At 40.4% G+C, this 288,358-nt stretch overlaps 12 protein-coding genes and 1 non-coding gene across 21 annotated transcripts; 3 read left to right on the forward strand and 10 right to left on the reverse strand.

Annotated features, from left to right (window-relative positions):
- Positions 1–11,585: 11,585 nt before the first annotated feature.
- cacng1b (calcium channel, voltage-dependent, gamma subunit 1b) lies at positions 11,586–20,397 on the reverse strand. The gene is made up of 4 exons (XM_029509298.1): positions 20,157–20,397; positions 13,647–13,721; positions 12,104–12,241; positions 11,586–11,818 (listed from the first exon to the last, which is right to left on the reverse strand). Exons 1-4 carry the CDS (start codon positions 20,395–20,397, stop codon positions 11,586–11,588), a joined length of 687 nt encoding a protein of 228 aa, XP_029365158.1.
- A 5,723-nt stretch (positions 20,398–26,120) lies between these two features.
- On the reverse strand, positions 26,121–37,502 carry LOC115047703 (voltage-dependent calcium channel gamma-4 subunit-like). Its single transcript, XM_029508808.1, has 4 exons — positions 37,280–37,502; positions 28,168–28,251; positions 26,968–27,108; positions 26,121–26,644 (listed from the first exon to the last, which is right to left on the reverse strand). Exons 1-4 carry the CDS (start codon positions 37,500–37,502, stop codon positions 26,121–26,123), a joined length of 972 nt encoding a protein of 323 aa, XP_029364668.1.
- Positions 37,503–39,587: 2,085 nt separating this feature from the next.
- On the forward strand, positions 39,588–42,381 carry zbedx (zinc finger BED-type containing X). The gene is made up of 2 exons (XM_029509002.1): positions 39,588–39,918; positions 40,253–42,381. The coding sequence occupies exons 1-2, from the start codon at positions 39,727–39,729 to the stop codon at positions 41,963–41,965; spliced, it is 1,905 nt and encodes a 634-aa protein (XP_029364862.1). The 5' UTR covers positions 39,588–39,726; the 3' UTR covers positions 41,966–42,381.
- A 1,526-nt stretch (positions 42,382–43,907) lies between these two features.
- aimp2 (aminoacyl tRNA synthetase complex interacting multifunctional protein 2) lies at positions 43,908–47,682 on the reverse strand. 4 transcript variants are annotated; one of them, XM_029508806.1, is made up of 4 exons: positions 47,436–47,682; positions 45,722–45,931; positions 45,212–45,446; positions 43,908–44,738 (listed from the first exon to the last, which is right to left on the reverse strand). In XM_029508806.1, exons 1-4 carry the CDS (start codon positions 47,553–47,555, stop codon positions 44,350–44,352), a joined length of 954 nt encoding a protein of 317 aa, XP_029364666.1. In that variant the 5' UTR covers positions 47,556–47,682; the 3' UTR covers positions 43,908–44,349. The 4 variants fall into 4 exon arrangements, with proteins under 4 accessions (XP_029364666.1, XP_029364665.1, XP_029364664.1 ...); XM_029508805.1 differs by having other exon boundaries at positions 47,427–47,682; XM_029508804.1 differs by having other exon boundaries at positions 45,722–45,940; positions 47,427–47,682.
- Positions 47,683–53,647: 5,965 nt separating this feature from the next.
- Positions 53,648–56,634, reverse strand: pvalb8 (parvalbumin 8). The gene is made up of 5 exons (XM_029507524.1): positions 56,474–56,634; positions 55,952–56,019; positions 55,252–55,384; positions 54,563–54,672; positions 53,648–53,778 (listed from the first exon to the last, which is right to left on the reverse strand). Exons 2-5 carry the CDS (start codon positions 56,010–56,012, stop codon positions 53,753–53,755), a joined length of 330 nt encoding a protein of 109 aa, XP_029363384.1. The 5' UTR covers positions 56,013–56,019; positions 56,474–56,634; the 3' UTR covers positions 53,648–53,752.
- Positions 56,635–57,580: 946 nt separating this feature from the next.
- trnaq-cug (transfer RNA glutamine (anticodon CUG)) lies at positions 57,581–57,652 on the reverse strand. Its single transcript has one exon. It is a non-coding gene; the product is annotated as a tRNA-Gln (tRNA).
- A 1,117-nt stretch (positions 57,653–58,769) lies between these two features.
- On the reverse strand, positions 58,770–60,432 carry LOC115046949 (parvalbumin beta). Its single transcript, XM_029507523.1, has 5 exons — positions 60,340–60,432; positions 59,805–59,871; positions 59,563–59,695; positions 59,175–59,284; positions 58,770–59,067 (listed from the first exon to the last, which is right to left on the reverse strand). The coding sequence occupies exons 2-5, from the start codon at positions 59,863–59,865 to the stop codon at positions 59,042–59,044; spliced, it is 330 nt and encodes a 109-aa protein (XP_029363383.1). The 5' UTR covers positions 59,866–59,871; positions 60,340–60,432; the 3' UTR covers positions 58,770–59,041.
- Positions 60,433–62,184: 1,752 nt separating this feature from the next.
- LOC115046951 (parvalbumin beta-like) lies at positions 62,185–68,478 on the reverse strand. The gene is made up of 4 exons (XM_029507525.1): positions 68,418–68,478; positions 63,141–63,273; positions 62,629–62,738; positions 62,185–62,370 (listed from the first exon to the last, which is right to left on the reverse strand). Exons 1-4 carry the CDS (start codon positions 68,476–68,478, stop codon positions 62,345–62,347), a joined length of 330 nt encoding a protein of 109 aa, XP_029363385.1. The 3' UTR covers positions 62,185–62,344.
- A 1,620-nt stretch (positions 68,479–70,098) lies between these two features.
- Positions 70,099–93,163, forward strand: lmtk2 (lemur tyrosine kinase 2). 2 transcript variants are annotated; one of them, XM_029507519.1, is made up of 14 exons: positions 70,099–70,608; positions 77,108–77,241; positions 77,455–77,608; positions 77,716–77,792; positions 78,047–78,165; positions 78,483–78,570; positions 83,489–83,619; positions 86,124–86,208; positions 87,590–87,711; positions 88,346–88,495; positions 88,640–91,691; positions 91,784–91,916; positions 92,003–92,258; positions 92,629–93,163. In XM_029507519.1, exons 1-14 carry the CDS (start codon positions 70,506–70,508, stop codon positions 92,651–92,653), a joined length of 4,629 nt encoding a protein of 1,542 aa, XP_029363379.1. In that variant the 5' UTR covers positions 70,099–70,505; the 3' UTR covers positions 92,654–93,163. The 2 variants fall into 2 exon arrangements, with proteins under 2 accessions (XP_029363379.1, XP_029363378.1); XM_029507518.1 differs by having other exon boundaries at positions 92,003–92,254; positions 92,625–93,163.
- A 1,606-nt stretch (positions 93,164–94,769) lies between these two features.
- On the reverse strand, positions 94,770–106,290 carry tecpr1b (tectonin beta-propeller repeat containing 1b). Of its 2 annotated transcripts, none has more exons than XM_029507522.1 (26): positions 105,054–106,290; positions 104,755–104,878; positions 103,824–104,056; positions 103,561–103,743; positions 103,337–103,459; positions 103,119–103,241; positions 102,659–102,833; positions 102,349–102,449; positions 102,156–102,257; positions 101,015–101,142; positions 100,286–100,893; positions 100,014–100,126; positions 99,752–99,907; positions 99,505–99,654; positions 99,218–99,375; positions 98,868–98,995; positions 98,459–98,549; positions 98,255–98,351; positions 98,085–98,164; positions 97,931–97,987; positions 97,672–97,846; positions 97,348–97,483; positions 97,097–97,189; positions 96,910–97,016; positions 96,710–96,829; positions 94,770–96,262 (listed from the first exon to the last, which is right to left on the reverse strand). In XM_029507522.1, exons 3-26 carry the CDS (start codon positions 104,046–104,048, stop codon positions 96,119–96,121), a joined length of 3,573 nt encoding a protein of 1,190 aa, XP_029363382.1. In that variant the 5' UTR covers positions 104,049–104,056; positions 104,755–104,878; positions 105,054–106,290; the 3' UTR covers positions 94,770–96,118. The 2 variants fall into 2 exon arrangements, with proteins under 2 accessions (XP_029363382.1, XP_029363381.1); XM_029507521.1 differs by having other exon boundaries at positions 98,459–98,552.
- A 536-nt stretch (positions 106,291–106,826) lies between these two features.
- Positions 106,827–112,222, forward strand: bri3 (brain protein I3). The gene is made up of 3 exons (XM_029507816.1): positions 106,827–107,402; positions 108,843–108,951; positions 110,835–112,222. Exons 1-3 carry the CDS (start codon positions 107,258–107,260, stop codon positions 110,965–110,967), a joined length of 387 nt encoding a protein of 128 aa, XP_029363676.1. The 5' UTR covers positions 106,827–107,257; the 3' UTR covers positions 110,968–112,222.
- A 120-nt stretch (positions 112,223–112,342) lies between these two features.
- Positions 112,343–134,296, reverse strand: baiap2l1b (BAR/IMD domain containing adaptor protein 2 like 1b). The gene is made up of 14 exons (XM_029507815.1): positions 134,042–134,296; positions 132,752–132,827; positions 132,347–132,433; positions 127,949–128,010; positions 126,491–126,562; positions 125,904–126,038; positions 121,681–121,833; positions 121,253–121,408; positions 120,659–120,770; positions 120,191–120,407; positions 117,975–118,037; positions 116,838–117,042; positions 113,383–113,429; positions 112,343–113,293 (listed from the first exon to the last, which is right to left on the reverse strand). Exons 1-14 carry the CDS (start codon positions 134,090–134,092, stop codon positions 113,221–113,223), a joined length of 1,509 nt encoding a protein of 502 aa, XP_029363675.1. The 5' UTR covers positions 134,093–134,296; the 3' UTR covers positions 112,343–113,220.
- A 13,825-nt stretch (positions 134,297–148,121) lies between these two features.
- nptx2a (neuronal pentraxin 2a) lies at positions 148,122–156,811 on the reverse strand. Of its 4 annotated transcripts, none has more exons than XM_029508576.1 (5): positions 156,151–156,811; positions 154,181–154,421; positions 151,854–152,098; positions 148,970–149,149; positions 148,122–148,349 (listed from the first exon to the last, which is right to left on the reverse strand). In XM_029508576.1, exons 1-5 carry the CDS (start codon positions 156,598–156,600, stop codon positions 148,122–148,124), a joined length of 1,344 nt encoding a protein of 447 aa, XP_029364436.1. In that variant the 5' UTR covers positions 156,601–156,811. The 4 variants fall into 4 exon arrangements, with proteins under 4 accessions (XP_029364436.1, XP_029364435.1, XP_029364434.1 ...); XM_029508575.1 differs by having other exon boundaries at positions 154,181–154,424; XM_029508574.1 differs by having other exon boundaries at positions 154,181–154,427.
- Between the last annotated feature and the right edge of the window lie 131,547 nt (positions 156,812–288,358).

Genomic DNA, 288,358 nt, shown 5'->3' on the forward strand with positions numbered 1-288,358 from the left:
TCTCTCACCCATATCAATCATGCAGATGCAACCTTTTGGAGCAGTGATTGATGCTTCGATGTCAAGACTGTTTCCATGGATACCATTTCACAGCGTTTCCTATCACTGGTCTAAAACCCAAACACTAGGGAGTGGTGGGGGTTTCAGGAGCAGCATTAGCGTGAAGGGAAATGTATCATTCCCACAAACAAGCTACCATAATGCATCCTTTTATTTTGGTAAATTTGGACCTCCCATTTCCAAATCTAGTGGGCCAGAGAGCCATCTAGGTGACATGCACATTTCATTTAGAGCAGAAGATTGTCTCTTGCATAATGTATAACAAAATTTCAACTTATTGTCCGTGGAGTGATATCACTGAGAGAGATGTGGCAGCTTTTTCATTTCCAGGCTCAGCTTGCATTTTTCCTCCAAGATCAAATGACAAGTGCTCAATATCACAGCTATTGGGGTGTGATGTTTGACGGGAGAGGGGTGCTATAAAATGTGTACATATGTGCATATGTTTTTCTCCTGTGCATGTGTGTGTCTTCTTGCGTGTATGTGCACATACTAGATGTGGCTGTGAAGTCTGAGGAGCAGAATTTTTACCGGCGTGATGTTTTTGCTTCGTCACATTTTTAAGGGCTGCTGATCCCCCTGCTCACAGCTAAGCTGCCGCCTCCATGTCACTATGGAGACACTGCTGTTGCTATACATCAGCCAATCACTGCGGAATAGGAGATGTTAAAAAGTTGTCAGTTAAAATTTCCTCTGTGTTTTCTGTGTAAATCTACCTCCGGATGTGTCCTTTTTCTTTGTGTATTTATTTTAGTTGTTCATTTGTTAAATATTCCACATATTTTACCCAAGCTGTCCATTTCAACTGGCAGTGCGAGTTTTCAGTCCATCCAACAAAGATTTTAATACGTGACGATATAGAGTGCTGGTGATGCCTTTGAAATGGACGAATGAACGATGACAAGACAACAGAAAGGAATGAGAAAGTAAAACCGAAGAACTGAGTGGGGGCGAAGGGGATGAGCGGACAGGAGGCCGGGTTAGAGAGAGAAAGAGATAGCAAAGGTGAATTAATGATCCTTTAGATGGAGGCTAATGAGATCATATAAGGTGCTCAAAGGTGCTGTCTAGACTGTGATAAAAAGGTACACACACACACACACACCCTTCGCCCTCCTCCTCCTTTTCACCTGTGGAGTGGGAACAAAGACTCACCATGAATTGATGAGTTCTTTCCTCCGGTATTACTGTTGTCAACAGCTTCCCCGTAACTGTTCAGTCTCATGCACGAACAACTACTGCTTCTTGTTAACACAACTCAGCTACATCCACACTGCCGCACTTGAGTTTATGCCTGGTGTCTATAATACTTGTGTTGTCCTCTACCCTGCTTCATGGTCTATTACCCTCTAAATGGGAACATTATTTTAAATTCATCAGGTTTTACTGAAGAACGCTTGACAATAGCCATTGAGACTATGAAGTTGTTAAAAAAACATTTATTGAGGTAATAAATCAAATGATAAGTAGGGCAATTTTCTTATGGATTTCTATTCCATCTGCAATTGTGTAGTTTCCCCCTGATGGCCACTAAATAGTCTGTTTTTCAGGTTTGGTGATATAGATGTTTTTATTATGCTTTCTTACGCTCCTCCTTTATCTCCCCGTTTCGATCTTTGCTCTTACAGTGATTGTGTTTGGCTAATTTACGCAGGTAATCAAATATTAGGGTAGCAGTTTTCAAATAAGGAAATATAAATATGTTGCGTGCCATTGATCCTTCCTTTGCTTCCCAATTTGCCTCTGAAATGACATTTGCCTATATGGAGCAAAGTTTATAGATGGTGAGGAGCAGCACTGCAATCTCTCTTTGTAAATGGTTTGTTTTCTTTGATAGGCAGACTCACTCACCTGCATCAGCCCTAAATGCTGCAGATTAATAATGCAGGCTCTCCTGCTCCCTCAGGGCACACCACTCGACGGAAATCCCACAAAACTCCAATGAAATATACTATACGCACACAGACATACAGGGATCATACATTTGAGGACACATTCTTATCATTTTGTGACAGCTGCCTAGACAGAAGGGTCACCAATGTGACAGTCACTGTCTGGGACGTTTCTTAATGGACGTGCTTGTCATTTGTGTAATGTCATCCAGTAGAGCTATTAGACGGAGCAGTTTTTCTTTTACGTGTCCATACATCACTCTACCACTGGCAAGACATTCCCACCAATAATGAAGCATAGAGAAGAACATCCCATTTGTTACAGAATGCCCGCTCTGCCCCATCTCAGAGCGCTCTGTTCTTCAGAAACACAGCAGATATGTGTGTTCATGTCACCATTACAGTGTCAGTTTGGCTTTTTCAGTGCGCTCACTGAACAATGTGAGCAGTGTGTGAGGTTAGTGTGATGTGCAACAGGTATGTATCGGCAGGATGCTCATCATCTGGAAACTGTGACCCGTGTGGGTTTAAGACATATTGGCGTGATAGCAGATAAGCCAGCTAAGGGTAGACATTTACTGTTTCTGAAAAATGTGTCAAAGATTTTAGCAGTAGTCCACAAAACCGAACCAAATCGGTTTTAATGTGTAATGTACAGTTTAAATTAGTTCCAAAGTATAAATAGTTCATCCTGTGTATGCACTTATAAAGCGTTACATTTAAATAGATACATTTGAGAAGTATAGTAAAAAATATGAGTAATATAGTAAAAACTAGAGTAAAAAAACAAACAAACTTGACATTAAATAAATATTCCAATACAAAAATATAAAAATCACAAATGAAAGTCCTGCATTCAAAGATATTAAATGTCCAGAGGAATTCTCAGTAAAACATTCTTAATGCGTAAAGGTTGTAGTACTTGCATTTGTGATTGGAAAATTATCATATATACATACTGCATCACTGTAAAAGTATCATTTAAAGGTTTTAGCTAGTTGAGGTGCAACAATTTTATACGCACAAATCTTTGTGTTTTTTTTTTTTTTTTTTAGACTTCTAAAGAATCAGTGATTATATCTGTCATTTTAATAGCAAAGGGAATTTATTAGCAAGCGCATATACTTTAAAAACTTATTTAAGTAGAGTACATGAATAAATATCTCTGATGTTCAACCTGATAATGTGTATTATTCAGCTAGGTGCATGTTCTATAAATATCATAAGTCATATATCATAATAGAAAGGCCATTTCATTACACACACAGTACTGATAGCTGTGATGCACAAACTGATGCAAATTAAAAGAGTAAAAATAGAACCAGTGCCAAAACAGGATTGATCACAGGTGGGTGGACAGGCTTGCAGGATAAAACAACATAATGGAGTAGTGAGAGAGCATTGATTCCATTCAGTTTTTATTAGGCATCATGCAGCTAACAACTTTTGTCAACCCTGAAACACTTACGCCTTTTATGAAGGAAATGCTCTTTGGCCACGGTATCCATACCTCGGTGATGATCCCAGGTGCGGCTGAGGGATGGCTGATAGATGTGGAAGGGGCATGTCAAGCTGAATCACTGCAGAACAATCAGCGGCGCTAACTCTCAGCTCTGATCAGCTTAGGCGCAGTTATACTCTGACCAGAGTATACCTGCGTATTACATTTGGAAGTGAACAACCGTCTTACCTCTCTTTCTCTCTCCTTCTATTTATGGCCTCAATTGCCAAAAAATTGTCAGTGTTCAGAAGATTCAGCAGGCATTTTATTCTTCTGCACACAAAGACGTTAGTATTTATCAATTCATTTAGACATCCTTTAAAGGGAAAGCAGAAGTCACTCAGCTACTGAGAAAAGCCATTGTGCCCTTTTCTCCCAGAAACAAAACAGCATTTCTCTCTTCTCTTTGACTCTGTCTTTCACTCCTGCAGTCTCCATGGTGACTATGAAGCTCATTCCAAGGAGTAAGTATATGCTGTATAATGAGAAAAATTAAAACTAAGATTGAGAAAACTTTGGCTGTTCTTATGTGCTCTCCTCCCACGTCGCCAATGGGTGAGGCACAGACCTGCATGATGGGGATGAGAGCTTTTATAGAGCAAGTGAGAAAAATGGTTTTACCAGAGTCATTCAAGCGAATGCAGAATGTTTATGATTTTTTTTTTTTTTATTTCCCATATTATTTTTCTTGACTATCGAAACAAAATGAGCTCAGACCGAAATATTCTCTGAAATGCTCTTACTGTGCATTGTATGACCCCTCAGATATACATTACTGTGCACAATGTGCAGCACTGGCCTTTATTTTAAAGTCAAAGTTTAAATTCAAATTCAAATTTTGGAGCACAGTGAGCTTTAGCACATGCAAATTTTCAACTCTCACTTGGTTTGTCATGGGAATGTAACACATTTATGTGCATTATGCCCTGAATACCTCATCTGCACACTGTATACGCCTTTTTCTCCCTCCCAGCATCATCTGCCATAAGACAAGTTAGATAACAGGTGTGACGCAAGTGTTGAAATTCAAACACATAACATGACAGTGTGGGACGGGACAATTTTGGATTATGTCTGATGATCGAGTCCTGTAATATAACAGCCGTTTGCTCAGGCACAGTAAGTACTATCAGAAGGTTTAGAAGAAAACTAATATCAAGCTGCTGTTACTGTCATCAATCAGCTGCTGCTTGTAAAAACGGAAGGAAGGGAGGAAGGAGGGAAATGAGAATGAGGTGGAGTGCAGAAGTAAATGACAACAGGTGCAGTAAAAGGAGATGTAATCCTTGACAAGACCAACAGAGAGGTTTGTGTTTGCTAAAGGCTCCAAACACACACAACCTAAAATATGTTGTTGTCTGCATGATTACCTGCTGCTGGTGTTGTCAGCATGAGTACTTTTCATTTTTTCCTCTTCCTGTCTCTTCTCTTACATAACAGAAGAAGCATAATGGTAATAATCCAAAGCACTGCCTCCATACTCATTATTCTTAACAATGATTTCCTGTGTGTGTTTGTGTTTGTGTTATTGCCTGACCTTGTCTTCCACCTCTTTTCCCTATCGATTGTGAAAACAGACTTGGATTAATAATTCACAAAAACAGTGGGTGTTTTGACTACTCTTGTTGCCCATGGCAGCAAAATCCTAGTATGTATTTGCATGTTTGTCCATTAGTATGAACCTGCAAGTGGACTTGTGTGTGTGTGTGTACACACACACATACACATATATACAGTTGCATGTATATACACTTCCATTTCTGTCTGCTCAGTAGTATCAGTGAAAATATATATCATAATATGAATCAGCGTGTGTGTTCAAAATCTGGACACATTTCACTGTCAGTGATTCAGTGTCATTAACGGTTTCAGGAGAGATACTTTACTTTTCAGTAATCAAGAAGTTTGATACCTTGACCAGGACCAGCGTCCAGCCAACAGCAGACAGTGAAGCAGCATCCAGACTAATTCATTTCATTTACAACTCATTACTTCAGATGTTTTATCACCCAGCTACAACACTACTCTGCCGAAATGGTGAATGATTACTTCCTGATTATCAGCCTTGACCGCCAGTCTTGAAAGGATCACAAAAAAGTGTAAGTGTTGCTGTTCTAGCAGCTGCTGTCAGATTTTAAAGCTCAATGCTTGCACAGAGATATTTTCCTGGTACAGTGTGAAAACTGCCAACATGCGAACAAATGTTGTTATAAGCCAAAACAGGGAGCAAATCAGTTTTCTGAAGAATTTAATATAATATTAATTAGTTGTAGAGATGTGGATTACATTGGAGGCTGCCAGGCAGGCTGTTTGTACTCAGTCTTTAACTCCAGCTAAGATAACTCCAGTTACATTTCACGAAATGTCAGACTATTTCCTTTTAACACCCAACAAAAACTCATTAACATACTGAGCCTGGTTAAGAAAACACTGATTTGATTATTATCTTAAAGGATAAAATGTCGCAATCTGTTCCACTGTCTGACATTACTGAAATCACTCCTGAAAAAATAATGATCTCTGCAGGTACTTAATGAGACTTGAATCGTGTGAGCAGCTGTGTTGACATTTCAATACCGTGAGGGATCATAGAGAGGGTTTAGTATGCTTTTAGGAAGTCTGATCATCACACAGCATCACTGACAGCAACGTGTCTAAACCACAAGGACCGGACATTAGTTCATAATTATACAGATAATATAAAATAAAGTGCAACAGTGAGAATGCCTGTAGATGTTAATTATAGTACAGTATATTTGATACACAAAGCATTACGATTTCTGACATTTATTTGACTATTTGAACTATTGAACTATTAGTAAACTCAGCTTTCCCTATTTTCACTTAACATCACAGTTCCAGAATCATTCAGCGTCAGAGCTGCATGAAAACAATTAGTCAATCAAGAGTCCAACAGAAAACGATTCAACAACAAAACTGATCATCTGTGTTCTTTTCATTTCTCAAGCAAAAATGTGAATTTCTTCCATTCTGCCACCAGGCCAGAGTTCAGCTGCCATCGTATACTATAGAGACATGAGACACTGGTAGCATGTTGCACTCTTGCACCAGGTTGGATTGCCTTATTACAGGTCTATCTCCTCTCAACAGTCACTACCGATCCAAGTCATTAGACAGCTGAGTGGCTGCTCGAGAGAGCACTGGAGCAGAAAGATAGCAAGAGAGGGAGAAAGGGAGGGAACAGGGGAGAAGGGGAGAAAAAGCTGATATAAAGAAGGTGGAGATGAACCAATGGCTCAATGTCACTGCGAGCAAAGGAAAACGTCAAAGAAGGAAAAGGAAGCAGACAAAAAAGACGAGTAAATTAAAGTTGACATAGAAGTGGGGAAAGGAAAGAAAACAGTGATTAATGAAAGAAAGACAAAGGAAATTGTGGACTACTGAGAGGCAAGAAAGAGTCACGCTGAAGAAAACAGAGACAGAAGTCTAAAGAGAAAATGATGACTGTACAAAATTTGGTTGAAGAGGAGCCCTAAATGAGAGAGAGAGAAGTGTGGATGGGAAGTAAAGACAAAAAAGGAAGTGTGACATACTGACGAGGAAGGGTAGAAAATGGAAACACGTTTGAGAGGAAGAAAGGCAGGTTTGACTGAAGGAAAGAGAAATATGGTCACACTTCAGGTACGTGGACAAAGTGAGACAGTTGAAGTGGTGCTTCATGCTAAACTGAGTGTCGTGTCCCTGCAGTGAGGAGTGTAGCGATGAGCTATCAGTGAAAGCAGATTTCTCCTTTTCTTCTCAAATTGAATTAACTGTGGCCCTTTTGGTCACAAAGGTAGGAAACGACAGTATGAATCATTTCAGCAAACAATAAAAGTTGTATTAATATCAGAAAATTCATTCATCTTTTACAATAAGAGAGAGTAAAATTAAGGTATTGTGTGTCCTCCACTACTATAGTCACAGAGGAGACTCCAAATCTGAGCTTGGTGTTTTTCATTCATGTGCCTCCAATTTAAAAACAAGTCCCATGTTTGAAAAATGGCAGGCCAACTGAAAGCAGCCATTACAATATGTTCTATATGATGTGATTTGGAGGGGGAAATTTGACTAAATGTTAAGGCTTTGCAAACATCACTGGACAGAAAAGTCCAGTTACAGCTTGGATGTCTACAAAATTGCGATTCTGTATTGTTGATTTTACTTATTTGTCCATGATATTGTAATTAATGAAAATCAACAAAGCTTTAAAGCTCCACTGTGCACTGAGAGGTGTAAAGCATGCACAGCGTGGTGTGTTTATTTGTGTCTCTCAGCAGCTTTCTTCCGTCCTGCTCCGCATCATGCCCATCAATTCAATTTTACTTAATGTTCTGCTTCTTTCTTGCTTCCACTCGGTCCATCAGACTTGTAAAAAAAATCTAACTCTCTGATTTCCCCCATTTTTACCAGCTCGTACTCTCCCTGAGAGACGCAGCTGAAGGGTGCTGTGTTGCTGTTTGTAGAGAATATTAACAGCTTTGAGAGCACTCAGTCAGAGGTCAGGAGAGGGACCGACAGCTTTACACTGAGAGCCAGGACTCAAAGAAAGAGAGAGTCTCCCAAACATCCAAACATCAGTTCCCACCAACAACAAGGTGGCATTTCTGAGACTAAGCCGACTGCTGTGGCCTCATGCATCGAAGTGTTTACAATAAGATTTTCATTCCCTTCCTCTATCTTTACCAGAAATATTCAGAGGCATCTATGAAAGGTTCTGCAGAGAAGGAATGGAGGAAAGAACAAAGTGACATTACATAACCTACAACTGCAATCATATTGTAGTTATTGAAAATGTGATTATAAAATTTCACCTCCTTAATGAAGTGAAAAAATATTGCTTCACCCTACAGATCATATTTTAAACATCATCTGAAATAATCTGATGCAATAATCTGATCTACCATCATGTATATATATTTTTATCTTTAAGTGGTATGTATGGTACAAAATTTTAAATAATATTATTTCTATAATGAAGACGGACAAAAATCTGCTTACTTGTTGAACTCCAAGAAATTAATGTAAAATTTAAAAAGACAGTATTCTCAATTTATAATGAATTATTGGAATCCATTAGGTTTGGCCTAACGCTTTGGTTTGCTCCACAAACCAATTACACCACATTTCCTTGACCTTTTTCACAAGCAAATCAATTACAAGTCTATCAGCAGACGGGGTCATCTTGGCTGCTCTAGTTTATTTGTTTGCTTTTGCCTCTTAAGTCTCAATTAATTACAGAGCCAGCTTCAGCTGTGCATGGTGTTTGTGTCAAGTCTAAGTTGACAACATTAGAAGTGATTAGCAAATGTCCAGCAATAATCAGAGGAATTCACTGCCAATGTCTATTATCCTTCCAGCCAATAACTTCAGCCCTGGACCAATCAGAAATGAACACAGGGAATAAATTAGGTGTGATCCTCTTGCTCAATTTCTTAGTGTGTGTATTTTAAATAGATGTAATATTTAACATTGTTTATTACTGAAACAGATAACGGTTAGTAATATGTATAAAAACCGAATCATTAGGGAGTTCCAGAAATGAAAACCGATGCAGGTGGCAGATAATACACATGGCTGTGTTTTAGTGTGCGCTGTTCTCATCACTCTGGGTTAAAGGTCTCATGAATGATTTAGGGAACTTTGTGCATCTATTACATCCACTCCTGAAAAGCCACGACCTCCAGGTCTCTGGAGCATTGCCAATAGATTTGTCTCTCAATTCAACCACATTTTGTGGTTGAGAGGTTCCTGGACCACAGTGACTTGGTGAATGGTTGAGCAATGACACAAGGAGAGCTGAGCGCTTGATTAAGAAAAGACTTGAAATACCATTTTTATTTCCTGAATAAAAGCATCCATTGATTCTCTCTATCTGTAGGCACACATACAAAAACACAACACGCAGGAAAGATTGACGCCTAACTCTATTTGTTTTTATGTTGTGTCTAAGTCAGGGCTGATAATTATGAATAGTTACATATCAGAAGAGGACTGATGACAAACCTGTGTAGAAAAACCAATGCCAAAAAAGCAGTCAAAAATGTACATTTATAACATTTATACCAGCAATATTAGTAGTCAACTTTATTTTAGTTCTTTTTAAAAAGGACAATCAAGGACATACATTCAATAATATTTTTCCAAATCTAAACTAGCATGCAAATCAAATACACAGCGATACTAAAGTCTTGGCATTCTGTGTATGAAACTTGTGCAGGTTTATTGTATGTATTGCATTAAACTACTCACAATTTTAATTTGGATTCACTGAGTTGGTTCCTGACCAGTTGAACACAATGATATTGCTAGTATGATCAAGGCAACAACAACAAAAACAAAAACCAACTCAAAAGGAAAATAGCTGTTTTGATTGCAGTTAGAAAAATGGGAACGTTCCCCTCAGTAGGACAGTCAGTCAGAGCTAAATGTCATTATTTCTTTCTGTCTTCCTCTGTGAAACAGTGTCATTTAAAGAAATTACATTTCAGTGTACCTGCACCAGCTGAATAACTTGGGGACAGAGTGACTCACTGAAGAAAAAAAAAAAAAAAAAAACATGATAGATCAGCAATATACGAGACGTGAGTAAGATCACAGGATATAAAAATAACTGCTGTAAGGTAAAATCCGATTTCTATGTATTTATTGATTGTACTAGATTTGAAAAGGTCAATGACAATAATTAAAAAGCCACTATAAACAAAGCAGCTCTACTGAACAGAAGAAAAGCTTCAGGGGACTATTTTACAGTTATAGGCAGTAATAAAAGAAAAAAAGTCCTCTGGGTCATTCTTATTCTACATATTTTATCTTTAAGCTTATGTGGGCCCAAACAAAAAGTGATATCATTTAATTGACTGCAACATTGAGAGCAAAAAATAAAACAGCCACCAACATTTCCATTTTTTTAATGAAATTAAATGAACTATATTAATGATATATTTTATGAAGGTGTGTTATTAACTCAGAGTTATAGAGTCCAAAATGATGACCTAACATTTAGAAATTTAGGATGAAGATCCATTTCATTAACCTCAACACCAAGCAGTCTAGAAACTCTGTCCCAATGTCATATAAAGACATCTTCTGACTAACTCGCTTCCTCTTCATTGATGAGGGAGCGAGAAGACCTACTGCGTGTCAGCTTTGGCTCGGCAATCACATTTTAGCAAACAGTAAGTTAATTTCTAAATAACTTTTTATGCCCACTTAAAGCTCAGTACCTTCGCTAAAATTTGAAAACAAGCAATGTGGACAATATCACAGATTAGAGCTCCTGGATATAAGTCACTGAAGATCACCAAATATTGACCTGAAATTGATGACTGATGTCAAGAAAGGGGAGTCAGGGAAGTGGTGTCTCTGTAGACAATGACACAGATTGATTGTGGAAAGTCCTTTGAGAAAATAAAGACACTGTTGTTGTCCATTGCGCCAATACACTTCAGTTTAAAAAATGTGCTGCGGTGAAATGGCTCATCGTTTCTACCTGGTTTTAACATGCAATATTAAAAAAGTCATCTTACTTCCATTAAACATGTAGAATGAGTGCATTTGGACACTAAATGTTCCCAGGTCATGTCTGACCAACACACAAAGGACCATCCAGGTCTGGTGCATCTTTTCCAAAGGCTCAGATCAATCCATTCATCTCCTCCAGTCATCCAGTGGCTGCAGTTAATTTTAGTTAAAACAAATGGCTTCCTATCACAGTGGACATTTAGGTGCCTTGTTTTTGTTTTGTTTTGGGTTGAGTTGTGGTTACTGGGTTTGTTTGGTCACGTTGTAAAGCGGTTATAAGCAAAGCCTGCTCGGTGTCTTGGTGTCTTCATGTGTTGATGGAAAGTTCCAACATCTTGAACTAATGATGATGCTTCTGATGATGACATACACAACAGACATGCAAATTGGGAAAGTCTTGAAAAAAATTTCAATTTTCATTTATTTATCGTAGTTATCTATCACGTGCGACTGTTGATAACTAGTATCAACTGAAACCAGTGGACATCTGGACATTCAGCGCTTTGATGAACAGCTTGCAGAAATGATAGATATGTGGGATAGGATAGGTAGTTAAAGGGCTGATTGTGTTTACTTTTTAAATACGTTGTGTGTTGAATCGTTGACGACTAATCTAAGGTGTCAGGTTCAGCATCCATGCATGTCTCCCAGGGATTACGAGGCATCTGGGGCATGGAGATGAAGAGCAGGGCGACTCCACTGAAGATAAGCAGAGTGAAGGAGGCGCAGGCGCAGGTAAAGGACCAGGAGTAGTAGTATTCAATCCAAATGGTCTCATCACTGTCGATCATACGTTTGACAGATTGGCGCATTACCTCGACAGAAATGATGATGCAGAGGCCTGTGTCAAAACAGAAAGAGCCGATTGTAACGGCCTTTAGGAAGCACATTCTTCAACTGCATTCATACTAATTGTGTTGTTTAATCAAAAGTTGTTAGCGTTCCACCTTTAAGCAACATGATTGTCAGCTTTATTTTAACTTTTGGTTTGGTCAGTAGCATCAAAAACTCTATCTCAACTTGATACCTACAAATAAATGATCAGTGAAAAAAAGAAAAGCTGTGCATCATAACGGCCCTGTATCCAAGAGATGATCTGTGAGTCAAATTATTTTCTATTTCTGACCTGCAAAGGCAAAGAACATCCCAGCAGGCCGGAGTAGGTAGTCCCGGCCCTTTCCAAAAGAGAAGGTGACACAGAGAGTACCCAGGATCATGAAGAACAGGCTGAATATGGCGATAGCTGCAGCTGAGATATTGTACTCTGAGGAAAGACGAGAATAAGAAAAAACAAGCAACAGACATGGCAAGATGACAGGACCAATAAATAAAAAAAAAAAAATGTGTGAAAATGCAACAGCGTCTGAGAAACAGAAGCGAAGAGAGAGGAATAAGAGACACAGCAAGGTGGGAGCGACTGAAAATTAAAGGAGTGGGTAGGAACCGAAGGGGAAGTTGCAATCTGGTTTTCATAATAATTGTTTCGATGTTGTACTCAGGCAAGTTATGACATAGATAATTAGCTTTTAAATGTGCCTCACTTGAACAACAAATGTAATTTATCCAAACTGGCAATATTGCCATTTGCATGACAGATTCAGAGCTGCAGGCTTCTAACACGATGATTAAAGCATCCCTTCCTCTTCCTGTCTGTTCGTCTGATAAAGATAATCTGGTCTGTCCTTTTCTGTAATGCTCCAACTGCGATCGAAATCATCCTTGGAACAGCTTCTTCCATTTCGGCACTACAGCTGTGGAATAACACTGGTGTGTAAAATAACCTTCAGGTCAGCCTCCCCAGTGTAGGCCGGGCTTTCTCTGTGTCTCCATGAGGTCTGTTGCTTTGTGCACGCATGCATATGTATGAAAATGTGAGTGTGTGAATGTGTGCATATTTTTGATGAATGTTGCTTGTTTTTCCTCTCTGCTGTTCCATCAATATATTTGCATTCTCAATCATTTCTCTTTGCCTGTTCAAATCGACATTGTATGGGTCACATCTGCATTTCTCTTTAAACCTCTATCCCCCTTTAGCATTGTTTACATGTATATGTAAGTATATTTACAGTAAATCGGTATGAAGTGCCATCTTGTTGGCCACCCTGTATATTTGGAGTTTTCAAAGGGGTGTCCTGACTATTAAGACAAAGTTATGCTCTATAAATTCAGCTTAGAGAATGCTCTATAATTGCTTTCCTCTGTGGGTGTCGAGCTGTGTATTCCCTGCATGTTCTGCCGTGTCTGTCTGAAGCTGAACTAATCATCTCACCATCACAGGAACAGAGCTGCTGTTTCCTGTAAATACATTCACTTAGAATGTAACAATCTTCCTAAAGCAGGGAGGAGAGATGTTTTCTGGTCTGATATGATGCTCTGCACTGTGACAGAAAAACCGCAACAGCTCAGGCTCAGCTCAGTTCAGTGTGACTGCGTGTCTTCATGCGTGTATACCCTGACATGTTGTGCGCTGCATAGTGTGGCTAAATGATTGGTTTGAACTTATAAACATTCATATAGGAAATGATGATTTCCTGCACGCCTCATTTCTCTTTAATTTGCTAAAAATCCTGTTGGTTATATTTTTCCTTTTGCAGACAAACAGTTGGGTCTGGGAAAAAAAAGAAGGAGGATGTGTGACATGTAGTCTGGGTGCCAGTGAAAACACCCACCTTTCTGGGTTTTGACTTCAAAAACTTCAGCCTCTTCCCCCGATGTAAAGTGTTTGAAGTAGGAACAGTTTTTTGCTGGTAAGGTAAGAGAGGAGGATGAGAAACCAGATAGTTCAGGTTGTATCTGTAATACAATGACATTTCATGGTGGATTTCATTAGAAAGCTGACAGATAAAGAACAGCGTTGCCTAAGATTTCTGGATTAATGGGTTGGAAATCATTCAATCATTGTACTTCAAAAGTGGGTTCTTCAAAAGCCTCATTTGTAAAATCATCTCTGACAAAACGTATTTAACCTCGCAATTTCTTTTAATTGTGTAAAGAAATATATTCCTTGTTGGTGGAATCATGTTTAAAAAAATAAAAAAAGACAGCTGCAGGTCCACTGACTGACGTAGTCGGTCTATTATCTCACACCCCAGAGGAGGTCATGGCTCAGCAACCTTTGACCATGTGGATACATACAAACCCAAAACTTTGAACACATGTCACTTGCTTGGAAGCCATTTTTTACACATCGTGTATTATCCAGGCATCCCTCTAAATTGATAAGAAACTAGCATGCACAACTGTTACAGTTCATCTCAGGCTGTTTGATCAGACGTACATCAGCACCCACCCTCCAAGCCCCAACAGCACTGACCTCCCATCATCCTAAAATACTATATCTAAAACTGAAATCCCTCCCTGTCCTTCATCCTGGCTGTATTCATGGCTGAGAAATGAATTCAAACAAATGTCACGTCCCACACAGGACGGATACATTTCTATGCCATGCCGGCCAAAACTCTCGTCCTTGGCCTGCAATGTTCAACACAGCTCCATATAGAAAAAAACAAAAAAACAAAAACATTGCTGGGCGAAATCATTTCCTACCCATCCATCTATCTTTTTGTCTCTAAGGGGTGGCTGGGCTGAGAGGGAGGGGTGGAGAGGACATAAAGGCCAACTGAGTGTCACCTCTTTCTTCCACCCGCCATCATTTCTTTCTGAGATTAAACCCATAAAGCAGACAGGTGCTCTCTCTGTTCACACAGAGAGGGGAAATGTTTGTGTGGGTGCGTGCATGCGAGTGTGCGTCTGTGCGTGCGTGCATATGTGTGCACCAGGCAACAGACGAGCTGTTTGTTACCCAGGATGAGAAAGAATCACTAAAGAGGTAACCTAGCAACAGGCTGCTGCAGGTCTTAGCTGGTAATATCTATCTGCCCATGTGAAGGCATATCAAGGGGAGTGTGTGTGTCTGCACATGTGTGTGTGTGTCTGTGTGTAATAGCATGATAACTTGAGTGTGTGACAAATATATTTTTGCATTAGCTTTCTTTCATTGGGCGTCTTCACCTCTGAGGCTCAACTAACATGACGCAGTTTTCAGAGAGTACTCAGACTAGTTTAACTTCTTTTTCTTTCTTTTTTTAAATCTTGCCTACTAAAACAATCTCAATCTCAACCCTTGCGTGAGTTTGTACGGGCACCATCGGTGCACAGCTACTGTCAGATGTCTCCAGAGATGTCTGATTGGATTCAAACGAAGGCTTCTCCTCACTTGTCTTGGGGTCGTTGTCCCACTGGACGGTGAGCCTTGTCCTCAGCCTCAGGTTTCACTAAGGACGTCTCTGTGCTTCACACAGCTTAACTTTCCCTCAGTCCTGACCAATCCCTGTCCTTGCCACTGAAAAACACTCCCAGTTTGTTAAGGAGACAAGTGCATTAAAGGTTTTGAGCAAAAAGCTGCAACATAACAAAGCGTGGAAATGGTCTGAGAACACAGTTATCAATACCCAAAAGATATACTCTTTATGGAGACTCCACTCAGCCCTCAAGCGAGATATACAGTCTTTTGGTTTATATGAAATCGTTCGTATAAATTCGAAATCGCTCTTTATCTGTGAATCATGAATTAAGAATTGAACACAGTGAAAAGACAATCAGGTATAAACCAGTGTATCTGAACTCTGTATACATTAATTGTAATTTCTTGAAACAACAAAATCAGGAATGATAAAAAGAAAATAAATAAAAAAGCCAGGCCATTACATCAAACCCTCAAACCCCCAGAATTAGTTTCAAAACAGTCAGATTTTAATCCCCTTTCACGAAGCACATTAAATGTCACGATGGTCAAAATTAAAGCTCTCAGTCCTTTAGATTTCATTTCTGTCAAATTTCTCAAGAGTGTTGGTTCCACCATTTTAACAATAAATGGCTCTCTCCCGCCTTAAAGTGATATCTTGGGTTATTGTATGTGGGGATGTGTGAAGTACTTGAGAGAAGTCAGTTGATATTGACATTAGCTACATTGGTGAAGACAAATCTTTTTTTTTTGTAGTCCAGTCTGGAAAAATGTAACACTCCAAAACCATGGAGGCAGGGTACAAATATATTATGTCCCTCAGTATTTCATACTGCTGGTAGAACAGACAGAAGAAAGTAAGAGGAGTTCTGTAAATGTGATTTTCTACCTTTTTTAACCGTCTCATCACGCTGAAGTTAAAGATACTTTCATGGCTGTGTAATATTTGAGCCACAGGCGCAGATAATATGGATCCTTTGCAAATTGCTCTGATAAAGTGGTATCATGATGGTTAAAAACTGTGCTCAAGAAAATTGTTCAAAGGAGATCGTGTGTGTATTTTAATTATGGATGGAGAACATCTGGGTGCATATCATTGACCTTGCAGTCTGGCTAATGGGGAGATTTCGTTCCAGGAGGAGAGTGATTAGAACGAGGTATCGCGTGTCATTTTAGTTTGACCTCTTTCCATTACACTCTGCCACCTCCTCCTCACTTTAATATGCACCTTCTCCTTCCCACTTCCTCTCCTCTCTGCTCGCTACGTTTAATATCTGTCACTTCAACCTTTGATTTCAGTCTTCTTTCAGTCATTTCTGCTGCTCCTTTGTCCACGCTCCTTTTACTCTCTGTGGTTTTGAGGACAGAAGAACACGCATGAAAAAGTAACTTTCAACTGAATCATTTTGCTATTTCTGTGCTGTCACTTTCACTGAATATGAGTTTTTTAGGTGATGAAAGGGGGGTTGTTCTTTTTCTAGCCAGGTAGAATGACCGACTAATTCTGGGTCAATGTGAATAGGATGGGTGGTGGTATTTGAATGCCTACTCCACCAGGAACGCTTTTATCTGGGACACAACAGCACAGGAGTCCTCACAGCCCTCACAATCCTGTGTCTTCATGCATTTGTGTCTAACCTTTTCTGTGAAATTCAAGCCACTTGAGTTAGACTGTCATCACCATCGCCACAAACTGCACCATAGCAATATAATATGTGACTGACGACATTTCTGAGCAGGTACTTCCTTTTTGTACATTTGAACGTCAAGTACTGGGGAATCATTTGGTCAGATTTTGAAGCCTTAACTTGTTCGCTGAATGCCAAATCAGCACCACACCTCCCCAGTTTTGCCTCTGCACTTGAAGCAGGAACCTGGCAGGCTAGAGAGGAAAATGACGGACCATTTAAAAAATTAAAAGGTGGTTCAAGGTGACAGCTGCTCTTTTGAGAGCATGAATTGGGGCCACCAGCAGAACATTCCCTCTTCAAAAGAACTGCTTTTCACCTTCTTTACACACACACACACACACACACACACACTGTCTATGTAAGACTGAACACACACATGCACACTAAAGCAACATTTATGCTCTTTATTTCCCATGTGAGTAACACAATCCATAAAGTGCTTGTTTGGTTTTTACAGCACTCAAGCTGTCATGCGTCATTTGTGGGAAGCTAATTTTAAAAGTCATTTGGGTTCACTGCTTTGCTACCATTGTTGTGCAACCCCTCCACAAAAGCGGTGTAATTGTGCCGATATGAAACAGTGTTTGTGTGCGCACGACTTCTCGTTGGGAAAATGCAAATGCATGTTATTAAGTCCAATCACCGCTGCTTGCTTGGTATACTCCTCATCAAGGATGTGAACTGTTGTTTTGCACTCTCAATATATTCTGGGCTTTTTTACACCGCCGTGCATTACATTTTCATTCAACACTCAGCCTTCAACACACATTAGGATGAGAAGCAGGTAAAGTAATGCTGGTTTTACTTCTCCATTATAGCGCCAAATTCAGTGGCCATTTACTTATGTAAACCCTGTTCACCTCTAATCTATCTATTGAACTATTTCGTTTTTAGCTAAACCGAAATGAACTGAGTATATGGTCAGACCATCACAGGCTGAATATTGGAAAAAGATGGCCTCCTGTTTCCAATCCTGTTACATTGTAGTTGCCTGATGATGGCTGGCTTTTTAAGTGTAAACACTGGCTCCTTTACAAAAGCAGATGGGGACTTCACAGGTGATCAAATTTCACCCAAAACATGTGGTCTAGCCAAGCCATCAGTGCTGAGCCAAGCTGCCACTCCACACAGCTTTCCATCAAGGACGAAGCCAATCGCTGAGAACAGAGAATGTCTCTTTGCCACACTATACAAAAGTTGCAAATTGACCAGTGGCCAATTCACCAACTGACCACAGAAAGCGAAAAAAAAATCAAACAAACAAACAAAAAATGTCTTTTCTTGACCGCTGGAGGACAAAAAGGCAATTTTCATTTTCTCCACATCCATCAAGCAATCAGTAAAACTCACTTTCAGAAAGCAGAATAGAAACTGACCAACCGTCATTTTACCAAATCCCATCTCCAGATCAAATGGTGTGAAGGTTAGAAGCGTTGCAAACTACTCTGGTCAAGGACGCACAACTACACTCATAGATAGATGCCAGAGACACAAATGGGGCTTGTATAACCAAAACTATCAGGCCGGCGTGGGAGCAAACAGCCACATGCCAAATCCCCAGACCTATTAGAGAATGACTCATTTTCCCTCATTATCCAAATGTAGAAACATCAACAGGTTGTGTGAATGCCACAAGGGTCTCTGACAAAACTGCTGATATTTCTTGCCACCGTGACACAGGCAGCAGCAGAATGAAGTGTAGTTTGTCAGTTGAAACCTCGGAGGTCAGTCAGTCGAAAACGCTGATATCGGACATTGCTATGTTACTGCCGTCAGATTGTCATGGTTCTAACTAGAGCTTTCATCAATTGTGATTCTGTGAAACAATGTGTTTCTTCTCCACTCAATCTCAAACTTCTGGTGTAAACAGAATTTCAGAGCAGGAACGGTTGATATTCCAGTGCTTGTCACATTTGTATGACAGGCAGTTGTCAGACTTCATCTGCTCTTCGTTCTCAGGTTCTTCAACATGTCGCACATAAAATGTGGCACAATTACACTCAAAGCTGCCCTTCTCTGTCAAAGCATGCCCCTTTACCCCATCAACAGAGGCTTCCCTGCCATCACCCACCCACAAAGATGTCTTTATTGCCCCAGTCCCCTCCATCCCTCCTGAATCCCCCAGCTGTACTCTAACTCCTGAGCTGGAGTGGGAAGCCACACTTCATTTCGACCTGTACTGATCCTGAGCTGCTGTGGGCAAAGGCTGAGTCAATGACAGAGTCGGACGGAAATCTTCCTGTTGGGCTTGAAGGCACGCGTTCACAGCCAGAGTCCAGCCCGACGCTGTTTACCCCAGGCCTGGCTCGCTTCAAGGGGCGCTTGAAATTAAAGCTAAAAGACTATTCTGGAAGACGTTTTAAATGAATTGACAGAATGCTTTGGCTTATCTTTTTATTTCTTCTGTGAAGAACTTGGAAAACTGTCTGCTGTCTGAAAGGTTATATTTTTTATGTTTTCACCCCTTTTTTTTTTTTAAGTTTAGTTCTTGTATAGCTTATAATTAAAGAGCATGTTGCAACTAAATTGGGCTTTTAGACATTGTGCAACTTTTATCAGTGCCACCAGAAAATACTCTTTGAATTCAGAGACTTCTATGAAAAAGATTTTATCAGTCTGATGCCTGAGTTGATCAAAGCCAACCTTGGACACCGTCAGTCAGACAAGCAAGAGCTACATAAAGTTAAATAACAGCATAGCGATAAATTACATCACACTTCTTATTCTGTTCTGAAAGTACCACAAAAATGAAAGAAGCAGCTCTGCTTTTTTCTCATCTTACATTGTTTTTGTTGCATTAAATCTGCAGTATAGCCGCAATCCCATTCCACACTTGAGCTGTTTGAGTGTGCTTAGTTGTCAGTCTGTTCAGAGACTTCCTCTGTGGGAGATAATGACGGTTCAGCGAGATGCACATGTGGACAGACTTACATACGGATGGATGGGGTGAAACAAAAGATGACACCAGCACTGGAGATGTCCAAGTTTTTGGTGCACAACCAAAAAAAAAAAAAATGCAGAGATGAAACCTGCATATGTCAAACCTAAATATCAATTGCAACAAATAATACGAAAGGACAGATTGCCATACTCTAATTCTAAGTCACTGATAAATTAATGTTTCTCAACATATTACTCTCCTCTTTCCACTGACTGACTTTACTTGCACTCAGTCAGTGACTGCACAACACAAAAACGATGACAAAGAGAAATCTTTAGCTCATACACTTTACTGAGCTCCATACCTCCAGGTAAACTGATGGGGCCACAGTTTTTGCCCTGGGGGTCCTTCTCCACAATGAAGATGCTCTTCTTGCACAGCCTCCAGAGGCCGAAGTGAGCCGCCTCACAGGTGGCATTGAGCTTCTCTACCCGTGGGCTGAGGACGGCCCAATGGTCAGTCACTATCGCCGCCAGCATCGCCGACATGCCCACCACAATTACCACAGAGGTGATCTTGACCTTAGTCGCCTGCTCCACAAACATGTTGTTGTAGGTCGTGTGTCTTTATATGTATGTATATATATATATATATATATATGTGTGTGTGTGTGTGTGTGTGTGTGCACAAGTGTGTGTTTGCGCGCGTGCCTGTGTTTGCACGTCTATATGTGTGTGTGTGTGCGTGTATAGGTAGATGCTGTGTGGTCAAAAGCCCATGTGAGACAGTCAAGGCTGCCTTTGTCTTGTTGTTCTTCAGGTCTTTGAGGCCAGATGTTGATTCCAGAGGTTCCCCTGCCGTGAAAACAGCTTCGATACACTTCTGACGTCCTCTCCTCTCTCCTGTTCTCCAGTCCACAGCTCTTTCTTCTTCTTTCCCTGCTTTGTGCCTGGTGGTTGGTAAAAAGGGGCCAGATAGCAGTGCCCTAGTTTCTACCTCTCTTCTCTCTTCCTCTCCCTCCCTAGTCGTCTTTGGTGAGCTTGGGCTGCTCAGCACCAAAAGCTCCGCTTACACCTATCACCCCTCTTTCATGTAGTATGCCATCAGTCAGATGTGAAAAAGACTTGGTCAAACAATTTCATTTAAAATCAATACAGTGTATTATATTGTGAGCGATCCACTAATGTTTCCCAAACTAGAACAAAAATAATGGAAAGACAACTTTCTACTAGAGATTTTTATCAATCCATCTTTTGTCTAGAGCGTTCCCTGACACAGCTCTCTCGTATGATTATTCAGTCTGATCTGTTTCCAGCTCAGTTGTCTCAGGCGCTGTGTGCCATCAGGCTCCAGGGGGTAGATTTCCTTTATTAGTTGTCATCTGAATGAGCTGATCTACATATTCAGCCAATCAGCAGTTAAGATTTGAGACAAGGGTCCATCCTGATACCAGCAGCTGATCTAGATTTAAAAAGACAGAGAAGGGATTTGGGACGTCTAAAATTTATGATTTAGCCCATTTCCACATTTTAAGAGATGATTGTTTAATAAATGGGATTTTCAAGTGTTCCTGGCTATCCAAGATATTACTGTAACATTTAGAGCCACCGAAATCCTACAAGTGGCTGCCATATAAGACTTTGAATTCTATCTCTAAATAGATATTCAGACAATAATCTGATCCTTTTCTACGATGCTTGTGGTGGCTCTCCTAAAACGTAATCTATCACACAGTTTGAGGAGGGCAGAACAGTCAAAACCTGATGCGTCTCGGTGGCATAATCAGCCTTTTCCCTTTGAAATGCTTCAGTAAATGGACATGCTTTTTATACACCGCTTTGCCCCACTTCTCACAGGACTCTGGCCCATTTTCAGCCTTGACAACATTAAAACATCTGTGGCTTTTTAACATGGTTAACATATTTAAAGCAAAAGATGCCAGGAAAGTGTTTGCAGAATGCAAAAGATGGTGCTGGGACTCGTGTTTAGTGTGAGTGTAGAGCAGCGAAAACAATGCGAAAGAACTAAATTGCTCTTTCAAACATCGTCAGTGCCTAACTTACCCAGGAAATTGATCATCGAAGATAAATCAGCTCACTCAACAGCTTAAGCTGCACAAACTTCACAGTGGGGGTTGGAAGATGATGAGAGGCAGTTGTGTTCACTATCAGTTTACACCTGGATGCATTTGCAGCAAAAGTGCCTTTTTTTCTCCATCAGCGGACAAGTCCCCTGCTGAAGCTGGGAGAGTAACCGCTTGTCTCTAAGTGTGTAATATTACTTTTGGTGCAGCCTGTCGTACTGGGTGACCTCTGACCTGCTTCATTGGCTCAAAGCCCCCCCCCCCGGGGACTGTGGAGAGTCCAAACACCTCAGCTGCAAAATCTCCAAGCAACTGCCAGCAGTGTGGACACCGGCCGTGACAGGCCATGTACGATGCAAGTGAAAGGGTTCACCCTGTCTCAACAGAACCGGGAGGAGAAACACATTAAAATACCTGGCAAGAAGACATGAGTGCCACTCGCTGGATTGTTACCAACATTGCCAGAAATATCAGTGGAAAGCTATCAATACCGTAGCCATGATTGCAAAGACAGGAACATCCAAAATCCCTTTTGCTGAAATCAGGATTGACAGGAATGTGTGAACTCAGCAGTGATTAACTTCAACTACAGCTGGCAGATGCCCTGTTAGAATTTTTATTCCAGGATGAAAAACAACCTTAATTGGTGCCTAATTTTACCCATAGCAGAATAGATTGCATAGCCTTCAGAGAGACCCGCTGCTATTCATCTGCTAATGACAGGCAACATCACTCAAGCTAAATTAGATTATCCATGCCCTGGGGCCATTTCTATGAGGTCACGTTAATATTCTTCTCTGAAACAACATGATCAGCTGCCACACATGTTTGCCTCGGTGGCACCTTCCTCAACCCCATTTGACCTGCTCTATAGCAGAATCTCGGACCATCCATCAACATACAGCAGAGGTTAGGTTCTGTGGGGCAGTGAAATGTGATTTAATGAGGACAAATTAAAGAAAAAGGAATTCGGGAGGAAATTACAAGGAGCTGAGATAGCTCTTGTATTGCACCATCAGATATTACTTTCAAAAGATCATTTCCCCAGCTAAATAAACAGCCTTGATTGATCTTCTATCACTCAATGAACTCACAGCAGCATAATTACACGCATTGGGAAGAGTAATGTACTTTTAATTATTTAATTATTGATTTTATATGGTTATATAACTATCTGTTGGTTTCATTTGAATGAGTTTGGGCTGTATCCAGTTATGATGCAGTGATTTTGAACCATGAAAACAAAAACTGCTTTAATATGACTACATACACATCCGACGCATTTGGAAAATAGAGCTAATAGTTAAAGAGATCACTCCAGGAAGTGTAAAAGCTTTTAGTCACCAAAAAGCTTTAGTAAATAAAGCACTTACGACATTAACCTCTAGCCTTATTTCTCTAATATCAGCCCTCCTTTGTTTTGCTTGGTAATATGATTCACACACAATGAGAGAAGAAAGGTTCAGTATGCCCGCTGATTGAATCAGCTGGGAGACTGCTGAGATATTCAGTTTGTCAGGTGGCATCTTTTAGTGTGAGTGATGGCTTTTTAGCACTTTGATCCAACAGCGCTGCCATTAGTGCAATGCCGACTTGTGATTTATTCCTTTGCAAAATAAAGTGGAGGCTTGGAGAATGAAGTAACTCATAGCTGATTCAGAGATGACGGTGAGTCTGCATTATGGTGCTGCGATGAAGAGGCATTCAGGACTCAGAGAAGGTCGGTCACAGACGCTTAAAGAAAGCAAAAGCAATCACAGCTCTTCAATGGAAAACAAGCCCCACTGAGATGACAGCTTATAGCTGTAATGAATCCATTACATTTCCTTTGCATCTGTGTGGCTATTGCATTACTTACTTTTAGCCACACTAATTGCTAGCTGTCATATTCTTGAAGGGCTGTTCACCTGTCTTTCACCTCATTTTCAGACTAAAATAAACTGTTCAATGGATTATTATCACATTTTGTAAAGACATCCCTCAGAATTAGTCCTTACCTTTGCTATCCTTTGAGCCTTGCCCTTCATCTTTAAGTTGTATTTTTAATAAAATACCCGTAATTGCCATCTCCCCATTGTGCTTTCTGCTGATTTGCTAAAGTTCACACTCTCTCACTCTATCTCATATAAAAAAAATTTAAATAGTGTTGAAAAGTCAGCTAATTTGTACTTGACATATATTGTAGGATAAGGACTTAGTTTTTGAACCCAAGGGCCTCATTTTGTTTCCCTGTAAGTTTTTATTATGCAACTCATCAATTAGCACCTTCACTTCTGAACATCGCAAGTGTTTAATTAGTCCCCCCCCCCCCCAAAAAAGACAATGTGCTTATTTCACAACAATAGTAAGACATTAATAAATATAAGCACATTTAGCAGATGCATGTCACAGCTGCCACATATACATGAAATAGAAAACATATTTCTTCTCCTATGTATTTATTATACTTTATGTTCACCTGAATATAAAGCTAACGTCTGATTGCATCACAACATCACCATTTAGACAGTATCCAGTAAAATAAAGCTTTGACTCTGTTCATGTCGTTGCACATTCTTTTTTTCTTTTTTTATTGTACTTTTATATACAACTTTACAGCTTTACATTACAAACAAACACATTTAGATTTTTATTTATTTAATTTTTTTTTTTTTTTTGCCCCACTGTATTATAAAAATGTAAGAACTTCACTTAGAATGAATCCTATTGATGGCTTTCTCTTACACAAACCCAGTCTGGTATATGAAGGGGTATCTCTAATAGAATATCAAACACACTAAATACAATCAAATACTATTGTGTGGTTGAGTAAGCTCGCTTGCCAAACTAGAACCAACCAAATAGCCCTAAAATCAGAAAAACAAACAAACAGAAAAAGAAAACACAGCAACTGGTTCTTTCAACAAGCTCAAGCAAACACTCAGAGCATTTTTGTGATTCAATAATGCCGTTTTTTTTCTGCAAATAATTTTTTAATACCAGGCCTGTCTTTATCACTGATCCATTTTCTAACACTGGCACAAAGCAGGGAGAGGACCTCAAAAATGTTCATCCCGCCAACAACAACACAACATTTCCTGAGAGAACTCAAAGAAAGAGCAGGGATGGCTGTGCAGTTAGTTATTAGAGCCTAATCCTTCAGGGACCCGGCCGCAGACAGCTCCCTCTGCCTCTGTCTGGGGCCTCTGTTTGACTGGGGACGGGAGAGGCAGCCACATGGACTCGCAGGAGTTGCGACAGACAGACATGAGCTCTCTGCCTGATCCTTATCCATGTAACACTTGACGCCACGTACCCAGTGAGAGCAAGTGGAAGTCCTGACCTGCGGTGTTTTTACTGTTCCAGGCACCCCCTTTTGTTGTCAGCTGCTCTTCTCTTGTGAAAGACACACACACAATGTCACATCCACTGGTGTGGCTGTGGGGGGACTGTGGACAAATGTCAGAGAAGAATAGGCAGCACTGGAGACTTTCATATTATTTGGAGGATGGTCGAAAAAAAAGTGTTTTGCACGAGAAACATTTTACAAAAACACAGATTTCAGTGGAAAATTGTGCAATCAAAATATTTGTAATTTGTGTTTGTTTTAAAGGCCAAATATCATTCTAAAGGACAGTGCTGAGAGACATGCTGCTGTCTCTTTCAAAACGATGAACATAAGGCAAGACCAAACTGGTTATGAGGACACAATTCAAACTTTGGCGACAGTTCAACAACATTAATGTCACACACAAATGGAACATCCTCAAGTTGAAGAGTACATTTCATTTAGCACCTTGTTAAATAATTCACAGGTAGAATACTGTTGTTTGGCATGTCCGTATGCTTCACTCTCATGTTTTCCAACAATGTGTTGTGACCATTACACAAATAAAGGTTGTGATCCACACACTGTTCATTTAAACATTTTGACACAGTTGAAAGATAACACTACTTTTGCACTGGCTACAGCACAGACAATAATAACTCTATTCTGCTTTGATGGTCTCTAAATGCAGGTAAATAATCAGCTTCCCTTAAATGGCTCATCCTCCATCCAGCTGACTGTCTTCTTGTCTCCCTCTGTTCTTTTCACAGAACGATAGTCTCTCTGAAAGCTGTGCCTCTAAGATGACAGGCTATCGAAAGCACTCAGACTCATGCATGTTGGCCCACTGATTTTTTTTTTTTTTTTTTCATTTTTTTCTCTCCAGAATTTCTGATTCATCCTCCACAAGGTGAAGCCAGCGACCAGAAATAAACCCCTCACACTGGTGTGGTCCTGCGATTCACCCCGTCCTTTATATCATTGGGGAAACAGTTATGGACCTGGAGGAACTCAGCGGCTTCATGTTCGGGGCTGTACGTGTTCTCCGTCACACTGTCCCTCGCCAGGGCATACATCGACAACTCATCCAGGGGACCGCTGGAAGATGGCGCCCCTTTCAGACCCACCACCGGCGAGTTCTCTCGGGACGCCTCTGTTGAATGAGAGCTGGCGTGTGATGTCCGTCGGCGGTAACGGAAGCTCGGTATCCTTGAGTACGGCGAAGAGGACGAGAGGGAACGGATAAACTCACGCCGCGCCTTCCAGCGGATCTCCTTGTTTCTCTCAATGTAGATGTTGATGGCGAGCACAGCCACAGTTTCGGCCACAATGAAGGAGAGGGCCCCAAAGTAGAAGGACCAGCCGTAGGAGTAAGTGTATTTCTTATCATCATCACGTTTATCATTGGGGTCCCCTGCATTGCTGGAGATGTAGACAATGATGCCAATTATGTTGCTCAGACCTGATAAAAACAGACAAGAAATGAGTACACAGAATAGGGAAGAATCAATGATGAGTGACTTTATCAGGAAGTGATGAACCAACAGTATCACTACTGATTACAGGGCTTGTCACTCCCTTAATGGCATGTGTCCTCTTCACTTGTGTGTGTGAGGTGTGTGATGACTGAAGATCCTGACCGCCTTCGGTGGGTTTTGACTGCCATCTTTACAGTCTCACCGCCAAGAAGTACACAGGCTGGATCAAACTGCCGTTCGTTACTAGCAAACTGTTGCCCTCACTTGATGATCAGAGGCACACAGCATGAGAGATCCTCCAACTCACCTGCAGCTACGAACAGGATGCCTGCGCTTAGGAAGACATTGTTTGTCTTGCTGTAGATTCGACCCACCCCGACACACAAACCGCCCAGCATCAACAGAATGGTACTGAGGATGGGGAACACACTGGAGGCACGAACTATACCTAGACACACAAAGAGCTCATTAACTTTAGTGAGCTAATTCGTTTCAGTGGCTTCAGTACAGTGCTTGAACCAATAGCTAAGCAATTTGGACAATATGGCAAAACAGCAATACGAATGAATAAATCAATCATCAATCAATACATTCAATCGCAAGGCATTTTGTTGAATTCAGAATGCAACAATAGACAAAATCATATCTGAAAAATAGGGTGTGGAATTCATTTGTAGGCCATTTTACCTACACAGCTTTTGAAAGACTTGTTTAAATAATTTGAATTTTCATTACCCTGCTGAACCCTCATCCATCCAGCTTAGCCTCTTCTCCACCTCTTCTACATCCATTATTGAGAACTCCATTATCATTTATACTTTGGGGCCTTGTTGTGACAAAGCTTTGCTAATCAGCAGTGGGATGTAACAAGAGCTCTCACTATCACCTCCCCAGACATGAATCACTGTGCCATTTTTACAAGTTTCCAAGGATGGACGAGCTTCAGCTATCTTTTGGGAAGCCCTCCTTTTATTTAGGTGAATGGACTGAGTTTGGACCAAAGTGTGATTGTTCTTTTCTGTACATTTGGCAGATCCCGAGTTGGCTGGTCATTAAACAATGATTGAGAATATCTTAATTTAATCTATTAACTCTTTTTTTTTTTTCAACCACTTTTCAGAGAAGAATACTTTGATTTGTTTGAGGAGCAGATTGATTTTGACTGGCTTTACCAAGGATATCGCCTTCCTTTGCTGCTGCTCATTTCAATTAGTTGTGACAAATACTTCTTTAAGTAACAATGTGAAAAATCTGAACAGATTAATTAATTTATCAAATAAGAGCATGTGCATTAATACTTCTGATTTATTTGTTAGCATATTTGGCTGGCTCTATACATGCCTTTGTTCTGCATTTTACCGGCCTCTGTTAGGAGACTGCTCTCAGAGCATCTTCCAGAACTACACAAAAAGATGTTGGAGATCGGTGGATTTCCTGCTTGGTGTTAAAAAGAATAAGCCGGTTTTCACAATGCCCAAGGGAAGGAGCAAAAGCAAGGAGCACTTACGCAGCAGGTATTCAGAGCTGTCTGTGTCGTAGTCATTGTCGTCAGGAAAATGGTTGATTCTGTAACAGCTGCCTTGATTGATACCTGCAGGACAAAGAGGCAGAAACTCTGCATTAAATATGAGCTACATTCCACTGTTTCATACTATATATGTGCACTGGGGGGATGAAAACTATTCAACCAAGGAGCAGGAAACATAGTCATTAATTGCCTTATGAACAAAGCTGTAGTTTAACTGGATGGATTTATTCAGTGCTTGGGGTCACATTCTCGCTGTGATTTTTAACTCACTGCACTTGGTTTCAGTGAGCTGAAGGAGTCAGAGCCACATTTGCTCCGTACCCTACCCTGACCTGTTTTTGTTAAACTGTGTCCACTGAAATGAGATGGTCCTGTGCTCGTGTCTGAGATAAAAGAGGATGGAGTAGGAAGTCACCTTGAAAGCGAACTCATGTCTTGGCTTTGCTGCCTCATTGTAAAGAACACGCAACAGGGGGAAGTGGGACATAACAGGGAGACACAGTTTTCATGATTAAGTCCCAAATTTTGTCTTTCATTAAGTTTTATTCAGTCAACTTTTGCCAATAAATAACACAGTCAGGCAAGTGTCATTTATGCTGTCTTAAAGTCACATTTTAATTCTGTCGTGCCCTGTAGATTGATGTTATAGATCATTTAAAGCTTTCATTCTTTTCTAAAAAGAATGCTGATTTCAGTATTAAAGTCTTCTCTTCAGGTTTGCATTAGATAGATTAAACTGGATCCTTCATATAGCTCACAGAAGTGGCATTTTGACAAGGATTAACTCATTGTGACCTCTATGATTTTCACATTTAACCCCTCCTGATGAGACTATGATCACTGTTGTTGATAGCTGCGTGGGTCAAACTAAAGATCACTGCTCCATGCCCACGTGTTTGCTGAAGGAAATCAACATGAGGGGAGGTTTTGGTCTTGAGGATCAGTGCATACGCTTCCAAGGCTTGTGTGATTAAATTGCATTGCCTTCAGGGATTCGATGGGCTGTGGTGCATGTCCAAATCAGGCTCAGGCAGACGAGTGAGTGCTGGAAGGAACAAGAAGCCTATTTGAACGACAAAAGACTGTGTGATGGAAACTTTTAATGCCGAGGTGAGCTAGAGATGGAGAATGGAGTGGAAAGTGAGAGAGGCACTGAGAGGTTAAAGCTGAGAGAGGCCTATAGCAATAATTGAGCAGGGGTATAAACAACACCTTGTCTAGAGAGGGAGGTGGGGGTGGGTTTAATGGATGTGCTCAGCTCGGCAGTGGTAATGCTGGGAGCTCTTTGGCTACTCATTCACCATTTGGACTGCAAACACTTTAGTCATTCAGACAGCGAAGGTGGGCTGGACTGTGGCCTAATTTTCATATTTTTACATAAGCGTATCAGTGTTTCACTCAACATTATGTGGTCATACGCAAATCTTTGCCACCATCTGAATCCCACAGAACAGAAACTTCCTAAAAGCAGCACATCCGCATCTTGAAAGCATCATCTCCCAAATGACTGAGGTGTATTTTATTTTATTTTATTTTTTGGCTTGTATTGAAGGACTAACTCTGTAATGTGATCTGTAATATCCACTTGATCAGATGACTCTGTGGTAGATGTGAGCATTTATCAGCTCCAGTGCTGATTACAATTGATTTAAACACACCCAGATGAACCTGCTCATTTCTTTTTCTTTTTATACTTTAACAGTCAGACTACACAGACGTATCACATATCCAGGATGTTGTTGTCAAAACCAAAACACATTCTACATTCTGCTGGGGATGGCTGGCGCTGAAGTCATGATGTAAGTTTTAAAAACAAACAGCCTACTAATCGAAATGTCTCACCAGGAAGCTCTGACACTTCACAACAACCCAGGAACGATTTGCGCTGCAGATAACAGCTCACTCTACTGCTTCTGTGTGCGTGCGCTATAAGTGCATGGGATGATGCCGCTCCATCGAGTTGTGTGTGTCCTCAGTTCAAACAGAAAAGCAAATTCAACTTGTAGCAGAAAACAGGTCAATTGGCATTTATTAGTGATTTTGCCCTTTGGAAAGAGGTAATAGGAGTCTCAAAAGCAGGACGAACAGACTGTCAGGACACTAAACACCCACAACTCAAAACAATCCAGTAAAGTGTGATATAATTAAGTGTCAAATCTACCTCATTTAAGTGCAATTATAACATGCTGCTTTTATATATGTAGTTACTATTACCTGTGAGCACTAGTGGCTCTTTGCTTTATTTGTTTGTCAAATATTTGCGTTCTTATCGCTTTTAATGCACCTTCAGTGTCCCCAAAACTTCATTGTCCGGATAATGAAATTATCCGTACAATGGCAATGACAATAGGCTATCCTATCTTATCTTATGTTCATTTTGGTTGAAAAGGGTTTCATAAAACATGAAACACTCAACCACAAAAAATAAACAGCAATGGCAGTAGGGACATTAAAAACCAGAATTTAACAGCACAATAGCTGAAAGCTCAAAGATAACAAGGTCAGCAACACTTAAATGTTGCCGTAATTCATTATCCATGTTGCACAGGCAGTCGTGACTAATGAGACCAAATCAGGAGGGTGAGGTGGGTGTCTGCATAATGGTTTCCAAATGTCTCCATTTTAAGGGCTTGAAAACTCTGTATTAATTTGGACACCAGGAATAAACGTCGCAAGAGTTCTTTCAGCATAAAAACATATCAATGTGGATGTAACCGGAACTAATAACAAATGCACATTGTCTTAGAGCAGAGAGCAGATAATACTTTCTTTAAACTTTTGCCCTGGTATTTTTTTCTATAGAATAACATTTCAGAGACGAGTTATCATCATCAAACAGTAACCAGACATCAGGTGGACGGGTTTAGCCAATGGCCATTTGGCTAAGCTTTGCCTCCATCTCTGTGACAAGACTTCTAATTATCCTGCATACAAATATAATACAGAGTCCTTCTTTTATACCTAAAAGGCAGCAGAGATTAGGTCTGACCTATCCCCACATAAATGTCAACTTTCCCATTTACATACAATGCCAACAACAGACAGACACCTATCAACTCTATTTCCCAGGTGCCCCTGGCTGAGCAGCTCGACCATGATTGTCTGCTTTAAAGGACACACGTTTCTATTAACTAGGTCTGCTGCTTAATAAAGGACATCAAATTAATTAGCATCAAATCAATCTGTGGAAATGGAGCACAAGTTTCTGTGTCTAGTCACTGATGGAAAAAAGGGGCTATGAGCTATTTTAAGCAGTGATGTGAAATTGTGTGCCTTGTCAAAAAAAAAAAAAAACACTTGTGGCTCATGTGGTTAGATCAAAAACAGTGAAGGTACCAAAAAAACACAGACACCTTTTGCTTTTCTGCTAATTGTTTTGCATGTATGCTTCTAGGTGATTTCACATCTACATTTCTGAATGTGTGCATGTGCGCGTTTGTCTTGGTTTGTGTGTGTGTGTCCAAAGATGTGTGCCTTCTCTACAAAAGGGAAATTTCAAACTTCCTTTACTCTATTTAAAAAAAAAACTGAACAAATGACACACCTTTCACTGTAAAGTTACTATAAATTGTGATTTGTACATAATATTCTCTTTTCTCTGGTATAGTCTACACCCAGCTACTCCACCCTCTCTGCTCCATCTGTAATGTCTCCTGTGTGTGTGTGTGTGTTTGTGTGATGAATGGTGGAAGAAATAGAGGGCAATATTGTCTATGACTGTGAATCTGATTATAAGACAAGGCCTCAAGGCTCGTGATTTATGAGTGACAGTTATCAGCTGAATGTTTATGTTTAGTGTGTGTGTGTGCTCGTGTGCAGGCTGTCAAATGAACTCCTCGTGAAATAAAATAAAGTCAGAACACTCACAAGGAAGGAAAGGAAGGCAGAGGAAAGTGAGATTAAACATGGACAGAAGGAAAATGGAAATGAAACAGCAAAAGCATGGAGCTCAGGGGAATGATGGGAATGGGAGAAAAAAAAAGTTAGGCCACTTTGAAGACGGGCTCAAGGAAGCCAAGGAGAGAGATGAAGAAATCAGCAAAGGAGAATCAGAAAAGGCAGACAGAGCATTAAAGGGCAAAATGTGGATCATGCAGAAAAAGGTTGGAGAATAGTTGCTAAAGCTTATTTTGAAATGGGGGATGTTACACTGATTGTGTTGTGGCAAATTGTAAATTAATCAAACACAGTAAACACAATAACTAATGGGTTCCCTGGGCATCACTGGAGTAGCAAAGCCCCATGCTGAGCATCTCCTCCTCTTCTCCATGGCAACCACTGTTAGTCTTTAATAAGCTCATTTACATAAACAATCTCCGAGGATCCTTTTGACATCTTCATTGTATTTTGATACCCACCAAATGAGAGACGACAACTTGTCGGGCAAACGCTGCTCTCTTTCACAGATCAGACACCACTTAAGACGGATTCACATGTGAGCACAAAGGTGTGTGTAAAAACACACATGCACATGGTCATGCGAGCAGCTGTGAGAGCAGAGATGCCAGTAGCAACAGGATGATGCACATCGTCATTATTTTGAATTAGCTCAGCCAATATGGAGACAGCCTCCGTAGAATACACCAATAACTTGGTCTTATCAGGACCAAGATTTGCTTTCCCACAATGAGCTCCTTGCAGCACATGCCCCCACTACCACATTTCCACACATCCATAGCTAGATTGATGAATAAAGCAATCAAAAGTGACTTAAGTATTGCATTTCGCTAGAGCTGTATAGTTTTCCGTGGGTGATTAAATCTTCAATAACAGAACTCCAACCAGTGGGAGAAGCAACACGACGTTCTGCTTTGTTTCTGTTGTTATCGTCATTGCTTTTAAGTGTGACCGCCGATGAGGGAGAACGCTCTGTGGTTTACAGCAGGTGGGATGATTAGGTTTTATAAAGCTGTAGAGAGAAAGAGCACTATTACAGGGGCTTGATCAAACACAGACATGCACACACAACTCACACAGACTTAGCAGCACATACATTTATTACTTTGGAAGCAAGCAATGTCAGGGTAGAATATTAAAAAAAATAAAAAAAAAAACTTTTTTTTTTCCAGTCCAAGTGAGGATGAAAGAAAAGCAATTTGTCGAAGACATCAGTGATTCAGTGTTGATATGAGTGACAGTTGCTTAATAAAATTGTCACCAGGCTGCAAATTCTTGAAATGCTGCTCTGTTTGGGGTAGACTGTGCATGTGTACCCATCTTGTTGGAAGAGACTGCACATGTAATATGTTATGAAGGTGAAAAAAAAATGCATATATAATGGATCTCAACAAGCTGAAAGTTTAAAATGGAACAGCTTCAGCACTGTACAGGTGCGCTGCTACATCTTGTCTTTCAGTGATGTAAGCCTCACTTAAGAGTATCCAAAATAGAGTTTTTATGAATTAATTGTGGTTAAGACCTCTTTCCTTTCCTTCCTTTTCCATTTTAACAGGTGGTAAACCAGATGTTTGTACTCACTAAAGCAGAATCAGTTGGACTCTGGACTGTGAATTGATTAATAGAATAGCTAGTTGCTGCACATCCATAGATCGTTAATGAGCACATAACTCCTCATTTGTTTAATTGCCACAAACATGAAAATGAAACAGTACTTTTACACAGGGCTGTGTGCCGATGCTGCTTTACCACAGAGCAGAATCCATGTTTTACCCTAACATCACCAACTGTCCCAAGCAAAATGGTGATGTTCACCTTAATAAGCTTTCATTTTCAAATGTTTTAATTTGAAATCGCTCTTTGCGGCAAAAATAATTTTATCACACCGGAAAGCGCATATCACATGACTATTCATGTATTCCTGCATTTGCATATTTTCTACAATGGAGTTGGTTGCTTAGTTACAGAAAACTCTTGGAAAATTAGGGAGAATAAGAAGGAGGTGTAGAGCACCGGGTAGAAAATACAAAGCTGTTATAGCAGCAGAAAGGATTCAGAATAATTTTTCGAATCTGAAAAAGGCTCATACAATAGGAGCATGACAAACAAGGGAAGGATATGCTGTGATTGATGAGCCCCAATCAAATCCCAGACGTGGGCGCCTGCTTCATTGTTTCAAGTCTCAGTTTCCAAGTGTCCAAGCACAACCTTAAAACTTCCACACTAAAGCTGGGCCAGCAGCTTTTCCAAATGTTTTCTTTTTATGAGTTCAAAAAACACCAGAGCAATGTGGACAGTAAGCACCATGAGCAATGCAAGTGAAATTCATCTAACTCTCGCTTAGAGAAAGCCAGTGGGTGTATTGAAAAACAATCTAGCTTATCTATTGCTTTGCAACTTTCATTTAGAAGAGAAGTTAAATCCAAAAATTGGAAGGGTGTTTGAGGGAGTGAGAGGGCTCATTCAAAAAAAAAAAAGCAGAGCAGCAGAAGATTTGGACGGGAGGTGGGTGATGAAGCAATCATGAGGATGGAGGAGTTTAACCTATAAAGGCAGGGAGGATGAAGTGAGTGAAGTGGAAGTTGGGGGCCTGCTGGTTAATTAGTGCCCCCCCTGATTCTCAGTTGTTGAACCGGCCCTCCACCGACCTCACATAAACTAATGCCCCGTCACAAACATACACATCCTCCCTCCTCCAGGAAAAACTGCTCTGCTTCGTCACTCAGGCCAACCCACTTCCAGCTGGGATGTTTACTGTAAACTTGTACCTGCTAATTGGATTATTCATTGGGTTATTCTTCGTGCTCAGAGTTGGTTTTATTTACTTGAGACACAAAATAAAGCAGCAGCCTCTGATCCACCGCCGATTCTGATGCAAATTAGGCACTCTCAGTGCACTCGAGGATGCCACCCTGGCCTCGTGATATTCATGTGGGAAAACAAACATAGAAGGAATAAAATCAAAAACAGCTGTTGAGAAATGAAAAGGATTCTATAAATGGTGGACGTGTTGACCTCAGTGTAAAGTCCCCCCCATTCAATTTAATCCTGGCTGTGCCTTAGATGTCATGGATGTCTGCTGAAGAAGAGGCAACGCCTGTTCAGCAGGGTGAATCCAAACGCTGACACATCCATTATATGGCTATGAGAAATGAAAAGAGCCAGCGAGTTCACAACGGTTGCCATGTGTCTACAACAATATGTTGTCACCGAGAGAAAGGCATGTTGTTGCTTCAATCTGTTCGGCCAAACATGGTGATGTTTTTTTTCCAGATAGCTGTGATACACACAGAGCTGTGTCCATCAATAACCCAGCACTTTGGTCATTATGAACAGGCGTGTGTGTGTGTGTGTGTGTGTGTGTGTGTGTGTGTGTGTGTGTGTGTGAGTGGGGTGGGCTTCATCCTTTCTTGTCTTCTTCCCTATACTTATGAGTCTCCATGACAACAGAGCCACTGTCCAGCCACTTGTAGTTTTAAACCAAAGCCCAGAATTGAAACTATTAACACTGGAGGGAGCGATACGATAACCTTAAGCCTTTGTTTGTTTGTTTGTTTGAAGTCTGACCGCTCACCAGTCACACGCCTCATCAGCATCGACTCAGCCTCTGCTGTCATTAATCCACCTCCATCATTTACATTTCATCATTACCTTTCATTATTTGTCAAAGGAAATCATGCTTGACATAATAGTTGGCTGGCATTTGTGATGTATTGTAATTTCTTGGCTCTCACAGGATATGATGCAGACTGTGAGTCTGTCTGTCCACATCACAGACAAGTGCCCAGCCAAGCATGATCCTCAATAAATTGCAAGTGTCGTAACACACCAGGATGTTCCTCACTGCACCTTCAGCACAGGAGGAGTCCAGTCACTGATCCGTTCCGACAGCTGACTATTTGTGGGTCCAGATGGGATTACTGCCAGTTTTATAAGTGTGAATGAAAACAAACTCACCGATTTGCAGAAAAAAAACTGCAGCAGACTGAGTACTGAAAAACGTAGCATAGACCCTTGACCAGTACAGTGATGTTAATGAAGCCTCTTTGAATATTGAATATTGAAAAAGCACCAATGGTGGCAGAAGTTCCCAGAGTAAAGTAGGAATGTGTATATAATTTTATTTTTTTAAATACTCTACTATTTATTAATATATATTAATATACATACATATATATCAAATATTGGAAAATTAAGGAAAAATTTGTGATCAACTTCGATGTATTTCGTGAGTGTGTGTGTGTGTGTGTGTGTGTGTGTGTGTGTGTGTGTGTGGGCCGAAAATGTTTATTTGACATATTTTCTAAAAGTTTTTCTGCGTCATGACAGGCATCTGTGCCATGAAGAAAGCAAAACCGTGGAGCCACATCGACTCAGGCAGTGATGTCTGAGGCGAGGAGTCAAAGGGGCTGCCGGAAGGAAGATTGGTCAATGAATGAGCGTCTGTCTGCCTCTGAAATAAGACGTCACCGCCAACGCAACTCTTTTCCAAACATCAAGTGCGTTAAAAGGTGCAAAAACGCTTTCCAAAAAAAGGAGGCATGGGTGGAATGGGAGATGTTTACCTTATTTATATATATAATATATAATCAGTTTTGGACATGACGTGAACTCAAAGTCATCTATTTTTGAATCATCGGGCATGTTTCCATAGCAATTTCAGGGATGTTGCCAAGCAACAGCATCGGATACAATGAAGACATGAATGAAAGTGGACTAACAGCGCGCACATTTCCCGGCAGAGACCGGCTTAAAAGTGAATGGGCGCGGACACGCCGGTTTGGCATCACAGCGTCCTGCAGCCGCGTTTTATCGTCGCTCCCGATGTTAAAGGAAGCGATGTAACTGTTGGCAGACCGTTTGAGTCCGTTAAAAGATGAGGGCATATACGACTTCTCAAACTGACCTGTAACCTTCGAAACTTGTTCCACCTTTATAACCTTTTTTTTATTATTATTTCAGCGGTGTTTGTTTGCTTGTTTTTATCCTCTTCTCTCGTTGCACCTCGTCTCCTGTCAGATTCGTTGGCTGTGCGTAAAAGGAGTTCTGTGCGCCCAAATTATTGTGGACACTGAGACACGAACGACTCCTCGCCTGTAACCAAAACTGTTTGTTGTACAAAAGCACCTGGGAGCATTAAATCGCCACGCAGAGTCCTTCAACCTTCGTGCCTTTAAAGTGAGCCTGAACTCACCTTCAATACAGCAGATTCTCCACAGCCCGGAGTGGGTGAGATCGCCCTTCTTGCTTTTGGGCTGGGACTGGGTCTCGTCTGTGGTCGCATTGGTGCCGTTGCAGATGTACGCCCGGGAATAGAGCCAGTAGTCCGTGCCGATGGCAATGGTCATCAGGCTGAAGGCGGCGAAAGCCCCCGCGGTGGTCAGCAGCGTTTGAACCCTGCGGTCACACCAAGCCATGGCGCTTCATACCAGTCCTGGCCGTCCCCGGTCCAACATGCACGCTCCGCGGCGCGTCAGGGCGCGGATCCTTTGGTCATAGTAGCACTTGTATGGGTGCGTTCACCCGCTCTGCACCTCTGTCAAAGACAGAGTGCTGCCCGGAGATAGATGGATGGTGTCTGAAACGCTCACCTGATGCTCAAAGCCAACTGGTTGCTGCTGTGAAGATGAAACTCCAACAGCTCCACATCCATGTGGAGCGGGCAGGACAACACGACAGCAGCATGATGTGCCAGTTCAGACTTTAGACCTCATCACCACTTCGTTTGTCTGTTTAACAACTTTTTTTCTTTGTCTCAAAGGACTTTTCTCTGCTCCTGCACGGACTGCATCTCCGTTAAAAGCCATTGCCAAAGAAGGCTACGTCAATGGCTCTTAAGAGAGACCCCACCCTCGCCAAAACTAACCAATGGAAGGGATGTGCTGTTGGATAAAGAAAGGGATCACTCAGACACAATACAATTTGAAACTAGTGAGCTTGTTGCTAATTGCTGGGGTCTTTGGGGATATATTGATTAAACAATCAGCTGACACATTTGGACACTCTGCACTGACCTCAGAATCCATGAACCTTCAGCTGTCAGGGGGCGAAGGGGAGAAATAATGACAGTCATAATTCTAGGATAGGTGTACACTGACAAACTAATGTGGCAATTAAGTGACATGCTAAGAAAAAGAAACCATGCTGACAAATTGGTCAATTAAACATACAGCTTCATTCATGCCACCATGAACACCAGATGCACCCCTGAGTCAGATGGAAATTTTTAAAAAGAGCATCTTCTTATTCCTCTTGTTCTTTTTTTCTTGGAAAGATTCCACTGGTAGTTTTCCTCAGGCTTGATTAAAAACACTCTGGATATTAAGCAGACTGACTGAATGCATTCTGCAGTTCAGGTTGAAAAAAGAGTTGACTTCTTTTTGCCTTAACCACCTGAAGTCAATTGGAGTCGTCGTCAATCACAGTGACACTGAAATTACAAAACAAAACCTTTATAGTACCAAACCTACCACAGAAATAAATAATGAATGCCCTAATGTCATCCAAACACAGTGTCACGCATTTTGTGGGCTCTATTCAATATCAGACAATACAGGAGAGGTATGAGGTTATTTGGTTTCATGTCATTTGTCAGTGGAAATTTTCTTCAAATTGCCATAGGGAAGCTTTTCATTCTTCAAACTAAATTCCCATACACAACTGGATAATAATAAAATAAACATGACTGTGACAAGTGCGCCTACTTAAAAATGTACATTAAGGCTCCCCTTTTGGACTTGCACCAATAGTCACACCATTCCAGCTGTCTTCATGCCAATCATTCCTTAAATTCACCCAAAAAAATGTTCTCAGCATTTTCCCACGTTTCCAATTAAAATGGCTTTAGATTACAGGATATCATTCAAGTTAGATTCTTTACATTAAGACTGAAAACCAACCCAACCAATAATTTTTTTTTGTGAGAACATGTAATTACACGTCTTTTTATTCCATTTATTCCTTCCCCTATAATATATATATATCGAAACTGTGGTGTTAAAATGTCTGTTTATTTTAGAGGAAATCACATTTTTTTACCAGAGGAAAACTGGTAATTTATGGTGAGCATGTCACCTACACCTGTTATTGTTGCTTCATTTCACTCCTTGAATTGATTTTTTTCTGTGACAGCAGAGGATGATCGAGATTATGGTTTGATCTTTTATATCTTTTGACTTTTAAATTGCACGTTTTGATGCAAGCGCAAAAGGCAACAGCGTTGGGACCTTTTTTTCTCCTTTTTTTTTTACTTCCTCTTCCCAATGGTGGCGCCAACTCGCAGAAACACATAGGAAAAGGAAATTCAGATAAAAGTAAAAACGTCTGTCAATGAAACACAAGCACAAGGTATCGACAGTGACGTAGAAACGTGGACGCCCACTTGTGTATAGCGCATGCGCACAATCCCTGGGACGACTAGCATGTATGGGTCTGTGAAATGCGCATGCGCACAAAGTCAACATGGCGACAGCGTCCGAACCTTGCCTGTTTTCAGAGCAACATCCGAACAAAGGCCTGCCCCTTTTCATGAGGATTTCTCTACCGCCATCGTTACTTTACGTGTAATCACGATTACTAAATCGGATTACGATACTTTTATCGTATTTCAGTAGGTCGGTAAGAGCAGAGGCAGCGTCCAGGATGGATGTGGATCACCACGAAACCAGCGGCGAGACCAAGTCGGCCATGCACACTTGGCGTTATCGCCACCATTTCACGTACAAGGCAGATCAAGGAAAAAATATCATCGTCCAGTGTAATCTGTGTCTGCCGAGGGTTAATCTGCTTTCCACGTCGAAAACGTCAACATCAAACCTAAAGAAGCATTTAGACGTGAGTTGCACAAAGTACTGTTAATGTAACGATCTGCCACATCCGCCAGGTTAATGTTTAAAAGAGTCAATGAATGAATAGCAGCCCCTCGTGATTAATAACGTTACACCGTATCTGCATGCCGAGTACCAACTCATGGCGCTGGAGGGCCGTCGTGTTCAACTTTATGTTCACAAACACACCTTTTGGTATTTGGATTATTCTTACCGTCGCAGTTAAAGTTGGTAAACTGAGACAAACTCTGCACATGGAAGCAGTGCGTGCGCGCGCACACCCAAACACGCACACCCTTCGCCAACAACTAACATGAAACCTCTGGCGTTTTCTGTTTCAGAGAACACATTTGGGCTGTGAAGCCAGTCCTGATGCCAAAAGGGGAAGAAAGAAAGAAGAACGCAATGGGGAGGAAAGCAGGCACTGCCAGCTCAAAAAACTTAAAGCAGAAATCATCTCCAAATGCATGACCCAGGCCAAGATCGATGATCTCATCTTCAACTTTATTGTGGAAGACTGCCAGTCGTTTTATGTGCTGGAGCAGCCCGGCTTTAGGAAGCTGATTGCAGGCTTGACTGAGGGGCTGAAGTCCATGGACAGGGTGACCTTGTTTACAAAGGTGGATCAGAGTTTCTCCAGGATGCGGGAAGAGCTGATGGCAAAACTCAGCAACGTCGAGAACGTCTGCACAACGGCTGACATCTGGACGGCCAACAACAGGAGCTTCTTCGGGATGACCTGTCACTGGATCGACAACGATTCTCTGGAGAGAAAATCTGCCGCTCTGGGGTTTGTGCGGCTGCAGGGCAGGATCACCTATGACACCATCGCAGCACGAATACACGACATCCATGTGGCCTACAGTATTGAGAGCAAAGTTCAGACCACAGTCACTGACAATGGCAGCCCCTTTATTAGCGTGTTCAAAGAGTTTGCAGTGGACACCCAGGAAACTGACGATGACATTGGGTTTTATGAGAATGTGAGCACGGTCCTGGAGGGCGAGCCCGAGCAGGACATGCTTCTGTTTCTGCCCACCGTACAGCGTTGTGCATCACACACTCTGGAGCAGATTGTGACTGAGGACTTTTGGCAGGCAGTGTCACAGGGGCCCATGTGCCAGTTACATTACAGCACAATGGCCAAGGTGTATGCCATATGGAGCAAATGCCACCATCTCCAGGTCGGCATGGATGCAGCCGAGGAGATAGGAAAGATGGCGCTGGTTGTTCCCTCCGTTATACGCTGGAATGTGGAGTACTGTGCTGTGCAGAAAATCGTCTCTCTCACTGAGCGGGAGCTGACGGAGCTTTGTGCCCGTCTGGAGGTCCCGCGTGTGCAGCCGGAGGAGATGGCCTTCTTGAAAGAATACGTGACTGTGTTCCACCCGCTTGCTTTTGCGCTTGAACTTTTCCAAGCCGAGCAGAAATGTTACTTGGGCCTGGTCATCCCGACGGTTCTTAGTCTGAAAAACAAGTTAAATGAGCAGAAAGACGGGGCAAATTATTTTGCTGATGTCATCAACGCCATTGTAATGGCTATTGATGTGCGGTTCCAGGAGCTGTTTGCCAGCACAGAAGCAAAGATTGCAACAGCAACCACTCCACAGTTTCGTCTGTGGTGGATGGCTGCCTCGGAGAGGGAGGAGATGTGCTCTCTGCTGGCCACAGAGGCGTCGCAGATGGATCCCTGTAACGTAGCTGAGGCAAACACCAGCCGCAATTTGTCCACTATTGAATCTGAAGATGATTTCTTCAGCTATGGGCCTGTGAAAACGGCCACTCAGATCCAGCAAAGGGGGGTGATGGAAGAGATCCGTAAGTATGTTGAAGGAACAGGGAAGAGCCTCGAATGCTTGCAGGACTTCCCTCGAGTGAAGCAGCTTTTCCTAAAATACAACACCACCCTGCCCTCCACAGCCCCCGTCCAGCGTCTCTTCAGTCAGAAGGGCAACCTGGTCACATCACAGAGAAACTTTCTGACCGACGATTACTTCGAGCGTATTCAGCTTTTGAGATACAACAGCAACGTGTGCTCTTTGAACACTGAGTGAATATATTGCCAATGACTCTCTCTCTTTCTCTGCCTTTTAAATGATGCAGAATAACCACATTGTGCTTAAATCATGAAAGAAATGAAGCCCTGAATTAATCACATTTCAGAAAACTTAGCCTGGATGTGTTTTTTAATATCCCTCCCATATCTGTTTTGATAGGCATAGCTTTTATCTCCCACTCCAGAATGGCCTGATGAAAATATCTGACAATCATGAACAGTCACATTGGAGGACTGAGTATACTGAAAAAAAACATCTTTTTATCCGTGCTATTGTTGTGATTTGAAGTAGCCACAGGGTTAAACTGAAGTGAAGTGTCTTTCAGTTGAGCTAGTTTGTTTTTCTACAGCTTATCAATGAGAATGCATCTGTCGGTATGTTTTATATCATATATAAAGAGACAAAGAAAGAGGCTCTTTTTGTTGGTGTCTCTGTTTTTTGTTTTTTTGTATAGAATCTGACGTGGGAGCCTGGAGTTATTAGATTAGTGAAGTAATGACACCGGCTATCCAACCGCACCAACATCTACTGATTACTGGTTCAAACAAGCCTGTGCATGTAGACGGTGCACACCAGTGCCCACAAATGCCACAACTCCAGCGACTCCCAAGTGTATTCCTTGTCATGTGTCCAGATGTCAGTTAAGAGCTTTCATCTTGTCAGACAGTTGTCTGGAGACCAACAGGAAACTGCCAGAGCATGCAGACACCACACATAGACTGAACCAGAGCTGTCGAAAACATGACACGAGAAGTTGAAAAACCGACCCTCAGAGTACAAGAAGTCATGGCATTCGTTTTTTCCTCTTTTCATATACATGTATACATATGTAAGAGAAGGGAATATGTCATTAGACATATATAAACGTCCCCAGCTGTGAGGTGCTGTGAAAAAGAATCTCTTTTGCAGTATGGGGATTCTATTCAGCAACACATCAGCTGATAAGGAGCAAACACATCTTGAACAAGTGATTGCAGAGAAAGGACACACTAAAGGTGTGCAGCTGAAGGATCGCTGTAGCAGATAGAACTGTCATGCTGATAAAACTCCAAACTAGAATGGCACTCAGTAGAGCTGATACTGCCAAGGCCAAATGTTTTCTTCCGCCAAATTCAGATTGCTATCTGGACCTGCACTAAAGTCAGGTCCACCCTAACCCTAACCCTCTCAACAGCATTAATATGTCTCAGTGCTTCACAACAACTTTCAGGAAATATCTTCTGAAAACCAACTCCTGTGTAAGCACCTTAAACTGAATCTGCCTCAAATTCAAATACCCCATAACCCATCCCTTCACAAGGTTTGATGCATGGATGACCTTTTAGAGCTAGTGTCTGAAGTCTAAAAGCACTGGATGTCAGGCAATATTCACACTCCCGTTTACAACTCTATATCTAAGACAGTATGTTGCCACTAGATTTTTGAGGCCTTATCAATATATCCATATTAGCGTTAGATTACTGCCTGTTTCATTACATTAAGTTTTATTGCCTGATGTGTAAGTCTGATATCAGAGTATGATAGTATTAAAGTTTTGCTTGAAATTTGTAAACAACTATAAGACATTTCAGTTTAAGCTTTAACCTATTCTAACATAACAGGTTCTTTATTATTTTTCCTCTGTGAGTAATCTTATGTTTGCAGTTGTCATCCTGTGATCAGAGACACATGAGCCCCAGATGGAGTAGAGAGTTTGCAAAGATGTCAAGAGCTTCCTGTCTAATGTTTCACCTTCTTGATGCATGATCTGAAAACCTGCAGATCAGGATTAGCAGGTAAATGAAATGCACCAATAATGTTGTTTGGAAATCATGTTCCATTTAAAAATGACTATCCTGCCACCTGTTGGACAATCATACAATTCAGTGAATACTTAAGCAACCAAAAATAACCTAAAAATGGTCAAACAGTCCAATAAAACAAACCGAAAGTTCAGTTCAAAATTTGATCCAAAGTGGAAATTTTAATGGCTTCAGAAAAACAACTGGTACGAAGTATTACTCATGAAAACTCCCAGTAATACCCGCCACCATGTGGTACCACACTTAATTTAGAAGAGGATCATGTTAGGCACAGAGTGGGTGGAAGGTGTACAGTGTGTTAAAACAAATAATTCTGTCACGATAGTTTAATCCACCACCAAGCCCTTGTCTTTCCAGTCCTCTCATGCTTCCTCCCTTGCAAAAAATAACTTAGAATCTCTTGTTATACAAAAGCAGCATGGTAGAGACAAATGCTCAAATGAGTCTTTGTCAGTTCAGTTATAATACAGTAAGGAGGGAAGCATTAGAAAGCCTTCCAGACATGGCTGGGTTATTTTAATTTCCTAATGCATTTCTCTCACTTCACCCTTCTGGTGTCAGCTCCCAGAACAACCTCAGTTACTGTAGAAGTAGCTTGGCGGGACCAAAGTAGCCCAGGTTTTCGCAGGACTTCAGCCAGCGCTGGACATTAGCCGGAGCGGAGGACACGGAGCCACTTTGCAGCACGCAGCAGTAGCAGGTGATGTCAGCGAGGGATACATCCGGCCCAGCCAACCAGGGGTTTCGGCCCAAAGCGGAGTTTAGGGCCCGCAGGACGGCAGCCCGCTCCTTGGCACTGCCATCTAACAGCTGGAAGAAAGCTGTGTCCACCCAGCTGTCCACCAGAGTGGCCAAGGCAGGGTCGCTGGGGTAGGGAGCAAGCAGCTTGAAGAGGAAGCGTGCCACGTTGGCTTCACCCTTGATGGGACACATGTTCTGGATGCTAAACTTCATTTCCACTTTAGGGACTGTAGATAGACAGAGGAGAAACATGTTGCTGAATGCAAAGCTTGTAAAGATAGTATTCCAAAAGCAAAAGCATTTTCGTAATTTGTAGAGGATATTCTTCAATTAATTTTGCCACTTTAAAATCCTGCAAAGCATTTTTTTTTATATTATTCAAAGCCTAACATCTTATCAGGCCATGTAAACCACTTCTCAAATGGCTTCATGTTGGATTGCAGTAATTTTTTTTATGTCAGAATGAGAAGTAGTGTAAGCTCACATTCATGGAGCCACCAAGCAAGATGACAACCCGCTTCACAAAAAATTACTTCCAAATAATGCATTTCCACTTCTGCACTGATTTACTACAACATTCAAGAGTGATAAAGTGTTGTGCAATACAATATAACTTCTTAACCTGCCACCCACTTCCTCCTACAGTTCTTTTCCTCTCTCCATCCATTAACCAACAGCAGCTCTCTCACTGTGTCCTTACCATCTTTCCATATGAGAGTGAAACCCAGCTGGAACATTTGGCGAGCATAGCTGTCTGCATGGCGTGGACCAAGACATGAAAGGAGCTGTGGTGGTACACCGGCAACTGAGGAGTGGACATGGACAGTAGAGAGCACCCGATAGCGCTGAGACAGCAGGCTGTGGAGCACCAGCAGGGTCAGAGGTGGATGAGCTGGGTTGGCATTTACGACAATGTCACGGAGAGCGCCATGATCCTGACATAAAAGAGATAGAGGTAAATAAGTGCACCACACAAAATAAAGACTGTTAACATTAATTGTTTTTAATTAGACCACACCTCTTCAACAAAATACGCTACCATTCCACACCCTCATATTTGACTCAAGTCAAATTCAATCATTGCGTCATTTAGAACTTGGAACAGCAGGCAGGTAAAAATGATCAAAGGCTGCTATGACAAGAGAAACACAGTAAAAGTGTATGAATTGGAAATTTGGGCATCACTGGAGTGCAAATTCCACTTTCTCACCTTTCCCAGTTGTGTATCAAGGTCTGTGGTGCCCTTGAAGGTTGTAGAGCTAGAGCTTTGGGAAGAGAGGCTGCTGCTGACTGTCAGGTCCAGATCAGCATCTGGGGTGGTTACTGTCTTGGCCAGGCCCTCCACGGCAGCTTTCAGCTCATACAGTTTTCTCATGATCTCATTTTGCCGGGCCTCCAGAGCTTTGACTGCTGGGTCCACCTCGCCATTCTGTGAAAATAGAGTAGCTGGTTAGCTAAAGCAAGAGCGTGAGTCCCAGTTTGACCAATGTGGCCACAGCCCTTTGGCAGATTTCAAACACAACACAGACAACAGTAAAAACCTAGAGAATATATTAGAATGGTAGGGAGAAACTCCACATGCACCAATGATGGCCCAATCTCTCACATTGAGATTTGAAGACTAGGCCTTTAACAGATAGGATTTTATTTGTGTGCCACAACATCTATTCCTAATGAAGTCAGTGAACTCCATTGTTTAAGGAGGTATCAAGTCCACATACGTAAGTAAATCTTGTAAAATATCGCAGTCAAAATACTCCACTATGGGTAAAACAATAGTATTTTATTTTTTGAACATATGTTTAAAAACAACAAGCACATAAAGCAGGTTTTAGTTTTTGTCATTTTACTTGTTCTTACAAGCCTTTCAAATACTGTACGTCTTAATGTTCATTCTGCTTAAGTAATGTGGGACAAAATCCACTTTTAGCTCCTAGTTAAAATATTCTCAAGTATATGCTTATCTATTAACAATGATGATCTGAGAATATGAGAGTTCATGAGTTTTTAACTAAGTGGATATATTTCTAGAATTTGCAAAATTTGCTCTTTGTGGAACTTTCCCTTGATTCCAGCTTAGCACTAGCACTTTCAGGAGTTTACAAAAAGCAGCTTTTACACAGAAATGACTAACTTATTTATCCTCTGTGCAGCTAAAGCCTTCTATTTACTCATTAAAGTTAGCCACACTTGGTCCAACATCAGATGCACTGAACGTGCAATGAGCCCAATATCAACTACAGAACTGACTACAGAATGCAAAACCAGATTCAGTGTCCAATATGAATACCTCAATACTGCACTGATACATAAAATCTATCCTTCTACTATTAGATCCAGTCAAAGTCAATGTCTTACTGTGTAAGCAATGTATTATACTACTATTACAACCGATTTTTATAATGTTGCTAAATTAAATATGTGCATCAAATTATGTCTAATTACCTCATATTTTTTACATTATAATATCATATAATGTGACATAATATGTCAGCTCATTTAGGTCCAGTGGACAGTGAAGTATAGCTGACCTCAATAACGTATGAATGAATGGAGCAAGAGTCTCCCAGTGATATGATCGTTTTATATGTCAGTATCCAGAATAGCAGGAAATGTTGGTGGACAGGCTGCTCCGACAGTGTTGTCGCTTTAATGTGTGTAGTGTTATCTGAATGGATGCACAGACGTCGTTGCATCAGCTGGAAGTGACAGCGCTGTCGCGGAGAGCTAACTTAGCAGGCTAGCGTGGCTAAGGACAATTCATGCTAGCAGCGAGAAGCGAAGAGGAAAACGTCCTGCAGGCAACAGCGAGAGCAAAACACAAGCCAGTCATTTTTTGGGGGGAGTGGAGGAGGTAGGAGGAGGAAATAAGGTGCAGTTTGTCGAGATGAGATCAGAGTTCAGTTCAGAGTTACCTGGAGCGCGTGTTCGGGGTTGCAGCCGGTCCCTTGCTGCGCGTGGATATTTGCTAACTTGTACATGCAGGTTGGTAAATCAATCTTTATGTCACCCCCACAGATGGGCTTTACCTGGTACATGGACATGCTGGAGGACAGTCTGAACAGAGACAAACAGATAAAAACAATAATGATAATAATAAAAAAAAAAAAATTCCTGGACACAGACGTCCTCTGAGACGATGATGTTGACAGGCAGCAGCAGCAGCTACCGGTCAGACAGGAAGAGACAGCCGTGACCTCACTTCCGGCTTTTCTAATTACCATTTAGACTTTAGATCGTTTGTTTGTTTGCTTGTTTTATGGTGATTACAAAGAAGATGAGGTCATCCATTTTCCCTCAGCTCCTATCAGCCTAAATACACTAGAGGACGCCACCGTATAATCCCTTTTTTTTTTGGGGGGGGGGGGTGCAGTAGGTTAGGAGTCAAGCTCTCCCTGCAGCGCAAATTCAACCAAAAACTAAGATGTATTGATTAAATGCTGATAATGTAAGCTATAAGGTTTAAAGTTTTTTTTTTCTTCTCAAAGAAGCTGGTGCAGGGACGTCTTTTATTTGTACTTTAAGTTAAAAACACAGATGGTTTGACAGTGATCAAGTACCCAATGACTTATTTACGAATTTAACATTTCAGCAACATTTTCCTTGTCGGCGACCAAATGTATTTTTGTCGAAATATGTTGTTGTGAGTTTTTCGGGTAAGGGCAGGATGCATTTAGCGGCATCAGTACAGGTGACATGGTGAGAAGTGAAGGATGCTGGCCATTTTCAACCCATAGAGAGCAGTGCTGCTACAGTTTTCAGAAAGCGCAAGACTCAGTGTGTATTTACATTTTAACGCAGTCATTTGTTTCAAAAACAAACCCTAACCCTAACCCAAAAAGACAACAATTTGCAGTGATTTTTGAACAAACAAAAAAATAAAAAATAGGGCCAAGTGTTTCTTGGATTTCATAGTGATGTAATTTACATAGGTTACAAAAGGTACTAAATCCAGCTAAAACATAGGGCACATTGCCTCATTAGGGTTAAAAAGTTTTAAACACTGCAATATAGTTTCAACGTAAGTTGAAAAAGTATCATCAATGTATGTTTGTCTTTTGTCTTTAATCTTATAGCAACCAGAAGAAAAGCATTTTGTACCATTACAAAGAACTGTCTACATTTAAATGGGCCAGATTAGAGAAAATCTTCCAATTATCATGAAAAATATCATTCAATCAGCACTTAAGATCGGGATTTTACAGGTGAGAGATGACAACTCTCTGCTCTTTTGTGGTCAAAAAGGTAAAAGCCAACCTGTTACTCTGATCAAAAGCAATTAGCTCAGTAAAGCCAGTGTAGTTCATTCAAGTGATTTATGACTCAATCAAACCTGGCAACATAATCCTTCACCAGGAAGCAATCGAGCAAGCCGTGACTCTGCCTGACACCAGCTTCTCTATTGGCATGTCCTATTACAATAACGTTCTCCTCTGTCACCTTTCTATCAGAGAAATCGGCTTAGTGTTATTTCACACTTGGGCTACATTTCTCCTCGTTAGCCATTGTGACAAGGGAAGCTTAATGGAAATGCATGATCAAACTTTATGTCTCAACAGTTTGTTATTGCTGAATAATTCACTGATCGCTGTGGTCTGGCAAGAGACAGGGAAGGAGGAGTAGGGTGGCAGCTCTGTGCTCAGCTAATATTCAGATCAAACTAAGACCTCAGATAAAAAGGAGACTATAGAAGCAGCAGAAACAGTTCCAAATAGTTCTTGAAAACATGTTAGGAACATTATGATCTGTCAGGTTTTAGGTTTCAGTAAGATGCCATCTTACTGGCTCATTGATATAAATAAATATATATGTAAACTGATAAATGGCAAAAACTAAAAACCTGGACCTTATCAATTTTATATGGAAATTAATTTGTGTTAATAGAAAAGTTTTGACATAAGACAATACTGATCATGTTTCTTTACATGAGATGATCCTGGTTGTAATGTTTGTTGATGAAAGAAAACTGTCCAGACCTGGAGCCACAAATTACATTTTAAGACGGTTGTAAGTAATGTCTGTGTTTCTCAGTGTAATCCAAGCTTATGTAAGTTGTTTTCTTTTTGAGTACCTCCACCTGGACACAAACATTCTTTAGTTGTCTTCTCCAACCAGACAGTTCACCTCCAGCATTCAGCTAGTCAACGCATGACACTTACCATCTTGTCTGATTGTGCCTTCTCATTTGGAAAAGTCTGCAAAGTACCTGTCTACCTTTCCATGACAGCCATTACTCAGTCTGAAGGTGAGTCAGCACATGTAACAGCTGTTCAGGGGTTTAAGTAGGGTGTGGCTTTTAGTTCAAATTGCAAACTTGCGTTACTCTAGTTAATAGACGCAGCTTAATGCTATATATAAAAGCATATCAGTTAGTGAGTGTGTAAACAACAGGATCTGTCCAGGGTGAAAATAGATTCAGGGAAATGGCCTTTCACGAATGCCTGGGTTGTATCATGGATGGCCATTGATATGTGCATGGCCTATCATTCATTAATGAAGGGAAGCGACACGCAGACATCATAAATAGAGGCTCAAGACTAATGCTTGTTGAGGAACAGTGGCAGTGCTGTCATCCCCTGCATTATGGATAGAGTTCCTGCACAGAGCTCACAAAGCCCATTCAGTCATCCTAACGCGCCAGTTAAATCTTTTACGACCTTCCTCCCGGTTTAGACTATCAGGTAGCAACATTTCTGATACCACCATGGTCCAAAAAACTGGGAATGAGTGAAAATAGGATCGGCGTTGGTCCCGGCAAACTCAGGATGCACTGTTGAAGCCCAGGTAGTTGAGCCTCCCATTCCTCCGTTAGCAGCTGAAGATGGGGTACACATTAAAGTTTCACAGAGACTTAATCAGTAAGGTGAGCCTGACACCCCTTTCTTGATATGAGTTTTTGGTGACAATGAAGCAAGGGCATCAATTATTGAAGTGCCAAGCAGACAAGCGGGTGAGGGCTATGTGGCCATCCCAAACGGCCTATCCAGATGTATTGCATGGTGGAGTAACAGCAATCACACAGCAAGTCTATATATTTATATATATATTTGTAGCCCATGTTTTCTTCTTGAGAATTCCTTTAATCCTCAGATTGCAGAACTTCACCAGTGCTGGCAATGCAGAGTAGATTAACTAGAAAAGTATTTCTTCAAAATGGCATGATTAGAATTAAACATGTTTGATTCAACATATACAGTACAAAACAATTTGACTTTGAAAAGATCAGAAACTGTGCTTAAAACCTTTGTTACATCTAAATCGTTATTTTAGCTCTTGAAACATGGCGGAGGTTTCATCCAAACACTGCAGTTATTTTTTTTGCATTGTCAGCCCCCCCCCCTCCACTGCTGGGCATCATTATCACCAAGGGAGATAAGAAACAGAGCCATAGTCCATCTCTGTCGCTTTCCCTCCCTCTGCCCTTGAGTCCAGGTAATCTGCTTGTCACATTATCTTGTACTGCTGTCCCACAGCAGCATATCCAGCAGTTAGTGTCAACCTGTTGGCTCACATTTCCTTCCTGTTTACCATTCTCCGCTTCTGACCCACAGGGGTCACAGCGCCATTGTGCGTCCCCTGGCTTGTGTTACCTACCGGCTTCCCCAACCTTGTTCTGCTTTCAGCAGTGTATCCCGCCACCCCGCTCCCATTCTTGTTCACTCCCTGCATGTCTGCAGAGATGAGGATCAGAAACTGATTAGAACAGAAATGGAAACATGATGATCTAATTAGTGCTGTGTGTCTGAGCACATCCAGAACTTGTCTTGATACCTGGAGCACTTGTCAGACATGAAGAATATCAGGGTTGGCCTGTAAAAAGAAAGCAGGCGAAAGGTCTAGTGCATAGCTTCCTCATGAGAAATTTCATCTCCGTCTTCATTTTCATCAATTCAAACTTGATCAGAGTAACAAATCTACAGGATTTTTCTATTTTATTTATTTTTTTTATGTACACCACGTGTTAATAGATGTAAAGCCATAATTAATCATTTTTTACTATAATGTCTATTCCTGCTTATACAAATGATTACCAAAATTTTGTTTTGAAAATTTCAGGTCTATTATTCTTTTTTGATTGGATCCATCTTGAGGTTTGAATACACCATAGCCATTCATATCCTAAAATGAATCACTTGTACACTCATGAGCTGCCCACACTCCTGTAACTGCTGGCAGACTTTTTTATTCAACACATTCTCACTGTTGGTGCACTACATTACCCATAGAGCACCAACAGGTGTGTTATAGGAGTAGCAGCTAAGGTAGAGGGAAATTTAGCAGGCCTCAAGCAGGGATGAAGAGTGGGCCACAGATGACTGGTGAGCTCTCTGCTCTCTAACGACAAAACACACCCACAGGCTTCTTTTCATTTTCACACTAACCCCTAACCCTCACCCTCAAAAATAAATAAATAGATAAATAAAAATTATCAGACCATTTTTAGTAATACAACAAACAAGACTATACTAAGACTATAATCTGCTTAGCCCCTCTTAAACCCTTTCACTCTGTCTTTGCTCATACTCATTAACAAAATAAAACACCTCGCGGGAACTAATGCTATTGAATATTTTATCTTAATGTGAATTTAATAATATGGCAAGATGTAAATAGACCTCTCATGTGCTGTACATGTCAAGATGAATGAAGATTACACCATCATCACAACACACCATCTGAATTGAGCAGCAATCCTGTGAATATACATTCTACATTGGACTCCACAACCTCATGCTAATTCCAGGGTAAGGCCTGTAGTTCGGAGTTGCAGGTGTGTGTGCGGTAATAGTCAGGTTCCCCCTATAATAAACAGATAATTGAAATGACACTGAGGTTGTAGCTGTGAAAAAAATTGTACTCTGTATTTTGGCGCCTCTAGTGGGTGGGTGAAAAGTGAGGTGGTTGTTAATGTTAATCCTGTGAATCCTCTAAGTGCAGGGAAATAAACAGTTGTGTGCTATTTAAATCTCCTTCAGGAGAAATTAGTAGTTTTCATACAGTCAAACTTCACTCCAAGAGTTTGGGTGAGTGAAATAAAAGTCTTTCCTCTTGAATAAGTCCTGAGTTAGCTCTCCTGAGCTATCAAGGAGAATTGGCAAAAGAATATATGTAAGGCTAGCATCCGCAGCTATAGCATTCTGCAGAGTGTGCATCACATACACACACACACACACACACACCAGCACAAACTCGAGTAGATGATAGATTTACGGATATGAATATGTTGCATATATTTACATGCATACATCTGGGGAATGCTGCATATTTGCATAGATGGACGTCTCTATCTGGTTGCATATTTGATTTTTGCAAATGCATTGGGTTTCTTATGTTTGTTTGTGCGCGAGTGCGTGTGCACGTTAATGTTGTTGCCCTCACCAGAACAGCACCAAGGTTCAGCTGGGTTTATTTACAAAGCTGAGGTCAGGTGTCACTTGATCCATGCTCAATGACACTCAAGTGGTCATCAAGGTCACCTCTTCTGCTTTCTCACTGTGTTTGCTCTATATGAGTCCATAAACTCACATACACAGACAGCCAGAAACACGCACACACACCTGTAATGTATACAGTGAGCACTCTGTGAAGAACCTGGTGCCTTCAGGACGTGTCTCACTTTTCATGTTCCTAACACTGACATTCAATCTCATTTACCGCTGCGAGAGTAGGTAAAGATTTAGGAACACCTCCGGACTAGGAAGGACTATAATGAAATTTCATGTTTATCTTTGTGCATAAAATATCTCCAATAGTGCGTGGATACTGAATATGCACGTTTTAAGTGGTTAGCTCCTCAATTAAAATTCCAGTGCTCCTTCATGTACAACCCTTGAATACCATACAATCTTTTGGGTTTTAGTCGTGTCGTGCTCCACTGTATCGTAGTAGAAGACATGCAGAAACACTCAAAATGGAAATAATCCCAAGAGTCATAAAACTTGGATTTTATTCTTTTATTTTCTCAGTATCTTGGTAAATTGTACATTTGGGCAATGTAACTTTTTATGATCCATCTGAAATATTTAGTAAAGAAAAACAAATTGATGATATTGTGGATTTCAATGTGGACCAGAGAGAGTCCTGTGGAAAAAAAAAAAGAAGGAGGGAAAAAAAACACTTTATTATTATTTTTTTTTAATCCAATCACATGGGAAATAATTTACTAAAACTATGAGAGCCCTTGAAGGAGTAGAACAGGGGGTAGGGGTCAGATCAAGTTGGAGAGATGGAGTCCAGCTGTTTAGGACAAGACCATGGCCTGGAACTCTGTGGAGAAAAGAAGCAGCATTAGTAAGATGTGACAGCTTATTATTTAGGGCAATCTGTCTGACAACTGGCTCAGTACCTACTCAGTAAATATGTATATTTCAGATGAAGTAACAGTAATGATATAAGGAGAACTTGCATTGCTGTGTTATCAAGTTATCATGTTGTTCACACCATTTTGCAATCCAGTCCAAGCCGACCCATTTTATTTACAATGCACAGTTAAAAAGAAACCAAAGTGCTTTACACAGACATACAAGTAAATGAAACCAACGTTAAGTAAAATATAAGAACACACCAAATAAAAGCAATTAAAGGAGTAAAAAACAAAAAGAACATAAAAGCTGAAAGTCAAAGAGTAAAAGTATGTTTTAAGAGGAGTTTAAAAACAGCTAGGCTGAGGGCTCGTTTCACATGAAGGAGCAGAGTTCAAAACAAATCTTAAATCATAATTGCTCCTTGGGCCTCACTGGCCATTGAATCAGCTCTGTATTTTTCCTCCGAAACAAATTCAGCAATTACTTACAAAGAGTAAGCAAAGTGTGAATGTACTTAAACTGAGTCATTAATGATTTCTGCTTTTTTCACTTTAGTGCTGTAACACACCACTGATGTTTTTTCTGCCCCACCTTGAACAACCAGGCTAGGAAAAAAACTGCAACACATTTATTAACATATTGAAAATGTTTTTTTGTTTTTTTAATTTGTAAACATTAAAATCACAGTGTTCTTCCCCCATACAGAGATACCGAATCTATTATACAAGAGGACAGAGTACACTCACCGTCTGCTCCAATCCGGCCATCGCTATCATCATCAGCAGCACACAGGAAGCCCTTGGTCTCTGTGTCTGTCAGAACGCGAGCTCCAGGAGAAAACCTCTGGAGGAAAAATCTGGTGGACACAGAGCAACAACCATCACAAACAAAAACTAGAGGTATGCTTTAGTAAGAACTGGAAAAACCAATAATGACAAAGGCAATAATCTGTATCTAACACTGAGAACTACTGCAAAGTTTTTAGACAATAATCCTCTAAATATGCACAATGTGTGTGTTAAACTTTTCTGTGGGTTGATAAAGTCATGTGTGTTATTGCTGTGTGTGGCTGGACACACAGTGAACACCTGAAATGACCAGAAAGTCTCTTGCAGTGGCTGCACTGAGAACGCTGACAGTGTCTCACAAATGATTGTGAGACTTGTATTTTGCATCTTTCATTTTCATCTTCTGTGGTCGAGCTTTGATCATATGTAAATGTTTATAAGACAGAAAAGCCCCACTGCAAACAACGATCTGGCTAGATCTCAAGAAAGCATTTACACTTGTATGAAAAAAGTAGCGGGAGTTTAATTTTCTTTCTTTTTTTTAAGGAAGCGACATTTAAGTCTAATATCCTCAGGCACTGGAAAAAACAGCAAAAACAGCCACCAAAAAAAAAAAAAAAAGGTTTTTGAACTGGCTGATCACTCACTTTAGCTCATCCTCTTCAATAAAGCCGCTGGCATCATTATCCAGGATGGAAAAAACCTTCTTCACTTCCTGGGGGCTCTTCTTGGTGAGGCCACACAGCTGGAAAAACTTCTTGGGGCAGAAGGAGTCTGGTGCTGGAGGAGAGATGAGCACCAGAATAAGGGACAGCATAAACCAGGCTGAGTGAGGGATGGATCTCTGTCCTTGGTTCAGTACTCTCACTTAAGACTTTAGGAAACTTAGATTTCCCTTAAAACTAGACTCAAAGCAAAATTGCGATACAATCAAATCCTCAAACAGTTTTTGTCAGTTTAACTTGAGGAGACAAGATTGCATATAACTGGCTAGGTGATATTAAGTGTAACATAATTCACTTTATCTTGTTGCCGAGTTGCCCGGATCTTAAAGGGATGCTTGGTCTTGGATAATCTATGTGGATTTAATTTTTATATTTTAGATTTCAGAGCATATTGTCTGACTTCCAGTGATTAGATAAATTGAAGCATCAAATCTGGAGTTTTTTAATGGCTAAAGAAGAAGTGCTGCTCATAAGATCACTTAACAAAGCTGTAATCATTGCACACCTTGTTATGCTGTGTTTAAACTCTACGATTTGAACTCTTCCAGGAGACTCTGGACTCCTTCAGAAATACTGTATGGAATTGGAAAATGGCAATAAAGAGATTGGTGGAAGACGATACCTTGGCAGTCCTTGATAGCACTGTCGATGGCATCAGCGGAGAGGATAGATGAGAGCGACATTTTATTCCTGTAGTGAAGAACAACCACGGTGAATTATTAACACATTTATTCAGGTGCAGCAGCAAAGCTTCAAACTGTCAGTGATGGGGAGCAGAAAGGTGTCCGGCTGGCATTCCGGACAGAGGAGGCGCAGTCACAGGCCAAAGAAGCACCGTCCTTACAGCTAGGTAAATTCTGTTTAGATCATAAAAAGTCATCACATTTTTCTCCATAAAATGCATGATACCCAGCAGTCACTTTCCACAGATTACACATTGCTTTATCTCTCGTTTCCTCTCTGACGCAGAAAAAGATTCATCCGCGTCAGCAAACTGCTGCCAAGCGCGCTGAAAATGCAAGAGTGAGACAGTCCGCATCTGCAAAGTCTTTCAGAAGTTATTTCTTTGAATTTGTCTTTAAGGAAGAAGAAAAGGCGCGATTTCCGTCAAAAGAGACCTCCCAGAGTCCGCACAGCAACTTACCGTGTGATGGCTTTCCCGCCCGGTCGGTGATCCCGCAGAAAGGTAAGGCTCTGTGGTGACTGCTGTCCGTCACGGCGGATTTATATAGGTCTGATTGCAGTGACAATGAGGATTGCTTGAGTTACCTGTCTGTGGATCAAATTCTAACTGCCCGCCCCTGATCCAATTTCTCTGCTAACTAATTAACCTTTACTATTTATAAAGTCAAGGGGCAGAGAGACCGGACCCTGGACATCTATAACGCCCTTGTAAATAGCAAATTAAGTAAAAAAAAAAAAAGGAAAAAAAAAAGGGGGGGGGAATTCTTCAGCACCCATCCACCTCCTCCCATCCCTCCCGTCATCCCAACACCCTTCCTCCTCCTCCTCTCACCTCTAGAATTATAGCCTGGTACAGTAAATGTAGGGAATCTGTAATGTAACTTCAACCCCCCCCACCCCCCCCACATACACACACACACACACACACACACCTACACCTTTTCAGGCAGCAAACGCGCAAACCTGAGCACATCCCACCGAAATGGGTGACCTTATTATTACATTTGAGGCGGCTTATGTGAATTTGAACATCGGTCGATCGTGAGCATTTGACATTTATTAAAGGACCGCGTGACTCCTGCCAGCATTATTATTATTATAGAGAGTATTAAGTGACTGAGACGCGCGGGTCAGATAATGTCCAAACAAATCTAATGTAACCCCAAACACACATCGCAGCAACTCGTCGGTGAATGTCAGGTGCTTTCTAACCTTCTCACTGTCTGACATTGACAGCGAGGGCACACTGGATAAATTGCTTTGTCGACTGTGCTGATTAAGGGACCCGAGGTCACCCTCTGCTGTCGGCGTCTCCGTGATGGCGATGATCTTGCAATAATGCGCAGCGTCCCGGGTCTTCATGTGGACCGAAGGTATGGGAGGAGGTTCGCCTCTGCTGGAGTCTGACCATTCGTCCCGCTTTGTCACTGCAAGGTGATTGGTTCATATTGTGTGTCCGCCGGGCATCTGGGGCCCCCAAAGGGTCTGAGAGGAAAAGAGTCAGGGGTCATTACGCGCTGCAGCAGCACACGTCTCATTAACTTAATGTCCCAGGCAACAAACAAGCAGGTCCCACCGAGACTTGAACTCGGATCGCTGGATTCAGAGTCCAGAGTGCTAACCATTACACCATGGAACCGCACCTGGACGGAGGGGTGTCTGAGAGGAACCCGACATGTGGTGACTTCTTTAGGAATACACTCCTGGCATTAGACAGGCCGCTTAGAACACAAACTTGTAACTTTTTTGAGAAGTTAAGTGAAACTGTAGAGCATGAACTTTACGCACAGTGATTGGCGTTTTGTTTAATCCGTTCGTCTTACATAACTGAGTAAAAGCTTGTAGGCCTTGTAGGGTTTGTCTTTGTCTACATTTCCTGAACCTCGTCCCGGTGCCAACATGTGAATGGGGCCGCTCAACAAGTGCTGTCTGGCCATCTTCTGGGAGGCTGTCCCCTCAGCAGGTAACAGAGAAACTCTATCATCTGCGAAAAAGAGCCGAGGACACCGGAATGAGAGCGTGATGTCATCCGCCATGTCGATACCTCGTCGACTATACAGTTACTGGGCGATCATTTATTCATTAACATCTGCTACTGTTCCGAACAGGCCCCACTCTTATATAATGACATTTCCAGTTGGCACATCAGCTGTTGCTGATAGATATTGATAAAAATGGGCAGTTTAAAAAAACCTTCAGTTAGTATTAAAATACTTCTCTTAATACTTAAAGCTTGTGATTTAAAAAAAAAAAACAAACAACAATCAAATGAAATCTACGTTAAAATAAACTGATTTCACATATTTTCAGTGGTTATGTGGGCTCCACCATACATCCAATTTTTAGCTGCTGCCTTCATTCTGCGTTCATTTTCTCCACCAATTCTTAACAACAAGAAGAAAAAGATTGTAGAGGCATATTTTCAAAATGGAAAATGTTTTCTGTTTTTATTTCGTCCTCCAGCATGAACAAATACATTCCCCCATTCCTGCTTTCAAGACGTCCAGACAGCGATGGTTTTTAAAGGCAGGTGATTCACAGTGAGTATCTACGGATGTATCTCCATCTAGTGGCTGCAGATGATAGAGCTGTATGACCATTAGACAGGAAGAGTTTCTCTATTTTCCGTTAAATGCTACTACCGGCTACACATGTATTCATATATATATATATTTAATATGTTAAGCACATTGTAGTTGAATTCGAGGGGAGAGAGAAAAACTGGCAAACAAAAAACTACGGGTGAAGAATAAAAATCCAATAAAACCGTACCAAAAGAATATTTATTCTTTTATTACCGTTCGTTCCTGGAAAGTGCATCATAGATTTTACAATAAGCAAAATTCATATTTAAGACATGAACACAACCGAGCGACATTCACAATCATCATTTTGGACAGTGTGTTGCATAGGAGGAAACGTCTCTTAAGCAAATGTATAAAAATTATTTATATTCAGATGAAAAGGGGGGAGGTCGACGTGGGCTTTGTTGTTCCATCAGAGCAGGTGTTGTTGGTCAGTTGCCTTCTTAATGCTTAACCATGGCAGCGAACTCTGCGGGAGAGACACAAGAAGACTCACATGTGATAAACGCTCAGAGGTCACACCGAAAAATAACCCCTGAAAAAAAAGAGAGAGAGAGAGCCGGGAGAAGGGAGTACCCTCAGCGCCGATCTTGCCGTCGCCGTCGGTGTCACCGGCCTTGAGGAAAGCCTTCGTCTCGCCGTCGGTCAGTGCGCGTGCACCTGCGCAGAAGTTCTGCAGGAACAGCCTGCGACACGTGGACGCGCTGGTTAGTTCAGGAACCGGAGCCCCCATTTCACACTTCATTTATATAACCTGGCTGCAGAACCTCCTGTATTCATTTCAAAACTGCCGGATATTTAAAACCTGACCAAAGAGCTGCATTCGTTTGGACAAAGAGGACAACATGTTAGTTTGACTTCTGTACTCCTACGTTGCACAGGTCAAGGACAGTACCAAAGCCTCGTCTGAGGTGTGGATGTGTTTGGGAGAAAGGGGTTGTGTTCTGATTGGTCAGTGTCTTACTTCAGCTCCTCCTCCTCAATGAAGCCGCTCTTGTCCTGGTCGATGATGGCGAAGGCCTTCTTGATGTCGTCGGCGGATTTGCCGGCCAGACCACAGGTCTTGAAGAACTTCTTGTGGTCGAAAGAGTCGGCGCCTGAAGTCAACGCAGGGTGACAAATAAATAAACAGACACATCATCCATATGTGAATGCACCAATCAGAAAAGCCACCCAGGATTTTGTAGTTGCCACTTGGGAACTCACCTTTGCACCCATCCAGGGCTGCAGTGACTTCAGCATCATTCAGTACACCTTTGAAGGCCATTTTGAGCTGCAGAAGCATAAAAACAAATGTCATAAAAAGCAATGCTTAAACTTTAAAGGAAAAGCAAGAAGGACGGGCAACACGATGGCAAAAAAATGTGATTCATATATCTTCCTAATTTAATCAAAACAGAAAGATTTCAAGATAATCAAAGCGCAAATTGTTCGGTCCATTTCTGTCGGAATGGCACGTTTGATGTTGCATTTCCAAATCATACTCCAGAGGCTGAGATTAAAACTTGTTTAGTTCGACTCTGTAGATGCTGGGAGGTCTGACCAGTAATCCATGTCCAGCAAAAGAAGACAAAAAGAAAAGGAAAAAGAAAGAAGATGTTGCATTGCAGTGCCAAGTCCTGATTTAAAGGTAAAGTTAAAAAAAAAAAAAAAAACATGAATGCTTTCTTTAAGATGCGAGATGCTGTGGCTTTGTCTGCATGGGTCCCCGGTTTCTTTTTCTCCTTTCATTCAAACTCACCTCTGGTGTCTTTGCTTTGTGGGGTACAGATGATACAGACAAGACTCGAGTCCACTGCAGTGATCTTCCCGCTGTTCCCGGTGACCTTTTATAGTTTCACTCCATCGAAATCGGAGGCATAAGATAACTGACACCGCCGTGAAGGGGGTGGTGGTGAAAATTTGCCCTGCAGTCAGAGAGCGATCTATTTTAAGTTTCACAAATTAAGACGCTTAAAAGGTGCGTTTGAACGAGTCTTCAGTATACCCTAATGCTAAGAATAAACCCCTGCGCTGCTGAGGAGGACGAATTACAAGTGCTGCTGGCAACAGTTATATACAAGGTAGATAGTGAGCATGCATGCATTAGAGCTGGCGTAAGTGGCACTAACTGGTTGTTTTCCCATCTAGCTTTGTTGATTTGGAAGACACTGGCTATTCTATTCAGAATTTATATTAAGTCTGGTTGGCTTCTTTGGGGGGAACGGTCGTTAAATTTGATCCGCAAATTTATGTCTTGAATGTTAATTCGAAGTGGGCACAAATAAATTATAGTTCACTGAGTGAGAAACATGCCTTTGCTGCCTTGTTAAGAGTTAGATAGCCTACCTGAGTTTTTGTAGGTGCCCATAATGCAATCATTATTAGCTATTTTGTCAAATTTAGGCTGGCTGAAAAATCCACTTTTAGTCATACTTAAAGCAAATGCACAGAAAGAGCACAAATTCTTTGAATTTCATTCCTACTTTGGCTGGCAAGTCACTTTCACTGCACACATTATAATACATCGATTTTAAATAGACATTAGTCCAATGGACTAAATAATATTTTTTTTATTTAAAAAAGCCCCACTTCATTTACTTATTGTACTTTTCTTTGTCCATCTCCACTTATTTAAACTGATTAAAGCACAAGGGAAATTCCATGCTGCCAGATCAGATCTAAATTCTTGTTACTGTACAGTTTCTAAGCTTGTGAATGCCCAGAGAACAGCTCTGGTCTGCAGGTGGCAGCCTTGTCCTGCCTCATCATGTCTGTCTTTTTTCACCCACCAGTCGGTCACCTGATAGGACTCCGTGTCTACATAGTGCTGTCTTGCAATTCTTTGAGCATTCATAACTTCCCTTCGAGCTGTAATCTGACTTTAGCGGGACTGATGAACTGTTCTTCTTCCTTTCTAGGTCAATTTCTGTGTATCGAATTGCCTCCAAGAAAATGTGGCACTTTGCAAATACTCCGGTGAAACTGTTTGTCCAGAGCCCCTCAGAGCACAAAAGATTTGCATCTTAGCAGCAGATCCAGCTTGCTAAAAGGTCTTGCTGATGCAACGGTGGCTGTTAATAGCCCTCCTGTTGCCACAGCAGATCATCTAATCGACTACTCAGCAGTTGGTGAGGAAAAGGGTCTTGGAAAGGAGCATCTAATTAAACTTTGTGTGACAGCTATCCATTGTAAACCTCCCTGGATCCAGGAAGTATGTGAGCAAAGCCCCAGGGCCATTCTGCGCTGTGTTTGCCAGCTCCTGGCCTGAGTCCAGCTGCACTCTTCTTTTCATTAACCAATTATCCTATCAAGGGCTGGCCAGGTCAGTTCAAGCCTCTCGCAACACCTCCTACATTCAAAAACCTTGGCGGTTCGAGACTGCCTGAGCACTACCTTTTCCTCGGCCTGCTGTTTTCACATAGCTACTGCTAAGTGAACATAATAAGATGTACAATGCAAGACAAGTTGACCAATTCACAGATGACTGACCTGAACAAGATGACTTTACACCAAAAGAGTATTTATTCCTGGTTATTCACTCTTCCTCAGAAGTGTAGATGGTGTTGTACAGTTTGCACAAGTCATTTTTCAGAACATATAACACATTAATAACATTAACAGTAAAAGATGTGTTTCATGTTGAGAAATAGTCCGCAGGCAACTCATAAATAAGGTATAAAAAATATTCTTTCAGCTGATGAATACTGAATCTTGCAAGGAGTTCGTAGTTCCATGAAAAGAAGTGGATCTTGGTCAATGGAAATTTATGCCTTTACAAGGGCAGCAAACTCTGCAAAAGTAGAATAAAACTGTTGTTAGTGGCGAGCAAAATGTATTCAGATTCTTATAATTGTGGCATGATTTAGTATGATTGCACCCACTCTCTGACCAAGAGTATAGGTCAAGGAATAGAGATATGTGAATGGATGCTCAGCATTAAATTTGAATGCAGATTAGTTTGGAGCCCATTATTAGTCATGTTTGCTGCGTTCTACTATAATTAAAGATATTTAGAAAAGTGTGCCCGGTTCCACAAAAGAAGACTTACCATCAACTCCAATCTTGCCATCACCATCGCTGTCACCAGCGGCGAGGAAAGTCTTGGTCTCAGCATCAGTCAGGGCTCTGGCACTAGCAGAGAAGTTCTGCAGGAACAGCCTGACAAGGGGGAAAACAGCAGAAGTTAAAATTATCTGTGTTTCAATTTGTATCAGGCTGCCTTAAAATATTCAGGTGGAACAGGTTTCCTTTAAAATTTGAACTGTTACAACAAAATGTAGCATTTCCAAGAGCCTGTCTGTAAAGATTCAGCTGTGCAGTCATGAAACCAACAGGCATAATCCTGTAGGCTACGGCCACTTGGTTTCTTTAGCACAGTCAGTTTGTTAGTTGACCTGCAGATTACTGCCAAGTCAAAAGAGCATGTACAACATTGTTTTTTGATTGTTTTAGGTCTAACTTAAATACAAGATTGTAATACTATTTCTAGTGCGCATTCTGGGCCACTAAGAACCAAGCATTGGTTGTCAGCTTTAAGTGTGAAGTGTAAAAATGTCTTACTTCAGCTCCTCCTCCTCAATGAAGCCACTGTTGTCCTGGTCAATGATGGCGAAGGCCTTCTTGACATCTTCTGCGGTCTTGCTGGCCAGGCCGCATGTCTTGAAGAAGGTCTTGTAGTTGAAGGAGTCAGCAGCTGAAACACACATTTTAGCACCATGAGCACATCGTAGGACTTCAGTGCTGATGTAATGTGATAATACTTTTACAATTCCAGTTAAAATTCTGAATCTACCAATGGTAAAAAGAGGAGGGAGGGTGAGGAGATGTGTCCAGTGTATGTCGTGATTCGTGTAATGTACTCTAGGTGAAGGAGACTCACCGGAGCAGCCGTCCAGGGCAGCTTTCACCTCAGCATCATTGAGGACACCAGCGAAGGCCATTTTTTATTCTGCAAGAGGAGAGAAAAGAGTTCAGGGTTAGTGTCAGCATCACAAATGCATCACTTACTATCTTTACTGATGGTATTGTCTATCTTTGACATCTGCACACTCAGTGGGGCTAGATTACTGAGCCCTCAGAGAAATTTTCAGAATTTCAATGTGCGTCTGCTAAAAGGCTGCTGTTTTATAGGTATAATATCTATGACAGCTTTAGGGCTGTGTGTGCAAACATTCATTTCCAGCAAACAAGGCTATTCCTACAATAGCTGCACAAGATTAAACCACTTCATTTCTTCTGCTGTCAAATCACTGCATTAAGCACAGTCAGGCCTGTTTGTTTTGTGTTTTAATGGGCTAAATAGCTAAAGAGCTAGTCTTTGCCCTCTGGAAGTCTGATCACAGCAGGTCAGACTCGGGTTATCCCCAAAGCATTATGCTGCTATAGCACTAAATAGGTGATGCTCCCACTGAGACAACAAATCACGGCAACATGAATCACTGCCACAAATTTAAAAAAAAAAAAAAAAAAAAGCTGGGGAGAAGGCATCGTTAGCTTTAGGTGCGATTTTTTTTTCATCCAGTTAAGAAAGATAAAGCAAAATAGCGCATTTATCATCCACAAAAGTTGATCCTTTTTGAAATCGCCACTCTTGGCCTCCTTTTCACATTGTCTCAGAATCGTCCTTTGGTCCAAGCAGTTGTTGGCTATGTGTTGGATCCGGTTTCCCTCTCTACGGTTTATAGTCCATGGGGATCTCCTGGTCTGAATCCCTGTCCTCCCAGTGCAATCTGCCAGAAGCCAGTGCGCACCCTCCACTCACCTTTGAGCTGCGTTGAGGCGAGTGAAAACCAAGGGAGGACTCGAGTGAATGCCCTGAGCCTCTCTCCGTCCCTCTTATATATCCATGAGCAACACCATTTACAGAGCTTTGGGTCTCAGTATCAGGTACCAAGATGCATGGGTTTCGAAAAAATGTGTCTACTAGTCTCGACCTATTTTTAGGTGAACAAATGAGGATGCTACCATGTGTGCGGAGGCCTATAGCTAGACATGTGGAAACCCGAGGAGACCCGCTGCCCGCTAACTTCACATGACATGTTGCACCCATCTAATTTATGGTCAGCACTCAAATGGCTGATTTCAGTATTTCAGATTTCTTCAGTCGAAAAAGCCTGGATGAATGGCGACGTGTCGACCGGAGTGCACCCCGGAGGGCGCATCCTCCGTTATGGTTCATAATGAAAAGTTTAAATCTTTCTCATCACTTAATCACTTGAAAGAAATGTCCTATTGGGACACACCAAAGAATATGTGGAAGGACTACTTACTCCAGTTACAACACTATTTCTTCTAATCTCATTGGAGTTATCGCTCTATTATATGATATTAGTGACACACGAACCTCTGCTTGTTTGTATTTATGCGCGAATTGTTTATTCTGTGTCATTAAAACGCATCACGACAAACATAGATGGCTTGCCTATGTTTTATCTTTGACCATCTTCCCTCGGGTGTCTGTGGTCGACCTGCTTAGGAAATATTCCTACATTTATTTAATTTACAGTTTGTTTATTATTGGTTCGTTATTGGCGATAGCCTTTCTATTCTTGAGTCTGAAGGATTGGCGTTTCACCACCGCCCCAAAAATGGTCTCAGCTGGTAGTTATGCGTGGCCCCTGCTTGTATGCTGCCCTGAAACATTAACTAACTATACCTTAAGTATAGGCTAGAGTAGTCCTAGGTTATGTTTCCATATGGTTCATCCGACCTCCACATGCAGTGCATTGAGGTTGACAAGTGAAAAAGAGAAGTGAACTCAGTGCTCCAGTGGAGACAAGACCAAGGGGCCTCACCGCCGGGTCCCTGCCCTTAGTAGGAAATGCACCCATCATGAACATGTGAACAAGTGTAGCAGTATGTTGACAACAAATTTTTACTGTGACACGTTTCTGTGTAGTCCTGAACATAGCTCATTTTTCCTGCATTAGTAACCAAGGATGAGAATGCCCTTAATCTTTAGCCCCGGATCATTGCAATCTCATCAAGTCCCCACGCACTCTCAGCTCAGTGTCACTGCTCTGTAACGTGGCCTATATGAAAAATATTGGTCGTGATTATGGTATGATATTTCTGCCTGGTCTGCAGGAATGCGAAATCCATCCAGCAGAAGGCAGTGCTAGTTCTGTTCAGGAAAAGGTGGGGAATTTTTTTTGGAAGAAGACATGTGTCCAGATATTTTAAGAATGGCTCACCTCAGTGAATACGCTTTTTAAATTATATTGAAGTGAATATTTCAACTTATTTTCCCCAGTGAGACTTCACTCAGAGGCTTTGAAAAACTTAGATCTTTGGATATGAGCTACGTTGCAGCAGAGTATCAGAGTGGGTGTTTGTCTATTGTCCTCCTGACAGCATTTCCACGGGCGTCACTTCAATAAATCCTGCTCAGGCATTAACAGTCCAATCATACTAATCTCATGTCCTACACGTTTTCTATTGAATGCTTCTTTTTGTTTACTCTTGATAAAGTTAGAGCAGTAATTGCCATATGCCACTTTAAAGGATTTTATCAAGAATCAGCTGTCTTTATTCTGCATAAAGAGTATTTGATGAAAAGCCTCTTGTCAGTCATCCCAATTTTTTTTACAACACATGGTGTTGAACCAAATTTTTTACTTAAGCTTACATGGCAATGAGACCCAGAATGGAGTTACATTTCCAAATTAGGAAGAAATTACACCCTTTATGCATTCTCCATCACAGGCAATTAAAAAAAAACAGACAATGACACTAAGTTTAATAAATGCGTTTATTAATCCGTTCCACGTACCTAATTGCTTTAACACACACACAACTTATTGTTTGAAATTATTTTATCATCAAGGGGAGCAGCAGGCAGATGTATAATATCTGAGGTTTCTGGTCTTTGCAGCAAACAATCCATTTTTCAAAAGTGGGGAAAGACGACTGTAGTCTTGTGTTTATTCTCTTTATTTCAGGAGATCACAGAACTCTAGGGGGTGAAAAGAAAAAAATATTCAAATTTTTTTCCAGGAAAGAAGTCAGTGTCATGCAATATTATTGTTAAGTAAGATGATTAAACAAAACACAAATTATTTATTTGCTTGTTAGAGGGCACACTTTTATAGTTTGTATGCATGTCCTTTTTTTATAGACTGCAATTTCAGCACTAAGTAGTGGACAGCTCCTCTGTACAGACGGCTCCTTTCTCATCTGCCAACAGTTCTGTTTTTGTTTTTTTTTTGTCTTTTTTTTTTTCTCAAATGTTTGACAAGAGCCCACCTTCAATCCCAATCTTCCCGTCACCGTCCCTATCTCCTGCAGCCATCAGACTCTTGGTCTCAGCCACAGTCAGCTCTCTTGCCCCAGGGGAAAAATTCTGAAGGAACAGTCTGATGGGGGAGGCAGACAAATATCAGCCATAAGTTTGGGCTTAAATCATCCAAAACTTTATGTTTGCTGATTACATTTTTCAACCTTGTTGGCCCTCTCCCGGTCCCCCACCGTTCATTCATGACAGAAATGTTGTTTCATTCACGCACTAACCTTTACCTGAGGGCTGCTGCAAGGGATTTAACACCTTGATGTATTTATGCATATACAGAAACACACCCACACACCCTGTACCATCCTGTATCCATGTTCAAGCCATTCAACCACACACTCTGCATCCTTACTTGAGTTCCTCCTCTTCAATGTATCCACTCTTGTCTTGGTCCAGGACTGTAAACACTTTTTTTCCATCCACCTCAGAAGAGCCAGTCAGTCCCACTTGTGCAAAGAATGACTTGAAGCTGAATGTGCCTGGAGCTACACGGGAAAAGAGAGCGAGAGACAGACAGATGTGAGGGTAGGAGGTCAATCACAGAATGACTAGAAAGCAAGAGTGGTGAGGGGCTGAATGGAGATGTCGCATTTACTCTTTCGCTCAGATGATTTTCAATTGTCAACTGATGACATTTTCCAATATACACCCTGTAGCACATCACTGTCTTACACTGTGAGAGACTTTGTCATTATGCCATTGAAACAGTCAAAGCACACGGAATATTGCCCATGGGTCTGATGCAATTCTAAAGGTTAAAGCCCTAAACGTATCAAGCCGTTCTGATCTAGAATGAAATGCCCTCAAGTAATGGGAACTTATTTGATGAAGTAGACTTGCAGAAACTGTATGAGCAATTTAAGTCTACACTTTGATTCAACTAATTAGTTTCCATTTATAATTCAAAGGTATATAATTATATAATTATAATATTATTTTTGAAATTGTCCCACACCTAAAACTAATTTCTGTCTCCCTACTTTCATTAGAATTTTTATTTGCACATTTTTATTTGATCAAATAAATACAATATCAATATAAATATTACCCCCTTTTATTTATACATAAAAAAATAAGATAGAATGTCATTTTACCTTAAACATTGGTAATATGTGGAGGGCGGTGTAAATAAAGGGCATATAAGCACTGACATTTGATTTTCATTGGAGCAGCTGAACTGTGTCTGCCTTGTCAAGCAGACATAATTTCAAAAGATAAATAATTAAGTGCTTTGGGATGTGAGGATTGTGTGATGTGGGCTTCTCTATGAGAATTCTCAACATAAACACTGTATCTGGGTGGTAACTGCCCTCCCACCACATGGCTGCCAGGTTACCTGCAGACTCCCTGTCCTCACTGTGAACAACAATCGTACAGCCATCCCCTGTGGGAGTGGGGGTTGTTTTAACACTGCCTTTCTCCCTTTGTCCTTGTTCTATTTAAGTGCCTCTAAATTCACTTGTGGTAAAGCATGGCTCTTAATGATAACGTGCTTGTAAAATATGCCTCTGCCTGCTTGTGCGTGCATGAGTATAAGCTGTCTGACTCACCTTGACAAGCCTGGACTGCAGCCTTGATGTCCTTGTCGCTCAGCATCCCTGCAAATGCCATGGTCCTCTTTGGCCGCCTGAGGCATACACACACAAACATACATGGAAGAAATGTGAAGTGACAGTGAATGAAACTCGCACAGGTGTTTTCTGCAGTCAGATAACAGTCCAAAAATCCCCTGAATAACAGTTCGACTGTATGGAAAGATTAAGCAGTATCTTTCCTCTGTGGATAGCCCATTTTGACAATAAAGCACAACCACAATAACACAGAATATAACTCTGTAAATTATTGTTTTGTCAGAGGGATAGATATTTCAACATATAATGTGTTTAAATAAATTATATGAGAATTGACTGACGGTCCAAGCTTCTTTTTTTTATTTTTATTTTTTAACTAAATGAAAGAATTTCCTTTACCCCAGAGAAAGTTACTGCAACTGAAGCACGGAAACACAAAGAGTCTTGCACATCCTATTTTTCTCCCCCTACATTTGAATATATATTTCCTTCTACCTCAAAGCAAAATAATTGAAAAGCTCTAAGGCAAAGACACACAAAGAAGTGCCAGCTATCATCACTCAAATATTGTTGTTGTTGTGCGCATGAATTTGCAAAAAGCTTGGTACTTACCGTGTTCCGAGTGAGGTTTGCACTATGTGAGTCTATGGTGTGCAGGTCTCTGCTGCCTCTGTTTTGTGCCTAAAAGCCACCAACACACTCTGGCAGCTCAGTAATCCAGAGAGCAAGAAGCAACCTGATGTATCTGTCCTCAAACCCAGGGAGATTTCCCTCACGCCACGGAACGCCTCCCTCCTCCTTCATCAGTTAATCAGAGCAGATAATTTTCTCACTCGCAAAAAACCTTCAAGTAAAATTCACCCAATATAATGATAACCTTTCAAGATCATGAATGTGTTTTATGCATTTGCAATAACGATCCCACCTCTACATTTTCCATCAGTGCTAATAATACTATTCCCATTATTCATATTATTAAAAGGAAAACGCATACATAAGTATTAAGGCTATGAGAAAATGTTTATGTTTATAATCTTTATATTTATAATATGGTATTTTTGATTTTACCAATAACTCCCCTTTGCCTAGTAATATTTTAGAAAGTTCAATGTAGAAGCAGTAAAGATGTATATTTAACTGTTAAAACTATGTTTTAAGTCTTATACTGTCTCAAAATTATACAGACAATTTTAGAAATTAAATAATTGATTTGGTTCAATAACAGCTCACAGGCATGCTATGTTCTTAAAGAAATCAGAACGACACCATGTAAGGAAAAACTTGCAGATAATTAATATACACGGCTGTCATTTGGATCAACAAATTCTAGTGTTCAAGATTTAGTTTCCTATATATTTTATCTGTTTTTGTTTGATATTCCCAAATCGCCTAAGCAAGTATCAATACTTTGGTTTGTGGTTGGTATTAAATCCAGTAATAAACACAAACAGGAACTCTTTCCTAATCAAGGTTGCAAAGTGAGTGGATGTTTGAAGCTTTCCTGCGCGTTGATACAAAGCGCTGGATTTACACGCCTAATAAAACAGGTCCACTTTGATTGGCTGTGCGCGCTCAGGGTAGAGATACTCTTCGTTGCTATTGGTTGACCTACCTGTCAGTCATTTTGAAGTCTACGCCCCATTCAGTGATGTGACGTCGATCAGGAACATGGCGCTTTGGGGGAGAGGTGTTCGGATATAGTCAGGGCCACAGGTTCATTTTCTTTTGCTATGTTCTTTTAAAAGACATTAGGTAGAAACCTCTAAGATGGCTGGTCGTGGGAGGTGATCGCTCCTCTCGTCTCCATGGACAACGGAACACTACATTTGGTCCGGTGTTTGCTGTCGTCAGCTGAAACTGTTAGCGTTGGCATGCTAGCTGAAGCTAGTTAGCTGGCTAACAGCGAATCGCCAAGCAAATAGAAAATATGCTTGTTTATGTAGCCTACACTGACGTTAAACGCACTATAAATAAATGGTTCAAAGACTTTATTTAGCATCAATTTAGCCATTTTTGTTCAGGACGACGACTCAAGTTAGCTAGCATTTCGTTAGCTAGGCTAAGAGAATGGGGAGCCGCCATGGATATGTTTTGTTGCTGGCCAGTGGGATTTTTCTGTCGGCGGTTTGGCTGTCTGAAGGTGCCCCTCTTCAGTATCCTCACAGATCAGGTGAGACAACCTCTGCAAGTTGATACACAGACAAGCGACTGCCTGCCCGGTTATAACCGCTGTCCGTCCAGCAGCTTAGCTAGCAAATGTTTCTGTCAGCTAATATGTTCCGAGTAGAGGAGCTGTTGCTAATCAACAGCTAAAAGCTAACAACAACAGCCTGGCGGTTTCCTGTCAACTAGTGAGTGCACGTTTGGGCACTTAAGGTAGCTGAATGTCGTTTATTTGGTCACAAACAGTTTTCAGAAGAGCAGTCCTGCAGTTTTGTTTTGTGTTGTTTGTTTGTTTGTGTGTTGTTTTTTTTTTTGGCGGGGGGGACACTTATTTGTGTAAATAATGTAGTAACACCAAATCCTAGTCACTGTTCACTTACTAGCAAACAGAGATTTAAACGTTCTTAAAGAGCAACTATCGACCCACTGTCGTCTGAGTGTGATTGATATTTAACAGCACAAGTCAGCCTTCAGGTAGGAGTGATGTGCTTGAGTTAATATTGTACAGCCCATTGTGACCACAGGTTCAGAATGGTTAACCTTTCAGTTGGATTGGTCCACCAGGACAATAGAAAGGATCTTGGGTCAACTAGCTTTGCTGTTGGTTCTTGTCATCACACTGGACTCACTTCACAGTTATTGTCTGGCTTGTGATCATTTGTTCACTTCACAACAAATAGACGTATATGTATAAATAGCCTACAGTTTTTTTTCCCCCCATAAATAAAACAAAACGAAACAACTCAAATCTTAAACTGGGTGGACGTGAATGAAAGTGATTACATTATGACAGTTTTCTTCAAGATACTGATGGTTTGTAATTGTCACTGGATGGGCAGAAAATTTATAAGTGACAATTCTGATGATCGTTTATCGAGTAAAATATTTCAATCATGTAGTGGTTACAGTCTATCCAATTTAAGTATTTGTTTGTTCCCTGTGATTTCATGCCACCATTACAGTTTTAATTAACTGAAAAAGGCAAGTATATGAATCCCTCTGAACATTATTTGATCATAAATTGCTGCTGTAATATGATGGTTAAATCTGCAGGTCAATGGGTTACCAGCAAGATACTCAGTCACTGTGGCTTTCCTCACTACAATCTGCTTCGTTGGGAGAAATGAAAAGATGAATATGTTGTTGTTCGAGTTGGTAATATGTAACTGTAAAATTCCAGTCTTATCAGGACTAGTAAATGATTGGCAAAAGTGCTGGTTACTTAACCATAATACAACTTACAGGAAAGTATTGTTGCAATCTAAGCATGACTTTTATGCTTTTGTCACTTTGCAATGTTTCCTTTGCACCGCTTCATGAGTGCCTTTTAACCAGGTCAAGAACATGTGGTACAGCCACACCTCATTAGTGTTTGGTATAGGTTATGGTTTATGGATGAGTTCACACTGTGTTGAGTCACTTGAAAAACCAGTTTTCAACTGGCATGTGCTCTGTTTACACCCATCAGGTATGGGCAAAGCTGAACAGATCAGCTTTACTGGAAATGCCAGTGTTTCAATTGCTGTAAATAGTGGTATGCCTCACCTGTTAGTCAGGGGGGACATTGACCTTAAGCTTCCACTACACTGCTTGGTTATCACTCTCTACGCCCTGAAAGCTGCAGATCATGCTGTTTTGTGTACAAACCAGCCTGTACCTTACATTGCTGTCAAAGGGCAAAGTCCCCAGGTGAAGCCAATGGCTCCAGTTTCTTTCCTTATCTTTATAGATGAGGTTTAGCATTGTTGGTATGTTACAAAATACAACGTCTGCATTCATTGTGGTTCACTAGTCTATGTAGCCCCCACCATTTCTTGTGTACGCTATTCTCATTTGTTTACAAAAATGACAGTTGTAGTCTTGTACAGTCCTATGAAAATGGATCCTTACAAAGGTAGTCAAAATTATTGGCTGTGTGTGTGTGGACATAATGTGATCGATGAAATGCAGTGCTTCCTATCTGAGCAGACAGACAAATCTCAAGCAAACCCAAATGAGTCAGCCAGACAGCACCATCCTCTATCCTGTATGTGACTGAGAGCTCTGACATCCACTGTTGTGCACACTGTTGGTTTAAAATTTGCAAAAATGGGTCAACTCCCCCTCTGCTTGAATGCTTACTGAAATACGCAGTCGAACCAAAATAAGACCTGGCAGCTCCCTGCCATATGGGTCCAAAAGACCAGTTGAGTCATTTGGTGAAGCCTGCCAAGTCATACCATGAACCCATGACTCAGATAAGTACTAAACAAGGAGAACTGATCCCATGTAGTGCTGCCGTGACCCAGCTCCTGTCTTTTCGATCTCACTGCTGCTGCAGCCTCTCTGGGAGTCCTGTTCTGTCAGGAACCATGGTGCTCTGCTGAAACAGACAGCTAAATGTTTTTCACCAGATCGGTGTGAAGTTAAGATTTATACTAAAGCAACTTTGTTTTTGACCATTTCCTTCTGCTAAGCCCACATAGTGTTTCTGTAAGTTATAATTGTAGATGTAGGAAGAAGAAACATTACATGGTGGTGACAGATTAAGTCTGGTTTATCATTAGCTTGCCCTTGGTTTCATGATGTTTCCTGGTGTTAACAAAGGTGTTTGTTGTGTAACGTGAACAGTGGTGCTTATGCTTCGCCGCTGCAAATTATGTTCAGTTGTTTACTCCATTTCTTGCTTGTTGATCAAGAGCTTTCTGTTTTTCTTGTGGTTGAAAGAAACACTTTCTTGTGCACAGTAGATTTAGCAAAGAAATGCTGGCCACGGCGGTGTTGGCCATTGTTCACCTGATGTGAACCTTTCTTCTTCCATCAGACTCTCTCTTCTCCTCTTATTTTCTAGATATGTCATTGTTGTAAGATAAGGATAACTGCAGTATAACTAATAAAGCAGTTTTCCTTATAAAGAGATTCTTTGTCATTATAGTTCCCATGTACTGCTACACTCGAGGGTTTTGATTGATGCTTTTTAAAAAGATTCACCCAGTTTAGGCTATTTTAGTTCTTCCCTGACTCTACTATATTACACAACCTTCGAAGGCGTTATGAAACTTAATAAGGCCCCTTTAACTCCCTTCTCATGTCATAAACATTTTTAGCTGTTAATTTAACAATTCAAAGTACACATGCCCATTTAGAGCTACACCTGCTAGACCTGTGTCCTGACTATGGACCCATTCAATTTTTAATGCTTTTTCTCATCAATATTTCACTGCAGACAGTTTCTCTATTGCAGTTTTAAGCATAGACAAGAAATGTGTGGAAGACATCTGTGTGAGAGAGAGAGAGAGAGCGTGCAGAGTGCATGGAAGAATTTTATTTTCATCATACAGAAAGAGGACGATTAAGCAATCCTTGCTTAATAATTGATGGCTTGGTGCATGGTGGCAGACATGGCATGAATCTCAGTCCTGTCTGACACTTTGGATATCTAATTGGATATCTAATAATCCTCACAGAGGTCTTCAGTTATTGCTCCACATTTCATTGTCTCTGTAATAGACTGTTTGGATAGTCGACTGCTCCATCTAACCAGACCTGACTGCTAGTGGCATCACTGCTCATCCTGTTGGCTGTTGGGCTGCTTTTCAACTAGTGATGTGTCATTTGTGAACCCTTCTTTCATTTTTAAGTAATCTTTTGTATGGCCAGGAGTAACAAGTCATCTCAGTAAGTGATTCGTTCTTTTTTCCCTGGTCTGCCCATGCGCTCAGATTCACTCATGACTCATAACTATTGGTCTTTGGTTCATTATTGGCCCTAAAGGGCGCTCAATAGTTTAACAAAAGCAAATTTGTGTATTATATGCCAAGTGAAGCAAACCATGTTGCTCTTCAGTGATTTCAGTCATTACTCAGATGACAGCTACAGCGCCACACTGGTTCCAATGAATGAAATGAATGAATTACTTGAAAAAAAGATTCGCTAATTTCACTGAACGAGATGAAAAGACCTGGGTTAGTAAAGAGTCACTATTTTCAACCTCTTCAAGCTCTTATCAGGTTTATTTCAAGGGGATTTTTTTATTCATGACCATTTTTGGAGCAGGCAGGACTTTGCAACAGGATAAATGACTGAGCTTTACACATCTGGTACAGGTGCTGGCTGATGTTGGACAGCATCATCAAGAAACACAAAAATTAAGAATAAAACAAAAAGCCAGAAATTAAAACCTTTTGGTCTCAGTATTTTAACATTGTTTGACATTGAAATTACTTTCAGCTTCTTTTATCATCCTGCGTGAATACAAAATTTAATTATTACATAGAGAAGCTTAGGGTAAGTTATTCCTACAGCCTACTGCTGCACTGAAACCAGCAGATCAGTTTATACTTGGATAATCCTCTAACAGCCTAAACAGAAATGTAGATTAGAGGTGATCCCTGTATTATGGGACAGGCTATATAGTATTCACCATAAAATGTGATAAAGGAGTTTGGAGATAACAGAACATTGGATTTTTAAAATAGTTGAACAGGACTGTATCCAAACAAACATATTCCATCATTGCTCTCTTTGAAATCTAGAGGCTTAGTGCAAACATGTCAAAGTAATTTATTCAAGTTCTCTAACTGTGTTGCAGTTGTACTCAAATCTCCATCTTGTGCTGATGTGAGAACACAAGACACCTACAAGTAGGTTTGCAGTCTGGATGTAGTCAGCACCTGCTTTCATGTGTCCCTGAAGCAGAAGGAGACTCAGTAGGTGCTGATTCTCCCTCTAGCTGGCAGGATGTACCTGACAAGCTACGACCAGTGGGAGACAGAATAAACACAGGAGGCAGAATAGGGAGGAGTGCCTCACACAAATTCTCGCTGTTCCTTCAGTACACACACTCAGGCTCACTCACATTTCAGGCCATGTTAGTCTCAACAACACAATGGACTGAAATGTTTACATTTATTACACTGGGAAAGAATGTAGGGATGAATGATTAACTGCAGCTCGGTGCAGCTGCTGGACTGGTAGCATCCCTTATTGTCTTTGTTTTGTTTATCCAAATTGTCAGACTTGGTTGTTTTGCCCACACAGTGATATAGAGTTCAGGTGATTATGTAAATGTAGGAATTTGATTTTTAGCGCTGCTGTGCACACCTTTTCATGCACTTTCATTTGAGTGGCCCATGTAGTGTCTAATAGGATGCACAGTCCAATGATGGATTTGTGTGATGTCGTTTTATTACAGTCTGCCCTTATGACTCTGTCCATCAAACCCATGTCTGTCCTGTCTTCATGAAGCCATGTCTCACTGAAGCAGATCAGGTTGCTCTTCAGAAAATCTTCCTCATGTCTCATATACGCTGTGATCTTGTCAGCTTTTTACACCATGAGGTGAGTAATAACTGGGAGCCACTTCAGAGGAAATACGACAAACCTTCACTAGCACTTGAAAAAATTCTCACCAAATCACCCAGCCCTAACACAGAGTAATTATAACAGGAATATACAGGTTAGTAAGTCTCCTAGTGAGCAAAAAAGTAATATTGATGAAAGACAATTTAAGCTGTGGGTAAGTGGTTTGACTTTAATTTCTTGTGACTGTTCAGTCACAGTGGTGATCAGAAATGATGTACTAACCAGGAGTCATACCTCTCAAATGAACAGTTAAAAATGAGCAGTGACATTCTGGAGATGAGGAAAAACAAGGAAGATGTGGGGTAAGGAAGCATATTAACAGGCACACACCTATAGCTAACAAATGGATGCCCTTCTTTCAGAGGTATCATGGCTGTCTGAAATCAAATCACATTACATCCAGTCAAAATATGCTTTTGCTAGGTAATGCACGCTTTAGTTTCCTATAGTTGATCTGTGTTTCATTCTTTTAATGTGCTGGAATAAATTGGACTTCGATATTATTGTGAAGCAGCTGCAACAAGAAATATTACTTGTGGCTTTCAGTAAAGTGGGAAGCTTTTTCTTTGTAATTGTTAGCTGGCACCAGTGGAGCAGCGTGCAACTAGCAGCTGAGAGCTGCAATGGGTGGGTGGCAAGGCTGCTGTCAGCCCTGACACTGGAACTGCTGGGCCAGCAGCATAGTCACCAGCAGAGCCCCACACCTTCTGTCACTGCTGCTGCACCTTCAGCTGCTAATCAGCAAGAGGAAGCCCCCACAGCTGTCTCTGAATGGCTGATGACAAGCAGAGGTTGGAGTTTTCTAGCCTGATTAGTCAAAATTATTGTTTTGGTATGTTTGCACAAATTGTTAAAAGGTTTTACCTTTTGACAGTCAGAATTGTTGTCTTTTTCTAATGTTGCAGCTCACTACTTCTTCCAGCTGCTGTGAACTAGAACAATAAGCTAGATTGCAACAGCACTACATGGGGTATTTTTGTTGTAAAGCTGAAATGTCCCTTTGTTGTGGGAAAATTTAGAAAAATCAAACGCTTGAAATCAAATCCTTCCGTCAAACACCACAATGCTGGGAACTCAACAATGCTGCCAAACACCTCTTCTAAATAGGTTTTGAAGCACGGCTATAAATATGATTGATTGAACATGGTTTCTGTCTGTTTCAGGTGGAAGAACAGGGGACTCTGAGTCCGTGTCTTTCTACTTGTCCCTTGTGGTGTCACTGACGGCGCTTGTGGCCTTGGTGGTGTTGCTCGTGAACTGTGTAAATTGCTGCAAGGAAAGGGAGATCAACTTCAAGGTGAGTCTTCAAAGACAGGTAGCCAAACACACAGCTCTGCCTGCTCCGATATTAGATGCACCTAATTAAAACATACCATGATTGAAGTCTATCATTTTTGGTTTTGCTCTTTTCCTATGCTTCATTCCCTATGCTGTAGCATACTGGCAAACCTTTTTTGACCTTCAAAATATTCCACCCCTTTTTTCTTACTATTATTTTCTTTTAACGTAGGAGTTTGAAGACCATTTTGATGATGAAATTGACTTCACCCCTCCGGCAGAGGACACGCCCTCTATGCAGTCCCCAGCTGAGGTATACACCCTCGCTGTGTCCCCTGTTGCCCTGCCTGGACCTCCACACCTCCAACCTCCTGCCTGCATCACAGGTCAGGCACAATGCACACTCTTGACAGATTTCCGTTGTTGTGTTAAACATCTATTGTAAAATATTCCAAAACTCCAGATGAAACTTGTTTTGTGATTGGTTACACAGAAGGATCCGCAAACCTCCAAGTTGCACGTCACAATCTGAGTTATATCCAGGAGATCGGCAATGGCTGGTTTGGCCAGGTAAAACATTTTTTCTTGATCAGATTTTTGCAGGTTCCCAAAAATGAAATCTGAAAAAGATGAGATAACTATGAGTTGAACAGGCTTATTAAATACAGCCTTTAAACCATAGCTCAAAGCTGGCTGCATGGATTGTGTCTTTTTCAGTGGCTATTTTTTCTCAAAATCAAATCACTTAGATCTGAAGGGGCAAATGTTGTCTGGGCTTTTTGTCTGGCTCTTGTACAGTTTAAATTGACTCCATGTGTTTCCAGGTCCTCTTGAGTGAAATTTACACAGATCCAGGTGGAGCCAGAGTGGTGGTGAAAGAGTTAAAAGCTAATGCAAGTGCCAAGGACCAGAATGACTTCCTGCAGCAGGGGGATGCATACAGGTATGTACATTTGTAGATGAGCCTATAGATATAATTTATTTTTAACATTCCCTTTTGTTTCCTGTGGACTGTTTTTATTTTAAAGCATTTTATCAGCTAAACAGCTTATTATTATTTATTATTGAATATTGAGGAGTGTATGTTATATTTACCTCAGTGTAGTGTGACATGAACACAGATGTAGTCGAAACAGCTTACATTACATTACTGTAAAAAAAGTAGCAGCACCCTCTACCTTTCTTCTTACACACTGCATCATCTACTCTGAAGTCTAACATGCTATTTTACGGCCTGTGTTACATTTAATTTGTCTTCAGAGTGCTGCAGCATCCAAACATCCTCCAATGCCTTGGGCAGTGTGTTGAAGCCATTCCTTTCCTGCTCGTCTTTGAGTACTGTGAAATGGTGAGTGCACACATATGTTAAATCCTGTTGTGCATGTAAAACAGTCAACCAGCTGTTAATGCTCAAAAAGTTGTTGAGTGTCTGTGAGAATCATAATAATGAAAATAGTCCATTGATAGCTCTAAATAATTGCATTATTTTCATATATTAATAAAATATAACTCTACTATGTCTAAAATCTGATACTACAGTCTGTAAAGTCTCTCTACAACTTAAAAAATCTATTGCAAAAACAAATGGCCAGACATATATGTAGAAATTATTACAAAATGAGGAGTAGATGTTCACGTTTTTTGCCTTGTTTAATACATTTCTACATGGACGCCATTAATTGCACGACACACCTCAAGATGGTACTCGATTTCTTGCCATGCTCTCTGTTGCATAGCCTCATCATTTACCATTACCTGTTTCATCAACAGGGTACCTGAAATACACAAATGCAATGTGATTTAAAAACTTTGATAACCACTGAGTGCATACAACAAATCTGATTAAGATATCTCATTAATTGCGTTTGTAATATTTCTTTTTAATTGTAAAGAGACTTTATGGAGACCTGCATTTTGAAATTATGTACAGATTTTCACAAGAGCGCTAGTGTGGAATGAGTAAGATGGTTTATTTACTTGTTGCTATTTTGGCACTTCCTCAATCAGAAGGGTTCCTTCATTGAGAAATCTGGGAATTGGCCTCTGTTATTTTGTTTGACAATTTCAGAGGGGAAGACCCCCTCAAGCACTGTACAACAACAATGCATAGCTGACCTGTCCTATCAACCATCGAGGCTGAAATCTTACTGTCCCAATCCCAAATTAGACCTTCCTTTCATCTTAATGTATTGACGTGACTCAGACTTTATCATGGCAGCTGATATATTACCAGTTTCTCCTTATCTATTCTCGGTGGGCAGGGCTGTAAGTGCAGGGAGCCCTTCCCACCCCACTCCCCTCCTTATGCCGAAGTTGCATAGCTAGTCTAAGCCAGAGACTTCTCACATTCCCACCTCGCCCAGTAAAGCAACAGGCTCCATTTACACTCCTCTGGTGTCAGCTCCCACCAGTTGCTGTGTTTGTGCATTTTTATGGATCGCACCTTGTGTATGTTGGAGACTGTTGAGTTCAGTCTAAAGTAAACGAAGCTGTTCCTATAGAGAAACCTATGGGGTGCTGAATGCAGGACACTAAAAATGTTATCTAAATATATACATCACCTCAGTGACTGCTTGATTTATCTTAATAGGATAAACTTTTACGATCAGAAATGCAAGACTCGTAGTTGTGTAATCTAAGCTTTTTGTGTCGTGGGCTCTAAATATAAATCTATTTCATTAAGTAACCAGGAAAATTTGAAACACTCTACATTTCAATGCAAGCCAGTCTGTAATACTAATACATTAACTAAATGTGATCACAGTCAAGCCACAGCCAAACGCATCACAGCACCGAGTCAACATTTAGTCAACTCAAGCAGTAGTTTGACAAAAATGAGTAACTGACATTATTAAAGTGAATACATACTTGGATGACCTTTGCATTACCATGAAAAAAAAAAAAGGGTTATTATAGTTTGTTATATTATAGTGGTCAGTATCTTAACATACTAAAGTTTACAAATTTAAGTTTGTTATAATTCCTACTTGCTGACTGACTGTGCGTGAGTTTTTCTTGTTTTTTTTTTTTTTTTGTGTGAATATTGATAAACGCACTTAATTATATTTATGTGTTTACATAAGAAAAACTTGAATTGCTTAGGGTTAATTATCTGTAGTAAGAAACCACAAAACACACGGCCACAGCCAAAAGCTCTTATTTTGGTCTGACAAGTTGTAGGAATAAGTACTACACCTAGTTTATATTCATCTGGACCTGTTGAATCAGATGGCCCAGCTATAAATGATCTTGTCCCTAGTGTGTGCATGTGTGTCTGGGTGCACGGGATGGGAACCGGTCCACTCTCCAACTTCTTGATGCCAGGATACAAGATGGTCTTTATGATGGTAACCATGGACCTGTTGGCACAGCATGAGCCATAAAGTTAAGACTTTACAGTTGTTTAGAGGGAATCATCACATTCATCTGGTGGCTCTAAAGATGCATTTTATGCAATCCATCAGTTGCACTTGTGCAAATGTGCAGAAATGCACATTTTTCTTTGTGCTCCTTGGATGTAGAGGCATATTTAATATTTTTCATTTTTAGGAAAATGAAATGCACCTCTGCTGGTAAGGTAACCCCAATATTTGGAGCAACTCTGGTTCCACCATGGCTTCCCATTTGGTCAATCTGGTAGTGTGACAAGCAGGATCCAGTTCGGCTCATCTTGCCAGACATTACATATATTTGTTGGGCTGGAGTATTGCCAACTGCCCAAGTCTGGCCAATGTCCTGGCATTGTGGTGTTTCCCAGTGAGCTCTTGTAACATCTCTTGACAGGAGATGGAAATGAGTCAAGGTGAATGACTTATCACAAGTGTGTGAGTTGTTACAGAAGATGACGTGATGAAGAGCAAGTCCTGTTTTGTTGTAGGTGATAATGTGTGAGGGTAGCACAACCGAGTAACGTCTATGCCTGCAATACCCTACTCGGTAAAGAGTTTGGATCCTTTTGTCCAATCCTTTCACATTACACGTTTTCTTTCTTTCAGGATGTTTCATTTGCACAGTCTGCACTTAGAACATCATAATAAAATGTAAATCATATAGAAACAAGTGGCATGTCAATCATCTTCTTGATGTTGAAACATGAAAATTGACACTGCAGCTGTCCCATAGATGAGGTGAATCCCAGAAAACCAAACGACTGTGACGTTCTCTCAGACAGCCCGGTGATTGATGTTGGTTTTTCTTTCCTGTATCACCCGTGCCGGGTAACCCTGACTCAAAACATTTTAGACATCAGAATACATGAAGCAACTGGTGCAGGGGCCACAGAATGTCACATACCGTAGTGTGAGTGACAGCTTCTAATGCATGGATCTCCTCGCTGGTGCTTGGCCAGCACGTTACTCAGACCCTTCTCTTGTTCAGGGTCTCAGATACGAGCCAGCTGACTTTTGGCTTTTGAAAGTCGTTGATCTTCATTTATTATGGTTGTTAAGGCAACAATCCCCACAGTGTGATGACAGCGCACTGCATGTTAATGCAATGGCATCAATGAAGTTATTCATTACTGGCCGGGCTTTTTCCATTAAGTACTGTGTGTTTTAATTCAACTTATGGTGGTTGGTGTAGCATTTAGGCTAATTAGTCTATTCACAGCCTGTTCCAGGGATGCTAATTGACTCCTAAGACAATTTGTTGGTTACACAATCAATCAGGATTTGACAATAAAGGTTTTGCTCAATAACCTTGCATCTTTTACATATTTAATTTGGAAGTAAATAATCAGATTACAACCTGTTACTAATTTCAACTAGCATCTTGAAGGACAGGCACATAAAATAACTTGAACTAATATTGTTTTTTTATTTATTTTTACATAACTTGGTCATGAGGTGGCTGAGCCTGAGAATCTGGCATATTCTTGCTGAACCACACGTCGGAGACACCTAATTGTTTTGGCCTTTCACCATTAATGTTGTTTCATTAACAGCACTGGCTCCCCCTGGAGCTTGGGGCTAATCACCTGCTGCAGAACCCTCACAAATAAAGACAGGCAGAGGGTATCACTATCACTTACCATACATTGAATATAGCACTTCTGTGAAAACTACTTCTCAGAGCTCACTGTGTGTGTGTGTGTGTGTGTGTCTGTCTGTCTCTGTCTGTACGAGGGTGTTTATGTATTTATGTAGGCTTGAATGTAGTTGAAGCAAACTGCTTACGATAAGAATAATTATCTAAGCTGCTTTTTGTGATTATAGCTCAGGGAAAAGTGCACCCTTTATAACACAGATACAAACTTTCATGCTCAGTAATTGCATGTGACCTAACATTTTATTTTTTTTTTAACAAAAGCACCTCGTATCGTATGTGACTCCAGTCTGTGTAGAGTATTTTTTTTCGTCGCCAATCCCTCAGGGCAGCTCCATTCTAGTGGCTAATCAGGGATCGTCCTTGCTTCGAGTATGTGGTGAACATGATCTCAAAAGAACACATAACCTAAATGCACAGCCACTTGGGAAGGTTTAAATAAGCTGCTCAATGAAACGCCCACTGTGTCTCAATTTGTAGCTTTGACTTTGGTTGCACTTTTTTGATATTCCACTAAAATATCTGTACAGAAGTACAGAATGTTGTATTAACATCTTGTCAACAATTGTACATACTAATGAATGATAACCACAGGTGTCTGCAGAAATTACCTCCCAACACCGGGTGGTCAACCTGCACACAGCTGAAACCCTTGGTGGTCTCTGCGAGCCGGGACTCAGTCTGTGATCTTACTGGAGATAAACCTCCTGTTTCAGATTGACTTCCTTATATCAGCTTCTCACAGCATTTGAATCAGTCCCACTGCTGAGCTGACTTGCGTTATTCTACCTTAAGAAACGGCATGTTTGCGTCACTATTCATATCCTTTGGTCATTGTATAGTGGTGGATGTAAGGCTTAAAGCTCCTCGCCCTGCTTTTCTTGGTCTCGTCTTCCATCCACTCATGAGCTCACAAACTCAGTTGGACACAGACCCACCTTATTTCACTGACCTGAGCTGGACTTTTTTTTTTTTTATTTATAAATCCCTGTGACACAGCGTAGAGGTCCATTAAGCAGCGTTACCCTTATTTGGTTGTCTGAGACATCAGCAGTGAGAAGTGCTGAGGAGACAGGAACAGGAGAGCCTACTGACCCCATGTGGCCATCTCTGCACAATGCAGATCTAAGAAATAAGATCTATAATATATCTAAAGTTGAATATTTATCTTTGATTGTGATAAGCTAATGGAGTTGTGCGTGTTTGTCTTTGTGTGTCTGCAGGGGGATCTGCGAGGCTATCTGTCTCAGCAGGATTGGATGTTCAAAAATGCTGAGTTGCTGCAGCTGCAGAGGATGGCCTGTGAAATTGCTGCCGGTGTCACTCACCTTCACAAACACAACTTCCTGCACAGGTAGCACTTCACAATTTGCGCAGCTAAAGCAAACACCCACATTTTAGAACTATTAAGCTAAGTATTGCCTTTGTTTTTTATCTTACCACTTTCTCTGTCAAAGAAAGTTATACACGTCACTGTCCCAGTTTGAATTATTGAATTTTTACATAGATACATACATACATACATACACCTTTACCTTTTCATTGATGCCTCTTGTTTTTTTGATGGAAAAAATGTTATTACACAGTTTTTATGACATGTGATAGATGATTGATAAATGACAACAGTCATAAACCTCAAGCGATGTGATTGTAAAGACTTAGGCCAACTGTTAGTTTTACTTCAGTGCTTACCTTCCAACCAATCCCAGGAGGACCAGTGTTCTCCAAAAAAGGTGTGTATAGCAGAGAGGCTCAGTTTCATTTTCTTTTTTACCCCAGAGAGTACTGGATGTCTAGCTACTAGCAGCCAGCAGGGTACAGGGGGTTTTGGATATGTGTGGCTTCGAGGTAACATACGATGCACAGCTCATCAGCTCTATTTTGCATGCTCAGAATAATCTCAGGAGGTTCCAATTACACAGCTCCCATGCATTACCACAGTGTCAGCTGTCCACTGCCAGAAGGATATGATGATTCTGCACTTTGCTTGAAAAAGGATAGCCTCATATTAGGCGTTGTGTTTTAATCCTTGTTACAACTCTAAGGAAGTACTGCAAGCTTCCCTCAATGTGGATGTCTTTTTTTTTTAATTCATTGGCAATCCTCAAAATATTTATTTGTCACTTTTAATCACATAAAACTCCAAAATAGTAACACAAATTGAGTGTAACCACATGCTGGCAGAACTGAATGAGAGGCTGCAGCACAGCAGAGACAAAGCCCTCAAGGCAAGTGTTGTGTGGGCCGATATCCAAAGCTGCAGCCCCAACTTTGCAATCCAAGGTGGGAATAGTGCTGCAGAAAAGCAAATACATGGCATAATATACACTCATTCAGAGGAAGGAAGATTCTTTAAGGTAGGGATAGGGCTGGGCAGCAAGTCAATATAAATATATATTGTGAGAGAAAATTTTTCATTAATGGAGATATGATTTTTAAACAAATTTATGATATTTAAAAATACATTATTTTTCAGCATCTGTCACTGACTAAAATGCCAAGTCACAAGTTCATTGCCTCAGTGCGTTATGACGTACACTACAGGCACACAGCCAGTGCTCAGCAGTAGTCGGCTTAGATGTGGTCATTTTTAGCCACTAAATGTTTATTTTTGACCCCAATATAAGTCTGATTGAATGAACGTCTTCAAGTTCTAATATAGCAGACACAATAGTTGATAGGAGAGGAAACAAATTCAGAGATCAGGAAGAGGTTTGGCTATCGAAAGATCTGATAAAATTCAGGTGTTGGTGTGCTGCAAAATGTGCCGGAGAGGAACCTACCAGCAGCGGGAATACATAAAGTCTGACTTTTTGTCTGGCTTCTTGTTTGTGTGATCATATTCCTCTGTCTCAACATAAAGATACGCCAGCAATGCGCTTGACCACACCTCATTACAAGACCAACAGAGCCATGGTCTCTGAGATGGGCACTGGATGGTAGAATGAGCAAAGATAGCAAAGCTACTTGCATCAAGCCTTGTACTAGGTCTAGGATACGACAGAATGTTTCAGATATACTGTCTAACTATACGATGTCAACTATACAAACTCAACTGATCAATTGAACTGTTTAATGTCTTAAAGTTACACCAAAATGCACGTGTCTTATGGTATGAGATCACTGCTGTGCTGCGTATTAACCTTGTAGGATTAGCATGTTCAGCCGTCTTCTCTCTTACTGTGTTGGTGTATTTTGGGCCCAGAGCCAAGGGCAGAGGAGAAGGAGACAGGAGAGTTTAAAATACATCTCCATTTATCTTACAGAGGTTTCAGTTGGTCTGACAGGAACTGGGACATGTGCATTCAAGAGCGTTGTTCTTAGCAGTGTTTGTTGTTAGGCGGGCAAAGGGGGCTTGGAACCAGTGCTGGAGGGCTAAAGAGAACCCACGGACTGTTTCTTCATTCAGTGTGATTAAATCACCATATGTCTGCTTAATGTGTAGGGACAGCCTCACAGCTTCATACTACTTTCTTGGGTGACCCAGAAAAGGTTTATGTAGGCATTCTCCCTCTAGAAACGATCCTGCTGCTGAAGCCAGTCAGGAATGGCCCCTGCGTGCCCTAGTGAAAGGTGAAGTGCAGAGCTGTCAGTCATTTATGGCACTTGCCAGTTTCCAATCTTCTCAATTTTTGCTCTGTAAACGTAGCCTTTGAAGTTAAGAGCAGATTTGTATTCACAACACACTGTGTTGTTAGTATTTCGCCAGCATGAGCATTAACAGAATATTTCCATGAAAGCACTGATCCTAAATTTACCCGCAAGCTCCATACTCACTGAACGATTTAGTAAATATGAGTCTGACAAGTGACTAATCCACTCCTACATGTTGTTTTTCATTTTTCGCCATGCTCATAGTGATTTGGCTCTGAGGAACTGCTACCTGACTGCAGATCTTACTGTCAAAGTGGGAGACTATGGAATTGGACCCTACAGATACAAAGTAAGATGTAACCCTGTTTAGTCTCAGATGCTTTCTCCATAGGGATTGATTTATTACTGTGTATGGCTCTGCATACTTGAGTGTCAACACCCGCACCTACTTACACAAAGACACATTAAACCAGTCTGTTGGCCAAGGCATATTTTAGCTGTGCTTTAAAATATATACATGCATATAGATATTTTAAGGCTGATTACAAATAACTTTATAAGTAACAACATTTTAGCTGCTGATGAATTTGATAGTTACTTGCAATTATCCTTTAGAATACTTTTTTTTTTTTTTTTTTTTTTTTTTTTTCTGTTATGTTTTTTGCTTTGTTTATTTGGTTGTTGTTTTTTTTTTTTGGCACATAGAACTGCTCATATTCAGATTTCCAACTTGTATTAAAAAAAAAAAAAAAATCCCCAACCCACCTTCTCCCTCTGGCCAATCAGAAAGTGCCGGCCCCCCTGACAGCGACCATTTAGAGTCTTTGTATGGCACAAGACACAAATGTCTACTACTTTTAATCCACTCTCCAGCTACTTGGAAGCCTAAAAACCATTCCATCCCTTTTTTTGACCAAAAATTGTTGTAAGTAGTGAGAATAATGAAATGAATATGGTGAGGGAGACACATACTTCTCATTAGTGATTTTGAAAGAAACAACACAAAGGGAAAATATGCCCCCATTTTTGAATTAAAAAGAAAATCCACTGTATTTTAAACTTTTTGATATCACTCATAACCCTGGTTTTTGTTCAAAGATGATATTTAAAATTTTATGCCCCAAAAGTGATCTTAAAAAAACTGAGCTGAAATTTCACAGTTAAAAACATGTTTGTTTTTGTGCACGTGTGTGTTCTTGCCATGTGTGGTTTAGACTCACAAAAGGAATACAGGGTGTGTAATGTAGAAAGCACTTTGGATCTAGCTAGTCTTTGAGCTTTTGTCATAGTTAAAATCTCTCTGTGAGCAGCCAGCTATGACCTGGCAGAAAGTAAGTACGTCATAGGCTGTGCAAGTGTCTTCCTTTGATCAATTGCACATCTAACACAAGTATTTGTATCATCTTCTCTTGTGTCTTGATATGCTGCATGTGTCTGCAGGCAGTTTTGTCTGCTGCATTCATTAAATACTGCTGATCCGACAGTTTGGCTGTCTGAATTTAATACCGACAAGATAAGGTCACCCAGTGAATCTATTTCTGTATAGAAAGGGTGAGGCAAAGTGAGTGCAGTGCCTCATTGAGAGCAAATACCCAAATAAATCTCTCCAGTTTCAGTACTTTAGTGAGGGGACATTTCTATATTTGTTTTCAGTGTCTCTTAGAAAAATTTACAGTATGTAGAAGTAAGTACTGTAACTGACTGAAGTTGTTTTTGCAATATTACCATAGGAGGATTACATTATCACAGAGGATGATGTGTTTGCTCCCCTTCGCTGGTTGGCTCCTGAGCTGGTGGGTGAGCGCCACGGGGGTGTGATTACTATGGAGCAGACCAAGCCCAGCAATGTGTGGTACGTTTATGACTGTAGCTCTTCACTGACAGTAGACAACATTAACTCATTCAGCTGTGGGTAAAACTGAATTATAGATAAATGTGCTTTGAAATAACACTCCTGAGAGACAGAGACAGAGAAATAAACATTTTGAGTTTAACATGATTGTTATATGTTAAAACAAAAAAAGCTTGGTCATAGTTTCTTGAAATATTCCTAATTGTAATGGTTGCTCAAATAGAGTCCTGCTGCATTAAGAGAATTTACATGTGAAATTTATTGGCTATGAGATTAAGTGTCACAGTAAGTTGCTTAGTTGTTTGGCTCAGTGCTGAGAAAACAAGCCCTTTGCTGTACCCACAACTTGTTAATCATGATCAGGCTAATGTCCAAAAGAGTGGAACAAGACACTGACACTGCAACACTCGGGCATCTCTCCACATTCTGCAGTTTTCTCAGCCTCAAATCTCATTGGCCAAATGCTACCGGTCATAAATTTCTCAAGTTAGCTCTAGTCACAAAAGCCAGATTTGCTTTGCAGTAGTTTTAAAAATGTTTCTCAGGGTAATTCGGTGACGTATTTAAGTTGGACGCCTGCTTCACCTGTTGCTCTGCAGTCAGTTTTTACAGCCATTTCATCACTTGTCTATAGGGCCTTGGGGGTGACATTGTGGGAGCTCTTTGAGAATGCTGGCCAGCCGTACCCACATCTGTCTGACCGTGAGGTTCTTAATCATGTCATCAAGGAACAACAAGTCAAGCTCTTTAAACCCCAGCTTGAGCTACCTTATTCTGACAGATGGTGAGTCTTTTGGATAGGTGTATTAGAACAAATCCTATGTAAAAAGTAATTTAGAGATGAGATACATCTAAGTAGCTTAAAATTTGGGGTGTAACAATTTTTAACCATTTAAAATAGAGATTTCTATTTTGCCTGTAAATGCAGGTATGAGGTCCTCCAGTTCTGCTGGTTGTCCCCAGATAAGCGGGCTACGGCAGAGGAAGTGCATCGCCTGCTTATCTACCTGCGTATGCAAGGCCAGAAGGACATAGAAGAAGATTTTGAGCAACGCTGGGATGCTCTCAAGCCTAACCCTTCTACACGGCAGACTACTGTTAGCCACTCCTCTTTCCCCATCCTTGAACAGTTTGCTGACGATGTGCTGCGACAAGAAATCGATGAAGTTCTTACAGTCACTGAAACTAGCAAAGGTCTGAGCTTTGAATATGTTTGGGAGGCAGCTAAACATGACCACTATGATGGCAACCACGGCCACTCAGGCATGGACACAACGTTGAACTACCACAGCATGTTCTTTCCCGTTTCCAGCGCAGACATCCAGGCCCATTTTCCTGATCCTGCTGCCAGAACAGCAGCTACAGAAAGCAGTAACACTCCATCAGGAATACCTGGGATTGTGCCAGTGTTTGATGCACAAAAGCCAGCTAATGGAAATGAATACTACATACAACTTGAAGAGCAAGGGGAGAGCACTGTTAGCGAAGGTGGGGATAGAGGACAGGACATGGACTTTAGTTCAGGCCAGCAAGACTTTGTCATTCTTCAAGATGTGCGTCTAGATGAGTCTAGTACAGACGCTGACTTTTTCCACCAGAGCATTGACTCCAAGGATTCCTATTTACCAGACAGTCACATCTGGTCTTCTCTTGAAAATGACAGCCCATACCACACCAACATTTTCACAGAGGGAGGTTCCAAGCAAGACGACTCCCCCTCCTGGAGACAGAGTTTTATGGAGCTTCCGGAGCGTAATGGGAACCCTTTCCATGAAGGAGCTCCTCTTGAACTTCAGGAGGCAGATGATGATAAACACTATGGGGATTCTTTTTTAGGGGATTGTTCAGAAGTCCCTCACCTGCCCAATCCTGTGAAAATAGAGGACGAGAACACAGACACGATGAGGTTTCTGAACACTGAAAAGCTAGCTGACAACTTTATGTTTCTCAAAGAACATAACCCAATGAAAGAAGGATCTGCTCTCCAAAATTCACAGCAGAATTTTCTTTCACCTGGCATAGCTCATGAACCAGAAGAAGCATTTAAAATGAGCTCTTGGGACAACCAGGACATTTTAGGCAGCTTAACCACAGCAGACACTTGTTCAAAATCTGCAGCAAGTAGCACATCCTCAAGACAGGAACCTTTAGACTCTCCAAGTATCAGCTTAGGGGACTTGAACCAGTCTCTGGTAGAAAAAGAAACACTGGTGCCTTCCATTACAGTGGTCACAGAAGATATCACAAGCAACCAACTGCCAGTTACAAACAGTTCTTCCACAGAAAACCTTGATCTGCTGCAATCCTCAGACAGAGGGATAGACTCTGGTTTTGATTCTACCTCAGAGAGGTTTGAGGTTCTCATCAGTCAAACTGATGGCCACACCCCTGAATTCTCTGAAAGTGCCACTACAGACTTATTGTGCACAGATGCCAAAATTCCCAGCCTTGAAGACTTTCTTGGAACCTCAGAGAATACTGCTGAGCTCGTAGTAACTGAAATGCCTGAAGATATCCAAGTACAAGTCTTGTCCTCAGACAATGGGCATGGTGAAGACCTGACAAGCAACGATCTGCTGAGTGAACTCATTGAGGATGCAGATATAGAACTGGAAACCACTCTCTCTGACCATGAAGAATCCTTTATAGATACCGATGGAAAGTCTCTTCAGAGATCTTCTCTGCTAGTCTCTGGACCGTCTTTGGACCAGATCAGCCAAGACAGCTTACTGGAAGACAGTATGTCCACCACTCTACCAACTGTAGATAATTCAGCCGAAACACCGGACTCTCTAGACTCCCTTGATATCCAAAGGCTTGGGGAACATGGAGAAGAACTAAACAGTCAAATAGCTCAACAAAAACTTCAGCCTCCATACAAAATATCAGACAGCGGGTATGAGACGGAGAACCTAGAGTCTCCTGAGTGGAATTTTCAGCCTAATGTCAAAGACGACTCCCCTGTCAAAAACAGCATGGCTGTTCCAATAGAAGAGGTGGAGGCAGAAAGGTGCCCATCCACAACAAACTTGATTCCACCAGAAATCATTATCTCTGAAGCTGCAGGCGTGCCTGACACTCATAGTGAAGATCCTGATGAGGACCAGCAGCCGGATCACGATGCTCCAGCTGAGGAATCGGTCATGGGCAGTAATTACCGAGACTCTGCTTACTTCTCAGACAATGAATCAGAACCAGAGAAAAAGTCTGAAGAAGCAGCAGGAGCTTCTGCTGAAGTCATGTGGCTGAGGAACTCGGCCGACGAGGACAACGGGTCTCCTGGAGGTCCAGTGCTGGAGGTGACAGAGGAGGGTGATAGAGGTACCTCATTTTTTCAGATGAAGCCTGTCCCTGCTGCAGCTGAGGTCGGAGAAACACCTGCTCCTGATGTTAGCCACATGCCATTAGAGGCAGATTCAGGTATCACAGAGGAGATCAACAGCCGTAATGAAGATGGGAACAAATTAGAATTATTCAAGGACTTAACATCTCCCCATCAGCTGGACCTGTCAGAAGATCCAGAAACATTGTCTCCACTCCCTCCTGCTGCCCCATTACAACCAACACCAGAGAATGCAGTTCACGCCAAACTGACCAGAACATATGCCAGTGATGGTCATAAAATCAAAGAGCCGGACATGGAGGGGCGTTACCTCGGGAGGCGGGAGGGCTTGAGTTCAAATGCGCAGGAGGATGGCGTGGATGCTGATGAGGAGGACGAGAACAGCGACGACTCGGAAGACGACATCCGTGCATATCAGCTACACAGCTCCAGCTCAGAAAGCGAGGATGATACTGTTCATACGGTGCCGCTTATTATTTCAGATGACAGCAGTGCAAAGAACCTTAAGAGCTTGTTGAAGCCAACCACCCTGAAAATCGAGGCATCGTCTTCCCCTTTTCCTGCGAGATGCAATACAGATAATTCCAGAAGAGCTGTGTCCTTCTTTGATGATGTCACTGTCTACCTGTTCGACCAGGTAAAATATTAGTGTAGAGTCAGTGTCTTGGATTTGAAACTATTGAGGCATGTTTGTGTGACCATTTAAATTAACGTGACTTTCTAATTTAGGAAACGCCCACCAAGGAACTTGGTGACCACTCTTCAGGCTGTGACAGTCAGGTACCAGAGCTCAGCAGCTCAGGGCCCACTTCCAGCTACCTGAACAGGTTTGCCAACTCTGAAAGCTCCACAGATGAAGAAGGTAAATTCAAAGCCCACCAAGTCTCTGCAGCAGCTGAAAAATTTTGTTTGTCTGTCCATGTTGTAACTCTCTTTCTGACTCTGTAGGTGGTGGATTTGAGTGGGATGATGACTTCTCCTCCCCTGCACCTGCATTCCTGCCTAAGACAGATAAAGACCCAGTGTCTAAGGCCATGTCTGCTGCAGCATCTCGTTTTTCCTCACCGCCTCCGGCAGGAGGGCACGTGCTGGAGCCCAGCTGGACAAGCTCTTCAAATTACTCCCGCTTCTCCATCTCACCTGCCAATATCGCAAGCTTCTCCCTGACACATCTTACCGACTCTGATATCGAACAAGGAGGCAAGTCAAACATGGGGTCAAACCAAACCTGCACAGACTTTAACTCCTTTGAATTAAGCACTCGATGAAATTAGTTGATCAATCTGCTGCTGAGAGTTTGATAAATGTGTAGCTGCAGTCAACAGCTGGTTAGCCTCCAACAAAACAACATTTCCATTGCAGTTGTCATATTTTCCAATGTTTACTAGGCCACCAAATGTATTCAGATATTTTTTTGTTTCAGCTCCACCTTCCTAGTTGGTGCCTTTTAATGACTATATTTGTCAAATTTGACATGTACCAGGTTCATTAAGTCTTAAAATATTATGAAATGCTCAAGTTTAAGCAATGTAAAATGTCTAAACTCTCATTCCTCTTTTCTTCACCACAGGAAGCAGTGAAGATGGTGAAAAAGACTAGTGTGATAAATGAAGGGACCATTTATCTTCACACAGTTGAGAAATGAACCTTTACTCGCACTTTTTTTGGGCATGGGCGGCCGAAAAAGGACAAATGACACGGCTTGTGGGGCAAACCGTGGATGCTTCTCTCAGGCAGAACTGTTCATGGAGTTGACCATGAAAAGCAAAGGCTGTAAAAGACTTGCAGCAAATAAGACAGACAAGGCCCAGTCCCAGTCTGAGCCACATCACCTCTCCAGCTACATCAGTGTGTGTGATTTCAGTTCAGTGCAACTCCACTTTGCGGGAAAAAAAGAAAAGAAACGAGTAAAGTAAAAAAAAAAAAAAAACAGTAAAATAAATGGGCCTAGCTTCTAAATGTTTGCTTTAAAGACTCATCAAGCACATTCCACGTGTTTGGCTGCTTCTTTTTCTTATGTGTCTCAGTGCACCCCTTCTCCAGGACTCTTGCATCACCAAAAAAAAAAAAAAAAAAAGACTTGCAAACAAGCTGGCAAATTCACCACTACAGCCAAATAGGAATAAGCTCTTCGATTTCAACTGACCTAAAACTGAAAATACAAGATTTTTTCTGTAACATATTTCATTTAGCTCCTTCATGTTGTGCAATTATTTCAGTGGTTGCCTTTTTTTTTTTTTTTTTCTTTCCTTTCTTTCTTTCTTTCTTTCTCTCAACTGGAGAGAGTGTGTGATATCCTTCTGTAGCAGCATTTAACAGAGAAGGAGGTGACATTTAGGAAGAGCCATCCATGCATGGGATGACTGGATAACTGACAAACGCTCATCCACAGAGGTGACCCAGTATGCTCCTTTATTTATCTTTGAGAGGAGCGTTTACACTAAGTAGTTTCATATTTTTGAGACATTTCCATAAGAATTGTGGGTATTACTAAGAAAGGATTGTCAGATTAATCCTAAAACGGGTGGGATTAAATGAAAGACAATTTTGAGAAAACGCTAAAACAAGTTATTTACGTTGTAACGCTTCATTGCTCTGAACTGTACAGTGAGTTGCTCGGATGGTTTTTCTCTTCTAATCGTCACTGGGTTTTATCACAGTGCCTGCTGATGCTGTGACAGCTGCACCTCATCTTCTATCACCACAAAATTTCAATTCACAGGTTCGGTGGGATTATGTAAAATAAAAGGGTGGGAGATTTTATTTTTAAATGTCAGAATGAAGAAATATTTAATGCTGTTTGTAAAGAAATGTGCAATGAATCAGTTGAGAGTTCATAGGATGTCCAGGTAAACATGGTGACATTTCTTCAGTAATGAGCAGGGACTTAAAGCTTCATTTGGAAAAAAACACTACTAGAACAAAAAAACACTGCTGCTTTATCACCTTCAAATGTCACGAAAGGAAATGTTTGCCTTTTGTTTGTTTTTTTTTTTTTTTTACCTTTGTGTCAAACTTAATTTATGTGTTCAGATGGCATTTTCTCTCTTTGTCCAGTTTTTTACCATTTTGTCTTTGTCATTTGCGGGGAATCCTGTGGCTGTACAAGATTGTGTGTGTGTGTGTGTGTGTGTGTGTGTGTGTGTGTGTGTGAGTGTGAGTGTGAGTGTTTCTCTAGAAGCATAATGCAAACGGTTGCAGATGAAGATACGCCTCCTCTTCCCAAGGTTTCCATGTACAGCTATAAAACCAGTTATTTCAAACTGTAGCGTTTTACAGTTATGTGGTTATTTCCTTCAACTGACTCAAACACCTTCAAGATTTTGTCATTCACCTGATGAACCGTTATACTTCACCTGTAGTAGATAATGTCCCAGCCCCACACAGAAGGCACTGTATCTTAGACAATGTTAACCTCTGTTAAAAACCAGCAGCCTGTGCTTCAGTTTAAACTTGAACATTTATTTAAGGAAATTTTGTTTTATTTGACTACAGTATACGTTTGCTTAATCTTGCACATTTGAGAAATGTAACTTAATGTTGAACTGTACTGATGTATATAAATGTTAATTTTTTTTTTTTTTTGTCTGTAAATTGGAAATTATGTAACTGAGTTCAAGGTATGAGGTTTCATTTGGTAACTTAAAGCTGAGTTGATGAGAGGAACATATCACATTCATTGGCTAAAAAACAGTTAAATTAAGACACAGAAGTGGATGTGAATTCATTCTGTCCTTTAAACTTGTAGATTTTAAAAATATTTTTACTTCATATTGATCATGCTTAGTGTAATTGAATGAAATGTTTATAATTACACTGTTTAATATGAAAATAAATGCAAATGAACTTCTAATGACAGTTTGTGCATGACATTCTCTGGACTGGCTGTGTGTATCGTCATGCGTGTTAAGTAGGCTGGTATTTTTACAAGGAATGAACCCTGGCTGATGATGCTGGAACTGTTTAGCAGCTGAATTGTCAAACTAAAGATTTTGCATCCAGTAACAAATAAAATGCAGTTGTGATACTGCATTTGATTATTAATTTCTCTCTCTCTCTCTCTCTCTCTCTCTCTCTCCAAACAGGACTTAAGAGGAAACACTCGCAGTCGCATGAAATAGAAAAAGTGAATGATTCCCTGCTGTTGGCCGACATGCTGCTGCTGCTGTCGTCCACATCTTATGTAAAGTAACATCAGAACATGCAGCAATGTTTTTACACTTTTATTTCACATTTCAATGCCCTTGGAAGATGAATGTCCAGTCGTGGCAGCATTCAGACCTGCTGTGCATTTTGAACAGTCACGGTCGTAGCAGTGTCGTGGATGGGGATGATACTGATAGGGAGAACTAGAGAGGGATTATCCGGTGGTGTAGAACTGAATGTTGGGTTTTCACACTGTACCAATATTTCAAAATGTGCCAGTCTTTTGGAAAATAAGCCCTCAGTATCAGGAAGGCTTGATGTATCAGTGTGGCAAGAGAACACAGCATTGCAAACACGTAACAGGCCAAAAGCGATGGAGAAACAAAATTCTGAAAATAAATAAATATCGCATGCAAATGAATGACAAGCAAATCAGACACAGACACAAACACAAACAAAGCAACAAGATTCTAAAAACCAAGACGATCTAATCCATAGTTGGGTTGTTCATTTGAAGACGAGGTTGGTACCCAAAGCCTTAGCCCTTTAAAGTTCCCCCCTCTTAGGTTATAACAGGGGATCAGGTGTAAGAAAGCTATTGCTAGATCCCAAAACAGCAGCTACACCCCAGTAGCCAAAGCCTAGAGCAAACACATGCACTCAGGATCCATCCTGCTGAAATGCTCGTGTTCCCTTTCCTGTTTAGTCATCACTGCATTACTGGCACAATTTCCGCCAGAGAGTAACATTCATCCATCGATCAAGAGTCAAATCCAGCCAAGATATAAATATAAACTCAGTGGTGATTGTGCATTCCCTTTGCATGAAGGGATCAGAGCCTGTGGGATTGGTCTGAGGAGACGCACGTAGGTCCAGGCACAAACAGGGCTGGTACGGGGAGGAAGTTCCAGGTGGGGGCTACACACCAACGGCGTTCCCGTTCACTTGTGTCAGAGGTCGTGGTGGAAGGGGGCTGCGTGGGGGTCCGGCAGGTAGCAGAGGATGGGGGGCTCTAGGAGCCTCTGCTGAGTTCCCCCTCACACTGATGTGCTCCCATCCACCCTGGAAGTCAGAAACAGATGGATAGCTTCAGTACGTGAAAATGAGTTCACATCTGCATGCACGACCCCCCTACCTATCTGCTAATGAAGCTACTTGACTTATTCACTAGAGGGCACTAATATCACCACAATGAAAAGGGAACTTCTTCAACCATGTTTCATTAATTTTGAAATGTTTTTTTTTTATGTCTAAAAAATGACTGAAAACTCAAAACATGTAAAACTGAGTGAAAGTAAACATTTGTCGCTCAGACAGGAAGTATTTAAGAGTTTAACTCTTGCTCTTTTCATTGAGATTATTAACATGAAGAAAAAGAAAAATGCAGTATAGCAGCTTTAATTCTTTAAACCTCATCATGCAAATAAGTACCATCAATTTACAATAAATTAAACACCAAATATGTGTTTTTGAATATAATACTAACTAGGGGACTGATTACAAACTTACCCCTATGCCATAGTCCCAGAACTGGCCCTTGGGTTGTAAGGGTCCGACCCCGAGTCTGTGGCAGACAGCTCCTGGAGGCTCAGCAGGGAAGCCGGGAACCCCGTCTGCTATGATCCACACCTGGAGAGAACAAGATCGCCGAGTCAAACGCCTGCCGCTCAAACTCACACCCCGCCTGAGATGGCTGTGGGAATACTGACCTGGTCCAGCGGTCCCACAGAGACCTTGGTGACAGTGTTGGAGATGAGCTCCCAGGCGGAGCCCTGAGGGTAGCTGGGGGTGAGGCCTTGTCTGTACCAGAGGTTGCCTGCAGGACATTCAAAGACGTTTGAAATCATTTCACTTTTTCTTCTCCAGGTTTAAGGGATCTCAAAACGCTGCACTCACTGTTGTCGTCCACGGCGAAGACAGAGGTCCGGCCCACAGATAGCTGCCGCAGTGTTTGCCTTGGAGGAGACGGGATGTGGTACCAGCATTCCCCTGCAGAGGCACAACAGCACTGAATGTTTGGCTTCATGTGGACCGTCTCTGGGTGTATCACTGGGCACTTAGACGATCCTACACCAAACCTTTATTATCCGATTCGGTGGTGTATTTGAATTTTGACATGCCGTCATGCTGACTGAGGATCAACTCACCTGCAGGGTTTTGTGGGGACACTGATCCTCTATAAAACACAGCTCCATCTTTGGCGATGGCCCACACCTGGTTGGCTCCGCCGATGGAGATGGACTTGAAGGGCTGATCTGTGCCCACGTGTAGCCAAGAGCTGCCCTGTGAGAACAGACACACTGGATTTAGAGAGTGGTGCTGTTTTCAACAACAGTGTTTGCACAGAAGAATAAAAGCTAACTGAAACACAGGAGCTACAGTGAAATGACAGCAAAGCGCTCACATTAGAGTCCTCTGCTTGAAAGTTAAAGTGATCTTAAAGTCAGAAATAGCCCGGACTCGTTCCTCACCGCTGGGTTTTGGGGGCTGACTCCCAGCCGACACAACACATCTCCCTTGTCACTGAGGGCCCAGACCGGGACCTGCTCCATCTTGCTCTGGGCCAGACATGGCATCAGAGAGATGTCACTCAGGGGGATGGGTGGGACCTGCAGCCATGGACCCCTCAAAGTGATCTTACACTTCCTGTAAATAAAATATGTCAGTGTTTTCATGCTGCAGAAAATTGTGAGTTACAGGCCATGGCAAAATGTAAGTGTGTGCGATCACCTCGTCCATCTTCTGCGTCTAACAAAGTCTTTCATGGTTTTGTGGCCATGAAATGTCCTGGGAGAGGAAGACAGACGTAACAGATGAGTGGCACACATCAGCACAATGCTGATGGGGGTTTATTTCTGTGAGACAATGTCCTGAAAAAACATACACAGGGAAGTCTGCTGCGTACTGCCAGGCTTCTTTGTCTGTCCCTCCTGGGACATTGTAGTCCACAGCCCACTCTGACACCTAAACATGGTGGATGGTGGGGAAACCAGAAATTGAATGTGGATACAGAAGGAATAGTGAGTAGGATTTTAACCTTAGGTAACCACGTACCCAAGACCACTGAGGGGAGGGCGGGTGTGTGTTGCCTTTGGTGCACTCTTTCAGCCCACTTTCATCACTCCACATGGGACGATCTGTTGGAAGTCCTCTAGACAAGTGAGCCAAAAATGTTTCAGTCAGGCAGTCAGGCAAGAAATGATGAAACTCAACTGCAAAGACTTGATTAAAGAGTGTCAAAGGAGGAAATGTTCCTACTTGTCTGTATATCCGGTCATCGGGTTCCATCTTTGATTCTCGTACACGTGTATACTCCTGACGTCGGTCTGCTGGTGCAGCTGAGCAGCATCTCCTGTAAAACACCCAAACATGGACAAAAATGTAGACATTTTTTTACTATGCTCAACCATTTGCAAACCAAAGTATAAAATGCTGGCAAGACTGAAATAAGACACAAAAACGTTTGCCCCAATTAAGTTTTTGCAGTTGTGTTAGAAAAAAATGTCACAGATAAATTTTATGTTGATTGGCCAAATGATTCATTGTCACAGCTGGAGAAAAAGACTGAGCCACTTTTAAAAAGAAGACATTTAAAAGGCCCATTAAAAAGGGAAGACTAGGGTTGTGGATGATACATATGGGTGGAGGTCTGCAGGGGCAAGTTTACCCGAGGCAGGCTCTTGCCCATGACGCCCGCTGTAGACCCAGGCGGTGCCATCCCACCCGATGCCCCACACCAGCCCCAGACTGTTAGACTCTACACAGCGCAGGTGTCCTGGAACCTGCCGCCAGAACCTGCAGCACCGTACAGCCGACGCACACAGCGTTAGCCATGTTGTTAGCACACACTTAGCACACAGAGGACAAAGTGCTGCTACACACAGTATGAAAGAGACACATTAGCAGCAAAATAATGCCAAAGGTCACCAGCCAGAGCAGTAAGTCAGCACATTAAGTAGCACATAGCAGAAAACAAAAAGAGAAGTTGATGGGAAACCAGGTGGGCATCAGTCTCACATGACGTCACAGGGCATCGTGTTTACAGGAGATTCCAGGGAGAAGGATGGTTCGTGGACCATGATGTCTCCCTTCGAGGTGGTGGACCACAGGGCCTGTCTGGACGGGGGACCTGTGATCCCGCGACACTCGCAGCAACAGTCAGACAACAGGCACAACTGGTGACAGAGAGGACACCAAGAAACAACAGGGGGCACGGTTAGATAAAAAATAATCATTGAAAAAGAAAAGAAGCTCGACGTTCCAAGAGACAATTTTAGCGTTTCTGCGAAATTCGTGTACTTTACCCAGTCGTTCATGTCCGTTTCAGTTTGTGCTGCCAGGACTAGAGGCCACCTCTGTTTGGTCCTTTGAGCAGTGTACACAGCGAAGGCATGGTGGCAGTCCCTGAGCACTGGAACCAGCGCTGTCACTTCATTTATAAACACCTGAAGATACTGAAATACAGACACAGTGACAGTGACTGATGTTATTAAATGAAACAAAGTGATCTCATGCTTTATGTACAGACCATAACTTAAGAGCAAAACCTACCCTTTTTTCATCATAATGCGTGTAATACACAAAGAAGATGCTGTCCTTCCTGCCATCACACTTGGTGGACTGTTCCAGAGCAACACCCACATCCACCCAACGCTGAGGTTTCCAGTCTCTCCACCAGCGCAACGCACCTTTACGCACCCACACAGACTGGAGAAGGAAGCATGCACAGAGTTATACAGAGATGTCACGAGGGAGGTAATGAGCTCATTTCAAGGCAGACAGGAGGAGTTTGAAGGTGCTAAAGCAGTCATACGTTGCTTCTCTCCAGCGGTTTCTTGTTGATCTCTTCCCTGTGTTCCTGCTGCTGCTGCTTGCTCCAGGCTGCTGACTGAACTGGAGTCAGTGACAGAGAGCTGGTGAGGGGACCTTATGGACAGACATACAAGTCAAACATTGAAACAAATATGCAACCACAGAGGTAGCCATCTATACACATATATCAGTTAAGACACACAAACAGATGCGTGGCCTACAACATCAAGATACACATACACGGACTGGCATACATGCTGGTTGTCAGTATACCTGTGGGACTAAGCCAGCTGATCTGAGAATTTGCATCCACATCACAGCCTCCACCAGAGATCCAGGTCCACACTGGACTGTCCTCTTCGCCAAAACCCTGAGAGGTCTCCAGAGCCCCAAGTGCGTAGGTGGCAGCAGCTTTATCTGTCGAGGAAGTCCCTGCAGCCTGTCCACTTCGAGCTGCCTCTGCCCCCTCCAGATCCACATTCATCCAGGGCACATTGTTTCCTGCAGCCTCAGGGGTCAGGAGTATCGGGGCTGGGGACAGCTCCTCGGCCTCCTCCTGCGGTATCTCTGTGATGGACGGCTGTGGTGTGGAGGTTCTGTCACGGTCTGAGACTAGGCTGTTGATGAAGCTGTCGCTTGCAGGGATGAAGGGTTTGGGAGTATCCTGCTGCGAGGCTAAGGGAGCGTCGTCTGCAACCAGGGGAGGTGTGACAGAGTCAGTACCTCCCAAAGGGACTACAGACGGGGCTGCTGCCTCCAGCACTGGGGTGTCAGTGCCGTTCTGCCAGTTGGGGGCACCCAACTCTGAGTCTGAGTCAGTGCAGCTCAGAAGTGAGCCTTTTGAGGCCTCAGTCAGCTGACCACTAAACTCACACTCATCTCTATTAAACAAGAAAAACATAGACAAGGCAAACATCATGAAATGGTCAGTGAACACCTTTGAAACCACATACAAAGTGAGTGTATCATCTGATACAAAAATCAGCGGTTATTTACGCAGACCTGGGGTGAACGACCTCTTTACTGTTGCCCCACTGGGCAGAAACAGGAATCCAGCCATTCCCACTTGGTTCAGACGTGGTCACACCTATTCTGAAATACAGGCCGTGGTCCTCACCAACCGCCCAAACCTGAGAAAAAAAGGACACAATGCAGACAAACAAAAGGGCTGTGGTAATAAGTCATATCCAGTAAAATAACTCAGTAAACACAAGAAAGTTCAGGAGGTCCGAAAATAAAAATCTAAGATGATGAATATGACAAGACACTTACTGACTGTAAAATGAAACAAAATAAAATTTTATTTCACCATTCAAAGGTGCATTAGAGGCACTAGAGGGACACAAGCAGCAGTTACTTTATATGGCCATATACTGCAACACTGGCGCCTGCCACCTCACACAAGCCATATCCATAATTGCAGCCCTGAAATATGAAATATGGGATATGATGACGACGGCTTGGCCAGCTTCTAATTAGGGGGTCTCCCATATGTCAGGCCAGTAGGAACATAGCCCGGGGATATATAAGGCTGGGCCTGAGGTGCTACTGCTGGGGCATTGGCTGGAGTGACAAGCTGTACTCGTGTTACCGGGCAGCCACGGGGCAGGACAAGAGGTAAAGGGGCTGGTGGAAGGGGCAAAAGGAGTGAGAGACAGAAGGGGAGGAGGTGTGAGAAATGGGTTTGCAGTGCTAGCAAAGTCCTCAGCAGTGAAATACACAGTGAAGCCTTTCTGCCCTGACCCCGGCTCTGATCTGGTCTGCCCTGAAACCAGATCCAAAGAGAAGGTAAAGTAAATCTGTCTGAGGGTACAGACGATGATTACAGTCAGACCAAAAGGTCTCAGAAAGATGTAAAAATGTACAATAATAAAATAAAACTTTTACTTACCTCTTCTCTGTATTTTTGTTAGTATGGTATCAAAAAAGTGTCTCCACACTAGTGGCTATGTCACTTATGAATTCCTTTTTCCTTCTAGAAAAATACAGCTGTGTAGTATTGGCTACATTACTTCTACATACTCATATTGTAGATTACTTAATGTTAACTGTTACATTTTGTTATAAAATCACAGTATTATAACTAACTTCGAACTGAATTCTGTCAAGGGGAGAGGAAACGCAGCAACAGAAATCTTTAAACCTGGTCATTGAGTCCAACGTCCGCCATCATCATCTCTCCACCGATGCTTATCCAACCGGAGCCACAGGGGTTGTGAGAATTCACACCACGTCTGAACCACACCTGGACCAACAGACACATACATATCACCACCACAATGAACCACAGCATTACAACTATGTACTGTCAGTCCATGGGGGAAGAATGGATTCACCTTGTAGTCTTTAGTGACCACCCAGACCACACTGACCCCCACGGACACATGAATTGCTTCGATCTCCTTTCCTGGTGATTCCACTTCTTCCCATGATGATCCTGATTGAAAGTACCAGGCAACAACAAGACCTCATTCACGCAAACTGTCATCATTAAAAGCTTGAACGCAAACTTTGATTTAAATGAAAAAAGGAGGAAAAACAGGATAAGTGGCTTTTAAAAAAGAGGGGGTGCACCATGATATAACAGAGAGGAAAACTCTGGAGGATTATTTAAGGGGATGAATGTGGACTGCGGTGAATGCTGACCAGTCGGACTGTCCAGACTGAGGCCGGTACGGACCAGCAGGTTCCCATCCCAGAGTAAAGCCCACAGCAGGTCTCCAGGACCAGCTGATAACTGAGCCACTTCCTTAGGCACCTCCACCTCCTCCCAGCTGGAGCCCTCTGGGACCCGAGGGTGGATGCCTTCCCTGAACCACACCTACAGGGGCACAGACCAGCCTGAGGTCAAAAAGCACTTGACATGCTCAAGAGGACCAGTTTGATCAGCTAAATCACATGATGTCATGCTGCCTCCTTGTGGGCAAAATTTGAAGTGAACCAAAGTCAACAGAATAAATGTCTACCTTTTATAAATCACAAAAGGCAGACTTTGTATAAAAAAACGGAGCTAGATCAGAAAATAAAACATATTTGCATGAAGTGCTAGTTAACATATCAATAAAGTTTCTAACAGCAAAAAGACAATGAAGCATGTGATCCTGACCTGTCCTTGCTGGGACACACCCCACAGGTAGGGATACCTTCCGGACTGGTCACTCATCTCCCAGCCTCCACAGCTGATGTCACTGAGCGGCAGCGGAGGTTTCTTTGGGTTGTCCAGGGGGATCTGAGGAAAAGGAGCAACTTGGCTCACTCGTGTTCATCTCCTGGGATGCTCACAGGATCATGCAGAGACGCACAAAAAGAAGAGCCTGTCCAAACCTTCGCCCAGGTGCCTTGTGCGGTGTATCTCCTGTAGCGGATCCAGCGCCGACGCCGAACACAGGAATTCCACTTCTTGTCTGGAGAGAAGTTCGCTGGGAAATCGACGGCGTACTCCCAGCCCTGAGGAGAGACGGAGCTTTCACATGTCACCCGTGAACGGGAGAGACAAAACTAGAAGTGCATGATTGGTGGTGGGGGGTTGTGTTTGCGTCGTCTCTCACCCCAGTCTGGCTGGGCTCTCCCCCGCAGCTTTGGTCCACATACCAGTCTCCTTCCCACTCCCAGCTGCGGGAGGGCAGCTGGAAGCTGTGGAGCGGCTGCGGAGTCATGCCGGTGACGTCACTCCACGGCCAGCGGTCGGTGGGCAAGAGTGTGTCCGTGAAGCCGTCCACGGGGTTCCACCTCTGAAAACGTAGCGTTGGGTACCGAGCAGTGTCTGGTATGGATGACACACATTTTCAGGCTGTTCATAAGTTGGACTCACCTGGTTCTCGTAGGTCTCTTCCCGGTAGCGGATGGGGGTTTCACTGGGCATCATGTTGAGATAGACGTGGTGGTCACAGCCGATGCCCCAGCAGCGCCCCTTCCCCGCGGTGACGCGCTTCAGCTCCAGCAGCGTGTCGTCTGCTCGCTCCCAGCGCAGGCCGACCGTGGAGAGGCTGTACACCCTGCCGTACACATCCACGGCCCACAGCAGCGTGATGGGCATGATGGCCCCTGAGCCGAGACGACAAGACATCCCTATTTTATGACGGTGTTTGCTCAGCCTTATTGATAGCCGTAAATAAAAGCTGCTATTTTAAGCTATCTGACCGAGGCAGCCATACAAAAAATATAGGAGTGAAGAGGTTAGTGGTACCAAGAGGATTATCCTGCTTCAGTCGTGATTGTTGATTTTAATGTACCGTATGAATTCAGCAAATAAAAATAAATACGGTCAAGTGTTAAGGAATTCCTCAGAAATGTAACCTGTGTAACACACAGAGTAAACACTCGTGGTTCAAAAGTCATTCCTAAGATTCATTTCAAGATTGTAGCTTTTCTTGAATCATGAAAGCAAACTGTTGACATTTTTCAAATGACAGTAGGCTAAATGTTATTTGCTGCCACAGAAACATGCTTTTTGTTTTAATTTGAAACATACCGGAAGTCCGACTGTGTGAACGCGCACTTTGTGGACTGATACTAATCCTCCACAGTATTGACCGTAAGTCCACAGACACAGGCCTTCAAATGCTCCACATATAAGACTGATCTTAGACCCAGGACCCGGACTGAAACTGTTCATGAGGACTTAGTCCACATCAGGGCCCAGAGTCCAGTCAGACTGCAGCAGAGGCTGCAGAGAGAGAGAGAGAGAGAGAGAAAGAGAGAGAGAGAGAGAGAGAGAGAGAGGATCAGGAACAGCAGCCTACCTGTATGTCGGTATCCGATCCGCGGTTGTCAAGGGAATATCAACACACGCTTCATGACATCAGGTGCGCCGGCGGACGGCTGCCATGTCCAGCAGGCTGGGACAGTCAGAGACTCAGCATCAGGCTGAAGTAACAACACACAGACACACACACAAGAGGCGGCAGGTTGTGTTATCGACGCACGGACTGTTATGACGCAAAGTCTGCAATAAGCTGTTTACATGTCCAGGCTGCAGGCTGCAGGTTGCAGGTTGCAGGCTGCAGGCTGCAGGCCCCCCCCAATCATCACCTTTACTCACCTACCAGCCTCCATCATGTGGACGCCTCTGCGGTGGGACGGTGAAGCCTGTCATGCTCACACGGACAGAGGTGTTTAATTCAAGTCTGGACCGGAGGAATGTCCTGTCCCACTCCGACTCCACAACAGGAAATGGACGAAGCCCAACCCTGATTGGCTGATACCCGACCGGAACTGTGGGATCTCTTTCTCCTATTGGCTGAACATCGGAGAGCCGGACATTTTTTTTCCTCCTCTGCTGACTGACGCGCAGATTTCAATAATTTATTCAGCGCCAGATCAATTATTGAAAGTCAAGGTCGGCGTTACCTGTTTGGATACAGTTTGGAATAGATCTAATATATCTAACCACAAACCAGCATGAAGAAAATAACGAAACATTCGCTCCTGCTGACTACCTGAATGTGGGAGTTTAAGCCAGTGTTGTATATTTACATCAGCCCAGGCAACACTAAAAACACAAACTGGACCACAAACTGATGGTTATTGCCAATTAAATAAATAAAAAAGATGACACGAATCTGAAGTAGTTATTCCTCCATCAAACTTCTTATAGAGGAGCAAAATCGTTGCGGCCAAATGACACTTTTTACTACCTAAACAGTTTTTGCTATCTTTGCTCATCTGTTGTAAAGTGTCTTTGTAGAAAACATGGGGCAGTTTCACATCATTTGACAGATATAAGGCTCTAATCAATCATTATGTCTCGTTTCATATTCTCATTTCATTGTTGTATTTCATTCTTATTTTTTTGCAAATGATCAATTAACTCTCTACAAACCGCCCAATTGATTAGTCATATACTTAAATACGAATAGAAATCTAATCTATTTGCTTAATAATTTTAATATTTGGGAACATGTCAGTTTTTTAAAACAGACATTTGCTATTTCCATAAAAGATTCCCTCTGTGTTCTTAATTTTAAAATCTAATTATAGCCTGGTAGTAACTAAAGTTAAGTTAAAATTGTTTTATTTTCTATGGATTCATTTTACATTTCACTCATTCCTTCTTGAAACCCGATGATGCCAATCCAACATATAACCATCAGGACAGCCGTCCTGTGGGGCTTTACTCAAACTCTGAACTAATAGCCAGGTGGACTTGAAGTGATTCAAGGATCTGGAGGTGATGGAGGAGCTGGAGGTGATCTAGGGGATGGAGGTGATGGAGGATCTGGAGGTGATGGAGGAGATGGAGGTGATGGAGGAGATGGAGGGAATGGAGGGGATGGAGGGGATGGAGGAGCTGGCAGTGATGGAGGAGATGGAGGTGATGGAGGATCTGGAGGTGATGGAGGAGATGGAGGTGATGGAGGAGATGGAGGGAATGGAGGGGATGGAGGTGATGGAGGAGCTGGCAGTGATGGAGGAGATGGAGGTGATGGAGGATCTGGAGGGGATGGAGGTGATGGAGGATCTGGAGGGGATGGAGGTGATGGAGGAGCTGGCAGTGATGGAGGAGATGGAGGAGCTGGAGGAGCTGGCAGTGATGGAGGAGATGGAGGAGATGGTAGTGATGGAGGAGATGGAGGTGATGGAGGATCTGGAGGTGATCTAGGGGATGGAGGTGATGGAGGAGATGGAGGGAATGGAGGAGCTGGCAGTGATGGAGGATCTGGAGGTGATGGAGGATCTGGAGGTGATGGAGTATTGTGGCTGCTATGCAGAGCTCTGCACGCAGCTGCTGCACACCAGCCGGAGTTTCGCTGCGCGGCTCCTTTAAGAAGGCCGTCTGTGCGCAGAGGCGCTACCGCAGCTCGTCACATGACTCTTCTCTTGTGACAATCAGAAAGGAAAAGCCTCTCCGACTTCCAGCTGAGAGAAGCTGCCGCGATGACAGATTGCACTTGTTTTGGTACCGAAGGGCCAACTCTGCGGAGGAAAATGGAGTTAAGTTAACCATCATCGGACCGACTCGGACCATTCCTGTCTTTAAAGTGAACTATTTTGGTCAAATCTTTGGAGACAAAGTTGGCGCATGGAGAGGGACGAAGTTTCATTATTGCGCAGCGTCTTTTCTTTGTTTTCTTTGTTTTTTATCCAACTGCGTGTCCGCCAGCGTTGTTCGTTTTGTGGGACAACGAGGGCAAAGTAACATCTGCTCAGTTTGGACGCTTTTTGTGGCCGCCGAGTGAAGTTGAGGGCAGAAAAAAAAACGAGACAACTTGAAGAGGGGGGGGGGCGCATTACGTCGTTGGCGAGATGGTGGACAGCAAACCTCTTCTTCAGGACAGACCTCCCGTCTATAACTCCGTCCCGGGGGCTTGTGAGTACGGCCAGCAGCAGCATGGATACGGAGCCATCCCTCCCTCGGCCCCGCCGCCCTACTCCTACTCCGACGGCCCAGGTAGGGACCGGATCCGGCCGTGTAGCACCCGTACACGGTCCGCACTTTCACCACAAAGTGAACAACTCAAGAGGGCTCACTGCCGCTCACTTCCGGTGTCGTGTAAACGGAATGTGCTGTCTGCTCTATGTATATATGTGTGTGCGCGCGTGCGTGTTTGAGGGGCACGTCAGTAAAAAGTTATTTTTAAAACTCAAACGATGACCCAAAAAAATTTGAGACTTTAAACTTGTAATGTTAGTGTCGTTTATACGCTCCAGCAGCGCGCATGCGCAGCACACCAGTGGCTATGTCACCAACCACTGCGTTGATATGATCCAAAAAAAAAAAAAGAAAATAAAAGAAAAAAAAAATTAAACCACGTTAACAAACCACAAATAATAGATTATCAGTTTTCTAAAGGAAGCGGCAGAATGAAATGATAATGTCGATACTTTGCGCTGTATGTGGAGGAGGTCGTCATCTGACTCTTATTGTGTAAGAGCTGCAATCACCGTGTCAAGGAAGTTATGTTAAACAAGCCTAATCTGCTGTGATTGTATGTGCTGTCCTGTTTTGGCATTAGTCAGTTTAATATCATTGTAATGACAGAATTTGGAATCCGATTTCATTTACTGAGCATTATTCAGACAAGACATGTAGCTCAAAGTTGTGTCCGAATACACACACACACACTCAACATTTAACAAAAACAATGAAATGAGCCATATTAAAAATGTTAGAGATTTAATCTTAGGATTGAGTTGCCCTCCAGTTTTTGTACTGTTATCATACCTGTAGTCAGGGAACAGGTCATTATCAGCCTAAAGACAGATACAGTGATGTGCCATCAGTATCATTAAAGACTACAAAAACACACTTTGGAATGAAAAATTTCCAAAAGCCATCTCTGCACTGTGGTTAACCCTGACACGTGGATTGAGTATTGATCCAAAATCTAACATTTCTCTTCAAAAAATGAGTCTCCTCCTCATAAGGAGGTCACCATATTAGGCAAAATTGTTTGGACTACTGTGTAAATAATTCAGAGAATTCAAGTGTGGCGTGATAAATTCACTGTTACGAATATCACTGCCAATGTGTACTAGTGATTAGAAACGTCAACATGGCCTCAGATCCAGATATGTCTAGTTGACAGTTGGATGTTACTGGATGTTAATCACATAATAAAAGATCAATTCCAGATTGATTTTTACTAGACCAGAGCTTTATTTAACTTGACTTTTAAAATGGCAGACTCGCATATCAAACTAAGTCCCATTTCCTTTTGCTCCGTCTCTGCTGTCACAGTCTACTTCAGTACAGACTGTTGACAAGTCTGTCATCAGTCATGAGTGTCACTGCTGATGTTGCATTTTCCATATTTCATGTTCATATAAACATATCCGAAGTAACAGTTCTGTCCACAATAGCATTTACGCCATCTCCTGTCAATCGCAGGATACCCTTCAGCCCAAATGGGTCCTGCTGTAGCCCAGCAGCCCTACGCTGGGACCTACGCCATCATCCAACCCTCTGTAGTGGTGGTGGGAGGCTGCCCTGCCTGCAGGTGAGGACACACACTAACACAAACACAAGATATGCATTATAGCAGGATATGGAAGGCTCTAACAATGGTATGGTTTTTAGTTGGCCCACATGTACAAACACTGGAAACCTGATTTCTATGTAAAGTAAGTTCATTGTAAAATTTACAACACTGCAAATAATTGCCACAAAATACTGGATGGTGTTTACAGTGGGACACAGAGAATGAGGCCAGAAAGCTGCTACTCACTCCATGAGGCCAGTCTCCTTATGCTTTCATTGTTCCTGCATGTGTGACCAGAAGCTGAGCAGCTGTGACTTTCAATTTTTGAATACAGTTTCACATTGGTTTCACCGTGCATGAGTCACCATCCTGTCAGTCAGATGATTTTAGCCTCAAACATGTGACGAGTTGGCCAGGGCATGGAGCCAAAGGTGGCTTCAGGTCATCTCAACATCTTTATATTTGACAATAAACAGGCCGTCACGCGTTTATTTCAAAGCACCGCAATAGGACTGTCATGGGTTATGAGGTTGATAAATACCCTGGTAATGCTGCTCAGATTGTTTTTAATGTGTTTGTTTGGTAAATTAAATCACAGGCTATGTGTGAAATGTATTGTACTACGATTGATAATTACAGAGATCCAAATTAAGGGGAACATTTCTAATAAGCTGAAAACTGCACTGAGAATTTGTATATTTTCTACACAAAATACTCCGCTTTAGAAATACAGCTTTTATTTATTTAAAACTTTAGAAAACCTGCAAATGACCACAAAGCAGCATTGTGACACTTAAATTATCAATGTGAGCACTACCCACAGTCCCATTGTTATTTTTTTACTTATCTGGTTGGTTGTTGTTGTTTGTATTTGTACTGCAGAGCACTTTGTGTCAACTTGATTTAATAATGAGCCATAGTCCTGCTGCTCCCTGATTCCTGAGGGTAGTAAGCATGTCTACATTATGTACAGAAACGGGAAGGTTTAAGGGTCGGTACAGTTTTGTTTTTTTAAGTATTTGCACTATGGTGATGCAGACTGGACTGATAAATGTTACATCAATATTTTCCCGAGTGCACAAATAATATGTGGTGCCAAGGGAGACTCAACACACATAGTCCAAATGCTCCGTAAAGAAACTTTGGAATAATATTAATGCTTCTATTAATGTGAAGCCTACTTACCGTTGTCACACAGTCTGTGAGAAGCTTTCCCACAGTTAGTGCTCTTCATAGTGAAGCTGCATTCCACTTCCCAAGCTTTTAGAGTTAGGCTTCAGTGGTTGACACGTTACTTTTGTTAATTCCTTCTCTGGGCCTCCACTAGATTTACTGGATACCCTGGTTGTTGCGGTGGAGTCATGAGACCAGTGTTAGCACTTTGTTTACCGTGACTCCAGATTAAAGCTGCTCTCAGACACAGCGCTTCAAAACAAGCTGCATAATGTTTTATTTTATCATTCATTTTTCACATAACACAAAAACCCTAGAATTTACTTTCTCTTTTTAAAGACTTTAAAGATTTTTTAAATCTTTTTGCCATGAGGAAATATGACATCTTTATCTTATCATAAAGCATAGTTGCTGGGATTTTTCCTGTTTCTTTCTTTCTCTGGCTTCTGTAGTTTATATTTAACTTTTAGAATGGAGGTCAGAGTGAAACAGCTGTGCCGTCTTTCAGTCTGTTAACAGTGAAATGTCAACAGTCAGTTTGGGAAACTGCAGATAAACATCTGATAAGTGTTTGTTTGGACCATGAGACCATTTTTCCCTTAAGTGGACTTGACTTGGTCATGTTTACACTTATTGACAGCACCTCAACCATTAAAATCCTGTTTCATCTAATCAATGCATGCTTTGTTGTTTGTGTGTGTGTCTGCCTGTGCCTGCATGCATTGCAGGGTTGGCGTCCTGGAGGATGACTTCACCTGCCTGGGGATCCTGTGTGCCATCTTTTTCTTCCCACTTGGTATCCTCTTCTGCTTCGCACTGCGTCAGAGAAGGTGTCCCAACTGTGGCGCGACCTTTGGCTAGAGGGACCAAACCACAGCTCATGCACACACTTTTACTCACACTTCTCACACACTCACACACACACACACACACACACACACACAAAATCCAGCATTTTTGCTTGTTTTTTTTCTTCCTCTTTTTTTTTTTTTTTTAATCCTCTTTCAATATTGCACATTGCTGTTGCCATTATGTTATGTACAACAAATGATCTAGATATTACAATGAATGAGTTTTAATGAGAGGCACGTGTTGGAGTTTTTTCACCTTCTGAGGAGTTATTTGAGCGTTTGTAAGCGTCCAGCTGTTGTCAGTGCCTTCACTACATGCAGAGTGAGCTTCAGAGATTCCATCATGATTTCTTCTTCTGTAGATTTAGCTCAGTGATCCAAGAATCTGAGCAGATTCCTTCATGTTTCATAAAGCCAGAAATGACCGAGACACATGTTTTGGCCTCAGTTTTGTTTTTTGTTTTTTTGTCTTTTAAATTTGCCAGCACACCGTATACATATTTTTGGGTTAATGTTGTGCTTAGGAAATTAGTAAGAGCAGCCATGTTGATTACTGATGTATTAGCTTTTACAGAACCTGTAAACTTCTCTAGATTTTCTTTTTTGTCTGAGTGTGACATGGAGTAATACAAACATGTAAAAAAAAAAAAGTGTAAAGATCCCTAAACTCCCTGAAACCATGGACTTGTCAGACTGCGGCATGTTGTCTGTTTTGTTGAAATTATTTTTTGGGGGCCATATTTGCACTGACCGTTTGTTTGGCGATTAATTTGCTGGGTTGCGCTTTTCCAGGGCCAATGCAGACCTCAGGTACATACAATCTGAAACACCCTTGACTATACAACCTCAATCACTGTTTGACTTTGGACTTCTGCCTACTTATGAGAAATACAGACTCGTCCTTTAATATACAGAGTTTTACTTAAAGGAAGCAGGCTCAGAGGGCAGCTGGGAGTAAGGAATATATATAACCTCTGGATTTTTATCTTAGTACTCGACTCTGTGACAAGTCATCCTGCCCTGTTCACCCCAGCCAGACAATCAATGAATCAAGAATGTCTCTGTCCTTGTGTCTGCAGTATCTCCATGTCTATGTCTTCCATCAAAGCAAGTTGTTATATAACTGTCCATAGCAGAAGAAATATAGCTTGGTAGGGTGTGCGTCGGGGGTTAAAAAAATGCTTTCAAAAACACACTACGCACGCTCTTATGATTGAGGTTCTTACTTTTTATAAGTTACTGTAATTAAAAATGAATGCTACTTACATTTGAGTATTTGCTTGATTTGCTTTTGATATTTTCATCTAAACAAAGGAATGGAACATACCAGTGATGCTGAGACTTTGTGTAAATCACTTGTGCATGAAAACAGACTAAACGGCAAATGAAGAAATAAAGTCTTTATTTTTCTTACAATAAATTCTATGAAGGGTGTAATGTGAGCTTTAGACCTACATTACGCACAAGTTGTGGTCTAAAATGCCAAGGTTGTATGAAGATGAGGTGATTGTCACAACTCGTGCACAATCTGAAGGATTCAACATTTTACAGTAGGTGTGTATGTGTCATTAAGGCCAAAGTCCTGTCTCTATGGTCATCTAGCCCTACAAAAAGTTAAGTTAGATGGCGAAGGACAATATTTATATAATCTGTACAAACATTTCTATACACAAAAGCGAAGAGTGAAGATCACTTGTGTGCCTGTTTGAACGCATCTCTTGAAAAGTTTGCCATTTCCTCTCCTTACTACAATAATCATTTTATCCCCAACAATGTGTTGCAACGTCGTCGTGAGGTCCTGAAGGTAAAATACAGAGGTCCTCTACAGATCCTTCTACAGTCCTATGGCAACAATTTCGACCGGTCGTTTCGACAATGCACAGGCAATATGAACAGCATAAAAACATTGCATTGTTTTCTTTGACCATTTAGATTAATCTATATCGCAAGTGCAGGTAAGAATGTGGCCATTTAAATATCTCCACACACAAAGAGGGACAAAAAGAGACATAGAAAATACATTTCTTCAAATATATGGGCGTCTTGTGTAAATAAAATGGTCTCTAAATACTTTGAACGAGGGGATCCAATATTCAAATGGCAATTTACTTTCTCGGTGCTGGCTAAACCTTGTCTGATTTCACCTGGACTTGGAGAAACTGCTGGACAGTTAAGGCAGAACAGGCCTGCGTGTTCAAGGGAGATGAATTGGAGGGCCGAGGGGGAGTTGTGGGAATAACAGACAGGAGGAAGTTTTGCTAGATCAGATGACTGGTGCAGAGCGGTCATTGGTGATAGTTGGACGTAGCCTGACGGTGGCAAATGGGTTCCCTCCCCTGCAGATTAAAAAAAAAAAAACAGCAGAGATGAGAGCATGCCTGGGTGAGTGATACACACATCATGTTCATGTTGACATGCTACTTACGCAAGGTAAGCAGGCGAAGGTCTTGCGATGCCATTTGACTGCGCCGTCTGTGAGAAAACATGATAGAGTACAGAGCATCAGCATGGCACATTTGTATGTCTAAATCACCTTTTGCATGTGTGACTTACATTATCAGTAGTTATAAACAACACAGGCTGCAGAGAGATTGGAGTGTGTGGTTAGGTTGGGGAAAGCATGGGAAAGACAACAGGTTGCATCATATCACGAGGCAGGGTGTGGAATCTGGGCCTGCTGGAATTTCAAGTCTGTTCCACAACTAACCGCATTAACTTTTCCTACGACGGGCCAGCCAGCGCCACTGAGCCTGATCAGACACGTGTTCCACCACTGAAGATGTTCCACAGCCATTTCTGCATATTAGCTTATCTTTGGCATTATTCATGCTATTTACATCCAGGTCCCTGGATCCTTAATTGAAATTAGCAAAAAGGAAAAACAGCATGTGACTGGCCACACTTCCAAACACCTTTAAAATTGGAGACAAGGAAGTTGGGATTAGACATACACAAACACAAGGCACAACGTGTGTTCCAGATCAATTGATGTTTGCAGTTTTTTTCTGCTTATAAAATACACCAGAAATGTGAACATGTGCTTAACTCTCTCCTTATTTTATGAATGAGGATACAGAGGCTGTAGAAAATGAGCAGCTGAGGAAGTGATCTTGGACACAGCTCTGGTATTGTCAACTGTGGCCTCTGTGTCAGAGTAGATGCCAGACTTTGGCTTCAATTCAAAATGATTCCGGGCCTTCCTCCTGCAGTACTGAAAACCTTCCACTAGAGGGCATGAGTGGCTAGACGTAGATGGTGTTGGTAGAAAATTGTTTCAACCTTGGCACGACCCCACTCATTGTGGCCACTGTCATTTCCCACAAGACCTTGAGATTCCCATCTATCCTCCTTTTGTTTGGGTTACAGATCACATGTCATATCTATATCCATATACACACATAAAACTCCTAAACCTCGAGTATCAACACATAGAAATGTCTTCGTCCTTTTTCACTGATATCCAACTCTGAGGTCATCGCTGTGTCTGCTCTCTCAACTTTCTCTGCAGATCTCAATCACTCACTCGCTCTCTGTCTGTCTGTCCCCATCCTCTAAATACATTCATTCTTGTGATTCATTATCTTTTCCTTCTCACAAAGCACCAAACCAGTGAGGGTGCATTTTTTTTTCCTCATGTAACAGTGCATTCCAGGGTAACCCCTCCTCCTCTTTCTCTCCTCTCACATTTCCTCTTCAAAACTAACATCCCAGATTGAAGAAAGACTTTGATAAGGGCTTGATACAGGATAAATGATACCTGTGTGGAAATAGCACTATGAAAGTAGGAAAGTTCCTATTTTGGTGCTAAGCAAATGTTGTATTATCTATTCATTCATATCTATCAATACAGAAAAACACTTCTAATGTAAACTGATGCATTACGCAAATGTTGATGCAGATAATTACTAACACACACGGGCTAGTGCGCACAACCTCAGCTGCCCACTCACACACTGATGTGAACATAAACCAGCACATTATAGTCTGTAGTGAACTTTTCCCACACAAGTGTATTCTGTGTGTGTGTGTGTGTGTGTGTGTGTGTGTGTGTGTGTGTGTGAGGGAGTGCGTGAACAGAGGACAACTACCCCACAACTAACCCTTATTTACATTTCCCTCAGAAGAGGAAACAGGGACAGACAGATGGAGAGAAAGTATGTTTTGGAGATTAAATATGGAGACAAACAAACAAGCAAGGAGTGCAACACACAGAGCAGGAGGTGTCCGGTTCACTATAATCTTAAAATAATGGTGGAGAGATGTATGTAGGTTGACAGAATGGAAGCATGCACGCACAATTACACACACACCACACACGCACACACGCTGTATGCCTGCATGTGGCTGCAGACCAAATGAGTGGTAAATAACATCAACTGCAGAGGCAAGAAAGAAAATGATCTGTCCCTGCAATCTGCTGAACCTCTATCTGGGTCAAACATCAACCTACCACAATATCCACAGAAGCTGTGTGAGTGTGTGTGTTGTTTTTTTATGTAACTAGTGGAGTTTAACTTTAATGTGTATCGGACAAGAGTAAGGAGTTTGCATGTGTGCTGCGTAGCTTTGATTAAATGGATGTCACCATTCAACTAGATAGCAACTATAGAACAGATCGCACACATGCGTGTATGTGGAGACGCACCATCAGTGTGATGCTGCGCATTAAGAGTGGAGATGAATGTGACGCTGATAAACTGCAACACATTTCCATAAACTCAGGGAGCATAGGGGAAAGCTTTCATGAAGGGAAACCACAGCTTTGGCTCATACTTTGCATAGTATGCAAACGGAGGGACATATGTGAAGTCAGCACTGTGTTGGAATGGGAAATGGTTGCAATATGTTATATAACCATACACGTGTGTTCGTGAGGACTGATATTAAAAACATTCTGCTTTCGAGACACACACAGCCTAATTCATTATATTTGGCTTGATATTTGCTTGTGTACCAAACCTGACACTGACAGCGTTACTGGCTCTCACAGGAGCAAAATCTCCAGGAGACCTTTTATCAGTACAAACAGGGATTACTGCAAAATGAAATGAAATTGACATGAAGTCGATGGGAAAATCCCAATTTTTTCATTTGATCATTCATTCATTCATTAAATCAGAAAATGTTTTCATGATCTCAGTTTCTAGTTTCAAGTCTTGTCCAGTACAATATGATTCGTTTTCTAAGATAATGGTCCCATTTAAAGGAGTATAGAGGAAAAAAAAGTTTTGAAGAAATTGTTTATGCATGGTAGTGGTCTTCACAGACCAATGGGTGGCCGTGGGTTAACACAGACACACGAACACACTGCTACGTGTGTCAGTACTTTCCAAGGTGCCATGGTTCCTGTTACAGTTTGGGTAACCTAAGCCTCACAACTAAGATAAGTGTCACTTCTGCGATTTTTACTGCATATAGCATGACCGTATTTAGAAAATAGGCCTAAAACAAACGGAAAATGAAAATATCCAGAGTGGGTTCATTACAGTCTCACATGAAGCAGCAAACATCGCTGAGTCACAATTTTTTATTTTGTACGTCAGCCGACACTGAGTGGATCAGAGAGTAGTCGTATTGCCGATACAGACATAAAATGTGACCCTACACACAATCAGAAGTCATCAGGTAGCAGGGGAAACCTGACAGTGGCGCTCCTGTGATTATTAAGCCAGAGTTGTGCCTGCACAGCAGAAAAGTTTAGCAGATAACGGCGGGTCAGATTGTTCTGGCCTGATTATATTTCGAAGAACAATCATTTTAAAAAGGCAGGGCTTGGCTGTACTGGGCTTCCTGGAACATTTTATACATGGCTTTAACTCTTGCCAAAATTCTGAAAATGTCAAATGGATGAGAATAAACCAAACCAGCCCACTGACTGACCGTGTGAGGATTGGACGAGGAGGAGTGCTGGTGGTGGTTGTTTGTGGTGACGGTGCTGGCAGGTGGGGTGTTGTCCTTGACAGAGTTGCGCTGCGGGGTGTCACAGTAGTCCGCCGGGGGGAGTACCATGGTTGCTTCGTCAGTCTCTGTGTCCTGATGGTGTAGATCGACCACGCTCCTGCTGCGGTACGGCGCAACAGACACACTGTAGAGGAGGAGGAACAAGAGGAGCGTTATGAGAGATGAAGGGGCAGAAGACACAAAAATAGAGCACGTATAAAAAGTAAAAGGAAGGATGAAGAAGCAGATAAGTGAAGAATATAGGGCAGTAAAATAATGGAAGAAATTTTAAAAACCAAACGAATTACAGGAGGGTAAGTTTAAGCACGCTTAATCTTAAAGACACAACATTAAGATTAATGTTGTGAGAAACAGCAAACATGGTCAGAGGAGTTTTCTCTTAAGGCCAAAGGGATAAGGATCTATATGTGTACTTTTGTGTCCCCCAGCACTAGTTATAGTTTAAACTTTGTGTTTCCGTGACTGGTAGCAGTTGGCTGGCAGCCTCTCTGTGGGAGGTGTAGCACATTTAAGATCTAATAAATGAATCCAACAGGGATTAGTCTCTTTGAAGAAAAGCCTGGAGTCAACTTTATGAGCCCTTCCTCATCAGCAGCAAAACCTATTCATCAGTATACAACATCCTGTTTCCTTAAATTCTGCTGGGGTTGTGTTCAAAGTCCAATCCTAGATTCACTTGAATTACCCTGATTTTTGATGCGTAGAAAATCTATATATGTATGAGGAAAAGATACTCAAGTTTTTCCTGGAAGTTGTGAATCTTAAAAGAAATGTCACTGGTTTGAAGAACACCTTTGGTGGTCACATTGTGTAAATTTAGGGGTTTCATGTGGCCAAATGAGGAGATCGCATCAGAATGTGACCTAAGCACAATAGGAATCAAAGGTTGAGGAATTGGAGAGTCCCCTTTAGGATTAGAGAGGTTATCACTAACAGGAGTAACAAGAGGAAAGGCTGCCATCAATGCAGCTGGCTGCAACATGAAACCTGCCAGGTTGTGTATGCATGTGTGTGTGTGTGTGTGTGTGTGTTGGGTTGGATGTGGAGTCTCCTTACCTGTTGTTATTCACGAGCGTGTCATTGAGTGCAAGGCAGTAAGACGAAGGGAACCAGCCCCTCCTGCAAGACAGAGACAAAGAGCAGGAAGTTACAGCCTGCGTATAAGCTGTCTGAAAGGCTCTTTAAATTATTCGTCAAACGCTCTGCTGCTCTGCAGTCTGTCCATTAGTCTCCTCCATCTTTTAATCAGAAGATACAGAGACAGACACAACAAGACATGTTGCCATTTCCCCACACTGTGTGCATTGTGTGGATGTGTCTATGGTAACTATGGTAACATCAGACTCGACTTGGTGGACGGTGAGGGAGGCCCCTGACTTGCCAACAGCTATCATTAAAATGAACCATTTCAGAATTCTTTAATTTCGTATTGTTTTTCCTTTCCCCACAAGTCTCCCCTGTAAATTAGAGGCTGATTACATTCCATCTTTTCTGAGGAGCAAGGGAAATCAATGGCTTGAATGAATCAAGGTCTTGGGAAAGGCCTTATCCCAGACCCACTGAGCTGACACACAATTACTGAGTGTTTGTTTGGAACTTAAATGAATCTCAACCAGACAGACTCATACTAAGTTTCTTGTGGCCTCAGTAAGAAACTATGGTGCCTGTTGTTCCTCCCCTCAAATAAATGCTAAAATTAACTAGATTTCATTAAAAGGATAAAAAAAATATAGCAAGAACACCATGATTAGGCCAGTCAACGGTTAAACTGTTTCAACAACTTTGTTTTGTCGTTTCGTTTTTTTGCACCTTGCTTTGATAAAATCGGTTATCTTCACCACCTCAAAATATATTTAAAGAATTTACATTGGGATGATTAGGTTTAGAGAAAAATTAGCAGCAGCTGGTGTAATCACAAGCTCCAGCCAAGGACTGTGTGCCATTATCCTGTTTGGGTTCAAGATTGTTCGTAATCAGTATGTAGTAAGTCAGCCGCTCCCTCCGTGTGGATAAATGTTAATATTTGCACATTTGGCCCGAAGAACAGGTGTTTCCTTCATGTGGCTCAGATAAAAAGACTGGAAAAATATACCTCATTCGATCCGAGTCATATTAAAAACAGCTTTTATTTACTTAGGGAAGGGCTTTCCACTAAGAACACATTTTTTATTTCCAGCACCAATGTTAGATACTTAACTTCCTTATATTCATTTATATGTTTTATATTAATAAAACCTTGCTCAAGGGCAGCTCTCTGATTACAAGTGACCATGTGTATTCGCTTTCTTTTCTGTTCTGTCTGTCTGCTGAGTTTGGACAGAGGAGTCAAGGCCGTAAAGTATGGAAACAAGTCTTTGTTTCATGTATAAACAGAGCGTTTTTCTGAGTTTGATTCAAACGCAGCTTTTTCTCTCCATAGTGTGTGAGTATCTGCGTCAGGCTAGCTGCTGGGAAACACCATCAAAGCTGACATAAGACAAAAAGGAGAAATCCAGATGCACCAAAGCCAGACCACCTGCGGGACATCAGGCCTATCCTGTTAGATATTACATTCTGATAAGCGTGGTGGTATTCACTTTCTACGCCTTCAGGCGGTTCAGCTCATGCTCCTTTGCAGCAGTGAGGCAGCCTGACCAAAGTTTTCCTTCGCGACAGTCTTACTTTTGAAAGCAACTCAAATGTGACAGTTTTCTTCCCTCGATCACTTTGTTTGATATATTGGCCAGGTAATTTCCCTTGATAGTGATTAAGATCAAAATTGATGAATGATTGAAATTCAAAAACATACTTCCAAGGGCTTCAGATGAAATCCCTGTTTAAAAAGTCAGATATCAGAGACCTGGGGAGAAGGGCTGGCGCCTGTCTGTGGGAAAGCAGGTGGTACTCTGAACCTCTCTCTCTGCCTCAGTCCAGCCTGCTACCTTTAAAGTCACCCCCAGGCCATACTTCACTTTGATTTCCTTATCAGTGAGTGTTCCAGCTCAGGCTGTGTGTGTGTGTTTGTACATGGTTGGCATTGCAGTCAGGCAGAGGGCCCATTTGGACGTTTAGGGCAGTCCTGCCCTGCTCATGTCCATCTACTGGTTGGTAGCAGAACAGAGGGAAATGACATGAATGTTTAAAACAACACACATTGAATGGATTTCTTCATATGTGTATGGGGCAATCTGACAGGTGTGATCATGTTCATAGCCACAAACATTTTTGAAAAACTTTCCTTAATTGTGTTTGTATGTATTCCAGACTAATGGAGCATGTGTGCTTTGACTCACTTTCCATTATTCTCCATTTCCCCATACATCCACCCATCTCTCTCATCTGGGATGAGCAGGATGATGACATCTCCCTCGTCAAAGCTGAGCAGTGTGCTGTTGTTTCCGGCAGTGTGGGGGAAGATCGTGCGTACACGTGGCCTCTTCACAATATTGTTGAGGCCAGTTGCGACAGACACAGACCTGGGGAGACAGCTCTCTTCACTGTTCCCATGATCTAGAGAGGAGGAAGGGAGAAAAATAAGGATTTAATTAATTAATTAATTGCAATAAGAAGCGGCAATAATTTCCATTAAAACTCTTATTTGATCGAAAAATAGGTTTTGGAACTAATCAAAAAGCATCCAAAGTGTTTTTAAACAAAAGACACCCATAAATGGACCCGCGTGAAGCGGGGCCGACTGTCACATTACAGATATTTCACTGTGCTAAAAAGGACGACCTTCCAGCACGTCACACTCATAATACCTGTGCTGCTCTTGGTGGCGGTGTATTCATTGGTAGTGCTGTCCTCTTGGGTGAACATGTTAGCCAAAGGGCTGGTCTGAGGTTTCAGAGGTGGAGCTGGGGGAGCCATATTCTGTCACAGATATATGAATTATAAGATTAACATGTTAGAAACTTGGCAGTAATGACCCGAGTAACGCATCAAAATAAGTCTGTCGTTAAAAAAAAAAAAGGAAGCATAAACCTATTTAGTATGTTTACGTACATTTTCACCAAGAATGGTGGAATCACAATAGTACAATTACAATAAATCTGGACAGGGGCCATATGAACAAATTCCACTGAATACCATTATTAAGCAAATTATTAAAACTAAATATTCTATTTCAGCATAATTATAAGTAAGTATAAGTATGTAGCAGGCATTTATTTCTCATGTATACCATTTTTTATACATTCTATTCATATCTACTCTGTAGGAGGAGTCATTTTTAGACTTCTGTCACAGAATGGCGTTGTGTTGTACTGTACTGTGTACAAAAAAAAAAGCACTATGAAACAGGATAATTCCTCATCTAATGTAAGTTTATTCCGCCCTTATCCCTCCCACCTTACCAGGCTGCGTTGTGATGGGGAGGGGGAGGGCATCGGTGTGATGGAGACTGGCCTCTGCAGGCCCTCAATCATTGCCAAGATGCTCTCGGGCATGTTGGTGGCATCGTTGCACTGGTCCTGCCAGCTGCTCAGCTTTTCCGTCAGCATGTCTCTAGCCTGCCCAGGAGGCATTAACACAAGAGAGCATATTAAAAGAAAGAAAATGAGTAAGCAAGAGAAACATTTTCATCACTATAGCGAAGTGATGCCATTTGGATTTTGACAGAAATTATTCTGTCTTTTTTCATTATTTAGGTTAGAAATGTTGAAAGTTGTTCTCTGAACAGTGTAAAGCAGGAAGACACTGTTCAATGCCAGGACAAGTAAAAATTATGATGCCATAGCTTGCAAGATGGTCAAGTGTTTGATTATTGACTCATGTGTTGTACCTTATCATGGAAGGAAGCGATCTGGTAGGTCAACATACAGTGTTTGTCCACCAGGAAGCAGAAGCGTCTCTTCTCCTCCAGCAGAGCCTCCTTGCAGCCATCTGCGACGAACAACTGCATGTCCATTTGACGGCTCGTCAATGTTTCCAGGCACTGACAACGTATACACATTTGTATAAGGTGATCATACCAAAACAATACTTCACACATACGCGCAGGTGTAGATAGTCTAAATTTATATTACAATTCTAACTAATTTATGGTCTTTCATTTGGAACAGCTTTCAAACTATCATGAATAGATCATGTCTTATCTCCTGTGCAGACGGTTACCCTTTTTCATACAACCTATGTACCAACCCAACAAAAACAAATATATGAATGGAGCAAGGTTCCTTTCTAAATATCCTAATCTCTGTCCCACAGAACAACTGGTATTCTTAGACTTGAGATTATCATGTTGATAGATTGGTTGCCATTGGTGCCTGGTGAAAGGACAGAGCATCAGGAGATGGACAGGGCAAAGAAGTCCCAGGAAGGATTTCCTATCAACCCTGACCACCTTGGATTATAAAAAGGTCAGAAGCCTTCTGAAGATCTCAGATCTTAATTAGTGTCCATGTTTATGGTTGTTTTGTGAACAAGGATGAACAAATTTGTTATTATGCTCAAAGAATATAGGAGGAAACTGAAAAAGCTGCAGCAATAACACAATGCATTACAATGATGTGCTAATTCAGGACTTACTTGGATCCAACAGTGCGTTTGTGAGCACTTGCTAATGTTCACAGCAAATATTAATTGTGTGGCTTTAAAGTCCGGCAAATTTTTCTGACTTTGTAAAATTAACTGATTGTGTGTAACCAACTGGACTGTAGTGAACTACTCTTGAGTGAAGGAGCTGCTCTTTTATCCATGATTTTTTGTAAAAGCTTAATTTGAAATCCAAATTGTCATCCTCTCGAACTGGTTGGATTTGGCACACCTGTAACGGCTGTTAATACAATGGCACACACCCTTTCTATTCAGCTCTTATGACCGTCCTCATCCAATAAAGCCTTAAATGGCTCAAAGTCATGTCAGAGTGAAAAAAAGGGGCCGTGTAAAACTGTGCCATGGAAACAGTATAGAATTAATAAATTCTACCAAAATATTTAATTGGAGCACAAAAATGTACAATTCCAACAATTCCAACTAGGCAGCCAAAGCATTTGTCCAACTCTTCTTTTGGGCCTAAACTAGAGTAAGTGGGCCCTGCAGCACACACAGTAAGAGCAATAATGTAGAATTATCTCTAAACAGTCAGAAAGGATGATATGAACATAAAGATGAAGGGATTTTCTAGCCTACCAGGATGTCCATAATTTTTAAATATAGGTTATCTGTTCTTCTGATGTTCCAGTCCATGTGAAACATGGGCCAATTCGTAATTATCTTCAACAATGAGAAGCCTATGAAAGGTAAACTGTGAACACCTGTGTTTGTATTTTGCAACAAATGCTAAATAACAGAATGATACCGTCCAAACATCGACATGCCAGGCGGTCACCCCATGAGCCTAGGCTCACCCGGATGGCTACACGTCAACGAAGAGGCAGGTGTAAATTTAATAAAATACAAAAACATGCACAACCTCGCAAAGGTTGTGTACATACAACAGGTTAAACTGAACCGTTCCTCTTCTTATTTCCCATTTGCGTGGCACTCCAAAGTAAATTTGGATTTTCCTAGAACATCCAATATCTCACCCTGCTACGAGAAAAGCAAAAAGCTTCAGTGCAACATTATCAACATTATCAACAAACAATGCATACCCATAAAGCACAAAATGTTACGCCAAAGTTGAAAATTAACTCCTTAATATGTAACCCTATGTTTTAAACATTACTGATTATCATTATCAACTGGATTCCCAAATCTGTATCAGTCATTAGTACTAATTTAGCAAATTGAGATTGCTTCTACTGGGTGATAATAGAAATTTCATTAACAGAATAATTTTAGCTTCGGTCCGATTACAGTTGTATTTCATGTCAGTAACAGAGACAGAGTGACCTTTATAGATCTGTGGAGGTGGGTGGCATAATTTCTACTGACAATTGGTTGAGGGGAAAAAGGGAGTGTGTGAAATGTTATTTACACCACACACGCCCTCTTAATCACTTCTTAATCTGGCAACACTGCAGCAAGCCCGTTGCCATGGATAACCCTTTTATCCAACAACTATAGGTAAGAGGGAGGGGGTGAAAACAATGACAATGGTTTGCTTTTACTTTTCTTTTTTCCATCTCACTAACATGTTCATACATACCTTTTTAAACTCTGTTATCTCAATTATGGGTTATTAATTGTAATAAATGGTTTTGACTGCTGACGGTTCCCATTTTCTTTTTTTTCATCATTTTGTCTCTACTTTTTCACAGATCATTCTCTGGCTTTGAGGTCTCTGTGGTGTCCAGCAAATCATCTGCTGCTGTAAAATCCTACTTCTAAACCCTGTCAGTCTGTTTGCTGGCATATCTCTGTCTGATGGGTATCTAAATCTTAAGACCTGGTCTTAAATCAGATAAGTGAGCACAGCAGGGAGCAAACTGTCTGACTTATGGTTCAGTAGGAAGGCAAGGTAGGAAAGAAGTGACAATGAAGGAGAAAACAAAGGAAGGTGAAGGATACTGAGAAATGTGTACTGCTAAAGGAAGAGAGAACAAAACGGGAAAAGACAGACACAACAAAAATGTCAGCATAAGAGAAGGAAGGAGCTATTTTTTTTTTTAAGTTTTAAGAAAACTTAAAACTATTCAACAGTTTTAAGATGCCACTAGCTCATTAATTTTCAAAATTATGTTCATAGTAGATACTTTAATGTTCACAGACCTTAAGTGTGAAAAAAGGCCCAACAAAGATATGATAATATCGATAATAAGATATGACATAGAAAAACAATCCCCATATATAAGAAGCTGAAGCTAGAAGATATTCAGAAGCTAATAATCATTTTGAAAAATGGTAAATGCACAGTTCTTGCCATCTTCACACATTAACACAAATCAGAGGCAGTTTTTGGTTTAGGAGCTTACCTAAGGACACACTGACATGTGCACTGGAGGAGCCAGGCTCAAACCAAAATCCTGATTAGTGACTGACCTGTGCTACCTCCTGAGCCACAGCTGTCTCTAAAGCCATCAGTCAGATCTAGTTCACCACTACTAAATTGTTGCAGCTAAAATGTAATTTAAATTAGTCAATGGAAAACCTATGAACTGTTTGGCTGTCTGTATGGTAAACCTAAGATAAAGCTGAACAACGGTGTGTGCGTCAGTGGAGCCATTCCCTCTGCCAGGTAAGGGCAGGGTTAACCTGAGAGAATACACAAAACCTTCAACAATTGTAGACGGACATGAACATACACCCAGGTGAACAGGCTGTCTGACTGGCTCCATGGTGGGCAGGTTATGCAAGCTCTCAGGCTGCTGTGCGCTTAGGGTCGCAGCTTGGAGATCAAATTCATCTGCAGTAGAGTCACTGCTAGGGCGTGGTAAGCGCCATTAAAATACCTGACCTGACATTTCAGTGATTAATTGTGTTCCCTTTGTTTAAACACCTTCCAAGACTGTCAAATTCAGCGTCACGTTCCCTCCAAAATGGACTGTGAATGGTATGGACATAAGGTTTATTTTTAGTGCTTTTAGGTTTTCATCAAAACTGCGAAACAAACACTAAGTTCCAAACATAACAATGAAGTACAGCTCAGGGACCAGACTTGCGTGACTAACAAAGCTTATGTATGAAAGTAAAAAGAAATATTGAAGCCAGCAGCTAAAGCTCACCTTTCAACAAGCTTATCTCTGTAGCCCAAATAGGTTAATACTTATTCTTTGGAACATGACATCAAAGCAAAGTGTTGTTATGAATGCAGTAGTTCACTTTAAGGGTTGCTCAATATGTGCTTGCACGTTTGTGGGTGTGTTTATTTTTATCAGTGTACGTGCAGGAGGAAGATGGGTGGTACAGGACAGGACTGTATATGCAGGTGTAGACGAAGGAAAGGCAAAAAAAAAAAAAAAAAAAAAACAGATCACCACGCACTCACACATCGTCCCCGACTACTGTTACACTGGCTTTGACACGGTGTGTCTCACATGTCAGTGTAGCCATGTTTATACACATGTGAACACGCTTCAGTGTGTGTGTGCACGTCTGTGGGTGTTTCTGCAGACATCTCACCTCACTCTCCTTGTTCTCGTACTTGTTAGCGTTCTTGCCTTGGCTCTTTCTCCGCAGCTTCTTCAGGTCTGACTGGGACCTCTCCAGAGACTCCTGCTTCATCTTGTGCTCCATCTGATATCGCTTATATGTAGCCTGGAGCGGAGCAAAGATGCACGTCAATGCTGGAAAATTGCATCAGGTAGTCGTAATCCAGAGTAAATTTGTACTGAAAATGAAATGACTAGCTGAAAACCATTTACGGTATAACTCAGGTGGTGAATCCATTTTTTGAAAAGAAATCTAACTCCCTTATGGAAATTGGTATGTGGCATATTCAAACATATTAATCATGTTTTCTAACAGATATCACTTGAAACATGTTGCAGGTGAAATAGAGAGCTTTGATATCATTTGTTTGTGTTGAAGTACAAAAATGCAGATTTGACACAAACATTATCGTGATTGTAATAATAGCACGCCCGTGCTTCCCAACCATTCTCTGTAGCCAACTAAAAACCATACATCCCGTATCAGACACCAAACCAATAATGAGAGCACGAACTGTGGAAATATGTGTTCTCATGAGAGATGTGGATGGAACTCACTGTCATGTATTTGACGTCCATGTCGGTCTTTCTCTCCAGCTCCGCCACTATGTCCCTGTGGAACCTCTTAAACTTTAGGTGCAGAGGAGGGACAAGAGAGAGAAAACACTTTGGTGATTAGAAATGGAGGAGTGGATGGAGTGCTACAGTTTATTTAAAGGAAAATACTGCAAGTCTGGGAGAGCAAAATGAGGAGTGATCATGTGGAGCGTATGGGTACGTGTGTGGGGGTGTGAGCCAAGTCCAAGGTTGTTGTGCTTATGAATGAGTCAGAAACAAAGCGTGGGAATACCCGCAGACTTCTCCTCTCCCTTTCTCTCCTGCACTCTCTCATTAATGTTAGAGTTTCGCAGCACTTCCAACAACACAAGCTTGTTGTGATGTTGTGTCTACACCCACATTGGGGGGTTTGATGAATTGGTAGACCCCATTACTGAATGTGTACAGATGACCGTGGAGGCACTGCTGTACACACAACACGAACCCTCGACAAATGGTTCTATTATTTTCTCTGACCTGAATTTATTATGACTCACCGACTGGAGCCCTTTAACGATTGAATCAACCCACTGATGCTGTTAGCAGCTATACCTCACAGCTTCTCTGCACCAAAGTTCAACCTTAACAGGTCATTTCAAAATCAGCCATCATTTGTTTTCCCAAGCACAAAGCTAGCATAACATTTTAATCTAAAAAGAAAGTGGAATATGCAGTGGGTGAATCTTCGGATCTTGTTAGCCACTCAAACACACGCTGCTCTGAACGAAATGAGTTTGAGCACAGAGTCGGAGGGGCCAGTGGTACAGAGAAGGGCAGTGTTTGCATACTGATGGCTTAGTCATAAATGTTGGGGAAAGAAAAAGAAGATAAAGAAAGTGACAGGTTTCAAATTAGAGGAGCGCAACTTGACTTTCTGTGTGCATTTTACTGTCTGAACAACTAATTAATGAATTATGAAAAGCTTTATTAATCATTAAAATAATTATTTGTAGCTCTGATAAAGCACTAATATGCTATGAACTTAAGTAGACGCTACGTTGTTTAGGAATCAAATTGTAACAGCTCCAGCTGATGTTCTTCTTGAAGACATGTTAAGGCTTGCCCATTGCACTTAACAAGGCATCAAAACAAAAGTGCTCCTACAACCCAAACACGTTGTTTTCTTTCCTCTTGTAACACCTTCTGATGACATGATGGTTTGTGTTCTGCTTGTTGTTGGCGTAGGCGGAGAAAGGAGGAAAGGCAGTGTTTATCAATCACAGTGTGCGCTACTGGCTGACTGTGTGTTACTAAATGGTGCTGTTGTTGATTGAGGATTCACTTGTAGTTATCTGGAAATGTACTGAGCAACAGGTTTAGCTTCAGAGTGAATGTCTGACGAAGTGCTTTTGGGTGGAGCAACCTGATTACAGAGCAATTGTGTCACACAAGAATGACACACTCTCAAAAGCCACTCACATTTTTTTCTAGCTCGAGATGGACTTTCCTGTGGACCTCTGAGATTTCCATCAGCACTACACCTGTGAGACCGAGACCACAAGAGAGGGAAGAAGAGAAACAATGTTCATCTTAATGGTGGAAAACAGTCATAATCCAGCTGTTGTCCAACACATTTTTTTTTTTTTACTTCCAGTCTTTCAGGTTACAGCAAAGAGCACAACACTTCATAAACTTTGAAGAATGCATTGTTACAAAATTATACACGTCAAAATGTCAAATGTTACTGCTACACATAAGGGTGCATGTGTGCAAACTACGTTTCCTTCACTGCAATGGGAAAAAAAAAAAAAACAACAGCAATCAAACAAAAAACACAACCCCCGCAAAAAAAAAAAAACCTAGAAAAACTAGACCACCTACTGGTGGCTAATGAATATAAACTTTTGGCAACTTTTCTTTCTACAAACGGATCATGGAAGGGTTCAGGTATGAAGGGATGTAAATTATGCAAAATTTCAACTTTGTGTTAGAAATTTAAATAAAAAAATTCCCAGTTTGCAATCGATAAAGTAAGTAAATATCTATATTTACACACAATGAAATTAATGAATAAATAAATGAATGTAGTTGCAGCTCGACAGTGAACTCGCCATAATAGTTCAACCCTTCAATATTAGTGCACCAACTAAATCAGTGGAAATAAATCCAGTATTGTCTGTCTTGTCTGTCATTTACTCAACACTTCATGACGACATTTACAAATTTACTGTGCTACTCCTAACAGATGGTAAACCGGCTGCCGGTCTCATGCATCACTATGACGTGTACATCCGTCAGTATGTACACACTGCCCTTCCCCGCCCCGTCTTTCCACACCTGCAGCTACACCTTGCCATGTAGTAAACTGACTCTTTCCTTTGGCATGGTCCAGCAGAAAAATGCCAGCAAACCATTCCAGTGCATCTGCCATTTTACTGTGCAGGGCACAGAAGACTAATGGGGAAAGCACAGGCTAAAATCCAGTTGGAGAGAACGGGAAAGGTAGACAACGTTTGCGTATTTAATAGATGGGATGGAGCGTGTTTGGGTCATAGTAAGAGGAAAAACATGAGACAGGGTTAAGGGTGGGGGCCACTGCATGACGACATTGGACCCTGGGCTAGAAGTAGGCGCTAAAATGACCAGGATTGGACACCTAACAGAGCTGACTCAAAGCCCATAGTACTTGAAATAAGAATAAAGTCATCTGATTTGAGTCAAACACCTGACAGACTGGTTTACTTGTAGAGTCATCCATGCGTCACTACGGTTTTAATGCAATCAAGGCAAATGCATCATGACTGATTGCATTCAGGTGCCTTAGTTACAGTAATCCAGGAAAACAGGACTCAACAGTCTCTCCTCCCCAGCTCACGCTCATTTGTTTATTGTTGACACAGTCTGGTCAAAACGTTGCCTGGTAACAGGCATGCTTGATAGAGGGCATATATATCAGCCCTGTGCCCATAAATGCATTCTACAAACAATGATCACTTTACACGTTGAATTTGATATTAAAAAACATCAAGCTCCATTCTTCTGAGATGAGCTCTGTGGCTTTCATGGAGCGGAGAGAAAGTAGAACAAGTAAAGGAAATTTATATTCAGCTGAAAAACAGAACTAACTGTCTGTAATCGAAAGGGTGAAAAAAATAACCTCCCTCCTGTGAGCCGATTTTTAACAACAGCATCACCAACAACATTATTTTGGTAGAATGCAAAACAGCCCACAGTTTTTCCACTGTTTTTGACTGTGGGTAAAATAATCTTGGCATCTGTGAGCGCCACCTGACACACCATGCAAACATGCTTGAATTATGTAAAATCAGCCTGATGGCATTTGAAGAGACCAGGACCATCAAAGGACACGATGAGGGGGTCTGTGTGTCTATATAACAGTTAGAAAGCCTTTTCCATTGTCAAACAACAAAACTGGTAGAGATTAATTTCCCTTAGGCCAGCTAAAGGCTCATATGCTGTTTAATATTTTTTGGCAGCAATGCGGGACTCTTATCAATGTTCCCCAAGAAAATCTAATACCTATTATAGTTCCCAGCATCAGCAAGACTTAGTTTCACCTCAGAGTCCCAAATGCTCATACATTCACTGAACTAAATGATCCGAGTCCTTCAGATCTTATTTCGTACTCCATTTGTCCAAAGATTGAAATAATAATAAAAAAGAAAGCAGGAAGAAATAGACTAAAGGGGTTAAAGGATGAGGTGTAACACTCCTTCAGTGCCTCCAAGCAGTATCAGGTTTCTGGTTGTCTACACGTCACTGAGGCTCAGGTTTCTGACGGGGCAGATCCACTACGACCATGAGCATGCTGAGAAACAAGAATTATGAGACTTTTACACCGAGGCATGCTGTATGAAATTCTGAAAGCATCTTGTGACACAACTGGGACATCTGGACTGGGTGTAGAGAGGTTTAGTACGGAAAATATTTACAATGCATTTAGGTTGAAGGCCCTGGTTAGACTGTATTTAATCACCCTCTGCTCTCCATAATCCCACATAATGACTCAGACTAAACTCATCCGTCATGAGACCCGAGTCTCTCTCCCATACAGGGATTAGTCGGTACTGGAGTGTGTCCACAGGTCAGGGGTGAGAACGACTGGATGTCATTACCTCACTCTATATACAGCTGCTCTGTAATGCTAATGGGATGTCTGTGTTATCTCCAGGACTTATTTATTCTTTCTAATGGGTATTCATCTGCCTTTATTTTGAGGATTGAAGCAGGTGAGTTGAGTTAAATGCCATTTTTAATTACTTTGATGGATACTAACAGTAATGAGCAGTTTGTTTGTCCCCCTCCCCTCATTTCCTCTTCACTTCCTATTACAGGAAGCAGACTCCAAGCTGCAGTTGCCACAGGAAGACATAATTCACTATATGGTGCACCCAACAACAACTTCTGGATGCCTGTGGATCCAGATCAAAATCAGTTCAAACTGATCTACTGCTCCAAGCACTTTACTGGATAATATATGTACGTGTAATGAAAATACGACAGTCTTTATATCCCCTAAAATAAACAGTTCTCTCATCACATCGCAGATTGATCTAACCCTTACAGAGGCTACAAGGGACATATCCGAATACCATAAGTACATTATAACCCACCGCTGTAACACCACTGTGGTTCTGTGACCATAAATATCTCCAACCTGTTCAGGTTTATTTACTAAACAGCGATCCAAAAATGTATATTTTGACTTCACAATCATTTCAACCAGCTGGAGACATTAGACAAAGCCTGCCAAAAGCTGGCATGAGGACTTCAAATCTTGTCAGCTTTGCCTAGAGAATCTATTGTAGCCAGCAGGAACACAAGCTGAGCAGCCACAGTTCTTCTTCAAGTCTGCACGGGGGGAAGACACTTCATTTTTCGAGTGGAGGCTCACATAAGTGTGCCACCTATAACAGCAGGCGTGACTTCCCTATTGTGCAGCTGAATTTAATTAGCAGTTTTGCTGCTAATCAGCAGGGGAGTTGAGACAGTGGTTAAATAAAAGTGTGCCACGGGTGACAACCAGTTAGGACGCCAGACATCTTTGGACTGCAAATGAGCTTCTGGGAACTGAGGCCTGGGGAGTTTGCAAGAACCACACAAACTCTTTTTGCTGCAATGAATTTCAAAGCGCACCACACACAGTAATACATCTATCTGAAACACCATGCTGTCGCTCATCACAGTATAATATATAAAGATGCTGCATTCAAGCTTTAGTCTGCACTGAGTTTGGTATCGCAACAGCAATTAGAAGCTGTGACCATTGTACCTGACTTTGTTTACCTTGTTTTATCAAAAGCAGACAGCAGGAGCCACATCTGTACCAGTGAACAGCTGGAATTTGTTTTTTATTTTAGGAAATAATGTTCCAGGCTCTGCATGGATCGTTCACTGGCTGTCTGAGGATATTTTGAGGCTAAAGAATAAAAGTGGCCATATTGTTGGAATCGGAGGTTTTAAGAAATAGGCTAATTTCTCTTACGAGTCCGGGCTCTTCACATTATCTTACATTGAGCACTTTATCTATTGGACCTTTTGCTAAAATAAATACGCCATTTGTGAATTATTGATTAGCACTGCTCAAAGAAAAAACACTGGTATGATCATTGTGGACTTTTGAACAGCATCCATAGGACAGAGTAACGTTTCTGATGTAGATCATGTAGGACTCAGCTAATACTGCTAAATTGTATAAATGGTCTAAAGAGCTACAGTACTGGTGACAAATAACACGTTCCTCTGAGACTCAAGTGAGATAAACAACTATTTCAGGCAGGAAAGAACCATCTCCAGCAGACTGCCCTTAGTTTATCCCAGAAGAGAACCATAGGACAAGGCAGCATGGAAACTTACCCAGTTCTCTGGAGACAGGAGACACCGCGGCATTCTCCCCAATCTTAGACATTGCATCAAAATACAACTTTCCCGCCAAGGTCATTGCTGGGAAAATGATAAAATTATTATTAATGCTCGCCATAATAGTTCAGATAAAAATGTACTATCTAACATCTGTTTTAGGTTGGTAAGATTTGATCTGAATCCAAAGAAAACCTCAACAGAAGTAGACCCAACAGGTTCAATGAGCTTTATCCATATAAGGTCATTTGTAAAAAATATTTTTCTTACAATGGAGTGGACAAATGAGATCAGCTCAATGGTAAAGGCCTTTAGTCTCCCAGAATTTGTTCGACCTTCTAAGCTGTTTTTCCTAACCTCTAATTTACAATAGATGTTTATTAATGAAGTAGAAACGCTTACCAGCTATTGATTTCTCATAGTTCTTCCCAAGGTTGACCAGGTTCTTTAGCCCTGGGTTAAACTGGTCCATCACACTCTGGGTGGATGATGAAAAAAAAAAAAAAAAAAAAGCACAGCATTTTGTTACCATTTCAGTCATTTTTTTAATGATAGCTGGGATTTGTGACCTTCAGGTAAAAACTTGCCTGAATTTTGTGGAAGCATTTTTTATCTATTAACAAAAATCAAGCAAACTGATGCATCTGTAATCTTAAATGTTCTGCTGTTCTTTCTCCACATTATGCCCATCTCAGTGCTGACAGAGAGGATAAGCTTTTAGTTTGGCTTCAGGACAAAGTGCAGTGCAGGAAATTAATAAAAATTCAACACTGACAGAGACCTGTAGCAGAAGTGGATGATCACTGCGACCATGACATGTAAGCTTCAGGCAGTATCATTCTGATATACATCTTACATCTGCTCTTTTCAGAATTCAAATCTATCATCTTTGGGCGTCAAATAAAATATATCGTGCTCTCCTCATGTAAATATACAGTACCCTGGGATCCCTGGGCTGCTGTTGATTATAGGTGCAGCGCAGAGCAGTTTGCTGTATAGTCTTACCACACAACACAAACAACCAGCTAAATTATTAAACCTGAGTCCAGGCATCCTTTTCCTGCATTTCATCACACCAAGGAGCTGTGGGGGCTGCCCTGAAGGAAGGCCAGCAGATAACTAGCAGAAAGCCACTGAGTCTTTTCTTTGCACCCTCACCCTCTCTGTCCCACCTGTGGAGTGCACGCATTCACTCATCCAATGCATTTCATGGGTTTGGATTCACTTTTAGAGGAGCCCACTAATCCTCAGTAAATAAATTAAAGTAAATTAGTGGATGGCTGAGATGGCAGAACACACCACAGAGCGGTTCAAATGATGCAGATCAACCGGGGCAGCACTTTAATGTGGAAACGGCGCTCCTTGGGTGGGGCTGTATTCTTCAAACCCAGTCATCCAAACCCATTTGACAGCCATTTACTGGCTTCCAGAAAGCCTCTAAACACCAAGTGAACTGCACTAAACTGTTTACACACTGAAGCCACATTAAATGAAGAAGAAGTTGGTCCCTGAGTCACCCAGGGGACCCTCAGAAACCTTGAAATCCTGAGGGCCGGCTCAGAGTGCTGACCTCACCTGTTAGTGGACTAATGAAAACCACCTGCTGGGCGTGAAGCTGAGAACTGATCACACAAGTGTCTGACAAACTTCAAGCAGAAGGTGTCTTTATGGCACATGTTGTGTTTCACCCACCTTGTATGTACTTTCAGTGAGCTTGTTCACCTCCTCTGCGCTCCTCGACATGTTTCACTTAGATTCCTTACGACGCCGGACAAAAAGGAAAAAAAAAAAATATATATATATATATAAAAATATATTTTAAAATAAATTAAAAAGTACCCAAAATCCAAAATCTACGGACACATGAAATTCCTCATAGCCAAGAGCAGACTGAAAAGGAGGACAGCGGAGTCCGGCTGAGCTGTCAAACTTGTTGGAGGTGCTGAGTTCACCGGAGGGAGGTAAGAAGAGACGGACATCCGTCAAGTCAGAGGAAATTAAGCATTGAACCACCTTCTGCGGTTCTTTGGACTTTCAAATTAAATTCCCTGACTACGTCAATCCCAAATTGTGTCTCTTCCCATTTGCAGACCCAACAGTGAAATCTTCTTTAGTCTTTTTCATCATGGTTTTACTCCTGAAGGAATAAACACGTCAGCGGATTTTGTTTTATTTGTACTTCATGACAACATCTGTTTGTTTTGTACATGTTTAATGTCTCGGGCAAACCTCACACTTTTACTTTGAAGGGATCTCCTCGGTAGGCTTTTGCCGGTATTTCCGGGTGACTTGGCACGCTGCAGGCAGGTAGAGAAGGTGGACAGCAGACTAAATCCTGGAAACGGGCGCTCCCTGGAGGCAAGGCATCCATAACACAATGAAAACACAGCCAGAGTGTTGAGGAGATCAAACCCTGAAGAGATCATGATTTAAGTTGTCACTTGAGGTGATATTTAGTTTTATTTGTTATTATTTCTTTCTTTCCATAGATGTAATGCTGCTCACAGGACTGCACTGCAAGGCTGCATGTTTTATTTAAATCTCTGGTCATTTGGGATTCTTCAGTATTCACAGTATTGTTTCTTCAGAGACGCTTGACATCCTGAAACAATCAATCAAACAAACAAAATACAAAATAATTTTTCACCCAATCAGCTGTATGCGGGACAATTTTAGCTGCCATCAAAAGTGCCAGGTGCATCAGAGGATGTTTCATGATCTGCCACTAGATGTCACTCATTGTCAGCTGATTCTCTCAAAAGCGAAGAAGAAGCTTCACAACTTCTGAAACATAAAATCAACACATGCATGACATATTTACAAATGTCGAATCCCCAGTATGTGTTGCTGTCATTTTCACGTTTAACATTTTTTTTTCCACATAAACTCACATCATATAATCAATACCAACACACCTGCTCAGCTGAAAGCCCTTTTTTATTACAGTCAGACAAATCCAAAAAGGCAGTGGCACAAACATCTTGAGAGTCAGTTGAGGGAGTAACTATATGTACATAATTTTCTTTGCATGCTGAAACTTTGGAGGACTCCCTGCAGCCACAGAGAGCAGCCAAATGAGCTGAATGTAAAATGAGATTGTGCCTCCAGGCACAACCCTCAAAATGTTGTAAGGTGACACATACAATGTAATTAGTCTCTAAAGCCACCATGTTAGAGGTTCCCCCACCCCGTGTTATCTCCAGTGTCGTTGTCACACCGTCCCCCTGAATTATATTCTTAGAGGCAGAAATCAATACCAAAGAAATATCACACTGAATAAAGCAACATGAAGGTCAATTATAACACATCACTCCGTTTTCTGAGAGGAGAAGTAATTTTTTACTTTCACTAACATATGTACTGTGACAATGTGTTCGGAAGGACTTTTTTTATTCATAGAATTGCACATATAAAGCTACCTAGATTTCAATATCCTTTTTACATCATCTGTGCTCAGACGAGTCGATAAATCATGAAGCCTGTCAACCACTATTAAAAGAGTGATGCTCTGAGAACTACCTAGTGGTTGAGAAAGGACAGAAAAAAAAAAAAACAGATATGATGAAACACAAAAAAGCACTGCTTATGGATGTAAGGTATGCTGCCATACCTTGGGGTTTATAGCCATACTGTTCAAAAAAAAAAAAAAAAAAAAAAAAAAAATCATCCTCAAAACAGCACGTGCTGCTGGACTCCGAGCTAATGGTGGCCTCACATTCATTTTCTCTGCTGTGTATACTCTGAAGGATAGCTGACCATCCATTGTGATGGAATAGATAACTGCACTAACACATTCAAAAGACAGCGTGCTTATGCTCTCCTTGCAAGGCCACCTCCTTTTTTAGCTATGCGGGAAAAAAAAAAAAAAAAAAAAAATCCCCGGCAGTGCTTCACATAAGCGGTGGGTAGATGGGTAGCTTGATGTTGGTACATGCAGTTCACAACCTGGCAGGTCTTATCAGCAGAAGATGTGTGAAAGGATTATGTGCAACCACATTTATTTTCAATCCTCATTCACATCAACTCTTTATTTCATTTCTTTAATGTTTTTATTGGCATCATTCACATCATTCTTAAACTGGGGCAGAGATAAAATAAATCTAAGGAAGATGAAGATTCAAAACTCCTCATTAAACTTATCCACTTTGACCGACGCCAGAGGCCAGTGCGTAAGAACATTATTATTTGTTAACTGAGCTACAATGCTGGCGCTCATTACTTTGGCCAAACAGCATCACAAATCTAGCCTTGATATAATTTGCAGACTTAGGGCCTGAAGCCAATCAACTAATTCACATATACACCATTGTGTTGAAGTAACAGCCTGACCAGTAGGTTGAAGAAGCGCAACAGTTTAAAGACGAACAACAGCCATGGTTCGATAAAACCACTGTAAGAGTAGCACTGTCCATCAGCAGAAAATAAGTGTGTCTGAGAGCTTAAAGGAAACATCTGTTACATGCACCGCAGTCTTCTCCAGTCTCATAGTGTTTGTGGTGGACATCACAGGCAGGCTCTGGGTATAGCTTTGGAAATCTCATGGTGGTAGATTCACAAAACATTTTAACAGTTTTTGGGTTGCATTGTGCAAAATTATCCCCAGAGACTTTCTGCAAGTTAAGACAAACATGAATCTTTAGTAAAATCAATCGATGATGTACTGGTGCCTAGAAGAGGAGGAAAACATTTGAGTTTTAAGAGCACTATAAGAACAATGGCCACATCACTTAATTTAAAAATGTGTATTACTTAAAATAAATGTTTTCCTTTACTGTCTGAGTTACATAAAAGAAAAAATGTTGTTGTTGTAACATTTCATTTTAATCCTAATTGAACTGAACTTATCTGAAGGACCCATTAGCATGCGTCAGTAGGAGCACCAGTCCGAACTTTCCTTCCCACAAGGCTGCAGGAATACCTTCATGTAAGTCATAATTTCATTGTGCTGGTGCCCCACAACAAGAAGGCTGCAGATTTGGTTTCCAGGCCAAAGACATGCATGTTGAGGTTGACTGGTGATTCCAGATTGCCCGAAGTCAAGTCGTAGAGTCAAGGATCTTCAATCAACTAAGAGTTTTTTACAGCGAGGAAAACATAAAAAAAAAATTCAAAGGAGAACTTAAAGGGGGAAACTAAAATTTAAATGCAAGTGTCAATATTATTTCCCTCTGAGTTTAAACCTCCTTTTCCTTTTAATTACAAATTTTCAATAACACTGAAAAAAACTGTTGGGAGCACAGAAATAAGCACAAACATTTGCATAAAAAACACAACAAAAATGTCTCTGTATAAGAAAAAGAGACAATATTACATCTTTTTAAACTCAGTCTGGACAGGATCCGATAAAGCCATCAGGTTTACCCTCTTCTTGGAGATTTAATGTCCCCTACTCCATTATAAACAAATCCATGAAATCTTTACGCTAGAAATTGTTTGTTTCCAGTGTCATAATCAGACACAGTGCTGTAATCTCACACTAGTATTCACACCTACATGGATATTATTAGACAAATCAGTGGGACCAATACTTCCTAGCCATGCCAATACAAAGCGTGATGGAGGCCCGGGGTGTTATCTTTTATTGCAGAAACCTGTATTTGTTTTTAAAGGCCTGCACACACACACACACACACATGCGCACGCAATGTCAGTTTTATCATTCCTCAGTGGTAGAAGCATATTTCTAAACTAATTCTTATTCTGAAGTTTAAAGAACAAAGGTCTGTTTTCTATTCTCGTGAGGAGATACCGCCGCTTCTCCAAACAGCTGAGTCATCTCTTCAGGTATTCTGCAACACTATGCTGAGAAAGGCAGGAGCTGATTTGAAAGCAGAGCGAAGAACTAAAAGGAAGACTTGTTATATAGATTCATAAATTACGTGCTACGTTTTGTCATCTAATTTTACACTGATACCACAAAATTTAAGCAAGTTATTTAATGAAAAAAACTTTCCGGCAGCCAGGTATTGGGCCTGTGGTGACCGAGCACGGAAGTCACTAACCAGTTCACAGTAAAGCAGAGTCACGTAAACACTCATCAGTACACACACACACACTTAAGTAAGCATGCCTGGGCACCCAAGGGTTCACGGCCCAAGTGTTTGTTCCTGATGATATTGCAGCCAGCAGTGTGTGAAAATTTAATAAGAGAGTTGATGTCAGGTGCCACATCTGAGTGCATCAGTCAGTGTTGGGTAAAACAGAAGTCCCCTGCCATGTATGAGGGCTCCATGCTTCACTGACACCACTAAACACAGCAGCCACGATCCTCATATCAACAGGAAGGGGCCTGAGTAATTAGTTCTTTCTGCCGGGAATGTGGATAAGTGTGTTTTATTCATTTTCCAGTCGCAACTGGAAATCTTGGTGCAGGCACCTGTCATTGTCCTGGGGGGAATAATACCAAACATGGGGACAGAAGATATGCCGCTGTCCCCTTTTCAATGTGCCAGACCCCTTTTAGAGAGGACGAAGGTGTTACCTTTCCTTGACTCCTCAGCTTGTTCAGTGTATTTTGTAGTTTGGGACTCCTTCCCCAGGGAAGGATCCACGCAGCTGCCTGGAATGTCATGACAGAGCACACATTTTTGTTTAAAATAACTAACAGGCACTATTCTCAAACTCACCTCCATGCCTGCTGGCAGCGCACATTAACATGAACACTGATCCCGTAATCATCGTGTTTATGCCGAACTCCTTGTGGAACGAAGACAGTTTTGATCACACTTAAACATCTCAGGACTGCAAAAGCCTGTAATGCGATGCTGAGACAACTCACCCACGATTCTTGTCTGAATGAGACAAGAGCGAACATTTTTAGCTGCAAAGCTCTGCGCTTGGGGACCTCAGCTCAGTTAGTTTGAAAGCTCTTCACATACACACAACTCATACACGCAAACACTCACATACACACTAATTGCTGTCTCTGCCATCACAATGTTTTCCCTAAATACTCAAGGTTTGTATCTGGGTTAATTACACCTTCCTAATCCCTCTGAATCCACAGCATAGTTCAAATCTGTCTGCCTTGTGACAGACAAGAGAAGCTTCACACTGCAATATTACCAGCCTGCCATTAAATGTGTTGTGTTTTTGCTGCATTAACGTACACGTATAGGCAGCAAACTGAACAGCTCCTGCTTGTGTAAGTGATTTTATAGGAACATGACACAGTTTCCACTTCAACCAGCTCTTAAACCTATACAGTATTATTTAGCATATAAGTAGCATATTCCGCTGGTATCAGGGTCCCTTAAGACATTTTTGTCAAGTAGAAATAAACTACCTGCATTGCAGAGCTGTAACTTGTGCTGCTCCCACCATAAGACAGCCAAGAAGTGTCTAATTCATAGGTCAGGGGCATCATCCCACAGAAAGCATAAAGAATAATTAGGCGTTTTGTGCAGAAGGGGGTTACATGTTGTGCGTGCCTTGGCATTTTTCTGTAGCTGATTGAACTTGGAGGTGTAACACACCCTTGAGTGGGTACATATTTACAGTCTTTGACGTGCTCCTCAAGGGGCACTGCTTAAAGCTGAAGAATGTATTCAAGTCCTTTCAGCACCATATAAATCACATTCTATAAATCCCACAAGAACATACGAGTTGTCACAGAGACGTTGGTCTCCGAAACTAATTTTATTTAACAGAATATGCTAAACAACACATTGCAGGCAAAAGAAGCCCAGTTTAGCTTTAAATACAGCCAGTAGCCACAAACAAGGGGAAACAGCTGGTCTGGCTCTGTCTGACAGTAGTATAATCCGCCTACTAATATATTATATCTTGTTTGCTTAATGAGCCCGAAAACTGAAAGTGTAAAAATTTGTGTGTTTGGTGTCTTACAGGGAAGTTATTTCTGGAACTATTTCTTGGCTCTGAAGAGTTTTAAGGCAACTAGCTAAAATTGTTGGTCAGAACCCAAAAAGCTGCAATTTTGATTAATTTTAGCATTTTATTTTTGGACAGATTAAACTGCCCGATATTCTGTGTGTTTTGCTGTTTTTTTTAATAGGACAGCCTGAAGAGAGACAGAAAAGGAAGCGACGTGTGGCAAATGGCACCAGGTAGAACCAAACCAAACGATCCATTTTTCTAACTATCCCACCAGAGGTTGGCATTGTGTGTTTATACACAAGCTTTATGTGTTTTTTTTTTTTTTTTCCACCTTTGGACACAGCTAAGCCCGCTGTCTCTCCTGTCTTCAGTCCTTCAGTCCAGTCCCCTTAAGCTAAAAAGAAACAAACAAACAAAAAAAAAAAACAAAAAACTAGCAGCTTTAAGCGTCATGTTGAAAATTGGTACAGATTTTCTCCTCCAATTCTCTCGCTCTTCTCATTAAGCAAACATGTTTAATTCCTAAAATGGTAACTATTACAGTGGGAAGAATGAATATTTGAACCTTTTGGAAAGAGATAGTTTCTACATTAATTGTTCATAAAACATGAGCTCATCACAAATATAGACAAACACTCCGTCCCTGATGTAAGGACACAAATTAATATTCATCTCATTGTTAACTACACTCCTTAAATATTAAAATTACCAGTGGAAACAGTGAATGAACCTTCAGATTTAATAAGTATTCAAACATCCTTCAGCCTCAATAACCTCAAACAGATCGTTGAATGTGAAACATTCTTGTTACAGAGCAGATGCACAGCAACTGCGCAGGTCTGGGATCTGGCTCGACACCATGTATTAAAATTTTTACTTATCCAAACAAGTGTTCATTACATCCTCAGAAAATTAATTACTTTAATATGGTCGCAGTAAAAATTTCCCTCTTCATGGTGATAATTTAGTTGAAGACCATTTCTTACAAAGCAACACTTTTATGCACAAATGGAGATAAATCCAAAGAGTTACTTTTTCAAGACGGATGAAGGATTATTCTCCTCCGCTCCTCATAGTTGTGTTAGCAGCAATAAAGTGACATCCATCACAAGTTTTTACACAACCTTGCAAAGTTCATAAACCACATGTTTATATGTACTGTATATTCATTTGGATTACACCCCAGCTGAAAATGTTATTACAGAGGAAAACGATGGCTTTAGTTGTCTTCGGTCCTGTGAAGGATGACTTGTCTGGTTCACGCTTGCTATCAACTATGCAAAATTTCCCGTAGGTGGTGCAAACAACCTTGAAAATCTTGGGCTGCTTCTGGACAATGATTCCCACTAAACTCTTGTTGCAATCAATCCTGGTCATTGTAACTCATGTGAAGGATGGGCTCCTTGGCACAAACCAAGTCTGCGCCAAGTACCTGCTGCCTGTAAATCTTCTATAACTATACATATCAATAGCATTTCACTGTCTTCTTTCGAGAGGGGTTATTTATTGAAGTCATTTGCTACTCATAATGCATTTTAATTTAAAAAAACCCAACAGGGTAAAACATTATCAAATTATATAATTCCACTATAATTCAACTCACAGCCTTGCTGCATGTGTCTCAGTGGGTGATGAATGCTTGTTTGTGAAAATACTAACCAGATGTGCAGCTGTGCAAAATGAGAATCACAGCGCACAGAATATTCTATCAATTACTCACTTAATTCATACAGACTCCAGAGGAAGTTTAACAGCATGGTCATACATTTAAGACGTGAAGACATTGTGCATCTGCTTCTGTTTGCAGCATCCTCTCAGCCAAGTGCAGTCTGGAGGGGCATATGGTTAATGTCACAGTTCTGACCTTGGCAGAAGGGCTGTTGATCTCAACTTCCTGTCTCTCATTCGATCATAACCATTCCTCACACACAGATGATTTATCATGCTCTCAGTTACTCAGTCACTCCACATCTCTTTCACTGTCAAAAGCCCGCAGATCAAACTCAAACAATAGTTTCATTTCAACTGTTCTCTGAAACACACCCAGTCATGTTCCCCCATCTGTAGGCAACCTGTAGCCTCTTGTCTGTCTTTTGTTCGGAGTAAAGTAACAAAGCAGAGTTGGTAGTTGGATCCAAAGAAGGATGGGCTTTCAGCTCGTGGGAACAGGAAGTCCATATTCATAAATAATAAGCAGGCTCAGTAGAACCCATGTGGATTTACACCCCCCTCCCCCCAAAAAAATAAATAAAATAAAATAAAATCCTGTCCTGGTGAAAGTCACATGATCCGCTAATGTCAGTAGAAAGCAGGGCTTAATGAGTGTGTGTCTGTGAGGTTGTTGAAGGGAGGCTGGGTTCATCTCCTGGGTAGGAAACATTGGCTGACGGCGATTTCGTTAGCAGCACAGGAATGATCTAGATAACACATTTATCCATGGTCCCTCTGGAGGGAAGGCGAGTCACCGACATCTGATTAGATTCCACAAAGATAAAAGGATCACAGAGTCACATGTCTCGTTTATTACTGGGTGACTTTGGGAGTCTATCCTATGAATCTACAGCAAGTGATGACTGGCTGTGTTTAATCTCCAGTCAAGAGGCAGTTCTTTGTTGCAGTTTGCTATTGTGATAAAAAGTTATTGAGCTGGACGTGAGTTGCATTTTACAAAAAGCTGCTCAACTCAGATTACGTCTTATTTTTCATTTTTCTATGATAATGATACTCACAACTGTTAATATTTTTGTTTTGGTCAATTTTAATTCATGATGCTATTAATGATAATGTTAAATCATTTAACCTTTCCTTTGTACATTAGGAAAATGGCTCGATGGGCAAGAAGACTGATGCCACCTCTCTCTGATGGAAACAGAACTAGTGAAATCCTGGGCTGCATGTACCTGACTATTTCCAGGCAATTTCTGTCACTGCAAGGTTGATGAACAGTAAAGACTCCAAGTAGTTGGTGCAAGACCTACAATGCTGCAATATGTCGAGCTGTTAAGCGATAAGTGGCTCAAAAAATAAAACTAAAACTAAACCAAAAAGAAAAAAGTCAATTTTACACCAAGGTTGTTTATTTGGTGCAGGGAAATAAAGACATTTTGTAGAAAATAATGGGAGAGCTTTGTAGTTGGAGTTGCAAGGTTTACTGCTTGTTGCAGGAAAAAAAGTCATTTCCATTTGTAGTCCATGCAGATGCCAGAAAGCAAGATCGGAGCAAGAGTTAAGCTCCTGTCTTTGCACCCAGAATATTATTCCTGTCACAGTCTCATCTTCCAGATTTATGATTAAAACTCAGTCTTTATAAAACCTGGATATTGTTAAAAATGTAAATGGCTCCTGAAGGAATACATTATGTCTCAGGAAAGAGCAGTGTTTTAGACCAGACATGTGGAATAATGTCTACTCAGGTTAAACACTCTCACATTCTAGCAGTGAATCTATTAGCTTTGTAACCTGAGCATGAAAAAGTGTCAGACTTATGATTTTCTACTATAACTTAAAGTACGGTGCCAAACTTAACAGACTAAAGCTGAATAAAGATCTCCATCTAGCATGCACAGCCTCTTTCATCCTCAGAGAGGTGGCATTACAAAATGTCACAAAGTAGCTGCTTCCTCTCCAGAGCTGATTAATTTGTTTCTTTCCTCCCCTCACATTGATTCTGTCGTCACTCTTTATCTTTTATCTTTTTGCCCCAAAACAACATTTATGGTGCTCTTTTTCCTTGACTCAATATCAATAAGTAAAACAACGTCAAGAGGCAGAGGAGGTAACCGAGTCCCCTTAATGATGATGCGTGTGCTGTTTGTGCTCCCAAAAATAAATTATTATTGTGAATCAAATGATGTTTCAATTGGATAAAACGACGACAGTGCAGCTGGAAAGTGAGAGGACTTATGTGCCTAGTTTAAAAATGGCTGCCAGAGAGAACCAAACATGAGAACACAACATAAAATTTGTGATGCATGATTTTATAAAAGCGGGGGTACTGCCTGAAGGGGGTTTGTGCGTCTCACTAATAGTCTGTGACATCCAAGAAAAGAGCAGTTTTCAAATGCTTCAGAGAGCCTGGCCTCCTGCACAGGCCTCGCTTCCAATAGGCTTTAATTACTTAGCCAAAGGATTTTTCTGGTCTCAATTCTGAAACTTGTTTTTCTGACAGTCTTTAGAGCGCTTGTTCTTTGGAGATCCATGGGGACCGTGTCCAAGGGGGAGGACGCTTGGAGCAGAATGGCATTTTAAGTTCATCCCTCACTCTCAACACCCGCCTTACAACTGTCTGGTTTATCCCCTGCAAATCTGTGCATGTATCCACTGGCAATCAAGCACACAGAGTCCAATTAGATTTTTAATTCTGGGCTTTTCGCACACTTTCTCACAACCTTGGGTGATATTGGGAAAGCCAGATAATCCAGAGTGCTGGGAGAAGTGGGTTTGGATGGAAAAGAAAGCTCGACCAAAAAATGTGCCAAATAATTACTTGCTGTCACTCTCTCCAGCCATTTAGAAAGGAGAACTGGATGGCGATGCCACTGGTATGTAATTTGTTTTTAGTGATACTTCTGCAGCAGCTGTTGACATTGTACCGTCAAAAACCATCCAGTAATATGCTGGTTGGAAATTTCCCTTTCAAATTTGACCACAGTGGCTGAGAAACTTGGGATCTGGGGCAAATCTACTCTGCAGACCCAGCACACCAACAGAGCATTGGTCTCTGTCACACGCCCACATGAACCGACACACGAACACACACATTGTTTGTCCTGTTGAATCATACCCACTGTCAAATAGATGCCTCTTATTTCCATTCTCTTCTCAGATAGATGAAACTTTCTGCCACACATTCAACAAACTAGACTGAGAACGGTTGCAATTAAAATGTTGACAATGATTTCTTCATACCCACAACAGAAATATTTTTTTCTGTTTTTCTGGTTTCTGTTTCAGCACATCAGAAGCAGACTGACAGCCATTTCTTATCCCAACTTATTGGGTTGTTCATTTGTATTAATAGCATGATGGAGGCTGAAGTCTCTCTTCTTTGCATCACTGTAGCAGCATCAGCAATGAAAGACAAAAAAGTTCAAAATTGCATCCCAGCAAAAAAGTGATGAATATTTAGACATCTGAATTTATCTCTGTCCTCATTTGTCTGGGTGGAAAATGAAGCACCACACATTTGTCATTGTCATGTCTGCAGCATTTGTTTTTCTTTAGACTTCTGAAAATATTTTACATGTGTTTTACACAAACTAATTCATCTTTTATTAATCTAAATACAAGTTGAAAGTTTTCTTAAATAATTCTGTTGTATTTGAGAACATCTGATGTCCAGGGTTACAGAGATTTGGATGTGGAATATGTTAAATAAAACATCAAACATTCATGTTTCACATTGTTTTTGAATCAGAGGCCTCAGATTGTTGTTCTATTAAAAAACAGGAGCCCCCCGGTGCGTCACCGCCAACACACTGGCAGCAGCAGCAACACACAGCGCAGAGGAGAACGAAGAAGGCTCACAGTGTCCTACATTGTAGCAGCTCCCATAATCCGCACGGGCAGATATTTTCATTTCCACCTGGACGTCTGCCAGTCCAGAGGATTTCTCCACTGTTGACAACATTACATTGTCCAAATGAGAGGACGTATCCTTCCCTGTGTGTTATGGCTGGTCCGTACAAATGATATGGCTACCAACTGGACAAACACCTGGATCACCATTAGAATCAATGTGACCAAAAATGTGACAGTGAAATAGTGAGCCCTTTTAATCTCCATCAAAGATTAAAGCACAGTTCCGGTGGAGAGTGGTGCACAACCTTGGTTAGGTTAAACTACACTCTAACTTCATCTCTATGCTGTGCAGTGCTTTAATAGTAAACACCTCCATTGTTCATTCAGCTGTTCAGTTATTCGGTCACAGAATTGCTGTTTTAATTATGACACCTCTGCAACTTGTTCACGCTTTTATGGGGTGTACAATCACGTGGCAGAAAAAGTGCTGAACTTGAATGGATACTTTAAAACAACGATAGAAAACATGATTCCATCATTGTCTGTGCTGCTAGTGAGCTGTTTGTTCTCTAAAAGCTGACAAAAAGTTCAAATTGTACACGAGCAAAAGCACATATCATTCTCACAGAAGGCCATTCAACATTTAATCAAGCAATTTTACTAATTTTGCTTTAGTTTAGTTTTTTTTTTACATAATGTGCTGCTGATGGACAAAAATCATGAGCAGAAAAAGCAAGTACATTACAGTTTCTACGGGAAAGAAAACTCTTAATTTGACATTGAAACATTGCTAACAAAGACACTCAAAAGCTCAACGATTACAACATGTTAGCGGCATATTAAACAAATCCTTGTAACAGTGAGTGTAACGCTCTTTTATAACATTCTCTGCTGTCCAGTAACCTACTGCATTATTTTTCCCCCTAAATATGTATAGCAGCTTTTAATGTTTTTTTTGTTTTTTTTTTTTTGCTAGCGTACTCAGTACTAAGTAAGGAAAGTTCACAAGGAGGAGAGAAAAGAAGTTCTGGAGATGATACCAAAGTCTTTGTTCCCTTTTGGGCCTTTAGCACCAGGCTTTGATTTTACCCTGTTTATCAAAAATAAACAGTGCTGAAGCAAATGTCCACCACAACATTGAAGACGGACCATTTTTATTTACTTAGCAGGGCCACAATGATTTGATTCCCTATATCTTTAGAAAAATAAATCTTATCCATGGACCAAAACTTTTCTTCTTTTTGATTGAAAGGGGATTAAGATCAAAGTCCACCAGATAATGACATTAATGATGTCCATAGAGTGCTGCTCTCATTTGACCTTCTCTCTAAACCATTGACTGTGGTGTATGTAGTCAAGACAGACTATGGCAGACCAGTGGCTGCTCACTGCCACACTCATTCATAAACACGGATAATTACTACCCAAATGAGGAGCGACAGATTGTCCTTGAAGGTCAATCCCAATCCCCAGCCTCACTGGGCAATTGGCTGGCGTCCACAGCTCTGTCGATACGCCAGTCCTGGGCATGTGTCCGACATCGTCATTAACCTGAGCAGAGCCAGCCTATCCATAAAGCTGTTTGGGATATGGCAGCTGCTCAAGGGGCAGAGAGGTATTAAGCATAGATTTACAAGAATGAAAATGTTCTCCCTCACTCATAATCTCTGGTCTTTTTACACGCAAACAAGCCACATGTGCATACTCTTACATAATGTTACCAGCACGCTGCATTGGCTTGTTTGAACGCAGCACACATACTGTATTGACTGAAAGCATGCACTGTCCCCTCTGAACCAAACTTCCTTTCACTATGTTCATGCAAAAAAAATCGAGACAATCTGCCATGTTGGGACTCCTCAGAATGATCAACAGTGAGGGCTGTTCTTGGCCACTTTGAACTCATGAGCATCCTCCTCATTTCAGTGCACTTCTGGTTCAGTGATCTTCAAACAATGAGGAAGCTTGAAGTACCGTGTAACTCAGGGATAGTGTTCCATACCACATCAAAGCCTGTTTGAGCTCACAACCACTATAGACACAATGCAGCATTGTCAGTATAGGGAATGCAACCAAAAAGAGCTGTTTTCAAAAAGGAGTCAAATGAAAGCTGATCCACTGATGTGAAAAGCACAGAATGACAGTAGGTAATACCACTACAGAAGACTGATGCAACAGCATATCTTCAAATGAGGAGACTAATTTGAAATCCCCTGTAATGTTGTAGAATTTAATTTGAAATGACACATCAACAGCAGCCCAGTAAACATCGAGTCTGTGACTATGCAAACCATATACATAAGTTCAAATGTTGCATGGATTCCCTTTCCTTTGGGATTTGACAGAAGCAGCAAGCAGTCAGAATACTTCGCTTCTCATTCCCAGTGGCCACATTGGTCTCCTTACATTAGATCCTTTAGGAATCAAAAGCACGGTCTTCACAGATCTCCAGTGCAGCTTTACTTGCGCCTCCAAACACTTCCACATTAGCATCAATCCAGGGAACCACGTTGCCGGGCATGTAAGCTGAGCAGTTGGCCAGACCCATGATGTCCACAGGCCGCAGCACTCGGTCCCACATGTTGAACTGGCTCAGCTCGCCCACAAAGGCCTGGGTGGCGTCAAAGCGACCTCCAACTACATCCTTCATATAAGAAGACAACATGAAATTTTAGGAAATGTGCCTCTGTAGGATATGTAAACAAAATGTTTATAAAATTAATCAATTCTGTTTGATTTTCATCAAACTGCTGAACGACGCAGGATATTTCACAGTGCAGTGCCACTTTAAAACCTCCCAGTAGAGCGCAATCTCTAGTATTGTGCAATCTTCAGCAATCTCACCTAGTGTATAACTGAAACTTACAAGAGCAGTCCTTTGACTCCAGGCTAAGAAAATATGAGTTTGTAGCTTGCTCTGGGGAGCGCTAGTAACTACTGTATACGTACATCACTGTATATTTCTTGAATATATCCAAGGAGTTGTCATGGAGCTAGTTTGAATAACCTGCTAATGCAGCTCTCAAGGGCATGCTGTTGCAGTTTATACGTAGGTGAATGAGGTAATACTGAAAGGGACATGATAGCGTGAGAAGAGCGTCTGTGCCTCCCCTCTCTTGCTCCCTATTCAGTGCCTGTGGCACTGAGGGAGAATGTACACAGATCTTACTAACAAATGGAAAAACACACACATTTACACTTTCTCACACGCACACACACACACACACCTGTTCTCTTCCACCTAATCTCCTCTAGAGCTCTTACCTGCTCTTGGCCCAGTATGATCACCCCTCCAGGTTTAATTGGGTGCCAAGGGGCCAGGTTATCTCCAGTGCCTAGACGCTCACCATCCTGATATGCTTCCCAGAAACCGTCCCTCGTTGTCCAGGTGATACAGATGTGATGCCAGCGGCCGTCACTCACTGACAGGGGGAGCTGGGCCACCTAGGTAAGTTGGTAAGGGCAAATGGTGAGTGACATATGGTGAGAGATGGTAGACCAAAGTAAAGGGAGGAAGGGGGACAAGATGAGCCTGAGAGGTTTGAGATTAATTGAAGCATATTAGAAACAAGGGCGAGCAATTAGGAGGTTTGGGGCTTCAAAGAGACAGGCCTCTGCAGAGAATTCTCCAGATGAGCCAGTGCAACATATAAAATTTAGATTACCCAGGTGACATCAAGGGATGAAACATCCTTCAAAGCAGTTGGGTTGCTAACAGCAAAACTGTGTCCTCTTGCTTTTCCACATTGTTTAAGGATCAAAGAAAAACAACTAGTTATATCACCAACCAATGACATCATGGCCCCCTGAGGATGCAACGCAACACATGAGATTATGAGTGTGTAACTCATTAGCCTTTTTACTCATGAGCCTGCAGAATTACTTCACATTCACATCTTGTTACAGACATAACTCCAAATACAAACAAACATAAAAAGTTGTTGCAAAGAATAAAACTGACAATTATTAAAGCAATTGACCTGGTTAAGGATTCCAGGTAAAATTGATATACTAGCTGTACTACAGGATATATTTAGAGTAGTCTGACCTTCACTCACTCTTAAAGATTGAGAAACGCAATGTTAAACAAATCCTTGTCACATATATCAGTATAATATTTTGCACACAAAGAGCTTGATATTAAAACATTATATCCACGGGGAACACATGAATGTGCCTCACTCATTTGAATGACTGGAAATGATCTCATTTGCAGAACATAAAACATGCCATTTTACACTTATTACATTGTGTAAATTATGCCTGTTGGCCATATATGCCCTTTTTCAGAGCGGACATTTTTGAACTGTCATGAGAGGACAAGCACCTTGTCCTTTCTACATCCCGTTAAGGCAGCAATTGGGTCCCAGTACTCTCGGACGGGTATATGGCTACATCAGAGCTTGTTTTGCTGTGACATGTCAAAATTAAATGTCTCTTGTGGGGAAGTCTGGCAGGTCAGTCTGAAATGACATGTAAGAAGGGAAGAAGTGTCTACTTTCAGCCAAAAGTAAGAAAAAGGGTGGTATGCTGAAGCAGAGTTGCAGAGAATGATCTTGAATGGGACGCTCTGAAATTCATTTGGTATTGGATATACTCTGGCGTAATCTGAAAAGTAGTTTGATGTGAGTGTCTAAAATTTGGCAAATGCAATTCCAGATGACACCAGATTTATAAAGCTTGGAGCATCATATTACACATTCAGAGTTGCCAAAAGAACTCAGTGTTAATGTTGTACAAGATCAGTTGAATCCATTTCAGATTAAACTCCTGGCAGTCACGTTTGAAATGAAAATAGAAAAACCACAAAGTGAAGTCTGTTTTACTGAACCCGATTATGATGAAAAAAAATAAAATAAAAGAAATAAATCACAAAACATTAATAATTTTGCAGAACAAAGAGCTGGAACGTCCCGATGAAGATGTTGCTGTACAACAATAAAGAATCTCTGTCTCTTTCTAAGAGGGAAGCAGAATCTGTCGTTGCAGTTTTCAGTTTCTCCCTCAGTATGCAGCCAAATCAGCAGCATAAACAATGTGCACCAGTGGACCCTGTTATCACTGTGAACAAGTTCAACACATGGATGTGCTGCTCCACATTCAATAATCATATTCACTAGTCTCATCTCATGCTCCTCCATCTTGCTTTCTTTTTCTCTGTTGCTCTTGTTCTCAGCTCCCTATATATTATAACTTCATTTCTTTTTCTGGCATCTTCTGATCTTTCCCTCTTTCCAGCACCCTATCACCTCCAAAGCTCTGCAGCTCTCCTATTTCCTACCCCCTTTCCTCTTTCTTCTCTCATATACTCATCCCATCTCCCACAATCTTTCTCTCATCGTCTGGCTTGAATACATGTATAATGCATGGTGACAGGAAAACTGTGAGAAGACCTGCCTGGGCCAATAACACCCCAACGTAAACAAGGCAGCAGAGTGAAAAAAACAAAAAAAGCCAACTCTCCACTGTGGGAACAATCTCCCCCAAACTGACACAGATGCAAATGTACTCTGCTGCACAAGTTGCTTTTCCATCAGGAAACAAAAGCATCTGTACCACTTAAATCTACATAACAATTGCAATTCTTTCCCTTTTAAGACTAAATGATATAAAATATTCATGTATGTTTCTAACATTTTGTTTTCTGGTGTGTTAAACACCCACAACCCACAACTGACTGAAACCTCTCAGTATGTGGCTGTGTAATCTTCAGCATGGTGTCTGCAGAAAGCAAAGAAGACGAGGGCTTCAAATGAGCACACATGGCAGCTCAGGTTCTCCAATGAATATCTGTTATTCTTAGATGTGTGCAGAATGTGGGTCAACGATATTAAATGTTTATAAGGTGCAGAATTAAGCATTCAGAGCTGATGGTCAGTGAATCTCCTCTCAGCTGTCTCATTATTGTGCTTGCATGTGCATACAGTAACCATATTTGCTTGTTTCTCGTCGTAGAGCTAACATATTCGAGCATTCTTTGCATTTAATTAGCATCAGTGCTTATCTAGGTTTACTGCCGTCATCTAACAGTGTTGCCAGGCAAGTAATAAATTATCCTGAGCCTCTGGCTCGCCAGACTAATTTTCCCTCTTCAAAAAACCTGAACAGAATAAACTAGTAATCAGAGTTACTGAGAGTAAAGACCTACCTTATCATTAACTAGTAGCTCAATAGGGTTGTTGCCCCATTCAATGAGGACGATCTCGTTGGCTTGGCCTGGCACGCCATAAGAGAATGGAGTCCCTATGCCAGGACTGGCGCTGGATTTGAGCCACATGCACACGGTGAAGGCGTACATTTCTGGGAGGCTTTTCTTGATGCGGCCGTACAGGTAGTTTGTACGAAGAGGGAGTGACACCTTGAAATCCTCAGGTGACTTGAAGGCATTATTACCTGTAAATGGATAATAATTACAAGATTAAATAATGTGTCACTTGATGGGATTTCTCTGATAATGATAAAGATGGTAAATATCTGAGGATGGTAGCATTTGTTAGCAAATTTAAGGCAAAGAAGAGGAAAGTACGAATAATAACCAGTAAGACACAAATGGAAGTTGGTCCCCATCACCCATCATTGAGAGAGCAGGGTCATTATTAACCATGTTGCAAACAAAGCTCCATGGAAGTCAGTCAGTCAGTCAACCACTTTGGCTCAGACTGATATGTCTCAAATACTTTATGAACATTCATGGCTTCGAGATGATAAATCTAATTGAACCCTTCCTTTAGCACCCCCATGAGCTTGACAATTTTTCCCAGCACCAATTAAGTGGACTGGCATGAAACTTGTTATAGACAGTCCTGTCCCTCCTGGTTGAACTGCAATTACTGTGGCCTCGTCTCGTTGTGTTAATATGTCCTTTAGTTCAGGCACCACTGTGCCTGGATTTGGCTTGCTAAGTTGTGGACAAGAACAATGCTGCACCAGAAATGTATGTATGTACAACAGGTTTGAAGCAGCAATTACATTTGTGTGATGATTTCCATTGATGTAACATTTTTTTCATTTATGTGTTCAACAATTTGCAATTATGTTGATGTTGTCAGTGACTTCAGTCACATCTTAATATAAATTTAACTGAATAATCTTTTCCTACCCTGAACAAAAGGGCTTGTGTTGCTAAATTGTAACCCCAAGAGTGACTGTGAATGCTAATCCGGTGCTCTCAGTCGGCCATCCACTTCCTGTTGACTCAGCTGCCATTAATAAATGAAGTGCTTAATTCATTCAATAAACTTTAATATAATCCAGACAGTAATCGTGTTTCCACCACAATGTAACTTGTAAAATGGTTTAATATTGAATATTGAACATGATTTCAAGGACCTGGGGGTTGGTGGAGTTTTAATATGGCAATTTATAATATGGTATAAACATTAATACTGGATCTTGTGTGATAAAGACTGATAGTCTGACAGGAAGATGAACTTCCTGCATATTTAATATACATCCACCACTTTTACAAGTGAAGTTTAACCAGGGAAACTGGATATTGCACTATAATTAACTACACTTTTAACTTTATTGTGTATTTGGATTCTCTGCAGCTGTAACATTCAAAGATTTGTCATTTATACTCATGGTGGCTCCAGGGGTTTTCTATGCTGAACCAATAAAGCCGCTTTGACCTCCAGGTCAATGTAAAAGGAGAAAGAGAATACTAAAAATAATGCATTTCAAGAGCCCGCTCCTGATCCTCATTACTCCTCATTCATGCTGTTCCTCCACAAGCTCAGGCTTTAACTTCTCAGGATCATTGGGTGCCCGACTTTGTCCTCACACACTTTCCTGCAAACCTAAAAGTGCACGATTGCAAATTCATTACATGGTTGTTAGGAAAAGCATGTTTTCATCTGACAAAACAATGCCACAATAAACAACCATTAAACCATTAAACCACTGAGAAGATTGAATAAACAACTCCATTTTACAATGGTAGTAATTATTCAGGGGCTGTTGTACTAACTCATTATGTTTTACAGGCAGTTGTATTATTGTATTATATCTAATCTATGAACTCTTGTTTCCATAAACTGAAGCTTGTATTGTCAAACAGATTGGAGCGGCTGAACCTCAGGAGATATGCACCAACTGGAAATGTCCAGTGAGTGGAGAGATAACCTTTTAAAACTATTTTCCTTTGAGCTGAGTTATGTGTTCTGTGTTCTTTTGATGACCATCATCAAAGTGATACCCTGGAGTGTGGACATCCCTCTAATATTTCTTGGACTAATTAAGCATTCAGTATTGCTTTCCAAGCCTTATTTTCGAGACCAGGAGATGCTTGGAGAATGGCTTTGAGAAAAAAAAAAAAAAAAAAAAAAAAAAAAAAAAAAACTATGTTGAGAGTTTTTTTTTTAACTTGCATCATCAAAAATTTGTATGGGCATTGACTAATTAGTGCTAAATCTGGCAGACAGAAAGTGGCATTAACACCAGCCAACAATTCACAGCACCCATTGTATCACATACTTTTCTCAAGCTCGGTGATCCTCTCCAAGAGGGAATTGAGAGCGCTCTCGGTGCGTTGGCGGTGGGCCGCTGTTTCATTGTAGAGCTGGCTCTTCTCCTCCTCCAGCTCAGCCACCTTCTGGAGAAGCTGGGTCTCTAGCGCCCCCAGACGCTGGCGTAGCAGGTCCCTCAGCTCTGGTGGCAGGGGAGTCAGGGCAGAGACACCCCCAGAAGATATGTTTGTGCTGGGGAGACGCAGACTCTGCTGCTGAGGGGCAGAGAGGAAGAGATTGCAGGATTGCCGGAGAAAGCATGAAAGGATGGATGGGCAGAGAGACAGACATAGACAGATAGATAGATAGATAGATAGATAGACGGACAGACAGAGAGACAGATAGATGACAAACAATGGCACAGATATTTAATCCACTTAATCCTGCACACAAAGCACCATTCAGTCTTCACAAAGACCCAAATTTGCAGTAGATGAATATTCTTATCTACCTTTTCGGTCTAATATCCTTTTAGCACCATTGTTTTTGATTCAGCAATATCAAAATGAAGACAGTGTGTCCCTGTGGTCTTGATTGGTGGCCTGCCAAAAATGGATGCCTGGGCAGGGCATTAAAGGTTGTGCGGTCATGATGTCACTCAGAGTTTGCACCAGGAGTGATGGATGGAGCAGATGGCTTGTGAAAAAGGGGACAATGACTTTATGGGCCCGTGTTTAGAGAGCCCACAGACATATTGAAAAATTTTCACTTCTAAAGCTCAGTTGATGTTTCCCAGCCGTCTGGTCCACACTGGGACTCTTTATGAGAGTTTAATTGATATTTTCTGACATAATGGACCCATCTTATATGAGGCATTGCCTGGTGATTGGTGACTGAAGACCAAATGCTGCTGAACTGTTGATATACAGGTGGCTTTGACGAGTAAGAGAGGCCCTGCACCAGGGAGTCATACACCTGCACAAAGATTTCCAATATTCGTGATGCATATATCGTGATGCATATATATATATATATATATATATATATATATATATCCAGCACAGCCGCAGGGCATCTGTTGATTTGATCAAGGTATTAAAGCATCCAATCAAGGAGAGAGGGAGTGCTGAGGGGGGAAGGGAATGAAACGGTGGATGGATCAGCAATGCAGCACAATGTATATAGAAACAACCTTGAATATGAATGAACATAACTGTTATTGTTTACAGCATCAGTGCTGTCAGGTGGTGAAAAATGTACTACACTTCTGATATGACATAAGAGATAAAACCAGGACTTAATTCAGCCTTCCACTGTGTGTAAAGCATTTCACTAAGTGAAACTTCCATATCAGCTGAGTGTGATCTTCCAGTCTCATGGAGAATAAATGGTCTGGTCCCCTGAGACTTCAAAAGGACTAGTGGAGCTCTGAGGTCAACAAGAATACATCAACTACACCATTAAGCATTTAATTCAGTTGAAATACTGAATGCTCTGAAGCAAGTGGAATCTGAGGGGAAGCATTTCATCAGCTGTCACGTATAATTAGTCACATGATTGCAAATAAAACACAGAGAGCGGGAGAGGGAGAGAAGAAAACCATAAATAATTCATGCATGCATCGCAAATCCCTGCACCACATGCATGATTCAACCTTCGACGAGGTTTTTTTGTGTGTCCTGATTGATTGATGACTACTGTGCAGTGGGGTAAGCCGTAATCACTCATGTTATTTTGAGACGTATTGATGTGACACGTCTGTTACGTGACCCTTTGATCTCATGATCTCCCTGAGAGCTCCGCTGCACCATGCAGACGTGCATGCACTGCTCCACAGTGCGCATGTGGCCGCTGATGGACGGGAAATGGGCTGCAGTTGGTGATATTGACGGGCAATGCTTATTTATTTCTTTCTTTTCTTTTTGAGTTTGACAAAACAAAAGAGCAGCGGTTTGTCTTGTGTGTTTACACAGGAGGTGCGCGGTTGTGCCATCTTACCTCCAAGTTCTCCAGCCGTCCCTTGAGACTCTGCATGGTCTTGCCGAGCTGGTCTATGGTCTCGCTGGGGTCCCGGGGCAGGTCTCCCATGGTGTTCTTGCCGTACTCCTTCCGTCTGGATCCCTGACCCCGGGACTTGCCCTGCGGGGACGCGTCTCCTGCCGCCTCGCAGCGCGCCAGCTTGGAGTTGAGCTCCTTGATGGTTCCCTGCTGGCTCACGATGGTCTCCTTCTGCTGCAGGATGGTCTCCCGGAGCTCGATGATCGTGTTCCGCAGCTCGTCCTCCACAGGGCTGCCGCTCTGAAACCGGGACCCGGTGGAAACATACCCGCAGCCCGGCTCGGCTCCCGGGGGGATGGCGTTACAAACGAAGCGGCTACCTGTAGCGTCCTGGGCCCGCACCGTGTGTCCGCTGACCAGGCACAGCAGCCCGACTACTAAAGTCAGCATCCCGACTAAACACACACAGTCCACGTATTTAAACCAAACAAACGACTCACTTATCGTTTGAAGTGTCCAGCAAAAATAATTACATAAACTTCTCCCAACAACAGCTTATCAATTCAAGTGTTTTTTTCTGAACTCCCAAAGAGTAACAAAAGACTACCAAGTTCATGGTGGAAAAAAGCAAAAAGCAAAACACCATCCGCAGTGAGAATTAGATTATCATACATCCACCAACCACATGGTCCTGTCAGAATAAAAATAACTGTGAAAAAAATCCAAATGATTCTAAATTCTTACTTTCAGCCGGTGTCTTAAAACCGGGATTGGTTATTTCCTCCCCTGGAAAAAAAAAAGTTGTATGGGTTGGTTTTATCGGAGCAGGTCGCCTGTGGTGCCTCCCCGCTCGGTCGGCTTGTCAGTGAGCGCTGCTGAGGAGACAGCGACGAAGCTCAGCCGGATTATGACGGGGCGGTGCGCCGCGCCGCGCACTGCCGCTTCCGCTCAGCATCTTCGCGCTCCGGTTACTCGGCTCCAGCCGACGTCATCGCTGAATCCCAGCGAGTCCAAAGCGTGCTATATGGTTGTGTCTTAATAACTTTTTACGACCTATTTAACTGGTTCGTGGCTGCCGGGGGCGTCAAACAGGAAAACATAAAGTGTGAGAGTGAGTACGCCAAAAAGCTTTTTTTTCCAGCTGTTGCCTGTTTTGGTTTGTGTTGCTGGAAGCCTGCAGCCTCCTCAGAGCGAGAACCAAACACTCGACAACGATTTGACTAAACGATATTGTGAGGTGTGGTCACTCATAAGACACTTTCCTGTAGTTCATGCAGTGAGGAAAGGCTGACACTTTCTGTGAACCTTCTGGAGCTCAGCCATCCAGATAATGGTCGTCTGAGATGCTTCAGTCTCTCAGATTGAAGTGGACGTTTCACCTGTCAACTGAAACGCTTCTTCAGTTCATGATGAAGTGAATTTCCTTCAAGTCAAGCACTTATGACTTAGTCTTTAAGTCAACCTTTAAGAATGAGTAAATCCAGTTTAAATCCACCGTTTAAATGGGAGGTTTGATTGTGTGAATTAAATTAAAAATCCTTTCCCAGAGTCTTTTCTCATTACTCTGAGCTGTGCATAAGAAAGAGTGGATTTAATTTTATACACATGATTTGCAGCATTGCTGAGATGTTACATTTGACTCCTGAAATGCCTTCATTTGTGCCATGACTTTGAGCCCTTTAGCTGTGAGAATTAATGCACACAAGTTGAATAGAATGCCTTTGCTATTGGCATTGTGAGGATTATAAAAATTATAAAAAAAAATATGGGAATCACGCTATTTGTGCAAATTCAACCTTTACATTGTCAAGGTCTGTTTGGCCCAGGCTGCATGAAAGGAAAGTGTCAAGGAGGTCACTACCAGATTTTCATTGTGACGAGATAATGTTACAGTTCAGATGTGACTCACTGCTGCAGTCATTATTTCATCTGCACTGATCACTCTGTTTTACCAAAGTTATGGAAGTCTTCTTTCATGTTCAAATGTGGTTCAGTTTGTGTATGTTTGTGCCAAATAGTGCTAAAAATAATCCTTGGTGTTTACTTTAATCTGCTTGCGAGGTTATTTTGTAACCATTAGATAACCATTTTACATGAACAAAAAAAAAAAAAAAAGAAAAAAGAAAAGAAAAGTCAAGCCCACTTTGTCGTTGGGCCTTTTTTGATTAATCACCGTTCACCACTGCAGTCCAAAAGGGAGAAATGGGATAATTCAACAATCTCTCCTGATGTAAATCTCACCCTAAGACTATTTTATGTGGCAGCACGCCAAGCCTTCGAAGAAAAACCTCGAAACACATCGAAATCTTTTCAGGATGGGATTGCTTGTCAGAAAAACTCAAAGACAATGAACAATAGCTGGTAAAAAAAAAAAAAAAAATCGTACTGCAGAAAAGCACACAGCAGTGCTGTGTTGTTACATGTGTTTCCTGATTTCCTGTTATCGTTTCTATATATTTAGAAATCCGCTGCCAAAGGCTTGTCAGTAGCAGATGAAGGCATTGGAGTTCTTTTACAATGACAGATAGTGAACGGGATCACAGCAGGTTTTGTTTGGAGCTCTGTTCATGTTTCATCAAACTAAGACGAGAGCAGGCATCTGTCAGATACCTGCTAAGAATTTATAATATGAAAAACTTCAAAGTCAGATGCCGGCTCAGTACAGATTACGGAGCACGCTTAGCACGTCTGTTATCAAGCACCAGGTATTGTTTTCAAAAAAAGACCTCATCAATTTTTACTTTCTCAAGATGTTTCTCCTTAAAATTTGAAGCAGTGGGACGGTGATCTTCTCAGGTTGTGCAGTATTACCAGGCCTCCTCCCCATCAGGCCCTGAAAGCTAAATGTCAGCAGTAATGCACACTCAATGGGCACATAGTGTCAGCGTTGACATGGAACGGCTGGCAAAGTCACCCTGAAGGAAGGCAGGCTTTACTATGACAAGTCTCCCGGAAGAGTGGACAGACTATCACCACGGTGACCTTATCTCCTCCTTCATCCTCATCCCCCTCCACCTCACTGAGCATGAGGCTGACAGAGGTGAAGCAGGAGTGCTGAAGACTGAGCAGAGACGACAACTTTCACTTCAAAGCTGATGGGATAAAGTTATTTCCCTTTTATGTTGCAACTGGTGAGCAGTGCAGTGAAGTAACTTCACTTTTTTTAAGCGCTTCAGCAAGGGTTAAGGAGTCAGCAGGGATTCATCTCTTATCCTATGCTGAGTTTCCCATCTAAATTAATACATTTCAGTGTTAGCTTACCACTGCACTTTATGAAAGCACAATCAGAGAAAATGATTCACAGGAAAATACAAACACTGCTGCCTGCCTTTTACTGTCAGAGGCATGTTTGACCCTCTGCCCATTTCTAAGACTGTCCAATTGCATTCACAAAATACTAATGTGAAAATCCTGTGTGCAATTATTTATAAGGACTGTGCAATCTGAAAACTGATGGATTATATGTTTTATTCATTACTTTTTAAACTATACTTGTTGATGCTTTGTGATATATTGTGCCTTCTATTCTTCTATTGTGTCCAAAGTACTTTAACTCACATGCACCAATTAATTTGGAGAAACCTCTCAAATATTGCAAGAAAACTTTAAAATTTTCAGATGTGTTGATGTTGCAATATCTTGCAAACTAGTAATGGAAACACTTTTCACCTTTTACAGAGCACAGGACGTGACACTTAACAGGTTCTAACAGGTAACCCAGTCCATCTGCATCCATCTTCAGCTGAAGAGTGTCATGAGACGAGAGCTTACAAGAATTACATGGTTTATTTGCAAAACGTGCTGAGAGAAAACAGCTTGCAACTATGATTTTGTTGAATTTTTTAGAAATATCAGTTTCATTTTGGGCAAACAGTAATGGAAACATAGCTATTGACAATGTCAACAGTGTTTCAAATATTATAGGCCCATTGTGTTAAATTTTCTTTTCCTTGTCAACCAGTTATTTATTTGACCTTGTAGATAGGACTCACTGATCTGCACCCACACTGCATACACAATATGCGGCATGTTAACAGACATAACAAATGAGAACAAGTTTACAACAGAATGGATACAACCCATGGAGATAATATGTAAATGGCTAACAGAGCACACATTTGCAGTTTGTGTAGTATGAATGAATTTAAACACCCACATACATTTCAAGCTTTTTGTTAACACTAATGCTTAATGTTTAGCTGTTACTGAGGATAATGCTTTGGGGCACAGACTCATTTTGCATACTCACTCTTTCTCATCAATGTGTGTTCATCGTTATTTGGAGTTCCACCTGTTGAGCGTGATGTGAATGCTGCTCAGTGTCGAATACTCAGAGTGTCTGACTGGACCCACAGTCACTCTGCATGACACAGATCCTGGCTGTTTGTTCACTCAGCCAGTCAGTGTCCAAAACACTGTGCATCTCTCTCTGTGCTGTCACCATCGCCCCATCTCTCATCTCTGCACCAGTGCCACCTGCTGCTGGCTACCTGCTCATTGCCATGCTTGTGGCCAACGGCCCTGTGAATCACAGTCCACCAGAGCTGCCTGTGGCCTGAATGACTCCCACATGAAGACAGTGAGCACACACATTTTAACACATGGCCACATGCACTATACAAGAACCTATCAGTGTGTGAGTAAGCGAGACTGACACATAAAAAACATGCAATAAATGTGAACACTGAGTCAGATTTTGCCACACAAGCTATCACAAACTTCAGTCATGTTTTGGAAAAACACACGTGTGCGCACATGCACCCCCCACCCACACAAAGGAACTAAATGTCAAACAACTAGATAGGAACACGCATGCACATGCACACACACACACTTTCACAAATGCATTGACCCATGCTCAGGGAGAGTTAAATTCGTAAAAGTGTCAGACATGCGTTCATACTTTCATTCAGAGTCCCCAAAACCAACGCATTTGTACAATAACAGATATTATTCTCTTAATATTACACACTCTGCTCTTCTGTCCTGTTACAGTGCAGGTATGTTGGATTTATGGTGAGTCTTCTTTATGATTATATTATGCCGCATGTCTGTGTAAAAAGGACCACAGTCTCGTTCCCCCTCAGGTCTCCACATTTACACTGTGCTTTTCTCAAACTGATTACTCAGCCATCCACCAAATTCCCTTGAACCTTTTCTGCAGTCCTGGTCACATGATGGATCCAAACCACTTGTGAACCAAAATGTGGCTTAAAAAAAACCCCAAAAAACACTTAATCCAGCATTTAAACATACTCTTATCCACTTTGTTGCTGTTATATTGTTTCATTTATTTGTGTCCTGTCCATGCTCAAATTGTTCCCATTTATCTCATTACAATGCACCATCTCTATTCAACTTTAAATTTGTACATTTCTATTCAATAGTAAAGGTGTGGAGTCTAAGTAATAATGCAGATCAAAAGATAAATAAAAGTATAACTACACTCATAAACGAAGATGCATGAAGGAACAAAAGAGCGATGCTGCAGCATTCACATCACCAACTCTGCGACATCCATCCAATGCACATTTGTGATCATTTTTACCCTGTCATTTCCTTTCCTACTGTTTTGTGCTGCTGCTGCTCTTTTTCTAACTCTGCTCTACTACTTCATCGATATGTGCTGCTGCCCATATACTGTAGATATTCAAACAAAGGTAGTCTGCCAACACTCTTGTCGCCTCAGGACGACTTTGAGCAGGAATAAGCTGCTGCTGCATCTATTCAACAAATACATTTGTTCCTCATATCAACTGTTGGCCTTCCAACATTACTTTAAGACAACAGAATATTGTGAATTGATCTCTTGGATTTGTTCAGTCAGGACTTATGTGCTGGAAAATGTGCTACTGAGTGTTTATTGGTCCTCTGCAGATCTCCTTACAGCTGACATATTGGAATTTGCTTTCTGCAGAATTCTTCTCTTATGCTGTCTACCTATCCATTACTATTTAATACATATTATGAATTGATCATAATAGCTAATCTTTTTATTTCATATTTCAATGGTTTTGTAGCACATCTTCACCAAGGTTGTCTATGAAGATGACAATGCATTTTTCTTATCAAAGCATTTGCTATACACAAACACACTATATTTAATCAAACCCTGTACTATAGACCTACTTTACCTCAGTATGTCCAATTCCTGCTATTTATACTCCCGTACAGACGAAATGTTACCTGTTATACAACGGGTTGATGATCAGCCCCAGTAGTTCCTATCATGGCAATGTAATGGAAAGGGAAGGCCCTACAATGTCTTCTCACACATATGTGAAAAGAGCCACACAGGGAGTAAAAACAAGCAAATTACCCCCCTCCCCAAAAAACCCCCAACAACAACAACAATGATAAAAAATAAAAACAGCTATTGGCACAAACGGAGGAGCCAGTCGATTTTATTTTAAGGGTGTTGCAATTTTCAATCTAGTGAGTCTATGACAGGGTTCATGCACTATGAACACAGTATAATCACGATGTCACTGACTATACTGTACCTAGACTAGACACTAGACTATACTATACCCCACATCCATGTCCATTATAGTTGGCATTGAATGGATTGAATGTTGTTTTCCGGAGTTTATCATCAATGCCATTTTTGTCTCTTTCAGAGGTAAACCTAATGCAAAAACACTCACAAAGCTTAGTTATTTGCCTTAACTGAGACTGAATTTTGTTGCAAAGACATTCACCCAACTCATGATTAGCCCTTTGAAGTGATTTGGCGTAGGACAATTTGCCACAGAAAGCAGACAAATTAATCCTTGCCCCCTCATACTGCAATGCATGGTTCACACATCCAAGTGAAATTAGTTAATCACTTCTCCACATGCTGCTATCATGCTGGATATAGGACAGCTGCCTTACCCCCATCCCTAAAAAAGGACTGATTGACTTTGTTCACAAGCCTGCCAATTCCTTTGATGAGGAAAGTGGCATAGAGCAGAGGCAGTCAAGAGAACTACTGAGTCCAAACTGAAAAGAACTTAATCTCTGTCTTTCTTGTGAAAGGTATCAGACCCTTCAAGTACTCACCTTGGAATATGAGAGCATGCATGCGGAAAAGAAAGATTATCGGAATATGTTGACTTCAAACCTGCAGTGACACAGCAGTTTGTGAAATGGTCATTAAATGACTCAGAGAAAAATTGTCTTATGACAGTCAAACTAAGGCATAACATTTGTAAGGACTTATCTGTGACTTCAGATATGATGTGTTTATTTAACTTTGTGTGCAGAGGGAATTATAAGACTAAAGCAGGCTGTGACTTTTCTTGATCACAAAAGCAATGACAAGGAGCCACATGATACAGTGTCTTTGTACGGTAGATTGTTCTTTAATGTGCAAACTGCAATGTAAAGCATTTGCTGATAAACATATTATAAAATGAACTATTTTGAACATGCCTCATGATTTGCAGTTTGATTTAAAAGTCATTCTCTCCATTTTACACAGCAGACTCTTTGTTCTAAACAATATGTTACATTGCTCCCAAGGCAGTGAGCATTGCATCATGTGGAAGGACAATAAGGCCGAACTCACAGTTTGTGGCCTAAGACACACAGCTCTTAATGACTTATCCATAAATGAAAACAAACAGGGTGGCTCATAGGGTGACATTATGTAATTCACATGCTGCCATAGGGAGTTACCGCCCACAACACCACACAGCCTGCCTGGCCATAAGATTGGGCCAGTGTGTGTGTGTGTGTGTGTGTGTGTGTGTGTGTGTGTGTGTGTGTGTGTGTGTGTGTGTGTGTGTGTGTGTGTGTGTCTATTCATGTTTGTTTGCATCTCATTGCAGATACGTTTTGCTGTGAACATGTACATTAATATATGTATATACATATATGCTTAATCTAATAAGCGTTTCCTTGTTTGGTTTGAAATGCTCAGAATTGATTTAGTCTCCCTAAAACCTTTCTCTCCATGTCTTGAGAAAAAGAAAATGCAATTAGCTCACTGACAGGCTCCTTCGCACGACAATGATGAGCTCTATTAACAGCTAAGGGAGTTTTATTTACTTCTACATTATAATAATTGACCCCCTGTATTTGCAGGGTTATGTGAAGAAAGCACAACATTACCTCAAGAGAGCTGCAAGCTTTTTCTTTCACATTTGTGATCAGAAACACCCACTTTGAATTCAACTAATGAATCTCCATACTAACAGAAAGACATTCTCAAGTTTTCAAGCAAGGTGTAGTATGACTCACTTGAATATGCCAAAGTGTGGATTCTGTTTAAGTCATTAATTAGTTTGGATCACCATTAGTATTGTAACAAAAAAATCAATTCATATAACGGATTTTATAGGGCCCTATTTACCAAATGCCCAGGAAGACCAAGCTTGACATGAGCTTCACAGTGTGCAAGGTTTGCAAAATGAGGATCAAGCACTTCTTCATCTTTTTTTTTTTTTTATAAAAGAGACACTTTTAATTTTGTTACTTAAGCAATATGTGATATTGCTTTTATGCAACACTTGCAACAATTCCATCTAAGCATAGATAAATGTTGAAAAGTTAATAAATGTGAAAAAGACGCTTTAATGTCTCCATTTGTCGTTCTGTCTTGCAAAGCAGCCTGGAGTAAATCATTAGGATCCTTTGCAATCCTATAGATTGAAGCAGAAATCATGAATCAAATTGCTTTGAATTGATTCGTTGCCCTAAAAATTGGAATCGAATTGAATCAAATTGAATCCAATCATGAGATAGATAGTAATAGTGCTCATTAGTGCCAATTTACTGAGATGCTGGTAGTATCTTTAATCAACAGTTTGAGTTATAATTTCATAGTATTAAGTCCTGACCGTAGAAATTGCAGATTCAGATTATTATGACTACACTACCTGTCCAAACTTTTGACTGACAGTGTACATGTCTGACTTCTCTCTGGCTCTGCTCTTCCATCCCCCAGACCTTCCCACCAGCCCTGAAAGAAACATGATGATTCTTACATTATTCTTCCAAATGCATATAGGGTGCAAACCATTTAACAGCTGATTTTATGCTATAATTTCATAATTAGTTTTAAGACACTGTGGTTTAGGTGAGTAGTTTTTCATTCACCTTTGATTGGTTTTAATGTTAGCCTTTGCTCTTTTTGTAATTCGGCATATCTGCCGGGGTCAAAATTTATAAAGGTCAGATGGTATACTGTATAATAAAAACTCAATAAACCATAATACACTGCCTCCATAGAACTTGGCCAGAGTCAGCCTCACTTTTGGTTAGGGAGTGCTGGACAAGGATGTCTTACTTTGTCAAGGAAAGCTAGGTCAGCCTTCTTCTAAGAGCCTGAATAGCTTTTTAAATTTGTGGAATTTTCCATTTTGAGGAAATTACATATTTAATACAGGGACCTTGTTCTTATCCTATTTAAAGTAGCAGGCTGATCTGATGCTTTCCTCTGACTTTTGCTACATGCAGTAATTAATCCATCTGAAATATCAGAATTTTTTTCTCAATAATTTTACTGTTTCAATTATGTAATTATTTTCTGCAAACCCTGTTTTTTGTTGTTAATTCTGCTCAAACACAACTTGGTTTTCTCCTGCACACCTTGGTTTGTGAAAGGAAGCCAGCTGTATTTTTTCAAAGTTGTAATATGTATTTTCATTTTCATTGGGAATACATACAAGAACAAATAATGGTCACCAGAATTTACTGTAGATCCTTATTTTATGCATTTTTAATTAGTTCAAATCAAATGTTTTGATATATACGGTAAACATATCTTTCTTTTTTTGAACTTCCTAATTAATTGTGACAGGAAAGGCAGCTGAGTGAGCAAAGCGCCTGGGTTGGACTCAGATCTAAACTGCTGTATTAAGGATTCAACCTACAAATAAGGATAAAAGGATTAGCAACAACATTTCTTCAGAACCAGCGTGGTAAACATTTATTGTTAATGATAGTGAAATACATGGAAGCAGTCATTGCTATTTAAAATTCTCACGCGAGTTCTGGGACTCACCCAAAACAACTGACTGCTCGGTGAGATTTCGAAAGGTCTGCTGCTCTCTCATAATAACATAACTGCAGGTGCTGTCTGCCAACTGTGGCTGCTTTTGATTAGAAATCAGCCACAGGGGACTGATTGTGCCAAGGTCCAGCTGCAGTAGGTCACCACCGGGCTTGGGAAGAGAGCGAAGGGGATGGTGTAGGGGGTGGAGCTATGGGCCTGGCAATGTCTACACCCAGAGGACAGAGGATATTGAGACCGAACCTTCTGGATGTGTAGGGTTGCCAGGTGTTGTCTGGACGAAATATAAAGCAGCTTGCCCAGTAGGCACTGGCCGAGAGGACAACAACTGTATCTTTGTCCTGGCATCCAGTGAGCTTTACTCACTGGACCAGCTATCTGTCTCTGCTGTGAGTTTATAATGTTTGGGATTGTTCATCAGCAGGGTTGAATGACTTTGGGAAAGTTCTATTATTTGCTCAGTATTTAAACAAAGAGAGTAGCAACCAGGCCGGTATGATACTGAATCTTTCTTCTTCATTCTAAATCCCTTAGTTTCACCGTGTGCTTTGAAACCATGACAACCAAGCCAGACTTTTCTTTCTATGATTGATGATACATTATGAAATTCAACTCTCGACTCACAGAAGTGCCCCGTCATATCATACAGACTGTGAGTGTGATCTTATCTCCCTGTTCTCACAGTTCAAGTAAAAGGTCAAGCTTGTAGCACAAAATATCACCACATTACTGTAGTAATGCCACAAGAGGAGTTTGCAATAGCACTTGCCCCAAAAACACAATATTTTTATACAGGAGAATCACTCAGCACTGTTACAGTCATACTGTATAGGAATCTAAATCCTCAGGGGAATTGTGAGTAGTAGCTTTGTCTGATGTGAGCAGAATTCAGAGATAGCATTGGTCTTTTTTTTTTTTTTTACTTTTGTAAAAATAATCAGTTTGTGTTTTTACTTACTTTATCTTAATTGTCCTCCCGCTCACATATCCAGAAGTGTATGATCCGATTTTTCCCTTTTGTCCCTGGTGTGTCTACGTAAGTGCGTGCAGATATACCTGAGCGCAGTATGGGAAAAAGTTCTGATTTTAATCTGTACACTGTTGTAGGGATGCCAATCACACTGGCAACCAAAACACATCACACTGAACCGTCAGCCTCTGTTGAAGGTACAATGTGTACTGAATTGTGAAAAGTTTCAGATTTTTAGCAGTTACCTTGGGTGAACACCACCTTATTGTTGTTCTCTATATTTATTGCAAAAAGAATAATCTTTGGAGAAACACTTCCTTTTGAGAAAATGTCAGAAAATCTGACTGTAAGTAGGAATAGATGAAGATACATTTTGCGTCCCTTTTGTTAAATAACAGCTTGTTTTTAAAAACTAGATTACATTGATTACACTTCACATTTAACAAATAATAGTGGCATGCCATCTTGGAAATGCATGCAGAAATTACTAAAATAAACAGGATGTCTATGTGTTCAGTTAACATTTACAAAATTTATGTTAAACTTAAAAGAGAATTTATAATATTCATATAAGAGCCAAATTTAGCAAAAATATGGAAAATGAAATGCTGGTTATTTTTTAGAATAAGCAGATTTATTATGAGTATGCTTCATTAAAAGGAAGCATTCAAACAATTTGTTATATTTTCTAACCACCTAATTTAAGCTGATAAGGGCCAAACCAAATGAAAAAGACTGACAGAACTATGAGTTCATGGCCCATTGTGACTAAAACTAAACATGTAGTCCAATATGTATGAAGATTGCTACTCATGCATTTGTATACATGTCAAAGCATATGACTTTTGACATCTCCACTGCGTAATATTTTACTATATTTCATGAATTTGTGGTCCCTGGGAAAATGAAATTCTGGGTGATGGGCTCTTATATAATTTTGGCTTAATGTATAATGCAAGATGCAGAATGTACTTTATTTGCGCAATTTGTTTCATTGTTGTCACCAGAGTGGGGCTTTTGGGTAGACGATGACTTCAGTCATCCTAAAGAAAGTGGACTTTAAAGAAAAGGGGAACATTAACCGAATATGTGGCATGGCAGCAAATTCACCTGAACGTCTCCTAGAAGGTTACGTTCAAAGACAAGAGATACTCCAGCAGATCAGTCAGTGAGGTGACCGGAACCAACAAAAAGCCCTGCCTGACACCCCACCCAGCAATCACAGTTAAGCTAACACCTGCAACTGCGTCTCAGTGCTACACAGATTTCAAACACAATTGTTTGAAATGGTTGTGATACATAAATGCACAACAACACAATCGATTCCTGCATTTACGGACTTACATGAACTCCTCGTTATTGTACGGGCGCCATATTTGAATCGACTGTTAATTGTTATTCAAGAAAACAGTGTCTTCGTACAATGTTTTACGGGCGATTTATCCAGAATCAAAATGCAAATGGAAACAACCAACCGTCTGACAACGTGGATTCACCAAAAAAACAAACAAAGACGAGTGATGCTAACAGTTCAGTTATCGGGTCTTACCGGCAGTGAAAGCTCCGCAGAGGCCGACGCCGACACCACCTGCAGCGGCGAACAGGACCCCGAACCTGGGGAGGAAAGACCGCTCAAAAAACCGGACCAGGGAGCAATGAAGCAAGTTGGGGGGGGGGGGGGGGAAGCAGTACATGGCTCTTCGGGACAAAAAAATCACGAACTAATAAAGCTGCTTCCGGGAAAGCCACTGTGTGATCCCACACTATGCTACAACAATGCCGCCATGGCGAAAAAGGCAGACAGTGCCAGTACGTTACAAAGGCGCCATGTTGAAGCTAGCACAGATGCTAACTCACCTGTGCGGTTACACCACCGGACCACCAGGGAGCAATGCGTTTCCAACCAAAGGAGGAATAATTACAAGATCCATCTCTGCCATTACGAGTGACAATTGAACCTGTCAGAACCAATGAAGTGTTATATTGCCATGCTACAGTGAAAGCAAGGAGAAGATGCAGCTGGACTAAGGTAAGACGTCTTTCTGTACTGCCATGTGATGATCGGTTAAATGAGCAATGAGTACCAGTTCTGTCTGATCCTCTCATCATCAGTGTTTGTTTTCAGTGTGACCTGCAGATGTCAGTTAGCGTAGCCGTTAATGTGGGCATAGTAGTGTTGGCAGACTGATGCATTTGGATTGAAAATACGAGCATGTGGTTGTGATTTATTGGAGAAACTCACAACAGATGTATGCTGATTCAGTGGCATGCGCTGAACAAATTGCTGCCTGCTTTAATGCTTTCACGGAGATGATTCACTTGCTCTGATTATATCCTTCACTGAAGCATAAAGGTGCTCAGGGGTGAAACGTGTTTGCGTGTTGTTGTTTTTTTTGTTGGAAAACAAGATGAAGGTTGCATTTAGCTGGACTAACACAAGTGCTGGTTATAGTGTTCTTCACTGTGTGTTGGCCTCTGTGTTGTTGACATCTGCTGCTGATGTTATGGTTCTCTGTGGTTAATGGCATCTTCCCATCACCAAATGTCAAACTCTGAGAGATGCAGGGTGATGGGGTGTGCATCATAGGAACAGGGTTTTTTTGCTGGTGTTATTTGAGGAAGAGGACATAAATCTATGTCGGAGCAGTCCTCTGCACTTTCCTCAAGTTCAGCTATCGCTCAGCTGATGCTATAGCTGCTCTCCTTCCTCCTTATGTTGTACAACCTCTCAGGACGCGTACTGTACCTCCTGACATCACTGTGGATTCCATGTTTCTGACTCTGCAGATTGTGTGCAAAATGTTCTGTCACTGTGATATATATAACAACAGAAAACAGTTACATCACAAGATTGCAAGCCAGGATAATAACTTCCCCATGCTGAGGTTGGATTTAATTAAGAAAAAATTACCTCATTGCCTCTTTCTTTTGTTTAGAATATTATTTCAATCGTTGGCCAATTCTGACACATCCCAACCTAAATCTAGAGGTTGCATTTGATTGTGACTTGTGGTCAAATTCTGATAATAAAGTGGGGGAAAAGTGACTGTAGTGTATCCTCTCAGACTGTAAATTATTTAATAGATATGATTTTTGATGGTGGTGGTGGCAGTCATCAAGTAATCAGGGAGATTGGAAATATTATTAGATCAGAGAATTGGTTTAATGAAGTGTTCTTGCTGATATGGTTTAGTTGCTCCTCTCTCCAGCCAATTCCTCCAATTCTGGAGTCACTGCAGTTCAAAAACTCCTGCAGCTGTTACTGCATGGTTGACAGATCAGGTTATGTAGTAACAAACTCAACTATGAAGCATGCCAGGTATTGTGTTCAAAAACAGAGAGAAGAAATACAAAAATCTGTTGGCTCAGACAACTAATTCAAAACAGTTCACTTTCCTGTTCATAACGGAAGCTTTAATGATGAACTGCTAAACAATAGCACTGCTTCCTCTTCTTTCCTCTAAAGGAGTTGCCATATTGCCCCATTACATCACACAAAGGGGATATCATTAGTGTGATGCTCCTGTGGAAGTTGTCATGGCCTCCTCTGTCCCCTAAAGGTCTCTTTTCATTTCTGTGTCCTCCACGCTGACTCAACCTCTTCCCTTCCTATCATTCTCCCCCTACTTTCTCTTTTCCCTTTTCATCTGTGAGCCACAGGCTTTCTTTGGCTGGGAGAGGATTTGGCAACACCCATATTTAAGACAGCTGTGCCATGTGAGACAAATGGAGTAGAATGTATCCCAGAAACATATGTGCTTCCACTTGTTAATATTTCTGAGTAGAAAGGCGCCAAAAGCAGTGACCAATTAGTTAACGGCTACATGAAGCAATCTGTTAAGAATGAAGATTGGAATGCTGGTAGACTAGTCAAGGGATGAGGCTGATGTTTTGTTTATCTTTTTTCACTTATAAACACTGCATCAAATTGTCATTCAGGGCTAAATGAGACAATTAAGTGTCATTTGGGTTTTCAGTTTCAAGGAATTTTAAGTTTTGAACAATTGCCATTGGTTGCCTTTTCAAAAACTTTTTCAAGTTTGAGAAATTTTCAGTGGCTTTCAAGGACAATTTCAATCTTATAATTCATTAATGAGCAAAATTTAAACTTCTTTCCTGAATATGTCAATCAAAGCTTTCACAATGGAGAATAACTGAATGACCTACTGCAGGAACTCTATAATGTACTGTGTGTGTATCATTTAATATAAACTCCAAATGTGTTCTGCGCATTCATGAACATAATACAGAAATACCAATGGATCACAGTGCCTCAGGCTGGCTGACTTTAAGCCACATTTCAAGGGTTTTTAATTCAAAACATCAAGAAAAATCCTATTTTAAAGCAGACATTCCACTTCAAAGGCCCTTGGGATACTTATTTAAATGTGCTTGGCATATTATCTTATCATTTTTAACTATTTCTGACACAGCAACCTCCTGTTTAATAAGTTAGAAAAAAGACAATCCCTTCCTTTATATTGAATTTAACCTTTGTCAACATGGAGAAGCTAATCCAGGCCTTTGTCATTCATTAAATTCTAAATGCAGTAACCAGAATCGGAAACTTTTCGGAAATTTTTCATATCCCAGTTTCACTGCATTGGTCATCTGTCTCTGTGGAAATTGAAAGCAGCACAATCCCAGATGAGCCAAACAACAGTTTGAGATTGTTCAGTAGTAGGGTGCTTCTGGTCATCTCTTTGTCAACTAAAGTCTCAATTGATTAAGTCAGTGGATTATGATCGAAACGAAATAGCCAATTTAAATAACCTTTTTATAAACAATTCTATCAATATAGTTTTAAAACGATCAGCTTCCCATTGTTTCCTATCAAACATGGTTCCAGCTGGTCTTTGAATCCTATAGGCTATGTGCTACTTTCTGTTACATTCTCATTAATGAGCCTTAGTTTAAAACTATGTGCTTGTAAAGTAGTTGAAGACATTTTGGTGTTTTCTCTATGTCATGCATGTTCACAGTACTTCTGTGGCACTAAACAATTTTGTTTGGCAGCGCAAAGCAAAAATTGTGTGAATTGCCAGAATCCATGAAACCTAAAGCCAAGAGCCATTTAAGCAAAGAATAAATTATTTAGAATCAATTTTTTTCTGTCTACAGGAAAGTACCCTCTGGATCCAATTTTACCTAATCACATTCAGATTTCAATTTTGGTTATTATATGTTTCTTGCTGTCTCTCTCACCACATCCCCCCACTGGGTTGTCAATATGCAAGTATATTCGTGTATTTGAACAGAATTTGTGGAGATTGCATAAAATAACAACCAGTGGCTCTGAAAGCCACAGTGATATAGCATTCATTTTATCCCCTCAGCCTCTCCTTCGCTCTCTGCATCCACATCGGGTATTCTTTCATAGCAGTCTCAGAGGGAAACGGGGAGGGAGGCTGCGCACTGGGCACTGACACACACTGAATGCAGACATTCTCCTTCTCCTGCTCTAATTCCTAATTTTGCCAACCATTGTGCTTGCATACACGTGTGTCTTTCAGGATGCACACACTCTGCCTGTTGCTGCTTCTTTATTCACCACTGCACTGACCACACAGCAAATCCACATTGCTGGCTAGTTCCTTTTGTATGATTGACTCTCACCTGTTTGAATTGTGGGAACTAATGATGTGATTATTATTTTTATTTATGTAGTTATTTATTTTTTTCTCAGTGACACATAGTGAGGAGTTTACATTTCTAACCCAGCTTTTAGGGTGTGCATGATCTTCCACACATGGACCCAAACTCTGCAAATGAAGTGCTCTACTTGACTTTCTTTCTTATTAATTCAGGACATATCTTTATAAACATAGGCAGCCAAATGTGTGCAAGAAAAACCTTTTTGCCTTGACTCTTTCTTCTTCTTCCCAGCTTGGCCATATCTTGACCTGCATGCATAAAGGTCATTACTTGACCTTAATTGAAACTTTACACGCAGATAAATAGAACCTTCCTCTGTTCAGGGTCATTTTTTTAGTTGTAGTTCTGAATGTTTTGAGGGTTTTTTTTTCCACACGTTGTCCAGTTTTATTGCTTACTGGTGGAGGGACCAGTTCATGTTTATTTAATGACTCACTGAAGGCGGCTGTTAAAATGCTTCTGAATGTGGACACAAGTAGTCTGTTGATGGATTGATTAACAGGCTAGTTCCTGACACTTAGACTGTTTGATGTGTGTATTGGCAGCATCTTTTAGCAAGAGACAGTGATTATTGAGATGAGTTTGTTATTGCGTATGGTAGCCAATATTGCTGTCACCACAGCATTACCAAACACCTTGGTGGGATGATGTTAGATCTGTCATGTTAGAGGATCATCTGCCTTGACATTTTGTCCTGTGTCTTATTGTTGAAACAAGAAGAATTGTTGTTAGAAGCCTGGTGTTATTAAGGTGTATGCTGTCCTATCCTTAAACATTATAAAAGTGTCAGGATCTTAAAAAAAAAGACACTTCAACAAATATTAATTCTATTTTGCACTAAACTGCAAAAAACCCTATTATCAACACATGATATGCATTATAAAGGGAGTATCTGATCATTTGATGTACATATCTTCTTCTTTCTTTTCTTTTTCAAAGTAGTCACATAGAATTTCCACTCTGTCCCTCTTTAGGCGTTGATGGCTTTGGCATCATCTACTGTACATCCTCTTTAATTTTTTTGAAACATTTTTGTAGATAATAGTATTTTGGATAAAATGAACCCCACACAGCAATGAGGCTTATGTTGAATTCTAAAACTCAGTAAATAAGATACTCCAGAGGTTGAAGAACTTTTGGAAACTCCCTGCAACTGTGTCTGTAACAGAGTGCTGTCTGTTTAATCTCTGATCTCTTTCCCTTTCCTTAGTGTGTGTTATTTCTGTATTCCTGACTGGGCGCAGCGGTGTGTATCTTCCAGTTTGAGAGAGACGCTCTCCTGCAAAAAGCTGTGTGTGTTTGTGTGTGTGTAGTAAAAGCTGTGACTTGACACTCAGTCACCGTGTTTATGTGTATTGAGGGTGTGTATATGCATACGTTTTTGTTTGATGTTCTGGCTCTCTGTGAGGACGGCTGGGTGTCATTGTTTTCTAGTGCTGCTGGAAAGACTTCTGTGCCTCCCCATTCACTGTGGGCTGACAGAGGGGACTGCTGAATGACAAGCCATTGATGTCTGCATGATCTAAGAGGACCCTGTCTGCTCCCTCTCCTTCACTCACTGTGTGTGCAGTGTGGGTGCATGCCAGACAACATAAGTGAGTTTGAAAGATGAGATGGAGCTGATTATCTTCATGGGAGCAACTGAGGTCTATGCCTTGGCTCCTATTTTATCTGAAAACATGTATTCAAATTCATCTGTCCCCACATGAATCTCTCCCTGAATGTTTGTACTTGATACAAGAGTGGGAGGAGGAGTAGATGACCACAATGACGCTACCCAACTGCTGCCTCACAAAAAAGGACACACTTGAACACAGGAGACACTCAGTTTCTTACTCCCACTCCTGTAAACAGATACAGCACATACCAACACAAATGAGCAGGTGTGCAAAGACATAAAAAATACCAAGTCCAAACTGGCAGAAGCCTGAAGTAGGCATAACTAAGTAGCTTAACCTTTATTTACAAAGTTTTTTTCCTTGCAACCAAAAATTAGTGGTGAGAATGGCAGTGAAAGATTATTTTTAGATTTGGTGTATTTGCAGCAGTAGAAACTGCATCAAGTAAATGATTTCAAGAGTAGCTGCTGTGGAGCTTAACTTGAGGCAACTCTGTTGCTTGACTTTTGCCTGAACCTATAGAAAAATGTGTTGTATTTCTGAGTCTTCACAGTAAATGACAGAGATGTTACAAATGTATTCCTGTGAGCAGTGGTGACATACTGCCTTGCCAGTTAGCGTGGGAGGCCATTGTGACATGAAAGGTAATGACAGATAGCATTTAGGAAAACATAGAACATCACAGTGCCATGAGCCACCAGAGTGAGTGGCTTCTCAGTTAAATTTTTCACAGGTATCAGACAGTAGTACACTGAGGAAGCCTTGAGGAGTCTGAATTGTGTTTCAGCTGAATAGTGAAGATATTTCCCTGTTGTAAAGAAACTCAATTCCTGATGCCATACAATGTAATATGCTCACATTCAAAATCTCATTGAAATCTCTTCCCACTCTTTATGTTCAAGTAATTTGTTCAGTAAAAATCTTTCAGCAAGTAGACTCCAAGGCTGGCCATATACAGTATTTTTCAAATATGTTGGCATTAAAAGGGGGAAAAAAATCCCTGCTGTACATTTCAGTTAAAGGGCACTTCAAACAGGAAGTGCCCAGAACTAAAGGTGAAGCTAATTTTAAGCCGTCTTTATAGTTGAATACTATGACCAGTAGAGCACATTATTACTAAGTCACCTCTAAGGAGGGTTTGCAATTTAGACATCAGAGCAAAAGCAAACACCAAAATCCAAAGAACCTGAGCTTTGTTGCAATACTAATGGTCATGTAGAGACTAGATGAGGGTTGTGTAAGGGAGGAAATGTGGAAGAAATGGCTAGAAGAAGGAGCAAAGAAGAATATAACTATGAGAAGGAAATGGTGAGAGGGGAAAACGAGACAAGTAAGAAGGAAGTACGAAAAATGCAAAATTAGAGAAGGGAGCAAAAGCAAGAACCAAAATAAAAGAAAGGAAATAAGCAAAAAATCAAAAAACCTAAGTGACAAAAGAGAAAACCAGTGAGATAGAAAAAAGTAGATTAATCTCATTTGAACTCATTCAACCAATTAAACCAACTCCCCATTGTCTCTCTCTTTCTGTTTGCGCCCCATCAGCAAACCTCACACTCTCTGCCACCCAAACTCACACTACCTGAAGCAAGGAGCTATTTAAGCACCCAGTAAATTATTTAGAAACTTCAGCAGTGTGCTGAACAAACTTTAAAACTGATTGTACCTGAACTTTTTGTATCTGGTCCTATGTTATATATTTTTTCTTTCTTTCTATCTCCTGTTCTCTGTTATCCCATTAGGAATGATTGAAAACAAGGCTCACCAACAAGACCAAGTGAGGTTAATGTATCATTAGATATAGGCTAGAGCTGTACCGATGAGTTATCCCTGGTTATCTCGAATCTAGATAGTGTAATCATTAGAAAATCAGACTTGAGGCGCGTGACTGGAAAATAGGGCACAATGTGAGATATAGTGCGAGCTCTATTGATCTTTTACTTTGAACAATGATTCACAGGGTGGAAAATGATATGTGATGGAGAGTGGATTGTTTTCTGGCTGTGTGAGAAATATCTCCACACCCATGCAAGCTGTAGATTATGTCCTAAATGTAAGAAATCTTTGACCATAGAAGATCTTCAATATCTTCCAACTCCTGCAGCAAATGAGCCAAATCTGTAACTTTCATAATACCTCAACACCTCCCTTTTCTTATTTCTCTGACCCAGTTTGTTTCCCTTTCCATCCGCTCAACATCCCATTTCTAGACTCACCATAGAGGCCCCACCTTTCTGGCCCATAATCCTTTATCCATACGTGGCACAAACAATAACTCTTGAACTTAATTCCTCTTTATTTCCCCCGAGTTCAGTTTTGAGACAGATTTTTCAAAAAAAAAAAAGAAAAAAGATTTAGTTTCCTTGATCAGAAATATGATGTCCTGAACCTTTGAGCTATGTTCATTCATTCTTATACCTCTTCATATTGGCTGTGCAATATCTCAGTGTTGTTCTGCAATGAATCAGGAAGTTTTATTGCTGCTGTATATCACAAATTATCAACCCATTAGACTGTATATGGATGTCTTTCAAAATGCAAACTCTCAAAACAAAAAGGAAATAAAGTAGTCCTACAACAGCTGGGTAATTGTATAAAGTAGCATTTTATATGGGTAATATCTCAATTGCTTACTATGTGAGTCACATTTAAGAGTGACTTTTTTTGTCCACTTTAAAAACAAAAGAAAAGTTCTCTGACATGATTTTTATCAAGACTTGGTGGAGTTTCATCTCCACCTTGCCATAGTGCTGCAGGCTGACAGCAAGTGTCGGCTGTCAGAGAGGGTCAGGGGAAATACATCAACACATCATCACATCAACACATCCATCCCTCCTGCCATCCAATGTTGCCTCTCCTGATGCTGGAATTCAAATACTGGTTTGAGGAAGCCTCGCAGAGGTGTGAGGAACCTGGAAGTTGGCTTTGGCAAAAGCATAAAAACATAAATGTGTTTTTTCTATTGTGCTCTAGGGAGGCCTATCAAACAAGAATCTAAAGGCACCAAATCTATTTCCTCTTTGTAAAACAATGTCAGGCCCAAAGTCTCACAGAGAACAGAATTTCTGGTTCTCTTCAGATTTATTAATAGCAGTACATTTTTTGTGGAAAAGTATGTCTGTCATTTCTTTTAAATTTAATTTTATGCCATTGCCAATTTGATGCATAAAAAAAATTAGCTGGAACTGAAATATGACCACTCATTTAACCAAAGAACATTAAACAGAATGCAACTAAATGGTGTTAAGCTTGAACTCAACGGCAGACAAACTAAACTGGGATAGATAAGCACATCATTGATACAGGAATTCAAACAGCAAAGCAGGAGACGATTGCATCAAAACACTGGGCACACACAAATGCATCTACCAAATTCCTATATATTGTATTTGTGAAAGCTTAACCTGTGGTCAGAATGTGCACATTTCACATAGTTCAGACACAGTTTTCTAGAGCAAGGGATGGATTATACGATGAGGCAGAAATGAGAAGTGAAGTGAGACAGAGAGTTTTTCTCTACAGCAAAGATGCATCAGTTCTGTTTCCTTTTTTTTTTTTTGCCTAAAAGCCATTATGTTGAAGGATCTAAAATGACATGATCAGCCACCATCTCGTTTAATAAACAGGATTTGTGAAGTCAGATTATGAATTACTCCCTTTTTATTTCTAATTGTTTGTGCAGCAATATCAACAAACTCTTTTATACAGCATACATTCAATAGACTGTGACCTAATTTTCATAAATGAGCAGAGACTTCTTGTTTGAAACATAGGAACGGGGGGTCTGCACCGTCAATACATACATATCCAAATTAGTTCGTGCAGTAGCTGTTGTTTTGTCTCACTGTTTGGACGTCAGCTTCAGCTTCAGTTATGTAGAGGTGTTTTGTGAATTCATCACGAGTGTCAGGTTAGCAAGAGGATTGTGTGGGAGATGGGAAATAAATTAGTGTGAAGTGCATAATCACTGCTCGGCACTGGTGATTTTATTTTTATGAAACATAATTTTAGGTGTGCAAACATAATCTGACGTAAAAATATTGATTGTTTATAGGCCATGAAGCAGTCTTATTTAATAATTGTTCCAAGTCAGAGTAGCATATTCTAAGTATAGGAAGGTTGGGAGGAACATTTTTGCACAGAATGATCCCTTCAAATTTAGATGCTCATTGACTACTGTTGTCAATATTTTAACTCCCTGCTGTGTCTGCATCCTTGAACAGAGTGCTATGAGTGTGCTATGAGCAGTTCAAGAGGGTGATGCTGCAAATACACTCATGCTGCTTGTGCTGCGTTCATGAACGCTCCAGTTTCAGTGTTAAAAATAACAACCATGAAATAGCAGACTTGGAATCGGTGAGTGTATGTAAATTCACAGAAAACTGGAGTTAACTAAATTGCTTTCATGATTTCAAGAGAGAAGAGAGAAACCATGTTTTCCCTGTTACAGTATCAGCTACAGCTCCCTGTGGGTATTCTGTACATTATGCAAACTAATATATTTATGTCAACGTAGCTCTAAGACTCATTTAATTTAAATGCAAGAAATTCTGCACAGTTTTTTTTTTATTTTTTATTTTATTTTTTTAACATCAATGTGTTGAAGCACTGCAGCATATTCATTACAGTTACTTATGAAATAGATGTCTAAATTTTAATGCATCCATGACAGTGACAGCTGCAGCTGGAGCAACAAGTCCATCAATGCCAACAAGCATTTGGATTGATGTCTTTCTCTTTTTTTTCTTTTTTTCTCGCCAACCTTCCAATATGACCGATACAAGTGTCTTTTAAAATGGTGCTTCTCTGGCATTAGGCTTACTGGACTTTGGTTGTCATGGTTTAAGTAATGAACGTGCAGACTATTCCCCGAACCATGCGTCTATCTTTTTTAAAATTAGCTCTTACTTAACATTACATGATCTTTTTTGTCATATTTACAATAATAACAACATGATAAATTCATAGACGCAACATCAAATAATGGTCAAACTTGGAATTCGAACCTCACTCTGATGTGTCATATTCCTGTGTTTTGCTGACCGATCCATCAGCTTAAACCTCACCCTTTAATGGGCTATTGCTCTGCAAGTGTTTCTGACAAGGACCTTGTAGCTCCCTGTTTATGGGGTGAGCTCTTTACCCAATAAGCCATCATCACCCCACCCTTTTGAAATCTTTGTGTCCAACTTAATTTTTTTTGACAAGGCACTTAAAGGGTTAACAGTTTGGCAACATAATGTTCAGTAAAAATATTTCTGGCCATTGTTCAAAGCTGTAACACTGGAAACGAAGGAGAGATTTCAATTATACTTAATACAGCTTGACTTGTTGGTGGAGGCAGTCCTAGTTTCAGAACAACAGGCATAAAACAAATAATGTTACTTAGCATTAAAATTTGCCCAGTGCACATGCTGTATGTACTACATCTCCATGGCCCACATTTCTATAGCCCGGGGGCTTTAAGTAATTTGTATCTGAAGGACAATTTTAATGTTGTATTAGTGTTTGACTATATCACAAGAACAGCTCTACTTTTTTCTTAATGTCAATATTAGTCCAAGTAACGGGTAAAGAGCTGTCAAGAGATGTCAGATATAACATATACCATGTTTTTTTTGTGACATGTTTGGCTCAATATAAATCTCTCTAAACTGCTATCCCTCATATCTAGTTTTATTTTTTCACAGGACCATAAGAAATCAATAATTTTCAAAGGCTTTGGCATCAAGGTCAGCGTATAAACCTGTAATCCATCCATCCATATACTACCATTTTTTTCCGTTTCCGGGTTGTGGGGGATGCTGGAGCCAATCCTAGCTCACTCTGGGCGAGGGCGGGGTACACTCCGGACAGGTCGCCAGTCCATCGCAGGGCTAAACCTGTAATATATTTTGAAATAAAGACATCATATCACACTGCTGCCCCTCTGATATACTTGACAGGCCAGTCATGTGGGGAAAAAAAATGAAAAACTATGTTCAGTGCCTCTATTTCTGCTTTTCACATAGAGGTAATGTTCTTACCAGGCCAGTTCTGTGGAGAAAAAAAAGACTTAAAACTATCTTCAAGATGTCTGTCTCTTTTTCATGTCTGGATGCCAGGATGTTCCTAATGAACAGAAGTAGAAATGCCCGGAGAGCATTCCTTTTCATGGCTACTCAGCAAACTGATTAGCCATGCCTTTTTATGCATTTCAAGCCAATCAAAGTAGTTGACAGAGCTTAGACATTTGATAGATGCTTTCATTCCCTCTTTTTTAGGTTCAGTTTACATATTTGTTTTCAGTCATATTGAAAGCATACTCTTGGGGAGGGAATTGAAAAATGGCTTTCTCACCACTGAAGAGCATGATGTGGAGTAATGAACAAACAAATATAGCTTCTGCAGTTGCTTGGTGTTTGGCATGTGCAGCGATAATAGCTCATTAGGCCCACGGTCTGTGAATGATAGCTTAGTGATCATGATCAACCATCATTCAGTTCAATTAGAGGAAATGCATTCATCTTCGGCTGTGTTCTCTGCTCATACTGGTGACTCCTTGGGAATTCTCCCACTCTCGTAATTCACCTTGCTTTCCTCTTCTGTTGTAAGACGATGTGAGAAAAGAGGTGCACATTGTAAAGCGCCGCTCAGTAATGCACGTAGAACCAGTGACACAAGGATGGCATGTAAAAGCCAGCCTCTCCCTGCCATTTCCTAATGTCCTGTTCTTGGGTGAAAGATCTGCCACTTCAGGGCTGTATATTTTTGCGCATGTGACTTTTCTGTTGACTGGATCATGACAGATATAGATTTATCTGTTTGCATCAATTGATCCCAAAGTTGTGTGTAAAATCATGTTAAGTCTAAGAGCTTCTAGAAGCCTCCCAGACTCACTCTGACTGATGTGGGCCTACAGAGGCTCAGACATATTCTGTGTTCTTCACCTCTGCTGTGTCATTAATGAATCCTTTTAGCTTCAACTCAGAGATTAAGTATAGTAATCAATAGTCATAGAAAAAGATGACTTTTATGAAGTTCTCTAGTCGATACTTCTCTACTGGCTGACAAACCGGTAGAGGAATATTGATGCACTTGAACTATGTTTTAGCATTTTTCAGCACATTACTTTGATTTTTATGAACCACCCACATTATACCAAGCTTTTATATATATAAACACTGCCCGGCACTACATAGCAGACTTACAAAGTTAGCGACACGCTGATAAATGTAGTCAAGCATTTTTCAACTTTAAGCCTTTAAAAATGAATCCACACTCTTTTTTTCTGTCTTTTAGGTGATTAACATTTTGCCACACAATGAAAAGCAAGCAAACAAAAAAACATCCATAGCTCCTAAATCTAATAACACAGCATAAATAATGATATAATGAATTTGCACAAAATTGAAGAGTTATATTGAGACAACTATCCCCAATTTATTTTATCTTAGCACTGGACTTGTTAAGTATGGTATTGAAATAACCAAATGATCTAAAGCATACTGTGTTGATTTCTAAGGGCTGTAATGAAGGATGTTCATTAGATTACTATACAAATACAGTAGAAAATGGTAGTTAATTGAACTGAATGAACACCATACAGTGTCAAGGATAAGGGTCACTTTTTTTTTTTTGTTCCTATAAAGACTGCAAAATGTTCTGCATGATAATGTGAAACAACTGCTGATTTACAACATGGTGCTGGAGAAAAAAAGGAAAGAGAAGATAGAACCTGAGCCCTTACAATACCTTTTTGAAAGCTAAAAAACTGAGATGCAAACTGGCTGACAACTGTTATTGCTTTTGTATGGTCAGTTAAATAAAATTAGTTCTGTGTTTTTTAAATCTGAGTTACATGCATTTTTGTGCATTGTAATACTAATATACTGTGATAAAATCTGTAATAAAACAGAATGAGCAAAATTTAGCAAAATAAAAAAAGCTTGTACTTGTAAAAACAGATATTGTTGAATTCAAGGTCTGGCGGCGATGTGTACCACTCTGACATAAAATATGCTGTAGCAGCGGGCCTGTTCAATCGAGTTTGATCTTCAAGTCTCTCCCCGACTGAGAACAATCATCCTCCAAAAAGAAATATTGCTTTTTTGATAAAAAGGGAAATTGAATGTTCCCGGATGCTTTGCCTGGTGGGCAAGGTGGAGAACTGGCTGAGGGACTGATAAACATTTCACTCATCATCATGAAAAAACTCTGAAATCATAGTTATGGGGTGTCAAAAAAAAGAATCTCAGTCTGCCAGTTCAGGATGCTTGAACAAATTAGAGGCAACTGGACCTGTTTGGCCTTGACAATTATTTTCAGAAGAGAGAGAAACCATCCTCAATATAAGAAAGCACGCTCAGTTACCTTTTGTTGCTGTATTTGTGGATTGTGTGCAGTTGCATATGTCAATTATTATTTATCCACACTGAGAAAACATTGATTTGTGAGTCAATCTGTAAATAAAGCATATTCATGCATAGCGGTTCAGCGCCAGTGTAGTGTGGTCTCTGTTCCACATCTCTATTTTCAAGAGAAAAAAAAATAGCAAATTCAACATTGTAAAACTAATAAACACTGTAACTTGAGAGCTCTCATACAAAAATCAATCCCTGAACAATTTGCTGCGACTTTTAAGTGCAGTGAAAGAAGGAAAAGAAATCCCTTTCTATACTTGCTTGTGCTTGCGACAAAGTAAAACTATCACAGCGTATTTGTTTCATGTTTCATAGTTCCACGGTTTTTCTGTATACTGACCAAAATCAGAAGTAAATCCAAACAGGGTTCTCCGAGTGCTGTGGTCAGTATTACACACATAATTGGTCATTTCACCTTTAGGTGAATTTATTGCTGCCATGTCTTTATTTGATACTAATTATATGTCCTGGAATGGGAAAGAATAATTCACATTGTAACACATTTACTTATTTCACTGGAAATAAATCTCTACTCTCTGCAGTGGTCCGGTATCTGGTCAGGTCTAGTCTCTGGGGAAGTCCCATCTCTGGTCTAGTCTCTACTCTCTGCAGGGGTCCGGTATCTGGTCAGGTCTAGTCTCTGGGGAAGTCCCATCTCTGGTCTAGTCTCTACTCTCTGCAGGGGTCCGGTATCTGGTCAGGTCTAGTCTCTGGGGAAGTCCCATCTCTGGTCTAGTCTCTACTCTCTGCAGGGGTCCGGTATCTGGTCTAGTCTAGTCTCAGGGGAGGTCCCGTGTCTGGTCTGGTCTAGTCTCTGGGGAGGCCCCATCGCTGGTCTACTCTGGTCTAGTCTAGTCTCTGGGGGTCCGGTGTCTCACCTAGTCTGTCTGATCTAGTCTTTACTAGCCTGGTCGCCGGACAAAAACAAAAGAAAAAAGTTTATGTAAAATGTCGGCCAGTTCCGTGTCATTCCGTGTTAATAATGAATTCCGTTTTTAATGTCTAATTCCGTGATTCTGTGATTGTGGATTTTACATTACATTTACATGTACATTAAAATCCTTAAATCTCATTTTACAATTTTTTTTTATCTTATTAAAATATGGATATTTAACTGTAGAGTTAAAATGAGGTTTAGAATTTGATTACAAACCCCAACCTGGTTGGGTTAATGAGTTTGCTAATTTGGACATTGGTCCCTGGTAACAGGGCGGTGCTCTGAAATTCACTATTTTATAGTAAACAGTCTTAGATATCAATGATCATTTTCCATAATCATTGATATTAATCGCCAATCTCCAAATTGCTCCTACTGGTGCACAATCCGTATGCATGGATGTAGTCCTGATGAGCCAGAACACTTTATCCCTCATCCAAGGCACATAAAAGCTGAACTGGATTAAACATTCATGCTAAAGGTGCAACAGCCTGAAGTACCAGGCAGCATTGGCAATGTCTTGTGTGTGCATGCCTGTCAACCTTGGGAGTGTTTGGTTTAAAGTGTTGCATCAGTACTCCTTGTCTTTACACTGAGCTGAAATATTAATGAGCATTTATGTCTGTATTCCAATCACTATCACACCACTAAGAGTAAATTGCTTTTTAAAGCCATCATAAAATGTTATTTCTTCTTTGTGATACTGTAAGTGAATATTCATATGGGAGAAATTCAATCTTTTCTGTGAGCTTGAGTTTATCGTATTTAACTGGAAAACTTAACAACGAGTGCAAAAGAAAAACACAAAATAAGAGTTTGGGAGGTTGTTTGGCCTAATAGGGCTCTCCTTTTTATTTTCTGTCTAAGTACAAGGACGTGAGCGAAAAGAAAATGCATTTGTTGACAATCCCGTTATTAATCCAGCACTCATGGTCTGCTGAAGGAGACAGACAGAGAGAGAACGTGAGAGAATCGAAGGTTGTTGTGCTGTTTGCTTCTGCCTTCCCAGCTGTGAACAAGCATCTTTTTAGCATGCATGATGTTTGCTTGTCCTTTTTGCATTTGTGCAGTCACTGTATATTTCTCCACGCAAAAGCGAAGGTATTTATTTATCAGATTTAATCTACTCGGCATTTTGCTGAAACATTTGGAGCCGCTGTAACCCTGAAGTCATTTTGGCCAATTTTCTGGCGACGTGGATGCCCTCCCCAAAACAGAAAGTTTCATATGTGTGTTATGATAAGATCCCAAGTGGTCGGAAGAAAAAGGGGGTTGCTGAAAGATTCATAGAACCATCGTTCAACAGGCGTTTCCATGGCAACACAACAGAACTGAAGGCCTCAATGCAAACGCAGTTCCACCGCCTCAAAGACCCTTTGATTTCTGTGTACACAGAGCAACACATTCACACACATGCATACACACCGACACACATTTGGCTCTATGGGTGCGTGTGTGTGTATATGCATGTGTTTTTAATATTGTGAAATTTCTGTGCTCATTTTGCTCCCCCTCCTGGAAATCAGTTTAATCTCATTCTTTCTTTGCAGCAAACACTCGACTTGATTTCTAACAACTCAAAGGCAAACATTGATTTCCTCATTTGAATTCAGCAAATGAGTTTAAATGGATTTACATGGCATTACACAACTGATTAGATGTAATTACTTGGATACGGGATATTTAGGTGAATGTGGGCAAATTAGTTTTGAAATGATCATCTGCAAATTTTTTCTTTGTCACAAATTCATGCAAAATAAACTCAAATAAATGTCCCTTTGTACAGGTGATAAAAATGCATCAGTGGGATTGTGTAAGGACTAGCTGTTCTTTTTGGACATATTTGATCTAAGGGACATGCTTCATTAATTTTTGCTTATGAAGATGGTAGGACCGCTTTTCATCTTTCCTCACATTGCCCCGTAGATTGAGGCACTGAACCATCCACCCACGGTGTAAGGTTCCCTCATTTCATTAATAAAGCATCCTCCTAAGTGAAACGATTTAGTGCACAAGTAAGACAAGGAAGGGCATCATTATAGCAGCATCTTTCAGCCGGCAGCTAAGATTTGGGTGAGGTCTCATCGCATCTCTGCTGAACAGTCAGTTGCATGGAGACAAGGGGGCCACTAGGGGCAAAGTCAGCATGCAGTGTGTGCATGCTGAATAATAAAATGCTAAATAGGTCCATATGTGCTATGTCCCGTGAGACCAAAGAATACCGGAAATCAGTTATTGGAGTAATTAGATGGTCAACAATATTCCAGTAGTGTGGATTGAAATAAGTCATCTCTGATTTGAACGTTGTTCCTCCCATGTATCACGGCATTCTTGTATACACAATTTGTCAATCATTAATACATGTAGGTTGCAGGTCATAGATGCAGGTGTTGGATTAGTTGGTTTAACTATTGTGAATGGAATAGGAATTTATCACCAAGCAGTAGACCACAGCAAATAGAATAGCTGGAATTCTTGTGTTCTTCATTGGGATCTGGCACTGCTACGTAGTTTGCTGATAGCAAGGCCAACAGTGAAGAAAATTAATAAATAATGCTGAACTAGGTAATAAACAAGGTTTGGGCTCTTTGTTCAGTTTTCCACAAGAGAGATGTGTTTTTTGCACCGTGAATACTCTTTGATCAGAAGGAACTGCCCCAGACACAATTTTTTTCTCTTCTTTGCTCCTTTAAGTTTTATCTGAAGGCCTTTAAGCACAGCAGCTACATCTTCACTTTCTCGTCTGCACAACTCAACCATCCTGATTCTCAGTGGAGAGATTAAGAGATTAGGGAACTCTCTCCCTCTCCCTCTCTCCGTCTGTGTGTGATGCTGCTTTGTGGTTGGGACAGCACGTGGTGGACGTTTCTAAAACAAGATATTTTAATTCATATTTCAGGTTGTGCATGTTGTTCCATGTACTGTATGAATGTCTTTGAAGTAGATAGTAAATTCAAGGCCAATTCCTACAGAGTCAGAGATATCATTTGATGCTAGGCTGTTTGGAATATGCAAAATCATGTGAAAGCCAAAGCTTTGCACCCTTTCTCTGACTTTTTTCCTGGAATTTAAAAAAATAAAATAAATAGATAAAATAAAACAGCGATTTGTGTTTGCTTTTGATGTGCTGTTTCATAACCCATATTTTAAGAAGGTCCCAATTATCTGAAGTTAACGGCTGTACTTCCTACCTCGGGGCATTAACTCTGACAAAAAGCCACTAGCTATACATTACTAAGTCTGTAACATTCAAGCTGAGAACATAACTGATCAATCTCAGTATGATTTGTTTGCTTGTTGCTTAGAAATAGTGACAGCTGAAGGTGGCTCAAACTGTAAGAACAGAAGGACAGAAGTTCATTCAGAAAATATCACAAAAGCTCAAGGACAGAACAAATGACAAAAGTCTCCTCAAAACTTTTCATGTCTGATAAAATCTTTGATGCATAGTTTTTTTTTTTTTTTTTTTCTTTCACCAGAATCACCTAAAGAGAAGTTTGGATTTGTAGTGACCTCTGTTGTCGTCTCTCAAGAATTACATGTCTGTTCTTTCTCAGTGAAGTCATTAATTCATCAAGAAGAGTGTGTCGGGTTTTATATATTGCGGCTGTGATAATTAAGTGCTGTCACTTTTATGACAACTTTTTTTTTTTTACCTAATGTTAGAGCCTACAGAGCCAGAAAATGTACTAATTTAAGATTAAAGCACTGAGCACTATAAACATGTTTTTATGAAAATGATTTATTTTGTGGTTGGAGTAAGTAAGTAGTAAGGAGGTCAGATGATTGGCAGCTATTGTCATAAATCATGTTAGAGTAGTTACGTATTGTTAAGTATTTGTCTAGTGCTACTGTACACACAGCAATTCACCATTTCCCATATTCATTGACCTCCTTTCAGTACCTAATGAGAAGAAACTTTGTTAACTCTTTTTTTTTTCAGTGAAAGATGTTAATGGAATTTGGTGGGAAATGAGCTTCTAATAGGTTCACGCTGCTCCTCTCTCTCCTCCTGTCTCCTCTGACATCACTTTTATTCCACGCATCTTTTCTGTACTTCCATCCTATACTCTCCCCTCCCCTTCTGTCCTATCTGCTCAATTACTACTCTATTATTCCCTTCTTCTCACCTACCTTCCCAGCCGTTTCTGACTCCCGTGTTCGTGTACCCCCTCTACTCTCCTCGCCTGAGTGGTGGGCTCTCTCTCCCTGAAGCCTGTCCCACAGTGACGGCCTCGCCAATTAATGGCTGTCATGTTTGCTCTCTGCTAGAGAGTGCTGTAAGTGGTGCAGACAATTTGTATTACAGAGGGTCCATCTCATGCATGGGTGAGCTGGGTGATGGGGCCTGCCGAAACTAATAGGTTGAGGATGCAGAGGTCATGGACCAAGAGCACTCCTCAGCTGGAGGGCTTAAGTAGGTACAAGTTAGATGTAGGCTTCGGACCGGATGGAAACGACATAGTTGCAGAAAAATGGAAACTGCTCACATGTAAAAGCATGACAGGTGATCTGAGCACATTAAAGGCACACTAAGACACAGATCCGCATGGGTAACTTTTTACCAATGCCGACACGTGGTTTCAGAGTCCTGAAACAGGGACTGTGGGAAAGGTCAGCCAATTTGCATAATTTCCTATTACTGGTAATATAAGAGGTGATTGGAACGAGGCAAACAGCAAGTGCAGCAACATTTAATATTTTATGTGCTCTAAGTAAATAATCTGTCACAGAAGTGTGTTTGTGTGCATAGTATGCCAGTGGTGTTTTGTGTGTTGAAATACTACTTGTGTTGTTCTTCAGCTAAATAACTGTCGTCGTATGACGCATGTATTTGAATTTTGTAAACAATACATTTACTAATATTTTTCAGCTGAGAGAGCAGTTCTGTTCCTCTGATCATATCAGTGTTTATCAACACGTCAAAACTTTTTCAAATCCATGCAAAAATGAATATTGATGTAAACAATCGGAAAGTCTTCAGATGGTGATTAAAGCTGTGGCGCTGACTCATCATTCTCTGTCAACAGTACTCTGCAGTGGCTAGTAAAAACACTCCCCTTTGATTAGCTCGTACTGCTAACATTTCAGCCAGCTGACAGCCACCCAAACAGTGTCACTAATGGGCTGCCTTGTCCTGATGATTGTTGATTGCACCTTAGGAACTGATTTCTAGCACAGGGCTTAGGCCTCATGCTAGACATTTACACCAGTTTAACACACATCGTCTCAGGCTTCAGAGTACTCTAAGGTTTGAATCTAGTGCTGTGTGAAGTTTCCTACTTTAATGGACTGGATTTAATGCCATGTGGCAGAAACAATCACAAGGCTGCCAGCCTCATTCACACCAAGCAGCCTTGGGATTCTTTCTGTCACTTGTAAAAGCAAACTGGTACAACTCTCCCTACAAAGCTGAGAATTTGCTTTCTGCAAGATAAAGGAAGTTAAGCATTCATTTTGATATTGATCTCCAATCACAATGCAGGCAGAATCAAGATAACAAAAATACTTAGCATATTAATATCAGTTGTACATAAAAAGTTATCTTGGGAAATTTAAATAAAATGTCCAAATGTCAAAATGTCCTCTGTATGATTTGTTTTTTATCTGAAAACTCATAGAAGCAGCAGCATCAAGTAATTTTCATCTATAAATCTAATTACTGTACTTGAAGATAGTATGTAGAGCAGAGATAATATGACATCACAAGTATATGTGACGTCATCGAGTCATTTCTATGAGAAAACGTAACTGATGTTTTTTGCCCATAATATAAGCCTCTTATAACGCTCTTTCCCCACAATAAGAAGCTTGAGGGTTCGGTTCCTGCGTGAGTGGTTGTTTGTCTCTGTTTGTCTTGGTGTGTTGGCCCTGTGATGGACTGGTGACCTGTCCAGGCTGACCCCGCCCTCACCTGGAACGTTGGCTGGGATTGGCTCCAGCACTCCCAGCGGCCCGGAAACAGAAAAGCGGTAGCAGATAGATGGATGGATGGATAATAGGAAGATGGTGTTTTGCTTGTTGTATTTGTAAATGTATACTTTTCCTTCAACTGAAAGTCAACCCGTTTCCACCTACAACTGTTCATGCCCTGCAAATGTAACTAATAGTTTCATGGTACTTGGGCTTATTTTAGAGCCCTTCCTGAGAATTTATACACCTTTAAAAACACAATTCAACAGATTAAATATCAGATCCTTTTTCCCACCTCTTCTCCCTGCCTGCATGGAAACGCTAAATAAATTAAAACAGAAAACTGGGAATACTGGAAAACATGTTTGACATGGTCCAAATATATGTGTGTGGGTTTGGAGGGGCTTTATTATCGCCTAGGGAAATAATTTCTCCTAACAAGAGAGAGTCTGTGTTTTCGGTTGTGTGCTAATGGGGCTGTCAATTTGAGTCTATTAATGGTGAAAAAAAAATTCAACCTAATAATAAAAATGGGTATATGGTCTTTCATTTTTTGCACGTGTGTGGAAATTAAAGAAAGGAAAGCAATGGATGAGATTAAAAAAAAATACAACCACTCTGTAACAGCCAAGTAATTTTCAGGCTGTCATTAGTGGCAGTAGCACCCACACATAGTGTGCCAGCATCAGACTTAGTCCTACAGGGAGTTGTCTACTCAGTAATTTGTGGCGTTGTTGTGTATTTGTACCTAATTAAAATTGACAGAGGTTGTGATTGATTGTAATTGTTTTAATTTCTTCTTTTTGTGAGTTCTCTCAGTATTCTACTGAAATGCAGGTGTGTTAACAGAGAGCAGCCTTCCATGTAACCAGATGTGTGTGGTGGTTCAGGCCTGTGACAGGAGGGTCTCAGTCTGTGTGTTTGTGCACTGGAAGCACAGCTAAAACTGCAGAAGTAGTAACAGGATCTCTCTCTCTCATATGCAGAGGTAATTCTACAATAATATATCTAGTGGCAGTGAATATCCATTTAGTTGTTTGTGTTTTAGTAATTGAGTTATTGAGTCCAGTTGCTCTCTTATTGTCATCTTCATTATCTTTCATTGTTCTGCAGTTGCATATTGCATGTTTTCATTTGTCCCCTGGGGTTGAGATGCTCTGTGTGACCGAGGGCTATCAGGACAGAAGGACACCAAGAAAAAAAAAAAAAAAGAAGAAAAAAACACGCTTCACTCATTAGATTACAACATTTTGCTGTTTTGCCGACAGAGTAATACTGAGGCGTGGCAATCTGCGACCCCGTTGTCATTCATCTTATTTCCAGAAGCACATGTTGTGTTTAAACAGTAGAGGGAGCCCACAGCTCTTGCCACAGCCTCATTACAGAGCCAGAGTTCCTCTGGCTTCAACTAGCTTTAAGTAAACGAGTGGAAATCGGAGCACTTTATCCATACACACAAAAATAGTAAATACACACATATTGTTAGTAAAGTATGTGCCATTTATCAACAAAACTTACTTGCTTAGAATGTCTACATTATTTATATGTGTATTGCTGTGGATCTGTGTATGAACCATATTTTTCCTTTGTTTTGCCTTCTTTTCATCAGGTGCTCTATGGTGACTGCACAATCCTCCAAACCTCCTTAACATGATAGATGAGTGTCTAGGGAGTATTCAGCAATTTTCCCCAGTAGTCTTTTTGTGTCAGGCTTCACTGTATACAGCTTTATATACAGTATCTGTATAGCTGTTTCAGTTTTTCTGAAGTTCATGAGGGACAGCCCTGTCTGAATACTGAGCGACACACAGCCATGCTCCAAGGCATGGCATCGCTGGTCTCAGCTCCCACCCAAGAGAAGAGTTTCACTGAATATGAATGGAGATCTGGCACTGCCAATGGTTTCCTCAGTGGTCTCTCCACATCTGAGAGAGGAGGGAGGCTGCATGAGTTAAACAGGGCTGTAAAATGCTGAAAGCGGAGCTGTGTTTTCCTTAATGCTGATCCAATTGATCAATAGCAATATCCTTTGAAGGGTTGTACAGCATGTAAAGCAATTTAGACATAGACTTTTGCAGTTTGTCTGTGACAGGAAAGAAAATTTATAAAAAAAATTCCTCACCCTGTGTAGCTCAACCCACTACTATATCCAAAGGCTATCCAAAGGCATGCTCACTATTCTTTTGTTATCACATCAGGTTTGTAAGTTTGTGATAAAACTACAACATTGTATTCTTCCCTCATCCCCATCTCTCTGTCAGTCGAATCTGCAGCTCATACTTGGCATCATTTCTTTTCATAAGCGACACTTCTTATCAACCAACACCTGCCATTCATATTCTCCCGGCTGACATTTGATTCATTGACAAACTGATTCACAGGCAAATGCCATAAACCACACAGGCTGTGCTAAACAAAATGAAGGCTATTGGGATTTGATTGTGTGTTAGGACCTGTAGCATTGTTTTTATTTAATGAACATACATCTTATCAGTTAATCTGTTGCTGCAGATTGGTTGATTCTAATCATGATATATAATTTCATACTCACATTATACTGTACAACTGGAAATTTCTGGCTGATTTTCTTATGCAACTGGCCACTGTAGAAGATTTGTAAATGACAATCCTATCTGCATACACGTAATAGAGTGCATGCATGTTATGTATGTTAACATCATTATAGCCCCTTAATGGGTCACTGGGTTTTTGGTCAGGTAGCTAAAATAAAGTCTGCTTAACATTTTTTTAGAATTTATTCCACAACATGAAATACATAAGTAAATAATCCAGTCCTGATTTCTTTGTCTGATAATGCGATGAAGCTCTATTTTTACAAACTACATTGGGGAAGGAAAAATACTGTGCCACATGACTGTACAGCATCTCTGTTGCTATTGCTGTATTGATAGAGAGAGGTTCTAGTCTGCTAATCACAATGCAGGTCCTCTGAGCATTACAGATACTACACCTGAGTACAGAGAACTTCAAAGCTTGGTGCTATAAGAGAGCAAAAGAAGATGATCACTTATATCGACTGGGTCGAAATGCAAGCATGCTGGTCTGATGCCGGAGGGAAATGATGGGGCAGTTTGGCTCTTCAAAGCAGAGTAGAGAGCACTTTGTAAGTAAATTACTCTAATGATTCAGCCAATGGAGCTGTAATTTCCAGCAGGCAGGGAGAAAAGGTTGAAGAGGGCAACTTTTCTTTGTCACGGAGAGTGGTTCCACTCAGGACATCCTGGTGATTCAGTGAACTGCACTTCATGCACAGTAATGATATTAGTGATATGCTTTCTTAATTCCCATGGGAAAGATCTGTTTTTTGCCCCCCTCCTGCTGTGAGCAGGGTCACACAGCAGACAAAGGCAAAGCAGCAGGTTCAGAACTCGTTCTTATACCTTCAATTTAAAAACATAATGCACCACAGTAACATGTGACACATGTGTTAGGTGACTGTCTGAATTCCTGTCATGCTTTTGTCTGTGCCAAACTTTTTGACAGAATGGTTTGTGTTTTCAAACAAAACCCTCCTGAAATTTTGTTTCATAATGAGCAATTATTTTCATTCTTGATTAATCGGTTCAGTTTTGTGTAAAAAAAAAACAAACCAACAAAAAAACACACTGACTGCATGTGTTTGTGCATGATGTCTTCAAAGTGCTACCTTGGTTGTATTGATCTCCCAAGGCCTTAGGGGAAAAAAAAAACAAACAGCATCAGTTGTTTGAGCTTGCTCCCCTCCCATGACACAGCCATAGTCTTTGTGACGCTGTCAGTCCACACATGACAGGTTTGGTGGGTTGGAATACACATAGAATGTGACAGGAGACCACTGTACTTTTGTTTAGTAATGTTAACCCAGTGACCTTTCAACCTGAAGCAGTGAAAGTAGTCGTTTTAACCCAGTCAAAGTTTTTTTTTTTTTTTTTTTAAGCTATAACTTTTTAAAACCCTTGAAGCTTTAGCCCCAGAGCATCACATGATAAAAATTATTGATTTTTCCAACTTGGTAACTGACAAATTGTGTTTTCCTGCCAATTGTGACATTATATCAGAAAAGGCTTGTTCATATTGCTCTGGAAGTCACGAGCAAACAATACATTTTGACATTTCATTTAGAGCACTTGCTGAAACCTAAAGATATTCAATCTACATGGATCAACTAAACCTAATTAATGGGTCATGCACTTACACAATGAATCAATTTGTAATTAGAGCAAAAATGCAAGTTTTATTATTTAAAGAAAGTCTCCCAACACACTACTGCCCCCAAGAGGGAGTCATCCTACGTAGATAACATCTCAACTGTCTCTCTTTTTCTTGCCATTTCATCACTTCACTTCATACAGTCAGATAAAGCAAGAGCACCTGGCCCTGTCACTGACTCTGCTATGCCTATAATGGCTGTCCACAGGCTACCAGAACGAAGTGAATATGACTGAGTGACTGCATGCACTCGAGAGTTATGACAACAGTGACATGCTATTACCAAAGAGTCACCCTGCCACTGCTGAGTGATGAGAAGACCATTGTTCCACAGGTACTGGCTTGTAACACCATCCTGACTTTACCGCAGGCTTCATCCAACCTTACAACTTAATGCAGACTTCATGCACCGGGGGCAGAAAACTGCAGCTTTGAGACTGTAGGAGAGGGGGAGAAAATGGGAGAACAAGTGGGTGGTTTATGTGCCAGGAGGGAGCTGATCTACTGTAAGTTTCTAATGTGTTGAATTGATCTCTGTCTCTTCCTGCTGTGTTTCTGTCTTTCCATATTGCTTCACTGCCTCGTCCCCACACTGACACATGGACACACCCACACACATGAATTCCCCCTGAGGCAAACACTCCTCTGTGCTATTGGCTCCTTAAATTGCCTCTCAATTTTCAATTTTCATTTGGCCCCTTTGATTATTCTCTGTGCTGGCTCTCCTTGTGCACTCTCTAAAACCACTAGAAGCATTGCCTGCAGGCAAATCAATGGCACACAGCCCCTGGAGGGCTGGTAGGGTGGGGGTGACTGTGGGTGTTCTGACCATCACTGCTTCTATCCTTTGCTGATTTCCTGCACTTCCTAATCAGGAGACTACTCTTTCCCCAAAACATCCAGTTTCTTCACTGTCACTATGTCCCAAAGACCTAAAAAGACAAATACATTCTCTGTGAAGAACAAGGACTATCATAACATATCATCTTTAATGTGTAACAATAAAGAAAAGGACTGTTTTATAAATGCTAAACTGGGGCACAAATATATCTCACTTTTAAGGCTAAGTCATAAATCAGGCATATCTGCTGATAGCTGCTAATGAGCGCATTGCCCTCACTTGTGCTCAGACCCAGAGCAGTGAGTGGCAAACAGGTCTGCTGAGAAGTGCGCTGCTGATTAAGGTTGTAGTCAAGGGCACAGGTATTTCAACAATGTCTCAGATGAAACTGTACTCTCACAAGTTTCTTTTGTGATGGTATGTGCAGGATGAGGGATCTTCAGTTTCTTAAATTTAGGATCCCTTCTATCTGATTCAGTTCCCTCCGTTCATCTCTGCCACCTAATTACCACAATCTTCATCACTTTTATATTCTTCACATTGGTAATGTGTTCATGAATGATGTTCAGTAATTTGTTTCCGAACAATAATTTGTTACTTGTGAAAATATTAGCTTGAATTAATTTTAGGAAGATATTTGGTTCTGTTTGCTTCTGTTTATTAGTTTTTACACTAACTCACAAGATTTAATGAGCATCCTAATGACATTACATGCTCCTCGTCTCTACTCTTCTTTACTCTTGAAAAACAGATACTTCTCCCTTCATCCATCTTCTGCTCTTTTCTTAATTTTTCATAAAGGTGGTAGCCCCCTTATATAATATGCTAACCTTGATATATTGCAATAATTCACGTTTTTCATGGCCAACATTTGAGCAAACCTTTGTTACTTAATCATTGATTAGAGATTTAGAAACTTATGCAGTGATCTCTGCTATCTGTCGAAACTATGTCCTGAAGACTTAAAACAATGAGCTAAACGCTCTAGAAAGCTTAAGTGTTGTGTTGCTGCTTCTCATTGGGGTTGATAATAGCAGCCAACACACCCTAACATATTGAATTCAGCTTTCCAAAGTATTGCTTAATTGAGTTGACTATCACCTCTGTGTCAGACCTCTTTGGAAGCTGAACATAGTGAAGCTGGAGGCATTTTGGCCAAGACCTAATCACTTGACACCATTCTCTCCATGTGACACTTCCCATCCAAGGGTCCATTGCATACTTCTACAAGGACACTGTGTCTGCAGCGGTGGGAATACTAGTTATTGTGAAAAAGTCAAGTTCAACCGCACAGAATATCTGACTTAGAGAGAAAGGAATTTATCTCTGTCCTTGGAGGCCATCGTCTCTTTCCATGTAACAGAATGTAGTTTAGATGCTGCTGTTGCTGGGAAAAAAGTGCATATGATTTAAGACTGTACCACACACAGTTGGAGTGACTCATTCATCACATCTGGAGGTGTATGGGGAAAAAGCACAGTAAACGAGTGACACAAAAGGAATATCAAGCAGAGAGAGAGGAGGTAATTTCCTGAGGAGTTTTGGACTCATCAACCTCTTTTCCTCTCATCACCCGAGCTCCACCCAGCGCTTGGTCCCTGCAGATACTTCTAATTACACAAGGGCACTGCTGTGTGTTTGCATGTGCGTGTGTATGTCAGCCTCAAACAGGTTGTGTGTACATGTCTTAAATCCTTTTGAGTCAATAGTTGTGTGTGTGTTTGTGACTTTAACACCTGAGAGGCATGACAGATTGATGTACTGCCATGAATCAACAGATGCCTTTGTAAGGGATTGTGTGCCTCAAAGCTGTGATCAAATACTCTGTGTGTGCGTGTATGTGTGTGTGCGTGCACATGCGCATATGTGTGTGTGCGTGCACATGCGCACATGTGCATGTGCATGTTTGCGCATATCCAAGGACAACTGTGACAGCTGTTTTGCCAGAGTGCTGTGCACAGGCTGTGTGGGTATACTTTGCATATCCCAATTATTTTGCTTATAAATGTGTGTGTCCGTGCAAGCATTTGTGTCATCGTGTGTTCAGAAAGTATGCAAGTTGGTAATTTCAGACAGCTGAACCAAGTCATTACAAGTTTAGGTACATGAAGAATAATCAATGTCTTTTTGTCTGTTCGTGGAGACTTCGAGGTTTGGGGAAGGAGCATGTATAGATTTCTCTTTGTGTGTGGCTATGATATGTTTGCATGCTTTCAGAAAGGCTGCTCATCGATTGATTGTGCAGGTAGCCACTCTGGATGTTAATGACGGTTTCTATGTTCCAACGCCTTGAGGTAATTACAGCATGTACGCTAAAGGCAATATGTCAGCCTGACATAAGCCCACATACCCCCCCTGCCAAAGTCATAATAACCAAGTATGCAAGGAAGTTCAAACACACTTATAAAGCCCAACTTCATGTTTCATTCATCGGTGCCATGTTCCATGCTATCTTGTATTTGCTTGGCCCTGAAGCAGCTCTCCCATCCCATGGATCCATCAGACTGGGTTCCCACTGTGATGTAGCTCCTTTTAAATACCCCCCAGTATGTTTTCAAGTGTATATTGTGTATTGTAATGTGAGTGTGGGCTCCACTACAATACACAGTATGTGTTCTTATACTGTGTGTTCATCAATGATGATTTCTGTGTGTTGGATGTACAGAATACATCTAACACACACCAATACAAGCTTCCTTTCATATCTTTGTTCACCTTAACAGCACTTTGAACACCGTGAGGTTCAACTTGTAACTCAACAGTTTGTTCTCCTTTACATTATCATTATACTGAAGTCGTACGGCTTTTTGGACCAACATGAATATTGTTGATACCATAGTTCAATAATCGCCATTAAAAATACTTATCTAACATCATCGTCAGTGGATTGACATGATGACAAAATAATCAGCTAAGTGTACTTGACGCTTGGAGCTTTTTTCCGAATCTACAAGAAAGGTGTTTTTGATAAGCAACTTGGTGTTTCTCCCATCTTTTGCAGACTGAGTTGGTGCCAACACAGTTCCACAGTTGCGATGAAAATCTGCTGTACTCTTTTGTTAGAAAAACTCTTTGGTTGCACTGCTTAATTACAGCTAAAATGGCTAAATCTTGTATTTTTTTAAGTTTCTTATGTAACTACAAAGTTCCATCAATTTAGGCCCTAATTTGTTCCAAGATGTGGCTTCATATTTTGTTTAGACAGCCATAATGTGCAAGCCGGTGGATAGACTACCATAACCTCCTTAGATTATCACTTTTATAGTGCTCAGAAGGGTCTGCAGAAGTAAAACACTTTTAATGCAACTTCAATGTTACTGAGTTTTTTTTTGTTTTATAGGAGACACAAGCAGTCTTCTAAACTCTACATCTAACGTGTCAAATAAAGTGTTATGCAGTTTTCATTTCTCTTGTGAACTAATATAGCTTTTTCATCATCTCTATATATCTATATCTATATATAGATATAGATATATAGAGATGATGTGATTTAAACTAATATATCTATATATAGATATAGATATATTAGTTTAAATTATTAGTTTATTAGTTTAAAATGTCACTTTATTGGAGACATCTATTTTATAGGACTTTCTCCCCCAAACATCAGCATCAGTCTGAAAGTAAAATTGCCATATTTCAGTATATTATTGATTTATATGATGCTACGGCCTGACAAGTTTAAATTTTGTTACATTTATTAATTGAAACTGACATAGCGGGAGGGAGGAAGTGAGAAGGAGTGAGGGAGCACACAGGCTGACTGTCAGTCACTCACTGTCTTCTTGAAAGGAGGTGATGATTTGAAGAGTACGTGAAATAGGCCTATTGAACTTAGAGTGCCAAAAAACAAAAGGCACTTAAAGACACCAAATATTTTTGTGCATGTGTCAGGGTTGTGATTTCAAATATTGACTTCTTTGTCTTCATGAAGATCATCTTATTTGCACTCTCGAGCGATGCTATAAGAGGGTTGACATCTTCAGTACACGCTCCCTTGGTGTTTTCTAGTTTTCACTCAATCCAGCAGCTTGTAAAACCGAATTTTCACTTGCTTTTCAGTCCAGCCACGAGTCAGACTTTATATCATGATTGTAGACAGCAAGCCCAGAGGCCTCGTGGACCACCTGGTACATTGTACTTGGTACATTAGGACATGCATTTAATATATCCATGCCTATAAATATATTTTTTTTCTAATATTCTCCTCAATATTCTTCAGCCTCCCTCCATTGGAAAAAAGACAATTCATTAAGAGTTATGAGTAGACATCTGAAGCCATAATCCACCCTGCAGGAATTCAGGCATAATACATTAAATGTCAGTGATAAATAGCATACAATTAACATAAAAATGCCACAAGAAAGACAATTTCTATGCTGACCACAAATATCCCACCTCTTTTATTTTAACAATACATTTATCTACTTCCTTTCAGCAGGTAGTTACATAAATCTGAGCTAATGACTGAACGAAATGAAGAAAGGAGGGTTAGGCGGAAGGGGAGGGAGAGCGGGGAGGGGAAAAATGAAACGCCAGAGCGCCCTGCTTCCTTGTCCTTGTGCAGCTTTTTAATAGAGTCATAAATACATGAAGATGTCAAGTGGGCCATGATGGTGGCTGTGCACAGCTTCAGGGCTGTCATACATCCATGCGACATAGATACACTGCACGGGGCAGGTAGATTGGAGGGCATGACAGGGTTGCAGTATCTCTGTGGGCAAGGTGGATGGCTACTACATCAATGTGCTGTATCTGCATCTGCTTTGTGAGCACACATAAATAAAGCTGTAACTCCAAATGATATGACATATATTTCAACCTGCAAACTCTTTACCACGTTTCTTTTGCTGATTCAATCTGCAATTATCTCATGCTCTCAGGGTCATCAGGCATTTCAGAGAGTCTGATTTGAGCCAGAGGTCTTTACAGTACCATCCCTACTTCCAAGTTGCTTTTGAAATAGGTTGAAGTTTTACTGCTAGATATTCTATGGTCTGTTAATCAGGATTTTATGATTGGCTCACTCTAGTTGTTACCATAAAAATCAACATGCATTTCCATTTTATACCAACAGGAAATGAAAACAGTATTTGCAGTAAATGTCTTTGTTAAAATTTATTTCTCTGCCTTGCCAAAGGTCTTTGTGGCACTGTGTCACCAAACCCCTCAGTTTATTTGAATTTTAATATGGACACCACTGACACCTCATTTGAAAATCAGCCGTACTCACAGTGGCACAGATACTTTTGGCTTTAAAAATATTTTCCGTCTTTGCATTTCCAGTTCAAACGCATCACATACTCAAAACTTGCTCAGAATTAGGGTGTAGTATTGATTTGGGTATGAGGTTAATTATCTAGCTAAATGATAACCTCAGCATGCTAACAAGCATTTGGAGAACTGTGAGGTAAAAAAGTAAAAGAAAAAGAAAAAAGCAACCTACAACTCTAAACTAGTGCAAAGATGAATAGAAAGGAAAACATAATTTTCTTATTTATTTCTGTAAGATACAGTTTCAGCTCTGTGCTCTAGTGGTTTGGTAATAAGCTGCATATTAGTGCTGATGTGTCACAAAGGAAGTGTGAGGCTGTAATCGAGCATCAAACAAATCTAAAAATTCAGTGACATTTCACAGCTCAATCAGTTTTCCTCTGTCAATTTTCTTTTGTATTACAATTGAACCAAGACGACTTGAGTGGCTAATTTTAGCAAAATAAGATGATTGCTCACAAAGGCAAGGAGGAATCTGCTCAAAATTAAATCAGACTGTTTGACAGAGTGCTGTGATGAAAGACGTTCCTTTTCCCTTTTTCTTTTTTTTAATCTTAAGTGGCTTCACTAACCTGCTGACAGCTGCATTAAAAAGGCACGGAAGTTTCAGGAGCAGGGTCTCACCATCTGAGCTCGGATGATGTAACAGGGTTGTGCATTGTACTAATATACACTATTTATACTGTGTGTCCTACAGTACAAAGCACAAAGCTCGGTGCTACAGTACGGAATAGCAAATGCATCCGATCTGCTTCATTATGAAACACAATCTGTCCCTTTGTCACTTGGCGTATGACAACACAAAGTAAGTGTATGCAGCATGGAGAAAGAGGTGGAAAAACAAAAAATCCTTGGCCACAGAAGGAGTGAGGAGACAAGAGCAGGAGGCAGAAGCTTTTGGCCGAGGAAAAGAGAGAAAGTAGTGTTTGTTTGTCAGCTTTTTCTATTTTCATCCTCTAATCATCATCAAAACAAACAAACAAGATTCAGAATGTGAGTCTGGATTTTCAAAGACGTGAGGTTCCTGCCAGGTCTGCTGCGACTGCTGCTCTGCCCACCCCCCTTTCCACCGCCTCCTGTCTCTCTGGGTGTCTGATCCCAGCTCAGACACTCACTCTGTGCTGCAATTTGTCTCCAGCAAGTATAAAAATTTAACACATGGACTCACAAATCTCTGTACAAGCTAGGAGGCTGACTGTGTCTTTCATTGTGCTTGTTTGCTAGTTTGTTTCCCTATCATGTTTGTTCTTTGTTTTGGTTCCCCCTCTTTTTCTGCCTTCATTATCTCTGCTTCCCTCTTTCTGCCTCTTTCTTAGACTCTTCTCTTTTCCTAATGTTCGTGTACCTTTGAGACTGTACACCCTGCCTTGCTTCATTTCAGGCTTCAGGCTGTTTTAATGCACCAATTAGTCTGTTTTCTTGACTCATACAAAAGTGAAAAGTGTGGAGGGCAGGGTGGTGATTCTTGAGACAAAGCAAATTCATCATTACCTTTTTACCGAGACAACAAACTAACAAACACGAAGCTAACAGGCCGTATGTGAGTGCCTTAGAGTGACTCGATGCCCTCAACGTGTTGAGACCGGATATTGACGTCAACCCCTGAATGCACACATGCAGAAAACCTGACCTTTGACATCAGTCTTGGCGAGGTGGAACAGATTTCATCACCCTTTGGCCCCCAGCAGCCTCCCACCTGCTGGGGTCAATGGAGTGTTGACCTCTGACACAACATGGAGCCTCAGAGAGTTTGGACTCCCTCACAGAAATATCTCATGGGCTGCTATTTAACAGAATCTTCACTGAGGTAAGTATGTTCAAAGCCGTGACCTGCCCCTCTTGAATCCCAGCGGATACCTTATGCTGCTATGAATATGGTCATTAATATTCAACAATTGCTTCCTTTTCTTTCTCAAGGAGTCTAGAGAGGGAAGGTTCCACCAGCTGTTCTTCTCCGCAAACTTAAAGAGGTGCCATATGCTCTCCTTTGCCAGTCCTCAGTGTGGGAAACCTGGTTATTTTAAAAGGTCTGTTGCTTTAAAGATTCTGAAAACTAGAATTTTACTGGAATACGTCTATAGTATGTGCATTTAAGATTTAAAGTAAATGTAATTAGAGTTACGCCTCTTCCGTATTTTCCCGCCTATCTCTTCCTTTGATCAGGAGGGGCAGGTGTTTCTGAAGCTCTGACTTCATTAGCTTTCAGAGGCTGTGGTTGCTAAGATAACCTTCAGGTTGGAAGAGGTCATTGCAAAATAAGAACTTGCTTATTTTCCTCCTCAGGCACTGAATATGGGTTATAACTGAACACTGAAAAATATGTCTTCCCTTTAAAACTGATCCACTTGAGATGCTCAGTTTTTTAAGAAATGTGCGCAAAACCGATTCAAGCGCGTTTCTCTCCCCTAAAAATTTTTAACTTGAGCAATTATCATATGAAAGGTCATCAGAGAGAACATCTTGCTGATGCATTTATCACCTACTCATTAAACTTGTTTAGCATTTACCAGATATAATTTACATATAAAAAATGTATAAATAAAATACAAAGTTTTCTTCTCTGGTATTTCATGTTCCACTTTCCTCTTTCTCCATTAAATGCTGGTTTTCCATTTGTGTAACAGTCCCCCTTTTCATAGTGGTCGGCAGTGATTCATTGCTTTGTCAAAGCCAAGTTGTTTCCATTAAACAAATTACGAAACTGTGAGTTCTATCTACCTGTGCCCATCAAGAGTAGTTTAACAACTTGGTGCATACATTTCTCAAAAAATTCTTATGATTCCACTTCAACTCGTCCTGATGTTCAGTTTGAGTAAGGACTTTACCCATTCCCCCCAATCTTCTGCTTGGTGTTTGTGGATTCCAGGTGCACAGGCTCAATTCCAGGTTTGGAGCAATTGACACACCTCTTAAGCAAACATGTTCTTGGTGTTCTTTACTTCTGAAAGATATTGAAATATATATTCAGTGATACTGATGTTATTTAAAGTCTATTTTAACTCTATCAGTTTAAGGCTAGCAGTTTTTAAACCTATACCAACTTGGTGTTTACATCTATTTCTCATGAGCATCCATACTCCTCATTTATCTGATTTATTTATTTTTTTTTAGAACTCAGACAAAGATTTTATCACTCTGTGAGGAAACAGATCAACTCTAGACTAACAAGCACAGGTGAATTTATAGCCCATCAGCTTCAGCAGTGGACCATTCAACCTCCTTGGAGAATGTTCTTGTGTGCACGCATGTGTGACCATTATTTCCCATCATCAAAGCGCACTTCGACACAGGACAAGCTGGCAGTCTGTCACTTCCAAACTCCTGCAGGCCAGGTCAGGCGTCAGCCAGTAGAGGTGCCGACAAAGGTGATGAAAGAAGAGGGAAAATTAACTGAAGCAAAGTGTTCAGGGACCCGTCATTCCCTGCAGTGTGTGTTGATACACTGGCCTAACCTTCATGGACAGATTTCACACTCCGCCTCACTGCTGCGCCCTCATTATAGTGCTTGGACTGGTGTCTGGTCTGAGTGAGTCTTACATGTATAAAATGTAGCTCTTGGTTGAAAGAATGCTTTAAATGCTCCAGTTGGCAGCAGTAGACTGATTCTGACTCTTAAATAGCAATACACTGCTCAAGAAACAATTATTGAACTGGCCCCTCTACAGTAATGGCTAGATGTCATAACTTAATGAGGAAATATGTCCAAAATGATGTACAAATATGATTTTCAAAACAACTGCTGATCTTTTTTGAGTAATCGTTAAGTCTTTAGTTCTGATTATTTGAGGTTGGCTTTTGCTGGTTGGAGTTGAGACAGGAATTGCTGTCCCGCTGTTGATTACTGGACAAAAACATTCAGACTAAATGATTATTAAGCCCTAATTTAATTTGCTCTAGCTGCCTTTCAATAATACTGTATCAAACCTTCAACAGACCAGCAACTTAGACCTTTTTTTCCCTTCCTCTCTGCCTGCTGCAAAATGCATGCTCTGATGGGCTTTGTCATGGCCAGATTGGAAGGACTTGGTACAAAGAATGAATGTTAATCAGTAGAATATACCTGAACCCACACTTTTTCATATCTGCACACACATACACACTCGTCATTTAAATAAGATATTTAGTGATTGCTCTTGAGTGATTACTCCAGGAAGTGTTTCACTCTTGTGCAGCAGAAGAAGTGGAAAATTTATTGCTTGGCTTTTAATTAACAAAAAGCTGATAAGGTGTTCTAGGTTAGCTGAAGGTGTGTGTGTGTAACTTTATGATGACAGTGTTTGTGTGAGCTTGCTATTTAACCAGGCAAAGCAGTTGGCAACCAAGTTTTTACCTTAAATGCTCTCGCTTCTCAGAGTGTCTTTAATATTTAAACACTGACATACTTTTCTTTTGATGCATTTACACCCATTAATATTGAATTCACATTTGGACGTCTCACACACATATTTTAAGAATGACAATCCAGTAAACCCACTGGTCTACACTCTGAAGAACGCTACCTTTACACAAGGCTTCAAATCAATTAGCTTCAGATTTAGAATTTCAAGAGTAAAAGCATCATATTCAGCTATGTTGCTTTGACATTAGTATCTAATCAAGACATGTAACTTAGAAAATCAGCTTTTTCTTCTAAGATGAATGGCACAGTATATGTTCCTTATTATACAGTATGCCATGCCTTTGGTATGATTAAAGTGAACTAATCTTTGGTTCAAAGCCATAAAAATAACTATGAAAAGGTGATGGTAGCAAGATGGAACAAAACAAAAAGCCTTACATGGATTCAGATTTAGGGGCTGACTAAAACAGTATTTATCATCATATTGGCTTTTTAAATACATAGATTGACTTTAAACAAAGCATTTTCTGACAATTAACTGTGCCCTAGATGAAATAAAAAAAAAACTTTTTAATTAAACATTTATTTAATATGGTGAAGAATCCTTATGCTCCTTCTAAGCCATTGGACGGTATGGGTGTCTCTGCACACAAGGCAATATACTCTCCTGGTCTGTGATTCCCTGATACTGGAACTAGTCTATCAGAGCAAGGACTTGACTCTCTGTCCCCAAGAAATTCTTGAAGACTGATTTATTTTGCGGACACATCTTCCCTTAACACTTTTAACACTCCTTGCACTTAGATGTAGTACTTAGTACCTAAGCCACGATCTCCTACTGCTCTGAAGCTTTATTGATGTCTTTATTGGTTGATGATGTAATTTAATGTAAATGCCAACACTCTGCTGTGTTTTCTATGACTAAAAGCTGTCTGATTTGACTTTGAATGCCATTTGCAGTTTGACTTTAATTTCAAGAATACCTGCAGGCATATGGACCCTGCTGGTTATTGTTAATAAATTTAGCATCAATGTTCAATGAGTTAAGTAACTATGAAACCTTAACTACTTAACCTTGTACTTCTCCGACTGCACCTTTTTGAGAATTAACTGTGGGTTTAACTGGGTTTTAGTGAACTCAGTGCAGTGGGTCAGATTCATGTTGTGTTTTATGTGTTGTTTGTTTCCACTCTGTATGTGCAGAAAGTCAAATTTTTTTAATTGGCGTTGCTTGTTCCTCACATTACAGGAATGAATATATTCTGAAATATATCTGTCTGAAAGGAAAGTGCTTTATCCATTTTTCATCTGAATGTTTAGAATAAATGAAATTCAAAGGATACACCACCCACCCCCATCTGCCTGTAAGAATGCAAAAGAACTTGAAGAGTTCACTTCAGAACTTTTTTAAAAACTGAGTGAACTGAGTGTAGTCAGTAAGAGAAGTAAAATGTAGGAGATAATGAGGCAAAGATTGTCCTTGTTGTTTTGTGGTGCAGTTGTTTCTTGCCAAAATATTTCTTGTAGTCTACACTTGATGTTCGGAGTTGGTAATGGCCGATTAAATCAGTATGGTTTTTTTAAGCTATAAAAACATTGTATTGCGGAGTTTAACAGCTAATGCTCATGCTGAAAAACATTTACAATAGTAGTTTGCCTTGAAGGCGGTTGTATAAACATAAATAGAGTTTGAAATTGGAATGAATGTTGGCTCTGGTTTGAGATTAAAATAGCCATTTATTTGAGTAAGCACATAGAGACAGATCAAATGCAGAAGAGCCAAGGACGTTGTCTGAGGATTTGTTTTAGGAGTTAGTCGAGCGTGCCCGAGGGACTGAAGGTGTCCGTGGGAATCTTGGTTACATCTGTGTGGGACTTGGACAGGTCCCAGATCTCTGACTGGATGACAGGCTTGTCTGTGAGCCAACCTTGGCCAGCTGAGATGGGGGTTGTGGTGGGGGGCCGGGAGCGGAGATTAGGGAAGTGTCAGGTTTTGACAAGGGCAGACGGGACAGCCAAGTGTCAGAGAATGGCCCTGTCTCTGGCTCTTTGTCCAGTGCTTTCCCCTGCTTTGTCTCCTGCCTCCACACTTCTCCACAATTTACTATCACATAAAAACACCAAGACACATCAGTCAAGGTCTCAGGAATATAATGAGGGGATGTTGCTTGTTCTGAGATTTTAGTTTTCCTTTTTCAAACTGTCTGTATACATCTGGCCAAGCAATAAATGTCCCTTTCCAAAAACTATTATTGAATTTATTTACAACTTTATCTGCTGTGAGTTGAATTTGTAGCCGGATTTAAAAGTGATATCTCATATTTGAACTTTTTACTCCTAGCACTACTTTGAGGAGAAATGTGATGCTAATTACTGTAATTTCCAGACTATGGAGCACACCTGAATATAAGTTGCACCTGCTAAATTTAAATGTAGTTTTGTACATATATAGGCCGCACTTGTTTATAAGCCGCAGTTGTCGGAAATATGGGAGGAACACAGAGTTACACAGAAAGATTTTGCCTTTTCACCAGATCGATCGACTTTAACTTGAGAGCTGCATCATATGCATTGCTTTGTGTGTTTTCCATGATAAAGGTGTGTGAATGAAGCGCAAAATAAATGACTGATCTGAAGAATTTAGTGGGAGTGCGTTTAATTGAATTCGAACAATTTCATTGGTCCACTGTGACCTGTTTTTCATTGATGTGATGTGACGCTAAATGTATTGGCAGCATGAAGCTCGTTACCCGTAAAAATCCATAAATAGTTGTCCGCATAGTTGTTTAAGCCTCAGGGTTCAAAGCGTGTGAAAAAATAGCATTTTATAATCTGGAAATAATCCAAGGATAAAATCTCTCTATCAAAAATTAAGCAGAAATAAAAAGTGAGGAGAAATACTGTTGTCATCAGTCATATTGGGTTTTTATTTTTGACTGTGTGTGCATGCAGCTGAGATTAACAGAACATAAATATGCACATTGATGTATGTGTTTCTATAGCCATGTGTATCAGCTATCTGTGTTTGTGTCTAATCTCATCTCTCACTGAGAAACACAGAGGCAGGGGCTCCCCGTTAAGTACAATAAAAGTGATTAAAAAAAGACAAGGGTGGTGCAGAGGCACTGTGGAGCAGCTGCAAATCGCCCAAAAAGCTGTAATTACTTTTCCCTTCATCTTTCACTTTCTGCCCCCTCTCCCAGAGTCTGATTACTTACCTTGGAGAAAATCTAATTGACACAGCAAATTGGCAAACACACTCTGAGAACTTCAGCACCAAGCCAGTCGATCCAGACTAGATAATTGGGAGAAATATACCTCTACACCTTTCTGGGTTTTTGTGGGAGGGTTTAAAAGGGGATGTGGTATCTGTCTTTTCAGACCGGTGATTAGAATCAAATAGAGTCAGTAATTATAGATTGGTGCACCGCCGGGAAGGCTAAAGACCTGGAAAGAAACGGGGTGAAGTTATTTGCGAAGCCTTTCTTCACTTTGCTCAGTGAGGCACAGTGTGTTTGCTATTTGGAACTCATTTTTATGTTTGTTGACTAACTTGGTAGAACTTCTGTTGCTGCAAACTTCTTGAGCCACCAGTTCAGGCTGCACTGCCTGATATTATATATGGTCTAAGACAAGTCAACATATTGCAGTTGCTATTTCATGTTTGAATAGATTTTTCATGTTGAGCAGGATCCTTTCCAATAGTCTACATCGTTCAGTGCCAGAAACCAGATGATGTGGTAGTTAAAACTTTTATGGAAGTGTTTGTCCTTTAAACATAAAATGAACATAGCCAATACAAAAAGAGGAGGCTGGAGCAAGCAGTGTGGAATGAGCGTATCCGTGGATTAATGTTAGAGATGTCGGGTTAAAATGGGCACCTTCACCTTTTTAAATTCATTTTTTTTTTTTTTTTTTTTAATGAGCATCTGATGGTGATGCATGAGCAAAGCAGCTGATTCAGGTTTGCCTGTGCTGCATTATTTCATATCATTAATAGATAAAATACATACGTTACATCATGGTGTACTAAGAAAAGGGAAAAAAGTGAAAGGAAATCATTGCTTCATGAAGAGCCTTTACTTTCCAGTAGTTTCAAAGGCAGCAATTTGCACACAGTGCCACAATGAACACAGCATAAACTGATAAAAGGCTCAGAAAACAATTTGGAGCTCAAATGCGATGAAATAGTGTGGCATCAACAATGCACCCAGCAATACCACAGAGTGCGAGTGCTTGTCATTTAATTTGTATGATGAGATAGAAAAACACTTGGAGCTGCCTTCTTGGTTGTCACCAAGTATCAGATTCGCACAACTTCATAGTGCAGGAGAGGCAACAGACAATACTCAGAAATTATCCTCTTAAAAATATTATCTTTGTATCTACAGAAAAAAAAAACAACCCTAATTAAAATTTATAACGTGGCAACTTTGGAATTAGTGTTGGACTGAGTATGTCTGAACAATTTGTTATGTATTCTCTCTGTTTTCTATAAAACAAGTGAAGCACCATTCAGACAAGATGAACATTAGAGGGAGAGGAGAGCAATAATATATTCACAGTGCTCCTCTATAATTTAACTCATCATTTTGCACAGCATTTAAACCATTAGGAAACTACAGGAGAAGGTCCGTCTGAGACATGGACATTCAGCAGCACAAAGCTGAGCAAAAGCCATTTGTAATAAATGTCTGTATGTTTCAAACCATGGAGAAAAGACATTTCTTCAAATTTTTTGGAGTATCCAGCTTCCCTGAACTGGTATTGAAGTTGATGTTCTGTGACAAAGAAAGATAATGAACATCTTACCATTTCTTGTTTTTAGAAAAGGTCAATGTGTGTTATTTGAACTGTTGTTTCTGCTGTCTCTGCTTGCTAGCTGTAGTGTTAACAGCGCAACCAAAACTATAGGATATCTGTCTGAGGTTCACTCTATGTTATGCCATCATAATGGTGAGCTTTGCCTCAATAGGAGTAAAATAGTCCAGTGGGAGATGGCCATAGTTGTAGCTCTGTGGGCGCATTGCAACCATAACCAGTTCAGAAATGAATTTTAAATTGACTTCATACGGTTTAAAAGGGAAGCTAAAATAGCATATATGATCCTATGTCTGACATAACAAGCATAAAAATGAACTCTGCACAAATAAAGATGAAAAATAAATCAATACAGTTTAGATGTCACCCTTCATCAAGGCTGTGTTATACTCCTCCTGAAGAATTTGACCCCTGGTTGCTCCCTCTGTCATCTGACGGAGCAGCAGAGCTTAAGGGGGAGTCAGCTCGGTCGGCGCAGAGGTCTTGCGCCTCCCCTTTCCTCCTCCCAACATGTAAAAACTGTGGCAGGCGGGCTCCTCAGGGCGATCTGCCGAGCACAGTGACCCTGCTGACAGAGACGGAGGCAGAAGTGCAGCTGAAAGATGAAGGGGTAAAAAATAAAAAAGAACAAGGAATACGTGTTAGGGAGGAAGCCAGAGTGGCAGAGTGCTTGTATGTGAGAGAAAGAAAGGTAATGGATGGAGAGATGGAGAGAGAGAGAGAGAAAGCTGGGCAGCAGGGACACAAAGTGAAAATGAGACAGAGATGGAACAAGATGAGTACAGAGTACAGAGAGCAAAAACATAAAGAAAAGTGACAGAGAGGGAAAGGTGTGACAACTGGAGACTAAATCCAGAGAGACAAAGGACTAAAAAACAGAGACGGAGAGTGAAGCAGAGCGCAGACGGACAGTAGCTGTGACTGCTGCTGCACAGAACAGCCCTACAGGCCATCACAAACCAGTCCTCTAAATGCCAGCCCAGTCAGGACCACCCTGGGAAGCCAGCAAGATCCCCCTGGGACCTCCAGGAAAGCAGATAACAACTGACGTGGGAGAGCGGAGCTGAGCACACATAGAAACACAACATTGCCTCTTTTTGTTCTCCAGGAGTGAACATGTCTGGGTTGGTTGTGTTACCATGCATGAATTTGTTCCCCCATCTGCATTGGTCACAGTCTGTTTCCAGACTCAATATGTGCACGAGTTTTCTTCAAAAACTTATTCTGTGGGACTTTGTGTTTCTTAGACAGGCTACAACTTGGGCGATCCAGGGTGATAGTGAAATGGCCTCATTCCTTCAATCTCTTATTAATGCAGAGATGAAGAAGAAGCGAAAAGTGTCCAGTCGAGGGAGCATGTGAAAGAAAGCAAGGGAGAAGAGGAGATGGTGTAGAGATGGAGAAACAGATATGGGAAACAAAGAAGAGAGACAACAAACTGGCATCTCCCTGTCCAGTGGTTGGAAACAAAGGGAGAAATTAGAGCCATGGGGAGAGTGAGAGGGAGGGAGAAAAAGGAGGCGAGCGGGAAAGAGCAGTCTGATTAATTGAGACAGAGTCAACTGACCGCAAGTCATTAAGCTGCCACTGGGCTGAGCGCCAGTCACTATTCATTCACTTCACTAGCACTCTCTGCTCCTCCGCTCTGAGCCCCATATCATCCCTGCGTCACCTCGCTGCCTCTTTCACACACTCACTACCACATGGGCGTAATTCCTTCCAGACAGGAGGCTGTTCTCAAAAAGAGCTTTTGTCTTCATTAGGCATCCACTCGGAGGGATGTCATTTGGGATGGCTGCTCTTGAGTGTGGGATGACAAATGAGGATTGTGTCATTGCGCCGAGTCCAAAAACAATGCATTTTAACGCTGTGAATGATATACAGGGGGTGGATGACATAATGCAAGCTCTTTTCACGCACGGAAAATGGAACAGTGCTGATTGGTGCTAGATATTTGTGCAACGCAAGTGATTTTTAGAATTTGTGCATATTCCTCCTCTACACAATCCCATGTTCACTTTGTATTTGTGACGTTCCCATTCTTCTGTGAGCATTGTTACAGAGAACTGGGATGATTTGGATGTTATTGATGCCATAGAAAAGGAGTGCTTCCATCTCCCACACAAACTGCCTGTTTCTGTAGCTGTCTAATTTAGTATTCTTATTCTTGGAAACGTGTAAATGTTCAAAATACATTTAGACGTTTAATGTTCACAGCATTTAAAAAAAATACAACTGAAAATCGGTTTGCTATAACATTGTTGAGGTCAGTAAATACACTTGGGTGCGAAACACATCTGCATACAGTTCACTTCAATCAATCAAACATCTTTATTTATATAGCACTTTAAAAACAGCAGTTACCAACCAAATTTCTATGGACAATAAAAAAATAGATTGAAAGAGAATAACAATCAATAATAAAAATAATAGCCAAGTAAAATCTAAAATAAAATCAACATCTCAGCTGAAGTGAAGGCCAATGAGAAGAAGTGTTTTTTTAGACAAGATTTAAAAATGAACAGGGAGGACGCCTGATGAATGTGGGTTCAAAATGCATTCCTTAATAAACGTTCCAGTTATCTTGGCCAACTTGGGTCAACGTTGACGTTGGAACGTTTACCAGCAGCCAGCTCTGTTCACAGTTCTGACTTATAAGGGAATAGTGAACCTGACTCCTCAGTGCTCCAGAAAAGATCTGTGGTTGGCAGTCATTAATCAGACAGTACCTGCTGCTTTTATTATTCAAACATTGTTACACCTGTAAGTTTATTACCGCTCTGATAATGCTTTACTACAGCTCCTCCTCTCAGCCCAACCAGTCAAAGCAGACAGCCTCTGATACCACTGTCTTCCTTTAAAAGGGACTTTTTCTCTCTCCATCATCAGCACGTGCTTGGTGCGGATGGGAGCTGTTGTGATTGTCAGGTGTGGACCTTATTCTTTTGGTGTTGGTGTTGCATAGATAAACTTGAGCTGCACTGCATTGAAATATATCTTTTCTCCCCTTGGTAACTTGTTGAAAGGAGTAAATGACCCAGAATGGAGAAAACAAATAGGCAGATGTTAGAACAGCTTTAGTGACTAACAAGTGCTATCATGTTCCCAAACGGGTAGCATGTTAGCTGTTAGCATGACAGTCTGCACCAGTCAGCCATGCCTTAGCATCTCCAAGCCTGTAGAACTAAATATTCAATGAGGATGCTTAGATGAATTCTCTGCTCATTTCCTTGTTTAACCAGATATATATACCATCAAATCACGTGAGTCAATCTAATTTAATGTGAATAGCTGCAGCGTGAAGCACGTGTCTAATGGTTACAAACCAACTTATCTTGAGAAGCAATGGGAGCAACTCAGTCACATCAAACTGACAGTTATTTAAAAGGTTCCTGTGAATGAGCACATTTATATGATTTCTTTTATTTAATCAACATTTATAATAGATTTCAAAAGCTACAAAAGGAGGCCGGAGCACTTCATTACACAATGACCTCTGACAGATATTAATGGTTAATGTGTAGCGGTAAGAACTTTAAATGTTCTTGTTCAGCATTTTAATTAATCTACTCTTTTGGAATCAGTTGTAGAATTAAATGCTGTTAGAATAACTGCTGTGAGTCAGCAGATCTACTGCAGTTGTTTGTTTTCATCGGGCCATATTGTATTCAATTGATTAGATTTTTTTTGATTTGTGTATAAAACTTCCTTTTCTAATAACTTACATTTGCTGCAGATAATTGCATACAAAACACATTTCTTTTGTCATTTTAGAAGCATTCATGAAGTCACATCATCAGGCAGACTCATTTTCCACATATTAAGTAAGTAAGCTGTAAGTTCTTAAGAGGCTGCCTTAACAGTCCAGTTTAGTTCACTGCTGGGTGTGAAATTAGTCTGACAGAATGGTGTGCAGACAGCGTTCAGTTATTAGGGCGGGTCACACGCAATCAATTTAGTCCATTTGGATAGTTTTCAATCGGAGACTCCTGACAAGGCTAAACAGTGTCGGGGAGATATTAGCTGAAGTTTTACTTTTGCTTTGATTGCAGCCATCTGTGCTCTTTGAGTAAGTGTGAGTTCATGTCTCTTTTCGTCTCTTTGTGGACTTGAATTATTTAATGCTTACGAAGCTCCTGCAGTTCATTTAGTTGATTGATGAGCCCATTGCCACATTGAAAGCGGAACAGTTGATAAGAAAGTAGAATTAAGAAATTCTCACTTTTTTTGTTTGTTGTTTTTAAATCAAGTACCTAATGAGACTGTCCTCTAAGCTATTATAAAGCCCTGTGCAATAAACTTGGTATTTTGGGTACATACTGTAGATTTGACATGGATCCAACCTTTTGAGAATGTGAAGCAGCTGTCACCATAATGACATACTCCGGTAACAGTCCTCACTGTATTTACTGTTTCTTACTGTATAAAGAAGCTGAAATTTTGACAGAATGCAACCAGATTCAAAGTCAAAGAAAAGATGCCTTCAGGCACAAAGATGCATTCTTGCATCTTTAAAATGTTTATGCCACGTTGGAATGGATGCACACACCCATGTGCATGTGCGTAGAGACTTTTGAAAAATGGTACTTGCCACTGAATATTTAATGCGTTCTCAGTCTTTTCCCGCATCTCTCTCACGCACATGGGAGGATACCACTTCACCCACTAACTCAACATCAGGCTCGTATGACAATCCCATCTCCAAGTATCTTCTACGTACCTTCTGACTCTCATACTTGTTGTCTGCACAGCCAAACAATGAGGGAGAGTGGAAGGAGATCTTCTCAGTCTGAAACTAAATGATACGCAAATGTTCTGAAGTTTTGTCACCTGAAGGCTTGTAAGACACAAAGCCTTTTTAGGTGTGCACTGACACACAGACATATGTCAAGCTTTCTGCTGTAACTGACTGTCTTCCTCTGTTTCTTGCGTTGTGGGAGCCAGTCCTGTTATCACGGCCACCACCTGCTGTGACAGGACTGCTTCTATAGATCAGCTCCAGTTCTGAGGGTGTCATTTGGCTCGATATTCTCCGGTCAGTGCACTTCACTGTATAAGTGCAGGCTACTGTGATGCCTGCACATATACAGCGGGAAATTAGGTATACATTCATGTTAACTGAGGGTGAATTGGAATCAGTCACCTTTTCTGACCTCTCATGACATTAGTGTCAGTGGGAAAGGGCAGTTTGATTAACAGTTTTATTGTTGTTCAATGATTGTTCCCAATTTTATATTTTATTAGTCATCAACAGCAAGAGGCTTGTGCACATTGGCATCATTCAATATTCCATATACATTCGTATTTACAATAAAACGAAAGCAAAAAACAAACAAGTTTATCCTTCACATAGTATAACACAGTAAATATCAGCACCTTACTTTTTCACCTGAGCTACACTACAGAAAAGCCAGTATGAACCACAACAAAGCAATGAGAAATGATTTTCCTCGTTGTACATTTGAGTGTAATTCTTTAATATGCAAGTGCACGTGTCCATGTGTAGTTTTACGCAGCACATGTTCAGGCGAAATTCTGTGTTGCTGCCTCTCAGTGTTTTTATGCGGTACAGCGTGTCTACTGCAATGCTGCAGATGTGGTTTGCCCTGTCTCTCCATGTGTCATTGCTGGGTGTAGGTGTCTCATTACGCTGTAGTAGCTTGTTCTCCTGTCTCCCATCCACCACCTCAGGAGTGGATCTAGTTACTGGCTAATGGCCCTCACCCACCCCTGTTCAGCACTAGGGACAACCTGACCCAGCTCAGTGCTGCTGTCTGAGTCACGCTATCCCGGTCCAACTGGGGGCGTCTTGATGGTGCAGTGTTCCTATCAAATATTCTGTCGCGTCTAGTTTACTCATATGGGTTCTTTGTGAGAAGTAAATTTGCACATTGTTGGCTATAAGATGCTTGCATAATCCTGTTGTTTATCCTAGATCAGTCATCCAAACATGGAAAAATTATTTTGTAATGAATCCTTGACGCTCCTCCACAGTTTCACCCACTGTTTAAGGCTGTTTAGCCCTCATACAGCAGCACTCAGGAAGGCACTGACGCAGGCATTTAGACAAACAAAGCCTCAGCAGTCTAGATACGTTATCCCTCCTTCTTTGTGGCTGCGGCCTTTATTGCTGTTTACATAGCTTATTCAGACACTGACAAAGCAGAGTGACAATGAAACTGATGTTTATCATTAGAATACCTAACAGCAACATAATATAAAAAGATTAAAGAAAGCAAAATGTGATATATTCTTAAATTAATTAAGATAGAGCAATTATAAGAAGCTATAATTAATCTGTTTTTATATCAAAATCAAATATTTAAATGACCCATTCTGACATAGCCAAGCTTAATGTATTTTCTCATATTATAGCAGATTCACATACACTCAAAAAAATAAAGTTTAGAAAGAGCTTTGTTTTGTGCGCTCGCTGACCCTTTTAAATCAGTCGCACTTAAAAACACTTTGTAAAATGTCATCCAGCACCTTGAGTCCAGGCTGATTAACTGTGCAGGAGTGCATTTTACATCACAGAAATACATTAAAACTTAATAATTTCTCATTGAAATATCTTGGGTTATATAATATGGCATTTGCAATGCAAAATCTGTGGGAGAAAAAGAAGCCTGTCTTCAACAAGGGTAAATGCTTATTCTCGCTAATAAAGCTTCTAATGCGTGCGCATCAGGCTTTAGACCTCTGTTCTCAGTCAGTCCAGTCAATGCACTAAGACCGGCCCAGCTTCACGTCAGTATCACAAGTTGCTTGTGTGTACTACCACGCACAGCCTCGCATTCATTACTTTATTTATCTTAGTGTACAATGTTGGTCACGGCTGAAAAAAGCGTGTTTTTAGTTCTACGTGTATTTTGGCTTTTTCTTTTTATCAGTTAGTAATAATTCGGATTTCATGCTGCACACAGTGAGCCACTGTGACAAAGGCACTGAATTTCCTCTCACTGCTCATGATAAAAGTCCCTCCATGTTTTTGCCAATAGCTAGATTTGATTATAGCACCATCTTTCAGCTCATGTCTGATGATAAGAGGGTGAAGAGTAAACGGTGAAGCCAGTATCAATCAGACAAAACAAGACTGGATCACACACGATCATACGTTTCATACTCTAACAGCTTTATTGTGGTGTACCACAATCACCCCTTGTCCACACATTGTCAAGAGATATGTCTTTTAGATCCTTCGACTGAAAATGCCTGGGTGAATGACTTTGGACGAAGATGATGCTCATTCTCTCTCTCTCTCTCGCAAAGACACATCAACTAATCCAAACATGTAGCACAATCAGTGTGTAAATTACACCAGGTCTAAGGACAACAGTGAGTATAACTCACCTAACCTGCCTCTGTGTCTGTACCACTCAACCAGTCTTCCCAGCTCATAGGTTTGTTAACAGACAAACAGAAGTGATGTGCGTCATCATGAGCCCTGACCTGTTCTTCATCCAGACAGCTTTGAAGAACTACGAGAGTTTTGCTTTCTGACTGTACTCTTTGTATTTGTATCATGTTGCCTGCTGCTTCAACCCCACTTAAAATATATTTCACAGGCCTTCCACCTTCTTACTTATAACCCATGTGAAGCCACAATAGTCACAAATGAGGTTTTTATACCAAACTGCATTGTTTCTTTTTCCTTTTTCACAGTTTTTAACATCTTAACAGGTGATATTTGAGAACACATCCAAAGGTGATAAATAAAATGCGAGCGCACTCTTACTCATCTTTTCTCCAGTTCCCTCATTAACGCAGTACAATAACTTCTCTCAGCAGCTAATGGCGACTCATTCCATTGTCATCTACATGATGTAGATCCACAGCACAGGCTCCTTTATTTTCTTTGATTCCTTGGATCAAGTGGTAAGCCTTGTGTGTTTAATGCTTCGACGAGTAGTCAGGACCTCTGGGCAAGACTTCTAGCCAGCTCTCTCCTCGCTGTAAAGCTCTTTGAAATGAAATGAATTCCCTCTGCTTCAACAACCTGAGTTAATAGCTAACTAATAAGGACTGAGGAGGATGTAGCGGAGCAAAGATGTGTCAAGATAATAAATCAGCAGCAAAGTAATGTTTGCCTTAACCAGCACACAATGTAGTTTCTCTCTTTCATTGTCTTTCTGTCTTTGTCTCCCTTTCTCTAATCTTTTTGGATGCCCAGAAAATTACTATTTCCCACATACAACCATTTTACAGTGTTTTTGGTGTAACCAAATGGTAAATTGGAAGAGATTTTATCAGCACAGCCCGTACCATCGCTTTCCTGGGCTGTGTGCCAAATCGGCATTTTCTCACAGGGATGTTAGGCATAATCAACCACTGGAATCGCTGACTCACTGGTCTACTGTGGGGGTCTGTGTGCATGTGCAACTACTCAGGACTTATTTACACAGAAGATAATGTTTATTCAACCTTTATTTCAGCATGCAGGCTCACTGAGATTATAATTCCTGAGTTATTAGTAAATAAGTGTGCAGTTTACGACAAAAACTAATGGTCTATGTCAGTGAGCCAAATGTTGCTTGCAGTTTTCTCTGTTCTTCTGTGTGAGGACCAGATTATAATCTCAGATGGCTTCATTGGTCCCTCGTTCGAGATGATGGACTGAAGCTTTTTCTGAAGACACGGCAGTTTTTTTTTTTTTTTGTTGTTGTTGTTTTTTTTTTTTTTTATTTCTGGCTGGCAGCTAGAAAAGAAGATTGGTGTTAAGTTTAAATGTAATGTTACAACCAGTAGCTTCTTAATTTATCTTACATTATCTTAGTTTAGTTATGTCAATATGAATATTGATCTAGTCATTTAAATTTTGCAAAAAAAAAAAAAAAGGAATGAAAAAGGAAAAGTATATCACATTCTGGATTAGTATACAGTTGTAAGGTAGCGATGGACCTCTATGGCTTCACTCTCTTTTGGTAATTTAATTTCTTACTTAGTCTCTCTCTCCGTATCCCCCTGCATCACCTTGGCAAAGTATTTTGGAATCATTTAGATGAAGTTCTTGCCTCGTGTGTTGATCAGTGATTTGAAGGTCACAGGTGGCTTAATAAACGATGAATGGCTTTTAATTAAAGGTGTAAATTTTCACTAAGCGGCCATTAGGGCTGGGAGCCGAAAGACAACAGATTAATTATTCAGATGCTTCCCAGTCTCGATTTGATTAATCGGCAGCAGACACTGAACAAGTGCTCTGAAATTATGACGAACTAGTGATAAAGACTTTTTTTTTTTTATGATAAAACAAGGTATAAATGTAATTTTAATGAATGATGCGAGAGCACACGCTGAAGGGTCAGTGTGCTTACAATATATTCATACTTATACTATAAAAAAGGTAATATCACATTCTACCACAAATTCACTATTTAGTTTGCTTGGCCTGTTGTATCTCTTGCTACACCTTGGGCTCTGTGTGATTGGTCCAATTGTTTAAACAAGTGGATATTTTATCTTTTGCTTACAGCACCTGTACTCTATTTCAGTCGCATTTATTTTAACAAACTTCTGCCGCACAGGAAAACTTTGAGATGAGATTGATGCATGGAAAGTAATTGGGGGGAAAAACAGCTGCAGGCTCAAAAGTTTGAAAAGTTGAAGTAACTTTTCTTCACGGTCGTAGTACAGCAGAGAATGGATCCCACTTGCAGAAATGTTAGTGTGAACTGCTTTCCAACAGACTATTTCTTATTATAAAATATGTCTTTCACCACCACACACACACAGACACATGCTGGATAACTATTTAACATGAATTTGGTTATTAGAGGATCTATTTCCTTTACATAAACCTTGATATATGTAAAAAACAAAAAACAAAACAAAAACCATGAAATCCAAGACACTCTGACAAGGCATCTGTTGCATGCGTGCTCTAGCAAGGTTTTCACAGCTTTTCTTGAAGTGTAGTGATAGTGTAAGCTTGCTTTTGATGGGCCGCATCCACAGCAGCGCTGTCTGTCACCATCTGCTCTGATTCCTTAGCCATGCTCTTTGTCAGGGATGGGATGCCTGCTGTCTGGGATTGTCAGGTATTGACGAGAAGCCAAATTAGAGAATTGTTTGTAATCCATGTCAGGAATGCAGGAAAACATTGTCCCATTTTTCAATCGTGTGCCCAGTATCCATGTATGTGTGAAGAAGAAAGGAAACCTAAATCTCAATGACGGGGAGAAAAAAAAAACAAAACAAAACAAAAAACGATCAAATCCTCAGTCCATCAATGCTCTTTTGAGAGCAGTGATTCACACTCCCCATGTTAAGAGAGCAATAAGTGGCAGAAAATACAGGCAGCGCTGTCAAGCTTGTTGTATAAGTTTTCATTCATTCACAAAGACATAGATATATTCTTCTTGAGTCGTTTAATCTGCTAACCCGTTCCGTGGAATGAATTCATAAGACCTTTAAAAGGTTGAATGTCATTATAATCCCTTGCAGAAGCATTCATGAAAGGTGGCGTTTGTATTCAAAGTCAAAGTGCATTCATCATCCTTGAGTTGTATAGAGGAGATCCAGTTGTCTCTACTTCATTTAGGTAATAGACAGATAAGGAGCAGAGGAGATTAAGGGAAGGGGATAGAAAAAGAGGGAGAATTGTAAGATAAAACGTAACCTCTGAGGATTAGAGCTTTCATACAGAATGCCGACTGCGAGTTAACCATTTAAATATTACTTTACCTGCTAATATTAGTATGAACTGTGCCCATGTATTTGTGTTGATATTGATGTAACCCGGCCAGGGCTCTTTAATGCACACTCAGAGCTGCTGCTGCTGCTGCTGCTGCACCTATTAGCATTTTTTAGAACAATCAAGTGGCAATGAAGTTACAACTTTTCTGCACTGCAGTTAAACACAACACAGGCAATGCATCAGATGTGTTGTCCTCCAGTAACAAGCATTGCTCCAAGGATGTTTGACCTTGTTCTGGCCCAGGGCTCAGAACTGAGCTTTATGTTGCATTTGTAAACACAATGCTGAAGCCCATTTCAGCCAAACCAGTATCACATAAAACAAAATGTTTTATTGACAAATACCGAGAGTTGCTCCTTGTCTTTGAAGCCTCAGTATTTCAACTCAACTTAGCAGGTTCTTATCGAAGACGTGAGTGGTTTTTATTTTATTTTATTTTTTCTTCCTTCAAACTAAATAAAAGAATGACTATTCTCCAGAAGGCAGCATTAAAAAAGCCAGCGCTTACTTATTTATTTATTTTTTATTTTTTGTTATTCTCTATTTGAAAACCTTGGAGCACTGCTACAGAACAAGATAAAGATGTAGAGAGAGAAATTGAAGTGGCTTTTGTAAAGCGTGTAAAAATAAGAGCGCTGACTGATACACAGAAAACGTCACATGATCTGCAATATGTAAAACCTGGTATGTTTGAAGCAGCATCATTTCATGCATTCTTTTTTCCTGTGCTGCCTCTTTCTATGAATTTCTGCTCTGAATTTATTTTCAAATAATAGCAAGATTAAAGAAAAGAAAAGAAAAAGAAAGCAGAATTATTTGACACATTTTAACACAAGTCACTGCAGGTGTTTTTATGGCCAGACAAGAGGTAAGGAACTAAAATCTGATCAAAATTGGCTGCTCAAGATGCTTTCTGATTTTCAATCATCCTAAACTTGACTAAAACCATTTCCAATGTACTTTGGCAAAAATCAATAGTCCCCTCTTATTTTCTGCAGCTGTCACTCTAAATAGTGGAACACTTTTGGAAGTTTGAAGCATTTACAAAAGAATATCTGCAGATGCTTTTTTTTTTTTTTTTTTTTTTTTTTTTTTATCAAACCAGACAGTCTTAAAGCCTTAAACACTTTGTTATTTCTTTGCAAAGATGATGATACACAATATTCAGATGAGCTATGTCCAGTCATAGCATGATAATTAGATATGTCACATCGCCACAAGAGCTTATCGTTTGTCCCCAGGGTTGCCTCTTCATATCAAAGGCCAAAATGATAAATTTCCCAGCTGATTGGCTTAAAAAAAAATCAAGACCCATATCACTTGTGCTCCATCTCCACTATGAGGTAATATTGACGTTTTGCTCAGCCTCAGATCAATGGCTTGTCATGGCTCATTAGTCCTGGTGAAAGTGCTATTTGCTTTGGCCGTTGTTGTGGGGCCTGTATCATCTGCAACCGTAGAGCGTCTCTGTTATGCGTGCTAACAATGCAGCTCTCATGGGTGTTCTGTCGCAGTGCAAGTTCGGGGGGGATATCACTCAGGTCTTGGATTAACTGCCCTCTGGAGGTTTTTCATCTTTGTGAAACTGAGAGTATACAGGGGAAGGGGGGGTTGTTGTTTGCCCCTCAGGATCTGACAATGTAATTTCAAAGCTGTGGTCAGCAGCTCCTTGTCCAAGGTGAATGTTTAGGAAATAACCTGGCAAAGTAAGATAAATTCTCCAATTTCTCTTTTCCATTTCAAATTTCTCAAGAGGATGTCCCTCGGAGGCTGCACAAGGCTTGTACGTGTCTCATGTCTGAGGAACGTACACACATCAATCTATTGATTGCTTTGCTTTAAAAATATGAAATGGGAATTGGGGCCTCCCGTTCTTTGTTCTGAACGTCTATATTGTGTAATATGAGAAAGACAAAGCGGTTCGGTAGTGGATCACTCCTTCTTAAAGGATCAAGTGTCAAACATGAAAGAAATCATAGGGAAAATTTCACAAAGAAACTATAACGCTTCCTTTTCTGTATTTCTATTGTTGTTCGGTTTTTTCATTTCATCTTTCATCTTTTCATTTACTTTAAATAATGATGAGCCAACAGACTGTAAGAGCTAATAAATCTAAGGATTTCAACATAGATTTCACAGAAAATTTCTTTATTGATGTTTTGATGTCTTAGAGCTATATTTTGCTTTTATCAACTTGAAAGAAAAGCTTGGCAGACCATGAGTTGGCATGCTTGAACTAACAACAGAACCTACTGAATTATTTGGGAGGGTTTTTTTTGTGTTTCAGAAATGATCAATGGCTCATCATGACCAGTTTGTCTAGCTTTTTATTTTTTTGTTTGATATTATTATTTGCCAAAAAATCGTATTTATCTGTTAAATATATTCGGGTTAGGGGTTTTATAAAGGAGATATTTAAGTCACGCAGGATGAGGTTTCCATAAAAAGTCTTGGTTTTCTGAGAACAGATTTCTTGTTAATACATTTTATCATGTGTTTCCTCCCTCCACATCCATTGTTCCACTTTCCCACAGCCTCTGTGCTCTTTAACTGTATGTGTTTGATTACCGTGACGCTTTGATAAGACCGCCTGAATACTGTATTTGATTACACCGTAGTGTGATAGCATCACTGTGTTGTATACAGCTGGGCATCCCTCGCTCTGTCTCTCTACTGTAGTACTGTCCAAATACCTTGATACTTGATGATGTATACCTTTTCATACCATAGCTGCAAAGAAACTCAAGATAAACACACAGCCACACCTCACGGTCAGATCACTGACCTTTTGACAGATACTAAAGGCATCTGGAGGATTTAATTAAGCTATTTCCCTTAGAGATAAACTGCAAATAAAAAACCATGAACCCATCAGAAAATAAAAATGCCATATAAAATACAATAAATTATTTCTAAATGGTTGAGGCGAGTTTGATCACTCACTTAATTGGTCATTACGCCATTAAATCAAACATTAAACCAATCTACCAATCTTCATTGATTAATTCCATTAATGCTAGTGAAGGTAGCAAAGATTATAAAATAGTTCTGCTCTATGTTGATTATATATTGCTGGGAAATAAAAATAAGCATTTCTGCAACAGAAACATGAACTGTGTTTGCATGATGGTGTTCCATCTAGTCAACATTTATCCTCAGTGTTAAATCATGGGTTATCACATGGTTTATCTTTTAGGTAGTCGTGATGGCTTCAGCAGGCCTTGTTTTTGCACTGCATTGTCTGACTTTGCAGAAACATGCAGATTGGCAGAAAGGCAGCCATTCAAGCCTGGTAGCATCTACTGTCATGGTGATATCTATAGGATTATCTCTTCAAGGTCAGAGTAGTTATCTTTCTCTGTTTCCTACCCTTCTTATCATTCACCTCTCTCCTTCTCCACCTCCAAGTTATAAAAAAGATGGGCTGAGCTGGAAGGAAACTCAACAAAAATGTGACAGTTATTTAATTTATTTTCTGATTGATCTCTATCATATGATAAGATTTAGATGGTTTATCTTCTTGTAAAGATGCAGGAAGTGAGTCCATTTGTTATTGACGTGGTCAGGCAATGGAATGGGCAGCCGCACAAATATTTTATTATCTAGGCTATGTGGTAGTGAATAAATATCCTAAGATAGTTTGACTGAGATGCCACCAGTTTTTCTATATAGTTTAGGCTGAATGTCACTGAAATTGGTAATTAGGGCTCAAAATCAGATTCTGTATATCACATGTAGGCAGTGATGAGTGATGCCTAATGTTTGGTCTCTGCTGAGAGAAAAAAAACAAAAGCATATGCCTGGGTTGCTCCTGAGGTATTACGTGTAATTACAGTTCACATTAGAGGAAATAATAATTATGATAATAATAATTGTAAAAATCATGATCTGTAAAGAACGATTCTAGTTCTCAAATAGAGACAAGCAACGATGGGGGCAAAAACGTCAGTGAAAGTAAGCAACATCCGTGCTTCTCTCCCTGGAAGCTGCATGAGACCCATGCATCATTGCATCGCATGGTGTTCGTCTTCCACAGTTCACTGCAGTGATGTGAGTCATTTGTATTCATTAAGCAGAAATAGAATATCGATGTAACAAATCTATTTATTGTAGCTTCATTTAAAGTGCCTCCTAATGAAAACACATAATGTCACAAGATCTGATGGCAATTTTAAGAATTTTTTTGCAAAGTTATGGAAATGTTTTCTTTTTCAAAACCACATTAAACACAATATTTTGTACAGGCTATATTATTAGATATCTTAAAACTGAACGTTTTCAATTGAAACAGAAAATGTGTTTTCATTCTCCCAGCGTGGATAAAGTGCACAGTTGGGTGAGAAGCTCAACAAATCAAATCAAATTCATCTATATAGCGCCAAATCATAACAAAGCTACAACAGTAACTCCACTGTGTAATTGTGTGTCAACACAAGTGAGCAAAAGCGATGTCTTCTTGAAAGTGAACCATGGCAGACACATTGTTGTGGATTAACTCGATAACAGAATTACGCACATGGAGAATCCACATTAATGTCACATTCAGTAGTGAAGTGGCCTGGCTCTGCACTCATTAATACCCCGTTTCCACAAGCACTGAGTTGACTGCTGCTCATAATAGAGGAGAATCATCAAAGCTTCTCTGCCTGCAGCTTGTGAGTGAAGCCTCCTGGGCACCAGCTGGTCCCTGGGGTCCTGGCAGGTTGACAGCCCAGTGATTCCTGCAGGTTTCTTCCCAAGGCCAAGGCACTTAACTAGACTCCCTGTCTTGGCCATTATATCATGCTTCTGTCTCTCTCACACAGAGAGACTAGCACAATGTCAGTACGTACTGAGGCACACAAACATAGTTACACATACACAGAACTCTTGGAAAAACTTTAAACTTTATTAGACAGGAAGTAAGATAATAAAACAGGTTGGGCAGGTTTATAGCTCATGTATTGTTCTATATTTCTAGCACACAAGGGAATGCTTTTTTTTTTTTTTTTTTTTCCTTGCCGTTGTCTCATCCAGGCAAATCCGGGCCCACCATCTCTGTTTCTGCTCATGTTGTTCACTCCTTGAATCCCCAGGCTCCGAGCTGATTATAATATGCCCTGCTTGGGAGCGGAAGAACTTAATACGCAACGCACAGAGATACAAGTGCACACATTTTTCCTTTCATGTTTCATTCAAACCACCTTCTCTTAAAATTACACGTGGCACCTCACCATCTGTTGCCATAAGCGCCATCAATGTACTAGAAAATTGCACAAAGTTGAAGATGATGGCTCTAGCCTGCAGGAAACCCATTAGTGACCTTTGTTATGACTTCATCAGAAACACAGATATAATGATTAAAAAAATGTATGATCTATGTGTACTGTATGAAAAAATATGAGGAACCAATTCATAGTTACTCTAAAATTATTAGGGAAATAATTTTTCCTAATTTGCAAACTGAACGTGTTCAGTAACCATGCTGAAAGGGAGGGGTGGAAGGGGAATTGTGATATGCTATGTTTGACATGATATTTCAGTAAATCAAAAGCAAAGAAGTTTAAACTTATTTAATTGCTGCATAGAACTTTACTGCTGCTTCTATCAGGACGTGTAGGAGTAGTGAGATCTAAAGGTTGCAGGTCCTTCGCTGTCCCAAGGTTGTGTAGGTGGCTAAATGCTGATTCACAGGAAAACATCATGGCTTTCATCTGATGTGAAGTGGTGCCAGGGCTTAGAGCATAAGACAAGCTATCCAACAGCATTGATCAAGACTTTGTGCTGAACACACTAAAAGTGGAAAAAAAGTGGGGATTAACTCTTTTGATCTCTCCGCTCACTTGAGAGAGGAAGTAAGAGAACAGATTGCGAGAGTCTGCTGTTATCCATCATAAATACGTGGCACTGCTGGGGTCCAGTTAATGAGTGCTTTTAACCATTTTTTGTTGAACACGTCAGCATAATACAATGGCAGACGCTCCTGCGGGTTCATTTCTTACGCAGGCAAAACTCTTTCAAAGGATAGCAGTCAGCTGCTTCTAACTCAGCTGCATTATGCTAAGAAACGATAATCCGACACAATCTGATTTGTGTGTGTGTCTGCCTGCATTTGTCTTGTGTAAGCTTGAGTGTGAAGACATGCGTGTCACTCCTGTACATATTTTCATATATTCTGACTAAAAACATGCCACCACTTTTCCTTTCATTGACTGAAACTTAGATTTTAAATATCACACAGTCTTAGCTGACCCCCCTTGGCCACCTCCAGGAATCTGTGGATGAGCCTCAGTATCATTCAGTAGCTATATGCAAGATCATACTCTGGTGGGATTCTCTGGAACAATGAAATGAGTTTTGTATGTATTTTGACGTAATATTATGTAAATGATGCCGTGTGATAATGATAATCTGGAATGACAGAAGTTCAGTGTGGAGCCAACAAGAACAATTAGCCAACACTGAGCATTCTTTACAGTGATATTGACACCATATGGTGCTGCATTGTGATTGTGTAGTTTGGACACTAACAGCCTCACACAGACGTCTTACTCCCTTATGTAACCAATGTGGGTCTAACTGGGTCGATTGTCAAGTTGGCACCTCTCTATTATGCTTTTTTGGCCGCTCAAATTTAGACCATTCATGTTTCATCTTGCACAAAAGGCTCTTTTGAAAAGTAGATAACACGAGGTACAAAAAGAATTGACATTTTTATTTATGGAATAGTTAGTGATGTGACAATGCCAGTGTTTCAAACACTCCAAGATTTAGATTCAGACTAAAGTAGTAACCAACCTTTTTTAGACTTACTGATGCTCCTTACAGTATAAATCCTCCTGACTTTTTCTCTTGTGTCCTAGTGTTCTCTAGTGTTGACATTTGTGTTTTTTCATTAAATTTATCTACAGCCATTGGATGCATTGCCTTAAACTTGCACATCCACATTTTCACTGATGAATTAAACAATTCATCATTTAAACTTTCCATGCAGTGCCATCATGAGGTCAATTTTTTTAAACATTTGTATACTTTTGAAAGCTAGTTCCGAGTTTGATAATTAAGTGATTTATGTAACATCATTGCCTCTTTCAGGCAAAACTTTAAAAACTACATAATAAAAAGAACAAGGCGTGGACAGAACTCAAAAGATACTCTTCACTTCTCACCAAGCTGGCAGAGTTCAAACAACGAAACTTTAATGTCATATAAAATCATGTGTTTTTTTTCCCTTCATCTTTCTTCAGAGTTGCCATGGAGTTTTTATACGGAGGTAGCTCAGCGGTGTGTACGCCTTCACCAATATAAAAATTTTAACTAAAAGAAAAGTCTGTCACAAACAAACACCCACCTTTTCATCTACTTATATATATATGCAGTTTCATATTTATAAAATGTTCATGTTGACTCTAAAGTCGGCGGTTAATTACTGTACTTGTCTTGAGGAGTTCTTATTTTACCTCTTTGTTGTGCAGCTCTCTTTGGGACTGAATCTTTCCTATCTTGTTCTCATTTGTACATGGTGAAGATTGAAGCAACTTTAAGGATAATTTAATTTTACCCTGAGGGCATTGAAATATGCTTCCAATTTCTTCTGTGACAAATAAAATAGAATTCATGAATAAATGCTGATGGGCAGACTCTACTACTGCATAGTACAACATAAAACATTCAGTAAATGTCAACTAACTACAGCTGTTGTTGCCAGATGACATATTTAATATCACTAACTCAACTGGCTGATCTTTTCTGATGCTATTTTGGACTTTCTGTGTTTGTCTATTAGCCTGATGAGTCTGAGGTCTATGCTTTGTTCATAATCTTCTAAAAGATGATGAGATGTAATAGATGGAGTGCAGCTGTGCATGTGCAGATGTGTCTGCATTTGACTGAAAGGCTGCCAGATGTGAGATTAAAATTGATTATTTGGAAATGTCTGAACGTTGTCATCATAACCCAAATCAGTTATTGAGTTAGAGCTATTAAAATAATTTCATGCAAAACTGAGCTCCACCTTGAACAAAAAATGAGATAACCTCAATGACTTTTCGTGTGCTGAAAGGTCCATTACACCAGCCCCTCACCTCAATATCTGCTCCACCACCTTATTCTCCACCTCTAATCCATCACTGTTTGACTAGACCCAGCTGAGTGCCACACAGAACAGCAGTTATTGCCTTCCAAGTACATCAACAGGTTGTAAAAAGTCTGTCTGTGCCCTGAATAACATGATGAATCCGTAATGATGCCGGCATGGGGTGAGCATTAAGGCATGACGAATGAATAATAGTGGTGTCTATGATTTCCCACCGTGCCATGGATGAAATTAATATCCTCTGGTGTGAGCTAATTGGCACAAAGCCTGAGGCTTGAAAAAATGAGCTGAGTGAGGGGTGAGGCGCGCGCGTGTGTGTGTGTGTGTGTGTGTGTGTGTGTGTGTGTGTGTGTGTGTGTGTGTGTGTGTGTGCGTGATGATAGATTTCGATTCAGTACCCATCCAATATACAGTAAGTGTTGCATCTATCACCTGTGCTTCAGTGGCTCATATCACAGTGTGTTGTATGTCTCTTTGTGCACCTCCCCCAAACACACCAACAACTTTCTGTTGTGCAAACCTAATCTCGATTTTCGTTTTTCTGTCAAATTTGGCAGTGCAAAATAGCTTATCTATAAAAAAAGGAAAAGAGCAAACAACCATCAGTACCCTTGAGAGGGAGAAGTGCAGGAGGAAAAGGAGCAGACATGTTCTAGCTTTCCATCCACGACATCAGTGATCCCCTCAGAGCTCCTCAGCGCAGCATTATCGCTAGTCAGTGGGGAAATGTGAGAAACTTGATGTAGTAATTTGCACATCAATTTTCCCAAAGAGCAGCAATGGGATGCAATTTAAGAATAACAGAGTCACATGATCTAAGATGATACCAAGACACTCATATTAAGTTCCATCATATATATATCTCGACAATTTTTTTCTTTTTTTTTAACTTGAATAAATAGCATGCTCAGAATGGAGGAGCACTGTCAGGCTTAATTGATGGCTTACAACCTTCAAAACAGGCCTTACAGATGGAAGCAGTAACATGCAATCAAGCGTTTGTTACACACTTAAAAGTATGCTGGACAAACAGTTGCCATACAGTACAGTGATGCCAGTTTTATTGTATTTTCTTGCGTCAGAAAAATAATGTTATTCATAGTCTACTTAGATGAACACGTGGCTCCTCAGTAGAAGGTGACCCTGCTATAAGTCAGATGGAGTTGCCCATTCAGTGTAGGTGACAGTAACATCTCAGTTTCATTCCATTTTAAAGGCAGAAGGTTGGTTCTTGGAGCTGTAGATGAGGATCTGTAGGAAGGTCAGGTTTACAGTATCTAATACTCTGTCAACACTGGAGCAGGGGAAGATCTGATAACATCCAAAACAACTAACAGGGTCTATTAAAGAAAATAAAAAAAAAAAGCTGGAATTTTTCCTGCATCACAAGTTTGGGATGTATTTTATCATTTGTAAAAGAGAAAGAGAAAAAAAAATATATATATACATATATATTTTTTTTTCTAGCAATCAGAAGCTGCTCAAATTTTGTGATGAGAAAACTCCAGCCAACAGTGGCAATAACTTTCAAGTTTCTTGCAAGTGTCAAAAATCCAGATATTTTTATATTGTATGGGATATTGACACATGCTGACCTATAACAGATGTTTGACATTTAGCATGTGCTCTAAATTGTCTTTTTATAATTTTCCTTTTTCGTCCTTTAGTCTCTTGCTCTTTCCTTTTTTCCTCAATCTTATGTGTCCCCTTCATACATACGTCATACATCCTCTCTCTCTCTGTATCCTCAGAGTTATCTCTCCTTTCTCCCCAGGTCATCCTTGCCTCTCCTCTCCCTCCCTTTATCCTCCCCCAGACTGTGTGGCACTCTGTGCTCCATTGCCCTTTATGACCTGTAATCCATGCTTATTAAACAAGGTGCCTGTGCCATTAAGAGTGGAAAATGAGTCCTAATGGCAGTACCGCTGGCAGCATGAGCTGCCTCAATGCCATTTTGCACTTGTGGGCAATGCTACATTAGCCCCCTAATTCAAGTGGCCTTGCATCGCAGCCTCTGAAAATATTTTCATCATTTTCCTCTCCCACTACTAAACCTCTACTGTCTCCGGATTGGTAGGGATGGCTGCACTGGATTGGAAGATAGTCCGATCCTCCCAGCAGCATATGGTCCAAGAGAGGGGGAGAAAAAAAACCCCAACAGGTTAAACCGAGGTAAAGCTAGTTTGTCAAGATGAGTCTATCAGGGGGATTCACCAGTACTCTTTTGTTTGTAACCTCCCATGCCCCATGAGGGAAGGACCTCGATGAATTATGTGAAAGAGTGATAGAGGTGAGAGTCTGACGGAGTGAGTTGAGGGAGCATAGAGAGTTGAAGGTTCCCAATGACAGCATATGGATTTATATTGTAGTCACTTGAGGTTTGGAGGACAAACCAATGAGGACAATGCAACATGGTCTCTCTGTACACAGGCGCTGAAGTCTCAATGAGAAGCAGCCTTCTGATGTCCCAGCAAATGTGTCAAATGTGTGTTAGAAGTCCATCATGAAAAAATGACGATATTATCTTTTAGCATTGGAGAGCCACCAGTCTGCATACAGAGGACATTAGGTAGGTTAGTTTGTCAATCAGAGCTTAGGGTTTTATAAGAGAATAGTGGTTCACTTGTCATTCTCCAATTTATTTACTGTAACCACCATGTCATAGATCCCCTTATATCAATAAACTAGTAATTTTCACTTGTATCATATTTCCAGCATCAACCATACTAAACCCAAACAATATTATAAAATGAAATGCTTGCATTTTTGCCATAAGGGTTGCTGCTGTATGCCGTTCAGAGGAGCTGTGACAAAGTGTGCAATTTGTCATTGAATCGTATCGATGATATCACCTTCCATCACTTGCATGCTTTGCCCTACTGAGGTCTTATTTTAAATCCATCCTCAAAAATTGGTCATAGCTAGTAACCAGCTGGCATGTAAATATCAGTTTAAGTGGGTAAAATAAAGACCAGGTCTTCTGTTTCTCTGTCCACACATATTTAGATCTCATTTCACTGCAATCATGCAAAGCGTGAAGTGGCTATTGGCTGTGGCGGACAGCCCCTACAGCTTGATTGAATTGTGTTACCTAATTCTGTTTACAATGTATTAGATGAGTATATCAGTGCTGGAAGGTAAGGTATTGTGGCACATTAATTAAACCTAATAGGCAGCTTGGGGTGGGGCGGGGGGTTATATTGAGACTCTTGTCAAACAAACATTGCACTGAGGTTGTGTGAAAATGCAAAGAGCAAACCACATTTCTCTGCCTTTTCACTTCACAGACACACTGAGACACTGGCCCAGAGTCATGGAGGTTGAAAGTGGACAGAAGTTATGAGATGAGTCATGTAATGCCAAAGGCTGTGTGTGCATGTGAGTGTGAATTTAACAGTGTGGGAGTGTCAGTTTTCAAATCCTTTTTTTAAAATTACTGTCTCCATAATGTACGAATCAATGTTTTGTTTACACTTTTCTTCAGCTTTCTATACATTCGCTTGCACATATGTGGTTTGCTTTGTAATTAAAAAAAAAAAAAAGAGCATCCCCTCTGATTTGTAATGATTGTACCATCGGTGGCTGAGGTAAAAATATGAACAAGTGAAAGTCTGTCTGCATACAGACAATCTGGTTGTTGATTAGAGATCAGTGAGTCTGTCTTTTATTATTATTATTATTTTTTTTAAATCTTATAACAGAGGAGACCAAGAGCAGCTGCACTGGTCCCATCCTTTCAGATAGCTCAGACTCATTTAGATGTAGACTTTAAATTTGCTTTATCCAAGTAGACTAACATTGGTTGAAAAATCAAACACATATACATTATGCAGCTCACTACAGCCTGCAAGATTTCAACTTAGAGTAATAAATTCTCACAAATACAGTATCATGTACTTGCAATGTTTCCCGACAGTAAGGTCTGAATTCATATTTTGGTGTATACCTTACCACAATGAATGGCAGCCCGCTTGATGCAGAAATAATAAGAGATGAATGAGTCAAAATATGTAAAATATGTTGCAGTGCATTAAGCAGTTTAACTCTGATGTTAGCAGTCACTGAATATATTTGCTCATAAAACATTGCACTTTTCTGGGGTGATTAATTTTTCAACTGAGAGCGGATGCTTTGAAGCACTGCCTTTTGAATTTCAGGCTGTAAATGTTTTTGGAAGGCAGATAAATGTGTATGTGTAACACAACATTCACTGTGTGCATTTGGAATGTACAGTTATATTATACATGTACGTGGCCACAGGTGTGGACTGAGTTCACAGTGTCTAAAAATGCCTATGATCTCAGATGTATTTACAAAGTCTCGTTCAGCCAGAGAACCGTGTTTATGCATTCCTTTTATTGCTCTCCCCAATGCTAATGAAGGACCCGCTGCATGGAGAGCTCACTCTCCTCCAGTCTGACTCTCAGTGACCCATAGTACTCTACATCATGCAGTCTCTCGCTCACATGCTATGAAATATTCATAAGGTACAGTGTACAGTACAATTGGGCTGCTAACTAATTGTTCTATGGGAGGACCTCGGGGTGCTGGTCTGGGCGCAAACAAGAGCTCTTGCTACACTGTGGTGCAGTCTCCTTTTTTTTTTTTTTTTTGGTTTATGTGTAAAATAACCGTAACTGCAGAGGGGAAAGTATCAACTGTATGTTCTCGGGATCCTAGATTTCCCAGCATTTCAACATGATTATTTTAAAGGCAAAAAAAAAAAAAAAACAGACTGAAAACAATAAACAACTCTAGTTTTAACAACTCTGTCTCTATGCAACCAATAGCAACGGCAGTATTTAAGAGTTAAAGGAACATAATTGGCAAATGTGCATTTAGAGAGGCCATAGTAGACTGGATCATTAAGACATATGCACTCAGGAGAAATGGTTGGAGATAACCTTAAAGACAACCTGATTATCTAGACTTTAAAAATGACCTGGCTCTACTGTCCCTCGCTGCTCACAGACAGAAACAAGGAAGGAAACAGAACAGCAGTGGACAAACCAATGGGTGTTGCCATAGTGTGTTGCCACTTTGTTATGACAGGGACTGCTATAAAATAAAATAAGAAAATTACAATCCTTCAGCCATGGTACAGTATGGACAACTGGGACTAATGCATTGTAATAGATCATGACTATAGTCTTAACCTCTCCCAAGTTCTTTTAGCTGAGTGAATATAATCAGAACTAAACCATGTTGCAGCTCCAGTGCACAATTATAGTTATAACTCGTTAAAACTGTGCGTATCCACAAACTCTCACTATCACCTGATATCACCATTCCTTTTGTTCAAGCTGCAGAAAAAAGCTGTTAAAGGAAGAAAATGCAGCTCTCACATAGAGACCACTGGCATGCAGCTTATGTGTTTTCCCTCTTAACTGCCTCAATCAATTCTGTATTATCACCAACAATTAGGGCCTCCCAATGATCAATGATTCCAATAAGCTTCTCTGTGGGAAGCTCTATCTTTCCGCCTCCCTTTAGTAAAATGGTTAAAATGAACATTTGGCCAAGTTTCAACTCTGAGAAAATACTTCACAATATTCACTAAGTCCCCATTGAGAAAAAACTAAGGTTACCAAGGTCATTCCTAAAGACAGTTCTTTATTTATTAATTCCTTATCTTAGTCGAGTGATTTATTCTCGATATTTTGGACCAAATTGCAGCCCTGTTGTCCCTGAGAGCTGTTCTCCAACAGCCTGCCAAGAACATCAATTTCAATTTGACCGCAGCTTCATGACCTTAATGTTACTCAGCCTATAGGTTTGAACGAACTCTTACCAATATTTAAATTTGAAAAGAAAGGACTGTTGATTGAGACTACTCGTCATTTACATGACCATTTTTGGAGTGTGACAGCCAGTTTTAGTATGTTGGGGCAAGAGGGAGTGTTTCTCTGTTTGAAAAATGCAATTTAGCTGAGTTATGAATTTGGATAAGAATTGAAAACAGTCAAGCACTTAAATAGACAAATAACTGAAACACGCATTCCTGCATGCAGGCATGTTGAGTACACTGAAAAATCCTCAACTAAAGCAATCCCTGATCCCTCTTCATGAATTAGTAATCAGAAAATACCAGCAATGTACGAGTAAATGTCCCTCCTCTTTGAGTGGATTGCATTACAAAACCTTCTGAAAAGCCACACATTTCCCAACAGGGAGTCATCAGACTGAGGCAGGAAAGCAGAAGGAAAGTTCACAGGCAAAGGTAGCAATCACATTTTTTACTTTCTGTCAGCATTTCAGCGATATTATCTTGGGAAATATTGGACTCCTATTCCTGTATGTATGTAGGTGGAGCGCCAGGCTACCTATAGCAATTTATCATTTATTTCATTTTATTTATTTTCTGCTTTTAAATCTTGTAAGCATTGATTTGTGTTCATATTCATCAAAGTATTTGAGCTACTGTACAAGAGATGACTACAAACACGTTATAATCTATAAGTGCGTGGCTTGTTTGTGGGTGTGTTGTTGAATGCTGCTGAAGTATCCTTTTAACCTCTGTTGATTTTCTTGCTATGAGAAATATTGAGTAAAGGATTTTCATGTCCAGCAGCTGCAATAAAGCCATTCAGCGCTGTTATGCAAATGATGGTTAATTGTGCATCTGAATAACAGAACCCCACATTTTAGACTGAAGTTATGGTACATTGATGATGATTGCTTTTCTCTTGTTTGGATTTAAATTTTAAAAAGCTGTCATAAAGTGTACTCTTAAATGGAGCTGACAGCTAATCACTATTTTCATGCATTTGATTACTTTTTTTGGATTTAGAAAATGGAAAAAAAAGCTAATCTTCAAATGTCTTGTTTTGGACAATCACCAACCCAAAACTGAAAGATATTCAGATTATGAAGAAAAAGAAATGGGGCCATAATCTCTGTGTATTTACAGGTGAAGCTCAAACTTTTGTATCAAGAGCCAAACGAACTACCTTCTAGCTGCATGTGGGCTATATATACTGAGCCACACTAGAAGGAGATAAACACTGCTGATCCTCAACAGTGAATTAATAATCCCTTCCTACTGTTTTGCTTTATTCCACTGCTTGGGGGCAGTGGAAGTTAGGCAGCGGTGTCTCTCCTCTACCCTGTTCTGTCCCGGCTGCTCTTTGAAGACACCATTGTTCCCCTGCTTCAAGACGTCTCTGATCCTTTCAAGTGATGCCTCCTTGATTACACAGGATAAATACTTGGCAAGTGTTTTTATTTTTTATCCCCACGCCCCCCGAGGCAGGTAGACAAACTTTGGTCATTACCATAATAAGGTAAATCAGACTGTAAAGTGTTGCATTGCATCAACAGTAGCCCTGAAGAAAAAGTGCTGACAGAGGTGTAACTTCTTGGCAAATCTTCAGGGGGAAAAAGCTTGTTTGTAATTCCTTCAGCTTCAATGCCGTTTCTTGTTTGAAATATAGACTCCACTTGACTCCTGTAAGTAGAGTCGATCCTTGCAGTTTGGTACTTTGATGAGAAACTAGTTAGAGGGTTGCGTGCACGCCTTCTGTCGGGCCCTAAATGTGTAAAAATATGGGGAAAGGGAGATTCACGATTTTGGATTTGTGGCTTTTACAGCAAACAGCCACCTGTTTTTCTGATGTAGTGATGACTTTTCTGAAGAAGATTGAATAGAGGTAGATGTACCTCTATTCAATCTTCCTGCTATTAAGAATTAGAGTTGTTGGCGTTTTACAGTCATTGGACTATTTATTCAGAACCTCTGGCCTAAGCATGGAAACCTCTTCCATTCCGAATGAACAACAGGAATCAGTTAGGAACAGCGTGAAGTAAATAATGTATTACTGACATTATACATTTTTTAATATCGTACAAATAAAGCTGCACCAACACTAAAAAAGCTGATTTAAGTAAATATTCTTCTAAAAATCGTCTGCAGTTATATTAACCTTCCATTAGTTTGCAAAGAGGGTTCTTATACTTAAAATAACACAATTTCCACAATTCATGTTGCTTTGTTTCATAACTTAATCACTATTAATTTAAGTGTTCTTTTTTTATATATATTTTCCATATGCAAGAAGATAAAAGGATCCAAAATTAAGACTCTAGCCTCAATTTATTACATTTCAGAACTGCATTAGAGAAAACAGTGCATTACCATAATTATATTTCCTCTCCATAATGACCAAAAATGCTGATCTATTACCAGCAACAGTGAGGCTTCAGGTACAGCACGCAAACCCAACTGGACAAATCTGGATAGTAATACCTTCAGAAAAATGTTACCACATATGAGGCAGTGTTAAACTGCACTGATGCCCCTACAGCAGAGCTCTCAGGGTTCTTATTCTTAACATCCTGCTGATGGAGGGAAAGTGATCCAGGTCTGACTGTGGGCAGCTTGGCCACTGAGCTGAGGCTGATGACTCACATCGCTTTCCGAGCTTCCCAGAAGCAGTTTGATACGTGTACTTCTCCGACATATCAGGGCTGAACTCAACCCCCCTGCGGCCCTCTTTGGCAGTGTAGAGGAAAAGGTTTATATCATGTTTGATATTGCTGTAAATGGTGGTTACTAGGCTGATGTAATGCTAAAATGTCTGACAGCAAGATCGCTGTGTGAAGGAAAGGAATTTCAACAGGAGACACCTGATTCCCTGTCAAAATCCAGCATCTAAATAGTGTTTTCTGTACAGTGTATTCATTGTGATTTGTCTCATAAGCAATTCCCCAAGCGCTGGTTGAGCTTTGAACCCAGGGCCTCTGCATGCAAAGCATGCACTCTAGCACCCTGCTACATCCGCAGGCAGTTGTCCCATTAACAATACATTTCTTTAATGTACGACTGTATGATGTGCATTAATACCTGCCCAGATGAGTAGCAACAGTCATCTGTCTACCAACAGTCCGCATGTGTGGCATTCGGCAGCCATCTTGAAATTGTACTTCCAGAAAGTAATGTTGTCATGGGACCACCCCAGCCTGACACCAATCAATTAATGGTGACGTTCTGACACATTAGCGTGTGTATTGACTATTGAGACCACACCTTCTTTTCATGGCTGTATTTTGCCATAGTACCAGTTTCCTGAAAACAGCCACTGTACCACTGCCCCCAACCACCCACTATCACCACAAGTGTGAATTTCTGTAAAAATGGTCATTTCAAGCACAGAAACACCAGCAATATACTGAAACATCTTTCTACAATACTTTGGATTAAATTCCAGTAATGGCATGGATTCCACCGGAGGGGTCCTGCTTCCCAGCAGAGCAGCACATTCATTACGCTGTAGTATAATAACTCCAGCACCACAGAGGGAGGATAAGCTGATTTTTTTTTTTCTCCTTGATGAATGAAACCTGAGTGAAATCGAATGCCATACAAATATTCTTTCATTTCATCTATATTAGATGATGACACACAGAGTGTTGCTACAGCTACAGCTAATGTTCAGTCGGGGGGGCAGGGGCGAGTGGCAGCGTAGGCTGATTTTCTTCTATCAATTTTCAATTTTCATCCCTAGAGAAGAGGTAGCTATCCACAATCCTACAGGAATAAAAGCAAAGATAAATTAGATGGAAGCATTTTATGTCTTCGTAAAGAAGCAAATGATAGCACCTTAAATATACTTTTCTCTTATTAGACTGAACGGTGCTATAGAAACAGCTTTTGCAGCAGGTATTTCAATGCACATTTTTCACCTCTTGCTGATTGATTTCAACCAGAACTAAAGGCCACTATTTCTATTTCTACATTCTGTTTTCTCCTTTACACACAATTTTCACATCAAATTCGTATCTGCTTTGCCTTTAAATACGAACGGATGAATAAATGACACATAATTAATTCTACGACATTTACAGACCAAACATATAGACATATTCATCTAAATTGCTATATAAAGTTTACTGCCTAAGGCAGTGCAGCTTGGATAAACAGGAATATTCCCAAAGGGCCGCAACACAAATTAGGCCAGTGGCTCAATGTGGGATAAAAAAACAAAACAACAACAACAACAACAAAACACCAGACAGAGGCAGGAAGTCAGGAAGAAGGAAGCGAGATAGATGTGGCTGTCATCTCCATGTTTGTCCCCCATCTCCAGAAAAATATGTTCTGCAGGGTCCCAGAGATTCACTCACTCTTTGTCATGGTTGGGACAGCACGCAATGGAGGGTTGTTGGTTCACTTTACATGAATAACAAATACATAAAGGGAGAGCTCAGAGAAAATCCTGAAAAATCTGTAGCGCTGCAGAAAACTGCCTGATGGAGGAGAGCTACAGAGTGGCTTCAAGACTACAGTTCTCAGTGAGTCCAACAGAAACAGTCATGTTTTACAGAATAAGGAGTAGGCAGAAGTCAAGAGGAAGGTGTCTGAGTTTATTTAACAGGATAATGTTGTATAGATTTCTTTTCTGCTCTGGTTTCATGAGAAATTCATGAAGAGCGGCTGAATTTTATTACAGAAACATCCAGTGAGGCAAGACAAACCACTAAAACTCAGAGATGTCTGGTGTTTACTGCTGTGCTGTCCAGGCTGAAGTCTAATCTTGTTGTATGCTTGTGTTATGCTTTGTATTTATTGTGCTCTGTATTATGAACGTCTTTCTCACACAGTTCTTTGTCATCAACTACAATTATATAATTGTAATCAAACCTTTAATTACATTGTATAAATAATAATTAGGCAATAAATGCACAGGTTCGAAAAAGTCTTAGGGGCTGTAAGTGATCACGTGTTTTCAGGCGGACTTGTTGGGCCAATCTGAATCCTGCACCAACTTTTATTGCTTTTTTAAAAAAGTAAGAATTTTTTTAAATTATTATTATTTTTTTCATTAAGAAAAAAAGATGCTAAGAATCTGGATAAGAGAGCTGCTAAGAGAGTTGGATAATGACTCTTTGGAATAGTCACCTCTCACATTGTTCAAGTCATTTCACCTGTAGGTAATATAAAAATATTGATTTGTGGAGCTTTAAGTAAAATGAGACTACATTTTCACCTGCAATCCCTTCATATTGATTTTGATCTGTTGTTCTTCATATAATGATAATGATTTTAATTCTTTTTCTAATGCCCAAAGTTATTCCTCAAGGCTCTTGGCATTCTGAAAATAATCCATAGTATGCTCTGGATTGCAAACACAGGTATGGGTTGTGCTTCTAATGACAGTCCACTGACTGATTCTGTAAAATAGTCTATGGATTAGAATTTAGCTGGAGTTTGTATAATTATAGCAAAACAGACCTATACCCCCTCAGCCTCCACTTCAGTGCAGTGAGAGAGGAGAGAGAGAAACTAATCAGATTTATCGCAGGGTAGCTTTATAATTATTTACTCCATTAGCCATTAGTGGTCGACACAAAGTGCACTGGCTCGCAAAATTAGAATCCTTATCTGAATGTTGCAGAACCTTCACTGTATTCTAAAAGAAAGTGTAAATGCAGCGGGATGAGCCCTAACCAGGAAGCAGCGGTACACAAGGACATTTTGAGGGCATGTCAGTATGTGACACAGAGACGATATTGCAGTGCAGTGGGAGATTCCGGAGAAACTGCAATGATTTCCCGAAGGGATCAAAGCTCTCATTTGCATCGGTGTTCTTTTCCTCCGACTGTCTGTGTCCCTTTACTGAATGCTGAAATCATGGCGGGAATCTGGTCAGGCTCTTTGAATGCTGCAGTTTTCTTCCAACCCAATCCATCTCCAAGGCATTCACAACAGCAAATGAAGTAATATAATTGTGACTGATCAACATATTAATAAGTTGAAGTAGAAAATGTTTATTTGCATATCTGGCAAGCTCCAAAATTGTTCATGTTGAATCTTTATCACTGTCAACTAGCTGTCAAACGATTAAGATTTCTAATCAGATTAATTACAGGGTAGCTGTTCATTTTATTTCTATATTCTTATAGTGATGTTAGGCAACTAGACCTAATGGCAGATGGGACTGTTGATGCAAACCGTGACCTGTAGTGTCACAGTGCTGTACTGTGCACACTCCACCTCCCTCTGAATAATAATTCAGATGAATATTATGTTTACCACAATGATCTCAATGGAAGAAAACGTAGATGTTATATAAATATAATTGCTAGGACACCAGGTTGGATCATTAAATCTCATTATAGACACTATAGACAAAACACTGATATCATTTTAGAGCTTTTAAATGCCATGAGTATATTAATCCTCTATTAAGAGCGTAGATTCTACCAACACACTGTAAGACACAAAGTTAGGTTTGATGGAAAGCCCATATTATGTGGCTACAGTAACTCATTCCATTTAAATGTTTTTAGCCCAGAAGATGGCCAGCACTGTGCAGCAGCAGCATTTAAGTCTGTCCGCAGAAGGTTAGGCTTAAGAAAATATCATTGTTCGAGTCTGAGATGCTGCATAATGCCTGACTTCCTACTGACAGGGAAGGATTCCACTGGACTCCTCTGGGATCTCACCAGGAAACTGACCTTTCCACTTTGCTGGGAGGATAATTGAGGGTAGCAAGTGCATCACCTTGACACAACAGAGCTGCCGGTTTGAGAGTGCGTTGAATTGTATATGACATGTAGCATCATTCTCAGATGCCACGGTCATCTTTAAAACATTACACAACACTTAAAACGCTTTAAACACTTTAACACAAATAAAGACTATCAAGAATTCAGGAGTTTCCAACAAATGTTACAAAATTAGGACACGTCTGAAGGGAAAAAGTGTGGCGTTAACTGTGTAGCTTAGAGAACCAATAAAACCCCATATTCTTCCCGTAGGAACAGTAAAAGCAAACGGCAGAGAAGGGCAACGCACAACTCAGGGGACAACAGAGACGTAAGGACCTTCAGTTCAGAGTGACACAGCAACGCAGTGAGAGAACTTAACACTTTGTCTGCGTCTCTTCCTTTCTCTCTCTTCCTTGTCGGCTCAAAGTCTCAAGTGCAGTTGTAGTGGGATAGTGCAATCTCATGCAATTTCTGAATCATATTGCAGTTTACAGACACCCTCTGCTGTGGCTGCTTTTACACTTAAAATAAGTGAACAGATGGGATTTTAAAAGTTCACTTCAAAGGTTGGAATGTTTGATGGTTGTTATAATGAGGGGATTTGTGGTTACACAGGGATTCACATGACACCATTAAAAGCTTAAACTTTCAAAAATGAGAGATCCCTACTTTTTCAATATATTGGAGGTTTTCTGGATACAAATAAGATTTCATTTTATCTTAATTCACACCACCAGTCAACATAGGGTGGATGAATATATTGTTCCAGGAGGTATGAGGCATGATAAATAAATAACAACAATACTTAAGTCAAAACAAGTCCCAGCAAATTTTATTTTCCCTTCATTTCATTTTCAAACTCAGGGCAGGTGCTTGAAGCTGATAGTTGGCTCAGCCAGACACTAAAGGATGCATGCTATTTGTACAGCAATGCACTGAAATCCTCTGACGGTATTTAACTTGAATGTTTACTTTAAGAACTGCAAGTGCTGTACATCAGACCTCGTTCAAGAAGTCTTATCAATGTGGAAAAATATGCTATCCCAACCTTCCTGTTGTAAGGTCTTCTGAAGCAAGAGATAGTTATGGCTTTGAAAACACACACGTGTTTCTTCAATGCTCATCAACAATGAGTCTCTGACTATTGTCTGTTTATATAATATACACAGACATCTATATACACAAATGTTTAGGTTAGGAAGTTGTATTTTTAGAGATATCAGCTCTGGTTGATTTTTGTGACACCTGATGCAGAATGAGTTTAAGAGCAAAAACCAGCACATTATATGGAGAGTGAGACAAAGCATATAGCAATTACCTGTTGAGTTGATGTCTCTTACTGAATTGTATAAAAAGTGTCAAATTTACACCAAAACTTACACACAAATGCTATTAAATACACAATCATCCTCTGAATGAAACCTCAGCAGCTCAAGGTTACTTACACAGGCAAGATTTTCACACATCACAAAGCATGAGCATGTTGCAATTTGTTCTTTTCTTTGCTCAGGTGTTCTCACTCAAAATCAAATGGCAGTTTACTGCAATCATGTTCAATTTCAGAAAGCTACTCTGATGCCGCTTTTGTGGAAGCTCGCTGTGTATCTCTGCCAACCACTTGAGGCAGAGAAGAAAGGCTCACAGAGGGCAGCTCATGTAAAAAGGGACTGTGTTGACCTTAGCACAATGCACCCACAAGGGAGCTTAAGCTCTCTGGATAAATGAAGATTCTATCAGATAGGCATTAAAAGCGAGCACACCAAGTCCTTCTCCAACTCAATGTCCCCCTGAGTCATGCTGCAATCAGTTTATGTTCCTCAGTTCCTGCTCCATACCCACACCGCTTTCATTCATACTTGAATTACACAGACACACACACACAGTATGCAAATAATGCATTTCAATATTTCCCTTTCACACATTAGCAGACATGGCAGCTACCCTCCCTTTTTGTGCTCTTTGTCTCTTTTAAACCACAGCTCAGCAGGGACATGCTCAAATAATTTAAGGGGTAGTATTTTCCTTCTGTCCCTTCACACAACATATTTATGCTCAGCTTCCCGCAATTAAATAGACCTGTTATTTGCAGATGACATATATATTTACACTAAAGTATGTTGATAAACGTGTGTGTTTAACATACTGGTAGTTTGAGGATGTGTGTTTTCCTCTCATTGCTGTCTGTCAGGCTATTGTTACTGCTGTGTTGCTGAAGTTTATTTTTTTTAATGTACGTGATGTGGGTGTTTTTAGGCAAATAGAAGGGCAGGCAGTTAAACAAGAGATTACAAAAACACGCTCACTGGCTTGATTGACTGCACTCAAAGAGGACTCTGGGAGATGCTGAAGCAATCTGTCCTTCCATGTTTGGATTTCTTGGTTGTCTACTTAACCTGCATCTTTTCCTCTGAGAACACATGACATTTTGGAGATGCTGCCAACAATCGCAGCATTTTCACAACGCTTTTCTCTCTGAAAATCCTGCAGAGCGCTGCTGCAGACACAGCAGCAATGATTAAACAATGACAATAGCAGATACACAAAAACACTTTCCCATGTCACTGAAAATGATCAATAAGCCTAAACAAAACAAAAGATTCCCAATGGTGGACAGAAAATGCTGCTTCATGACATGAATAGCTCATCAAATGTGCAGACTTCACTAGTATGAGGAGTTTACTTTTTCACTAACTATAGCAATTGTCTGTGATGACAAACTAAGATGTGGTTAACATTCACAAACTACACCAGTTTCCTCAAAAGCCTTTTTTCAAGCTGGCTTTGTATCATCCCTTCCAAAACCATGGCTCTGTCTTCCGTCTGCTGCTGTCTTTTGTTGGAAACCTTCTGTTTGGAGATGCTGTCTCTGCATTATGTCTTATATCTGAGTTACTTTTTGCTTTTAGAAATTCTTATGATTCAAAACTTTTACTGTGATGTCTTAACATATGTTTTATTTACAGATGTTGTGCAGGAGAATAAGCGCATGTACTCTGTTGGTACTAACACTGTTAGAAGCTTAGATTTGTAACACCGGGACACTCATTCTGCCAAAGGAGCCTCATTTGATCTCCTGCAGTGGCCACAGTTCCCCAAAAAACACATTTGAAGGTGATGTGTTGGACTCAGTAGTGACTTGTTGCTTTGAGTTTTTATGAGGGTTTAGTCTATACAAACGTTGGAAGATAACGCCATGTTAGTAGCTTGACAGAACTGGTTCAAATCTTTTTTTCATACCTCAACTACACAGTTTTTTTGTAGCAGGCACAAATTATGACTGATGATTGATTGATTATGGGAAGCTTTACATGCACTTTCTGACAAAAAAGATTTTTTTTTTTTTTTTTTTAATCACACACACATTATGCCATTTTACCTGAAGAAAACTGAGTTACCTGGAATAGTTTTTAATCCCACAGTTAAATATATACATAAGTATTATACTCTTGGTGCCAAAGACAATAACAGTGACACACCAATGAGTCGTCTTATATTTATTTTTTTCATACATAAAAATGAAAAGAATAAGTATCCCCTTTGGCCATCTCTCAATCAAATATCTGGCATTCAATACTTTTATTTCATATCTCCCTGAAGCCCACACATTCGCATAATACCTTCATCTCACACAACACTGTCTCATTATTTATACAGTACCTGTCTGGAAAGAATATTGGGGATTGGAGTAAATAAGACACACAGTGAGTGTCTGGTGGAAGCTAGCACATGAGCATTTACTTTAAAATGCCCCTGTGGAGGACAGCTGCCAGGAAGTGAAAGTGAATCAGTAATGGCCTCCATAACAGGAAATCCATCCCTGATACCTGACATTTACACCAGGGAGGACAGATGCTCCTCGACGCCTCTCTGTCTGTCGCTCTCTTCCTCCTCTCAACCAACATGTGTATTTATTTATTTGTTTATTTATTTAAATCTCGCCACGGAGCAATCTGGGCTAAATCGTCCTTGAATATCTAGTACCTCACGGTGTGTGTGCAAAATTTTCAATCTGGTGTTGGTCAGGTTAGACATTCACAGCAGAGTTTACACACTGCCGTTTCCATCTTAACATACTGCCCTGTTATTTTGTTTAACACTTCTGTGTCATTCTGATGAAGAACTCCTTTATTTTACTTTTTATAGTGAATCTTAGCTCTTCCACTGACCCGTGGACACCATTGACAGTTGGCTACAACAAACAATTACAATAAACTGCTCTGCAGTATTTAAAGTGCAACTTCAAAAATTCAGTGGCTTTCAAGCACAATGGTGGCAGTACCAGGCCAATATAACATATTTAGAGAAAAATCGCCAAACAATGTCTGTTTTTAAGTGTTTGAACAGGGTTAGAAAGCTGCTGCTGAATTCACTGCTTTTCTCAGCGCGCTAACTGAGGCTGCTGTTGAAAATACTCAGTGGTTTGTAGCTGTTCGAGGTGTGTTGTCGCAGTCCTCTGTTGGAAGCCTTTGATTTCAATTGTTCCTCATTAGTGCTTCTGTTCACCAGAAATTGTGTTGGCTATGAAATATTCAGCAGCTCCAAAGCGAGCTGAAACTGTTGCTTCTGAATCAACGCTGAGCAGATTTTCCAAGCAGTTTTGGGGCATATTTCACTGTTTACTTTTGAGCAGTTTGTGTGTGTGTTTATTTTGGGTGATATCATAAACCAGACTGCTGTCTGAGGATCCAAATAAGGCACAGTGAACGTAAACTTCAGTTTGTAATAGTCTAAATACAACATAAAAGAAAGAAAGCCACCATCCTCCATCCACCACCAAGTCTGATTCAGTCCAGATTCATGCTGAATGACAAAGGTCTCTCACACCTGATGACTGATGTTTTCAGATGTTGCGTCTAATTAAAAAAAATGAACTCTGCATTGACCTGAGACTTCAAATTTTAACACAACACATTGGAATTCAATCCATGCCTATGCTGATTTATTCATTCAGCATAAAAGAGAAAGGAAAGATCTAACTTACAACCAATACATGCCAAATCAGATAGAGCCACTGAGAAAAGAAGATAAGCATATTACTGTGTATTTCTTTATTGAAATAGAGCAATGCATGCCATGTAAATGGCCGAGAGAATTCATCCAAATGACACTTCCTTGATTTGAATTTCAAAAGCGGCTCAGTGTAAGCAGAATAATCTTGTATTGGCTAATATTAATGTTTTATTAGCTGCCTGAGCTTTGTTCTGACTGTGAATGGACATTATCTTGTCATATGAAAAGACTCACTGCAAAGCCCAGAATGAAGTTACTACCATTGGTATTCAACTTGTTAAGCTTGCACTCGATTGAAATCAGTCTTCAGATTTCCACTTTCCTTACTCTGGAAAGTCATTTTCATAATAATAAAAAGAGCCTGTGGCATACAGCTGGAGTGAGTATGTATACTGGGGGAGACTAGCATACGTTGAAATGGACTTTTAGGATGAAACAGATAATATTATGGAGTTATCATGTTTCACTCCAAACTGTTATAGTAATTACTGTGTGTGTATGTGCTTTTCATAAGGCTCATACGATGGAGGAGGACTTTTTACACTCCAAGCACTTAAATAAAAGATTTGTGGTGTGAGGTGAAGATGATGTGATGTTTCAGTAGTTACTCCACTGAACATTCATCTTCTTCTTGAACTACCCCATGATTTTAATTACATTTTTTTTTTTTTTTTTTTTTTTTTAAATAATTCCAGAAGTTGTAGACTTGGTCTGATGTTGAAAGCGTACTTCTGAAAAGCTTTAGAGTGTTTTTTGTATGAGGTGTCTACAGGATAAAGGCCTCTCTGGGGCACAGGACAGCCTACATTAGGCTCTATTGGACAGCAATTCATTTGTAGTCCACACGCTAGTCTGTACCACATTTTAATATGAAAACTTTTATTAGTCCTTCCTCTGCAGAATATTTTTGGGAAAATGTTTACACTTCAAAAGTATGAAGAAACAACAAACTTATAAGAAGGAGAACGTTTGCCCTGCGGAGCACTGAGACCAGACCTGACAGTAGATAATATTGAGTTACTTGAGGATCTAATACTTTCAGGTGCTGCGGCTCAGGTTGTAGAGCTGCAATCAAGCATTATGTGTTACTTTATTCTAACTGAAATGTTTTGAGTGCCTAAAAGTCAAAGTCATGAATCCTGTAAGGAAAAGAATGATTGAACTTTAGTCAAAGCACTCTAAAAGCATGCACAAATTATCCTTTTAAACATTTCCACATTATGTTGATTAAAAATCCAGACGACATTCCATTCTTTTCTCAAAATGCAAAGTCACTTTATCATTTCAGGAACAAGAGTGGCATAGATCAATAAGATGTTTGCGCAACTGCATCACAAGGTATCTGCAGATTTGTTGACTGCCTGTTAACGGCTGACAATGTCCTTTTGTACTGACTTCCAGCTGTGTCTCCCTCCACTGAAATTACTCATGTTCGTGAAAACAGTTCAAGATGACTGTGCGACAAGGTGCATTATTATGCTGGTTGGAAAACAATACACCATGTTGCAAAGCAATTAGCAATTAAAAGATGAAGAAATTAAAAGATTACAAAAAATAAATAGAATAAAGTAATTGAAAGATTGAAAGAAGTTGTGGAAATAAAGAACTGCAAATAGTCAGCAACAATACCCAAATAGTTTGGCATTTGAACTGAAATTGGCTGTTGGGGGGCCACAGTGTGCCAAGGAAACATCGCAATAGGCTCAGATTATGGTCATTAAGGAGTCTGTTAAGTGATTCAAAATGTTCAAAATGAAGATGGATAAAAAGGTCTCACATGTACATGCATGTACACATGCAGAAAAGAACTTGTAAATGTGAAACTAAAATATGTACAAATATGCAATATAATATACAAATGAGATCAGCTTTGAATTAACACAAAGACAGTGAAAGAAGCGGTATTCTGTCTTTACTCCGGAATCTGTTGCAGAGGTTTGAGTCCACAGATTTATGCTGTTGATGTATGCATGAGTATTATCAAACCATCTCCATGTGTCAAAAGCTATCCAGACTCATCATGACATTTATGATTGCAAGTCTGAGGGACTGCCAGACAGACATGAGAATCTATGTTGAGAATGGCATCCACTTGACCTCTATCTGTAGTGCAGTTCAAATGTCATCTCCACACTTGGCCACCACTCTTTCTCTCTTGCTGTCTTTTCCCCTCGCATGCAGCCAAAATAAGGTTGATAATATCAGAGACTGAATGCTAAAATTATCTTCTTTTGTACAGATTGCAAAAGAGGTTAACAATGTCTGACCCTTTACTCGAAAGTAATTACGGAGGTGAGAATAAGTCAATCAGAATTTGAGAACAATTTGCAGAAAAGTTGAGACAGGAAATTACTGTTGTGGGCTGACGGCATCTATTTGTTTTTCTTTTTTAAGTTTGATCTGAATATCTTGCTTTTTATTTCATATCAAGGTCACCTGTGAGGTCGTTATAAAACCTCTGTACAAGGTAGGTGAAGTCTTTCATGCTTTCTGGGTGTGTTCAGAAAACACAATGAGAAATTTGACTGCTATAACCCAGTTGATGCTACAACAGCTTGAAGTAACACAATCATCTCCCTGTGGTATGAATAATTTACAATAGACACAACACTTCAAAATCTGTCAACGCAGTTAGATCCCAAGTGCAGCTGGATTCCAAACTCAACGGGCCCCTGGGTATTTAATCTTAAAATGGCATCAAATTAACCGCTATTCTATCCCATATCTACTGTGACAACCACCTACAACAAACAGATGCTCACACAAAAATATAGCTGCACTAGTAATGCACACACATGAAAGGACGGAGCACCCAGTGAGCCACCATGTTATAAAAAAAAAAAAAAACAAACAAACAAAAAAACGACAACCCAAAACGTTTAATTTTGATTGATTGTATAATGCTTTCAATCTCCAACCAAGACACGCAAATTAAATGGTAAGGGTCACGTTTCATAACCCACAGAGAATCATCCCCCAGATCTGCTACTCTGTCCATCTTTTTGATGTATTTATTTATTTATTTATTTTAATGAATGAAAAGGTGGAACTGAGGATGAGTGAGCTGTGACCAATTAGCTTTTTCCAACCTGACTCATGAGGAAAATGTTTAGTGTTTAATGTTTAGTAATAAATCAGAAAAAAAGGTGGGTAATTTTCTCACTGACCTCACATTGTTTGTCATTCAACATGCCAAACATGTGAATGAAATGCTATTATTCAGGTTTCAGTGTCAAATAACTTAAATTGAAATATGAAATATAATAATTTATATTATATTTTTTATATATATAAAAGTATATATATATATATATATATATATATATATAAAATATAATAATTAGTACATCAAATTTCACTTCTTCAAACAACCATCGAAGTGCCCCCTTGATGGTTGGTAGATGGAATGTAAGAAGTCACTTGGTTGTAGATCCTTGAAGATATTTCGCCTCATCCAAGAGGCTTCAACAGTTCTGACTGACTGGTGGGAAAACCCAGGTATTTAACCCTGGTGGGATTTATAGCAAGGCCAGTGAAAAACATGCAGGTTTAAGGCTCCTCAGTGTTGGCTTTACCTTTCAGACCAAAGGTCTGCATGCAGTTTTTTAAACAGCCTGTGACATTACTTTATTGCTCTGGTTAGTGTGTTGCTTCATTCTCACAGCACTGCAGCTTGTTTTTGTTTTTTGTTTTACTTGTTTGAAATGTAAAACAAAGGCTAAAGGAGAGCAAATGATGCGCTTTGATTTGTTAGTTTGTGAGAGACTTGACTCCAAATGAATGCTAATATCTTATCAGTTTTAAAACTGAAAACACTTTGTTTTGTTCACTGTTATGACCGGTTTATAAATTACCTTACAATGGTTTTGACTTGCTTGTTACTCCAGGTTTGCTATGGAATTCACTGCCCAAATCAGCTACAGAAAGAAAAAGCTTTACTCAGAGCATCTAATGTCGGTCCTACTTGGACATTTTGGGGATTTTGACAAAATTGCGGAGCCTTTAGATAAAGTTTTAAAAACTACAGTTAGCCTTCCCTTCCTGCATAAGCAACCTGAGGGCGCATATTTCCAAAATATGCGCCCAAATGACCCCCTGTAGACGTAATCACACCTGTCATTGTATTTCTGTGGAAATAACACACAAAAAGAGATATTCAAATAGCTGCATATGTGTTATTTTGAAAAAGGAATCATCAAATGCAATTTTTGACCAATTTTGACAGCACTAGTAATGGCAACCATCAGAATACAGCGCCTACCAGGATTGGATTATTTAGTGCAATATTTATACAGGTCTGTAAGCGGTACACATACAGGTTGTTATGATGGAAACTGACTCGTTCTGACAGCCTCTTAATATGGCAACACTCAACATGAAATAGACTGACCAAATAACATCAGTGCCACTCTGTCATGTCTCCCAGGCTCTCTGATTCATCCCTGCCTTTTCTGTTGTTGTCACTGTGCTCCTGTTATTGTACTGTATGTGATGCAAAACCACAATCACGTGATGAAGTGAGTGTACTGGAGAATTTTTACAATGATGATTATCTTGTCAAAATGCAGTGTGCACCCTCAGACCTCATAACATGGATTAGAAAAGGGGAAAAAAAAAAGCCTAATTATTACCAGTATTCTGGATTTCCGTCTTCTTTGTGGGCAGGTACAGTCTGATAAAATATCAAACAAAGCTACTGTGTATCCCTGAAGGGAACAGTTCGCCTTGTCTTTCAAGGCTACACAATTCATGATTGACATGTCAACATCTTTCCCTGTCCCTAGAGACTCTGAATGACACATTGAGTGCAGAGCAATATCTATAAATAAAACCTGGCCTTTGTCACAATAAATCTTTTTTACATGCATATCATAAGATTTTTTTTTACACAGAAACTTTCAAATTCATAATTTTTTTTTTTTATGTGCATCAGTGACAAAGGGGGTCATTGAGAATGATGTGAAGCTCTATGGCTGATAAGACAGAGGCAGCAGTCAAAACTAGAGCAAACATTTAAATGTAGATACTAAAGGTAACAAAGCATCTATGTTCAAATTGATGGCATTCTATAAGAATTAGTTGATACTGCTTTGTTATTAACTTATTTTGCCTTTCACAGTGCTTGTCAAATTTTCAGTCTGCTGTTTTCTTAACAGACATTTTGAGAGGTCTTTCTTTCACAAGCAGCTTTACTATCTGGACCTCTCCCTGGCTCTGTGTTGTGTGTGTGTGTGTGTGTGTGTGGTAGGCCATGCGTGGTGCACCCCATTTCATTTCTGTTGCTGGAGCCTCCAGATGAGCTGTCGCCTTCAATACTATAAGATGTAGATGGCCAGATCAATGGGATTGGTGAGCTGTGCAAAAAAACCACTCAAATTGAATTTCAAAGTACAGAGAGAGAGCAGACTATCTCAGTCTAACTGAAGATGATCAGGGAATATATGATGTTATCTGCTGAGCACAGTGCTGTTTACATATGTGCCTTGCTTCATGCATAGTGTTGGCATTTTGTAGTATGTAGAGGTTGGTAAAACAATATGTTTAATATATTCACCCTAATCTTCAATCAGAGCACTGGCTGTTAGTTCAGTCATCAGTGTTGTCACTGGGGAGATCGCCCTCCTCCAGCAGACTGTGATCATGCAGTAAAGTACTTCACCTTTTCTATCTCTGCCCTATTAAAGCTGAAACAGAGGTGTGGGCCATTCCCAAGCACTGCTCATTATAAGTGATTAATAGTTTTCATCAGCACAAGGTCATTAGGGGCCTAATAAACAGCCTCCCAGAGTAGCTCCATGTATCTCCCGCAGCTTATTCCACTCTTAATTGTGATCTTTTACTAGAAAATAACTCATGCAATAACAATGCATTTGTTCTTATATAAACTCCACTGATATAAAGCTTGATCAAAGACACTGACCTTGTTTTAATTGGTAGGCTGCAGCAGAAACCAAGAGGACACTTATTGATGAAGTTTAGTTAAAAGTGGAAGCTGGGGGTTAAAGGTCATGTTGGCATGCATTGACTCAATTACGCTTTCAGGTGATCATGTCCACAGGTAGTTACTAATGAACTGTAAAATGACAATCAACCTTATAGCTGAGCCTACATTTTAACCATTTGGGATCATTGTGGTGATGGAGCTGTCTTTAGCCATGGAGTTACTTGTTCATTCTCTCCAAGAAAAGATTTTTATGTCCTCCAAGCTTTTCACCAATCTCAAATTTTGGGTAGCCCTGAAAGAAGTTAGAAGTAAAGGATGGGATTGCTTCGGCATTGCTGTAAACTTTTGATAACCTTTCGGTCCTCCACCATAGTTTTTTTGCTCACTCCAACCATGTTTTTAAATTCCACTCCAAACTCCTCTAAACTCACACAATGTTTTTTCCCCCCAATTGAAACTTAATGGCTGAAAACAAGCATTTAGACAAGCAAATGCCATTCTTCTGTTGTAGACTCGTTCCCTGCAAATATCATAAATGGGCTCCTGCCAAATGAATTTAGTCAGATGTAGAGATGGGACTGGATTGTGAATCTAGTCTTTTAAACAAACACCAATGGCCCCAGTTCTGCAGATGGGCGCATTTATCCTTAAGTAGACTTTGCTGATTGTTTGTTGATTAATACTTGGCAATCCAGCAGCCTCTTAGCTGGTAGAAAAATAGCTTCATGATGAACAAAAACACCTACTTAGAACACAGCTATGTGGAATTGCTTCTGATATTCTCATTATAGTTATACCTTTTAAACATGTTCCCAGGTTTTCTCTTGGGTTCGAGTAAACATTAAGACTAAGTATAAACCCATTAAAGCTTCACTGCTGATGAGGATGATGAGGACGGACCCAAACTCAATTATTCTGATACTTAAACAATGAAGCAGCAAGTGGGCCGCCAAAAACTCTTGAAGGGTATAGTGCAATACATTTCGTCTGGTGGTCATTAGACTTGCAAACAATGTGCTTGTTTATCATAATAGCCGAGGATGCCCCTGTCAGACGAGCTTGTTTATTTCTCCTTGTCTTCGGCTGAGTGTCCTCACTTGATAAATATTCTATTAACTCTTCTGTTCCGCTTAACAGTCCAGCTGTGTGGGACTCCTGTTTGGTCACAAATGCACATCCGTGCACACACACACACACACACACTTAAAATCAAATTTCAACATAATCATGCACATCTATATGTTCAATCTGTGCACACAAGGAACAGTTGCACAAAGAAATGTCATCATATATCTTTCTGTTTTCTGTCAACCAAACACACAGCTGTACACACAGTCTCCTCATATACTGTATATTTAGGACATCCAGTGTGTCTGCTTGGACCCCGAATTTTGAGGATTGTAGCACAGTTCCCTGTAGGCTAACGGCTCATGTTTTTAGACCTCCAGAACATATATTACCACCCCCCCCCCCCCCACACACACACACACACACACACACACACACACACACACACCAAAGGCCTGTTTGCTAAGTAAATTAAGAGAATATAACAAAACAACAACAACAACAAAAAAACACATGCATTCCACCCGGTGTCTCAGTGGTCCTTTATCTTTCATGCTGACCACAGTTTAGGAATGAGTGGAGAAATTAATTTAGTCTCTCTGTTACAAGAGCATATCAAATTAGGCAGCAGAAAGCATGCTCAACTCATTTATTGCATCTTTCTTGACTCCATTGTGCTTGAATAAGATAGGGTGGTCCCTTTGAGCAGCAAAAGGGGGATTAGAAATTTTTTTTTACTCCCAGAGAGAATGGAGCACGTAAATAGAGTCAATATTACGCTTCATAACGAATGTCAATGAGGCGAAGACCAACATGTTCCACAACTGGCTAATTATATAATGTAATAAATCCACTTGTTGGAGTTAATATCAGTTTCTGCATAAAATGAATGGCTGGTGGGTGTGACTTGGATGTTAGAATGAAGTCTGGGCAACTGCGGACATAGCGAATAACTGTCGCCTACTGCCAAGGTAGTAAACTCTGCGGGCTAACAGGCTGAGAGGGCACATCTCCATCAGGCTTCTGCAGGCGCAAAAACAAGAATCGGCAAGAGCAAACTTTGAGCATATTCCACTGCATACACACACAACAATGGCAATACATGCAACGCCATAAACAAAATTTTTGCACCTGCATGTGTAAAAAAACAACAGCTGCTCATCTAGCAATCCAGTCATTACATTGGGTCTGAATATTCTTGCAGTAATTGTAGTAGAAGCAGGCATCCAGTCTTTAATTTTTAAAAAGAATTTTGTTTAATGTGCAATAATAAATGAATTAAGGCTAATAAATGTATTCAGCTGTAACCACACGGTTATCACCGCACAGTTTTATAACATAGCATAAGACATATAGCTCAGCTTTACTATTAGCACCTGCTAAATATTGAGTTCACTCTCTCTAAATATGCCCCTCAGACACTCCTGTCTCATAAACACTCACTTCAAATCTACATTTATCTTTGAATCACTTTTTATGATGTCATGTCCGTGTTATAAAATTACGCCTATCAGTGTGCGCCATCAAGCAAATAACTGTTTTACAGGTCCGGGGTTGAACCCTGCGTGCTAAGAGAGTGTCATTTTAGTCATGCCTGAGGATAAGACAAGTGTCTTTCTCTTTTCACTGGCTGTCTTTCTCGTTTTTTTATTTTAACAGGCACACACACGGATGTGCATATTCAAAACAGCACTTTTGCAATCATGTATTTGCTTAAAATTACTCCACCACAAAATTGTAGCAGTTTATTACAAGCAGTGCTGCTTTTTCATGAATAGTAAATGTACTGTCCTTTTTAATCATATGTAATCCTATTTTTTTTTTTTTTTTTTTCTTTTGGTATTTCCTGGAAATATTTTTGCCAGCATGTAATCAGTTGAAATGAAGTTGCTTGAAGTTACCACCTAATCAAACTGCTGATATATCCAAATACGGGGAGGAAGTTTACAATGTTTCCAAGAGTAGTTTGGGGCAGTGGTTAGGTTGAACTTTTATTACACACATGATCTTGTCTTCTGACTTCAGAACTACTTTTGAACTGAGTCTAGAGGATATGACAGACATCTCTTGAAGTTAGATAAGTGATGAAATAGTTAGTATTCTGAACATCTGTCATAGCAGTGGAGGGGTCGTGCCCTGCGTAGTGCATACACACACACGAACTGAAAGTTCCAGTGGAAAAAAAAGGCATAAAAATGCACAGAAGCTTCAATTACTGATTTTCATGTCTGTACCGCAAATGTGACTGATGTGATTGGAAGGATATGTTTCAGTGTTGTTTTGTTCTTTTGCTCATCACAGATGAGCAAAGGAACTGTGGCATGAGTACCCCTTGAATGGCAATTTAGTCTTGACAGATGTGGTCAGAATGCTAAATAATAGCATTGATCATCTGTGATCTGATTCTGTCTCCATCAGGCTGATGTTTGTGGGGCTGTCCCATCTATAATGTGTCTATTTGGATGTAAAAGCAGCAGATCAGGCTCACATTTTGACTTTTAAAGATTGTTCTTCATGTGATCAAGATGTCTGCCTGTGCATACCCAGGCTGGATGGAGTATGTAGTCTTTACAGCTGGTATTGGGCTCAAAAGTTCATATTAGGATGCAGCCAAATATTTTTTTTCATCATCATCAATGAAAGGAAGTCCTAGCAAAGTCCTTGCTTCCAAAATGAAAGAGCCAGCTGTATAAATCAATATAATAAAGGATCTTAAGTAAATCCATAAATAAAATGTATAAATCAGTGCCTAAGCACATCAAAGATGTTTTTATAGCCAAATTCAGCACAGTGAAGCAAAGTGATATTGATTACCTGTGGGCTGACGGGCCCTTGATTCTGAATTCATTTGCCACCACCAGCAAGTTTTTCTTCTCTCAGGGGCAGAAGAAAAACATACTGGTCCTTTTATCGGCTGTAGGTGCAGCCTGGTGGCTGACAGCCAAAGTGCTCTTTACACCAAATTCACTGAATCTCACATGCACACAAAGAAGCATACAACAGGCACAAAGGCATAAATTCCCCCGCTTCACCCATCATTCATGCGCACACACACATAACACACAGCATGCCTCTTACTCACTACAGTCTTGGGACTAAAACATAAATTGGCGCCATTCTTCAACTTGCACAGGCAAGGTGTCTGAGAGAGTCAATAGTCTACTAATTACATGGCGTTAGAAGTCCAGGTCTGGCACTGTGGGTCTGGCTGCAAATCATTATCTGAGCCCCTCACGCACCACAGACATATTGGCATGTGGTCCTGACATGGGGATTAGCTGTGAGTGCCAGAGAGCCTGTGACCAGTCCTGTTTGTGAAGAGGGAAAATGGAATTGTGCTGAGAGGCTTTGATAATGTACGAAAGGTGGAGTACACAGATATAACTTCACTTGTGGTTCTGCTAATACAGGTTTGGGTGGCTGGGCTGGATAACCCACATGATAATCTTCAGAATAATCACAAATTCTAAACAAGTCGTTCAGGAGAAAGAAAGAATGAAATTGAAGAACACAGAAACCTTCTCTGACCGTTTGGCAGTGCTTTCCAAAACTATTGGAAATAACTGTTTCAAAAGTATAACCATATACGAATAAGGTCTGACTAGGTTTAGGCACAAAGTCGACTTGGTTAATGTTAAGGAAACTTAATGGCTTTCATCTAGGTTTGCAGACCTTTGTTGTCATGGTTACAAAAATAACCACTTGGCTGACGTTATAGGAAAGACCAGCATCCAGTAACTGCAAACTAAATGTTGGTAGGAAAAGGAAAACCAGCATTTGTCTCCTCATGCATGTGTCTTAGAAATTATATTGATATACAACCAAACTGTTTCCGTGGTTACAATGTGGTGGCAACAGAATCAATGGCTGGATTATGTTCGGAGGCAATGCTGCTTTTGAGTGAATGAAATGCTGCATTTGTAAAAGGCAGCAGAGGTGCCAGGAGGTAGTTCGGATGGATTGCAGGCGTACAGACTGTCACTGTCACACTAGAGACTGGGGTTTGAATCCAAACTCCCTGTGGAGAGGTACGGGCAACAGCACTGGAAATGCACTATGACCCAGTTAAACATTGGGGTGTTTGTGAAATGTGCATTAACATGTTTTGTCTGAAGTCACTGTGACTGTTTTTCTATATTTAGTTCAGCCTTTAATATTGGGCTCATCTTAACGAGGTAAACACAATCATAAAGGAATTTTATCACGCTTTAGATACAGTTAGATATGTTACAACAAAAAGGGAATAAACAAATGTCTGTGGTTAGTTTAATTTTATTTTATTGATAAATTTGGTGTCAATGTATTTCACATTACTATCATTGGCACTGAAAGATTTATTGATTCCATTATTGGATCTGGTTATTGGACCAAAGCAGTACTGATTCCCTGAATGTTTCCTTAACTATTTCTGTGTTTTTGTGACTCACTTAGCTTAGGCTACAATATAAACATAAGTCTATGACTGCAGTTTTATTATTCATTTTATCAGCTGTATCAGGCCTGTAAACTGACTCCCCAGATCCAAACTGGTTTAATCGATATGTTTTGTTTTCAACTGTTGACTGCCAAGATATTTTGCCGCTTGGTAATGTTAGTACCAGTCAGTAGACTGGTGATGATATTCTCTCAGGCCATCAATCTGCCACTGTATAATAAATGAATCACTTATCAGCTACTCCTTATCAGATATCTCTTTCTTGGCTAATCTATCATACTGTATATTTATTGTTAACTGTGAGCTGTGAACATGAATAATCTGCGTAAAGAAAAATCATCTGGGATGTGCAACAAAGAGACAAAACTCATCATAGTGTTTCCAAATGGACACACTGAAGGATTTCAGACAAGGCTGTTGTTTACCACTGCATAGGTAGATGGCCTTGCATGTCCTGCCAAGCATGGAGGAAATTAATATTTTCCTGTATTAACACAGGCGAATGAAATGGGTATGGGTGAGAAAAAAAAAACCTGGAGTGGAGGAGTTGGGTGGGATAGGTGTGGGTTAAATTCATCTACACAGCCCCTGAGAGAAGAGGACGAGGAGGAGGAAAGTGGGAGGACTAATTGTCTTTGTAGAGGCTCATAAAGTGTAGGGTCATTAGTGTTAATCATGCTGTGCTGTCACCTAGGCAGCTGTGATTATCGGACTTCTATTGTTGCCGCTGCTATCATCCTCCTCACATTGTAAGTGCTCTGTGTCTTTGTTCTCTTGTGCGCCTGGACATCTCTCCTTTTCACCTGTATCTGTCTGGCTGTCGTTGATGTTTTTTAAACTATTAAGTGGATGCTTTCTCACATTCTCACTTGTCATCATCAATCCATCAATTCTCTCTGTTTCCATTCACTTGTTGATAGATCTACCACACTTCAAGGTTCATGTCTGTAGTTGACTATTTTCCTCTTATTTCCCAAAGGAATATTCTTAAACAGCAAGGATCATGTGTATTTATGTTCACCACAATTTAATATGCATTCATAATGTCTCTGAAGAAACTAGAATTTATAATGGCCTTCCCCAAGCTGCCTCATTACCACCACAACCCTCTCATCACTCATCGCAGTCTACCTGTCACATGTTTGTAACTGAACCAGTTATTATTTCACACACAGCTAACATTAAGCTGTTTAAATGGGAGATACTCACCCCCAGGTAGCCTGACATCATACTACGACTCCTGCTGCTGCTGCACGTTGTCTTCAATCTTGTTGCTTTTCAGGTGTGACATTCTCAGCCTCACTCCCGTAGATTCGCCTTTACACCCCCAATCAAATGAAATACTTGTGCAACAGAGAGCTCTAAAAGCTTGTCTAAAAACCCCGCTAAAAGTCAGTTTTTGTCTGGTAGCTTTCCTTTTGAGCAGAGAAGTGGTCACTCGGATTGAATAATGCTGGTCATCATGAGGCGAATCCATTTCTAATGTGCCAACATCAATTAGAAATCTGCCTACAATAAGAAATACATCTTGAATGAGCTTATAGATATTTCTCCCTGTCTTCAGGTACAACCCGTATAACCTGACCAGTGGGAGGCATAGGAGACCTTTGATGCGGTTATGTTTTAGGTCTGGGTGTGATTTGGCTAAGGTCAAGAAAAAAAGTTCCTTCTGGGTGTGGATACTGTCATATGTGCCTCCTGACCCTTTTTTGTCCTAGTCAGTATTGTTACAGTCACTTGGGGTTACCCCATAAATAAATTATGGATGGTGATAAACTGCAATACAGCCGACTTTTTGCACAAGTTTGTGAACATAGTTATATAGACATGTCTTACATCACTACACAGAAATGGTATTGTCAATGTATTCTTCATGATGCTACTCTGTCATTAAGTAAAACACAGGATGTAGGACATCACCAGCTTCCTGTGTACTGTGAAATGACCTGATGGTTCATGAATTATATAAAATGTTATCCAACATATGATTTTCTTAACATTAAAAGACCCAGCACTTTGACAACACATGTCAAATGACAAAAGATTAAATGACAATATCACCTTAAGACCACACTGAAAGTCTGTAATATAGTGTACCTTCATATTCGACATCCTCTCAATGGATTTATCTAGTTATAGAGTGTATGGACTAGATTTCAATGCAGTTATGAAAAGGTAATAAGCTGCTGAAATGGATCCCGGTGGGGGGAATTATTCTGATCCACAGCGGCCTAAAGCCATATTATATGGTTCTCTTCAAGGTTACATATATGAAGGTAAAAAGGGTTGCCTGCACGCAGGTCTAAAAGAGGAACAGTGTGATTGATAACCCTGGACTTTCTTTCAAAAACACACCTGAACCGCAAATGTCTGCTCTGCTCCAGCAGGCTGCACGGTTCCTTTTGTTCCTTTCCTCCAGAGAGTGAGGCATAAGCTTGAGACAATAGGTTTAATGGGATTATAAAGGGCATCAGAAGAGTTTCCATGGATCACAAAGCTCACAAGAGATACACAGGGTGAGTACAGCACCAAATGAGACAGTCAACAAGGCGAGATAGGTTTCTGCTTCCTGTAACAATATGCTGACTGCCCATCTTGTCTGCTTTGAGTAGGCAGCTTAGGGACTTTGGGAGCTGCATTGAGGGTCAGAAAGAGGGTCTGGGTCGATGTTCTGGGGCCCTGAACTGAAAACCCAATTATCCCAGCATTTCAGTCAAGCTTAATTAGGGTTGTCAGATGTGCAGCGGATTCATTATGTTTCTAATTAAGTCCCTATCAGCCCCATAGAAATAATGGCTTTATGGTACGTCAGAACCAAGCTGCACTCTGCTCACATGATTGCAAAAAGCTGTCCTTTGGCAATCTTCCTGAGTGGGTGGTCGCATGGAGGCTGTTGTAAATCAGCAACAATCAGCAAATTGTTGCTGATTTACACTATAGTAATACTACAGGGGTTGGTGCTACAACCTTCTTATGCTTTCGTGTGAGACATTTTTCTTTTCATTGCCAATTATGTGCATCTTATTGAAGCTTGCACTTTATTTTAATTTAGATCGTGGTTGTGCAACTGAAAAAACATGGAAACCTTACTTACTGAGAGTTCTTATTAATGAACTGACTGCAAGGGCAAATACGGTTGTTGTTTTTTTTTTTTTTTTTAATCCCATTTTGTTTTGAGAATCTGTTAAGGCTGATGCTTAACAAGTGACACTACACAAAAATGATTTGGAGGTTGTTTCGAGAATGTGCAAAAGAATACCAAGGGGTGCAAAAGTCATTTTGATCTTCAGAAAGGTTTCCAACCTTTTATTATTCTGTTCAAAACATAGACTTATTCATGTGTATTCATACGCAAATGCATTCATTCTACAATAGGAGCACCTAAGCAAAGATATGAAGCATTATCAGTAAACACACACTACAAAACATGTCACAACCACTCAAAGCAAAGTCATATAGCTTGTGGGGCTTTTGGCCTTTATCTACTTCATGAATTTACGTGCTACTCAAGGGAAGGCAAAGAGAGTGCTTTGACATTGTTTAAGGCTCCAGTGCCAACCAAAACACAAGTTGTGTTTTAGTAGCAACTAACTGATACTGATTTGAATATTTCACAGTATGAGGCTTATAACTCTGAGAGGAGAGGTAAGTCAGTACATGGAAAATATTTGGAACACGTAGAGCATCAACGAGCAGGAGTAAAAAAAAAAAAAAAATGAAATTAAACCGGTTGCCCTGCTGCAAACAATGAAAACAACATTTATGTGGCTTTTTATTTTTTTATTTTTTATTTTTTGGGTTGATTACTTATTTTTAACCATCAACGATTGGAATGCATACCTTCATATGTGGTTCTCAGTCACTTTATGTTTTTTGAAACTTCAGCTTCTATAGAGCCCCGGCCAAACAATGGATGAAATTTTTGTGCAAAACTAACTAACCACCAATGCAGATGCAATGAAGCTTCGTTCGGGCACAGGTCTCTTTTCTGTTTCTGTTTTTTCACTTGTCTTCTTAGTGATTTCATGGCTGTACTGCAATGAGAATTTGATTGCAGGGCAATACAGCTGGCCCTTACAAACTTCTTGGTTTTCTGATGTTAGAAACATGCTGATTTTCTTTTACTAAACAACATTTTTTTCTGTAATCAGACTTCTATTTTCCATGTTGGCTTCAGCAGGCTATTACAAGATATAAGAAATTCTTTGCAGTGATCTTGGATGTTGTATACTACACGTCTGCCCTATATGAAGCTGGACTCTCAGCGTACTAGTAAAACCTGCTGCTTTAAAGGGACATTAGAAAAATTGATGCTATTGCTGAACTCCACCCAACTCCACCTCCTCATCCATGCTTATATGCTATTACACCCTGTTTTTACGTGCTCCCAGTCTCACTAAACCTAAAAGTCCACAGTCCTTGAATGCTGTGTTCTGTTGTGTAGCTCATTTAGGGGTCAGCCAACATATAGAAAAATCAATATCAATATAATTCCTGTCCAAGTGACCAGTGTTGCAAACAGTTTCCTAATGATAGGACCTTTTCTCTTATTAATGGTAGATCAATTGTACACCATTTTGACAGATAACCCAATGTTTCTAATGTGCACAAGTGTACAAAGTGGAAGAATATATTATTCAGTCGGAAAGACTGCATAAATATACTTAAAAATATTTCATACATATGCTTTTACATGCCAAAATGTTGTTTTTTTTTTCATGGCTAGCAACAAACCCTAATAAGAATGTAATCGACCTACAGTAATACACACATATAGATATATGGATATATGTGGTCCGTAATGATGACTGAAAGGCTCTGTCTCCCTCGAAGGAGATAAATCACTGAAAAGGACTTTTTTGCATTCAGTAAACGTCGCTGTCTTTAATTGTAAGTCCTTCTTGCAAGGCATTCAGCTCTGTCTATGTGTGTGTGTGCAGCTAGTGGGATTTTATTTTATCGTCCAGTGGAGCAGAAATATGGGAGCCAGTCGGAGAGCAATGCTGCTGGAAGACATTTAGAGGAGCTGCGCAAGTGCCTGGTGGGGATAATGGGTACTGGGAAGCAGGTGATGGCCTGGATAGCCCTCAACAGTACTTTGTTTGTCCCAGCCGAAAGATGCATTTTTCTTTTGTGACAGCACTTTGTAAATAGACAGACATAAATAAGAAAATTCTTGGTTGTGTGGTATATATATTTAGGAGAGATCAGCATAAACACAAGCCACCAAAAAAACAGAAAGAAAGACCCTAACAATGGTAACAATGATCATATTTTCTCTTTCTCATGAATATCTGAAATGTTACTCATGGTGGGGGTGGCAGAAATTTAAATGGGAGTGAGACTATCTGTCCTGCTGTGCAGCATGTGGCCTTGACCGCTTAATAGCCCTGAGACAGTGGGTTAGTGTAGCCGTGTTATTTTTCATCTTTTTGACAGAAGGCTTGACACTTATTTTTTGAGTCCTTGTTTTCAGCTGTCAGTGTCAGTATACGCTTAAGTTAGCGAGTGACGAGGAGCCCTGCCAGAGTGACTGAGTCGGTTGTCATGGAGAGTCATTCTTGGTCAGCAGTTTTCTTTGAATTACTCCAAAATTCAAACAAGATTTATTGCTGATTGCATGACAAAAGTTGTGTATTCATGGGGAAAAATATGAAACTGAAACTGATTGGCACACTGTAACTATACCCAGCTGATTGAAAACTGGACACTGAGAAATGGTTCTCGTGGAAAATAAACCTTATTAAACATAAGATGAATTATAGAAACTACAGCATGTGGAAGTCAGTACTAAAATGAAGACCAAATCTTGTGGCGACTGACTCTGTACCAACACTCCCTGGCTTCTGCTTGGCAAGATAAAACCAATGACTTTTTTTAACAATTTAATTAAATTTTCTTCCAGCTCGCCAATGCCTGTGTAACAGTTTTAACCAAAACGTTTTCTTCAGGCGGGCCAGCACACAACGTTTGCTTGGTTTTGAGATGAAAATCGGGCCTTCTGCTATGCCACTGAAAATACAACATGGTGGCGTTTGTGAAATGTTTTGTGTAAAGTTGAGGAACACAATGCATTACCAGGAAACAGCATGATTTTCTACTTATGAATAATCCTAGATTAGCAGTTTTAATTTCCTGCCAAACTCATAAGAACCTTATTAACCCACCTACTATGCGCCGACTGGAAATTTAATAACAACAAAGACATGTAAATGTCCTTATATTTGAAGTATTTTGCCTGAAGGAGTGAAATATGATATTTGAATTCCTCGACAGAAAAGGATTTTCATGTGTTTCACAGGATATGATTGAGATGTGCTTCTCTCAGGAATGCGGGGTGGACAGTACAGTTACTTGAGAACTGTGTTTTTTAACTATCTGTACGTGACTATTTGACTCTACAATAATAATAATAATAATTGTTATTATTATTATATTGTGCTTTTGCTCCACTATGTTTCTATTTGCCACTCTTTCCTATGAAGCAGAGCTTTTAGTCAGCTGAATTAATTTTCTTTTGTTTTGGCAAAACTATCACAGCCGACTCCTACACTTTCCTCCATCGTGTTGTGTTGAGCTGAATTTTCAGCTCAGTTTGAGCCTGAACAAAGGCTACACTGGCGAAATCTAAGGCAGAGGATTCTTCGCTGGACCACCCACGGCCTCATCTTCAGTCCGTGTATGAACATTTTTGATTTTTCGAAGTTTGCGGCGGTGAACTCAACCAAACTTTAGCACCCGTAATGTGAGTTCACCCTGTGCCTTCAAAAAAGAACGCTGAGGTTTGTAATGTTAAACACTAAAAGCTTCTAAGCAGACAGCTTGGCTGTGACTCAGTTGTGTTTTCATAGTTGCTTATATTGGGGCTGTTTACTTTTAAAAGCAAAGTCTCACTTACTTCAACTCAAGTAAACATTTGATTGAACAATTTTCACTCAGAGTAATATTTGACCAGAAGTACTTCTATTCTGGCTGAACTAATGGAGTTGAGTACTTTGTTTACCTCTGCGGAGTTGATGTGTCTCTTTCTGTAATGTGATGGCTTACTTTGCAGAACATCATTGCAACATGTTCTCTTTGACTATGTGATGCACTTTTCTTGAATTTGACTGTGATGTGTCACTGAAGAGTGACTGGGACATTGCCCCGTCTTGGACGTAACTGTGATGAGTTCGTTTTTGCTTTTTGTTTTTTGGAGAGAGAGACTGTGGCTGTCTTTTCCAAGAACTTGATCATTTAATTGAGACATTTGTTTCTGGAAACTGGCGGTGATTCATTCCAGTCCAGATTTTTGTTTCTTTCAAGAATGACTTTGTTTTTCTTATGTTTTCTGACAGTGAGAGCTAGGCCGTACATCATTCATGACTAGATGTAACACAGATGTAATAAAGGTTATAAAATCAAAAGCAGAAGAAAACTGAAAACGAGGGTAAAATTTCTATTGCAGCAGGCAAATTAAGAATTACAATCTTCTTAAAGGTTGTGTTTCAGCTAAAATGGATAGTTGTTTCTTTTCAGCTTGTCAGCTGCCCACATTGCCAATTTGCAGAGAACTTTCTCTTGCGTCTAGAAAATCTCACCTCTGAACGCACAGACGGTGTTTCTCATTTTCACCGGGCAGGAACCTGCCAGAAAGCATTTGAGATGTAAAGACAAGAATTGCATCTTCTAGGCACTGAGCATCCCCCGTCTAACATAAGCATTAAACAAATCACAAATACATTGGCCTCTGCAAGCGGACCTTGGCAAGTTGTGTATTTTCAACAGCAGCAGTCTTGCATGTCAGCCTTGCCACACTTGTCCCTATTGATTTCTGTAATAGTTATGGGGGAAAAAAATGGGTTTTCATTTCTGTAGAAAGCGTGTATTGAACCACATCCTCCAAAAGACCAAAGACTTTCAAGTTGCGGAGAAACTGTTGCATTAACATATGGACTTCCAATAACCTGTTTACCTCATTAACTCTGCAGATGGGAGATATGATGAAAATACAAATTCATAGCTGACCGTTAAATATAATGTAAAACTTACTGAAAATGTCGAACCAATATATGAACAGAATTTTTTTAAAGCACTAAAATACTGAATGAGTGGGGCACTGAAACAACTGCATCCTGCATCATTTCTTCATGTCCTGAAGCAAAGATTGTTATGACAGTAACCAGAGAAACTAAGATTCATTGGGTACACACAGTTGGCTTTTGCTTAAAAATATGGAAAAGGAACCATGTGCCATTTCATTTTGCACCTCATTTAGCAAGCTAAGCAGATAACCCATTATTGGCTGGTGGCAGAGGACTAGCAGACCTCTGTGTACAACACTGATTGGATGGTGACAGAATTAGCACAGCTGAGGGTGTCACACTCCAAAGGTCAGGAGCTTGTGGTGATTGAATATTAGCTTGCATTGCACAAATGAAATCAATTACCTTCGTGCTTCAGGAAGACAGAAGAGAATACAGAGAGAGGGGAGAGAAAGAAAGAAATCAGATGGAAAAGGACATTCACAGCGGAAGGTTAGTGGAGACTGACTGCTCTGGTTCACAGCCACGATCACTCACACTCACATTCGCCTGCTGGCCTATGAGTCTTGTTGCCGTTGCAGTGCCCATATCCACGCTGATGTAAACGATCTGTTCACACCTTTCTTACCTTATCTGTAGACGCTGACTTTAGTGCACACAAAAAACACAATTTTTTCCATAACAAGGTTTTTAACAAGAAGTTGAAAAGGTTGCATCGTGCTGTGATTCACATTGCCCTTTTGTTGATAACAAGGCTATCACATGTGTCCTCTCCACCCACTGCCAGCTCTCTCCATTCACAGTATTAGTGAGGCCCTTTGCGTCTCTCAAGTCAGAGTGGTAATTTTTCAGCCTTTGATACTGTTGTCTCTTGGTTAAAATTAGATTTATTCTGTCCTCTGATATATAAATCTGTCTTAACCAACCTTCATTTAGCAGACTGGAGTCTATTTTGTCATTTTCAGCCTGATTTCACATTACGTTATGGACCATCCTCCTTGTCTGTGAGAGAAATCCTGCTGGTGCGATAATTATTAAATCTCATTGATACACCAATATATAACCTATGTTTCCAAATACAGTTCATTTGTTTAACCACAGCTTCTTTTTTTTTTAAGGTTTCATATGGAGATGCAGATGGTTATTATGGGTGACATTTTCATCCACCAGCAACAGTTGGCTTTTGCACACGTCAACAGAGATCCAAATGATCTTTTTTATGCTCATGCAACAAAAACCAGAACAAAAATTGCAAATTGGTCAGAGCAAAACAAATGAAATGCAATGTGACATTGGGCTCAGCAATATTGATTGTGGTGTGTCAGTAATAGCAGGTCCATCCAAACCTCTCCCACCAGACTAAAGCCAGTCTCTAAGTGCATATTGTACAGCAGCGGCAACAGTGGCCAACATCAGTATGCTGTAGATCCTTTTGTAGATTTTTTTTTTTTTTTTTTTTTGTAGGCGGTACTCATAATGCTGCCATTGTTGAACTTTTGGTTATTTTAAAGTTATTTTTAAAATGTCAAAGTCTTTGACATACTGTCTTGGCCAATGAAATGCCAGTTAATTGTGTAAATTACGTAATTGTTCCAGCTCTAGTTGAAGGATAGCAGATATTTTACAATATTTAAAGATGGACTCAGAGAGGAAATTTAACTTCTTCTGTGAGTAATCTTAGTGGCACTGTTTTGTTTTAGTCCTTCCCCCGCGGATGTCACATCCAACTCACTGGTGGGTAAAAGCTTATCTGTCACATATGACCAACACTAATCATGTGCGGTAACAAAACATCCTGCTTGGACTTGCTAAAATAAAAACCCTCAGTCTGGGAGTGCGCCTGCATGCAGAAACTAGTGTTCATAAAAGTACAGCTCAGCAGCTTCCATCATTGCATCATCTCGTTTTCACAGGGCTATTTCTCTACTCTGCATGAAACTGTAGACAGAGCAGGCTGTGATAGTAAACGTCCAGGAGATGTTTGCATGAGTTGTAAGCTCATCACAGCCACATTGCTCGCCACATTTCAGCTGTTGAACACCAGGATTCCACATAATTTTCATCATACTTTCTCTCAGTCTTTGTCTTTTATATCATTACTGTGTCCATATACACTTTCCAGATTTATGGACATTTCCCTTTACTTTAGCCTCTACAGCTGAACGACTGTTTTGTGGAAATACGATTTGGACTTTTCAACGCACAAGTCCTTTTTATGTTGCTGTTTTAGAAACTTGGCAAATTGCAAAACATCCTGCAAAGCCAATAGCACCCAGCTGTGTAACAGTCTTTCTAACTGTGATTAAGTTAATTAAGTCCACGGAGTATTACTTTTTGCCTGCCTCCTGAATAACCGAGACCACTCTGTTTGTACTGGTTACTGCTGCTACAATGCACAGACAGAGCCATGTGTGATAAGGGAAGGTCATTGGGAACACAAGGAGGAAAAAGAAATCGTGGTAAAGCAAATATCAACAGTACAATTAAAGTGTCACATAAAGAGTTCAAGAGCTTTTCGCTTTTTAAATGGTGAAATAGTTTTAAATGTGCGGTGCAAAGCCTGATATTACTCCCCCTCTTTCGTAAAACTGGGATTTTGGATGACATTTGAGAGGCAAATATACTGAATTACTGTAAGAAGTGTAAGACAGTGCATTTAGTTTTAATTGAATATGGCAGTGGCAGTGTTTCACGTCCCTTTTCATGGAAACTAGCTGCTATAAAAGGTCACTTCATGTCACCTGTTGACAGACCTTCTCCACACTGACCTTTCCCACTCTGTTCTCGTTATTACTGTAGGTACGGAGTACCTGGCAAACTTGAAAATGAAGAATTTGTCAGCAGGTATTTAAAGCTGCCACAAAGTTACTAAGTATATAGATTTTAGCTGTAATAGTCTCTGCTTTCCCAAAAAATGGCATCTTACAGTGTGTCTGTGGCGTGGTGGCCTGACTGTCATGCATACCATAGTAACCATAATGGTTTCATATGGATTCCATGTCATCATTTGGTTTCCTGTATTTTTGACTCCTGCCTGTAACAGTATCAAACAGCTATTTTTGCTTCGTGCATTGACTGTAGCTTCCACTGAAACTATGTCAACATTAGCATTGCAGTGTTCGCACTATATGACTACATCCATAGCGGGAGTCACCGCCACTTCCTTTACGCCAGACGTGTTGTTTTAATGTCTGAAGGGCTCTGTTGAAATGCGGAAGCGCTCCCAGGGGGTGTTTCAGCTGTTGAAGGAACCACCCAAATATAGCCGCTCAACAGGAGCTCTTTCTTCTCATTATCTGCTTTTCAAAGGAAAGGAAGTACATCCTATTTTATTTCATATTTTTACTCTGAGGCTCATTGTAATATGTAACTTTGTATAACAGCACACTTCCTTGAGATCATTACTTTAAAGAATCTTAATCATTATAATTAACTAGCACAGCTGTGGTTAGCAGTGTTGCCCCACAATAAGAAGGTTGCGGGTTAAATTCCAGGCTTGGGTCCTCTGTGTGCAGAGTTTGCATGCTCTCCCCGTGCCTGCGTGGGTTTCCTCCGGTTTCCTCCCACCGTCCAAAGACATGCATGTTTAGGTTAATTGGTGACTCTGAACTGCCCGTAGGTCTGAGTCTGTGCGAGCGGCTGTTCGTCTCTGTCTCTGTATGTTGGCCCTGTGTGTTGGCCCTGTACAGGATGTGCCTGCCCTCACCCAGAGTAAGGACCCCCCCCCAGCCCAGAAATAAAAAAGCGGTAGAAGATTGATGAATGAATGAAATACATTTTCATGCCCAATTTGATTCGGTGGCAGAAGAAAACATATACAGCACATTTCCTGTTTTCCACAGATCACATTAGTTTGTTCCCCTGTGCTGTGGTTATGCAAAGAAACAGAAACAGAACAAGCAAAAGTTAGTCCCAAAAATTTTATTTTTTTGATAAGTGCACTGCTTCAGTCAAAGCACTTTCTGAAAATAGCAAATTCATGTCAAATAAAAGAATGGAAATAGGATTGCATCCAAATTTAAACTGAAACGAATCTACTCATACTGAAACAACTGCACACACACACATAAATGTACACACAACTGTAAATAGAAAACACTGAGGAGTTCTCACTTAGGTGAATTTTAGCAGTTTTGCTCTGAACAGGATGTACATTTCTAGAGATTCTCATGTGTGCAGTATAAACCAAGGCAGTAGATACTAGAGGATATGTGGCTGCGGTTAGAAAGCATCACCTAAACAATGTTAACCAATTGTTAACAAATTGTTTGTATATAAAATATACTTGTCTTTAAATAGGTTTGTATCAGTCTAAAAAATTGCCAATATTCTCGTCTGCTTTTACTTCGGTGTGGTATGTGCCTCTTGTTCTCACCCCACTCTGGTGAATTAGCTCTCCCTTTACCTGCAGGGGAAGGACAAGTGGCAAGTGTGGATAGTCTGACAGATCTGATTTGTCAAGCCATTACCCTGGGTATGCGCTACGGTGGCTTTGCCAAGCAGCACTGCTCAATGAAATAAATACGCATTAGTCCCTGTCTGCATCAGCCCACAACATTTCACTCATCGCTCTTTGCACTTCTGAAGCGCGTTCAAATTACTCACAATGAAAAAGTAAAAGGGGAAAGCTCTGCTTCATAACTAGGAATAGATGAATTTTGGGGGGGGGGGGCATTGTCAAAAAGTGCAAAACACTTCAGCTGTGATACAACCATTAGTGTTTGCAATGGGGTGGAAAAAAATGTGTGGAAAGTGTGAAGCCCATGGATGAAAGAACAGAAAACATAGGTTTGACGCAGTCACAGAGATGCTGCCTAATCTCATTATGATGACTTATTCAAGATAGTCACTGCTTGTTCCTTAGAAAAAACAACACACCGCTGCACATATCAGATGACAGCAGTCTCTCCAATGTTAGATTTATATGTTTCTCTGCAGAAAACCTCCAAACACTTTTCATTTTTGGCGGTGGCCAAAATCCGCAGCATATAAATAAGGCTTTAGGTACACAGAAGTCATGTCTCTTTTGGTGCATTTTAACCTTTAAAAACATATCAGTCATCGCGTGTGTATATTTTATGTGCATGCAGCGTGTTATGTTTTAAACTTGTGTATTATTGTTCAGGTGAATGTCTGTGTGTGTCTGTCTGTCCATGTGTGTGACTGCCTCTGGCACAAGGATGTGTATGTATAGACTTTTACAGGGCATAATTGGAGCCTTGAGTTTCTGGGACTTGTGTGGGAGGCAGGTTAGTGCTGTTTGTGTCGGTCTCTGTGACGTGCAGTCACAAGTCTGTGTTGATTTGATGTGTATTTGCGGTTTAGCTGTGGAATCCAGACAAGTGGGTGTGTTTGTGGTGAGCTGTGGTAAAATGTGGATTTCCCCTGTAAGGCTTAGGCCAAAGCGGGTTGCTCAGAACCCACTGTGACTGTTCTTGGACACTGGCCACCGTAAAGGAAAATAAGAGGAAAAAGCTCTCACTGCATGTGAGCAGGTCACTGTTTCCTTTGTGAAGGATAGAAGCAGTCCTCTAAACTCAGTTACACTGAAACATTATTTCCATACACTCTTTAAGGAATCATTTGTTATGTGTAGCAAATTTTTTTTGTGTGTGTGGTAATGTGTTAACTTATAAAATCAGCAACAGGCAAGTATTCTTAAGGTTATGGTTCATACAGTCACCTCCACTCAATGACAATAAAGTGGTGAGATGTTGACGCACCACCTGACTGACTGCTGGCATTTCCACCCCACACTCAGTAATTTGCCCCGGCCAGCTTTCACAGCTGGCCCCGGGCCTGCTGAACACGGAGCCCTAAATGTCACAGCGTCTTTTTCTCCACGGGGGTGAGACAGCAGGGTGGCCTAAGTGCTGGTGTATCCACTCAACATCCAACATTTAATGCCTTCAGAAGACAGAATGGCCAGTGAAATTATACAAATTCAAGTATTTAAAATTAGGTGGTTTAAAAGCAAGACACTGCATGAAAGCATTTTACCTAGACTTGATGACACATAGTATGTTTCTCATAGTCTTCATAGTTTTAATCCTTTTGGGGAAAAAATAAGCACCACTCTGCTCAGTTCATTTTTTAAGCACACAGATTTTATCTTCAGTAAGCTTTCTATCACATTAATACGGCCGTTGGGCTGTCGTGGACGTGAAAGGACACATTATCAGGAGTACCAATCCATGTAACAAATGGTATAGCTTTATGTATGGTGATGGCAGTATCAGTGCGTTGGATCAGTCCACCACGCTAATCCCACTTAGACAAATCTATCTACAGTTTTTAATACTACATAAATACGTTAATATATGAAATATCTATTTAATCAGTTATCATGAACCTATACAGACATTTTTTGATCCTCAAATAAAGCTTCCTGATGCTGGTTGATGAGCTTACTATTCATTTCTGGTTTTTTAGGAACTGTTTTAATGACTGTTGAATGAGTTTTCATGAAATTTGAGATCTGCATGCTTTTTGTTTGTTTTGTTTTTTTTTCTTTCTTTTTTGTTACTCTGTTTGTTTGTCCTGTACATTGGGTTAGGGTTTGGGTTATACGTGCAAAAATATTGACATACCCATCAGCTCCAGCTTTATGTTGTATTTTGTGGTAGTTAGTGAATTTCATGCTAAACTAAGTTGGTCCAAATGGTAAAGAACGGACAGCACTGTCATTGTGAGCGTGATAGCGTGACGTTGGAATTCAGCTCAAAGCAGCGTTGTGCTTAAGTAAAGCCTCACAGATCTGCAAACATCGCTATAAAGTCTAACTCTTGTCTGAATGGTAAATGTATTTCAATTACACAACACAACTTTGATTCAGCAGACAAACAATTATAGTTTCTCTCCCATTCATGCAAACACTGTCAAATGCAAATGTATTACTTAAAAACACTCACACATGGATTGGAGTAGCAGGGCATCAAACTACTGACCCTCCTGACTCACAGGTGCTATTTTAAGTCCTTTGCTTTGTATTTTATTAGTTTAAAGTCTATCAAACATTTGCGCCTATGTGCATATGAAGGCTTTGGGTTCATCACAGATCCACTTTTTAATGTCAGCAGTGTATAAACGCAACAACCCTTAATTATCTTGAAAACACTGTTATTCTCACGATATTTAATAGGTGTTTACTTTGACAAAAGGAGAAAGTTGAGCATACTCCCAAGTGGCGGGTCGGACACATAAGTGCGCAGTGTAGTTGGATCATATTACTAAAAATTGAGATTGCAAAGTCATAATGAAGGAGGGTTGGTAACCGATGCCTTAATATGATACATACACATAACTCATTTATATTCATGTGCTTTGGGATTGGGAGCCTTTAAAAGTAAACAAAATGCATTAAAAAAAAACAAACAAAAAAAACAATGTATATGGGAAACAACACACTAATGAATATTTTAAAGTGAGTAGGAATATTTGGCTGGCTCAGTATGTTTATCTGTTGTTGCCCCCCCTCAAATAAAAAAACAAAACAAAACACATTATCAATAGACAACAAAAATTGCATTTTCCACAGAACCATATAAATTATTTATTATCTTCCATGAAGCTCTGCCGACACTGAAAACTTCAAAAACTCTTCGATGGAAGACAGCCACTTTCATCCACTATGAGGTGGATGCACACAGCGTGTGAGGGCGAAGGAGGCGCCTCATTATTCCCTCTTACAATGACTGAGGGATCGATTGAGCATGAGAAATAGTCAGGTGTGATGAGTCAAGGCTGGAATTACGGCAGCCGTGAAGACTGGGATGGACAGTTTAAACAACAGACTATAGGGCAGAAATTATAGGGTTAAAAGAGATCAAGAAAGCTGGATGAAGGGGTGTGGAAAAAGAGAGCGAGGGACATAGAACATGAGCCAGATAGAGTAAATAGACAGCAGCAGAGAGAAAAGACAGACCAAGTGGTGGAAGAGAGCAGATGGCAGGGTAATACTGCACTGCTCTCATTACTTTGGGAAATTGGTTGGGATATTACGGTGCACATAACAGCCTTTATCTGCAATTTTCCCCTGTATAATTCCCTTGGTTCTGCTCCTTCAAAGGCTGATGAAATGCTCATCGGACAAGGGCCGAGCCGGTGCTGTGGAGAAGAAACCAACTCCACTGGCATGGACAGCACGCAGTTTATTTCATCCAGCCTTGGTGCAACGCATACAAAATCACTATTGTAGACTAAAAATCCATGAAGGGTGAAATGTAAAATGTAAAATCCAATAAGTTCCCATCTGGCCATATTCTTTACCAGTCTGGTGCATTAAATAGAAATCCTACTGTGATCAAAAAGCCATCAGTCACCAGAGAGTTTTCATTTCAGAGCAAGAGAAGCCATATCTTTACTGTGTTTGCATCAAAGAGCTTTATCTTAAGTCCATCCTAGATGTCCGCGAGCCGTGTAAATAATTGCCAGTTAAAAACAAAGTGACCAGTGACGCTCCCTCCATTTTCTTTTACAGAACAATTCATCTAATAATTGATAATCTTCATAATTCTCCGCACAGCTAGACACGCTGACTTCTCCCTAAACAGTCCCGTAAATAGTTAGAATGTACAAGTTCAATGAGTTTTGAGGCAGGCTGATAGGCTTGGCGAGTTCTTTCATCAGCAGTTTGGTACCACCAGAACAGTGCTGCCGGCCTAATTGGAATAATTTAACTGCTTACTTTGAAGTGCAAAATATGTGTGCTGGAGAAGAGGTTCCTGAGAGGTCAGTGCTATAGGCGGTATACGTTGCTGCTTTGAGATGGGGAATGGTACGTGTATAGAGATGATAACATTATTTAGATGTCTCTTTGATTGTCGGAACATGTTGTTGCAAAATCCTGAGCATTTTGGCCTCTGATATTCTGATTACACTGTTTGTGCTCACTTTGTTGATACTGATACTACTCTTTTCATATAGAACCTCCTACCTTGATCATGCAATATAACCTTTATTGTTGTGTAAATGTAATTATGCTTCATCTGCGATATGGAAATGATTTCAGGACGTCATCTGACCTTTACAAAAATGAAATGGGACTTGTGGATGGAAAATACAATTTGCAAATTCACACTCAGATGTGCAAATTTGTTCTGAGAAATGTAAATGTTTACCCAAGTGGCTCATCCATTTTGATCTTCTCTGTGCCCAGGAATAGTTACATCGTTGTTTTGGCAAGATGAGGCCACTTGATGGATCCTCTTTGGGAAACACATATTAGCAAAGCTCCATAGAGAGACCAAAGTAACTGCGCCCTCATCCGGTGGTGGCTCTGATTTCAGGTGCCATATTGCAGCTCTAAATACAACTCTCAGTGTACTTTTACTGTATAAAATCAGAAAATTGGCCTAGTTACCGCTATTTCTGCATTTTAAAATCTGTATTACAGTTCGGAGTGTTTCCACAGCTGGACACAAAATCCTGTGGCAAATAGAAAATTACAAATATTAGAAATCAAAGTAAAATCTTTGGCGTTTGCACATTTTCTTTTGCTGTGATTTAGAGTGCATGTACATACTTAACTATACACTTTATAAATACATTTACTCAAAGCAATAAACTGTACTGGGACTGTACTAATATGAATGCTACACACATCATTAAAATGAATAACCATTCTGATTTTACAGTCGACAGTTTTCTCTGTCAGTGATGGATGGGAACTTACAGAATGCTTTGGCTCATTACAGCATCACTGTCGGAGGCTGGCAAGCTTTGTTTTTGGACTTTTCGACTGTTTGGACACAAACGGTGGTTGGGCAGACCAGCCACTTAATCAACTGCAGTGCTCTAAAGCAAATATTTTCATTTATGACATCATCTGGCACATTTAACCTGTGAAAAGACAAAGTAAAGCACTGTCATTGTTTTAGAAACAGCTAGAATTATTCTGATCACACACATCATGTACTGGATAACATAGTAGTAGTGTGAATATTGTTGGTGCCACTGTGATCATATGCAGCGAAATAAAAAATGTCATGGCAAAAAAAAAAAAATCCACTGTATGTGACAAATAAAATTTAATAGATATAGGAACCAAAATACACAATGAACCACAGTCAAGTAGATACATATTATGGGATGCAGACCAGTATGGTTTCAAAAAGCCAATTCCACACTGTCCTTCAGAAGGCATTGAAATGCTGGACACACCACCTCAGGATTCTTCAAGCCTTCTGTTGCTGCATATCTGCACAACTATTGCCAAAATATTGTGCCTGTTACAGTCTGTATTTGTGTGACTCATTAAACCGTCTTCACGCAATTATTCACACTCTTGTTTTTGTTCATTAATTAGCTGTCCTCTACCTGACACTGCAGCTGTGGATGTCACAGATGTTAAAAAGGCAGTTTGTTCCAAATGTGGTTTCTCGTCAGGAGAGTGTGATGGTGATTGTTGCCTCAAGACTTTTTTTTTTTTTTTTTTTTAATACCGGGGTTACTAACTCCCTGTCCACCTTAGAATTGATTTGAAGATTTTACTGATTGTTTTTAAAGCACATCAGGGCTGCAAGTTAGAAAACACAATTAATAGTCCCATATAAGCCAGTTGAAAACATTCAATCCTCAGGTGGAGCCCTTGTGGGCTCTCTAAAATCAGGGCTTAAATCTATCTGCCATCAGGGCCCCTCAACAATGGAAAGATCATTCAGAGGAAATTAGGCGAAAGCTTCAGTTGAACAAAAGAGTGTGAACACTGGCATTGCTTTCCACCGGCAGAGGCGACTCTTGGTGAGCACATTTCCACAAAAAAACAGAAATGACGTTTAATGTTGAACTGATGTTTCCTCTGAACTTACAAATAGTTATTTTAATGTTTTACAATGTGTTTAATTCAAAACTTCCGTGTCACCTTGTAAACTGAAACTGTGACATTCACCAGCTGTATATCCTGTGTTTTCGGAAGAGGCTTTTATGAACTTGTGCGGAGTCATGGAAAATGCTGACATCACCAGCAATGTCCTAACCGAGGCCATGTTTGTTTTCATTTGTGTTTCCAGATTAGGCTGTGGAGCCTGGGTGTTTTACAATTGGAAATGCTGCAGGCGTTTTTGGATCAAAAATACATTTCATCAGCAGTAGGCATTGTGATATATATATATAAAAGTGCCATCTTATTTTGTCAGACTCAAAGATCTTTTTAATGTCATAAATGTACATTTCACATTTGTGTTAACTGTGTTAACATTTTCTGACTCAAAAAAAAATTGTGCAATATTTATAATTAATGTTGATAAAATCTGTCTTTGGAAACTTTGTTAACTTTATGGTGTTGGAAGGAAATGAATCCACATTACTTGGTGAAAAACATATTCATCTGCTGATGAAATACCCAAGAAAAAACTCTGACTGAGTCCTGTACATTTGGTGGCCCAGGCAGTCAAATAGTTTCCAGGTAGTTCACGCCAAAAGCAAAGTTGCCCTGTTTCCTGAGTAGGCAGGTAAATTGTAAAAAAAGTCAAAACTTTCTACACACAAAAAAGAGAAGTCACTAACCACGCTCACAAAAAACGTTTACGTTTCTAAAAATTTGCACTTTATATCTTAAATTGAATTAACTAATTTGCATTAAGTTAATGGAAAAAAAAGTTTATTTAAGTTAAACTTAAAGGGTGGTGCATGGAACCCAGACCTCAACACAAAACCTGCATAAGAAATAAACTCCATACTACATATGTAATGTTGCATGGTGACTATTCATTTTATAGTCACTTAGTTATAAACTAATTAAAATAAAAAGTTTGAAATTGTTGCATAGGCAGAAAAAGAAGTGCATCTTCCACAGTAGATGTGGTTGAAACTCTGTCTGTGTTGACATATGATTTAAAACTGCTCATAAAAAGATATAAGGTATGTCTGGCAGTCCGCTTCAGAAAGCCCACAGACACACTTTAAAGTCAGGCCAGAGTGAGACAGGATAACACAAACGCACACTCACAAAATCACACCTCCTACCACATCGCAGTGTTTGGCCTGACCATGCTGCCTGTCAGGCATTTCCATGGACAGGAGCTGTTTTATCTGTCTGACATTTGCAATGACTTTTAGATAAAAAATGTTCTCTGACACTCAATGGCTGACAAATATCAGCAGGTTTGATTGCAATGAGCACATCACGAAATATTTACCAAGGAGGGAATTCTCTGTATTCAGCAGACAGCTGGTTTTTAGAATCCATCTGCTTCAAGACATAGTTTGTCTTCCCAGAGCTCCGGTGTCAGAAACAAAAGTTAAGAGTGCAACTGTCAAATAGCTATCATAAGTTGGATTGAAAGCTATGAAGCAAAGACTTTATCTCTGATGGATTGCCTGAAATAACTTTTTGGTACTTTGAAAAAGGAGAAAATAACGCACTCAAGAACAATTTCAACACTTTTGTCCATTCCACCACAACCTCTGTAGCCTTATTTTGTATCAGTATATTTTGGTGTCAACCTCTCACCTAAAGTTATCTCTGCCATCAATCAACTTCACGATATCAGTTTTTGTTCTTTCTTTCTTTTCTGTTTCATTTCACCTTCGTTTTCCTCAGCTGGCCTGTCAGTCATGTATCTGTTCAATAATTCAGAACTACATTTTTCTTGCTTCATCTGATAGAAAGAAATGGCAGCCTATTGGAGCTGCGGAAGCTGCTTCAACTTGTGTCTGGGCCGTGAAATTGGAGTGCCAGGCAGGCATTAACCTGGCTGGGTATGTACATATTAATATGCTCATTATCTGCTGCAAGGAGGGACATGTGGTTTGTGGCACACCAGTGACATTCAAAAGGACGCAATGCAAAGGCACATGAGTTTGCACTGGGAAGTGTGTGTGCAACCACACAGTGAGTGTGCACGCAAAAGCTCTCCAAAATGCACACATGACCCCTCTCATAGACCCACACTCATTTTCACCATTTTGTGTTAATTCCCTCTACAGAAGGTGTAGGACAGCATTATTAATCATGTTCAGCTTTTGACAAAAAGCCAGCCAAACAACCCCAGGAAACAAACAGTAACTTGTTTATGCTGAAAATTAATTCTCTGTCATGCACAACTTGTTTAAGAATAAAAGAAATTAGCCCAGGGTGAAAACGTTCATGGTGTGTTCGACCTTGTTGTCTGGCTGGCTGGGCAGGGCTATATTAGGTTGACCAAAGACAAAATGATTGTGCTGTATCACCAAAGGATGGGAATTGTTTGGAGGACACAGAGGAGGGTGCAAACTGCGGGCTAAAATAAGCAGCGATTTCATGAATCCCTTTATAAAACAAAATAAAAAAAAAAAAAAATTGTGTGGGTTAACATTTTAGCATTGCTCTTTTAATAATTTCAGCCTGTAGCAAGCGATTAAGCCGTAATTAGTTTTTGTTTCAGTAGTTTCGTTTGCTTGCTTGGGTTATCAGCTGCTGCTTTAACCCTGTGATTTTACGGTTAATGATTAACTCCTGACTGGTGTTTTAACGTACCTGGACCCTTCCTGCTCTTCACATTACCACAGTGAAGAAACCAGGAACCTTTCTGGTTAAAGAGCGTTTAGCTCACTCGTGGTTTATTCCCCTATCATGAAACACTACACATCGTGTGCTGCTACATAAGTACATATTGAAGTGTGGATTAGCATAATGACCATCTGCAGAGTTTAAAAGCTGTAATCAAGTCCCCCAATGAATCTATAAATGCTAATTAGACTCATCGAAGACTTTACTTTCGGAAAAGAAAAACACGTTTTAATGGGCTTTCCATGTAGTGCGATCTGAGCAAATAAATCTTTGGTGGACAAACACTTACTGAGACTCAAAGGCTCCTCCTTCCCTGTCCTTTCCTCTGTTTTTTTTTTTTGTGACTTTATTTAAGAAAATTTTATGGAGGAGTCTTTTCATTATATCCATTTAAATATCTGTTTCTATTCTCAGAGCACTCATGAGCACATTTTCCTTGAGCCTGGCCCATTGTCCAGTCTGCCAAATGTACTGTCAGTGGAATGGAGAAACATTAGTGCAGCTCAATCAGCTTTGTACCAGAGGCAACAGTATGATAGCGATAGGATAGATGGTGCTTCAACGCTCAGTCTAAATGGATTAAAATCATCAGTCGCATCAAATAGAGGGAGGTGATTGTTCAAGACACTGCTTTATACAACAAACTATGAACAGTATCTCAAATTTGGGCATTTGCAAAAATGTTTTCATAAACACAACAAACAAAGCAGTGGTTCAATTTTACTAAATACATTTTTTGTTCATAGCAAACCTAATCTATTAATGGATCACAAGAGTTATTTATGCAGGTTCATCACAGTTGATAGTGTTTATATGCACAGCATCCACCAACACATTATTCATTACTTTTTATTATTGCCGCAACACACACACAAAAAAGAGAAAGCAGTTAATGGTTAATACTACAGCGAGACTGGGCCAAAAACCAGATGATTCAGATCCTGTTTTTGTAAACACATATTTTAGATGCCTGTGAAAAATTCAATAGAACGTGAAATGTGAAATGGTAAATCTGGACTTTTGGCTGAATGCTGTTGACATTTTATCCCCACTATTTTATAGACTCACTGAGAATCCACCATGGCCGTGCAGCTGTGATGACACTGCTATTACAACTCACTGAGAACGACTATTCTCTCTAACTAATCAATACTGACATTGGCAACATTTTTTTCCAAAAACCTGATGACCAGAACAGAAACAGTCGCCACTGATCGACCCTGACTGTCGTTATTCAGACAAAGAAAAATAAAACAAGTCCACCAAAATAATTTATTAAAGGAATTATATCTCTCTTAGGTAACTCGTAACTCTTCAACCTTAATTACACCCCTTTGCTAATATAAAATCAAAGATGACTTTAAATCATTCTGTGTTCCTGTGTATCTATGCTTCGCTGATAAAAATTCCAGTATAGAAGGGATGGAACACGGGCCGTGGGGATCGCTTCGGGCGCGGATGGCGTGGTTGTGGGTGAAGGGGAATTTCTGCTTTGTCAGCAAGTTGCATAAAACATTTTCATTTGAGAGACTCCACATTATTTTTGCATAATTACACATGCTACATTAGGTATAAGTGAAATGCATTAATGTATGAAATATTAAATATAGACATGATCCTATATATCATGTCAAAATAATGTAGAGCATCAGGTGATAGCATAGGTTGCTGCACCGCTGGCTCTCAGCCATTGCTGGTATTATATTTTGACCTTTACAGATATGCAAACAAAAGGCTGTAACACACAGTCTGTTTATAGAAAATATCCAAATGTACAATTCCTTGACATTGTTGTGAACTTAAGAAGTAGGTTGATTTTTATTTATTTATTTTTTTCTCAAGAAAAGTAAAACATTTGCACTAAAAGTATGTGAGCTTATGTTCAGTTTGTCAGAACATTTGTAAGGAAATGACAACCAAAAATGACAAAGCAAATTCAATGATAATTACATATAACTTGATTAATTAAAGTAAGAATTAAAACGCCAACAGTCTTGGACATTCATATTATGTGTGCAAGGTATTTGTTAAATATTTATGTTCCACTAAATGTGTATTAATCTAACTCCAGAAGTTACACCCTCCACCATTCTGCCTTCAATTTGACTACTCGCTGTGTATCTGATTATAACTTCAACTCTGTCATTAGTAATTTATTTTTGTATTTTAATTTATTTTTGGTTAAATTCAGGAGGTTCATCGGGAAAAAGGGAAAAATGTGCAGCAGCTGAAATTTCACTTCCTGTCAGCCCAATCATTATTTTATTTATTCCTACTTATATAACGTTTTTAGATTTTTACTAAGGGAAGCAGAAAGATAGACTGCTGAAGGCGTTTCTGTACAGTGTGCTTTCAAAGCATGACAAAAAAGCAAATCTACCCATCTATCTATCCATATTGATGACATGCAGTGCTATTAATTTTGAAGTAGAATTTGCTTATGAAAGAAAGACACATGTGACTGACATAATTTAAAATGATTATATTTGTTTCAGGACAACCATACACTAATTCCTTAAATTGGCAGTGCCATAGTTAATCTGATTACATCAAAATCATCCTGTCGTTGCCTTTTAATTTGGTTATACCAAGCTTGTTGTGTCTATTGCTATTGTGATATCAGATATGAATATGCATGAAGGAGAGTTTAATAATGTAATGTCTTTTGACGGTATACTAATGCCTGTCAGTGGCAACGCTGAAACAGTCCTGATGAGATGTGTTTAAACAGCCATCCCGCCCTCAGCACATACAAGCCTCAAGACTCTAATAATGAATATTTCATCTTGACAGATGACTCAGACATTCAGCCCCACTTCATAAAGACATGATGAAGCGGTTAACATTTCACTAAGAAGAAGAAAAACAAACAAACAAACACACAAAGAAAAGTCCAGGAGACAGCATGCTATAGAGGCCCATCCGGACTTCTTGGTACAGACACAAAACCTAAAAAAGCCACTCAGTATCAGCTGCCCTGAGCCAACCCCTGTGCTAAAACAGCTTGTTTACTCAGTGATCCTATGTTGGCCTCCAGACCACAGTGACCTGGAAGCAGAGTAACTTTCTGTGGCCTTGCCTGCCTTGTAACCGCTGTCCCTGGCTGCGGATCAAGGCTTTCGCAACCAGCAAGAAGCAGGGGCCCAAACAATGTAGGAGGAAGAGACTCGAGGTGGAGTTGACAACTAAAAACAAACAAAAAAAAAAAAAACATCTGTAAATGTGGTGCTGTCACAAAAACAGGTCCCTCCATCATTTCTAATGAATAATAGACAACACTAATGATATTCATTGCTGCAATACCCTGAAATCTCTGAAGAGATATTGTGTTTTTCAGTCTACTGTCTTGTTTTCTTTTTATTAAGTATCTGAGAGAAGTAGTGATTCAGGTGTTCAGTGCTAAACTGATTAGGTGTTGGGATGATAAATATTGCAAGCAACAGCGGAGTCAGCAGAGTCACATATATTGTATGAGTTAGCATAATGTTTTGTTTATATTTCTTTAGAGAAAGGTGGGAGATCGATGGATTGATGGTGGAAGGGGAAATGCAGAGCCAGCCCTGATATCAAAACCACAAGTAACTATTGACAGTTGCCCGAGGTGATCTAAAGGTCACCAGGAAATATATCGATTACACTCAAATTCAAGTCTAATTGGCTGGTAAGAAAAACTCAGACGACACATGGAGAATAGATTGTGTAGGATAGTTGGAGTGATTCCAGCCATGGATCTGTCTCAGAACATAATTCAAGGAAGCCGCCATCCACCAGGTAATAATCAATTAAAGAAACACTGGAAATGTCCTAAAAGCGTTTTTTACATGAAACACCTTTCAGGGCATTGTGTTATAAACAGGATTCACACCTGCAGCCAGGGACAGGACTGCCCTCAGCCATCAATAGGCAATTATTGTAATGCCATGAATCACGGCTCTACATTGTCCTTTTAAAAATGATACAGATAATTTCCTCTAATCACAGCTAACCTGTCGTTAAAGTGCAGCAGGGGTATGACTCTTATTATGAAGCCTCAACACTCCTCATTTCTCATCATGTTTGTAGAAACTACCAAACAAACAGGCACTCACCTCCACACTCAGAGGACATGTGGAAAAAGACTGCAGGATAGTTGGAAAAGTCTAAAACCATTATCACATTAAACACCTTTTAGGGCAGTGTGGTGCAAACAGGATTCACACCTGGCACACTGCAGCACTGAGGCCCCATCATCAGGGAAGGACTCACCTCAGCCGTCAATAGGCAATTATTCTAATGCAATTAAACATGACTCTTCCTCTCCTTTAAAAATCAATACGGATCATTTCCTCTAATCACAGGTAACATGTCATTAAAACTTGGCAGGGGTGCGACTCCTATAATTAATCCACAACACTCCTCATCATGTTTTTTGAAAACCATCAAGCAAACAGGCCACCCGCCTCCGCTCCTTAACCCCACCCTTCCCTGCCAGCATCCGGTTCTGTCTAAGTATGGGCTTCCAGGATGAAAAGTCATGGTCAAACACAACATATCCCACAAACAGGAGACGCACACACACTGGCTCTGTAATGAAAGTAGAAATGCCAGCCTGTTGTTCACTTGACAAGCTAAGCTCTGTGCATGTGTGTTTCCCCATATTTGTGTGTCTGCCATGTCTTTTTCTGTCTGAAATTTTTTACGTGTGGCCAACGCCCTTTATGCCAGTAGGAGCAGAGCAGTAACAGGATGTGGCCCACAAGCGACACAGCAGTAGGGCTAGAGTCATGCCAGACTCTTGTGTAACAAGCAGCCTGTTAAATCAGCCAGAGCTGAGAGGCGGATGTGAAGGCCAGAAGCGACCCTGTTGCACACATATCCTGCGTGTACAAATAAATCAGGAGAGAGGATTGCCACATCATCACACTAGCTGTCTCTTGACTGTTTTAATGACCTACAACATGTCATACTAACCGGGCACAGCAGGTAAACTTTCAGCAGGTTTCAGCTCTTCATCTGTTTCCTTCTGTCCTGCTCTCCGTGCTCACTCATACAGACTCTTAACACAGCTGGACTCCCAATTAAGCTCTTCTCAATATATAAGTGTTTCTGTTTCTGTTGTCAGATGGTGGAACGCCTTTGAAATAGTGCCTGAAATGTTTTCTATTAAGACTACGTGTTAACCAGCAGTCACTTTCAAGCTTGTCCAAAATGTCACTAGATATCTGCTGCTATCAGAATCATATATGAGATAAGTTAAGACATCTCAAAAGCACCTAGCAAATTTGTGTCCGTTTAGACTTGTTACTTATTTTCCAAAGCAATTACTCTGCTATCCGCCGCTATCATGTATAAAAATATATATTTACTTCTTGTCAACAATCATGGCCCCAGGAGTATGACTCCTGGTGTTTTCGGTGACTTTATGTTCCCAACATAACATCAAAATTTAAAGACTGAAAATCATAACATTTGATCTCCATTCCTCAACAGCTGCTGGACAATAATTGCTTTTAGTCTCTGCAGCAGGTTTGGAGAATAACTGAACCCTCAATATGAGCTGTGCTTGTTAGTTTGGCTTTCCCTTAAGTATGTTTGTGGGATTTCAACCTGTGGTATGGCTGTGTGCCTTAAATTAGTACCTTATGTATATCCGGTCATCGACCTTTGATGAATCTATGGCAACAATCTCTGACTGTACGCTGTGTCCTGCACTGGTCCATCAATTACCTGGGTCCCACATGGACATTGATTTGGCATTGATTTGCTTATGGGCCATTGGGTGTAATTCATCATTGTAGCCTATACACTTGATTTTATTTCCACATCATCCAAAAACCAGGCTGGAATACTGTGACTCAAAGACTTTTTTTAATTATTTATTTTTTATGGCCAGCTAATGGCAATATCCAAAACATGCATTATTGGAAGCGACACCTCACCGACAATATCATCGTTATTTACTCATACGCATTACTTTTGTTTGGTTGAGCAGAAATCCTGCTTCAGCCCTGCTGGAGGAGATGCAGCCCGTGATCTCCTTCTGAGGGATCACATTCTGACATCCAGAGATCTAATCTGACAGCATATTACCGCTGCAACCAATAACCTTGCTGAAAAGTAAGATTCTGTTCCGCCACAGTGAGTGGTCATAGGCCTGTCCTCTCCCAGTGTTCAGGTGTTGTTATCACACCTTTGGACAAGGTGTTAACCTTCTGAGACACTGGATGTGATCCTCAGCAGTTGTTATTTTTATGTTAACAATAGGCCTTCTGGACCTGGAGGTGCAGCAATGATGATTCAGTTTCTTCAATGTGCTCAAGTACAAAGTCACTCAAATGTGCTCCCGTGGTAACCGTATCCATCAGTAAGTCATATTGTGTTCTCTCACAACCTGCTTAGTTTACTCACTCATACTAAAACATAGAAATCTGAGAATATGAAGTCTGAGCTGTGATGCACTGACAGTCCTTTATCTCTGCCAATCCCACCATGTTAAAGAACAGTCGCCGATATATCACATATATCATACCAGTTGGTCTTCAGTGTGCTCCTTTCTGTTGGAAATTATTCAGCTACTACGCCCAACATTTAGACTCCACAATGCTTAATCCAGACACTTTACCACCAGCGGATGTTTTCAGACCATGATTAATGTAGGTCTGGGGAGGTGCACTAAATGATTCAGTGAAATGACAGTCAGCAGAGTGCGTTTGCTCTTGTGTAATCGCTATGTGGTCACTAACTCATCCACAACAGAGGTGACGAAAGAAGAACATATTAACAACATAACTCATATTCAACATATTTTATCCTGGAGATAATTATATCCATAAAATAACATTTCCACAAAATGTAGTTTGGGTGACATTGTATTGCCTTTAAAATCTATTTGTTGCTTCAAATCAGTTGTATGTAAAGACAATTTCAAAGAGACAGGGATGAGTATCTGTATTTATTCTCTATTTATGGAGCAGCAAATTAGTTGGCTGGCTTGTAACTGAAAGATGCTGCGCATGCAATAGCCAATATATATTTCAGTGGATGTGCAGTTTTGTCAGCTGTTATTAAAAGACAGTAAAAAGCCACAGTGAAGAGAACACAGTCATTTTGGGGGGCATGAACTTAAATCACAGGAAGAGGCTGCAGCGGAGAGGAAAGTCTATCCCATACAGTAGTTCCATCTGCTCTCCTCCCTTCACGAAGCTGTTGAATCAAGAGCAAAATTAAAAACTCTTCGATTAAGGAGGCACTACACAGTGAAGTGGAGACAGTAGATGGGTTGGCTTTGTTGGGGTTTTGGGATTTTATGCTCTTTAGCAAGATTTGTAAACATGAGTGTACTCTGTTACTCACTTATGTCAAGTTATGTAATTTCTTCACCATTTCGCCAGCCAACAGGAGAGTGGCGTAAAATCTAGCATGTCTCGATGCAGGAAGGATTACTCAGTGCTGCAGTATCAGTCTATCATGTTGGCAAACACTCAGACCTGAACACTGCTATTAACTTCCACAGCAATCTTCATTTCTTATATGTTGCAGTTCAACCATAGACCAGCAGCCGCTGTTAGGACAAATGTCATCTCTTCAGAAAAAAAAAAAAAAAATCTCACTATAGACACACACATTTGATTACACAAAGTTCATACAACTATCCTTTCTGTGCCTTCCAAGGTCACACAATACTATCACCTAATTTAAAACCCTCTTTACTCTTTGCAATAAAGAGATCAGCACAGCAGGACCACTATAACACTAGCCTTATTCATTACTCTCACAGTGTGTCATGCTGTGACCGGCTGAGTACAATCCACGCACCACAGTGACGTTTTATGTTAAAATTCAAGTTTCACTTTAAAAAGCATAACGCAAATGTGTTGGAAATAGTTGATTTGGCACTACTGTGTAACAGAAACTGAAAACACGGTAAGGTAAAATGTGACGTTATGGTTTTAAATCATCACACACACACTCAGTAGGCCTGAAGGTTTCAAGATGAAATAAAACATTTAAAAGAAATAAAGGAAGTGGGAGAAATTGATTTGGATTGAAAGCGAATATGAGCAAAAGCAAATTTCAGCAAACTAGTAGGTGGAATCATTTGGACTCACCACGCCGACATTGCCCAATGACAAGCCATTACTCAAAGCACCATTTTTTATTGCTATTAACCGGTCACATTATTCTCCAATTATAACTTCTATACTTGTGACATTTGCACAGCCATTTATCCCTCAGTTTGAAGTTAGCAGTTAACAAATCATCAGCCTCATAAAACTGACTAACTTGATGTGACTGAGCTTATGGCCTTTAATGGAACAGAGTGATAAAAACAGACATATATATTTTTTGATATTGCTCCCCTGAAAGACATTATGAATGTTTGATTAATTGGACTTGGATATTAGTTTTGCCTGAATTTGGAACTAAAGTTACCAGACCACACTGTTGCAATAAAGTTGATTCCTGCAGTTAGACACTGGTGAATTCTGGGAGACCTTAACCTGAAATTTGCAAAGTCTGCTTCCAAGCTGAGGAACAGAGGGGCCCGCCCTCGGGTCAAACATTCAGACAAACAGACAGACACATAAATGTTCATGGATTCCAAAGGGACGAACCTGACTGGAATCCAGATGATGCACTGATTTATTTATCCTTAGTTTTACCTTATCTGGTTTGCTCTCGCTCCTCTCTCCCCATCTAAATTTAAACACAAGCTGAAGCCTTCTCTAATACCCCAGACTAATCAGAATTGGTATAAGGTCCAACTTTGAAATGGGTCCCTGCATAGCTGAACTGCTCCATCATTGGTTATTGTTACCCTCTGGGGTCAAACGTTACCCAACTCTTGCTAAAAAAGTTTGAGTCAGATAAACTGTAGGATGAACAATTCCCTGGAACCGAGACATATGGCCTATGTAATCAGAAGGCACGATGCTGTTGTCATTCATTGGAGTTTAAATGAACCATAATACTGTCAGGTCCAGCATCCGTTCTTATCTTCTGCTTTATTTCCATCTTTATGTCATTTGTTGTCAGTGGTGACTGCAAGTCCTTACGTTAAAGGAAGCATAGCCTTCATAGAAATGTAGTGGAGTTTAAAGTACAATATTTGTCTTCGGAGTGGAATAAAGGTCGTAAGTTCACAAAAATTAAATGTATATATACTCATGTAAATTACAGATATTCCAAAAAAGAACTGAAGACGAACACTACCCATTTAGTACTGTCCATGCCTGTTTGTTGTTTTATTTCGTGTGCTCACCTCTGCGGTTGCGTCTTTGTCTGCCTTCCTGGCTGTGAGATAACCTGCCCAGCCATTATGGGCCCTACATAATTGCTTAATTGTCCCTCCCTCCTTTGTGTGTTTATACCTACCCTTTCCCAAGTGTCCTCTGCCTGTTTGTTTTGTACCCTCATGCCAGTGTTCCAGCCTTTGTTCCCTTCTTTGACCTAGTTTCCATTTGTTTGGACCTTGATTCTGCCCACAGATTAGGACACGTCTGTATTGTGTTGTTGTACCTGTTGTACAAGTGAGTTGTACATTTTTGGGTTTGGTTATCCTCGTGCATTTAATAGCCTGATAAAAAAAAAAAAAAAAAATGCTCATGTGAAAAAGCAATTTTTTTTTTTTTATAATTATATCCCAAAAGACTTTATATATCAGTTTTATTATTGCATTAACAATAAAAAGGCCAGTTTGTTTTTTGTTGTTGTTGTTCAGAAGCACATTCATCTGTTCTACATCAGTTACCTGTTAAGATGTCACAATGATGTGCGGTGCTGTACTTTATTCTTTGACATTGGCAACAGGAAAATGTAATTACAATCAATGAAAGAAAAATATTCTAATAATACATAAAAAAAACATGTGTGTTTATTTCTTTTCAAGCCAATTGGAGCAAAGGTTCTTGGTAGTGTCTTAGATATCTGCTTCTTGAGGAAATTGTTTTGCGACAAATGAAATTGAAAAGGTTAGGGAACCATAAACAGTAGCTATGCTCGATTTAAAATAATATTTTCATT

Source organism: Echeneis naucrates, chromosome 8 (genome assembly GCF_900963305.1).
Source record: "Echeneis naucrates chromosome 8, fEcheNa1.1, whole genome shotgun sequence".
NCBI classification, from domain to species: Eukaryota; Metazoa; Chordata; class Actinopteri; order Carangiformes; family Echeneidae; genus Echeneis; species Echeneis naucrates.

Coding starts and splice junctions, on each gene's coding strand:
- cacng1b (XM_029509298.1), bottom strand. CDS start 20,397: ATGTTTGTGGAGCAGGCGACTAAGGTCAAGATCACCTCTGTGGTAATT. Junction 12,242..13,646: donor TGAAGTCAAAACCCAGAAAG/GTGGGTGTTTTC, acceptor GTCTTTCCTCAG/AGTACAATATCTCAGCTGCA. Junction 11,819..12,103: donor GATGTTCTTTGCCTTTGCAG/GTCAGAAATAGA, acceptor GTTTTGACACAG/GCCTCTGCATCATCATTTCT.
- LOC115047703 (XM_029508808.1), bottom strand. CDS start 37,502: ATGGCTTGGTGTGACCGCAGGGTTCAAACGCTGCTGACCACCGCGGGG. Junction 28,252..37,279: donor GAGAATCTGCTGTATTGAAG/GTGAGTTCAGGC, acceptor TTTGTCCTGCAG/GTATCAATCAAGGCAGCTGT. Junction 27,109..28,167: donor CAGCTCTGAATACCTGCTGC/GTAAGTGCTCCT, acceptor TTGTGTGTCTAG/GTATAGTTCGTGCCTCCAGT.
- zbedx (XM_029509002.1), top strand. CDS start 39,727: ATGGATGTGGATCACCACGAAACCAGCGGCGAGACCAAGTCGGCCATG. Junction 39,919..40,252: donor ACCTAAAGAAGCATTTAGAC/GTGAGTTGCACA, acceptor TTTCTGTTTCAG/AGAACACATTTGGGCTGTGA.
- aimp2 (XM_029508804.1), bottom strand. CDS start 47,555: ATGTCCATGTACCAGGTAAAGCCCATCTGTGGGGGTGACATAAAGATT. Junction 45,941..47,426: donor ACCCCGAACACGCGCTCCAG/GTAACTCTGAAC, acceptor CTATTTTCACAG/AATGGCGAGGTGGACCCAGC. Junction 44,739..45,211: donor CACTCTCATATGGAAAGATG/GTAAGGACACAG, acceptor GTCTATCTACAG/TCCCTAAAGTGGAAATGAAG.
- pvalb8 (XM_029507524.1), bottom strand. CDS start 56,012: ATGTCGCTCTCATCTATCCTCTCCGCTGATGCCATCGACAGTGCTATC. Junction 55,385..55,951: donor TGCTATCAAGGACTGCCAAG/GTATCGTCTTCC, acceptor TCTCTCCTCCAG/CACCAGACTCCTTCTGCCCC. Junction 53,779..54,562: donor TGGCCGGATTGGAGCAGACG/GTGAGTGTACTC, acceptor TTTTCTCCACAG/AGTTCCAGGCCATGGTCTTG.
- LOC115046949 (XM_029507523.1), bottom strand. CDS start 59,865: ATGGCCTTCAAAGGTGTACTGAATGATGCTGAAGTCACTGCAGCCCTG. Junction 59,696..59,804: donor AGCCCTGGATGGGTGCAAAG/GTGAGTTCCCAA, acceptor CGTTGACTTCAG/GCGCCGACTCTTTCGACCAC. Junction 59,068..59,174: donor CGGCAAGATCGGCGCTGAGG/GTACTCCCTTCT, acceptor TCTCTCCCGCAG/AGTTCGCTGCCATGGTTAAG.
- LOC115046951 (XM_029507525.1), bottom strand. CDS start 68,478: ATGGCATTTGCAGGGATGCTGAGCGACAAGGACATCAAGGCTGCAGTC. Junction 62,739..63,140: donor ATTGAGGAGGAGGAGCTGAA/GTAAGACATTTT, acceptor CCCCCTTGTCAG/GCTGTTCCTGCAGAACTTCT. Junction 62,371..62,628: donor TGGCAAGATTGGAGTTGATG/GTAAGTCTTCTT, acceptor CTACTTTTGCAG/AGTTTGCTGCCCTTGTAAAG.
- lmtk2 (XM_029507519.1), top strand. CDS start 70,506: ATGGGGAGCCGCCATGGATATGTTTTGTTGCTGGCCAGTGGGATTTTT. Junction 77,609..77,715: donor ACCTCCTGCCTGCATCACAG/GTCAGGCACAAT, acceptor TTGGTTACACAG/AAGGATCCGCAAACCTCCAA. Junction 91,917..92,002: donor AAGCTCCACAGATGAAGAAG/GTAAATTCAAAG, acceptor CTGACTCTGTAG/GTGGTGGATTTGAGTGGGAT.
- tecpr1b (XM_029507521.1), bottom strand. CDS start 104,048: ATGCCCATCACGCTGCTGTGGGCCGTGGATGTGTACGGCAGGGTGTAC. Junction 103,460..103,560: donor GAGAGCCCAGCCAGACTGGG/GTGAGAGACGAC, acceptor GTCTCTCCTCAG/GGCTGGGAGTACGCCGTCGA. Junction 100,127..100,285: donor CAGCTGGCTTAGTCCCACAG/GTATACTGACAA, acceptor TCTGTCCATAAG/GTCCCCTCACCAGCTCTCTG.
- bri3 (XM_029507816.1), top strand. CDS start 107,258: ATGGTGGACAGCAAACCTCTTCTTCAGGACAGACCTCCCGTCTATAAC. Junction 107,403..108,842: donor CTCCTACTCCGACGGCCCAG/GTAGGGACCGGA, acceptor TGTCAATCGCAG/GATACCCTTCAGCCCAAATG. Junction 108,952..110,834: donor GGAGGCTGCCCTGCCTGCAG/GTGAGGACACAC, acceptor CATGCATTGCAG/GGTTGGCGTCCTGGAGGATG.
- baiap2l1b (XM_029507815.1), bottom strand. CDS start 134,092: ATGTCGAGGAGCGCAGAGGAGGTGAACAAGCTCACTGAAAGTACATAC. Junction 128,011..132,346: donor TCCTGTCTCCAGAGAACTGG/GTAAGTTTCCAT, acceptor TCGGTCTCACAG/GTGTAGTGCTGATGGAAATC. Junction 117,043..117,974: donor ACGCTCGTGAATAACAACAG/GTAAGGAGACTC, acceptor CCTCCTCTACAG/TGTGTCTGTTGCGCCGTACC.
- nptx2a (XM_029508574.1), bottom strand. CDS start 156,600: ATGCTGACTTTAGTAGTCGGGCTGCTGTGCCTGGTCAGCGGACACACG. Junction 154,428..156,150: donor GACGGCTGGAGAACTTGGAG/GTAAGATGGCAC, acceptor TCTGCCCCTCAG/CAGCAGAGTCTGCGTCTCCC. Junction 148,350..148,969: donor TCATACTGGGCCAAGAGCAG/GTAAGAGCTCTA, acceptor TCTTATATGAAG/GATGTAGTTGGAGGTCGCTT.